Source organism: Pinus tabuliformis, chromosome 6, assembly GCF_031772625.1.
Source record: "Pinus tabuliformis cultivar Carrire ecotype Pingquan chromosome 6, CPIR1, whole genome shotgun sequence".
Lineage (NCBI taxonomy): Eukaryota > Viridiplantae > Streptophyta > Pinopsida > Pinales > Pinaceae > Pinus > Pinus tabuliformis.
The window spans coordinates 1173879142-1174167499 of NC_142292.1; the positions used below are offsets into that span (position 1 = coordinate 1173879142).

The following is a 288358-nucleotide window of genomic DNA, read 5'->3' on the forward strand; positions in this document are numbered from 1 at the left end:
ATATCCATCCACCACATGAATGCTAGTTGTACTTGTACTTACAATTCTTGTTCTAGTAGCCCTGCATGCACTCATCCAGATATTATTCAAGAAATCAAAACATAACATTAGATTAAATAGTACCTTACTAGATGTCTCTTCATCATGACATCTTCCTGTAGGTATCAGCATCCTGCATTCATGTTGACACATCTCCAAAAGATGTCTATTGTCAAGGGTCTTCATCTTTTCCATCGGAATCTTCATATCTTTCCAGGAGATTTCCTGGTCAAGTCTTATTGGTTTTTGGATGTTGATTGCCTTTATTAGGGTTGCATATCTCACGATCTCTTTGTTCCTCACACATTTCCTTCCCAGGTGCTTTCAATTAGAGTTTCTTAATTGTAGTCAACCACCTCATACTTCATATGAGGACATATTATGTTGATTTCATCTAGTGTGACTTATGCCTTCCTGCATCCTTTCAGAGGAGGAGATCCTTTTTCTCTTGATCATGCTTCTAAAGATAGAAGTAATGATCCATGTTACCTGCAACCACATGACATGTCATTATAATATTAAACACAAGCATACATACCTTTAATTACCTTTAGGTCATCGAGGCTTCTTCCAGCAACTTCCTTGATGGAACAGATCTTCAATCCCTTAATCTACTTCATGTCATCACATCATTATCTCATGGATTCCATAGGTTGGAATTCTTGTTGAAACACTTACTTTCAACACATGGTTGAATTATTTTATCCTTTAATACTATAGACTGCAACTTGTCTTTCTCTATCTAGCATAGAGACCAAAAATTGATCATCTTTCCTAGATATTCATGAAGTTATTCCTTCATTCTTTGATACCTTTACTATTGTGTAGGTCTAAGTGACCTTCGTTACTTTAATTTTCGAGTATATCTAGCATTTCATATATATCTCTTTATGTCTCCTCTTCTCCTATTTAGGTATGAGAGGACTTTTGAGTGATATCATATGAATCCTATGAATCTCTTGATGGATTCAAACAATGCTTGATCCATGTTACCTAAAACCACATGACATGTTATTATAATATTAAACACAAACATACATACCTTATATTACCTTTAGGCCATCGAGGCTTCTTCCAGCAGTTTCCTTGATGGAAGAGATCTTCAATCCCTTGATCTACTTCATGTCATCACATCATTATCTCATGGATTCCATAGGTTGGAATTCTTGTTGAAACACTTACTTCCTCTCTATATTAGAGAACCCTTTGTTGAGGATTCCATCAGAGAATTTTGAGGATCTTGTATATCCCCAACTGGAAGATGTTTCCTTTTTGACTTGATGCATGATGAGCCTTAGATGACTCCTTTCTTTTCTTTAATGTCCACTGAGGTTCCCAAGAGCTATATACCCTACATGTTTTTCTTCCATGGATTTTTTCCTTTATGATTCCCATGGTGATGTCACAAGCTCTTGTTTCTAATGCTTCCATGATGCCATGATGCATCTTATTATCATTGTCATATCTTATAACACAAGATATAGGCGCTTATGATAGGATCCTTTTGTGACGGATACTATCTTACTCATAGGAGAGATTTGATACTCCCTCTTTCCTTGGTCGTTTTCTTTAGCTTCCTCCATCTTTCAGTGTTATGAGCTTCCAAAAAATTTTATAGCATTGAATCTTAACCATACTTATTTTTTTCTTTGCTTGAGGACCAACCTTGCCTTTCCTCTTTGCACATGGTTGAATTATTTTATCCTTTAATACTATAGACTGCAACTAGTCTTTCTCTATCTAGCATAGAGACCAAAACTTGATCATCTTTCCTAGATATGCATGAAGTTATTCCTTCATTCTTTGATATCTTTACTATTGTGTAGGTCTAAGTGACCTTCTTTATTTTAATTTCCGAGAGTATATCTAGCATTTCATATATCTCTCTTTATGTCTCCTCTTCTATTATTTAGGTATGAGAGGACTTTTGAGTTATATCATATGAATCCTATGAATCTCTTGATGGATTCAAACAATGCTTGACCTTCATAGACCTTTTCATAGATATCAATGATTTATCTTATCTATGAGGATTATGGCAATCCTCCTTATTCTACGCAAGGACTTTCGATTATCTAACCGATTTATAAATCCCCTTGCAATCATGAAATCATTTAACCAAATCTGATTATAAAATTGAAAGATACTTACTTGGTGTGTGAAGAGGAGATCTTCACCTTGATGCTTCTTTTGCTTGCGATGCCCATCATTAGTATCCTTTCATCACAACTTCCTTGGATGCCTTCTAGCACAATGACATTAGTGGTCTTGACATCACCGAGACTGCTTTACGACCTTCCCAATTCATTTTTAAGGTACTTTTGACTTCAACATATTGTTGACATGTTAGTGATACTATGTTCTGATCCGAGCACCATGCTATTGATATCATAATCATAGACAAAATTTGATATTGTCATAAGTATATTGATATGAATAACATAACTAAACTGTGGGTGGCACTGTATAGATAGACTGCCTCATCATCGAAACTGCCTTGATGTAATAACTATATTGAGACAGTGATGTAATCATGGATTGTGAGAGGTATTCCTTGGATTACTTTTGAAATATATATATATATATATATATATATATATATATATATATATATACCTGAGACTATCTTTTATACTTTTGAAATATATATATATACCTGAGACTATCTTTTATGGCATGGAGAAAGTTCAATGATAAAGAAGTGAGGATCACTGATATGCTCCATCAAACTGAGCATGAGTTGAGTGCATGACTGTAATTACTGAAGTTGATACTCCATGACTATTGTAGACCTGCTTGTTGTATAATTTCTCCCTTAGTCCTTTCAACCTTCTTTGATGTTCTTGAAGACAGATCCTTGTATGTCTCTTTTGCTGCCCTTCATTTGACTTCAACACCTTAGCTCTGATACCATGTTGAAGAACCTAGGGAAGTTAGCATTAAATACATTATTCTAAACTTGATAACAATTTGTGAAATGCTTTTACTATTTATCTTACCTTGATATTCTTCATATTATGAGTGTGTGTGTTTACTTCATCAAACTGCTACCAAAACAAAGAGACAAGAACACAAGAAGTTGGCATTCTACGACCGCCAAAACCTCTCCAATTGACAAACACCAAGACCATTATACTTGACCCTCTATGCCACTCCAAGACCAAGACACCAATCCTCTTCCTTTGTTACTACTAATATCATCATCATAGTTGCTTCAGGACTTCTCCTTTATTGAAATCTTCAACGAGTTTTCCACATATATGACTAATGTTTGTTCTTAACTTCACCGAGATCATGACTGTCTCATGGTTTCACCCTTAACTGAGATTATAGTCTTATGATTGTGTCTTCATTGAGATCATATTACTGCATTCTTGAGACAGAGTATCTTCCCATCATGTTTATGTCGAGACTGTTTATGCCACTGTGGTTTACTTAAACGAAATATTCTCCTTCACCGAGATTGTGCCATCAAGGAGGGGGCTCTGTCATCATTTCTGAGATCCTATGAGATATCTCAGACAAGTCTAAGATACTGTCTTTACTGAGCTATCTGAGATTTTCTATCTTACTGTACTATCTGAAGTCCTAAACTATACCTCTAAGAACTTCAGAGATATCTAAGATTTTTCCTGTGTCTTTTGAGGATACCCCAGTTGGGTATATATAGTGGTTATGTCTCCAGTTTGAGCTGACTTATCCAGGTGAACCGACATGTCATCTTTTAGTTATTTAAAATATTTTTGTAGGCCGACATGATGTCTTTTCATCGCTTTGTTTGCAGGCTTCTTCTTTGAAATATGGTGCTTATCTTGGAGGGTTGCTTGACTCTAGGTTGACTCATGTTCATTACATAAATGCTCAAGAAGAGCTCTTCAATATAATTTTGACTCTTTGACTTTCCTAGACCTATAGAATAAGCAAGAAACTCATTCATATAATTTATAAAAATAATAATTATTTTTCTTGACAAGTACAAAGATAAAAATTACATTGACAAATACCGAATCTAGTTACCCTTTTCTTCAACAGAGACTACGCAGGGCAGCTCAGTCTGGGTTCGGGAAGTGAAGTTGTTTCGTCGAGAGATTTTTCAGGAAAATGGCTAAGTGTGAGAGGCAAGTTAACTTGTGATGACTTGACATTGTAATCACACACTTAGCATACTTTGAAAACACAGCGACACTAACCACCGAGACAACATAGCAAAGTACGACCCTCTGTGGGACTGTCTAATGGTTAAAGCAACAAGTGTGACATTTGGGATAGACCTTTGGACAACCGTGACGACACTTGCGTGATAGCTCTTACAAATTTGTGTGTGAGTGCGACAAGTGTTCATATAGATAAGACAACCCAAACACATAAAGACAAACCTTCAAAATCACCAGAACAAGATTGCAAGCATGGTGCAGCAATCAATATGCCAAAGATGACAATTGGCCCAACACACGAAAGGGAGCAAGACATGTAAAGCAAACACATGGAATGGATTTCAATGTTTGCAAACATGCATGTCATTGAAGACAGAATGATATGACGATGATCAATAGTACTTCAAGCTACACTAAGATATGTACTTCAAAAATATGTACTTTACTTGCCATACTTACCATCCATATGGTTATGAATCCAACAGAGTTTGCATGTGGTACCAGTCTTTTATCATAACTCGATTCCTTGGTTTTTCTCCTCATCTCCTTGAGATTCATCTAACGTGTCATCTTTCCTTGTGGCCACTGGGAGATAGAATTACGTAGTTTCAACAGGTAGTGGCTACTACCGGGATGACGCCCTGGAAGGCACATTTGCATAGTTTCTGAATGAAAGGTATACTAGGGAGTTGAGCACAACACTGTGCAGTTTCTGAATGCAAAACACTAATCCGAGATGGGGTCCTGATAAGACACCTCTGCGCAGTTTCAGGTTGCAAGACACACTAGGCAGCTAGGGACAATAATGCGCAGCTTTGGGATGCAAGCACTACTACGGGATTGGATCCCAAAAGAACATATCTGCGCAGTTACAGGTTGCAAGACAGAGTGGGCAGTTGAGGGACAACATTGCGTAGATTATGGAAACAGTGGGTTCCAGTTGAGGGAAGGACACTGGAGGAAACTACTACGCAATTTTGGATGCCAAGGGAGGTTGGGGTTCCTGTGCATTGTGCAATTCAAGAAGGCAAGGAAAAAAGCTTGAGGGTTGCAGAAGCGAAGTGTGCAGTTCTGGAAAGTTGGATGAGGCTAGGTTGCTCGGGAAACTGGCTAAGTGTAGGAGCGGTGAAACTGAATTAACAGTGATAGAACTTTGACTATGATCACACACTTGAACACTTAGTGATACAGCATAGACCATCTAGAACATATAAAACATACTTTGCTTTATGCAACAACCTTCGTGACAAGAGTGTGAAGTGAGTGTGAAACATATCTATGTGAGAGAATGACCCATATGCATAAATATTTCCCCTTGAAGCATAACAGAGTTTGCAATATTCCTAATTAGCCATGGCTAATTGGAATATTCGATTTTGCTCAATTTTGCCTTCTATAGTTATTTATAAATAAAAAGCTGAGAAAGGGGGGACATAACTCACTTTTTGAATAAAGTCACTCTCTAGTACCACAATGTTGTAACTTAAAAAGGGGAGCCAAGGGGACCAAAGGACCATGTAGAGAAGGGGGCCCATGTAGACACTTGGAGGGACTGCGCAGATGGAGAAGGAGCATGTGGCAAGAGAGAGGCTACGTTGGAGGAGGTGGGCCTTAGGGTTTTGAGAGAGGCCAACGCTGTAAAGGAGAGAGGAGCCTCCTCATTTGGGCATTGGATTATGTTGCATTTGAGCTAGTCACTTTGACTTAGAGCATGCTGGATGTTTAGCCTGTCTGCAACACTATTTAGTGCATCGAGTGTCTCCATTTGGAGATCTCACCCTTAGCCCCGGGGGACTTCGAGTGCCTGCTCGGGCAAGGTAGTTTCATCAGTACTTTGTAGGAGGAATGATCTCTGGAGTTGAGGAGGAACTGAGCATTTGATAACGACGCAATCTTAAGAGGAGAGGACGCGGTCTCTTTGGGTAGGAGCTCTGGATTGGGTTTATGTGGAGGATTTGAGCTTGGAGATTGAGCAAGGGATCAGCCCTTGCATATTGGAGGATTTTGGCAAAGTCTCGAGCAGAGTTTTGGAGGATTCTCTTCAGGAGCAGTGCAGAGCCTTGGGGGATAGCGTAGATCCTCAAGGGGGTGATTTTCGGGGGTTAGATATTTTAGAAAAGCTTTCTGGGATTTTTTGGGTTTATTGAATAGAGGTTGATTCTAGAGTTTCAGCATTTTCTGAGGAGGGGAATAGCCCCAAATCCTCACTTGATTCCAGCAGTAGCAGCAGCATAGCAGTTCTTCGGCAGCTTGGACACAGTTCATAGAGAGTCCATTTCCTTATCATTCTGAGTGTATTTCTTCACTTGCCTTGAGCAAGTCCAAGTACTATCTTTCTGATCACCTCTTGTACTCTTTCCATTACTCAGTATAATAAAATGGCTTAGCATTTCTCTCTGCATTTCTCGAGTATCTGCTTATATTCCATGTATACATTATTGTATGTTGCACTACTATTATTTTTATCTCTTTGAGCTCTCCGGCCACTATACCACTTGTGTGTTTTTCTCCTATACTCTTAGACAGAGTCTGGAAAGGGCCAGGAGGCCTCCAGATCTCTTCCTCTTTTCAGAGGTGACATATCTGGTAAATGCCCTCCCAGTCCATCTCTGGTTGGAGTTTGCTTGTGTTTGAGGGATATCCCTGGTAAGGGATATTAGAGTGGTATCAGAGCATAGATCTGGCTCAGCCTGTGGAGCTAGCAGTCTATGACACCGAGGGAGAAGCCCTACATCTGTTACAGAGGTAGGAAATACAGAGATATTGAGCGTAGGTTGGAGAACACCTATGAAGAGGGAGACTGTGTTAGGGTGGTGGACATAGAACAGGAGGAGCCTGTGGTGAACACAGAACAAGAGGAGCCTGTGGTGGACGCAAAGCAGGAAGATCCGATGGAAGATGAGGATGGGAAGAGATTTGCGGACATGCTCCTCAAATCAGTGCAGGATCTGTTGAGGCAGATCGAGGTGATGGGGCAAAGATTCATGGCAGTGGAGGCTAGACAGCATGAGAACCCACGTGTTTTCCAGGTTGGTGAGGGATCAGGTACATCCCACCATTTTCCAGAGCAGGGTGCCTCTCAGTGTGATACTACTCAGCAGATGGCCTCACATGCCCCTACACGCTCTACCATGCCCACTTTCCTAGGAGTAGACACAGGGGTCGGAGCCCAGTAAGAGGCAGAGCCCAGTCATATGGGCGATTATTTTGCAGAGTACCAGGCCTATGGGCAGGAGTTCATGGATGCTCTCTCATTCAGAGACTTTGTTCAGCTCAAGTGGGATAGTAGACCCCACGACCATCACAGAGGATACCAGCATTATCATGATGGAGACACCCACCGCACAGCTAGTAGATTCCACTTGCCTACGTTTGATGGCTCATCAAACAGTTCGGCAAAGTCTTGGGTTGAGAAGCTAGACATCTATTTCCAGCTTAACCAGATGTCGGATACAGAGGCCATCAAGGTGGCGACATTACATTTGGATGGTGAGGCTCAGGACTGGTGGTTCCATGGGTTGGTTTCACTCGGACACTCCACAGTGAGGAAATATGCCGAGTTCACCAGGAGAGTGATCAAGAGGTTTGACCGGAGGGATCCAGAACAGCACTTTGTTGAGCTGATGAGGCTCAAACAGACCGGGAACCCAGAGACCTACATTGTAGACTTCTTAAGGGTTTCAGTGATGGTGTCAGATCTATCTGCGGCACGAAGGATCTACATGTTTGTTGAGGGGTTAGTAGAGCCACTTCGGGGTCTAGTCAGATCCACTAGACCAGCCACACTCCAGGATGCTATTAGTAGGACCCGGGACTTACAGGATGCCCTACCCAGGACTCGGACATTTCACCCCCAGAGACAGGCTTTCCAACCTAAGGGGAAGGATGTGAGGATTCCACCTCCAAAGGGGAATCCAGGACAAGCACAGATTGATGATGATGCCAGGAGGGAGCTGAAGAAGAAGTGGTCGTGTTTTACCTGTCAAGAGTCGTGGGCACCGGGACATAGATGTGCTGCCGGCAAGGCACATTTTATTGAGGTCTTCTCCGAGAGCAGCAGGGAAGAGTATGAGGAGGATGATGTGGAGGCAGGAGATAGTCATGCCGAACAGGATCCTTTGCCACCTCCACCACCAACAGTAGGTGGTGCAGCTTTTGCACCTACCGGAGGGGCCCTTGCAGCATTGCGAGGATTTCCCAAGTATTTGATGTTGCGCATACGGGGGACAGTACGTGGCCAATGAGTATCAGTTTTGGTTGACAATGGGGCAACCCACAACTTCATCGATGCAAAGATGGTTGAGTGGAGAGGTATACAGATAGAGAGCTTCGATGGCTTTTCAGTTTTGGTCCCAGGAGATCAGACCATGGTGTGTGCTCATTATGTCCCAGAGTTATCAGTGAATATGGGCACCTACACACCTATTGACCACTTTTTCGTGGTCAATATTCCGTACACCAACATGATACTGGGTGTTCAGTGGCTTATCACTCTAGGGAAGGTCGCGATAGATTGGAAGGCCCTAGAGATGGAGTGGGATGATGAGAATACAGGGAGGCACGAGAAGATACGGGGATAACACACATATCTGCCTCACACTGTTTCGGCTCATCTGATGGAGGCAGTCTTCCAGAAGGGAGACGTAGAGTGGGTAGTGGAGTTGCGTGCATCAGAGGCAGGGACTACAGGGCAAACAATGCACCTAGAGATACAGTCCATCCTTGACCAGTATGCCACAATGTTTGGAGAGATTCCACCGGGACAGCCACCAGACCAGGGGTTTGAGCACACCATTGAGCTTGAGCAAGGCATACATGCAGTGATTACTACCCCCTATAGGCATCCCAAGGCCTATCGGAATGAGAATGAGAGGGCCATTCAGGAGTTCTGGCTCTTGGGAACATTCGGCCGAGCACGAGTCCTTTCGCTTCTTCCGTGGTGTTGGTGAAGAAGAAGGACGGCACATTGAGGATGTGCATTGACTACAGGGCCCTGAACAAGAAGACCCTGAAGAGCAGGTACCCTATACCCAGGATCGATGAGTTGATGGATGAGTTGAGAGGAGCATGGTTCTTCTCAAAGATTTATTTGAGAACTGGGTACCATCAGATTCGCGTGAAGGAGAAAGACATTCCCAAGACCGCCTTCAGGTGTCACCATGGGCACTTTGAGTTTTTGGTGTTCTTTAATGATATTCTCATTTACAGCAGGACTTGGAAGGAGAATCTCCAGCACATTGAGACAGTGTTGCACATCTTGGAGGAGCAGCAATTCTATGCCAAGCTCTCCAAGTGTGAGTTTGAGTTGACGGAGATGTTGTACTTGGGACACATCATAGGGGTGGACGGAGTGAGAGTCCACGAGCAGAAGATCAAGGCCATCAGAGATTCGCCGGAGCTGAGGAACATGACAGAACTTCGAGGATTCACTGCCATTTGAACTTACTACTGGAAGTTCATCAAGAGTTTCTCACAGCTTACTGTACCCCTGACAGATCTGACGAGGAAGGGGGAATTCAGTTGGTCGGATACAATGCAGCGAGCCTTTGACAGGCTCAAGGAGGTTATGAGCAGCTGCCCAGTGCTTGCATTGCCGGATTTTTCGCAGCCATTTGTTTTGGAGTGTGATGCATCGAGAGAGGGTATCAACGCAGTATTGATGCAGGGAGGACACCCTATAGCCTTTGAGAGCCGGAAGCTCCTTCCGCATGAGAGGTTGTATTCTATATACGACAAGGAGATGCTAGCCATTATGCATGCATTGGCCAAATTCCGGCAGTATTTAGTGGGTAACAGGTTCAGGGTGAGGACTGATCACAACAACCTCGGGTTCTTTTTGGAGCAGAAACAGCTACAGGAGAGGCAACAAAAGTGGATCAGTAAGATCCAAGCATATGACTTTGACATTGAGTATGTCAAAGGTAAGAACAACGTGGTAGCAGATGCCCTTTCACGTAGACCAGCCACGTTGTCTCTTATGAGCTTGGACACAGACTGGAGGGCTCGACTCTTAGTAGAGTACTCCAAGGACAGATTTGCATGTGAGGTTCTGGATGGGCAAGTGGCGGATGACAGGTACAGGGTAGTTGATGAGATCATCTACTATAGGGACCGGATCTTCTTGACTGAGGGATCTCAGCTCAAGAAGAAGATACTTCAGGCATCACATGATTCACCATTCGCCGGCCATCAGGGGTTTACCAAAACCTATAGGGCCATTAGAGAGAGGTTCTCATGGAAGGGCCTCAAGGAGGATGTACTCCAGCATATCCGGGAGTGTGATATTTGCAAGAGGAACAAGGGGGAGATGAGCCATCCCGCGGGATTATTGCAATCTCTTCCCATTCCGGAGGGGAAATGGGAGAGTATTTTGATGGACTTCATCACAGGGTTGCCCATGGTGCAGGGCAAGGATTGTATCTTTGTCGTCGTTGATCGACTGACAACGTATGCACACTTTTTTGCCATATCCGCACACTACACAATAGCGCAGGTGGCCAAGCTGTTCTTCAAAGAGGTATTCAGGCTACATGGTCTTCCTAAGACCATCATCAGTGACAGGGACAGCCATTTCATGGGCGGGTTTTGGCAGGAGATTTTTCAGTTGGTGGGGACGGAGTTGAAACCAAGTACCAATTATCACCCATAGAGAGACGGGCAGATAGAGATAGTTAACAAGTTGCTGGAGGGCTACTTGCGTAAGTATGTCAGTGGGCAGCAGTGAGCATGGCTGAAGTGGCTACATCTGGGGGAGTACTACTACAACACTACACATCACATGTCCATTGGTACGTCACCATTCTATGCTTTGTATGGATATCATCCTTTATCTTTTGCTGACGTGATGTTTGGTGCTAGCAAGGCTCCGAGAGCCGAGATTTGGATCCAAGAGAGTTAGGATATCCTCTGAGCTCTCAACGATAATATGGCAACAGTGCAGAACCAGCAGAAGTTGTATGCTGACAGGGGATGGGTGGAGAGACAGTTTTAGGTAGGGGACTTGGTCTACCTACAATTGCAGCCATACCGATAGTCATCACTGAAGCAAAAGGGAGCTAATAAGCTCAAGCCCTGCTTTTATGGACCATACAGGGTGATACGCAGGATTGGACAGGTTGCGTATGAATTGGAGCTGCCCCAAGACAGCAAGATTCATAACGTTTTTCATGTATCATGCCTGAAGAAGGAATTGGGGCAGCAGGTGACAATGACAGATGAGCTACCACCCAGAGGCTATTATTGATACCAGGGAGAAGCAGCGACAGAGCAGGACGGTCCGAGAATTCTTGGTGAGGTGGAAGAATTTACCGGATGAGGATGCCACTTGGGAAAATGAGAAAATTTTGCAGCATCCATCACTACAGTTGCTTGAGGACAAGCAACATTTTGTCGAGGGAGATTCTAATATTCCTAATTAGCCATGGTTAATTGGAATATTCGATTTTGCTCAATTTTTCCTTCTATAGTTATTTATAAATAAGAAGGTGGGAAAGGGGGGGACATAACTCACTTTTTGAATAAAGTCACTCCCTAGTAGCACAACATTGTAACTTAAAAAGGGGAGCCAATGGGGCCAAAGGACCACGTAGAGAAGGAGGCCCACGTAGACACTTGGAGGGACTGCGCAGATGGAGAAGGAGCATGTGGCAAGAGAGAGGCTATGTTGGAGGAGGCGGGCCTTAGGGTTTTGAGAGAGGCCAACATTATAAAAGAGAGAGGAGCCTCCTCATTTGGGCATTGGATTATGTTGCATTTGAGCTAGTCACTTCGACTTAGAGCACGCTCAATGTTTAGCCTGTCTACAGCACTGTTTAATGCATCGAGTGTCTCCATTCGGAGATCTCACCCTTAGCCCCGGGGGACTTCGAGTGCCTGCTCGGGCAAGGTAGTTTCATCAGTATTTTATAGGAGGAATGATCTCTGCAGTTGAGGAACTGAGCATTTGATGACTGCGCAGTCTTGAGAGGAGAGTGTTAGTGCCTAGATTTGTCTCAGGCTGAAAAGACAAGGCTCTAGGTCCACATCAAACCACGCTCAGCCTCGTAGCTAGCCCTATGAGGACAGGAGAGGGCTCTCTCCGGATCAATCTCAGCAAAAGGTAATCGAAAAGGCTCGAGATGACTAAATTGGCAATTGATCTGAGGCTAGGTATGAAGTACTAGAATTTTGAGGTTCATTTTTGAGGATTTTGTTGAATCAAAGGGAAAGGCAATTTTGGGTGCGGGGATGAGACATAGTTTTTTTGCAGAGGTCTACTTGGGGCAAGGTAGGCGATCGTCTTGATGCTTTTAAAGAGAATGAATGGCTAGATTTGACTGGTGAGAAGCTAAGGAGAGCAAGAAGCTTTCAAGGATTCTCCTTAAACAGGTGAAAACATGGAAAATCAAACAAACTCAAAGGCAGAGCATAACAATCTATGGATTCTACCTTAACACTTCATTTGTTCAATTGCAGAAGATGAGAGAAGGAAAATGATACACATAACAACTTAAAAATACTGAAAGAAGCACACCATCAACACATAAGCCACATGGATCCCAAACAGTGCTGCAAAACCCTGGTCTTTCCTTTGCCAAAAATGCAGAAGTGAATGTACAATAGAGTGTCAAGCTTTTCCCAAGAGTCCAACCCTGAAAATGACTTAGAAATTACATAATATAGACAAGCCAACCTATTCCCTTGCCTCTAGGGGTCGAGCTCATCATTCTAGGAGCTATTTCAAGCAATTCTAAACAAAGCGCTACAATCTAGGCAGTCAAAACAACTGGCCTCTATAAGGTAGGAAACTGATTCATCCATTAAATTTTCACTCTTTGGTGAATGAATCTTCTAGAACAAGTAACTAAGTTAGTCAGTTACGACTACCTCTCATGGAAATGGTCATACGTGAATGACTTAGTTAACGCAGTTGAATCCCAAAATGATATCTAATATAATGCACTGCGTAAACCCCCATACTTAAAGTAACTAAGTGTCAAAATTACATCATGTTCAATCAATTACATCAAGAGAAGTTAAAAATTACATCTCAAATCAAAACTAGTCAAACTGGCCGAATTTCTGAGCTGAAAGATGAAAAATTGGGCAAAAAATCTATATGCGCCGCGCTGATTTCTATATGCGCCGCGCTACTTTGCTGCTGATTTTGAGGTACTTTCTGAAGTCCAAATTGAGCTCAGGTTGGCTTGTTGGAAAGCCCTACCTGTCTACTTTCCAACCCAAGTGGAATTTTCCAATTTGGTGTCCATTTGCCCCTCCAAAAGTGCATTCTCCCAAGACTGCTTCCTGTGTGTCAAAATAGGGGCAGTGAGGTCATTTTTTGCATGTTTTTTGACCTTTTGGGGACCCAAAACTTGCCCAAATTTCTTTTCCAAGTACCAAAATTCATGATTTCTCATGAAAAATCCAAAACTTCAAGCCATTTGTAATTTGGAGCTCCCAATCCTAAGCGTCGCGCAAGGTGCGCGGCACATATAGGGAAAAAACCTGTTTTTTAACACAAAAATTTCCAAAATCACCAAAAATGCCCCAAATTTCTTGAAATTTGGGTTGGAGCTTCCTTATCAAGTGTGATGTTGGGCTAAAGAGGCCTCGGCCAAAATCTGAAGACGATCGAGCTCCCTTTGCTTCTTTTGCTTCTTGATTGCCTTCTTCAAATTCGCCTTTAGATTCCTTATCCGAGCCTTGCAAACTTTGTTCTGTGCCCTGTAGTGGACAGCCATGTGTCTCAGCAATGCATTGTCTCTATTGGCCTTGTTCAGTTGTTTCTCCAAGTGAATGTTGACTCTCTCGAGATTAGACTCTCGATCCTCATTGATCTGTCGCTCTAGAGAAGTGAACTCAATCTTCCTATGTCGGGAAGCTTGGCGATTCTCACGGATGTTCAGCAGCCCCATGATCGCATGTTGGTCTTCAAGCTACTTATTTCTCTGCTCCAGATACCTGATGTTCCATTTGGCCATCTCCAACTAGATTTCCAAGGCTTGAATGTCTGTTTCTTGCTCCTCGATGATCCTTCTATGTTTGGCATTCTCTGAATCTGTATCTGTCTCATCATCATGAACGAGAATGAAACCTGATGGCTCACCTGAAGGCCCCTCCTCATGCTTGGGCTTCTTGCCCTTGTCCTGTACCTGTGGTGCTGATGTCGGAAGCGAGGCCCCTTCCATGCAGGTGGAGATAACACTCGCTTTGCTGCTGCAAATAAAGGTCCGGTGCCTTTCGGATAGCCTTTCTGATATGTAATGAATACTGGCATGGTCTCATGACGCTCATACCGCTGAGAAGGTTCACCTTCGTGTTTCACCTCCGATACTCTTCGTGAAGCTTTGAAGAAATCACGAGAGATGAAATCATCCCAAGTGATGCCCTGCAATCCAAGCTGATGAACCACCAAAATCTTTATAAGAGAAAAATGATAGACATTGTTAAGTTGCTGCTGAGGGGTTCTATGTTGTATAAAGGTGGTCATCCTCTCTATGTTCCAGCAGATAAAATATGGAATGTTCATCATCCGTACCCTGGTGAAATGCATGAGCAACCTGATGTGATAAGCATAAAGACGAGAGAACCATCCCTTACAACTGAAATATTTCATAATCAATCTCATGAGTGGAGCATATTCATCTTTCAGGGATCGGAATGGGAACACTCTCTTGAGTTGCCTCAAGAAATTGGTTTTGATGTATGGCTCATAATGTTGTCGGTCAATCTGTTGTTTCTTGTGCCATAGTTCACCAATATTCGGTATACATGTTGCTAATGAGACAAATTCTGGTGTAAGTGTGAAGGTGACACCAGCCAAGATAGCATGATCTCCGTGCAAGTGCAAGACAAAAAGACGAGCCAACTCATGATGAAATTGGACATCAGCCACCTTTTGACAAAACTCATAGCATGATTGATGCTCAAAACACTGCATAGCAAGAGGACAAGCATGCAATTCTATAAGGGTGATTGGTTCTTCCCTAACATGTTTTCCACTTTTCCGAGGCCTCCGGGGTTCCTGTTCTCCCAAGGGAGAATCACTTTGGGTTTCTGCCTCATATTCAGATGAATGACCAGACGACATCACTGCTGATATACACACTGCTTTGAATGACTGCTGATGTATGAATCTGATGTATACAACTGAACTTGGACTGCTATTTTTGATATAAACAATGTTGCAACCAAGGGGAAAACAAATATAACCATATTAGGAAGGGGAAAATATTAGGGGATTAGGGAATATTGAAATAAAATTTAATTAGGGAGAGGAGGGGAATTCTATATATGAGAATAGGATTTTAGGGTTAGGGATATTGAATAGGGTTGAGGAGTTTTTTATAAGGGTAAGGGTTTAGGAGTTTAGGGATTTAAATATAGTGTAGGATTGATGAGTAGGATTAATGAGGGGATTTTTGGAAATGAGGAAACAAAAGGGAAATGGCGAAGGGGAAAAATCCTTGGTGACAAAACAGTGTTTCAAAAACCCACAACAAATTTCCTTACTTTCAAAGGGAGGGTTCCAATTCTTGTTTCAACGGCTATCATCCATAAACCAATCACATTCATCACCAAATATAAAGCAACAGCATTGGATGAGAGCCTACCTGGCAAATTGATGCAAGGTTTGGGCGATTTGATGAGTTTCCAAGCAAGTTTCGGGCTTGAATTTATAAGTGCCGCGCTCATTACCCAGTGCGCCTCGCGCACTATATGCGTCGCGCTGGTTCAACTTAACACTGGGCGGAATTCCTATGTGCACCGTGCACACTATATGTGTCGCGCTGGTTGTTATATGTGCCGCGCAGGTGAATTGTGAGCCAATCTTCTCCAAAACACACAAACTCGACTTGAAATGATTTTCTCTAGCCTTGGCATGCAAAATGGCTTGAATCTTCATTGGAAAAACTTTATATAGACACCAGTTTGATTTTTGCCTCTTCAATAACCCAATTTGTAATGTTTTGCAATTGACACTTTTTCAAAATTAATAGAATTTTGACCTTTTTGTTTCCTCCTTAATTTCAGTTGAAATAATGAATTTCTTTGACAATTTTTTGCAGGGATAGCTGACATATGATCTGGAAAAGGAGACCAGGGCTGCACCTGGAAAATTCAAGAACTGAAATTTTTGAAAAATTATTACAAAAATGAAATGTCGACTTATCTTCAAAACAGAGTTTTGAAGAGAAGTCATAATCCATCCATATGACGATAAAAATCTTTGAAATAACAACTTATCAAGGACCTCCCTCTGGCATGCTGGCTTTATTAGACTTTGTCAAAGACCAAATTGACTAACCCTAGACCTAATGACTAAAATAACTGTTATGACCTAGAAACTGAAACAGGACTGCAAATGACTTTTCAAGACTTGATTTTTATGAACAGACCTAAGCCAGCAGTGCCAAGCATGAGGGGAATGAGTGAAACAAGCCCTTTCGTCAGATTTATGGCATGCTCCTAACGAAAAGCAACAGATCGAAAGCGATGGGACACCTAAACATGAAATGAAAAAAAGAGTTTTGATCTCTGACGGAGGGATGACCAGACCGACTCTAACAGAGAGGACGCAGTCTCTTTAGGTAGGAGCTCCGGATTGGGTTTAGGATTTGAGCTTGGAAATTGAGCAAGGGATCAGCCCTTGCATATTGGAGGATTTTGGCAGAGTCTCGGGCAAAGTTTTGGAGGATTCTCTTCAGGAGCAGCGCAGAGCCTTGGGGGATAGCGTAGATCCTCAAGGGGGTGATTTTCGGGGGTCAGTGATTTTAGAAAAGCTTTATGTGATTTTCTGGGTTTATTGAGCAGAGATTGATTCTAGAGTTTCAGCGTTTTCTGAGAAGGGGAACAGCCCCAAATCCTCACTTGATTCTAGCAGTAGCAGCAGCTCAATAGTTCTCCGACAGCTTGGACGCAGTTTAGAGAGAGGCCATTTCCTTATCATTCTGAGTGTATTTCTTCACTTTCCTTGAGCAAGTCGAGGTGCTATCTTTCTGATTACCTCTTGTACTCTTTCCATTACTCAGTATAATAAAATGGCTTACCATTTCTCTCTGCGTTTCTCAAGTATCTGCTTATATTCCATGTATACATTATTGTATGTTGCACTACTGTTATTTTTATCTCTTTGAGCTCTCCGACCGCTATACCACTTGTGTGTTTTTCTCCTATACTCTTAGACAGAGTCTGGAAAGGGCCAGGTAACCTCCAGATCTCGTCCTCTTTTCAGAGGCAACATATCTGGTAAATGCCCTCCAGTCCATCTCTGGTTGGAGTTTGCTTGTGTTTGAGAGATATCCCTGATAAGGGATATTACAGACTTCCCTTTGCATGACAAACGATAATCCACATGCCCAAGGATGACACATGTTGCATAAAGATGAGAACGTGAACAAATTTTAAGATCAAGGAGGGGGCTCAATATTATTACCTTACTAATAAGTGACCAAGGAACGATCGATCACAAAATCCACGGTAGGCTCTGAAATTTGCATGCGAGCCAAAATTTTGGAAGGTGGTTGTAGCCGCTACAACACTACAATAATCAAAGCTCAGGAATGTCAAGAAATCATACTTCTAGGATTGTAAAAAACTTCATAGAAAATGATATATTCCATCATTTGGTAGAAAATCCTAAATTCACACAAAATATCATCCCCCAAGGGAAGAAATCAATATATGTGCTTTTGATTCATGGTCATCGTGGGAAGATTACAAGAATATTTCCAAGATTATCAAAAGAATACATTCACATGTGAATGTGCAGACATAGGTCCTTGGGCTTGGTCTCCATGTGTAAAATTTGTTATGAAAAAACTAATCCCAAGAGCTCAACATTACACACCAAATGACAAGTATGCCATAATAATAGATGTTTTATAGGATATGGCTATAGGAGGAATGACCCGTGCATGGCTAAGCTTTGAAATCAAATAGAATGGTAGGTAAGAATCTGAAATGGATGTCACACCATCAGTTGAAGGACATTTTATCCTACATCCTCGCATTTCTCTTCTGATGTAATTCTTTCTTGTAATAATGGTGTCCCCCTTGCAATGCAAGATTCTTCTTTCAATATGTGTTTTAATGTAAAATTCTCAATTAGGAATTCCTCAAACTTCTAGTAAAATTATGGGTTATAATTAAAAAATTCAGTGGTATTTTTCTTCAAACAGTTTGACTGTACACCTCTGCAGGTGAGAAATATTTACAGGTGCCAAAAATATACATAGTGACATGCACCTATAGAGAAACCAGCCTATCACCAGGACTGGTATTTCATTTTAAATTCAAAAATAAGCACTAGCCATGGTATATATTATCAAAAGGGAGGTTGTTCATTGTATAGAGAACAAAACCATCAAACAACAAACCCAGAAATTGCAAATATGTAACAGCAGTTCACCCTTGAGTCTTAAATAACTTGAATTTTACAGAACATACAGAGAGAGAAAACATGGGATAATTACATGAATATATTTGTAGTGGTGTACGTTGCTACTAGAGGTGCCACGCTTCAGATAGTTCATGATTCGCTACAGGACAATTCCACGTCCCTTTATCAACAATCCCCTTGATTGATATCACAGCAGCAGTAAGTCACACTTACCACAATCAACAAATAGACTCAGATACTCGACCCAATGAAAAGAATATATAGCCACACTTAACCTCTATAATGGCATCTAAACTGAGACAAACTCGTTCTGGTATGGCAAAATTGACCCAGAATACTGATAGACCAACCAGCAGCAACATAATAGGTAACTCATCCCCTTTCTCTTCAGAAAAACTCGTGCTTGGTATGGACGCTACCGAATAATAAAATTAAATAACTCAACTCACTAAGAGGGTAAAAATCGTGTCGTTGGTGTATAGAAATTCGTTCCCATAACTTCCTTGAAAATCCAGTCACAAGAGGCTCTCCACTTTTACTCTGTGAGACATATGTATGCTGGTCCCCACAATAAAATATGCAGGGTCCTTCAGATAATTCATGGGCCCCAAGAAGCTAGAGAAATTCTCTCTGGTACACAATCTTTCTATTGGCTCATATTTGCTTTTGATGTTCCATTCTCCATGAAAATCTCCAACCAGTGAAAAGAAATGGGAAATATCATATAAAGATATAAAAACGATTGATAAATCTTGAGTACCTTAACATTTCTCAAAAATATCGTTCTCCATTAAATCTCTACAGTGAAATCCGAGTCACTTCACTCCGCTGGCCAGATTAGGGGTCTTGTTCTAACATTGAAGTCTGTTATGGAAGCTAAGGCTCCAAAGCTCTCAGTGTCTTCTTCCAACTCTCTCCATGAGCTCTCTTGAAACTCACACAATGCACTAATTAATTAGAGTTTCCTCAATTTTCATCTACCCCTTCTCTTTTGTCTTTTCATCTTCACCTTCCCTTTTTTTTCTTTATTATTTTCCTTTTTTAAATTAAATTCACTTTTATAAAGTCATTTTATGATATTCCACTTTATAAATTCACCTTCCCTTTTCTCTCTTTATTATTTTCTTTTTCTTTTTTATTAAATTCACTTTTATAAAGTCATTTTATGATACTCCACTTTATAAAGTTAAAGTGGTATCCAACTTGCCTAGGAAATATCATCTTTTCTCCTCCTTTAATAAAGTTTCCTTAGGCAAATTTAAATCCCCTTATTAATTATTTCACCGCTTTAGCCTACAGGAACCACTTTAGCCTAGCGGACTCCGTCATAAGCTTCCTATGGGGACAATAACATTACATTTAAATTATTACCTGTCATGGCTCCTTGATACATCTTTATTGAGGAAATGGAATTCTATTGTCAGTCATCAAGGATTTGATACCTGGGAGGTCATCTATGTGATGCTCCCAGCGCTTACTAGGTTTTGTAAAAGTGTCACAGGCCATGTATGCTCTATTGTGTAAATAATAGTTAAGAAGCGGTGTGGGCCATTTGCTCCACTTTGTATTGTAGTCTAGTACAACTATTCAATGAAGTTCCCTCATGTCCTAAGGACCTTTAAGGGATGACAAAATATTGTATTGTTCGCAAGATACCCTCACAAATCATTGATACTACTTTAATTACTAATAGATACAAGTTTCCTAGTAAAAACTAATTGGAAAGAATGTTATGAATAAGAACTTTCATCTCTCATTTGGTGCATCAACAGATATAGCAAGAGCAAATAATGAGTTTGATAGGAAAGATTGTTCTGAGAACATTGTGCACAAAGACATTATAGCTCTGTGAGAACCTAAAGTGGTTACAACTATAGGAATCTATCTTTAGAAGTTTGTAACATTACCAAGCCTTGTACTCATATATGTACATTCTAGATATCAATAAAATTTGTTATTTGCAAAAATCTTGTTGTCTTTCTTTATGAAGCTTTCGCAATTTTAGTGTCTCGCTGAAAATATTATCTATTGAGGTAGGAGGATGGGACTATTGTGTGTTAACTGAAGAAATCATTATATGGTTTGAAACAAGCCCCGAGGATGTGGTATCAGAAGATCCATAATGTATTTCTTGACTTTGGTTTTATTCTTTGTAAATCATATCACAATGCCTATGTTTTATGCATGAATGATGATACTTTGATAGTTGTACTCTATGTTCATGATTTAGTTAGTATTGGAGGTAGCATTGACTTATTTGTGGGTTTAGAAAGAAAATTAAAAATAGATGTATTTGAAATCACAAACCTTGATCTATGACATATCTTTCTAGGCATCCAAGTCTTCCAAATTGATGATGGTATATTTTTGTCTCGGGGCAAATATGTTATGGCACTATGACATATATGTTATGGCACTATGACATAGGTTCAAGATGGAAGACTATCAGTCATGTGGTACACCATATTAATCAGTGATGACATTGACTATGGAGTGCAATTGTCTCAAGGCAATGCCACTCTGACAGGGAATGTGTTGGCAATATAATTAATTTAATTTACAGTAAACCTCATATATTGTTTGTTATTAATGTGATTACTAGGTTCATGTAGGATCTAAATGAGAGCCACTGGAAGGCCACAAAGAAAAATTTCTACTATATCTAGGTTACATATCAACTTGGTATAAAACATCGTAATAAGAATGGGAACCGTGTAATTGACTATACCAACTTGAATTCAGCGAGAGATGTAAATCACAAGAAATCAACTCTTAATTTTGTGTTTCACCTTGGATCCATGCTCATAGTCTAGTCTTCTAAAAACCAAAAGGTGGTCTGCCTTTTAACAACAAAAGTTGAATATCAAGTGCAATTGACACTAGTATAGAGGCAATGTAAATTGATGAACTAATCGGTGAGCTCAAAATTTCCTTTTCAATAATTGACTATAATGTATTGTGGCATTCAAAGTGTAATGCAAGTCATCAGTGACCCTATTGCTCACAACAAATATCTACCTCTTAAATATCCAAATAGTTACACTAGTAGGAGGGTGTTGACATTGTAGGTACATCACATTCTTGGATCTTTGGGAGACCATGGCTGCAAAATTATTGATTGTTGAAGATCCACTACAAGTCCAATAATTTGTTGATCAGCCAACTGTACTTATTAATGTTGGTCCCCACCAAGCCCACTAGTGCACAAATTGAGGGAAAAATGTTAGAAACATGTAGACACTTGAAGTGATCAAAGTTGACATGTCTTCCTTATTTTATATAAGTCAGTTATGCTTTGAGTTATATGTAGATGATCCTATGGATCAATATATCAATGCAATCAAGTTGTGTGTTATCCCATATATTGAGCTATGTTCATTTGTGCTTCAAATTTATAACAGTATCCATCAATATCACCTCTTGGAATTTACTGTTATTCACTTCAACAATTCTTTGTTCCTCAACTTCTCTACATTGAGAAGTTTGTCATATGACTGTCTTCATGCTTAATGTTTTCCACATATTTTCATCCATGCACCTGCTAGATCTGTCTATATGAGATTGGCTCATTCTTTCAGAGCTGCTTGTTTGTCCTTGCAAATGTGAATATCCTCATGAATTTGGTGATTTATTTGCCTTTTGGGTTTCAAGTTACTTTTTTTATGAGTTGCATTGTTGTTGAGTTTTTATGAGTTGCATTGTTTGTTGAGTTGGTGAATGTGTTTGTAGGTCAATGTCTACTGTGTTAAAGTGATCTTAAGGGAAAACAATAGACTTGCAGGTTAACTTGAAGAAAGTGACGTTTATATTAGGTACATTTGAAGGACTAAATAAAGAATGAACCATTGCTGCAGTATTTAAGGAGACACAGACAACAGCCAAAAACATTTATGGTACAACCCCTATGTTTGTCAATAAAGCATTACTTCCTCTTAGTGACCATGTCTTCTAAAAAGAAAAATGCATTTAGTTAAGTAATTCCTATGTTCTTATTCTAAAGGCTCAATGTTTGTTTAGGAAAATTAAGAAATAAAGATGTACATCTTCAATCTTCAAGTGTGTTGATGGGCATTTTGTGTTCCCACATGCCTTTGAGAGGCACATGTAATATTTTTGTCTTATTGCCAAAATGATGTTTTTTAATAAAACTAATAAATGAAGGATATAAAACGTGATTGTAACAACAAATGAAAATGTTTTCTCAGTGTCATCATATCATCTTATCAAATTTCATATATCTGTATTAATACTGTTATCAGTTATTTATAATAATCCTATTTATACCTTAGTAACTCATATTATTATGACTAAAGTTTATTTATAAATGTTTATACTTTATTTAAGCATATTATACTTCTATTTATTCTTGTTGTACTTCCCTCAAAATTACACTTCCCCATAAAAAGAGGAGAAAAATGTAGCTGCAAATAGTGTACAGGGCTCTTATATGGCATTGTAGAATGCCACAAGTCATGCCTATTTCCAAAAAAAATACAAGAGCTAGAAACTCTCAAATGAGTATGAATATTAAACAAAAGTCTACTATACAAAGACTAGGTTGCCGCTTCTGCTCCTAAATATTCATAATACATTTTTCATTAATTATAACCAAAGAAGTTTTACAACACCCCTGTTTAATCAAATCTTAGAATTTCTTATTTGATAGCTCATGACAAGCACCTCACAAATCAATATTTTTCCCCTGGTCACAAGAGAGAACATAGCATTTTCATGCCAAATCTGACAGCAGTTGGTGGTGAGTTTACAGGTTGAAACCCTAAACTCCAAAAACATTCAATGAGAATGCTGAGGACTTCATCTCTAAAATGCTTTGTTCTTCACCAAGTAATACAGCAATATGGCTAGAAAAATAACGAAAATTTTGAACAGGAGAATTCCAGCTGCAAAACAGTAACAACTAATTAGCTCGTATTGCCGCCAAAACCAGAACTCCACTTTACAAAGTATCTTTAAAAGAAAAGAGCAAGCCCTCACAAAGGGGAAGATATTGACACAACAAAAACAACCCCACCTTCGTGTCTTTGTTCTTCAAGTTTTGTCACCTTCAAACTTGCGTCTCCAGAAGCAGAAACCAATGCTCTGTGCATAAATCCATGGAATCTCAGATCGTTTGTGACTTGTCAGAATCTAATAATAAGCATCATGCGTTGTCCAAATAAAACTGATTAAATATAGCATAGGGAAATAAATCACATAATGGTCAACAACCACGGAAATTGGCTTTAGATGGATAGCCTGCAATATCATTTGATCTCCACTCACTGTCCATGATAAAGTAAAAAATGAAGATGCTTCAAAATTCAAACTTAAAGCTACAGCTCCATGAACTCACCTTGAATCACGTGAAAACTCCATTGAAGTAACAAACAACATATGAGCTTCTTTAACTTTTTGATATGGACGCATTTTGCCCACTTTGATTATAGAGATATCACCTTCATTTGTACCACTGTGCAATCACTACCATATTAGACTAAACTTATAATTCAACCCCCAAAATATAAAATTGAATAAACAAAGAAGAACAAACCATGCACCATTTTCCAACTGTTATGTAATAACTTTAATTTGATCCCTGCAAATTTACAACTTTGCGTGCTTTCTTAGTTGTTTAATGTGACATACCTTCAATAGTTATGGAATTCCCTAGGAATTCATAAGAAAAGGGACAAACCCATATTGTCCACAAGGACAGAAATAATAATTAATAAGATTCAATGAATGATTGATATGCAGTCAAGAAGTCTTGACATATGTATAGTATCCAGGAGACATCACTACGCTAATAGATGACACCCTACGTAACAATTTTTAGTATAATTCTTTTTCGAGAAATGCTTGTAATTCACTGTGGCAAGTGTCCACCTTCCCAATATGAAAAAAAAAAAATCACTTAAGCGAAGCCATTCTGTAACATTCAACTAGTCAAGCTCCTTCACCTAAGAAGCCACAAGTGGGGGGTACCTATTCTGCCGAAGTCACTCAGGACTTGCTCCTGACCTGAACCACCACTTTCATGAACAAAACAAGCATCAACACAAGTGGAGAACCTGTCACTGGAGAGACTTGAACCTCAGTGAGGGCAACCCTGCTTCCACTGGCCCAGCAAGCCACTGTTGACAGTTATTAGTCTAATTGATATTAATTAGATACAATAAATCTAATATGTAAATTCCAAACTTTTTCCTCAGGATTTAAGAAATAATCCATTCTTAATTTTCCCTCAGCTTACTAATTTCACGTAGTCCATGTTCCTCCTGTCCTGTTGATCCTTTTTATGGGATTTCAATTCTCTCGTTTAAACTTTACAAATCATTATTATGTCTAGTGAAAGAATCTAACAAAGTATGATTATGCAACATTTGTTAGATCTGTCCATACAAAATAACTTTCATACCACAATAACCTTTTACTGGCAACAACTGATATCCCTCAAATGTTAAGGCAGAAATGGAAATGTCATAACATATGAATAATGTAAATTTGACAGATGATATCATAAGCTTCAAAAATAAGGATAGATGGAGACATGAAACTCAAATAATATAGGATAAATACTGCATAATGGACAATCCCTAGAAAGATTTGAAATGGTCTTGTGGGAGATCATTTATGAATTACAAAACCACGGCAACTTTATTTTAAGATTCATCCACAATATCCCAATGTCGATCATCATAATCATAAGTGGACTTTCAAAGATCACAATAGAAGATGGATTAGGCAGTGTCAAGATATCCTCTCGTAAGTCTACAATATTTGATTGGATGGTTCTTCATAGCATTTTAACAATTAAGGATCAACAAATCACAGTACCTTTACCCATGGATGTTTTGTGGTTTGCCAAAATTGAAAATGAATAAGCATGTTAAGTTGAACTACATGTTTATCTGTGTTTTGAGAATGGATGGTTTCTTAATGCAGTGCTTTCTTTATTGCCTCTCTTCATTGGTAGGGGATCCTTTTAATTAATAAATGGCTGATCTGATAGACTGAGAGGCAAGACGGTGTGTAGGATGTGATCAGATAAACAAGTTTTTCCTTCTTATGGAAACGATTTGGGAGAACAACTAGCTTTTCCTTCTGAATGTGCATTTTTTGGAAGGATGTAGATAATCTTGAGAGACCAAAGTGCTCGCCCTCCTTGATTATGTAAAGAGAGGGAAAACTGTGTTACTGGTCTTGGCTCCAATGGCATATCATTCTTGGTGTATATTTTTGTTGTTTAGTAATGAAATATCAGATGCATTTCAAAAAATATTTGCCTCAAGTTGTTTTGGTACTTACGTTGCAAGAAATTTTCCATCAGATGAAATACTGAAGGCAGAAATTGGATTTTTCTCAATTACTTGTGCCCCAACCTTTTTCCAAGTATCTGTATCCCAATATGCAATGAGGCCCTTCTCACCTGCAAAAAAATGCTCCAACTTAATATAAAATAGCTCAAAAACAAATGCCTCAGAAATATATTTTTCTTGTTGTATAGTAATTACAATTATCTGAATCCCACCTTGTTTCACAGTGATAAAAAGTAATGGTCTTACACCATCTCGAGAAAACCGACAGGATCCAAGTCGTTCGCCCTTGGACAAATGAACAGAAGAAGACATGTTATCATGCATGCACAAGATAATTGCATGTCGTGTCAGTTCAAAGAAGAAAACCAATGCAATCATATTTTGCAAATAACTTGTTCACCTCGTCCACTGATAAGGAAGCTGCTGGAGCTGAAGTTGAAAGATTCCATATTCTGCAAGGACCACTGTCTCCTAGTGATGCAAGAAAAGTGCCATCCAAGCTGCAAATAGAAAATCAGTTCCATTTGTCAACTTTTGTGTCCATTAATCTTTCTACAAAGCTGGCACTGTGAATTAAAAAATTAGTAGTTGATAGTATACCTGAAAATAATTGATTTGAAATACAACAAAATAATGTTCCTTCTTTATGAAAAAGTTATGTCAATAGTAAATCTGAGGATTCGTGTTTACCTGAAGTCCATATCTTTAACTGATTTATGAGCATCAGGTTGATCAAGGACAATTTTCAGACTTGGCCATTCAAAAACTCTCAAGTGTCCATCCTGCATCACATCAATGCCAAAATAATTAGATGAGGCAACCATTTCATATAATTCATTCTGTGGAGATCCCATACTCAATTTGATTTATCACATTGACAAGAGAGAAGTGTTTATTTTTACAAGTATAAGGTCAACAATCTAAGCAATAAATCATACCATATAGGACACCAACATAAGTAGATAAACACTCCTATTAAAAATGATCATTCCAAATTTACACTCTGGAGCTAACTTGCAACTAAAACAGACACGTGCACTTTCAAGCAAAGAAGCTACAAGTTCTGATGACATTTCTGTATTATAGGCAAAATGTGCTTCTCTTTCACTTTGACAGGTAAGAGTTACTCTCCATTATCTGAGTTACATAACCACAAATTTCATCACCTACCTTAAGCCTAGAGTGTTAGCTCAACCACTTGGTGCCACTGTTGCTAGGACATTTTCGGTAAGCTGGTGCATTGTGCAGGTCTCTGGTTCAATTCCCACAGGGTCAGGTACACGGAGTCTACGTTGCCCACTTTACACTGGGTATCATAATTGGAACAAGGAGAAGTGCCCGGGAATTTCCTGGGGATTTATTTCCAAGGAAAAAAACTCATCACCTAGCCATGTAGCTTAACATAGCACATGTATTCATAACTTTTAAAGCACATTCAAACCTTTTATAGCGTTCTACTCCATGACCAATGATAAGTGCAAGCATACACCTTCTCTTAAGATTTAGTCCAGGTGTTGAGAACTAATTTCTTTCACTGCCTCAAAACATGATATATGATTTCCAGGCATTAGAAGGTCTCAAATATACCCTTGATTTGCACTAGAGGGTATTTTATGGGCTATTATCATGATTAGCTAGCCATTGACCAGTTTTTCAAAAAGGAATTTGCCAGTTAGTAGTTCTGTAAAATACTACCTTTTTTCAATGATTGATGCCACCTTTGTTGCAATTGCCAGATATATTTAGTAATAATTAAATAATCTTCTTGTTTGCACATTCACCGGTAATAATGTATCTGTCAAGCCAAAAGCTTGAACTCTACTTGTGTAAAACTTTTTAATTTCTTCAATTTTGTCATGAATTACATAGAGACACTAGTATTGTGAAATCTTATGGAGGAAATGTTGAGAGTCAACATTCTTGGGCAACAAAAAAAAGCTGATTAATGTAACGAGGTTTGCATCTTAGCAATTAATACCATCTGAAAGGACCAAAGAACACAATATATTAGATATAAATTTATTGAAATTCAGAATGCTCAAAAATCATGTTTGTTGGTTGTTTGTTGTGTGCTTATGTATTCTAACGCCTTGTCATTTATAAGAAGACTTTATGGTTCTTGAATAAACAAGTTTTGAAAACCTGGTAAAAGATTCAGAGCATTAGTCTCACATACAAATAATACCAGTTGTTACACTCTGCACTTTGAATGATAGCAGTGCTATGCCATTATTTACCTAATGAATATTTGAAAGAAGACAAGCTAGAAACTGGAATAAAACGATGTAATCAAATAAGGAGATCAACAAAGCCACAGTAGTCGAAATTTTAGCATTATTTATCTAATGAATATTTAAAAGAAGACAAGCTAGAAACTGGAATAATACGATGTAATCAAATAAGGAGATCAACAAAGCCACAGTAGTCAAAATTTGATAAACAAAAAGGGTTTCATTTTTATGTGGACTCAAGTAGTACGCAATAACAAAAAAGCCAAGGCCCCTCCTTTGGAGCATGCATTTATCAAGGCCAAATTTGAAGAAGAAAGATTGTACTAAGGTCGATATTCAAGTCAGTCAAAATTAAAGAAAAGAAAATTATTATTTTTGAGTTCATGTAGGCTCCCGAAAGACAGGTCAGCCCCACCATACGAATGGGTGTGACCCTTGGTCAAACCAACCTCCTTTGACCACTATTTATACACATTTGGCCTCCTCGTTTGGCAACCAATTCGGATCATAAAATATACATCTGTTTTCTGTTCACACGTGCAAAGGAGAAGGGAAGGAAAACCGAGGTTTGATTGAGCTCATTTGAGAGTCTGTTGACCACTGTTTGAACAAGTTTCTGAGGCTCTGTTGACCAAAATTCTGAGGCTGTTTGACCAAGATTTTCTGGGAAAGTTTGACCAAGTTCTGGGCAGTCTGGTTGACTGCAGTTTGACTAAGATTCTGATTTGTTGACCAACTAAAAGTCTGGGCAGATTTGACTGCAGTTTCACCGAGTCTTTTGGCAGTTTGACCAAACTTCTGGACAGCAGGAGGCTGAAATTCAGCCTGTTGACTCAGGGTTGACTGAACTTGTGGGCAGCTGGAGGAGACTGAATTTAGCCCAGTTTGACCAGGTTTGAACTGTGTGGATTCTGCGGTCAGTTTGACCAAGTTTGACTAGAAAATCAGATTGTACGTCTGCTGAACTGAACTATTTCTTCTAGAAACAATTGCTACATTTTCTCCTGAGTTTGGGTTTCCCAGGTGAAAATTTTGGTGTCTACTACGCTTGGTCTTTCTACTATGATCTTTTCTGTTTCCATTATATTTACTGTTGAATTTTCTGTGTATAATTGCTTAATGATGTTCTGAAACACGCTGAAGTAAGACTATATCATTATAACTATAAGTAAATATCAGTGGCAGACAATTGTGCTTGTCTAAATTAGCATTAGAAAATCAACATGGTATCAAAGCTTTGGTGGAGAAGGGCTAGTTATGGATTGAAGGTTACATCAAATGGATGTAAAGACCGCTTTTCTCAATGGAGTAGTTGAGGAAGATGAAGTGTAGATAAAACTACCTCAGGGCTTTGAGGTACATGAGAGGGAATCTCATGTTTGCAAATTGAATAAAGCTTTGTACGGATCTTGGGCATTGTATTCTCAGATTGATGGATATCTAACGAGTCTTGGTTGATCTTGTTATTATATGACTTGTTTCTAACGGGAGCAAAAGGACTCACATGATAGAGGGAGCAGCAGTGGCAAAAGGATTTGCTTCTGTGACAAAGGGAGCAGTCAAGCCATGCTTCAATGTCATAGGGAGTTGACCTCCAAGTTTGAGATGAAGGATCTAGGTTTGATATATTACTTCCTTGGTCAAGGGAAGCATACTATTGAGATCCTTCAAAAAGATTTGGGATGATGGACAGCAAGTCCATGGGCACTCCCATGGTGACAAATCTGAAGAAGTTGAGAGACTCTCATTCAGATTTGAGCGAAGGACCAACTGTCTAAGAGGATGACATAGGATTGAGAAAGTCAAACCAGATGTTCAGAGATGGGAAGTCTCTATGAGCAGTATGCCTTCTATGAGTGGACCATGCCAAACAGTAAATATGCTTGAGTGACTAGGAAGCAGCAATGGCAGAGGGAAAAACCAGGTTTGCCACAGCGGGATCTGTTTCAAAGGGAGTACCCAGTCAGGGTGACCAGAAAGCAGTTGTGGTGATGGATCCAGTGAAGGAAGTCGGTCAGTCTATGGTTGAGCTGAGACATGCGGCACAACATGTGTTGAATTACTAGCATGTCACAGTTAGATATGGATTGAGATATGTCTCAATTGATGAAGTACAGTTGCAGGGATATACAGATTCAGATTGAGCAGAGAGGGCAGAAGACAAGAAGAGCACATCAAGATGTTGCTTTAGTTTAGGTTCTGCAGAAAGCAAACATCTATCACACTCAGCATTGAAGAGGCTGAGTATATTGCACCTAGTTTGGCGAGTTGTGAAGCAGTGTGCCTTCAGAAGTTGCTTGTAGGATTGGTTGGCCGTGTGCTAGAGACGATCATGATGACAAGTTGAAGCACATTGAGATCAAGTACCGAGGCATGGTACAGAAGGGAGCAGTATGGCTCCAGTAAATTCCTATAGACGAGTAGGATGCTAACATTCTCACAAAGCCTCTATCCTAGGGTAAAGTTTGTATACTTCAGGGACAAGCTTGGAGTGGTTGAGAATGCTTCCCTCAGTTAGAGGGAGTGTTGATGTTGTAGCATCAAGGGCAGACATTCTCCTTAGCTCAGGACATTGACAAGTCAAGGGCATTGACCAAAAGCCATGAAATGTGGCGAGGGAGAATGGCCCAGAGAGAATCAAGGCCCGGAGTGCTCCCCTAGTCAGAAGGTTCTAACCATATTGCTAAGAGGTACTTGGCTAGTGGGTAGAGTGAGTGCCTTTAGCATCAGGCAAGTGTTTTACCATTCAATTGGCATGTAGGAATGGTAATTGGCCTAAGGTTTCACCATTTTTGGTCAAAGGTATTGACCTTGCTCTAAGTCACGACTTGTTGAGCTAGTGACCCAAGACTAGCCTTGTTGACCCTAGTCAGAACATTCTGACCATATCGCCAAAAGGTTTTTGGCTAGTGGGTGACTATATCCATTTGCAAAGGGGATTTGACTAGTAGGTGACTAGATCCTTTGCATGATGCTAATGCAGGATGCTTCCCACATGGTTCTAGATAAGAACATGAAGTGGATGGATACATTAACATAGCTAGCTCATTCAATCTTTTCTTTGGATGGAGAAATTGTTCAGCAAAGAGGGCATCTGAGAAAGTCAAAGTTGAATACCTCCCTAGCCAAGAGGGAGTGTTGATTTTTGGTGACTACGGTCCATATTCAAGTTAGCCAAAATCAATGTTCCACCAAGGTTCCGGGAAGAGGGGGCGAGGGAGCGAGGATACACGAGAGCGGCCTATGCAAAAGCTCTCCACCAATTTTTAGGAAACGTGGGGGCACGTCAAGGTCTTAAAAACTTATAAATATAGAATATGATTTATAAATTGAGTCCACTATGACAATTGGGTTTGAATTGAAAAGTTGCAAAGCATGATCATTGATATGAATATCATTATCTAATATCATATAAATTTAAAATTCTAATTTATAATCATACATCATACATTATGATTAAAGTTTAAACCATATTGATGTTCCACTTCCTACTATGAACATTGAATACTAAACAGTGAATATTGACATAAAATTATAAAAGTCAAGTCTGATACATCATACATCAAGAGTCAAAATTCTATAGAATTATAAAAGACTAAAGTCAAGTCTGATACATCGAGAGTCAAAATTTTATAGAGTCGGAATAACATAAGAACATCAACATATCAAAAGATAAATGAGCATAACTTTGCTCAAGCCTCAAGGTAATGCCCTGCTAGTCTCTGCATCCAGCTGTTGCATGAATAAATCAGGATCAACCATATCACCATCTGAATTTGAATCACTAGCATTCTCAAACATGCTAAGTGGCACACCAACCAACCCCACCTATCTCTCCATATCTACATGTGCATCATCCTCTGGATCAACATCCCATCGTGTTGTTGGTCCCTTCAAATACTCAGGTGTCTTCCTATGCTCAAGACATAGGGCACTGTGCACAGCGACTAACTTCTCCGCTCTTTTAGAGGTAAGCTTGTTCCTCTTGATAGAGTGGATGAAGCTATATGTGGACCAATTCCTCTCTGCTGCAAAGGAACTAGGGACATCTTGCGAATGGAGTGAGGGGCCAGGGCGAATAATGAATTAAATTTATAAAAAAACGAATTGAAACCCTAAAGTATTAAAACTAATGTTAAATTTTAATTATAAACAAAAGTTTATTTAAAAAAATCGGGCCCCTCGACCCCCCACGTCCCCCCTTGCACCCCCCCCCCCCAAACCCCTCACGACCCCCCATGACCCATCACGACCCCCTTTTCGGAAACAACCCCTCAGCATAAGGAAACGACCCCCTGGCACGTCCCGCTGCGTACCCTGTTTTTTGGGAGCGTGGGGAAACGAGCCCTTCTCGTCCCCAAGTCCTTGGAGCGCGAGGGAGCTAGGAAACTAGACCCCTTTGGGGGGGGGGAGTCCCCGTGGAACACTGGCAAAAATTGAAGAAACAAAAATTATTATTCTTGAGTTCATGTAGGCTCCAGTAAGACAGGTCGGCCCCACCATACGAATGGGAGTGACCCTTGGTAAAACCCACCTCCTTTGACCACTATTTATACACATTCAACCTCCTCATTTGGCAACTAATTTGGATCATAAAATATACATGTGTTTAATGTTCACACCTACAAAGGAGAAGGGAAGGAAGACCAAAGTTTGAATGAGCTTATTTGAGAGTATGTTGACCACTGTTTGACTGAATTTTTGAGACTCTATTGACCGAAATTATGAGGTTGTTTAACTGAATTTCTGAGGCTCTATTAACCAAAATTATGAGGTCATTTGACCAAATTTTTGAGGCTCTATTGACCGAAATTCTAAGGTTGTTTGACCGAGATTTTATGGGCAAGTTTGCCCAAGTTTTGGGCAACTTGTTTGACTGCAATTTGACCAAGATTTTGATTTCTTGACCAAGTAAAACTATGGGTAGCTTTGAACACAGTTTGACTGTGTAGCTTGATAGTCTTTGGCCAGTTTGAATGAACTTCTAAACAGCAGCAAGAGGTCAAAATTCGACCTATGGACTTAGGGTTGACCAAATTTGTTGGCAGCTGCAGGAGGTCAACTTTAGGCCAATTTGACCAAGTTTAACCTGTTTGGATTACGTGATCAGTTTGACCAAGTTTGACTATAAAATCATATTGTACTTTTGTTGAACTAAACTATTTCTCCTCGAAAAGATTGTTGGTTTTCTCTCGAGTTTTGGTTTCCCAAGTGAAAATTTTGGTGTCTATTATGCATGGCCTTTCTATTGTGATCTTTACTATTTCGTTGCATCTATTGTTGAATTTTTTGAGTATAATTGCTTAATGGTGTTTTGAAATATGCTAAAGTAAGATTGTATATCATTAGAAGTAATTATTGTTGAAAATAGTAGCGAGAAAGGTCCTTCTTTAACTTGTGTCTTAGTCAAAGAGACCAAGAAGCAGTTTTCCTTAGGATGGACAAGTTCCTAAAAATTAGGGTGAGTTCCTATAAGCTAGGACAGTTCATAAAGCAGTTTGACTGATATGCAAGAGTGGGAGGCTCAGGTTGTTGTCTTCTATTGCGAGTTAGATTTGGGAGAAGGACGAGTGATTGAGTATCAAGTTCTAAATTGAGAAGAGAAGAGTTACATGAGTTAGTTGCACTTAGTTAACTCATCAATCACAAATCAACTTCCTAAAATACAACTTGCCAGATTTAGCCTATGTGATTTTCTTATAAGAAGGACAAAGGCACCATTGTACATCATTGTTTTGTGAGCACGAGTTGGTGAGACAAAGCAATAGAGAGAACAAGTTTGTGTGTGTGAGCTTGTGAGAGGAAGAGTGTGCACGAGAAGCTTGCGCATAGATTTGAGGAGGAATTTCCCTTGGGATTTGAGTCAATATTTTGGGAGAATTCCCTAAATAATAGGAGCAACCTATGCACATCGAACTAGGGAGGCAAGGTTAGGCTAATTGCAAGTGTTTCAAGCCTAGTTCAGGCAGGAAGAACCATTGTATTTTTTGCTCATATAATATCCGGAAGTTCCATAATGCTACAATTACTAAGATACGAACCCAACTAATCACCACGAACCTGTGGAACTAATCCTTGAATAGGAAGAGGATGCGCAAGCAGGATCGACCAAAGGGAGAAGAAAGGAGACTTAAGTTGGGAGAGATAAATAATGTATTGTAAGAGATCTATTGTTCATTCTTCTATCAATAAATTTCTCAAACAAGCAAAGGGTTTTCCCAGTTGGGTTCCCTAGAATTTTTTGTCTTGATTATTGAGTGACATTGTTTATTTATGTTCCTATTTCGCTACAAATAAGTAGAGATAATTTGTGTCCTAATGAAAAGAAACTAGCTTTCAGATTGTTCACTAGAGCAATTGTAGATTTTCGTGGATTTTCTACATGGTATCAGAGCAAGGAAAGGAATAAAGACCAGCACAAGTCACAAGTGCAAATATAGTAAGTCGAAGGACAGATAAGGGAGCCACAGCCTAGAGGAGTCTTTCCAAAGGAAGAAAGGACGAACTAGTGTTATATTTTCTGTGATTGGATGGTCGAGACTAGGCAGAGTGTTGGCCGCGTTTTAGTGGTTATTTTGGGCATGAGTTCATGGCAATAATCTTTGTGTTTAAGTCAAGTTTCCTCTAAGGTCTGGAGCAAGGCCGAGTCCCTTGAGGCTTGAAGAGTGTAGGGCAACCACAATACGTATGTTATACCTATTCTGAAGCTATAAAACGAGGCTGAGATACCAAGAGTTATAGCAAAGAGGAAGGGTGGCTTTAAGTGAGGTCTACGCAGAAGTCTGGAGACAAAGAAATGGCTAACGTATAGCTATACAAGAAGCTCTAACCAAACCGAAAAACTTCAGTACATGCTACAGAACTGTGGGGCACTTAACGACAGAAACTGGTCGTTCCTTAAAGCTACGCTGTGTTCCTTCATGTTGATGTTTTGCTAGGTTGGTAGAGGTCCTTTTTGGATAGAAGTGGGCAACTCATGTACAAGTTGGAGGACTGTTATAGGGCTGCAAAAAGAGCCCTAAGTTCAGTTTTTGTGAAGGACTACAAGACTGATAAGAGAGGCAGAATTATTTGAGTCCTAAGTACAGCTTCTTGTGAAGGATTACAAGGTTGTTAGTGGACAGGTGTTGGAGATCTCTGGGGAAGAAGGATGGCGTACCAAGGATTGAGAGCAGATCATTGTTTAGAGGGAGCATCAAACTTTGTTCCATGGAAAGGGAGGATCATGATAGTGTTGGAAGATAATGGGGTGGGAGAGTTCATCAAGCAAGCGACAACGCCACTTCAAGATCCCCAACAATTGGCCGAACATAATAAGAATGATATCAAGGCAAGGAGGCTTATTCTAGAAGAGGTCAGAGATCATATAGTAGCTCATATCCCTGAGAAGAAGACAGCATGTGAGATGTCAATGCCATCTTAAAACTATATCAAAGTACCAGTGATACTAGGAAGGTTGTGGGGTATCCAGATGAGCAAGGATGAGCACATCGTCACATGTTTGTCAACGTTCACTCAGGTACAAGATGAACTAGCCAGCGTGGGTGTGATTGTATCTGATCATGACCTTGTGAGTTTTGCCTTACTTGGAGTTCACAAGTCTTAGCAGGGCTTCCAAGATGTTGTTAGTGAGAGAGAGAATTTTCCCAATTGGGAAAGGTTTTGGACTGACTACATTCAAGAAGAGATCTGTAGAGGGACTAGAGATGGTAGATCAGTCACAACAATGGACGAGGAGAACCTTGCCCTAGCAGGAAAGGCTAAGAGCAAGAAGGGCCAAGGAGAGTTCAAGTCCAGTCAGAAGGGCAAGAATAAGGATCTAAATAAGATCAAGTGCTTACATTGCCAAGAGTTTCGACATTATGCCACTAAGTGTCCTAAGTGGAAGGAGTCCAATAAAGATCTTGTAGCTGCATCAGCAGAGATACATGCATTTTCTGCCCAGTTCGAGAAAGATTTCTCTTTGATTGCTTGCATGGAAAGCTCAGCAGATAGCAGTATATGGTATATTGATTTAGGAGCATCCTTCCACATGACCAGCAGCAAGAAGATTTTCAGCCACCTGAAAGAGAAGGACATGCAATTTCAAATTGAACTAGGAGATGATGGTTAGTATGCAGCTAGAGGAGTTGAAACTGTCAATTTTTAGAGGGAGTTAGGCAATCCTCTTGTTTCGGTAGCTACCCTTGAGGACAAGGAATATGACATCATCTTCAGCAGAGTTAAGGCGTACCTCCAGCACTTAGCTTCTGGATGCAAGAAGCAGATAAGTGTGAGGATGAAGAATCTCTACAAGTTGTAGGTAGAGATAGGTGCAGCCTTGAGCAGCAAGGCGAGGAGTTCTCAGAGTAGAGATGTGGTGGTTGATTGAGAGTAGGATAGACCTCTCAAGATGCAGCCTCAGTCAGTATCTCAGTTTGAGTCTAAGCTAATTGGCAGTTGCACTGACCAGCAAGATGATGAGGAGCATAGCCCAGGGCGAGTGGAGGCAGCCACTTGTTGAATTTCCACAACCTTGGGTCTAGGTTAGAGTCTTAAAATCACTGACGCTACCAAACCAAGAATCTCAACCATAAACTACTTTGCAGAGCAGAAATATAAAGCAGTAAATCTAATATGCACAATATACACAGTTTTAAACAAGATTGTACAATAATGTACAATCACCAATCTTCGTTATATTAAACCAAATTCTGAATAATACAACAGCCTATGGTATACAAGATACAATGACAAATGTCGTTGCGACTTCTATGTCGTATCTTGTCCTGTCGGTCCTTCCCTCTCGTTCTACTCACTAGTAGTGCCTTAGTCCATCAAGGCATCTACACATCGAGACTCCAAGAGGGTTGCCTCTTATCACTACTGCAAGTCAGGTCGACTACAATGAACACAGGCTCATCAAACTGCTCTCTATGTTCGCCAATACTCGAGCTCCAATCTGCCTTCTCGTAGCCTCTTTCATCCATCAAAGAGCTACACATAAGGTTGCAATACTACACCCAATCACTCACCAACAACGTCCTTCTTGTCTGCTGCTCTAGGGCTACTTTGGGTAGCCAACACGCTGCCCTCCAATCAGCTCTAAGGCACCCAATCAATCACTGTCAATTATTCTCCTAGTATGACACTTCACCGCCTCAGAATGTCATACACATGGCATCAACAGGCTGCTCAACAAACTAATCCAATCTGGTCACAAACTTGACCCAATACACCTCTCCAAAACGATGTTGTCCTCTTCTTGCACTTGTTGTCACTGTACCACTGGTTAGGGCACACAATGTTGCCCTCCACCCACACACAGTCAACAATATAAGTCTATTAAGGTTGTGGTCTTCCAAGCAGAGACTCTCCACACCTATGTTGCCCCAAATCTAGGCTTAACCCTTCAATGTTGGTCGTAGAAACAACTCAGTTGTTGGCTATGGCCTGCGGCCTAGCACAACAGCTGCTTTAGGCCAACGATCTCCCTCAAATCACCCCAAACAGCCCTTAACACAGCTATGTTTTGTCTTTTAGCCCTGTGACCTTCACTACCCAGCCTTTCTGCACTAGACCACACTTGAAATAGCCCTTTCGGATCTGCTTTAGCCCATAAAACAGTCCTGCAAAGAGTCTGAACTCCTACCCAAAAACTCATCCTCAAACACAAGCCCTTCACGTTGTTCCTTGGCCTCCTTACACGTTGTCCCAAGTCCTCTTCTACTACGGGTAGGTCTCTCCAAATTTCAAAGCTCTCTTAGAGATGTATTGCCACAAGATGTATGCTCTAAAACACTTCAATACACCTTGTATTTATACACATACAAGGGCTCAACGAATTGATGAGGAGACCCATCTGTTGGACTGCTTTTACACCAAGCCTACATGACTTGGTAACCAATAATTACCTTTTCAACTTCAAAAATCCATTTCTCTCTAACAACAACTCGGATTCGGACAATTCTCGATGAGTTGGAATCGTATTGTCAAGCACTATCATCCTCATCTATCACATGTCGTACCTCCATCACAGTTTTGGCCCAAATCATGATGTTTTCAACTGTCACTTTTGCTTGCTTTCACTTTAATTATTGTCGTTTTCATGTTATCTTCGTTAAAGCATGTGTCGCTTTCACTCTCATCCGCGTATCACAAGTGTTGTTTCCCCTTTTCTCTTCATATAGTAAATGTTGTCTTTTCGCATGTTAGTTGTCGCACAATGTGTATAAGCTTGTTTTGGTGGTTTCAAGGGGTTACCATTGTGTAAATGAGTTGATCCAACCATGTAAACGTTCATTGCACTCATTCCCAAAGTTTTAAGCACTGTCACACAAGTGTTGTCACGGTCGTCGCAAAGTGTATCTTTAGTGTCGTACTTGTCGTAAGTCGTTGCAAAGTTGTCGCACTAAGGGAAGTATGGTGTTCACGTGTCCTGGATGATCTGTGTTGTTGTGTCGTCAAGTGTTCTGGATGTGTGATCACAGTCAAGTCATATCACTGTTCACATCAGTTTCACTGATCCCACACTTAGCCAAATTCCAGAAATTTCCTAGCAACTTAGCTACATCTGGCCCTCCTCAACTGCGCATTATGTAGTCCCAGCCCTCAAGTTGTAACCCTACCCCTTGACACTGCGCAATATGCAGTTCCTACCTCCCAGAACTGCACAGTTTCAGTGCTCAAGCACGGACCTTTGCCTCTAAAATTGTGCAATTTAGCCACCCAGCCTAGCCCCAACTGCGCATTGCACAATCTCTGAGCTCAAGCCCAACCTTTGAACTCCTTAACTGCGTCATTGCATAATCACCAAGTCTGCTTTGCCTTCCAAAACTGCGCAGTTGGCTAAATCAATGCAAAACCCCTTAGCTTGACTCACTAAGTCCCAAAACTGTGCAATTTCCCTGCTCAGTCCAGCCTGATCTACGCATTGCACAGTCTCATGGCTCAAGCCTGATCCGTGACTGCCTGAACTGCGCGATTGCACGGTCACTTAGCCTCTCCCTCAGCCTACCACCCGATTCCAGCTCAGTCAGTGGTTCATCATGCAGCAGCTTAGACTAGGGATTTATCTAACTGATGTCATCTTGTCATGAGTGCATTGCAGATGCAGGTACTTTATCATGCTATGGCAAGATGATGAAGTAGATGGAAAAGGAGGACATGCTAGAAGACATCTAAGGAGCTGAGGAGATAAGATGGTCATCAAGCAAGAAGACGAAGGAACAATGGACTATAACAGAAGATGGAAGATCAAGACTACATTCAAGACTCATTATCTTCATGTCATAAGGAGGAGGAAGGAGAGGAACATGTACCATCTTCTCAAGAAGACATGTAGCAAGTAGTAGCAGAAGTGGCTTGACATTGCCATGTCATCACGCAGTCCATGTCAGCAGTGTCATGTCATGTCATGTCAACAGTTGTCATATGCGACGTCATTATTATGGATCATGTAATTTCTTATTTGAAAATGTATTATAAAGTGGAAGTCCAAAGGGCATGTACAGAAGATGAAGAGTCATTAAAGTTGAAAAGTCTTAGGAAGTCTAACAGTCATGAGTGTAGTCAAAGAGTCAGAAGGAAGGTGAAGCATCACCTCCCCATTGGTTATATATACACCCTCATTGTCTGAGCAGAGGACTTTTCACCTTGGCTCCTCCTGCAAGGCATTAGAGAGAACTATCATGGAAGTAGTCAAAGCTATGTTGCATGATCAAAAATTGCCAATGTTTCTATGGGGAGAAGTTGCGAACATAGTTGTCTATGTTCAAAATAGATCTCCTCACCGTGCCCTAAACAACAAGACTCCTGAAGAAGTATTCACTAGTGAGAAGCCCGAAGTTGGGCACCTGAGGATCTTTGTTTGTCCTGTCTACTTCCATGTCCCAAAAGAGAAAAGGAACAAGTTGGAAGCTTCAAGTAAGAAAGGTACATTTGTTGGTTATTGTGAGAATTCTAAAGCTTACATAATATACGTACCTAGTCAAAGAAATGTAGAATTTAGTAGGGATGTAATATTTGATGAAGATGTAGCTCTTGGAAAAGCAGGAGACACTCCTTTTTCTCCTGCTAATGTTGATAGTCAGGATGATGTATTTGAAATACAAGAAGATCTTGAAGCTAAAACTGATCTTGTTGATGAACCCATGGAGCCATGGATCCTTTGGATCCTCCTCCATGTGATCCTCTTTCTAAAAGGAGACCTTTATGGCTTCATGACACACTTCAAGATGTTGATAAACATGCTGCCACCAGAGGAACTTTCAAAGAAAGCAAGAAACCTTGCCAGTTCCAAGGATATGTTGTAGCCATGAGCAACATTATTTAAGTTGAACCGTGCACTTTTGAAGAAGTTGTAAAGGCCCAATTGTGGAAATATGCAATGGCTGAAGAATATGAATCCATCATTCATAATGATGTATGGGAAGTGGTTCCAAGACCCCAAGGTAAATTTGTTGTATCTTCTAAATGGTTGTATAAAATTAAACATGGTGTTGATGGCAGTATTGAAAAATATAAAGCTATATTTGTGGCTAGAGGTTTCTCTCAGAAAGAGGGAATAGACTATGATGAAATTTTTGCACTTGTTGCCCATTACACCACCATCCAATCTATTTTAGCTCCAGTTGCTAGCCAAGGATGGTATCTTCACCAAATGGATGTGAAGACTGATTTTCTGCATGGCTTACTTAAAAAAGAAGTATTTGTGGAGCAACCACAAAGCTGTGAAGTGCGTGATCCAAAAATGCGTGTGTAGGCTGAAGAAAGCCCTCTATGGTTTGAAGCAAGCTCCAAGAGCTTGGTATGCTCACATAGATAGCTTCTTGATGAAGCTTGGTTTTACCAGAAGCAATGCAAATCCAAATCTTTACTTTAAGACAGTTCAAGGTTTGCCTTTGATTTTGGTATTGTATGTTGATGATTTATTTCTGACTGGTAGTGAACCTCTTATTCTCTAGTGTAAGAGGGAGTTAGCTTTTGAATTTGAAATGAAAGATCTTGGTTTGATGCACTACTTTCTAGGCCTGGAGGTATGGCAGAAATCTGGTGATATTTTCCTTTCTTGAGGAAAATATGTTGTCAAACTACTAGAAAGGTTTGGCATGATTGAGTGTAAATCCACGAAAACTCCAATGGAAATGAATTTCAAGAAGCTTTGTGGTAAAGCTACAGGACCTAATTTGGCTAATCCTTTTGAGTACCTTCAACTAATTGGGGCATTGATGTTCTTAGTGAACACTAGACTAGATATATGCTTTGCAGTCAATACTCCGAGTCAATACATGATTAACTCTGGTCATGCACATTGGGTTTCTGCAAAGCATGTGTTGAGGTACCTGGATGGGACCATTAATCTTGAATTGAGATATACTACCGAAGATGTAAGGCTACATGGATACATTGATGTTGGTAACTCTACAGACAAAAAGAGCACATCAAGGTGTTGCTTCAGCTTAGGATTTGCCATGATATCATGGATGAGCAGAAATCAAAAGTCCGTTGCCCTTAGTAGTAGCACAACTGAAGCAAAATACATTGTTACAAGCATGGCTAGTTATGAGGCAGTATGGCTAAGGAAGCTATTTGGAGAGCTATTTGAGCAAGTATTGGATACTATAGTAATTTACTGTGACAATAAGAGTGGGATTCGACTTGCTGAAAATCTCGTGTTCCATGACAACAAACACATTGAGATCAAATATCACTATATCCAAGATATGGTGCAAAGAGGAGCACTAAGACTTCATCATATAGTGATCGATGACCAGATTGCCAACATTCTTACCAAGCCTTTGCCGAAAGTAAAGTTCTTGGTTTTTAGAGGGCAGTTTGGACTAACAGATGTGACGCTTACTAGAGAGGGTGGTCATGGATGATAAGCCTTGGATGTGCGAGATCCTTGTCATGTGTTGACAAGTGGATCCCCCCAAGCAGTGATGAGCCTTAAAAGTGTGAGATCCTTGTCATGTGTTGACAAGTGGATCCCCCCAAGCAGTGATGAGCCTTAAATGTGTGAGATCCTTGTCGTGTGTTGACAAGAGGATCCCCCCAAGTGTGTATAGGGTTATGGATGTATCTCCCCTATGATAATCCTCTTTCATTAGATTGTATCATCATTGTTCCAAAGTAGAAATGGAAGAGATCCTTATATCCGAAAGAAATTCCTCCCTAGCTGAAAGGGAGTGTTGAAAATGTCGTAGCCTATCTAGAGTCTACGCTGTTTTTTTTCCCTGAAAATCATGGAAATCCTGGCAATATTTTGATAAAATCTGGCAAATATTCTTGTAAATCCAGGTTATAACTGTCAAACTTCAAGATTTCAAGTGCCCTAGAGGTTTTTGATGGTGCTAATTCCATTTCCACCATCAAAAACATGATTCCAGCACTACTACGACAAGATTTGTTAAAATAATTGCCCAGATTCCCGCCACTTTTGGTCGTCCGGGCAATTCCTCTACCTCGATAGACGATGCCGTTGAAAATTGACAGCTATGGGATGAATTTCCTTGAATAGAATTTCATTTCTAACCTTTCTTAAGTGACTTTCTAAAAATAGAAAGTCATGTCTATCTTTGCAACCATGACTTTCCAAAAATAGTAAATCAACTTCCATCAATTTGTAATCATATATACATGATGGAAATTCACCTAACTTGTCCTTAATCAATCTCAATTGTTTAATTTTTAACTAATCATCAATATTATTATTATTATTATTATTATTACTATTATCTTCTATGATATTATTATATTATTATCAAAAATAAATTCAAGTCTCTCAATCATGAGACTCAATCATGTCATATGTAATTCCCCTCAATTAATGCATATATTACTCTCTCTCTTAATGGATTCATTCCTCTCTCCCTTTAATGCTTTACGCACCTCCTACACTCTCTTACACACTTTAATGACTCGTCATAAAAAGATTCCTCTTACACCTCGTTAATGCATAAGTTACACTTCTCTCCTAAATGCATAAGTTACATTGCTCTCCTTTATGGCATAAGTTACACTCCTATTTTGGCATATGCAACTCCTCCTCAAGGAGTAAGAGTTTCTCCCTCATGAATTCGACCTCCTTTCTATTCCTATATATTTCAGCCTCTCATCCTCACTTGACACACTTACTTGTGCTTGTGAAAAGAGAATTCGAACTTGAGAAAGAGAGAATTGGAGAGTCTAGAGGAAGATTGAGAAAGAGAGAAAGAGAGTCTTGAAGAGCAAGAGAAGATCTTGGAGAGCCAAAGTGATTCAGTGTTTGCATCAGCTACTATTATCAGAGACCACCTTCAGATTTGGGTGAACTTCTTCATTCTCTCATTGTACGAAAAGCAAGAGAAGCTCTTGGAGAGCCAAAGTGATTCAGTGTTTGCATCAGCTACTGTATCAGAGACCTTCATTAGATTTGGGTGAACTTCTTCATTCTCTCATTGTACTTTGTATCATTGTTGAACAATTGATTTCTAATAGAAGAAGAATCTGGTTGGGTTTTCCCCTTGTGGTTTTTGCCCTGGTCATTGACCTAACTTCTCTGTGTCTCAATGATTTCTTGGTTGTCTTCCATTGTGCATATGGTTTATGTTTAATCTACAATTACTTAACTTATTTTGCAGCATAAAGTTCTAGATTTAAGTGATTGTAACAGCACAGAACATCAAAATTTCAACAAACACTACTTGTGTCTTCTCGTCCTTTCCTTCTTTGTTGTGTTATTGGCTCCTTTGCTTGGCTGCGATTTTCTTTCCCTCTACTTGATCTAGAATGTATATGTTGTTTGGTCTTCTTGTGGCTGTTGCAACCAATCTTCTTGAGTCTTCTTCTCTAATTTCGCACTTCCAGGAATCAAACAAGAAATTATACCCTTAATCACACATCTTGCCAATACTTCGAAGATTGTGCTTCAAATCCTTAACTAGTAAAACATTTTGTTCTTTCATATGTTCATTTCCAAGATTTTATATCTTTTCAAAGTATCTTGACAGAAGAGTTATCTCCAAACGCAACACTACTACTTTTTTCTCTTAGGCTGACAAATTTGTTTTGATCTCTAGTCATATGTGTTGAGCATCCACTGTTTATGTACCATTCATCTTCTTTATCTCCAACGATTAATGCTAGATTGCAATTCTCCTTCTTTCTCTTCTCCCATGTCATAGTTGACTTCTCTATCTGCATGATTGGAGCATTCTCTTTCACAAGCATGCAATCATGTGCCTTGTGACCAAGATTATTGCACTTGTAGTACACAATGTTTTGATTCATTAGTGGTTCAAATGGATTGTAGTTTCTATTGTTGGATCCATGGACATTTCTAGATCTAATCCACAATCATTCACGCCCCTTGCATAATTGGATCTTGTATTTACTTTACAATGAATTGCTTTATGCCCAAAATTTCCACAAGAGTAACAATGACCAAGAAAGATATTTTCATACCTGGGAGAGTAGGATGATCTTCTAAAATCGTTTTGCCTTAGAGGAGGTTCAATCCATTGTTGATCATTGTGATGGTTGTTCTTGGAATCATCAGCATGACTTCTTTTAGTTTCTTCCCTATAGATTTTGCCTTCATTGCTTGAAGATGCACCTATCTAGCCAAGCCTTGTTTTGTTGGTGATCTTTGATAATTGAGAAAGGTATCCCATATTATCGTGTTGTTGAAATTCCTTTTGAGTTTATCAACTTCAGCCCTCAATATCACAATTTCCTCTTCCAACTTCTTATAATCTTCTTTCTTCATCATTTGAGTCTTTATTACATTCTCAACTCTATTTGATTCTTCAAGTTGGACCTTTAAGGAGATAATTTCTTCATCGTGTTTTTCAAGCAGGCTTTTCAATTCTCTATTTTTGTTTCTGAACTTGCTATTTTCCTTTTCATTATTCTTCAATTTTTCTTGAAGATCTTCATCTTCCTGTTCGGTCTCTAAATCTTAAAAAGTCCCTAGAAAGAATCTATTCTCGTATTTGGTTCTTCATCATCTAAATTATTGACCTCTTCGTCATCATAATCATTATCTTGATTTTCTTGGGTTATGAAGAGAACTTCTCTTGCATCTGGTTCTTCAGTAATACAACAATATATGCATTGGGTCCCATGAGTAAAGAGGAAGTCATGTGTGATTCAGCAGCTACCATGTGGGGGTGACATCGCATATGACTTGGGTAGCCACGTTGGTGCCGCATGGAAGATTAGATGACATGGTGAGACCAGATAGGTCGGATTTTAAATGGCCATATCTTTTGATCCGGGAGTCGGATAGGGGCAAATATCCCCTCATTGGAAAGGTCTTGAGGGGGCAAACACAATTTTAAGTTCTGAGGTACTTGAAAAAGATCGAAAAATTTAGACCCATTTCCATAACTGAACTTTGGAGGTTGGATCATCAGAGTAACTACCTCCTTCTACCCTTAGTAGGGGTTAGGCATAGTAAGGGGTATGTTATAGAGTGGTATCAGAGCTTCCAGGTTCAACACTAGACCTCTAGAGATCAAATGAGGCCTTAGAGCATGTGATAGCTGTCAAAAAAAAAACTAATTGTTTTGTGTATTGATTATATGTGCTGCTTGACATATTTTATTGTGATATTTACATGTAGCATAGTACTAATGATTTGGCATGATTTCATTGAGATTTATGTGCTAACTTGAAATGACTTGTTTCAGCTAGCCTCATACCAGCAGCCTCCAAAAAAAGTCAAGGTGATGATCTACATGATGCACTTATGTATGTTTAAAACTAACAGTTGTGTGAATGACAACACATGACGGTCAAAGACCACATGAACAGCAAAGGATGGTACAATATAGAACCAAAGGACCAAGGAATTAATAGCAAGATGGTACAGTATAGTTCAGACCGGTCACAACATGGACAAGAAGAAAAACCAGTTGATCAAGGAGGAGGGGCAGATTCTCTTGATTGGATGGATACATTGAGGAGCTTGAAAGTTGAAATTAGGAGCTACAAGGTTGACAATGAAAGGCTTGTAAAAGCACAAGAGAGACAAGCAAAAGTCAATGCAGTTATATTGCAGAGCCTCTTAGACTTACAGAGGCAAAAGTAGCAAGAGTTGGAAGCTAACCATAGAGGTAGACGGAGTTCCACAGAACAGGAAGAAAAGGTTAATGGAGCAGATGAGAGTAGAACTAAGAAAAGGCATAGGTTGTCAAGTGAGGACACTGTAAGAGGGGGTACTCAATTAAATACCCCAGAAAAGAGGACAAACCACCAAAGGCAACGACCCAGTGATGTTCATAGACACCATCATCATCATCATAATCATCACGACAAGGGAAAGGGAAAGAAGTATGTACCCGAAGAATTTAAGAAGGCCAAACCTCCAAAGCATCCAAAGCAAAAGATGTTTAAGCATGGCTGCTTGGGATGAAGAAGTTCTTCAGAGTTCATCACTACTCTGGGCATATGAAAGCAAAGGTAGCTACCTTCGGCTTGAAAGGCAAAGCTAACATCTAGTGAGCAGACTTGAAGGATGTAAAAAGCACAAGAGAAGAAGTAAATGTCATGGGGTGAGTTTGAGGGGCATTTCAAGAGCAAATATCTATCTGAAAGGTATTATGATAGCAAAGATAAGGATTTCTATGAGCTTATAATGGGACAGATATCTGATGAGGAGTATATTACTAAATTCTTGGAGCTAATACTATATGTGCCTTACCTCAAGGAGGAAAAGGTAAAGGTTCAAAGGTTCATCAATGGACTAACACAGTGCTTCAAATACAAAATCGAATTCAATGAGCCACGAACATTTGAAGATGTAATCCGAAAATTCAAGCACTGTTATGAACAGTCAAAACGCAAAACAGAATTCAAGAGCGATTGGAAGGCGAGAAGTGATCTGAGATACAAAGGAAAAGGGTATAAGAAAGAGTGGAGGCCGCAAGCTACAAACAAAAGGGAAGGTTTGATTCTAGCGAATCAGAACCGGCCCCAACAAAAATTTAATTCAAAGAATTGAGGTCAAATTATTCAGCCCACGAGAGAAGAGATCAATAATTTTGGTAGAGGACCACATAAATGTTGGACTTGCAGGGAAAATCGCCTGAGGAAGGATTGCCCACAGCATAAAACTAATGAACCAAAGCTATACAACATCCTGGAGGCCGAAACAATTCAAGAAGTGGCCTAGAGCGTACCTAGGATCTACTCAGTGTTCGACAGCAGACAAGCTGACCATCAAGCATCCATAATTGAGATGGAAGGTAGATTTGCGACCAAACTATCTCTATTTTAATTGATCCACGATCTAACTATAGTTATGTTAACCCAGAAATCATAGAGCAATGCCAATTGGCCAAGAAATCACGAGGAATCATGGCAGGTCCAATTGGCCACAAAAGTAAAGAAAAGAGTGGAGCATTGGGTGAGACCATGCCTATTGGAGCTAAATGGCATGCCAACTATTGTCAATTAAAATGTTTTACCACAGGAAGCGTACAACACACTACTGGGAATGGATCAGTTGTATATGCATCGCACAAAGTTAGATTGCTTTAAGAAAGCCATAGAATGCTTAGATGAGTCTGGGGAGAGAAGAATATTGCAAGGGAACTTAAAACCCACATCCGTGGGGTTAATTACAGCCATGCAAGCCAAAAGAAGTCACAAGAAAGGGTGTATCATATTTACTGGTCAAATTAACAACATCGAAGCTAATAGATAGTGTTGAAGGTGATGGCCAGGACATTCTAATGAAGCATACCATTTTAAACCAATTTCAAGATGTATTCCCGAAGAAATTCCCAGGGTACCTCCTCACAGAGAAATGCATTTCTTCATTGAATTAATGCCAAGGGCAACCCCAGCATCCAAGGTTCCATATAGAATGAGCACTCCATAACTAATTGAGCTAAAGTATAGCATAAAGAAAAGTTGGACAAAGGCTACATAAGGCCATGTGTGACTCCATGGGGAGCACTGGTCTTATTTGTGAAGAAGAAAGATGGCACACTCAAGTTGTGCATCAATTATAGGCAGTTGAATAAGGTAACCATTAAGAACGGATAACCCCTACTATGAATCGATGACTTATTTGATCAACTAAGGGGAGCAACAATCTTCTCCAAGATTGATTTAAGATTTGGGTACCATCAAGTGCACATTAAAGATGAAGACATTCATAATATGTCATTTCAGACTAGGTATGGGCATTATGAGTTTGTGTCAGTGCCCTTTGGGCTTACTAATGCACTTAGAACTTTTATGTGCCTTATGAACAATGTGTTGCTCCCTTACTTGGATAAGTTCGTAATAGTTTTTGTCGATGACATTTTTTTCTATTCAAGGACAAAGGAGGAGCATGAAAAGCATCTAGCTGCAGTACTACAGTTGTTAAGAGAACATAATGCAAATCTTAGCAAATGTGACTTCTTCCAATTGCAAATCCATTATTTGGGACACACACTGTCTCAAAGGAGGGAGTAGTGGTTGATCAGGAAAAGATCAAGGAAATCATGGAATGGCCAATGACAAAGAACGTGACCAAGATTAGATCCTTTATGGGATTGACTGGCTACTACAGAAGATTCATCAAGAACATCTCCAAGATTGGTTATCCAATCATTCCCTTGCAAAAGAAAGGGAAGAAGTTCAAATGGACAGTTGAATCTGCTGCAAGCTTCGAGCAGCTGAAGCAATTGCTCATCAATGCATTAGTGCTAAGAATAACAGATCCAAACAAGGATTTCATGATTTGCACAGATGCCTGCAAAGAGGGACTTCATGGGGTCTTGATGCAGGAAGTCCAAGTGGTTTGTTATGAATTAGGGAAGTTAAATGAGCATGAGCAGAACTATGTAACCCACAATCTAGAGTTGGTTCTCGTCATTCACGCATTAAAAATGTGGAGGCATTATCTCCTTGGCAAGGGATTCATTTTAATGATTAATCACGGAAGACTGAAGTATTTGTTTGATCAAACTAAATTAAATGCCCGGAAAGCGAGATTGTTGGCCACAGTCATCGAGTACGATTTTAAAATCAAGTACATAAATGGCAAAGAAAGTTGAGTTGTTGATGCACTTAGCAGGAGAGTACATATGTTCCATATAGCGATCGTAAGTTCTTATGGAACTAACCTTGAAGAAAGGATTAAAAATGTAGAACAACGTGACGAAAAATATTATAGCAAATCAAGGAAAAACTATAGTAAGAGTCAAAAAGTGAAAAGTAAAAAGAATATTGTCTATGAGAAATCTAGATTCATGAATAGAATCTATGTACCAAAGGATGACGACTTGAATAAATTCATATCAAAAGAATTCCGTGCAAAGCCATATTCTAGCCACATAGGTTACCAAAAGACTCTAACAGCCATCAAAAAAAATGGAGTTGTCTTTAGTGCGACTTTTTGGACTTTGCGGTGTCGGAATCCGATGGAAAAAATTGACGTGAAATCTTGATTTGTGTTATTTAAACTAGTTTCTTTTACTGTATATATGGATTCATCACCCTTGAAAACCCCTAGGGCACTTCGATTGCACAGGATTACCCATCAAGTTTGTGAATTCAATAAATTCCTCCGGATTTTAGAGAAATTTAATCGGAAAACCCACCGTAAAAGCTTCCAAAAAGTCACACTAAAGACAACTCCAAAAAAATTATTATCAGCCTGATATGAAAGAAGAGGTGGCTCATTTTATTTCCAAATGCATAGAATTCCAACAAGAGAAAGTCAAATGCAAGCACCCAACTAGTCTACTATAGCCTATTCCCATTCCGGAATGGAAATGGGAGGTGATTTCCATGAACTTTATTATAGGGTTGCCATGGACTTCGAAACAGCATGATGCAATCATGGTCATGGTTGACAAGTTGAACAAGGTGGCTCACTTTGTGGCAATTAAATCTACCAATTCAGCAAGTGATGTGGCTCAAGTGTTTATAGAGAATTCGTAAGATTGCATGTTGTTCGCAAGAAGATTATCTCAAATAGAGATGCCAAGGTTGTTAAATTTCCAATGTTCTATGTTGTAACAATCACTTTAACAATTTCTTCTAATAGTAGCAATCACTTTTCCAATTAAATTTCGATCACCCAATGACAGTGATCAATTGTAGATAGAAAAATAAACAATATGCACAATGGAAGATAACCAAGATCAATGAGACACAGAGATTTAGGTCAAAGACCATGGAAAACCCCCACAAGGGGGAAAACCCAACTAGATTCTTCTATTAGATGTTCATCAAATGTTCAGTGGAGATATATAGTCCAAGTACATCAACAAGAAGTCAAAGGTCAATGCCTTGACTATCTAAGTCAACAATCCAATATCCAATCAAAGATGAGCATAAAGTCAAATTTGGTCAAAGTATCAGTCCTGCAATTTTGGTACTGTCAAAGTCAAAGTCAGTAATAGTCAACGCAGCCCTAACCAATCAAAGTAAACACTCCAAAGTGCTCAGAAAATTTCTGTCAAGGCAGCAATAAATTAGGCCCTCCTTGCTTGGTCAAACCCAGTCAAAACAGTCCAAGAAATCTGCCAACAAATTTGGTCAAAAGTCAAAGTCAACTTGCAAAAACCCTAGCTTTAGATCTGCAGTCAAAGATGGTCAAAATGCCTACATCAAATCGGTCAAAGTCTCCCTGAGTTTAGCCTTCCAAAACAGATCAAATTTTCGATCAAACCAAATCAAATATCCCAAAGTCAATGTTGCTCAAACATGCAAAAACATAAAAGTCAACACTGTCAAATCATAAACTGTCCTTCACACGTGTGAACTTGGCCCCTACAAATTCTAAATTGTACGAACCAATGAGGAAGATGTGATGAGTGATGTGATGCCTCCAAGGGATACCAAGTTAGGTGTATTTATATGTGGTTTTGGAGGGTCAATTTCTCGTTTAGGATGACTTGTACTTTTTGAGTTGACTTGAACCCACATTAAAAATAATATTTTTCCATGTGCAAAAATCAGTTTTTCCAAGTGCAAGAGGGGTCTCCTTAGGGTTTGTTAGGCTTCTCCAAGGAGGGAATTGCACCTTCAGCTGTCAAGTTTCAACAAAGGTCACTTCAAAGTTTTAGAAGGAATTATTTGTAGGCTTGGGGACAAAATTGGCATAAAGCACAACTTACCATCTACAAACAGATGGGAAAACAAAGAGCACGAACAAAATCCTTGAGGAATTGCTCAAAATGTATGTAATACATCAACTAAGGAAGTGGGATGAATATCTTCCACTTATGGAGTTTGCATACAACAATGGGTATCAAGAATTGTTAAAAATGAGCCCATTTGAAGCACACTATGGAAGTTGTAACACTCCTATCACCTGGAGTGATCCAATGAAAAAGGTCCTCATTGGGCATGATATGTTTAAAGAAATGGAGCAAGAAATGGAAACTATTAGAAGGAATTTAAAAATGGCACAAGACAGACAGAAGTGTTATGCAGACCATCATATAGGACACATAAAGAGTTCAAAGTTGGAGAGCATGTATACTTGCGAGTTAGACCCAAGAAAATCTCCTTCAAAATTGGGTCATGTGCCAAAGCTAGCACGTGACCTTTTTGTGGGCCATTTGAAGTGCTTGAAAGAATAGGTCCAGTAGCCTATAGGCTGGCCTTGCTTCCATCAGTAAAATTTTATGATGTTTTCCATGTTTCATTGCTTAAAAGATATGTGATAAATACTAATCATGTAATTGACTGGTTTGTGCTATAGATAGAACCAGAGGGAGAGTTCCAGCTGAAACCAAAATGCATCCTAAACCGGAGATAGCTCACACTTTGAAATCGAGTAATAGAGCAAATCAAGGTGCAGTGGAGGCACTTTGGGCCCAAGGAAGCCACATGGGAAATGGCTGACCAAATGCGAGCAACATATCCCTTTTTGTTTGTTGAATGAGGCAAATGCAAATAAAATTGTAAATGAATTATACAGAGTTATATATATATATATATATAGCTCCAGATAAATTTGTGTGCTTGGCTTAAAGGCTTGTTATTTTTTGTGTTTAGTTATAGAACACCGAGGACAGTGTTCCCCAGGGGGGAAGGGGGGGTTGTTATAGCCCTAGCGAATTCACTCATTGTAAATATTATCTCTATTTTGTTAAATTAAAATCACTAAGAAATTGCGACACAGATTCCAAAATATAGGGAAGGAGATTTGCTTGAGGGGACCTGGTTGATTTTAATGGCGAAACATGTGCTTTAATGAATTGGTTGCATAATGAATTCAACTGAAAAGGGAATGATTAGGAACCATACTAATATCTACAGAGAGAGAATTGAAACTAAATGAGATGTAGTTGCGTTGCCAGACTGACAGGGGTGACGAAGAGGGTATGTCCATGCAACCAGAGTTAGCGACTTTTAATGGGATAAAAGCCACGACTCTGTGCATTTGGAAGAGGCAAGCATTGATAGGGAGAAAATCCACGACTTTGTGCATCCGAAAGAGGCAAGCATCGAAAGAGGAGAAGAAGCCAGGACTCTACGCATATGGAGGAGGCAGACATCAGAATTGGAAGGACGAGAAGAGAGTTATTTATGGGTTCCTTCTTTTCTAGAGGTGGCTCAGCGGAGACTGGAGGAAAACTTCATTCTAAGCGAGAGAGAGTTCACGTTATAGCAGCGCAGCTCATGAAACCATTGTGTGTGGCTTGATGGCTAAGAAAAACTTTAGAGTAGTGGCTTGCCTTGAAGTTGATGAACCCACTTTGAGTGGCTTGCTCAAGTGTTGATGAACCCATTGGGAAGCTTGCAAATTGATGAACCTACTAGCCAAGAGGTAGAGACACCCGAGTACTTGAGAGGTTGATGAACCACCAAGTGTGGCCCTGAATTGGGTTGGTTATTGTACTCTCTGATGAACTACCTAGATGGGTGATCTCCATTCTCTCGTGGTAGCTTGTTTGCTAATGAACCTTCCCAAAATTAGAAAGAACTCTCCTCTTGGTATTGAGCTATAAGTTTGTTTGCTAGAAAGAATTGCAGAATTAAAGAGGACTGAGACAGCAACCTCTATGTTGTAACAACCGGGAACTATTGAGAAAGTCCAAGGAAGTGGATTCTTATCTTTTGTACTTGACTTCTGATTCGTTGGTGGGAAAAGGAGGTTGAACCTTTGGAGACCCTATTTCAATTGTGGTATTAATTTTACCCCTAAGTACTCCTCAAGCTCTGGAATCTGGCTCGAGGGTGACTCCTGCAAGAAAGACTTGGTTGCAGTGTGTCTAAGGTTGGGAGGAGAGTTGAAGTCCCAATCTCAAGTGTTGAGCACATTTCAATAAGATAAGTATACTCAAACCTTTGTACATTACTTGCTAAGCATATGTTTAATGTGTAGCTTAAATCCTGTTTTGGTATTGATTTAATATATTGGTTAAATGCTTGCAATATGACATGGAATGTGCTTTCTACATGCTTGAGGAATGTTGCATTCTTATGTAACTCCTAAGTAAATTAATGACTCTTTGCATGTGTTCATGGTCTGGTTTTTAGGTTTAATATCAGTCTCAGAGGCTTGTAAATTTCTAATATGTTACGAGCTTGAGATTTGTCCAATGGGCTTCAGCGTAAATGAATGGATGGATCTTTGTCTCGTTTATTATGTGGTTGAAATAATTGGCTATAAGCCTTGTTTTATTTCAAGCTCAAGAAGGCTAGTGTTTACATGTATGTGAGTTATATATATATATATATATATATATATATATATATATATATATATATATATATATATATATATATATACCAGCAGGATCAAAGCCACTATAAGCACAGGATGGATAGTGTGTACGCCATATAGGCATATACATTGTAAGCTCAAGGGAGACAGCTCTAATGAGCTTCGCAATATATATAAATATATATGTATATATATACATGTATATATACATATATATACATATATATGTATATATATAGATAGATATATATATATATATATATATATATATATATATATATATATATATATATATATATATATATATATAACTGCGCAGGGCTAAGCCCTTAAGGCGTTTTAGGGTCTGACCCTCGAGTCTTCATAGGCCCATGAGTTACAAAATGTCGTAACCAGGCGTTCAGGGCGAGGGCCCAAATGTAAATGCGCATATGCCCGCAAGGGTCGAAATTCATTTACCAGGGGCTAGAAGTTAAACTCCCTATCGAGCCATATGGCTAGGAGTTGTGACTAAGGGCGCGCGGGCAAGGGATCCAAAATCGTTATATGCCAAGGAAGCATTAGCACCGTCCACATGTCTAAGAGGTTTTACCCCTGAGGTTGCAATGGGAGACTAGGGAAATCTCGTCGGGATTTTATCCCCGAGGTGGTGTGGCTAAGGTGGGGCCCACATGCAAGACTGAGTAAAAGTGATGTAATGTGAGTAGGAGAGGTCCACGAAGGAGGTATGGCCCCATGCAATTGTTTGAGTGTTTTTCTCGGTCGACTATTGTGGTGGTATGGCAAGTGCCAATCCCACATACCCCCGACAATTCCTTATCTGCAGATTAGACGGCACACTGCATTGGGAATTCTTGGGATTTAGCTTCAGGGGTGAGGTGGCATTGCGGGCCCAATTCTGATGTAACAAACGTCGCACCTTTGTAATACAACAATATATGAATTGGATCTCATGAGTAAAGGGGAAGTCATGCACGAGTCAACCACTGCCACGTGGGGGTCACATGGCATGTGACTTGGGTAGCCATGTGGGTACCACATGGGTGCAGCGTGGCAAATTAGATGACATGGCGAGACTAGATAGGTCGGACTTTAAATGGCTAAATCTTTTGATCCGGGAATTGAATAGGGGCAAATTTTATCTCGTTCGAAAGGTCTCGACGAGACAAACGCAATGATGTTATTTGTTTCAACTTCTGAGGTAGTTGAAAAAGATCAAAAAATTTAGACACCATTTCCATAACTGGACTTTGGAGGTTGGGTCATCAAAGTAACTACCTCCTACCCTTGGTAGGGGCTAGGGATAGTAGGGGCTACATTGCAGGGTGCCAATCCCAACAACTAATGATTATTGACTCAAAGAATGGAGATGGATGATCGAGAGAAATGGAAAATGTATGGATTACCTTGGACATGCTATATCGATCGGTAACTCCCCAGTTGTGCCCTTCCTAAACCCTAAATCCTCTGAGGAGATCTAACTAGACTAGAATCAAATACTAACCTCCCATGTGAAGTGTGGGAACAAGGATACAATCAAGATCGGTTAATCATCCAATTTTCCTTGTGATCCATAGCAATATGCCCATAACATTAAATGAAAGCACACGATTACAAGAATGGTTACAGTACCTACCAAGAGATTAACCACCTTCAAGAAGAATGCAAATGGGAGAGAGAAACCTGACCAAAGCAATGGGTGGATAATTCCAGCATAATGTTATGTGTTGACCATCATGGGGTTGCTCACTGGTTGGCTATCAAATAAGGAGAAAATTTTCTCCTGTGGGTTGCCCATTTTGGGCGGGTGACAAGGATCTATGTACTTAGTTGGGACAAATATCATTTGGCTTCGGATCTATGCCAGTGCATTAGGTGATGACAAGGATGCCACATCGACTACGCCATGGGGGTGCCCCAGCTTAGTTGGATAATGTTTCCCACATGTGTGCCTCATTATCTCTCATGGACCACATGTTGGAGGTTGTTAAGGTAGCTGAGGACATGGACCCTAAGTTACTAAGAAACAAATACAAATATGGATATAAATTCGAATCCATATATGGATCCAACAAATTTTTGAAAAGACAATATACGAGTACGATGGGGAAATGCCACATACAAAAAATATAATAATATTTCTTTAATTTTAAGAAACTTTTTTAAAGTTAAAAATCAAAATCATTCATGAATCACAACATTAGAATTGAAATCATTAGATAATTTATAAAAGACTAAAATCATGATTCATCATACCTTATACAAAAGGATAATTATACATAAAATTGAGTCTCATTGATGATCACCCTATTGATATGATGTAGAGTAGGTCTAATTACATAACCAAAAATGTGTCTGCATCCTCCTCATTTGAATATTTCAACTCTACATCATGATCAACCTTTCATCTTCCTTGAAATCTGCCTTAAAATCTAAAAATTCCCAGCTAGTTACAATGGTAAATGAAAATCATACACTATTTGAGAACATGTTATAGTCTATGTATAACATTGTTCTAAAAGGAATCTTCACATAGAGTTGGATGGGATTGATCCAATCAAATTATTAATGACACAACCATCCTTTGTACACAAAGAAAATTGAAAACTAAATACATACAATATATTATTATCTCTATATTGTCTCAAAGCCTTCCCAGAGCATTCTCGCTACCGTTATCAAAAATTAAAAATTAGAATTTTAATCTCTCAAACCTTTTATGCTCACATTATCATGTGTTATACAACCAAAAAGTTACAAGTAATTAATAACTTATTTATACAACTATATAGCCTAAATATTAACAATGAGTAATCCAACTAAAAGTCTAAATAGAATATTTATTGCTTAAGAGGCAAATATCCTTTAAGAAAAATTCAAAAAAAAAACCTAAAACTCTAATGTTATTTGCCTGGGATCCAAGTGTGAGGGCTAGCTAGCATAGGATCTATTTCAACAACATGGGCTCCGTTTTCGGGTTTGAAGGATCCATTTATGTTGTGGATCCTACATGGATCTAGGTGGATCTATATGTATATCCATATCCAAAATATGGATTCGTGGATCTAGCATCAAGGCCTCATGGATTTGATAACAGAGCATGGACCAATTAGTTACATGTGGTTACAAGTGGTTGAGGTGGTTGTTGCCTCATGGACCATGCGCATTTCATGAGGCACCTCATTTTGGATCACACATGCCTCCTACAAGGGCAAGCTTCAATTTTAGTTGACTATTCTTCACTCCGACTTAGTAGACCCTCACTTCATGGAGCTTGTCATGAGGGCACCTCATTTTGGGACCTTTGTTCCACTAGATCATGAGGCCATTGACTTATTTTGAGGAAGGCACACATCTACCTATGCTTCTATGGACCATACATGTGGTATATGTTATGAATATAATTCATAACAAGTAAATAAATAAAACAGATGTAAATATTAAATAATTAAATATTGATTATGTTAAATAGTCATTAAGTTAAGTGAAAAGGGATGTCTAAAAGACATGCCAAGTCACGAAAGGACACCTGCTTAGGTATATATATCTAGATCCTCATTGTAACACTCATTACTTGTACAATTTTTATTTATTATTATTAATTCAAATACCTTTGTGTATTTTTAAATTCAAGGCTACAAACTATCAGTGTTTATGCTTAAGTGGTATCAGAGCCATGGCACACAATATAATCATGCGGGTCTTTGAACGTTGTTCGCCGCACAACGTGCCATTACGTTCACATCCTAATTGTGTTGAGCAGTTTAATAAAATTCAAGAAGTATTTCAGCGATTAGAAAACTCGTGCAGAAGTTAAAGCATGTCGAAAGGAAATCGATAATAAGGGAGAAGAGAGCGATAGTGAAGAGACGAAACAAGGTGAAGCAGGAAAAGAAGATGAAGCATTCAAATATTATAATGTTGAAGATGAAGATGTTGCAGAAGATGATCAAAATGACGATTCTGATGAAGCTGATATAAATCAAGATGAGGATTATCTTGAGAAACAAGGAGATGTACAATATCATAACAATGAAGAAGATGTTGTCAATGAAAAACTATCATCCATGAACCCGGAGCAAGAGTGGGCTGTTGTAGATATTGGAAATGAAAGGATAATAGATTTATCCTCGTTGGAAGAAGATGTCAATGAATATCTGCCATCGGTAGCTCTTGAGAAAAAATAGGTTTTTGAAGATGTGATGATTAGTGATTCTGATTTTGATGGTAAAAGTAAAGTGAAAACAGCTAATTCTAATAATGGAGAGAAAAATATGAATTCACATAGTAAAAGTGGAGGAATCAATGCCAATTATGGTGAAGGGGAAGATATCAAAATTGTTGACTTGGAGGTAAACAAAGAATCTAACAGTGATAGTGAGAGTGAGGAAGCTTTTCCCAAGTTAAACAACACCTCTTCTCCTATTGATGGCTCAGATGGTGACAATGAAGGTCATTCAGAAGATAGGTCCTCACTGGGAAAGCAGGAAGATGATGCTCCGGCAAGTTCACGGTTAGTAACATCATCAGAGATTTTAGACAATAAGAGCAAACACATTAATTGTATTGATGGACCAATGAAGTGTCTCGAGGACATATCCAATCCAAATTGCAATTCAATATCATTCCGTGATACCTCTACCAACGAAAATGATGATTCTCAGTGGAGGAACCAAAAATTGCAAAATGATTCATTCTATTCATCATGTGAGGAAGAGTATTTCCCACATATTCCTGAAAAGTTATATTTGGCTAATAAGGACTATTCGCTTGCGAAGCAAATGAATTCCTCTGTCATGGAATCATAAGATAAATTTGTTCTTATTGAGAGAACAGAATTGGTGATGTCATTAGTTTGTAGTCAGTCTTTAGCCAAAAATTCAAATGAGGTGGGGAGATATTAAGAGTTCTCTATCAAATTTTGAAAAGGTTTTGGAAGTACACAATTTTTCATTCTCAAATGCTAAGAAGTTTGGATTGGTAATCATGGAGAGGGTCTCTAATACAGAAATCAATGGAAAAGTTCACGAGCTTATCGATAAATTAAAAGTTATCACGGTGAGTGCTTCTGATGCAGAAATGACTGGAAAAGCTCAAGAGATTATCGATATATTAAAAGTTCAAGAGATTATGGATATATTAAAAGTTCGGAACATTATAAAAATATTACAGCTCCCTTACGAAAAGTGTTTCCAACATTATAGAGTGTTTAATGAACACATTCAGCACCCAGGAATAGCCGCACGAGTTCAAACAGAATTTGATGCGAAAGTTCAGAAAATAACCAAAGATATACACCTCGCTCAGGAAAAGTTAGAGAAATCTTCATTTTTTGAGGAATTTATGAGACAAATGCAGAGTCCAGAGATGGTGGCACGAATAGAAAGGGTAATAGCCACAGACCCCCATCATTCACACTGGCAACTGGTTCTCTATGGCGTTGGAAGTTTCAATCCTAGGTTGAGAAAGTTGAACGGCGTTGGAAGTTTCAATCCTGGGTTGAGAAACCTGAACGACGATGGATGTTTCAAGCCGACTTGCGATCCTTGTTCGTCGTTGCACCAGTACCCGACAACCAAGCTGACTTGCGATCCCTACCCGTCGTCAAAGATCTCTCCCACAAGTCGAGCCTCCGCCAGAAGTCGTTGCTGCCTACACGCTGTCATCGACCGCATCCCAGATCGATTATCCCTACGAGCAGTCGACGCGGCAACACGGGTTGGATTGACACATAGACAAGGTGTCGAGAATGTAGCGGCTAGCAAATGCTTCGTCAATTGCTCGTCCTTCTAGAACGCCTATAACGAATACGTCAAATGGTGAATGAAGCATCGTGACGATTGTCGATTCGGTAATGCGTTGTAAGGCGGTAATACGTATTAAGGTAATATACCTATAAGGTTATATAAATATAATATATATATTAGCTTATATATATATATATATATATATATATATATATATATATATAATAAATACATATTATAACTTTATAATATCTATATAGTTTTAAAAACAACTATATTTAAAAAAAGAGAGAGAGTGGAGATAGAGAAAACCTAGCTTTAAGACAACAATTAAAAAAAACGGGTTTCAAGAAAATATTACTGGTGAGCCACTGGACAAGACGATTGCCAGATTATATACATCAAAATGACTAACACTAGGTGAAGAAGTGAAGAAAATCGACAGCATTAAAGCTTTGAGGACAAAGCTTTTGAAGGAAGGGGCTATGTTATGTATATATTTCATAACAAATAAATAAAATAAAATAAATGTAAATATTAAATAATTAAATATTGATTATGTTAAATAGTCATTAAGTTAACTGAAAAGGCATGTCTAAAAGTCATGAAAGGACACTTGCTTAGGTATATATATGCAAGTCTTTATTGTAACATTCATCACTTGTACAATCTTTATATATTAATTCATTATTAATTCAAATACCTTTGTGTATTTTTACATTCAAACCTACAAGCTATCATTTTTTATGCTTCAGTATATTTGTCATATTTTCATTATTTTTTATGAGGGCACCCCTACATTTGAGGATTTTTATCTAACCAATTGTGTATTTTCCCATGTTTTCACTTGGAACATGGTTTTGGCCTGTATTATTTTTATGCTCATTGTATTTGTATATGGTATTGTGCCAACCCATGGTTTTTCACACGTTATAGAGAAGAAACCACACCTATATAAGGAAGGCATTGTGATCATTTGAAACAAGAGTTTGGGAATAAGAGATATCATTTGAATCACTTCTATTTTGGGCTAGTTGTTTGGCTTGGTATTTTCTCAAGGAATTTTTGTGAGGAATCTAGTAAAGAGTGTATTGAATGTATCAAGTGAAGGTGGATTGAGAAAGCTAGTAAGGAGCCATAAGAGGAGAAAAGTGCTAGTCTTTTAGTTATTTTTGCTTAGACTAGAGTATTTAGTTTGGCAAAGCTTGATTTTCTTTCCAACTCCCACCTTAATATAGCGTAGAGGCTACCCCATACTACATAAAGGGTTGGTCAAATACTCTTATCACCATCTAGATCTTGGAACATCCAAGACTTCTCAGGGGAATTTACTAGGTACACCTTAGGAATGCCCTAGAATCCCAAGATTCATTGCAAGAACCTAGCCTCAAGGAGTGCTAGGTTGATCCCTTAGCCCAATAGCAATTAGGCATTAGTGTTTAATTTTTGTATTATAGCAAATCAATGTCTCTCAAGATGGAATGCCTTGCTATTAATTACAGGACTCGTGTTTCTTTCAATTTCTCTTAAGGAATCAATAATAAGGTAAAAATCCCTCACATAAGGTTTGGCACTCTTTATGGTTGTAAAGTCCATATCTAAGGAATCAATGCTTCTTTAAGCGGAACAATCTAGTATTAAAGCAAATGATTCAAGTATTGTCTGGTTTAAATCTATTCTAATAAGAATTTAATACATGTTGAATTTCTTGAAATTTGGTTGTCACTGATGTCAGCCCAAGCAGTAGCCAGATGAAGCTCGGCTTTCAATGACAAGATCGGGTTTCTTGGGCTCAATATCATCTTCATTTGATGGCCCTTGTCGTATTGATTCCAACAATAGGTGGCATGTCACATAACTCCTCACAATTGAGGAGATATGTTCAAGTAAAATTGGAAACCCTTCTTGTGGTCAAGAAGCCCCAAAGATTATGCGGCAAGCAGCCTTTAGATTGGTTTATTTATGGCATCTTTATTTCAAATTAATTTTAAAAATTACAAAAATGGTCAAATGAAAATTTAACCAAAATTATTTTGGCTTCCAAAAAGAATTAATTTTTGGCTCCAAAAATTAAATTTGAATTTCAAAAGCCCATGGGGTGTAGCTCAATTAGCGATCAGCTTGTTATGAAGAAATATGTAAAGCATGAGATTCAAAGTTCAAATCCCTGTGGGTTAGACCAACAAACAAAAAAATGAATTTCAAAATCCAAATCAGCTTCTCTCCATTTTGTCCAAGTCGGCTCCTCCTAGAAGTCTCCACAACCTCTATATAAAGGAACCCATTTGGAAATGAACTCATGCAATTCAAGGTGAATTCTCTATGAATTTGTTAGTGACCTTGAGGAGTCACGCCAAGCTTAAGAGCAGGCTAAGTCTAAAGAAGGTTTTGAGATTAATTTTTATGTATGGGTTATGGTTTTTTGCAGAGGATTTTGGAGCACCTTTTGAGGCCTTTCGGGCCTTTTTCTAAGATAGATCTGTATATTCTCTTGGGAACTGTATGGGTATATTCGCACACATCTAAGGCATTTTCATGGAGTTTTTGTGCCCTAGTTTGGCCTTACTTCCAGAAGGATTTCGGCCTTTTTTGAGTCTAGTTTTCGGCCTATCTTAGGACTACTTTGTGGCATCAATGAGGCATAGATATTTGGTCTTGATCAACTTTGTGGGACATTTACTTTCAGTGTCTAGATCAGTTCAATGGTATAGACATTCGACCTCCTGATCTGCTCTGTAGCACACATATTTCCGCTCTTTGGCAAACAAATTTTTGTGTCTTATCTGAAGTATTTCGACCCTTGGATAACCCTTATCTGAGCTATTCTGTCACCCATTTTGAAGGCTTGTTTCTAAGTGTCACGAGAGATATTTCGGCCCCTCTTTCAAAAGTAATTATGGAGGCCTTATTCACACAAGTCTGTGGCAGAGTTGAAGGTATTTAGGCACCAATTTAGCAACTATCTAAGGCAAACTTTGAACCCTAGTCTGAGACACTTGAAGCCTCTATTGGTGAAGACGAATCATCAAAGGAACAAAAACAGATAATTTTTTAAGTTAATCTAAGCCTCTATAGATTGTTTTCAAGCTTTTCTCTTCCAAGCGCTTTGGTGAAGATGTCTGCAATCTACTCATTAGTGGAACAATGGCGTATAGATGGAATGTCTTGGCCTCAACATGATGTCGAATCAGACGATATTTTGTATTGATGTGCTTCGTTCGATCATGGAACTTTGGGTTCCTGGCCAACTTTATCGCAGACGTGTTGTCAATCATGAGTGGAGTTGAATGTACTTATTTTACCTGAAAATCTTCCAGAATTTTCCTGAGCCACACAATTTCTTTTGTTGCCTCAGTTGCTACCACATATTCTACCTCTGTTGTGGAATCTGCTAGAAATGATTGTTTGCGTGATCTCCAAGAGACAGCTCCTGATCCAAGACTCATAGCATAACCAGAAGTAGATACCCCAGTTTCTCTGTATCCATCGAAGTCTAAATCAAAGTATGCAATCAAGTTGAAATCACCCACCTGTGTATACTTGAGTCCAAAGTCTTGAGTTCCCTGCAAGTACTTTAGAACTCTTTTTGCAGCACACCAATGTCCCTCACAAGGCTTTTGCATAAACCTGGAGAGGATTCCAACAACGAACGAAATGTCTGGTCTGGTAGTAGTCAGGTAGTTGAGACTTCCTACAAGTTGTCTATACTTTGCTACATCCTCAATTTTTTTTCCTTCAATGGATGTGAGCTTTAAGTTTTGTTCCATTGGAGTAGTCAGAGGATTGCACTCAGCCATGCCAAACCTGTTCAACAAATCTCCAATGTACTTCTTTTGAGAGAGGAATATAGACTTCTGATGTTCAGTTACTTCAATAACAAGATAGTAGTGAACATAACCCAAGTCAGTGATTTCAAAACCTTTCCTCAATTCCTTCTTTATGGATGCAATGTAGCTCTCATTGTTCCCTATCATCAAAAGATCATCTACATATACCACAAGATATACAATTGTTTTGCCAGCTTTCTTGACAAACAAAGTTGCATCACCAAGATCATAATGTTTGAAGTTGAGTTTCAGAGATGTTCAATTAACTTTTCATACAAGGCTCACAATGTTTGCTTGAGGCCATACAAGGATTTCACAAGTTTGCATACTTTATGTTCATGTCCCTTCACAGCAAATCCTTCAGGTTGGGACATAAAAATGTTTGTCAATCACATCACTCAAAGTATCATCAGTGGTTGGAGTTTCGTGCGAGGGAGAGAATGCTTCAGAAGAAGATTCCATAGATTGACCCAGTATAGGAATCCCCCCTTCAAGATGTGGAATTTGATTATCAAATCCTTGAAATGATTTTGCATTTCCGAATCTATCCAAGTGATCAAGTTGCCGCTCAACAACATTGTCAGCTTTGGAAGATTCAAGAAAGATTACATCTCTAGATACAACAAATTTTTTATTAACTTCATCATAGAGACGGGTATGCTTTGGAGGTATTTGAATACCCCAAGAAGATACACTTACGACTCCTTGCACCAAGTTTGTTTCTATGTATCTTTGGTCAAGGCATAACAAGTGGAACCAAAGACCCTGAGATGCTTTACCGAACAAATGTGTCCATACCACATTTCATAAGGAGTTTTGTTTCTAATAGCATTAGATGGAGATCTATTCTTTACATATATAGCACATAGCACTGCATTAGCCCAAAACATCAGCTTTACATTCTTGAAAAACATCATGGAACGTACCATATTTAAGATTGTCCTATTCATTCTTTCAACTACTTCGTTATGTTGGGGATTATAAGGCACAATTGTTTGATGTTTGATCCCATGTTGGCGAAGATAGTTTTCAAATTCATTTGAAGTGTATTCTTTTCCATTATCAGTGCAACTAGAGCCAATATGAGATTGTGCATCATTTTCAATCTATGTATGAAAGTTATTGAATGTTTGAAAAGCATCACATTTGTTCTTCAATAAATAAACCCAATACATTCTGGTGTAGTCATCAATAAATGTCATCATGTATTTATTTCTATTTGCAAAAGGAACGGGCATTGGACCACATAAATCTGAATGAATGAGTTCAACTTTTCTACGTGCTCTGGAATGTGAATCATGAAAATGTTGTTTGCTATGCTTTCCTAGAATGCAAGCATCACATTGCCTAAGTTTCCTAGGAATTGTTGGCAAACCAGTAACACCATTTTTCTTCAACAAGCGAAGGTTGACATAGTTCAAGTGTCCACATCTAGCATGCCATAAAAGACTTGATGGAAATGTACCTTCATCATAATGAGAACTGTATGAGAAATTTTGTGCATGAGCAAAGGTACCTTGCAGCTTGAGAAGCCTTTCTTCTTCTATCCCCGTCATGACAAGTGAGTGATCTGATGCTTTTCTCACCTCAACCTTGCCATCAAACATATGAATGGAGTGTCCTTGTTAGCAGATGTGAACTAAGGATAGCAAGTTTCTCCTCGGCTGTGGGAGATATAAAACATTATGGAGAAGAAAGTTTGGAAGACCAAGCAATTTGAGCTTGATTGTGCCAAGCCTTGATGGCTTGAGTTTTGATTTGTCTGCAAAGTATACTACTCCATCAACATTGTCAATACATTCTTCAAAAAAACCTCTTCTAAAGTCATGTGGCAAGTTGCTCCTTAATCAAGCAACCAATCATTTTTCCAAGAAGCAAGTGAAGCATTAAACAAGTCTTCATTTACTCCAATATTACAATGCGCCACAACATACTGAGCGGATTCAAGTGCTTTACCTTTCTCTTTGTCATTGGTTTTACCTTTGGGTTGATTTCTTTCCTGCTCAATTCTGTCCCAAGGCGACTTGCATGTGGATGCATCACATGATCCATCTCTATTGCAACGTGTGCAATGAAGATCAGACTTTTCTCCTTGAGAGTGTCTGCCCCCTGCCTCTAAAATTTCTTTTTCCTTTTCCTCTTCGACCACATCTTCCTCTGGAAGAATCTTGAGCATGATTCTTCTCTCTATGTGCAAGACACATAGCTTCTTCAGAAGGCTGAGGAGCTATCTTCTTCCCAAAAGCTTTCTCTCTCTCAACAAATTTATTTACAAGGGTGTCAAATTTCTTTGAGGTTTCCATTTGCTTGCAATGACTCAAGATAATTTGAATAAGTGGGATAAAGTGCCTTGATAAAAGCTATCAGAGGAATGTTTAGTTCAACATTAGTGACTTTGATATCATGCATAAGAGATTTTACTTCTGATGCAAGGGCAAGAGGATCATCATTTTGTAATTCAAGGTTGAACAATTTAATCATCAATTGGACAACTTCAAGGGCAGAGTGTGAGTCATAGAGTTCCTTCAACTTCTGTAGGGCTTCAAAAGTATTTAAAAATGGTGAAATATGGAGACTCGCCTCTTCATTTACAGATGCTGCAATCAAGGCACAGGCCTTGCTGTTCTTGTTTTCCCAAATGGCGAATTCCTTGTCTGAGGTAGGTTTTGCTAGTTCATTGTCTCCTTCTCCAACACAAACTCCTTTCCACAGAGCATTAAAAATGAGAGAATGTGTTTGATCTTCCATAACCATTCTGGATATTTCTCCTTCTGTTATGAATATAATTCATAACAAATAAATAAAATAAATAAATGTAAATATTAAATAATTAAATATTAATTAGGTTAAATAGTCATTAAGTTAAGTGAAAAGGCATGTCTAAAAGACATGCCTACTCACGAAAGGTCACCTGCTGAGGTATAAAAGCAGGGCTTCATTGTAAACATTCATCATCTTATACATTTTATATATTAATAAATTATTATATTAAATACCTATGTGTATTTTTATATTAAAGTCTGATAGTCCACAAGCTATCAGTCTTCGTGTTTCAGCGTAAATTTTTATGCTTTAGTGGTATCAAAGCCATGGCACACGATATAATCATGCAAGCCTTTGAACGTAGTTCGCCGCACAATGTGCCATTACGTTCACATCTTGATTACATTGAACAGTTTAGTATTCAAGAAGCATTTCAGCGTTTAGAAAAATCATGTGCAGAAGTTAAAGTATGTATAAAGGAAATCAATAATAAGGACAATGATAGTGAAAGTGAGGGAACAGAACAAGGTGAAGCAGGAGAAGAAGATTTTGACCAGAATAGTGATACTCAAAATGAAAATGTAATAGATAATGATGAATATGTATCAAGGGCCATTCTTGGCCATGATAAAGCAGATGTTTTTCAAACGTTTGTTACTAATGAAATTGATAGACTTAAGTTCAAGAATTAGAACTGAAGTTGTAGCAGATTATGAGAGGATAGATGGTATGATATTGGATAGGCTTAGTGCAGGCTATCTCTTTCCAGTACAAGGTCAAGATGAGAGTAAGAACAAAGCTATTTTGGTGGGTAATTAGAATGATAGACTTGACAGGGAAGACACCCAACTTAATTTACAGAATTCCAATATGGTGAAGGTCAAGAAGAGTCCAGGAGGATCCTTGTTGAGTTTTATGTCTGCACTCACTCCTTTTAAATCAGGTAAGATTGAGAAGCCTGTAACGAAGGCAACGCCACCTTCGAAATCAAGCCAATGGTTGTTACCATTCATAAGTACAGCATCGTATTATGACCGCTGCCCAAAGCACCAGAATGGAGACAAAGGAAATTTGAGGCTCCTTTACTTCTGTACCAAGTGCCCGGTTGTTGGACCTCTGTGTAATGTATACAAAAATGAAAATCACGCTGACCCCCTGTGCCTCAAGCTAACCAGGTGTGCCAAGTCAAGTGCAGTGAAGATTCCCAAGTATTCGGCATTGATCTATCCAATGTCTATCCCTATTTGGCCAATGGCGAGCTTGTTTATTTTCTAAGGAGTGACAGGGTCCGGGCTGCAAGTGTCAGAAGGTGTGTTGTGTGCCAGAAAGTGTTGTTTGTGAATAGGAGGATTAGAAGTACTCGGAAGCAGAGGCCGAGGGATTTGAAGAAAATGGTGGAGGATAGAGAAGGTGCCAGGTATTGCTCCCTCATGTGTAATTCCAGGATATTCTTGGCATCAGAACTGTTGTTGGTTCTGTTGTGAAGAATGAAGTTAATGACCCTGAGGAGAAATTAAGTGGGTGTAAGGACTACGAATCTCAGAACGAAGATAATGGGTCATATTCGAGTCGTAAACCAGTTGTAAAACTTGAAATTGAGGATACAGACAAGGTTGTTACTGTTAAAAAGGAGGATGGAGATGAAAATGAAGAAAATTTGAGGAGTTCACCAATTAAATCTTTCATTGGTTCATTTTTCAAGCCATTTTCGAAGAATGATAAGGATCCAATCCAACTAGCTGAGAAAGAAGCCAATTCTAGTTCACAGAAGTATATTCAATCTAAAGATGGAATTTCTCCAGGGATTTTTTCTAAACCTAGGGCAGAAGACACAACTAGGTTAACATTGACACCACAAATTGCAGAACAAGGAAACAGTTTTCATGAAGATAACATTCGTACTACCATTGAAACAGAGGATGACTGTAATGACGAAGTTGAGGACAAAGAGATAGATGAAAGTGAAGATGATGACTCAATTGGCCAGGATATTGAAGAATTAAGGTTAATGGAAGAAAATCATGAGAGCACAATAGAAACGAAGTGTAACGACACTGTGGAAAATGAGGTAGACAAGGATGCTGTGAACGTCTGTCGAGAGATAATTAAGCTTGCGGAGATTACAGGCTTCAATCAAGAGAACTGGTCTTCTATTGCGGTCAGGAAATCCTACGTCGAGGGCTTTTGTGGCATACTAGGTACCTTTTTGAACACAACAACAAAAATGACATCCACAGAATCGTGCGCATCGCGGAGACCATATATAGCAATCCAGAGTTCGACATTTTCTTTCACCTCATCTACGTCATCATGAATAAGCCATCCACGCCCAGTGTGGACCTCGCCATCTGTGAAGATATTGCCTTTGCGTACTGTTTTGACCATTTTAAGTGGGTCGCTATCCCCGCACTGTGCATGACATTGAAAATTCTGGTTGACCGTTTTTATATATCAAACGAAACAGATGCGAATAGGCTTCGGTATTTGATTAGGGTTGATGAAGAATTCGTTGATCAAGCCGCAGCGCTGGAGAATTTGAAGCTTCTGTGTCAGCTCTGTTCCATTTTTAATTGGGACAGCACGCCATCACGACCACCGTGGATAGCACGCCGTCAATTACAGTGGCACGACCCGGCTCCCGTGGCTCGCAAGTTACCCATCTCTGCCAGCATGGTTCTCTATCACAGTGCTTCGCTACCTGTAACGCCTGGTCATCGAGGTGAACCCTTGCCATCGTGAACAGGCCACAACGTCATTCGCTCCAGTCTGGGACTACAGCATATGGTTAAAGCGGCGCCATCAGGTGACACCCAATCAAAAACGATGTGACCATCGGTTCGTGGTCAAACGTTGTGTCGACCGTGTGAGCATCGGGTTACATAAGTCGATAATATAGTGGGTTAATATATTAATGATAATAATATAATTAAATTAATTTTATAAATTCAATTAATTTAATTATATAAATTAATTAAAATATATATATATATATATTAAAAAAAACTATAAACAAAAAAAAAAAAAATATATATATATATATATATATATATATATTTAAAAAAAAAATCCAAGGAAATAGTATTGATAAGCTACATGACGAATCGATGACCAAGTTGTATACATCGAGACAGCGACTAAGTGAAGAAATCCACAAAGCTTTGAGGACAAAGCATTCGAAGAAAGGGGCTATGTTATGAATATAATTCATAACAAATAAATAAAATAAATAAATGTAAATATTAAATAATTAAATATTAATTAGGTTAAATAGTCATTAAGTTAAGTGAAAAGGCATGTCTAAAAGACATGCCTACTCACAAAAGGTCACCTGCTGAGGTATAAAACCAGGGCTTCATTGTAAACAATCATCATCTTATATGCGTTTTTATACTTCACCTTCCCAGTGAGAACCACTCCCACAATAGATATCAATGAACACCATTGATTTGAGGAGTTACCACCTGGCCTTTGTAAGTGGGTGATTGTCCCTGGTACAGGAGCCCACAGTTCATTTCTCTATTTCATATTTTTAGGGTGGTTAGGTGGTGCAAGGCAGGAGACTGATGTCTCCTTCAGGTAGTAGCCTAAAAATACTTCAAGGTGGCAAGGTGGTGCTAAGGCAAGTTGGAGCTTGCTTGGTGTTGGATGTTGTTAACGAAATGCTTCAATCTCCCAAGAGGCTTCTTCTTCTGATAAGTCCTTCCACTTGATCAAGTATTCCTTGATTACACGAGATGGAAGCTTCTTTTCTCTGGTGGATATGATACCTTTTGGTTCTAAAATGAACCTTCCTTCATCATCTAAGGATGGAAGCGTTGTTTGTGTTGATTCATGGTCACCCAGTGCCCTTTTAAGGCAGGATACATGGAAAACGTTATGAACATGGCTTTATCCGAAAGGCTTAAACTATATGCTACTTGGCTAATCTTTTTGTTGATCTGGTATGGTCCATAGAACTTCGGTGCCAATTTATTTTTTCCTTTTTGTTTCAAGGACAACTGCTTGTATGGTTGGAGCTTGACAAATACCCATTGTCCAACTTCAAATTCTCTTTCGGTTCTGTTTCGGTCAGCTTGTTGCTTCATACGGTTTGATGTTCACGGGGTCTGATCCTACTTTGACTTCTATTGTATGCTCGATTTCCTTGTTAGGAGGCATTTTCATGGGCACATCTTGGAATACCTTTTCATGCTTCTACATTAACTCTTGTACTTTTGGTGACTCTTCGTTGTTCATGTTTGTAGATAACATTTCTAACTGGTGACATTGTACTACATAAGTTGGTGCTCCTTTCTGAATCATCTTCATCATCTGGGATGACGACACGATTTGATTCTTTGGTGCTTGGAGTCCGTATAACTTGTACCTCTGCCCTTCCCAGTTAAAGCTTATGAACTGCTCTTGATGGTTGGCAGAGTAAGTGCCTAGGGTTCGTAGCCACTGGATACCTAAGACCACATCTACTCCTCCTAATGGTACAGTGAAGAACGGGGATTCTAAAGTAAAGTCTTGAATCTGCAATTTGACCTTGTGGCATTTCCCTACCTTTTCAATATTCTTACCATCGGCTACCATCACCTTCATGTTGGGTAAGGGAAATGAGAAAATGTTGAGTCTCTTTGCCACGGTTGCATCTAAAAAATTGTGGGTGCTACCAGAGTTGATGAGAACCACTACGTTGTTCTTCTTTATATGTCCTTTCAATTTTAGAGTCTAGGGATGTGATATACCTGTCATAGTTGATAGTGACACTTGCAGGATACTTTTGTCATCTAATTTTGGAGAGAATTCTGGGGCATCTTTTGTTTCTTCTATGTTTGATTCATTATTGTTTGAATCATTAGTTGCTTCACAATTATATAGGTTCTTTGATTCTTTTCCTTTTGCACACCTATGTTTAGAGTCCCACTTCTCGCCACAGCATTTGCATTTGCTTCTTTTATCCTTTGCATTTCCACATTAGATTTTTCGCCTTCCCGAAGATGTGGAACATATCTTGTATTATCCGTATTCGCAGACTGGGGCATTCTTCGTCTCGAATATACTTTTTCCGATTTTGACAACAGAATCTATTCAAAAAAAAATTCAGCAGCTTTTGCTTTTTGTCTTGCTACTTCTATTGATGTAATGTCATGAAGCTCAAGTTCTACTCGTAGATGAGTTTTAAGTCCGAAGATATATGATTGAATTAAACGAGATTCTGATAACCCAGGTACTCGGGCTGCTAAGGTTTCCCATTCTCAAGTGTACTCATCCACATTTCCTTTTTGTCGTAATATGATGAGTGTTGAAAAGAACTCTTCTTCCTTTACACCTTGGAATCTTTTAAAGAATGCATCCTTAAATTTTCTCCAACTGATGGCGATTGTCGTCTTCTTCCACCACATATACCAGTTATATGCTTCACCTTCCATTTTCATGGAAGCGTGTCTAATCTTTTCGTCATCATTGTCAATATCGTAAATCTCGAAATATTCTTTTGCTTTATTCAGCCATGCAACGCCACATTTTTCGTTACCATAGAATTTGGGTAGCTCAATTTTTGCTCTTCATTGATACGTCCCTAACGGTGGAGCGAAAAGAGGGTATTGATTGGTGAATGTATTCCAAAGCTGCTTATTTGAAAAAGTCGCGTTACTCTTTCCTTGATGGTGCGTGGATGAATTTTTTGGAGTCTCCTTTTTCATGAGAATCTGTTGAATTTATTGAATCTAATGAATTGTGTTGTTTATTACCTCCATCAACTTGGAGCAGCTATTCAGGTGTAACCTTCATCCTTTCACACAAAGTGTTCAACAATGTCATTGTCTGATTATGATTTATTTCGGATTTCATATAGTTCTGCCCGAGTTGTTTTATTCGATATTGTCGTATCCTGTCGTTTTATTCGATTTGTCGTATCTCGAGGTCAACTAATTTTTGGTTGAAATCATCGAAGTGGCTAGTAAACCTATTCTCCAGATCAATCAATTTTTTGTTGAAATTGGTCATTGTCATTGACGACATTAAACAGGTTTGTGGGGGTGTATATTTGTCCACCAGCTTATCTTTCTTCCTTAAGTTGACTAATTTTTTTATTTTTTTAAATCATTAAATTAAATTAATTATTTCAATTAACATATAGTTTTTTTGCCCACGGGGGTTTGGATTGACGGTGAATGGGTGCGTTGTTAAGGCACTCCTTGCGATAGGTCACCGGTTCAAATCTCCCGTCGGTACGTAGGTTAGTCTTAATATAGAAAAAAAAAAAACATATAGTTTTTTTAAAATAATAATTAAATTATATCAATAACTAATCTAATACTTATATGACTTAAGTTCTAAACGTTTTATAATTATATACCCCAATGTACCAATCGTGACCTTATACGATTGCGTCCCTCCGGTAGGTTGAATAAGCCACGAGGTCAACGAACGCCGTCAGCGCTGCTCGAGACTGATACTTGACCGGAAATAGCAGACCAGGAGTCGGGGGTACACAGCGATTGGGTGCGGAAGACGTCGACAGGGACAGGTATGGAACCGAACGAGTGTGCAGAGGACTGCGGACAGGTGCGGTTGCAAACAGATGAATGGGGCGAAAGCACAACACAAGGACGGCGAACAACGTAGGGACAGCAGACGATGGGGGAGTAATATTGTGGACAACGGGACAGAGGGCGGAAAGACAAGGCGATAGAACAAGGGAGCGTGCACAGGTAATTGGGCAATGATGGAATGATAGCAGAACAGTGAGCGAATGGACAGGGTGCAGAGATGTCGATGTCGAGGATTGAAACCGCTCTGATACCAGATGGCACAAATGCGCTCAAATACTCAGAAAAATCATATTTATTATTATTATAAGATAGAAGATGATTACAATTTGAGGGAAGACCCTGGCTATATACCACCCTAGCTGCCTCTTGGTGAATGGGCATGATCACATAGTTATGCTCCAATACTGGTTTAAATGATAATATTACTCATTTAAGCAAATTAGCAATGGTTAATTCCTTTGAAATTATTGATTTATGATAAGCTAACTTATCTTGCTCATTTGCCATTATTTTCCAGTATCACAATAAGGATATAACACACACTTTTGATCTTTAAAGGCTTCTTGTAATTTAAGTTTTCCTTGTTTCACTTATTTTAGATTTAATCAATCGAAGCTAAAGAATACTCCCCTTCATTCACAATGATCATAGCTTGATTGATCACAGGAACACCCTAGGATGGAAGCTCCTCTGTTAGCCTTAAAGCGAGAGGCAACACTGCCAACATGACAGTGGGTGGCTTGCCTAGTAGTTGACTCTAGGCTCTCCTACAAAGGTTAGGGCTTTTCCTTTATCAAGAGTTTGAATGGTAATAGTAGGTATTTGAGCCTAACAAATTTCAAGGAGCCCCAAGAAGACCTGACTTGGAAGCTGCCATGAAGGTAGAATATGATGTGTTGATGAAAAACAATACACGATGTTGTCAACCTTGCCTCCGGGAAAGAAATCTATTCGTTATAAATGGATTTATGAAGTCAAATACAAGTCAGATGGTCGTTTGGATAAATACAAAGCTCATCTTGTCACCACAAGATATGCAAGAGAGGAGGGGTAGACTATGGAGAAGCCAAGAAATATTATTATTGTAGCCCCAAGGGTTACCTCAATTGTGTTAGAAATATGGTAGCCATGGTGAGTGTTTTCATCATGTGGAAAAAATTAAATTTTTGAATTTAAATTTTTGCCTCCAATAATTCAAGTCGGCCTCCTATTTGTTCAAGTCAGCTAGGTCCCTACGAGGCACCTATTCGACCCCCTTGAAAGACTATATAAAGGAGATCACCTCTCCTCATTTGGACACATTGATTTCTCTCATTATGATCTTTGTTCTAGCGTAGAAAGAAGGAAGAAGGAGGCCGAAATCTAAAGGAGGAGAAGGAAGGCTTGGCACTTGATCTTGGTTTCTGGTTTGGTTACTCTTGATGTTGTTACTTTTGATGTATTGATGAACATTAAATTCTCTCTCTCACATAAGGAAATATTTTTGAGTTTTGTCTCACTATCTCACGACTATTTTACTGCTCTTTCATATCTACTGGTTGATATTTTCTTTTGTGTAACTGCTTAATGATATTAAATGAATCTTGTGTGTAATTAATGCTAACTAATCATTGGAAGTAGTTATCTGGTGAAGAAAATTTGTTCTAGTTATTTTCCCTAGAAAAATCAACATGGAAGTATAGCGAGGGAAGATCGAAGAGCAGTTGAAGTATCTCTTAAAAAATTAAATATTTCTGGCTCAAATCATTTTTGGAGACAGAAATGAAAACCAGAGCAATAAAAGTAGGGCTGAAAGTGGCCCAAAACCCTAGATACAAGGCCGAGTTACCTTACGGATCTATAGCACTTACCTTATGTGGAAATTATGGACTTGAAGTCACCTATATTTTGTGGATACTTGCGAGCATTGTGACCTCTTAAAGCAAGCTGCCTCAGTAGCATCTGAACCCTATGTGGCACCCTATTATCTCTTGTATGCATCTAGTCACAGAGGAAATATGTGAGTTTTATAGGCAAGATTTGTGGCATCAAGAGAGCCAAGTTTTGTGGCATCCAATCTTTGTTCTGTGGCTCGTACCTATAGAATGCATATGCGAAGTTTTGAGGCACTCAGGCCTGTGATATATGAGAAGACCTGTAGGCTTGTGATTCGTTGCAAGTTATCTGAAATTCTTGAGACCATATATATGACAATGGAACTATGTATGATAAGGCATTTGAACTCTTTCTTTGTAAGATCATCACATTACAAATGTATCTGTTGCCGCACAGAGTGTCTAAACACCACGACAACGCTCAGATCGGGGGCTGTCACCCTGATCCCTGATCTCTTCGTTTAAGCCTTCTCCCTATAGCAGGCTAAGGGGGTAGACCCTATGGGATAAAAGATAAACAGCTAGGAATCAACCAGCTCGGGAGACACAGCGAAGCAATCGAATACTTGATTAAGGCTTCGCAAAAAATTGGAATTTGATTAGATTTTGAATGATTAATAATAGTACCTTATGGATTTAATTGCCTCGCTAGATAAAATGAAAACCACGTAATTGATTAGCTGCAGCTGCTTAGGAAACAGAGATATAAAAAAGACTCTTTGACAATTTGCTTGAAAATATTTGCGGAATATGTAACAGACCTTAAATGATCCAAGCAATGACGATTGATTTCGCTAGATGCACAATGTCTTAGCAATTAAATTTCAAGATATATAGATCCCGTAATCAAACATGAAAATTAGCAATTCACCAATTTTGATCCCAGAACTACAAGACGTATGCTTAGAGAACCAAATCGAAGAAAATTTCACCACCTTCAATAGTTAACCTTCAGATAAAAAATTTACGCACATTTAACTATGACGAATACCACAAAAGTTCTCTTTGAGATTTTTTTATTTTTTTTTTTGCACCAAAGAAGCTTTAAATTCACAAATTTAGAAAATCTTTTTCTCAATATGCTAAGCAATATGCAATAAATGATCAACAAAAGATTTTCAATTTTAAAGTAACAAACACATCCAATTTGCTCAAAAAATTATATATTTTTTTAAATACTTTTGGATTTTTGAAATATTTTTTTTAATGATTTTTTAAAGGGATTTTCTAAATCATTTAATTTTTATTTTTATCAATGTAGAAACAATAAAAACAAAATCTAAATGAAAACAAAAAATTAATTTTGAAATTTTTATTTTGTAAATGAAAAGTTAAAACAACGAATAAAAAAAAAACTGCATTGAAAATTTTTTGAAGTCCTAAAAACTTTAATGAAAATAAAAGAAATATACACATATACTAACCCTAACTATCCTAACTATAATAATATACAAAATTAAACTAAAAGAAACACCTATCTTAACAAAACCCTAAACAAAAAGAAGAAAACCACTTAACGCATATACATGAAACCACTTAAAGCATATACATGAAACAAAATCAAAAGCGCTTTAAATGTTTTTTTATTTAGTGTTGTTTGCTTGTAGGAGGGAATCGACGACGGCAGAGAAGCAAAGGAACTGAAATAGATAGCAATGAGGGTTTGTTTTGCAGGTTGAAGGAGAGAAGCGACGGAGCTTGGAGACTGCGGGAGTGAGGGCGAAGGAGTATGGCTGAGGGTGATGGTTTGAGAGATGCAATGGAGTGAACGCAGGTCTGATGAAATGGCTGCGTGGAGGGAGAAATAATGCAGCGTAAGGCAGCGATAGACTGCGTGAGGATGCTGTAGGAGCGATTGCAATGCAAGGAACTGCATCTTAAAGTTGTGGCAACGCACAGGTGGGAGCATATATGAAAAAAAGGGAAGAACACAGTTTGATGGGATCTGCGTGAGGGGAAAGAGTTGGCTCAGACCAGGTTTGGAAATGCGTGGAGGTGGCAGCAAATGAGGGCTCTGCGGATAGACAGCGTATATATTATTTCTCTTTTTTTTTGCAGGGTGAGTTATGGCAGCGGCAGAGGACGACTAAAATGGAGCTCAAAACTGCGTGAGGAAGAAGGGAGCTGCGGGTGAGGCAATTTGGAGGACACAGGAAAAGCTGAGGGCAGGGTTCGATGAGCATGGAAAGCTGCGTGGAATTTTGAAGGAGATGGCAGCTTTGAGTATGAGGGATAGCACAGGTTTGGAGCAAAAATGTGCAGAAAGGTTTGGCAACCAAACCAAAATGTAGATTTGATGGGTGCAGCGAGGGCTTTACACAGCTTGCCTAAAAAAAAAATCGAAAATTTTCCCGTAACAAAAATGAAACCCCAGGCAAAAGCAAACAAGTGGCCCAGAAAACCCTCAAAATTTTAAATTGCCCTGCTTCATATTTGCCTGATGAAAACCCCCACAAAAAGTTTCCAGATCTGAAATAAATACCCCTGCAAGAGTTGATTCTGAGGCCAGATCTTACCCTCCAAGGCCTAAATCTGGCTTCAAACAAGAATTCCCCTTCAAATCTGCAACCTGTGATGACAAAAACAAAACAACCAGAAACAAAATATACAATGATGAACCTAAAAACCCAAAAACCAACTAAATAATTACAATAATCACAAGCTGAAGGCTCTAAGTAGCCAAATCTATCATTATGCCACATATTTTTTTAAAATTTTCAATTTAAGGTGAGGTGCTTTAGAGAAAACCCTTCTGCATCAACAATGGAAATTATAATGATAAGCCTAGGGTTCAATCAAGCTGAGCCCTTCAGAAAATGCTAATCGGGAGTTCGCTGGTCCAACTGAAAATTTCCCCGAACACCCGATGATCTTAAAATCAAGAATTTCCTGCACAACTCAATTCAACCATTAACGTAGAGAGAGAAAACGACAATAAAATTCAATTTTAATGGAGATACCTGCCATTATATTTAGAATTTAAACTACCATTCAAACCCTAGTGATCAAGCAAGATACTTGTGCTTAAATCACTCTTCATAAAGCTATTATCAATGGCTGAAAGGAAATCTATGCATGAAAATAAAACATCTTACAACATTTCCACAAAAAGTAACAACAGCAAAAATTAACCCCAAAGCCTTTCTTTATTGCACATAAAAAAAAGTAGAACGATTACAAGAGAGCTTTGACTTAGCACACGACTCCAAGATCGAATGATTTCAACTGACCTCCTATTTAAAGACAAATCTTCCAACGGCTAGTTCGAGTGATCCTTGTCAAAGTGATCTCGACCATTGATGAGGATCAAAATTTCTTTTAATCTCATCCGTCGAAATTTTAAATATTGAGGAAATTCGAAATTATCAATTAAATGCATTTTAATTAATTCAAAAATTAATTTTTTGAATTAATTTCCTCAAAATTTTGACTTTGACTTAACCTTAGGGACCAAGGGCATAAAATTTAGCAAAATAATAAATTAACCTTAGTCCCTGGACCTCTTAAAATTTAATTTTTTTAAAGGAGCCTCGAATTTAGCCTTTGGAAAATTTAAAATTACCTACGACCTAGGACTTCTGAGAGGATAAATTATTTTTCTAACCCTCAAGACACTTTACATCATGATTTTTACATTTTTATATCTCAAGGGGAAAACCCATTTGATATAAACCCTCACAGACTACCCAGTTCTGCGACACAAATATAACCTAGCAGATCAAGCAATTTGTAATAAAATAACCTAACCAAATAGTTAGGATTATTCCCAAATCACTTTTACATAGACTCGATTTAGCACACTAAGATTCCCCTAACATTCTAATGACAAAATCCATTCTGGCTTTGGGGTAAGGCTAAAGGAAAACTCTGCCTATCATGGATCGATGAGACAAAAAACCTTCCGGAATGTAGATCATCACCAGAACATTAAGTTTACCTCGGTAATTACATACATAGCACAGGTCTGCTGAGATTATTTACAATTTACACATGCAGACTAGGTTTACAATATAACATGATCAAGCTGATGACGATAGTCGAACGGCACGGACACGTCGATCAAGTGCTACCCTTTTGCGAAAAAAAGGGGTGTACTGCTATGGGTCATTGACACGCAGTGGTCAACATCTGGCTCTACTTGGGGACACGTTGCACTGTAAGAATGTGAGAATCTAGAATCTGCATCCATGCAACACACAACAAAACATAAGCAGCGTCCATCCAAAAATCATCATATAACATTAAGCATAGGAAAAATATAAGCTCTTCATTTACTAACTATCTAGTAACATGAAAAGTAAATCTAATCCTAAAACAGAAATGAAATACTGAAAAGACAAGGAGTAGGGTTAGAAATACAATATAGAGGATTCCCCATGGCATCAGATGTCATCTTTGAAGAATAGCTTGAGCATTTGGCCATTAGCAGGTAAGTCAAGTGGTTCGCCATCCAATCTGCTCAAGTGGAATGAGTTTGGTCCAGCAATGTCTTTGATAATGTATGGTCCCGGCCACAAACTGTCAAATTTCTTGTGTTTTCCTGCTTTTTCATTCTTGCGATCCCAAAGGAGTACCATATCTCCAACCTACAAAGATCTAGATCGAGATGATTTATCAAAGCTTTTCTTAATGTTAGATTGACTTTTACATATATTATTAAAAGCTGCCCTACGAGTTTCATCCAACTCCACAATTTGATCAATTCTATTTTGAACAACATCTTTATTAGTGGAAAAATGTTGAAAGTGTTGATAAGCTAGCAATTTCAAGGGCACAGGTAAGGTTACATCCAAGCCATAAACCAATTCAAGGGGACTTTTACCAGTAGCTTTCTTTTTAGTGATCCTATCTGCCCATAAAGCATACTTGATTTTGCTATCCCAAGATCTTTTATTATCTCCTACTATCTTCTTGATAATGGTTATGAGATTTTTATTACTTGATTCAGCAAGACCATTACCCTGAGGATAGTAATTTGATGAATGAGATAAGACAATGCCATACTTGGAACAAAAAGATGAAAATTCTGAAGAACTAAAAGCCTTGGCATTATCAGTAGTGATCTTAGGACACCAAATCTAGTAATGATATTATTTTCAATGAAATCCATAATGACCTTTTCAGTGGCATTCTTAGCAGGGATGGCTTCAACCCATTTATCAAAATAGTGGGTAGCAGTCAAAATCCATGAGTAGCCATTGCTAGAATTTTCATGAAACTTCCCAATGAAGTCCAAACTCCAATGCTGAAAAGGTGCCTCCACAACCACAGGCTATAAGGGCAGGGTAGCAAGCTTCTGTTTCCCAATGAACAGTTGGCAGGCTTGACAACTTCTAACAAACTTATGCACATCAGAAAAAATCGAAGGCCAATAATAACCAGCTCTCAGAATTTTGTGGGCAGTAGTTCTAACAGCATAATGACCACCACAAAATCCTGAATGAAACTCATAAACTAACTTCTTGGACTCAATTTCATCAACACATCTAAGTATTATGCCCTCAGGATTTCTCCATCCAAGACCATCCTCCATGAGGCAATACTTAGTGGCTTTTAATCTAAGAGCCCTTCTCTATGAGCGACCAAATGGTTAGGACATGTAAGATTTATCAGGTAATGAACAATGTCCTTGTACCACTCATGCTCTCCTAATCTCTGCAGCTCAGGCGTAGATGAATCATTAAGACAAATCAAACCAAGAGTTTTTTCATTACTTTCGGTCATCATTTGAGCCAAGCCTTGGACCTGACTAACTTGGTGGGTCTAATCTCTAAATCATATTCCTGTATTTTAGTAACCCAACTAGCACGAGTCCCTAAGCAATCAGTTTGAGTTAATATATCCTTAACAGCAGAATGTGGGACAAAAGCAATGATTTTAAAATAACCCACATAAGTTTTGAAATGCTTAAGAGATTTGACTAAGGCATAGGCTTGCTTTTCCATGGTATTGTACTTAAATTCAAATTTTGAAGCACTCTACTCATGAAAGCAATAGGCTCCTCGTGACCATCTTTATTTTTCTGCAATAAGACACCAGCGATGGTATCTTCAGAAGAAAAAGAGAAAATCATGAAATCCTTAGAGTAATCAGGACTAACTAAAACAGGAGCTCGTGCAATAGCACCTTTGGTTTCTTGAAAAGCCTTTTTGTTGTCTTCTTTCCAAACAAATTTTACATCTTTTTTCAGAAGACTTTGAATAGGCTTAGCTACTTCCGTGTAATTTGGAATAAACCTTCTAAGAAAATTTGTTTTTCCAAGAAAAGACTGAAGGGACTTAAGATTATGGGGAAGAGGAATATTTTGGATTGCCTCAACTCTTTCAAGATCAATCTTGATTCCATATTTAGAAATGATGTGACCTTGTAATTTCCCTTCAGTTACTCCAAAAACAGACTTAGTCGGATTTAAATAAATCCCGTACTCTCTACATCTATCAAAAACTTGCCGAAGATGAGCTATATGACTAATACCATCCTTAGAAAAAACAGTAAGATCATCCTGATAAATTTCGATAAATTTTCCAATTAAACCCTTGAAGGCATAATCCATAGCCCTCTGAAACGTAGCCCCAGCATTGGTTAATCCAAACGGCATTCTAATATATTTGAAAGTACTCCATGGTGTGGTGAATGTAGTTTTGTGACGATCTTCCTTCTTAACCCATACTTGATTATACCCAGAAAACCATCTAGCAATGACATCATTCCAGAACCAATTACTCTTTGCAACATAATCTCCATGTTTGGAAAAGGGTAATTATCTTTCTTACATGCTAAATTAAGGTTTCGAAAATCGACACAAAGTCTTATTGTACCATTCATTTTCCTAACAATCACCAAGTTGGAACACCATGTTGAATGCCTCGTTTGAGCAATAATTCCTGCTGCAAGCATCTTTGAAAGCTCCTTTTGAACCAAAGGGGCTAACTTAGGATTTATCTGCCTAAGCTTTTGACGAAAGTGTTTAGCATTTTCATCTTTCAAAGGGATAGTGTGCTCCATGACATCTTCTCTATAACCTTTCAATTCATCATAAGAAAATGCTAAAACATCCCGATATTCACGAAGTAAACTGGTTAACCTTTTTATTTCTTCAACATTAGTACCCTTACCAATTTTAATGATCTTTGGATCTCTAGAAGTACCAATGTTTACCTCGCAGTATTTGCCTGGATCCATTTTATTTTCTTCTCTCAACTTTGTGGCATCATGCCGATCAAAGCGTTGCTCTAAAGAAACCACATTCCTAGGAATAGGATTTATGATATCCTCATGATCATCAAATCCATCCTCCTTAGAATCTATCCGAAATTTTTCAAACTCATCCAAATTGTCAAGAAAATGGATCACCTATTTCTCATCATCAAAAACTTGCCAATGCTCTGAGTTATCTGGAACAGAAGGCCTAAATATAACTTCCATTTTTATCTTATCCTTAATCAAACCATCAGATAACTGCAAAGTAGAAGCAGCTACAGCAAGCTCATCTGCTGAATTATTCTACTCTCTTGGGATAGCCTCCAAGTCGAGGGTATCAAAGTATTCCATAGTATCTCATACAGCATTCTGATAATTCTTTAACCTTTGCTTTTTGCATGTAAATTTATTTTTAATTTGCATGATAATTAAGTCAAAATCCCCCTTGATGCTAAGCAACTTAACTCTTAAAGCTTTTGCCAACTCAAGACCCAACAACAAAGCTTCATATTCAGCAACATTGTTGGTTGCTTCGAATTCCAATCGATAGGCAAACTTGAAAATATGACCAAGGGGATATTTTAATACTATTCCTGCACCTTTACCATGCCTAGACGATGCGCCATCAAAATACATGTACCAAACTTTATCATTGAGATCCCTAATCTTTTTATCAACCTTATCATCGGGAAGAACTATGAAATTAGACATGATAACATAATTCCCAATGTCAGATTGTTCTTTAATTATCTCATTATTAGGTCTCTTAGGGTCTTCAACATGGAATCTTCTCTCGGGCTCTCTATTAAGTCTCACAAATCCATCACCTCTAGGAGAAGGAATCATAGCATATGACCAATTCATTTGAATACTCCCTCCTAGATCAGAGGCCCATTTTCTAGATAAAAGCATACCCCAAGCATCAAGCACATCAACAACAACAATGTCCATAACAATCATAATGTCAGGATAAACTGATAAATGAACCTGTAAATCCTTGATCAGACCGTGAACTTCAATCTTCTTAGAATCCATGGCACATATATTGTAGTAAGGCCTAAAAACTCTTAAATTAAGTTGTTCCATGACCCTCTTGGTCATGACACAAGCTGACACACCAGAATCCAGCATGCAAATATTCAATTTATACCCATTGATCATCAAAGTAATAAAGAATGGCTGATGATCCTTGTTATCTGAATCTAAACTTTGCAAATATATAGGAGCATCCTGATAATCAACATCCAGAGCTTTCTGTTGAGAAACATTTACTTGAGGACCTTCAATAGCTTTTAGTAACTTAGCTCTTTGGGAAGGAATTTTCACAATCTTGGAGACAGGAACCCAGATTTTTGCATTATTAAACCAACTTCCCAAATCGACATCTAATCCAGAGTTTGAACCTAGGTTAAAATTCGAGGGGGAATCTGATTCCCGCTTTGATCTTTATCCCTTCTTTGATAAGTCAAACCCTTATCTTCGGCAATTTCCATGATTTGCTCTGGAGAAGGTTTTTCACCATATAATTTAACCATGATATCATCTTCATTCTCAAAATTATTTATACTAAAAGCTGATGTGGGACGCATAACATCTCGATTGTTTTCCTTAACTTCCATCCAATCTTTCATAAACAAAGGAAACTCTTTTTCCACTACATTTATTTGATTACCTACCCCAAATATTCCATTATCCAAAATTCTTCTAACAATGGGGCAAGTAGTCTCCTCATGAAGAGCATCACAAGTCCGACAGTGAGGCGAAGCATCATCAACCAAATTAGTATATTCAAGCGGATTGGGTGGTCTTTGCTCACTAGATTGACCCTTCTTCTGCCAATTATTATTCCGATAATTATTAATATTTCTAGGCCGGAAATTTTGTGTTTGAGTTCTTTCCATTTGGACCAACCTATTCTGCAAAGTAGATATTTCCTTAGCGTGGTTAGAGGTTAATTTTGCTTGGTTAATCTCCATGTTTTCAATCTTTTGCAGCAATTTCTGAACAAGGTCGTTATCAGGTTTTTGAACCTCTTTTCCTTTAGGTTCTTTCAATTTCATTGAATGCCTATCAAAACCTGGGATTTCAGACTTCCCAAATGCTGCCTTATCTTTCTCAATTTCTACTACTAAAGCTTGGCAATCCCTATAATCAGGAAGTTTAGCACGTCTTAACTCGTAAGAGGGCTCAGGGCTAAAGGCATCAATATAAAAGTGTCGAAGAGATTTGTCGGTAGGTTTATAATCTTGAAGTAATTCCTTAATAATATCATTAAACCTCTTGTTAAATTCTTCTGCCGTCTCATTCTCTCTCTTTTTAATGATACTGATAGCTTTTATGAGATGCCTTCCTTCTCTCTTATCTCCATGCTTTTCCTTAAAGGCATTAACAATCAATTGCAAAGAATCAAATGAATCTTGAGAATTTTCCATAAACCAATCTAAAGCATCCCTCTCCAAGGTAAGAACAAAAAGGGTCATTTTTACGTCTTCATGATTAAAATCAGCAGCCCTTGCATACTTACCCAGCCATGAACTAAAAGATTTCATATGAGAGTTAGCACTAATTGCATTATTTCCCTGAAATATAGGCAATTTATCCATCCCATGCTTTGGAATATCATTGGGATAACCTTGAATGTTAGAAAAATCGCAAGGGGCGAATATGTCCATGATGTCGTGCTCGACTGGGCTAGTAAAAAGCAAGCAGATATCAGAGAGGGCTTCTTGTCCGAGATTAACAAGAAGTGTACGAGAAGAGAGTTTGTGTAATTGTACTCTGAGAGCCATTTCAGGATCAACAGCAGGATTAACCAAACTGCTTGGATGTCTTCTAGTATACACTCTTGCAGAGGATAGATGAAGTGGAGTCGCCACCCAGACAAAAAGTCTAACACAGAATAACCAAAAAACAAGGAGCCAAGGACAAGAACTGGCAAGAGATGAAAGGATGAGAGGAAAAAAATGAGATGAATGTCGAATAAACCAAGGACAGAAAAAACTCTATCCCCGGCAGCGGGGCCAAAAAATGTTGTGGCACAGAGTATCTAAACACCGCGACAACGCTCAGATCGGGGGTTATCACCCTGATCCCCGATCTCCCCGTTTAAGCCTTCTCCCTATAGCAGGCTAAGGGGGGTAGACCCTATGGGATAAAAGAGAAACAACTGGGAATTAGCCAGCTCGGGAGACACAGCGAAGCAATTGAATACTTGATTAAGGCTTAGCAAAAAATTGGAATTTGATTAGATTTTGAATGATTAATCCCAGTGCCTTATGGATTTAATTACCTCGCTAGATAAAATGAAAACCACGTAATTGATTAGTTGATGCTACTTAGGAAACAGAGATATAAAAAAGACTCTTTGACAATTTGCTTGAAAAATATTTGCGGAGTATATAACAAGCCTTAAATGATCCAAGCAATGACGATTGATTTCGCTAGATGCACAATGTCTTAGCAATTAAATTTCAAGATATATAGATCCCTTAATCAAACATGAATATTAACAATTCACCGATTTTGATCCCAGAACTAAAAGACGTATGCTTAGAGAACCAAATCCAGGAAAATTTCACCACCTTCAATAGTTAATCTTCGGATAAAAAATTTACGCACATTTAACTATGACGAATACCACAAAGTTCTCTTTGAGATTTTTTTTTTTTAGCACCAAAGAAGCTTTAAATTCACAAATTTAGAAAATCTTTTTCTCAATATGCTAAGCAAGATGCAATAAATGATCAACAAAAGATTTTCAATTTTAAAGTGACCAAACACATCCAATTTGCTCAAAATTTTATATATTCTTTTAAATGTTTTTGGACTTTTGAAATTATTTTTTTTAAATGATTTTTTAAAGGGATTTTATAAATCATTTAATTTTTATTTTTATCAATGTAGAAACAATAAAAACAAAATCTAAATGAAAACAAAAATTTAATTTTGAAATTTTTATTTTTTAAATGAAAAGTTAACACGACGAAATAAAAAAAAATAAACACTGAATTGAAAATTTTTTAAAGTCATCAAAGAGATATAGAACAGTCGGTGAGGGAGCGCGCTGTTAAGTCACTCTGTAAGCAAAGGTCATCGGTTCTAGTCTCGCCGATACCAAAAGTCTAGCATGGTTTCCGCTGGTGCGGCTTAGACCTAGTGCGATCCCCAGGTGACTTTGACGGCTTAGACACCCCTGAGTCGTGGCCTCTAAGCCACAGGGTAAGAGTGATTTTCAGGATTCACCCACTTATCAACCAAAAAAAAAATTGAAGTCCTAAAAACTTTAATGAAAATAAAAGAAATATACACATATACTAACCCTAACTATCCTAACTATAATAATATACAAAATTAAACTAAAAGAAACACCTATCTTAACAAAACCCTAAACAAAAAGAAGAAAACCACTTAACACATATACATGAAACTAAATCAAAAGCGCTTTAAATGTTTTTTTATTTAGTGTTGTTTGCTTGCAGGGGGGAATCAACGATGGCAAAGGAGCGAAGGAAGTGAAATAGATAGCAGCGAGGGTTTGTTTTGCAGGTTGAAGGAGAGAAGCGACGGAGCTTGGAGACTGCGAGAGTGAGGGCGAAGGAGTATGGCTGAGGGTGATGGTTTGAGAGATGCAATGGAGTGAACACAGGTGTGATGAAATGGCTGCATGGAGGAAGAAATAATGCAGCGTAAGGCAGCGATAGACTACGTGAGGATGCTAGAGGGGCGATTGCAGTGCAAGGAACTGCGTCTGTTATGAATATAATTCATAACAATTAGATAAATAAATAAATATAGATATTAAATAATTAAATATTATTTAGGTTAAATAATCATTAAATTAAGTGAAAAGGCATGTCTTTTAGACATGCCCATTCACGAAAGGTCACCTGCTGAGGTATAAAAGCAGTGCCTCATTGTAACATTTATATCATCTTATATCATCTTATACAATTTTATATATAATAATAAATTATTATTTTAAATACATGTGTGTATTTTTACATTCAAGCCTACAAGCTATTAGTCTTCTCCCTTCAGCCATGGTTTTTATGCTACAGTTGTATCAGAGCTATGGCATACGATATAATCATGCGGGCCTTTGAACGTAGTTCGCCGCACAATGTGCCATTACGTTCACATCCTGATTACGTTGAACAGTTTAGTGAAATTCAACAAGCATTTTAGCGATTAGAAAAATCTCCTAGACAAGAATTTTATCTTGAGTCTCCTCTAAAATTGGACAATGTCAATACAAAAAGACGTGAAAAATATGCTAGCCCAGAGTTTCGTATTGCGCCTCCAAACTTTGAGAATTTTGAAAGAAGAAGATGTGAAAAATCTTCCAAAACAGAAACTCCAGTGAAAATTTTTGTACCCAAGAAGTCAAATCCAATTGCAATGGCAAAATAAGAAACTCCAGTGAAAACTCGAGTGAGTGCCCCTGCTGAAGTAGCACAGGGAGAACCCACGAGAGTTGGAAAACTCGAAACACTCGAAGAATCCAGACAATATATTTTTAACAATCCATTTTTTTATCTGGATGATGATGGGCTCACCAGAACCAGTAAAATTTTTGCAAGCCTTCCCCAGCCAAGCGAGACGAATTGCAGTTCTTGGTTGAGTTCAGGTTTTTTAACGTTCTAGAAGCCACTTGGAGATGGACATTTTAGTGTCTGCTACAGAGTTTTGCACCTTCTGGACGGTTGCTATTATGCTCTAAAAGTTTCGAAAAAAAATTAAGCTCTTAGACCCCAAAAATGATACATTTGTGCATGCCCATGGTGAGGTTCAAGCTATGTCTTACTTAGCTACCCATCAGAATGTTGTGGCATATTATGGGGCCTAGTATGAAAAGTGCCACCTCTACATTCAATTGGAATACTATGATGAGACCTTGGAATCTAAAAGCCTGAGAGGGGGCTTGGCAACAAAATTTGATTTTCGAAAAGTACTCTTTCAGTTGGCAAAGGGATTAAGGCATATCCATAAAATGGGATTAGTGCATCTTGATATCAAGCCTGCAAATATACTGGTTAAAAATGGTTTTTATAAGATTGGGGACTTTGGTCTCACCGTATTTGCTGAAGGACAATTAGGTGAACTTAAATTCTCTACAGTAGGGGATGGGAGATATACGTCTGGAAACACTACGGGTTGCAAAACTAAGGTTGATATATTCTCCTTAGGTATCAAAGTTTACGAAATTATGTTGAGACACCATCTCGGTGGATGTAAAAATGTACCCCTTAAAAGGGTCGAAGATTTTCCAAGGGTCCATGAGTTCAACATTGATTTTAGTCTTCCTGGTTATGCACCGCCATTTCTCGAGCTTCTGCAGTCTATGCTGCGGCAAAACACAAGCTCCAGACCCACCGTTGCTGAAATTGTCAGAGATCCAATGTTTGATGATGTTCAGGAATTTATCGAAAAGCAACCCAATCCTTTCACGGAATCTCTGAGCGAACGACATACATCGCCCCCTACTTCCTTTCCTGTTGCCTCATCAACATTACCGCTGGCATCAGTCGAAACTGGCGAAAACTCGCTGGAAGGACCCCACTATCGTTGATCCATGCCACTGCGTTTCCTGACCTCAAGACATTCTCGCTTCAAACCTCTGACTCTTCGTCATAGTTATATGCACAGACAACTGTTGGCCATGGCTAATGCATCAGAGAAGTATAATGATAGCATTGTTACATTACAGAGTTCAGATGGCCTACTGTTCCAGGTGGACAAGGCTGCGGCATTGAAGTCGAATGTCCTCAAAATGGCGATTGAGGGTGGCAAGACTGACACACCCATTCGTTTGCGAAACATTTCAAGCCACATCTTAAAAATGGTCATAGATTATTGCCAATACCATCAGGTAAATGAATCTCCGGGTGCAGCAATAATAGATACTGCCAAAAGTTGGGATGCAGAGTTTATAAAGGCTCTTGTGGATGATGTACCCAAACTTTTGGAGCTTACAATGGCCGCCGACTACTTTGACATCTACACCTTACTCGATTTGACCTCTCTCCTAACTCTGCCTCTGCTATGCCCTTTTAGCATCGTATCGCCCAATGACACAACAACTGCTTCCGCTGTCGACCCCTCCACCAAGCTCGTCGACCTCCCAGAACATAGTAGATCACACGCCATACATCGGCATTGCACAACGACGTTGAACATTGTCACGAGTTGTTTACGCGGGCCTTCACAAGTTTTTCAAAGCCGGTCAAACGACATTTCGATTCAACGCAACGCTATAATCACTTTGTTCCAAATTAATTATATAATTTAATTAATTTAATTATTATTTTTTTAAAAATTAATTATATTATTATTATTTTAAAAAAATTATTAATAATATTATTATTTTAAAAAAATTATTAATAATAATAATAGTATTATTCATAGAATATATATATATATATATATATTAGAGTTACCAAAAAAAATCAATGTTTTAAAGAAAAAAAAATCAATCAATCACAAAAACAAAATATATATATATATATTAAAAGAAATTATTATTTAAATAAAAATAAAAAAAATAAAAATATATATATATATATACAAGGGAATAGTACTGATAAGCTACATGACGAATCGATGATGAGACACTAGGTGAAGAAAACCCCAACAATATAGCTTTGAGGACAAATCTTCCGAAGGGAGAGGCTATGTTATGAATATAGTTCATAACAATTAGATAAATAAATTAAATATAAATATTAAATAATTAAATATTATTTAGGTTAAATAATCATTAAATTAAGTGAAAAGGCATGTCTCCATTCACGAAAGGTCACTTGTTGAGGTATAAAAGCAGTGCCTCATTGCAAGATTTATATCATCTTATACAATTTTATATATAATAATAAATTATTATTTTAAATACCTGTGTGTATTTTTACATTCAAGTCTACAAGCTATCAGTCTTCTCGCTTCAGCCATAGTTTTTATGCTACAGCGTCTTGAAGTTATGGCAGCACGCAGGTGGGAGCATATATGAAAAAAAGAGAAGAACGGAGTTTGATGGTATCTGCGTGAGGGGAAAGAGTTGGCTCGGACCAGGTTTGGCAATGCGTGGAGGTGGCAGCAAATGAGGGCTCTGCAGATAGACAGCGTATATATTATTTTATTTTTTTTGCAGGGTGAGCTATGGCAGTGGCAGAGGACGACTGAAATAGAGCTCACAACTGCGTGAGGAAGAAGGGAGTTGCAGGTGAGGCAATTTGGAGGACGCAAGAAAAGTTGAGGGCAGGGTTCGATGAGTATGTAAGGCTCCATGGAATTTTGAAGGAGATGGCAGCTTTGAGTATGAGGGACAGCACAAGTTTGGAGAAAAAATGTGCAGAAAGGTTTGGCAGCTAGACCAAAATGTAGGTTTGATGGGAGCAGCGAGGGCTTTACACAGCTTACCTATAAAAAAATTCGAAAATTTTCCCGTAACAAAATTGAAACCCCAGACAGAAGCAGACAGGGAGCCCAAAAAACCCTCAAAATTTTAAATTGCCTTGCTTCAGATTTGCCTGATGAAAACCCCCACATAAATTTTCCAGATCTGAAATAAATACCCCTACAAGAGCTAATTCTGAGGCCAGATCTTACCCTCCAGGGCCTAGATCTGGCTTCAAACAAGAATTCCCCTTCAGATCTGCAACCTGTGATAACAAAAACAAAACACCCAGAAACAAAATATACAATGATTAACCTAAAAACCCAAAAACTAACTAAATAATAACAATAATCACAAGTTGAAGGCTCTAAGTAGCCAGATCTATCATTATGCCACACATATTTTTTTTAAATTTTCAATTTAAGGTGAGGTGCTTTAGAGAAAACCCTTCTTGCATCAACAATGGAAATTATAATGATAAGCCTGGGGTTCAATCAAGCTGGGCCCTTCAGAAAATGTTAATTAGGAGTTGGCTGGTCCAACTGAAAACTTCCCCGAACGCCCGATGATCTTAAAATCAAGAATTTCCTGCACAACTCAATTCAACCATAAATGTAGAGAGAGAAAACAACAACGAAATTCAGTGTTAATGGAGATACCTGCCATTATATTCAGAATTTAAACTACCATTCAAAACCTAGTGATCAAGCAAGATACCTGTGCTTAAATCACTCTTCATAAAGCTATCATCAATGGCTGAAAGGAAATCTATGCATAAAAATAAAACATCTTACAGCATTTCCACGAAGAGTAACACCAGCAGAAATTAACCCCAAAGTCTTTTTTTATTGCACATAAAAAAAAAAGATTACAAGAGAGCTTTCACTTAGCACACGACTCCAAGACCGAATGATCTCAACTGACAACTGACCTCCTATTTAAAGACAAATCTTCCAACGGCTAGTTCGAGTGATCCTTGTCAAAGCGATCTCAACCATTGATGAGGATCAAAATTTCTTTTTATCTCATCCATCGAAATTTTAAATATTGAGGAAACTCGAAATTATCACTTAAATGCATTTTAATTAATTCAAAAATTAAATTTTTGAATTAATATTAATTTTTGAATTAATTTCCTCAAAATTTTGACTTTGACTTAACCCTAGGGACCAAGGGCATAAAATTTAGCAAAATAATCAATTAACCTTAGCCCCTAGACCTCTTAAAATTTAATTTTTTAAAGGACCCTCGAATTTAGCATTTGGAAAATTTAAAATTACCTAGGACCTGGGACTTATGACGGCATAAATTATTTTTCTAACCCTCAAGACACTTTACATCATGATTTTTACATTTTTATATCTCAAGGGGGAAAACCCATTTAATATAGACCCTCACAGACTACCCAGTTCTGCGACACAAATATCATCTAGCAGATCAAGGAATTTGTAATAAAATAACCTAACCAAATAGTTAGGATTATTCCCAAATCACTTTTACATAGACTCGATCTAGCACACTAGGACTCCCCTAACATTCTAATGACAATATCCATTTTGGCTTTGGGGTAAAGCTGAAGGAAAACTCTGCTGATCATGGATCGGTGAGACAAAAAACTTTCTGGAATGTAGATCATCACCAAAACATTAGGTTTACCTAGGTAATTACATACATGGCACGGGTCTGCTGAGATTATCTACAATTTACACATGCAGACTGGGTTTACAATATAACATGATCAGGCTGATGATGATAGTCGAACGGCACGGACACGTCGATCAAGCGCTACCCTTTTGCAAAAAAAGGGGGTGTACTGCTATGGGTCGTTGACATGCAGTGGTCAACAGTATCGATGATTCCAGAATGATAATATGGATTTGAGCTTTGTGATACAACCTACTTCGATGACAAATTTATCTATGGCATTTATCTCTGTTATGTGAGCATCTCTATGATGTGATGTGCGAGCAACTGTGATGTGTAGTTCTATAGCAATTATGCAAGCTTCTTGTGGCAAAAATTCTTTGTTCATGCCAATTTTTCTATGGATAATTTTTTCTGTGGTATCTTAAAACGTCTTGTGCGAGCTCCTGTGGCTCGAATTATCTATAAAAATTTTGAACCTATGCTACCTAATTTTTGAGAAAAATTATGTTAAATTTTGCAACTAGGGCCAAACTTCACCTTGGACAACTCATATGAGGCAATTGATATTTTTATTGGATTCCTCTCTCCGAGAGGTGTAGAGTTGATCTAAAGATCACCCCATTCTTACATGTACAAATGGAATTATGAATTTATTTTGATTATGGACAAATTGTCAAGGTTGGCCAGTCTTCTAATCTGCACCTCAACGTTGCATATAAATTCAAGAGGTCGTCTCCTCATTTTGGCACTTCACTCATTCACACGTCTCTCTCTCCTTGATTGGGTATAGATTTCTGAGGCTTCTCTCTCTCCACACGTGTAAAGAAAGGATTGTATATTTTGTCCCTAAGTTGACCGAAAATTGCAGAAGGTTGTTTTGACCGGCGTTGACCAGCATTGATCAATTTTGACTATGGTTTTGTGTGGGGTATCATTGTTTGGGTAGGCCACAGTTCTAGGCACAAAAACCGAGGATGTTTGACCATTGTTTGACTTGCGTTGACTATGGAAAGGCTTGTTGTTGTGTTGACTTTTGTTGACCAAATTTGACTGGACTTTTTCAGACTGTTTTTGGGCTGATTTGACTAGCTATTGGAGGCCAAGTTGACCGAGTTTGACCAAGCTATTTTGGAGGTCAGAATCTGCCTTGTTGACCAGTGTTGACTTTTTGGTTAGGGCTTTTTGTTTCTATTGTTTGACTAATTAGATTTCAATGTGACTGGGCAATTAAAAAATTGTATATTGAACTCTCTCTCTCTGTTGAACTTTTGAAGAATTATAAGAAGAATTGATCAAGGGTTTCCCCAGATTGGAGTTTGTCCCTGGCTTGTGCCATATCTTGTGTCCTCTTGTCTTGACCTGTCTTCTACTGTTATTGTTTATGTTCTATCTGCATTTTACTATCATGATGATGTGATTGCTAAACTGGATATTGATATTGGGCTAATAAAGAAATTGAAGTAAAATTGCTCTAAGCATAGAACATACCATTGTTATCTAAAATTAACATGGTATCAAAGGTGAGGTGAAGACAAAGCCCAAGCAAGAGTGAGAACAGCAATCACTAAGAGGAGCAATCACTGATCAAGGAAAAGATTCAATGGCCTCCACATCCTACTTCAAGTCTGATGATAAGCTTCATGATAAGTCTGATTATCATGCATGGAAGATGTCTCTTGATTTGACTTTAGAAGAGCAAGATGTTATGGATTATGTGCAGGGAAAGATTTCAGAACCTCCTTCAAATGCACCCGCTACTACTAAGACAAAGTACAAGAAAGGTGTAGTCAAAGCCAAGAAGATCATCAAGGATTCTCTTCATAAGCATTTAGTTACTTACATCTCCAATTTGAACACATCAAAGGAGATATGACAGGTTGGTTGGCATGTTAAAATCTAGCAATGCAAACCAAGTTTGTTTTGCAACAAGTTTGGCCACTATTCTTGGGAGTGTCCTAATAGAAGGAATACACCTCATAATGATGACAACCACAACAACAACAATTTCAGGGGCAACAACAATCAAAGGAATGGAAGATTCAACAAGCAAGGAAAAAACAATGCTCCCGCTCCTCATCAAGGAAATGGTCACCCTCCCAAGAGATCAAGAAACACCAGGTATGATGAATCTAATGTTGTTGATAACAAACAAAAATAATTTTATCTTATATCTACCCTCTCCACTGCATCTTCTCTGGACACTTTGGGAAATTGGTTGATTGATAGTAGTGCCTCAAGGCAATTCACAGGGTATAAGGAAGCTCTTTCAAATCTGATTGAAAAGGATACAAATTTGGAAATTATCCTTGGAGACAATGCCACCTATCCCGTGAAAGGAGTTGGGAATGTTACTCTTCAATTGAATCAAGGTAACACCATTCATCTACAAGAAGTACTATAGTACCCAATCTAAAGAAGAACCTGGTATCTATCTCAACGATGGAGGACAAAGGATTCAACGTGGCATTCATCGATGGAAAGGTACATGTGTGGAACAAAAATTTCAAAGATGCATTTACACTTGGCTTCAAGGTTGATAGCCTATATCAAGTTGGAGGAAGTCCATTAGGAGCTATGTCTAGCGACACATCACTTCAATATGAATTATGGCACCAGAGGTTTGCTCATCTCTATTATAAGGATCTACCTGATGTGAGGAAGATGGTGACAAGTATGCCTGAATTTAATGTAGAACATGAAGGTGTTTGTCAGGGGTGTGCCGAAGGAAAGCATACAAGGGGATCATTTCCCTCAAGTGATCGCAAGACTACTAACATATTGCGATTGGTTCATTCTGACCTATCTGGTATGATGCCTGTAAACTCATTAGGAGGATATTTGTATTATGTTATCTTTATGGATAATTTCTCCCGCAAGATTTGGATATATTTCTTGAAGAAGGACGAAGTATTCTCATGGTTCCGTTCTTTCAAAGCTTTGGTCAAGAATCAAACCAAGAAGAAGATCAAAATATTGAGAACCGATAATGGAACCGAATATGAATCAAATGAATTCATTAATTATTGTAGAAACGTTGGCATTAAGAGAGAGACTACTACCGCATATACTCCTGAGCAAAATGGTGTTGCTGAAAAGAAGAACCGTTCGATCATAGAAGCCACTCGTGCCACGCTTCATGATCAAATCCTTCTGAAGTTCTTATGGGCCGAAGCTGCAAACACTACCGTGTATATTCAAAATAGATGCCATCATGAAGCGTTGGACTCCAAAACTCTCGAAGAGTTTTCACCGATAAGAACCCCGGTGTTTCTCACTTTAGAATTTTTGGTAGTCTCATATATTTTCACGTGCCGAAAAAAAAGAGAAGCAAATTGGATGCTTCTACGAAGAAAGGAACATTTGTGGGCTATAGTGAAACTTCTAAGGCATATAGAATCTATGTGCCTGGTTAAAGAGAAGTGGAGATAAGTCATGATGTCACCTTCAATGAGGATGCTGCCCTTGGGAAGATTAGTAACCTTCCTCTTCCAAGGAAGGACAAAGAAGCAGATTCAAGAAAGTAGGGAGAACCACAGGATGAGCCGATGCCCAATGTTGACGGACCAATGGATCCTGTTGTCGCACAATGTGTCTAGGCACCACGACAACGCTCAAAATAAGGGTTGTCACTCTAATCCTTACTCACTCCATTTAGACTCTCAACTAGACAAGTCAAGGGGGGTAGTCCCTAAGGTAAATGGATGAGAATAACCTGTGGAACACAGGCTCTAGGAGATTTTAAGGATTAACAACTTGATGAGTTTAAAGCAAGTCTCGGTCAATTGAGATAAATAGATTGAAATAAGACATAGTCACAAGATAAAAATGACTACATACCAGTGCCGTTAATTTGAATTAACCAAAGACTTAATAATAACAAGTCATCCAGAGAAATTTAGAATGTGGCAAAGCGACGATCATGAACAATTAAATGTAAAATGCTCAAAACTTTAGCATACAGAATCATCTAGCAAAATAATATTTCTCCAACAGTCAATATGATTTTTAAACATTTATCGCACCTTGACAATAGAGAAATCACAAAAATCCAGATTTTGCACTTAACACCAAAGACACCAAGGAATTTTAAGTTAGCATTTTAATTATTCCTTAAGCAATAAAGGGTTAATAAATTACATTTTTAATGGGCCATAGGCCATATTAAAAATATTTAATGTGAAAGCGCAAATACACCTTTAATTTATTTCATTTTCAAATTTTAGATTTTTTATTTTTTTTAATTTTAAATTTTTATGTTTTTTAAATGTTTTTTAAATGAACATCAAAAAAAATTAAAAAATTAAAAATAAAAATTAAAAAAAAAATGATAAAATGTAAATCTAAAATAAAATCAAATCAAAAAATTCAAAAAAGCAATAACCAAAAGAATTTTAAACTAAAATGAATTTAACTAAACTAAAGTGAAATAATAAAAATCAAACCTAAATCATAACAATACAAATGAAAATGAAAAAAATCGAAATGTTAAAAAAGTTAAAAGTCTAAACCTAACGCACATAATAAAACACACAAAAGAAAAAATGTAATTCGTTTTGTAGGTTACACTGATGGCAGCAGTGAGCAACTCGACGGCAGCAAGGATGGAGAACGTGGAAAGAGAGGGTTGCGAACAGGGTTTGCAGCTTGATAGAGGGGTGATAGGAGATCCAATGGATGCAGGAGCAGCGAGGGAGCTGCATGTATGGAGGGTTAAGAAGGATGCTTAGAGGGTTGCAGACAAGCAGATGGCAGCAAAGGACGTGGGGAATAGGAGAAATAAGGGGGTAGCAGGAGAGCAGAAAGTTAGAGAGAAGGACTGCGCGGAGGAATGAGGAGGGACAAAGGTTTAAAAAAAACGCAAGTGGACAAGGGAAAAAGAGGGCCGCAGAGAGCAAAAGAAAGGGACGCAGAGCAGAGGAGCAGCTCGATGGTGCAGCGAGGGGGGAGATGCAGGCAGTTAAAGATAGCAGCTTTCCCTAAAAAAAAAATCGAAATTTCTACAGCAAAAATGCAAAAAACCCCAAGCAGCAAACAAAATGGTAGCCAAAGAACCCAAGAAAAATCTCCAGAAATCTCTGATTAAGTTGATATATTTTGCTTCAGATTTATCACTGAAACCCTTTTAAAAAATTTAGATTTAAAGAAAAATTTCAAACCCATGGACTGCAAAAAGTTAGATAATATCCCTACAAAAATTATTTTGAGGCCAGATCTTACCCTCCAGGGCCTAGCTCTAGCTTCAAAACAAATTTCTCTTTCAGATCTGCAACCTATACCTTAAAAAAATCACTCAGAACCCAGATATACAAAAAAAAACCCCAGAAACCCAAGTCAAAAAACCCAAAAAAAATTATAGATCGATGCACAAGAATGGTAGATCTATCAGATCTGAGCAGTATGAGTCCAGCTCGACTCCCAGATCTGATAATCTAAAGCTCTCAACAGACAGATCTATCAATTTCCCACACAAAAATTAAATATTTAATTTTTTTAAAGGAAGTGCTTATAACTCAAAACCCTTTGTATATCACCGTTAAAAATCTTATGATAAGCCCGAAGCTATTTTAGTTGGGCTCTTCAGAAAACACAGATCGGGAGTTGGCTAGTCCAACTGAAAACTTCTCCTAACGCCCAAAGATCTAAAAATCAAGATTTTCCTGCAAAACTCAATCCAGCCATTAAAATAGAGTTAAAAAATAATAATAAAATTCAAATAAATAGAGATCCCTGCTATTACATTCAAAATTTAAATTATCACTTATACCCCAGCGACTGAGCAAGATACCTATACTCAAATCACTCTTCAGAAGCTATTATCATTGGCTAAAAAAAAGTTATGCATAAAAGCAATACATCTTACAGTGTTTCCATGAAAAGTAACACCAGCGAAATTTAACCCCAAAGTCTTTCTTTATTATCCATGATAAAAATTACGCAAGAGCTTTTCACTTTGCACACGACTCAGAGATTGGATGGATCCACTGACAAATGACCTCCTATTTAAAAATAAATCCTCCAACGGCTAGTTCGAGTGATCCTCGTCAAAGCAATCTCGATCGTTGATGAAGATTAAAATTCCTTTTAATTTCATCCGTCGAAATATATAAAATATTTGGGGAAATTCGAATTTTTCAATTAAATGCATTTTAATTAGCTCATAAATTAAATTTTTTAGTTAATTTCCCCAAATTTTTGGCTTTGAATTAACCCCAAGAATCAAAGGTTTAAAATTTATCAAAATAATTAATTTACCTTAGTCCCTGGGCCTCTTAAAATTTAATTTTTAAGGACTGACGAATTTTGCCTTTGGAGAATTTAAATTTACCTAGGACCTAGAATTAATTAAATTTTTGGCTTAAGATTTTAATTAATTTTTTGCTAGAAAATTTAATTAATTAACCTATGAGAGGATAAATTATTTTTCCAACCTTTAATGCACTTTATATCATGATTTTCATATTTTTTACATCACAAGGGGGAAAACCCATTTGTAATAGACCCTCACAGACTACCCATTTCTGCGACACAAATATAATCCAGCAGACCAAGCAATTTGTAATAAAATAATCTAACCAAATAGTTAGGATTATTCACAAATCACTTTTAGATAGACTTGATCTAGAACATTAAGACTCGCCTAAGATCCCAGTGACAAAATTCATTCCGGCTTTGGGGTAAGACTGAAGGAAAACTCTGTCGACCATCCGAAAATCGATCGGTCAGACAAAAAACCTCCCAGAATGTATATCATCACCAAAAAAGTAGGTTTACCTAAGCCATTACATACATGACATGGATCTACTGAGATTATTTACATCATATATACATGCAGAATTGTTTTACATTGTAACATGATGATTAGGCTGATGATGATAGCTGGACGACACGGACACATCGATCAGACACTATCCTTTTTGCGAAAAAATGAGGTGTACTGCTATGGGTCGTTGACATGTAGTGGTCAACAGATCCCATTGATCCACCCCTTCATGAGCCCTCCTCCTCAGAAAGGAGACCCTCATGGCTTAGGGAGACACTCAAAGATATCAAGAGACATGTTGCACCTAGGGACATTTCATGAAAGCAAGAAGTCGAATAAGTACCAAGGGTACTTAACTGCAATGAGCACCATTGTTCAATTTGAGCCTTGCAAATTCGAAGAAGCTGCAAAGAACCAACTTTGGAAGGATGCAATGAACGAAGAGTATGAGTCGATTATGAAGAATGATGTCTGGGATGTGGTCCCTAGACTCAAGGACAAATCTGTTGTCACCTCGAAATGGCTCTACAAGATCAAGCATGGAGCTGATGGAAGTGTTGAAAAGTGCAAGGCCAGATTCGTTGCTCAAGGCTTCTCTCAAAAGGAAGGTTTACATTATGATGAGATATTTGCACTAGTTGCCCGCTACACCACCATCTGTTCGATAATTGTCCTTGTTAACTCACAAGGATGGAATCTACACCAAATGGATGTCAAGACTGCCTTCTTGCATGGTTCACTTAAGGAGGAAGTCTATGTAGAATAACCTGAGGAGTTCAAAGCTCAAGATCGTCAAACACATGTATGCAAGTTGAAGAAAGCCCTTTATGGGTTGAAGCAAGAAACTCGGGCTTCGTATGAGAGGATTGATAGCTATCTAATGAAGTTGGAATTTACAAGAAGTGAAGTTGATCTGAACCTTTACTTTAAGGTTGAGAATGATAGACCTCTCATCTTGGTACTCTATGTGGACGATCTCTTTCTTACATGTGCAAACCCTCTTATTCAATGTAGGAGGGAGTTGGCTTCGAATTTGAGATGAAGGACCTAGGACTGATGCATTACTTCCTAGGGTTGGAGGTCTGGCAAAATCCAGGTGAGATTTTCCTTTCTCAAGGAAAATATATTGTGAAGATACTTGAATGATTTAAGATGGTGGACTGCAAGTCCATGACTACTCCGATGGAACTTAACTTCAAGAAGTTATGCAGAAATGTCGTTGGGCCCGATTTGGGAATTCCTTCTACATATTGTCAACTCGTGGGGGCCCTGATGTTCTTGGTGAACTCTCGTCTGGACATATGTTTTGCAGTGAATACATTGAGTCAATTTATTGTAGAGCCTCATCACATACATTGAATTGCTGCCAAGAATCTCTTGAGATATCTACGGGGCACAATCACTTATGCACTGAGATACACTGTCGGGAATGTGAGGCTCCATGGTTACTCTAATGCAAACTGGGCTGGCAATGTGGTGGATCATAAAAGCACATCTGGATGTTGCTTCTCTCTAGGTTCTGCTTCGATATCATGGATGAGCAGGAAGCAGAAGTCGGTTGCATTAAGCACCACTGAGGCTGAATACATTGTTGCTAGTATGGCCTCCTGTGAAGTTGTTTGGTTGAGGAAGCTCTTTAGTGAGTTGTTTGGACATGTGTTGGATACCATTGTGATCTTCTACGACAACCAAAGTGGGATTCGTCTTTCAAAGAATCTCGTGTTTCATGACCGCTCCAAGCATATTGATATCAGGTAACACTTGGGGTACTTCTTGGAGCGATGAGCGACCATAGGGTGAGTGGTTCACCTTCCCCTTATGGTGCGCAATGTACAGGGTGAGTGGTTCACCTTCCCCAATGATACCCCATGGTGACATATCCATAGGTTGAGTGGTTCACCTTCTCTTATGGTATATTGTTAAATTGGCAACTAGGGCCAAACTCCACGTGGGTCATCTTATTTATGGTAGCTGATATTTTTCTTGGATCCCTCTCATCGAGAGGTGTAGGATTGATCTAAAGATCATCCGATTCCATTAAGTATTCATGGAGTTATGAATTTATTTGTGTTATAAGACAATTCGTCAAGGTCGGCCAGCAACCAAATAAACCCCACATGTGCTCAACGTTTTAGTATAAAAAGAGGTGACTTGATTGTCATTTGCACACACACTTCACTCTTGATTTCTCCCCACTTGTCTTGGGTTTTAGTGGAAGAGAAGTTTAAAAGGAGGAAGCCCTAAACACAAGTCTAGAAGGAGACCCTATTCGCTGTAAAAGAAGGATGCCCTAGCCGCAGGTCTAGTGAAGGTTTGGCCGCAGTTCAAAGGGAGATCTAGCACGATGAAGGAGGCCTAACAGCGGACCCTAAACACAGTCTTATCATACCCTAGATGCCCTAATCTATATGTTGTTTGAGACAGCCCTTCGACGTTGGAAAAGAGGCAATAAAGAGGCTCTCTAACTCGCTGCCCTAACCAGCAAAGAAGGTAGGGACAACGTGGGTGTTTTAGGGCTGTTAGAACCTCTTGGTGACTGCGTGGAAGGTTGTTCCATGCTACAAAGAGGCCAAGTTAGGTAAGGAGAATTGCGCACTGTTTGTGGGCAGCTTTAAGGTAAGGGTGACACTATTTGGTTGGCTAATAGGTGACAGCGATCCCTGTGGTAGGCCGCAAGCCTTGCCTAACTAAAATAGGGATAGCGTGGAGGCTTCTTGGGATGAAAATTACCCAAAAAAGTGACACAAATGGAGGAGACCCTCCCTTGACAAGGCCACAGGTTTTGAGGGATGTTTTAGGTGACTTTTTGAGGGTTGTTGTATCACATGGGTGCCCTAACCAGTCACAGTGAGGAACAGCAGCAAACACAGTCTTCTACACCTCCTATCTGCTATAAGAAAGACATTGTTGTGTTTTAGGTGCACATCTTGTCCGTTGTCCTAAAAACCAGCATGGTAGATACATAGGATAGCAAACATAGTGCTGCAATGTTTTTGCAATGTTTCATGGTGGATACATAGGACAGCAAACATAGTGCTGCAATGTTTCATGGTGGTTACATAGGACAACAAGTACATAGCGCAGCAGTGGCACAACGGGACAGCCATGACATTGTGCAACAGTGGCACAATCGGACAGCGATGACATAGTGCAACAGTGGCACAACGGGACAGCCATAACATTGTGCAGCAGTGGCACAATGGGACAGCAAGCATGTGCAAAATGGTGTTACACGATGTGTGCAGCATGAAGATGAAGAGCAGCAAGATGGGTACAGCATGATGAGGTACAGCGCAGCAATGATGCAACATGGTGCAGCTCTGTGATGAGACATGGTATGATGGTGCAGCATGGTGCAGCACTGTGATAGGGTGATGGAATCACATGAGTCCATATCAGTTACCTCATGAGACATCTTCTTAGCGAAGATCTATGTTCTTATCTGGTCAAGTCAAAGTGTTGACTTCTGATGTATATGTACTATCTCTCTCTCTCTCTCTCTCTTTGCTGAACTATTGAAGAACATATAAGAAGAATTGATCAAGGGTTTCCCCACATTGGGGTTTGTCCCTGGCTAGCACCACATCTTGTGTCCTCTTGTCTTGGCTTGTCTTCTGCGATTTATGTTTATGTTCTATCCGCAGTTTACTTTAATGCTGATGTGATTGCTAATCTGGAAGAGATATTGAGCTAACTATGAAAATTGAAATAAATTGCTCTAAGCATATAACATACCTAAAATTAACATATATGAGCAGGATGAGGGGTTCACCTTCCCCTGTCGGCACATCCTACCCATGCAGTCTGGGACTCATGGAAAGTACCTCTCATTTGGCCAATGAGTAGGGAAATGAGGATAGGGACCATAGTACTACCGATGGACGCATCATGTACTACCGTATTCCCTATGCTAGGATGTTGATATTGACCTGGGATCAATGGAAACTGACTTCAGGTTAGTTAAGAGTGGTATGACACACTCTCTATCATTGGAGACTGACTTCGGGTCAGTGGAGAATGGTATGATACATTCTCGATCATTTCTTCTTTGTTCATGGTTCAGCAGAGCAGAGACAGGGATGGTACAGATTGTCACACAGTTTGGCAGGTGAAGTTCTCCCTAGTTGAGAGGGAGTGTTAAATTTGGCAACTAGGGCCAAACTTCGCCTCGGACAGCTCATATGAGGCCGCTGATATTTTTATTGGATTCCTCTCTTCAAGAGGTGTCAGATTGATCTAAAGATCATCCCATTCTGACATGTACAAATGGAATTATGAATTCATTTTGATTATGGACAAATTGTCAAGGTCGGCCAATCATCTAATTTACACCTCAACATTGCGTATAAATTCAAGAGGCCTCCTCATTTTGGCACTTCAATCACTCACACATCTCTCTCTCCTTGATTGAGTAAGCATTTCTAAGGCTTCTCTCTCTCCATGCATCTGAAGAAAGGACTGTACTTTTTATGTCCCTGCTTTCACTGAAAATTGCATAAGGTTGTTTTGACCAGCATTGACTAGTTTTGTGTGGGGTATCTCTATTTGGGTAGGCCGCAGTTCTGCGCACAAAAACTGAGGTTGTTTGACCATTGTTTGACTAGCATTGACTCTGGAAGGGCTTGATGTTGCATTGAATTTTGTTGACCAGATTTGACTGGACTTTTTCCGGACTGTTTTTGCACTGATTTGACTCGCTGTTGGAGGCCGAGTTGACCGAGTTTGACCGAGTTGTTTTAGAGGTCAAAATCTTCCCTGTTGACTAGTGTTGACTTTCTGGTTAGGGCTTTCTGTTTCTGTTGTTTGACTGATCAAATTTCACTGTGATTGGGCAAGTGAAAAATTGTATATTGCACTCTCTCTGCTAGACTTTTGAAGAATTATAAGAAGAATTGATCAAGGGTTTCCCCACATTGGGGTTTGTCCCTAACTGATGCCATATCTTGTGTCCTCTTGCCTTGACTTGTATTCTACTGTTATTGTTTATGTTCTATCTTCATTTTACCATCATGATGGTTTCATTGCTAAACTGGATATTGATATTGGGCTAATAAAGAAATTGAAGTAAAATTGCTCTAAGCATAGAACATACCATTATTATCTAAAATTAACAGATTGTGATCCCATATGCAAACTTGAGTCAGGAATGTGAATCATAAAGATATGTGATTTCTGTAACAAGGAAGATTCTGTGAGTTCAATAAATCTCTGTGAAATCTAGTGCGAACCTAATTTTTTGATTCCCTATGAAATCTATGCAATAAGCATGAATTCTGGAGCATATTGTGTTGAGGAATATCACTATGGATCTATAAAATTAAAACCAAGTTTCTATGATATCCAACTCTATGTGATCTAAATTTCCTGTGGCATGGAAATAAGTCTGAATTCTAGAATTCTCAATATGTTGGCATTGGCAAAAATTATGAAGCCACCTTCTATGCAAGTCACTGAAGATGTGTGAGTTGCTGAGATACCTTGTCCTTTTGATCTGAATTAATGATGAAAGCAATCCAAGTCTGCTTGCCTATTATTGTTGATTGTTTCAAGAAATTGTTACAAAAGAATCTCTATGAATAAATTGATGGATTAATTTGATTATTGAGTTAATTAATTAATGGATAAATTTTGGAGATTCTATTGCCTCTGAGGAATCTAAGGTTTGAAAGTTTGAATATCTGACTAGATTCTTGAAATATCTTAACTCTAGTAAGGAAAGCTCTAGGGTTTATGAAACCCTAGATTTGTTGATGGTGAAAAAGATAAAGGAATGCAAGATGTTGACGATGAAGATTAGATTTACTCATCAAGGATTTGTAAACCCTAGATTGAACTCGAAAATTATTAGAATTTGAAGTCCTAGATATACAAATTGCTAACCCTAGCCAATCAGTTGCTAATCTTATCTAAATGAAAAGGGTTGAGAAAGTCTTGGGCTTATGCACTGATTTGAAAGAAGAAAACCCTAGCACCTAGAAGTTTTGACATCTTGATGATGAGGTTGATTTGCAGGTTGAATGCACGAAGGCTAATGATTAAGAGGGAGTTGTCATGTTCTCAAAAGATAAGTATCTTATATTTCTTGTATTCCTTTTATCATCACTAATAATATGTAACCCTTGATGATGATGTAGACAAGGTCAAACTTTTGATGATGTGGATTTATTGAATTCTTGATCATGTGGATTTCATGATGATGAGATGGATTCCTTGATGATGTGGACACTTTGATGTTGACGATGTGAACTTCTTAATGTTGATAATGAACTCCTTGTTGATGTGAACTTCTTATGATGTGGACTTCTTGATGATGTGGAATCCTTGATGATGATGATGTGGACTCCGTGTTGATGATGTGAACAAAATGGACTCCGTGTTGATGATGTGAACAAAATGGTCTCCTTATTGATGATGTGAACGAAACGGACTCCTTGTTGACGAAGTGAATGAAGTTAAGTCCTTGATGATGTGGACGAAGTTGACTGAATCTTGTTGAAATTTCTAAGTGTTACTCGTTAGAAATTTTATCCGTATTCTCTGGTTTATTCCACCTACTTGTTTAATTACTAACAAGTTATTTAACCATATAAATCCTTAAATAAACACAATACAGTCTCAACCATCTACAGATCAGCAACTGAAAGAAATGAACAAACACACAAGGGACATTGTTATTTTTGGACAATCGTCCCTAAGTGTTACCCGTTAGAAATTTTATCCGTATTCTCTGGTTTACTCCGCCTACTTGTTTAATTACTAACAAGTTATTTAACCATATAAATCCTTAAATAAAAACAATACAGTCTCAACCATCTACAAATCAGCGACTGAAAGAAATGAACAAACACACAAGGGACATCGTTATTTCTGGACAATCCTCCCCAGAAAAAACCCAACTTGGGAAAACCAGTGTAACAGTTCTGAGGGTTTTATTATTAAGTAGCTTTACTTGAGTACACTAGGTGCCAAACTGGCTCACCCGACAGAGATAAAAAATCCGGTAGTAATACCTCTCTTCGGAAGCAAACATTCTAAAAGTATGCCCCACAAAACCCTCTCCAGCATAATCTGAAGCACTGCGTCAGCCCTCTGATGCTCTGTGTAGCCTGTCTGGCCCTCTGCGTCACTTTTGCAGCCTCTCCGTCAAGCACGCTGGTCCTTCTGGCCTCTGCGCAATCACTGTTGGCCTCTGTCTAGCTCCCTCTGCCTCTACGTTTGCCTCTCTGCCTCTGCACTTGTCTTCTGGCACTATCTTTGCCTCTCTGCCTCGTACTCACTGCCCCTCGCTGCAATACTAATCACTGGTTCGATTTCTCTTAGCAAACCCCGCTCTAGAAAATTGAACTTACTGTTCACTCTAGTGTGTCTCCAACTGACCCTCAAGCCTCCTCTTAGACATTTTCTGTTGAGTCTTCAACAGCCGAGATCACTGTTGCGGGGGAGCGCCCCCCCCCCCTTCGAACCCGCTCCCGAAGCGCGCTCCAGGCGGGAGCGGGTCGGGAGCGCGCTCCCCAAATCGCTCCCGGACGGGAGCGATTTTCGGGAGCGCGCTCCCGTAAAAAAATTTGCGCTCCCTGGTCTGTGAGGGAGCGCTTCAGGGAGCGATCGCTCCCGCGCTCCCGAAGCGCTTTTTAATGCCCGGGAGCGATCGGGGAGCGATCGCTCCCTGATCGCTCCCGGGCATTAAAAAACGCTCTGGGAGCGAATTTTAAAAATCCGGGAGCGGTTCGGCGGAAAAAAATTCCGCCGGACCCGAAAAAACAAAAAAATTTAACTAATTTTTTTTGGTTTATAAGCCCAATGGGCCAAAAAAAAATCATTTCAATGAGATTGAGCTTGAGCTTGAGAGCTGAGGAAGAGCAAAGGAGCAAGGAGCAAGAGCTGAGGAGCAAGGAGCCAGAGCTGAGGAGCAAGGAGCAAGTGCCAAGGAGCGAGGAGCAAGCTTGCAGAGGTAAGTAACTTAATCATTTAGTTAGTTTAGTTGGTTAGGTAATTAGTTTGTTTAGTTTAATTTACCTGTTTGAGTTTAAAGATCATTAATTTAAATTAAATTAATAAATTAAATGAATTAATCCCAATAAACTAAATTAATTTGCAGATTCAAGACTCAAACCCTACAAACATCAAACACGATGGACCTGGGGATTTTTATTGGCATTTTCCTCTTCCTGGTCCCTTTTCTGGTTATTATGGTGGTGGAGAGTAGGAAACGGAGGGGGCCTGAAACTGAAGAGGTGGATGAAGAAGCCGGAGGAAGTCAAATAGGTGAAAACCCCAGTGAGGAGGATGTGGAGGAGGGTGAACATGAGGGTCAAAAAACTAAACAAGACCAAACTCCATTGTGGAAATATGTTCAGAGGGCTGAAACAGGGAGAGGGGGTGGAACCACTAAATTTCATTGCCCCCATTGCAACACTGATTACACAGGCTCATACACCCGTTTGAGAAGACACCTTTGCGGGAAAAGGGCATGGGATGGAGAGAAACAAATAGGAATCAGAACTTGCGACGCGGTGTCAACAGCAGATAGAGCCAAATACATAAAGGAAGAGGAGGACGCCCAATACAAAGCAAAAAGATCAAGGGGTTTCTTTGAAAGCTCACAAAGAACTCCTTCAGCATCCTCCCAAGGCAGTGGATATGGACATGGAGGCTCAGGGTCATCATCTTTACGTCGTAGAACCATATCAGATTTCCTTGATGAGGGGTGTAGGAATGATGTGGATTCAAAAATTTATAGGTTCCTCTATGCAAATGGGATACCATTCAATGTTCTACGCTCACCTTATTGGCACGAAATGGTTTCTGCCATAAATGATGCCCCTAAAGGATACAAGAGCCCTGGGTATGACAAGGCAAGAACTGTTGGCCTTGATCATGAAAAAGCAAAAATATCACATTCTTTGAATAAAATGACAAGTTCTTGGACTGACAATGGGGTGTCCATTGTATCTAATGGATGGACAAATGTAAAAGGCAAGCCATTGATAAGTGTTCTTGCTGTGTCCCGAAGTGGTCCCATTTTTCTAGCTGCACATGATTACTCAGACAAGTTCAAGACCGCTATCAACATTGCAGAAGCATTGCTTGAAACAATTGAGCGTATTGGCCCATACAATGTCATCCAAGTCATCACTGATAATGCTCCTAATTGTAAGGCAGCGGGAGCAATTATTGAGGATAGATACCCGAACATATTTTGGTCTGGATGTTTGGTTCACACATTGAACCTTCTGTTGCATGATATTGTCAAAAACAAAAATGAACAATACCAATGGATTGGTGATTTGTACAAGAAAGGAAAAAAAATGATAAAATTTATTACAAATCATAGCAATACCCATGGCCTTTTCCGCAGTCACTCGAGATTGGAGTTGCTGAAGATTGCGAGGACTAGATTTGGTAGCTATTACCTCACCTTCAGGCGCCTTTTGAAGGTAAGAGAGGGTTTAGCTAGCATGGTATCAAGTCCAAATTGGCAGGTGTTAAAGGAAAGGGCTACAAATGTAGCTGACATTGCAGGTTTTGAAACGGTGGAGGAGGCCGCTCTTGATGGGCAGTTTTGGACAACTGTGAGACAGGTATTGGATTTCACCAAGCCAATTTATAACATGATTCGGTTTGCAGATACAGACAAACCAGTGATTGGCGAGGTGTATGAGCAAATGGATACCATGTTGGGGGAAATAAAAGACATTGTTAATAACAGAGATCCCGACTTGTACAATCTGATTCACGATTGTGTGTGTGAACGGTGGAAAAGGCTTAACCTTCCACTACATTGCTTGGCGTATATCCTTACGCCAAAATACTACTCAGATTCTTGGTTGGGCAAACCTGCAGCAGGGGGTGGTGTTAGGACCAAACCCCATTTAGATCGAGAGGTAACTAAAGGATATCTGGATGCATTAGAAAAGTTGGTGCCTGACAGGGAGGAATGTGCAGCTGTGCGCCTTGAAATAGGCAGATACTTCACTGGCAGTGGTTTGTATGGTAACTTCCATGCAATGGACGACAAAGATAAATTTGATTCTCTCACATGGTGGGAAACATATGGCGGCGACGGACTTTTGCGAAAATTGGCATTGAAAGTTCTTGCACAGGTTGTAAATTCTTCTTCTGCAGAGAGGTGTTGGAGCACCTACAGTTATATACATAATGTGAAAAGAAACAGGCTCAACGAAAACCGAGCAGAAAGCTTGGTTTATGTGCACTACAATTTGAGGTTGTTGAGCCATTACTGTGATCGGGCTAATGAAGATCCCACATATAAAATTTGGGACAATCACCCTGAGGACGACAATTTGGAGGATGGCATTGTACATATGGAAGAACTAGAAGATGAGCTTGTACGGGATGAAGCTGAAGCAGCTGCAGCAGCCATGCCACCTCCACCTCCACCATCCAGTAGCAGTTCTCGAGGCCCGAGTCTTGTTCCATTGCTGTCGCCACCTCCATCGACACCCTCGCGTGGAGGCTCTAGTTCTGGTCGTCGGTCTGGGCGGGAGACTCCTAGAAGACCGCCACGACCTACTTATACTCCTGGAGACTCTCGTGGCAAGGGCCACTTGTAGATTTACAGTTTACTTGTCTTTTTTAGTTTCTATTAGACTTGTCACTTTAGTTTTCATAACTGTTCAGTGTTGAGTTTTGAGTCCTTGACTCTTGACTCTTGACTCTTTCATATCATTATGACATTATGATATTTTTTGTAAACATTATATCACTGTGACAATGAAAATTTGAAGTTTGAAGTTGGGCCTTGGCAATTATAACTCATTGGTAATGATTGTGAATTATGAATATGATGCTTTGTGAAAGACTAAAGTTGTTTCATTTCATCTCATTATTCATGTTTCATTTTATAAATTTTTAACATTTCATATCATGTTAACAGTTAGAAGTTAGGACTTAGAAATATCTTCGATATTACTTCTTGTAATGGTTAAACTTGGCTTACAAGTACAACTTGTTACTTTGGTGATCAATGATGATAAATGTTATTGAATTGAATGTTATTTTAATTTATTATTTTACTAAGGTTGATGACGATTATAATTTCTAGATGATTGATGTGATATGGTTCAATGATCAATTTATGTTTTTTTATGTTTTTTATGTCTATTTCATCATTCTACATGTTTTTGTTGACATATATGTATCAAAAATTAAAAAATATATATATTTTTAAAAAATCGCTCCGGGATTCGCTCCCAAACCGGGAGCTTCTGAAAATGGTCGCTCCCGCTCCCGCTTCCGCTCCCGCTCCCAAGTAACACTGGCCGAGATTACATCTCTAATCAACGGCTAAGATTATATTTGGCTTGATCCATGTCATTTAGAACCTTCTAACCCAGTTTTATATTAATACCCATTAATATTTTTATTTTCCTAATTTTAGACTTAGGAACCCATTAAAAATATTAATTATTTTAATATCCTCCTTCACCGAGTAGAATTTCCCCAAACCATTTCTGGGTCGAGATCTCATGTGCTTTGGCCTCTCCACCAATTTTCATGGCTAGAGCACATCCGATGCCACCCCAAATCAACAAATCTAAAAAAGTTAAAATCGAGAGGGTGTTGACACACTCTCAAGAGAGTACTTTCTTGATTATTTCTATTATTGTTTCATTATGAGTCTCTTGTCTTTGTATGTCTTGCTTGATTGTATTTGTTCTTCCATGGCCTCCTAGTGCGAATTGCATGTACATGATGTATGTCAAGGTTGTGACAATCGTTGTAAAGATGAAAGAACAAAGTGACAAGAAGACTCGTGATTGGATTGGCTTTGGACTCAGACGGAGCAGACAAGATCAACTTGATTGAAGCATGTTTTGATCCATGATGTATGGCTTGAGGTCTTGAAGATTGATGCTGATCCAAATCTGTTGAAGATGAGCTGTGATTCTTTTTCTAGCTATGTATTGATGAGGACTAAGGTCCTCTTCGTCCTATGTAAGAGGGAGTTGATTGAAGGCTTGTAAGATTGAAAGTATGGCACGACCCTGATGAAATCCTTGCTGAGGTTATGGCATGGACACTCGCTGGAGGAAAATTTGAAGAAGCTGTGAAATTCTGTTGTTGATTTAATAAATCCCTCTTATTGGCTCGTTGAACCACTTGATGCATGAAATTGCTGACTCTATCTGGACTGGATATATTCTGGGAGTTGCGTTGGTATGAATATCTTGAATGTTCCTACTGCAAGCAGCACAATTAAAGTTGGAAATGCAGTTGATTTGTGAAGCGATTGGCTTCAGAAGCTGTATTTTGGTCTATTAGATCTTGTGCTGAAATCAATCATGGTATACATGTTTGTCGATGTGCAGGTTCCCTGCTTCTGTGAGAAGCCACTTGTTCTCTGTTGATTTCGACCATTGTTGATGATGCTTGCCTCTATGAGAAGCCACTTGTTATTTGTTGGATTCAACCATTGTTGTTCATATTATTGTTGATGCCTACTTCTGTCACAAGCCACTTATTGTTTGATGGGTTCAAGTCTTCGACTATGGCACACTTTTCCACTGATGAGCAAAGTGTTGATATTTGCTTCTGTGAGAAGCCACTTGTTATCTGGATTGTTGATGTTTGCTTCTGTGAGAAGCCCCAGCTGAAGTTGAATAAATAGTTGGATGTTGTTTTCTGCTGAAACATTTGATAAAGTGTTGGAAACCACCATGGCTACTTTTTTGTTATTGAGAGGGTTGTTGATGATTATGTGAATCGCTGAGAATCTCGTTGGAGAGGAAGCATTAATTAAATAGCATCATGAATCTTCCTTAGGTTGTGAGCCATGAGACCTATGGATTGCTTGGGAAGATTGTCACTCCCTTAGGTTGTGGGCCAAGAGACCAGTGAGTCTGGACGAGGAGCTTGGTTCTAAGGCACTGAGTTTGTGATCTCTCCCTTAGGTTGTGGGTAACAAGACCTTGTTTATGGTCAGGGATTGAGATAGGGATTCCTCCCTTAGGCTGTGGGCCGGGAGACCTTATGGTCGGGGAGATGTACCCTATGTATATGATTGAGATAGGGATTCCTCCCTTAGGTTGTGGGTCGGGAGACCTTGTTGTGGTCGGGGAGATGTACCCTGTGGATATGATTGTTTGGCCTCGTTGATTGATCCCACTGGTTAGTAGGGCACTAACCTGTATGCCACAAGATTGTGGCTCGTGTGATGTGTTGGATGCTATGTATCTTTCCTTGGAATGTGTTGGATGCTATGTATTTTTCCTTATGATGACATTGATGATCTCTCCCTTAGGTTGTGGACCAAGAGACATATGGGTTGGTAGGGGAGATTGATCTTGATAAAGAGAGAGCCACGTGCTTATCCCTTAGGTTGTGAGGTGGGAGACCTAAAGATTGGTCGGGGAGATTGATCTTGAGAGAGAATGAAAAGTACCTCCCTGACTAAGAGGGAGTGTTGAAAATACGGTTGCCGAGGTCAGTATTTTCATCATGTGGAAAAATATAAATTTTTGAATTTCGATTTTTGCCTCCAATAATTCAAGTCGGCCTCCTATTTGTTCAAGTCAACTAGGTCTCTAAGAGGCACCCATTTGACCCCCTTGAAAGACTATATAAAGGAGATCACCTCTCCTCATTTTGACACATCGATTTCTCTCATTATGATCTATATGTTCTAACGCAAAAGGAAGGAAGAAGGGGGCCGAAATCTGAAGGAGAAGGAGGGCATGGCACTTGATCTTGGTTTTTCGTTTGGTTCTTCCTTGATGTTGGTTTTCCCCTTGTGGGTTTTTCCCTAGCCTCAAGCCTAAATCTCTGCGTCTTTTGTCTCATTGTCTTATGATAAATTTACTATTATTTTGTGTTTATTGGTTGATATTTTCTTCTATGTAACTGCTTAATGATATTAAATGGATCTTATGTGTAATTAATGCTAAATAATCATTGGAAGTAGATATATGGTGACGAAAATTTGTTCTAGTTGTTTGCCCTAGAAAAATCAACAAATTGTTCAACTCCCCACTATTAAAGAACCTTTGCTATTGAGAGGTCACGAGTTCAATTCTCTCAACACTCTTGAGGTCAGGCTCTATGGTTCAGCTGACAAGAAATGATCCCTTCGAGTGGATTTGCCTAGTACAAATATTTCATGGACATGGTGGTCATTGATCTCTGGGGTTCGTGAACCACATAAGAAAAAATATTATGAAGAAGCCTTTGCCCCTACTATAAATATGGTAACCTTTCAGCCAGTGATCTCCCTTGCTGTTCATTTTGGAAGGAAGGTATATTAGATGGATGTTAAAGTGCCTTCTTGAATGGATACTTGGATGAGAAGGTCTACATGATGGAGTTGTGCAACTGCAAAGGCTTCAGGTTACTAAAAACAACATCTAGTTTGTTAGTGGTTAAAGTTCTTGTATGAACTCAAGCAGACTCCTCAACCCTAGTATTTCCAACTTGATCACTACCTTAGAGATTTTGGGTTCACAAAAAATTATTCTAAACCCACTCTCTATGTCAAAAATAGTGATGATGACAAAGCAATCTTAGTGGTCTATGTCAATGATCTTACCATCATGAAATCTACGTACAAATTATGTAGAAATCTTGCTAAGGAAAAGGTAGATCTACTGGAAATTGTTGTGCAACTCTCTTTACCAAGCGATCTAGAGCAACTCATCATGCAACTCTCTTTCCCAAATGATGCATATCTACACAATGTTTAGTAAGTTCAAGTCTCAACAAGGAAACACTAAAAAACTCATTGGTTGGTTTGTTTGTGATGGAAAATTTTAAAATAGCCTTGTTCTCTTCATTGGTAATTGTCTTTGTTGTGATGTGTAGCTTGCGATGTAACTTACCATCACTATCTCTTGTGATGTGTAGCTTGAGATGTAACTTACCCGCACTGTCTCTTTTGTTGTGCAACTTGCCCACACCCTTTGATGTTTGTCTCCTTATTCTTTTTGACAAAGCCAACAATGGCTTGGATCTCATCAATGCCTTGTTCTTGTTAGGATATTCCGACACATAGGATATAGTTAAGTTCAACTTGGTCTAGTGTAGAGTTAGGTAAAGTGTGTTTCTTTACCGTTGTACATTTTGTAACTTACAATCCGACGGTCACGATATGTAGTGATCTGACGGTTCACTCTCTCCTCGGTATTACCGACACTTGATCCGTGGCTTGACCCCCGATTGGTCCATGAGTTCTATTTAAAGCGCATGGAGGGTCATTGTTCGGGTAATCCGTGCATGAGAGAAGCTTATGTAAATTTTCATTCTTTGATTAATAAATTGCCTGTAGTAGCCACGTTGGCGCAGGCCGTGGACTGTTTCCCTCTTTGAGGGTTTTAACCACGTCAAAAATACTGGTGTATTGATCTGTGATCTGGTTGTGAGCGGTGTCCTTTTGGTGTTCTTTCTGATGAACTTACCCTGTAAATTCCTACATGGTATCAGAGCTATTTGAGGGCCGCGTCCGTTGGTGATCCAAATCTGAAGCCGGTAGAACTGCATGCGGCTGTCGTTTCCTAGATCTGTTGTTTCTGACTGCTTTCGGGCCGAGAGGACTGCTCTGGTGCGTTCGGAGCATCTGTTCCAGTGAGGAACCCCTTTCGTTTCACGCGAAAAGGTTTCCAGTAGCCCTAGCTGCGTCATTTTTCAGATCGGGAGGTATACAGTGTTTTTACAGTTTACTGTTACTTTCTCTCTGCTTATTTCGGTTTCGGTTTATTTAGCCCTTTTTTTTAACCGGATCTATACCTTTCATCTCTGCGTATGCTCTTTGCCCTGCGACTCTGTGCGATCTGGGCAAATCAGAAACAGAAAGGAAGGATTTTTCTCATGCGTATGCTCTTTTCCCTGCACCTTAGTGTGATCTCGAAAAATCAGAAACATTGAGAAAAATATTTAGTTTTTCGGCTAAAGCTAACTTTGAGATTTTTTTTAAAAATATCTAGTTTTTTGGCTAAAGCTAACTTCGAGCCGCAAGGTTCGTTTTTCTTTGCATATTCGTGTTGGGTTTTGTGTTTTGTGTTTTGTAGGGAAAAAGAGCTTTCTCAAGGCAAGCACGCAAACCAAGGCCCCCCCCCCCCTCTCTCTCTCTCTCTCTCTCAAATTTTTTGTATAGATCAATTGGTTCAAAGCTATTTTAAGAGAGTAGAGGTCTTGGGTTCAAGTCTCCATTTTGTGGGGGCGGATTTTTTCATTCCCGCACATTCGCGCACTTTGCCGGCAACTTCAACAAATTTTTTTCAAAAAGCCATAACTTCTTCATCCGGAAGCCTTTTTCAGAGCCGTTTTTTTTAAAACAGCCTAATTTTTCGATATCTATCCATTGGAACACTTACTTTCAGCATCTTCAGCTTCAGTTTTTTTTTAAAAATGGAAAGTCCATGCCAAGTCATTCTTGACAGCACTAACTACTTCCAATGGATAGCCTACATGGAAGATTTACTTAGAAGTAAAGGTCTCTACAGAATAGCCACAGACCAAGAGAAGAAACCAAAAGATGAAGACAAGGCTGCAAAATGGGAAAATAGACAAGATCAAGCACGTGGTTTGATAGGGATGTCTATTTCTCCTGATCTTAGATTCCATATTGCAAAACTTGAGACTCCTCATGAAGCATTGGAAAAACTCACTAAAGTTTTTGGGATTAAAAATGAAATTAGAGCCCATCAACTTGAAAATGAGTTGCTTACATTGGATCCTAATAATTTTTCTTGCATTGAAGATTTCTTGTCCAAATTCAAGACCCTTAGATATCTTTTGGAAGGTGTTAAGGTTAAGAAAGAAAATAGTAACCTTATTTATTCCATCCTTACTAAGTTGGGACCAGCCTACTCTGTATTTGTTTCCACCTTCCATTCTACAAGGGAAGCTTTCATTTGTCAAGGAAAAGATTATAAGGCCCCTTCCTTTGACTCTTTTTGTGATTCTTTAATAAGAGAACAAGAAAAACTCTTGCACCTTGGTCTTCTTAATCTTGGAAACTCTTCCACGAAAGCGTTAGCCGCCCAACAGCAACCAAATTCAAAGAATCCTAAGAAGTCATATCCTCAAAAGAATGGTCCTAAACCAACTCAGCCTCAAAATGAAAGATCATTTCAGCAAAATGATAAGACCAATAAAAACAAATGGAAGAAGACTGATAGACATTGTAACTTTTGTAATCGAGATGGCCACTTAGAATCTAAATGCTTTAAGAAGATGGAAGCCTTGGAAGCCGCAATGAAGAAACATAACATCCATGTGGAGCCTACTTCAACTTCAACTTCCGGAATGGCACTTTCTGCATGTCGTTGTCAATCATCTCAGTCTGGTTATGCATTAAATGTATCTTCTTCCTCTCCTTCTCATGAGTGGCTCATTGATTCTGGAGCCTCTTATCACATGGCCAAAAACCAAGCCATGTTTTCTTCTTTAAATGATTGTAACACCAAAAATATATATGTTGGTGATGATAGATCTCTTAATGTTGTCGGGACTGGAACTGTTCATCTAGACAATGGTCAGTTTAATGATGTATTATGTGTTCCAACCTTATCCTGCAACCTTCTATCTGTATATCAGATAACTCATTCAGGTGAAGGTAAAATTGTTGAATTTTCACCTCATGATGTTGTAATCAAGGATCTAAGAGATCCTAAACAGATTCTAGCTACTGGTATTGCTGATGATTCCACAAGGTTGTATAAGTTTCACAACTTTGGGTCATCAAATCTTCCCTCAGTATTTGTTGCTCATAATGATGAAGTGAGCAAACTTTGGCATGAGCGATTTGGTCACTTAAACTATCGCTCCCTTCAGCATCTATGTAAAGAAAATATGGTGACAGGTCTTCCTATGGTATCTTGCAGAGATGGTGTTTGTTCCGGATGTGTACTCGGAAAACATCATCGGGACAGTTTTGACAAACATGCCTCTTGGCACGCCTCAGCCCCTTTACAGCTTGTGCACAGTGATTTATGTGGTCCACTTCCTGTTGCTTCATTCTCTGGCTGCAAGTATTTCTTAACTTTCATTGATGATTTCTCCAGACGCACTTGGGTATACTTCTTAAAACTCAAGAGCGAAGTATTTAACACTTTTTTGGCCTTCAAAGCCTTTGTTGAAAAACAATCTGGACATCAAATTCTTAAGCTAAGAACTGATAATGGTGGAGAATATGTTAAATACACATTTATCAACTTTTGCACCGAAAATGGAATTCAAATGCAACATACTGTTCCCATACACTCCACAACAAAATGGTGTAGCTGAAAGAAAAAATCGCACCTTAAAGGAAATGGCTAATTGTATGCTGCAATCTAAAGGACTCAGTCTTAGTTTTTGGGCCGAAGCAATTAATTGTGCAAATTATATAATCAATCGCACTCCTACTAAGGTTCTAGAGAATATCACTCCAGAAGAAGCTTGGAGTTCCATTAAACCAGATGTAAGTCACTTTCGTGTTTTTGGAAGTGAAGCATGGGCCCATATTCCAGATGAAAAGCATAAAGCTTTAGAACCTAAGAGTGAGAAATGTACTTTTGTTGGATATTCTGAAGATGTAAAAGGTTATAGACTTATTCCATTTAAGTCCAAAAATGTTATCATTAGAAGAGATGTAAAATTTGATGAAAATAAATCGGCCTGCGAGCCTAGTCCGGCGGATGTGCCACCTCTTCCTATCTCTTCTACTTTTGAAAACATTTCTTCTTCAGATGATGAAAGTGAGGATGATAATCCTCCCCCACCTTCTCAGGATCCTCAACTTCCAAGATGGGTCCGTGCTACTCGGGATGCAGCAGGTGATCTTGCCAGTGATCCTACAGATCAGCGACGTACACGTTCTCAGTTTGAAAGAGCCTCTTCTTTACTGGCTCAAGCTCCAGTAAATCATGATCCTGACACTTTTGCAGAAGCTTCAGGCCATCCACATTGGGAAGCAGCTATGAATGAAGAATATCATTCATTGTTGGCAAATGATACATGGGATCTTGTTCCTCTACGAAAGGGACGCAAACTTGTTAGATGTAAATGGGTTTACAGAACCAAGTATGGACCAGATGGGAAAGTTGATAAACATAAAGCTCGTCTTGTTGCTAAGGGCTTTTCACAGGTTGAAGGCATTGACTACACTGAAACCTTCTCCCCTGTTGCCAAAATGAACTCTATCCGCCTTGTTCTTTCCCTTGCTGCCTCTTTAAAATGGGAAGTCCATCAGATGGATGTTAAATCTGCCTTCTTGCATGGGGACTTGCAGGAAGAAATCTATATGGAACAACCCATTGGCTTCATACAAACAGACTCCAGCCTTGTTTGTCGACTTAAGAAATCCCTTTATGGTCTCAAGCAAGCTCCTCGGGCTTGGTATGCCAAAATGGATAGCTTTCTTTTAGAATCTGGCTTTTCTAGGTGTTATTCTAATTTCTGACAATACTGTCTACACCAAGAAAGTGGGCAACTCTCTTATCATCCTTGTTCTTTATGTTGATGATCTTATTCTCACTGGTAGTGATCCCAACCTTATAAACCATGTGAAGTCCAGCCTTAAAAAGAAATTTGAAATGACAGACTTAGGACACTTACACTATTTTCTCGGTCTTCAAGTCTTGCAATCCAAGGAGGGTATTTTCCTTTCCCAGTCCAAGTATGCTTGTGATATTCTTCGTCATTTTCACATGGAAGACTGTAAGCCAGCCCCTTCTCCCTTTCAGTCTGGAGTCAAACTTTCAGTCTCTTGTACTTCTCCTGAAGTTGATGCTACCTTATACCGTCAACTTGTAGGAAAACTCTTGTATTTAACCCATACTCGTCCTGACCTTTCCTTTGTTGTTGGCCTTGTTGCTCGTTTTATGCAAAACCCCCGTGAAAGTCATTGGAAAGCAGCTAAAAGAATACTTCATTATGTTCGAGGTACAGTACAGTTTGGGATTCATTACAGTGCCAAAGCAGCTCCTCTATTAGTTGGTTTCACTGATTCTGATTGGGCTGGTGACCCTGATGATCGGAAGTCTACTGCCGGTTATGTCTTCACTCTTGGTTCAGGACCTATTACATGGGCTTGTAAGAAACAGGCTGCCATTTCTCTTTCGTCAGCAGAAGCAGAGTATCGTGGTGCCGTGGAGGCTAGTAAGGAAGCCTTGTGGCTTCGTCAGATCCTATCAAAGTTTGGCTTTGAGCAGCAGCATCCAACCACACTTTGGTGTGATAATCAAAGTGCCATTCAGCTATGCAAAGATCCAGTCCAGCATCAGCGCAGCAAACACATTGAACTACACATGCACTTCATCAGAAAGCTCATTCATGACCATGTTCTTGAAGTACAATATTGTTCAACAGATGATCAGGTTGCAGACATCTTCACAAAGGCTCTCACAGAGGCGAAGTTCACTAAACTTCGATATATGCTTGGAGTTCAGGAAGTTGTCACTAAGGGGGGATAGGCTCTAGTGCCTCCTTCCTTCTCCTATTGTGTCATATTTGTAAATCCTTCAATCCTATCCCAAGTTGTTCTTAAGGGGGGATGTTAGGATATTCCGACACATAGGATATAGTTAAGTTCAACTTGGTCTAGTGTAGAGTTAGGTATAGAGTTAGGTAAAGTGTGTTTCTTTACCGTTGTACATTTTGTAACTTACAATCCGACGGTCACGATATGTAGTGATCCGACGGTTCACTCTCTCCTCGGTATTACCGACACTTGATCCGTGGCTTGACACCCGATTGGTCCATGAGTTCTATTTAAAGCGCATGGAGGGTCATTGTTCGGGTAATCCGTGCATGAGAGAAGCTTATGTAAATTTTCATTCTTTGATTAATAAATTGCCTGTAGTAGTCACGTTGGCGCAGGCCGTGGACTGTTTCCCTCTTTGAGGGTTTTAACCACATCAAAAATACTGGTGTATTGATCTGTGATCTGGTTGTGAGCGGTGTCCTTTTGGTGTTCTTTCTGAGGAACTTACCCTGTAAATTCCTACAGTTCTGTAGTCGAGGAATTTTCTCCTCTCATGTTCAGGCTCTCATCAATGCCTTGTTCTAACTTCTACTTGCAATGATGTATACCCTTTCCTATTGCTTTCACACCAAATGTTGTGATTAAATATGACCAGCAAATACATTCAAACACACATCAAAGCAAGGGACACATGTAACTTGATAATGGGGAATTAAACTCTAATCAATCATTCCACTACCAATGTGTATATTCCAATGTACAAAAGCACCCTTTGTATGGCATTAACTAAAAGATATTATGATTTAGACATCCAATTTAACCATCTCCATAGTCATCTCCCATAATCTCTTTATTAATATTCATCCCTAACATTGCTCTTTTGCCCTCATCATTGTTTCATACATAGACTTTTATGCAGTCTAATACATTACATATTGCCAAGTATATATCAAAGATAACAAGTATAAGCCATTACTTCATGATAGGCAAAGGGATGTTCCTAAAATTTGGGGATGTTTTCATACCTATCTCTAGTACAAGAAAGGCATCATTGTCTCGAGGACACCATCTATAAACTAGTGGACACATCCTGAAGCAACATAGGTAATAAACCTATTATGGAGGATTAAATCTAAGCAATTCATGTGACTCTTTCATCTTTGAAGTGTATGAAAACCCTTTTTGGAGCCAAAAAGGGCTTTCTTTAATTGGTCACTTATTGTGGACGGTCTTCATGTAGGCCATACACTTTAGCATCTTGGAATTCTCGAGCCTCCTACTCTTTCTATGGTCAGCATAAGACCCTCAAACATCTCTTCCAATTTTGTTGTTTTACCAGCTCTACCTTGAGATGGGTCTAAGCCTTTTCTAGCTAGTTTCTCCCTACTCTCCTATTATGAATATTCTCCCTTTTAAGGAACAAATTACCATGGGTTGTGTTATCACTCCGTAATTTTTGAGGTTGTGGAAAAAATCACAGAGGTAACCACAGAACCACTTTTGAAATTGGGAATCTAGCCCTTCCAGTTTCAGAGAGGGATTTCTCTTTATGATTTAACTCTATTTGACTGAAGGTATTAGGCTAGCTATTAAAGTTCAGGTTCGGGTTTTTTGTGTTGTTGGGTTGAAACTAAGAAGAAAGGCCATAGGGCAAATGGAGTCACAAGTTTAGCACGATCAAATACAGAGTTTACAGGCTAAACTTACAGGGCAGGTTAGGCAAATTCATTGGATACTTTAAGATCTATGTTGTGAAGGAGAGGAAAGGATTTAGAGATCCAATTAAAAACATACCAGTTTAGAATTCTTATTTTAATCTTCAATGGAAAACATAGGAATTATTCAAAAACCAGAGACAGAGTGTACATTCAAACAAATTTTGTTTTTTATCTTCTTAGAATAATTTAGATTTTAGAATCACATATGAGAATGAAAAGAAAACAAATTGACAAAGAGAGATGCAATTCACCAATAAAAATGACACAAGAATCATGTAATGATTGCACTATATTATTGAAAATCTGATCAATGGTGGCTCTGTGCGCTGCTTTACAATACAGGTCCTTTTCTTCAAACAAGTCCCAACCCTTCATACTTCGAATTATGAATTACTTATAGAAAATATTACAAAATATCTTGATTCTAAAGATCAAGATAGGATCCTAAAAATATCTAAAAATTGATTACAAAAGTAGTACAAAAATTTAGGAATTTTTGAACTGTTGGAACTACTGGCCCTATTGTTGAGGATGATTGTTGATGATTGAGCCTCCAAATTTGCTGCGTTGTTTGCCTTGCTGTCGAAGATAAAAAATTACTCAAGTAATTCACACAGCTTGTCCCATCTGTCTTCACTAGGGATAGAAAATTTAACTAATTTTCTATAGGCCTCATCCACATCTGTGTACTTCTGGAAAGTTGGTTTGATGATGAACAAATGTCTGAGCTCATGACTAATGAACAAGTCGAAATCTAAGGCCTCCAAGAATGCTTTCCCTATTATATGCCCCTTTATACCTGCAAATCTTGACTTGTCTTGGGCAATAGTGCATAGTTTCTCCTGGTACTCTGTCAAGCTCATGAGTTTATCTTCCCTACCAATCAGTCCTGGTAGACCTTTCCTGTTCAGTGCCAGCAAAAATATCTTCTGATGTGGTTGAAACATGTTTACCTATCATGAATATAGTAGCCTGCTAATCATCGTCCTGCATAAAAACTGGTGGTGGATTCTTTTTAGGCTTCTTGGCATAGATTAAAAACTGCTTGGCTTCAATTTTTGTTACTAGAGAAGACTCTTCTTCTCTGGGCCTTTTATCATGCCTTTCTTGAGGTGTAGGAGTCTGAGAGGTTGTTGTTGATATGACTTGTTCTTTAGCCTCTTGCAGTGCGTTCTCCTCCCACTGGCATCAGTTCATGTATTGCACGATCTCTGGCCGAGGATTATCTGTGTAGGGAGTAGTCTTTTGCTCCACCCTCAGATTTGAACTCATACCAAAAGGGTCATAATACCAAGTGAAGCTCAATTTAAAATTTAATTGCTTCAACAGCAAATCAGCTTCTTTACCAGCTATTCTGGTATTACACACAAAAGGTCCTACCTGTGCTTTAATTTTAAATTTTGCCTTCTTGTTATAGCCGCCACAAAATGTAAGTCATCCATATGTATCATTTGTCTGATGTATTCTAATGAGAACAGTCTCATGGGAACAAATTTTGGTAGCTTATCGGGTGGAAATTCACACCCATAGATTCTGATCTCAGTGTAGTTCTGGTATAAATGCCAATCACCTAGTCATTAAGATGCAAAAAAAAATTAATATATGCTCCTATGCTAGGCTCCAAATCACTATGCAACAGACAAATAACTGTATACAAAAACTGATCAACATAGTATGTGAAAGTAAACTCTGTGGAGTTTTTCCTAACCAGAGAGGTCTAATGTATGATTGATTGAGCACTACCCTACTCATCCATCTTATGCAAAGTAAAGGGAAACATGTCTGCTCGATGATAAATAAACATGTAAACTAGAACAACAGAATATTTAAAGCTCCCTCTATAGGAAACTTTATGAATTGATCATGCATTGCATCTGCAATAAATTCACTATAATTAAAGATAACAGGTTTCTCACTAGTGGTAAAAATTGACAAAAAGCCAACAATGGCCTCATCAACCCACTGATCAGAGTGGTAACCAAGTACATATGAAATGATGTTGATTATTTGTTTATTTACCTCGGGGAACATAGAAGAGGAATATGGAGGGTTTGTTTTAGGTAATTGGACATCTTCAGGAAGAAAGACTCCAAATATTTTCGCTCTCTGAGGGAAGGTTAAATTCTTGTAGAGCTCTGTGAGAGAGTCTACTGACAGTGGCTTGGAAGACTCTGAAATGATTACTTGGAGCATTTGAGATATGGCTTCGACTGTGATGGTGATCAGAATTTCACCATTTCAACCCATAATTGCTCTTTGAGAGGGTGCATAGCTTAATTGACACCAGGAGACTAGCTCCAGGAAATGATGGATTTGTGGGAACATGAATTGAGGGAGGGTAGACTCCCATAGATTCAATTCATCACTCTAATCTAAGAATTTCTGCTTCAACCATCTGTGAAGTTCGAACAAGTCGAATTCACAGTTTGTCTCAACAATTTTGTATTGTAAATCGACTAAGGGTTGATGATCCAGGTCAATAGGAGGGGGTAACATGGGATTTGCCTCTGATTTCTTTCCCTTGTCTTTAGGAGTTCTATTTTCAGGAGGTATTGTCGATTTTTAAAATCAAACACAGAGGGAGGAAAACAAAAGGATTACATGGAACAAGAAGCTGACAATAGAAAGCTGGAGTGGGGCCTCTGATAGCGATTGGATCACTGTCGTTGGGCAATTGTCTGGCTAATGCGACACCGTGAAAGATGGAAAGCTTGTACAGGTCGTGCAAAACAGCGAAGGAAAGGAATTTGTGGTTTAACAGTGCTTAATAAGGTAATTTTGAAGTTACCGTTCGTTTTTACCATTACTGGGAGAGGGAGAAATTAATTGGCATAACAGTTTGCTGACGTGCGCAGGGGAGTGCCAAATGGCGGCCTCTGATTGGGAGTGGGACGAATTCTCGTGACAGGTTAAACGGAAGGGAAAGTTGTGGGAGTGGGGTTCGCGAGGGTAAGTTAGCGAACGGTGAGTGAGTTGGCGGACGGTGAGTGGGGTCGGGAAGGGTGTCGTGGCAAATAGGGACTGGTGGAGGGGCAAGCGGTCAATGCTGGAAGACTTTTCGGAGGGGGGGGCGCAATGATTGAAAAGGCAAGGGGGGGTGCAAAACGTTGTAAGGGTGACACGTAACGAACATTTCGGACCCCCCCCCCCCCGGGAAAAAGTGGGATGGAGCTCGAGCGGCCCGAAAACACTCCCCTGTCGTTGATCCAAGCGGGGGAGATCTCGACCTTTGATTCGTCGCAGTTGATAATCCCATGCCAACATACCATTTTGTCGTTTTATCATAAAACCAAACATTAGCGCCAGATGCCTTATTACAAACAGTTAATCGTGATTAAATGACACGATCAATTATTTTAAACCTAATTAATTTATCCTAAGCACGATTAATCTATTCTAAAGGCGCATTTTGATTTGCAAGCCCTTTTTATTCATTTTTCTAAGGTTTTTGATTATTTTTTCTTTGTCAGTTAACCACGATTAAATGGTGTGATTAAATTCACTAATCAAGCTCAATCACGATTACACTATGTGATTGATTTATTCACTCACCTAATTAAATTTATTTTAGGACTAATCACGTTTAAACAGTGTGATTCGACTAACTATTTCTAATTCTCCTATTTACAATGTGGCATTTAAACAAGCTGCACACTTTAAAATCAAACATTCTTGAAGTATGCTTTCATGCAATTTTGATTTTTCTTGGTGGCATTTAGACTTGCTCACCTAGGGGGACATTTTCATTTATTTTTTTCTCTTTTTGATTTTCTTTTCTTTTCTTTCATTTCTTTCTTTATTCTATTTTTTATGTCCCCTACAATTTATTTTTCTTTTTCTTTTTATTTATATATATATGGAAATAAATTTCAAACAGGAAACATTATTTACATTTTTCAAATATAAATCATCAGGTAAAAACAACTCATCCTATGAAATATAGGACCCTAACAGGTTGTTGAGTTCTGCAAGGCAGCTTGTTAGAATTAAAGTTTTTTTTTAATCTAGAAGAAAAGGAATGCAATCTCCACTAATCAGACACAAGAGGATAAGATTTTTTCGTTGGTTTAGAGAACACTTACTTGTGCTAATCTTTCACTATTGATTACGTAGCAAACACAAAAGGCAAAGTTGGACATGGTGCACATGCAACAACTCTGGAAATATTAGGAAGGGACACCTTATTGATATTTCTCAAAATTCAGAATTCAAAAATTTCACCTCTTAACTGGAGGTTCCAAGATCTTAACCCTGTGAATTCAGCCATAAGGCTGTTATGAAACATAGAAGAAAACAGCAGAAAAGGTGGACAATATTTCAATCCTTAACAACCCATCTTCTAGACAATCCAAGGAGAAAAAATACCAAAGCGTTCTGATAAGTTTCAGCCCTCTAAGGCAGTATTATCATACATAAACCAGATCTGAAAACTCATATTTACAGCAGTAAAACAACCCTTATCTTCTACAATTACATGTTAAATCACAAAAAAACAAATATGCAATTTACACAAGTATTGGACAGTTGAAAACTTAATTAATATGCATAAGATGAAGTTCATGTACATACCATAGCTTTGTCACAAAGCCAGCACAATCCACTAGCTCTACAAAACCCTAGCTAAGCAAAACAATGAGAACACTAGCCCAACCAAGGAGCTTGAACATGCATGAATCAGTCAAACAAGTTCTCTAAGTAAAGGCATCTCCTATTCTCTTTCTTCACCAAATACACCCTAGGGTTCCATCTCAATACCTAATCTCAATTCTCTAAGGGATTAAACCCTGACCCTAGACTTCAATATGCTCCAAGAATATCAAGAAACCCTAGTGATTCCAAGAGAGAAAGAGACCAAGTACAAATGATGATCTAAGGGAGAGAAGATAACTAGTTAACTCCACTTGATTACATCTCTAACCCAAGTGATAAGCATAATGAGCTATGATCAATGATGACAACATAATGTGGGTCCATGCCCTTACATGCAACCTACAATAAACACATGTAGGCTCGCACAAGTGAAGCACTCCACTCCAAGGGTACACATGTCAAGTTCCAAGGTTATGTTGTACACAATAAACACTGCAAGATGTGTAGCTATATAAGGTATGTCCAGACTCTAGACTTATTTGTCACAAGTCCACATAGACTCCATCGTTCTTCCTAAGCCATGTGCTCCACTAGGTCCACTCCCCTTACATGAACACTATCACTAACTAGGCATCCCTAAAACAACTCCAAGCCTCAGCACAGGAAACCAAGCTAGCCCATGCTATCCAGGGCCTGATGCTCCCCTTTTAAATGCACAACACTCCTCCTAAATAGAGCATTCTCCAAGCAAGAAAAATTCTCCATGTGACCATCATGAAAGATGTCCCCCAAGCTATCAAGAGAACTCCAATGCCTAAGGAAGAATGCCAAGCAAGCACCCACTTGAGGTCAAGCAACCACTGAGCAAACTAACTCCAATGTGCCAATCCATCACAGACTATCTCACATGTGTTAATCCATCTCAAACCATACAAGGACTGGATGTACACCACGTACCCCAAATTCCATGAAGCACCCCCAAATAAGGTGTAGACACTTTAGGAGTAACCCAACAGCTAACACACCTTGCAGCATGAGCAAGGAATCTCCCCTTGATATCCAATCCCCTTTACCCAATCCACAATATCTCGATTGAGTGAGGAGGCCTAGCCATCTCAAGCTAGCAATTTCTCAAAAAAATAAACTTGAAGATGATGTTTGAGACATTGCTGTACATGAGATGGAGCCTAATAATGATGGTTTGGGGTCCTAAAGAAAAGACAAGAGTGATCCTTAACACAACGTGGGTTAATTTTAGTGGTGGCTTACATTGATTTCTTTAATGTGTCATGTTTTATCTTTTCTTTGCCTTAATGGCAATCCTTTTGGGGACACTAAACTTACATCTTGTATGGTCAAGTGGTACTAAATTTATTGTAAACCCTTCCAATGGTGGCTCACATTGATTTCTTTAAAAAGTCATGTTTTGTCCTTTCTGTGCCTTAATGGCAATCCTTTTGGGGACACTAAACTTATATGGCGTATGGTCAGGTGGTACTAAATTTATGTTACATATGACATGGGGACATTTTGCTAGGATCTATGGCTTTTAGACCAATTATAATTTTTCCTGTGGTGGCCACCCACGTGGTCCTTTTTTGTAAAAATGCCCTGTATTATATATTTGAAACATATTAGTAATCAAAGGAAGCATTTTTTACCAACAAGAAAAGGAATTTCAGATTTTAGGTTAATTCATACTTGTGAATGTAAATCTAACACTTACTTCACCACCTGCCGCAAGCAAGAGGCCATTTGTGCTAAAGATTAAACATTGCTGTTGACCCGCATTTTCTAACTGATCCAATGCTTTTCCTGAAGGCTTGATACCAATCTTTGTAGCCTCTGATTCATCCTGGCTCGTCAATTCAAATCTCCTGCAGCAATGATAAAATCAGCAATATTGAAAATTCCTTTTATAGGAAGCTCCATTTTCATGATGCTGTACTATTTTATGAAACAGTAGTTGAAAGATCACTGATACATTTTGAGAATACTAAAACTGTGAGCTAATATCAGTTTGTAGTAGATTGCAGAACCTTACTGGTATCCACGCTGATATCTATGACATAACACTATATATCCTCTACTAGAAAAAAAATTGTTTCATTGGGTTATTTAGCAACCCAAAAAAGTAAAATGTGTATAAAAGAAATTAGAACATGCCATGAAGGTCCAAAAAAACAAGAATATAAAAAAGAATTTATTTTTTATGTTCTCAAGGCATAAGAACACTACAAGCATGTTAAAACCTAAGAGCAGAAATTTAAAATATGGAAATGCACCTACCAAAGTTATTGGAAGTTGTGAAGACAAAATCTCAAAAGGCTGTGGAAACGAGAAACTAGTAGACAGCACTGACATGCTACACCATCACTTTCCCATATGTTTGAACATGTTAATTAAATATCAGACTTTGTAGCTTCCTAACACAGAAGAGAAAATTTCAGCAAATGACACTAAATTACTTCTTTGCTTTTATTAGTATGACACCAAAAATCCTTTGTTTTTCTAAAAGCTTCAACTGTAACAGACCCACCTCGAGAAATTTATCACCCCTAAGCTCAATTCTGTTGATTTTCTGGTAGCATTGGTTCAGTATTTTGGATGTTTATCCATTGCAGTTGTTGAAGAAGGCAGCAGCAGCAGTTGGAACAGAGTTGCAGTGCAGATGCAGTTGGCAGCAGCATGTAGAGTCGGCAGCAACATGGATCGCATTTGTGCAGTAGTTGGTGGGTAGCAATGTCAGATATCAGCAACGCAGAGGGATATGTCCAGAGTCAGAGTGATGCTTCAGTAGGTTGCATTACTAGAGCACATTCCTCGCTAAGAGGGAGTGTTGATTTCTGGTAGCATCGGATGTGCTCTAAGCCTCAAAATTTGCGGGGAGGCTAGGACACATGTATTCCAGAATGCCGAGAAATCATTTTGGGAAATTCCACCCGGAGACAGTTTTATTAAAATAATTAATTATATTTAATGGATGCCTAAGTCTAAACTTAGAAAATTAAAATAATTAAAGGGTATTAATTAAACTGCGGGTGAAACTTCTAGAAGAAGACGAGGATCAAGTCAAAATGATCTGAGCCATTAATTAGAATCTAATCTGGGTCGTTGATTGATCAACGAGAGGATTATAAGAAGAGGCTTGATGGGCATTTGGAAAACACATCGAGTGAGAGATCAGATATCGATTTTCTCAAGAGAGCAGCGCAGTAGTTGTCGGAGAGGTCATCAAAGAGATTTCTTGCAATGAGAGGCAGGGATAGTTTTCCGGTTGGAGAGTTTTCTAATCCGGGGATACATTGCGAAGGAGGCAGAGAGAGATCCAGAAGAGGTAGCGTAGAGCCACACTGGGGCAATGCAAAGCCTGAGAGGAGATTCGAAATTTGCTGGAGAGTCGAGTTCTAGAGCCAGAAGTCGGGGTGTGAGACCGGAAGGACAGAGTGTCGAAGTTCCACAAATCGACCAAAAAGAAGGGTGACACAGCGCCTAGTAGCTATGACGTTGAATTGCGTAGGCTGGCACAGAGGTGGTGTGGGGCTTGCCATTTAGAGTCTGGATCAATATTGAATCTCCAGTGATAGTGTGAGGTATTTCTCACTAATTTCTCTGCTAGTTAGATCCTTTGTATCAGATAGCCAGTAAGGCATCCAATTTTTGTATTCAAAAACTACTGCATAATAATAATCCTCAATTGTTGCACCGGTTTTCCCAAGTTGGGTTTTTCCAGGGACATTTGTCCAAAAACAACGATGTCACTTGTGTGTGTTATTTCTTCTTGCCCAATTCTTGTTTCCGCATATTATTTATGTTTTGAATGTTGCGGTTGTATTTATTTCGATGTTTGTTCTGTAATACTATAAATAACTTGTAAGAGAATTAGCAAGTAGGAGAAATAACATCAGATCGCTGCAGTAGGGGTTTGGGTCACCAAATTTTCACAAATTCTCTTTTCATGTGGCTTCCAACTCATACCTACCTCAACTTCAGCGCATTTATGATATTGACAGTTGTAGACTTTGCTTCCAAGATTGTAAGCTAGTGCCACTCACTTTTTGCCATTTGGAGCACTTATGTTGATTATTGTTGGTGTTTTGTTTTATTTGTGCCTCTATAAAGGATCCTCTTCAGTATTTCAACTTTCAACTATAGACTATAATGATGGCAAGTATGTTGCTTCCTTGTACACATGCATGCTTATGTGTAACTTGGAGCACTTGGTAAATTTTTTAATTCTTTTGCCCAAGAGGCAAATCAACACCCTTTGATTCCTTGAAGCACTTTGGTTGATCCTTCATGCTAATGCCTTGTTAAATCACTTTCATCTTCTATTGAATTCTTGGGTTGCCTGAAATATTCTTATGGATCATCAACAAACATTTGCCTTTTCGTGCATTTGGCTAGATCTTTTTTGCTTCAACACTTCCAATTCTCTTTTAGTTATGACGGAAGTTTCTTTTTCTTCCTTTCAATGTGTGCCTTTTATGATGAGATGCCATATTAGCACAAGTGTTGTTTGGAGTATTGGTTTTTAGGTTTGGTTGGATCACTCTTCATCTTCAGCACCTGTGACCACTATGAAATCACTTTCAACTTCAACATTTCCATCTTCTAGATATTGTTCTAGAAGACAATGTCTAGGGTAGTAGCTTTAGGGAAAATATGAACATCATGACCTAGGATTTTGGCAAGGTGGTATTTCAAGCGGGTGATTTCGCCAAACATTTCCATCCCACAGAGGTGGCTTGCACCTCATCTTTTCTCTATTATCATCCTCACATGGTTCACCATACTCCCATATTTGGTCCAATGGCTTTGGCATTTTATAGAGATCCGATTAAATTTTCAATTTTTGGACCTACCGCAAAAAACAAATGTGGAAATTCAAAAGAGGGTAAGAAGAGGCAGAGTCTAAATTTATAGTATATACTAATCTTGGAAAACAAAGAAAAGGAAGGCAATTTATTTTTTTTACATCGCTGCAAATAATAAATATGGATATGGTTTATTGGAGTAAATCTCCACTCCAAAAATATTTAGTTGATGGCAAAGAATACTATGGATTTTCCCTTGTTTGTTTGATGAAAAATGGTCACAAGACTCACACAACCCTCAAAGCTCAATCTTAGCACAAGAAAAAACAAAAATGACCTTTGAAAAACCCAAACCGCAACTTATATTCGCGTTTTTTTGTAGCAGGCCGATAATTTCCCATCATCTCGCAATAATTTCAAAATTAACCTAGGCATATTATCGCGATATTTTCCGGTGATAATATCAGCAAAGGCTCTTTCATCAATAATATCGTGATAATTCCTATACTATCGCAATCAATGTTGCAAACATCAACATCAGGATAAAATAAGCAAGGGTCCGAAAAACAAACAGATCATAAAAATCGTGAAAACATCAGTGAAAATCGGCAAACATCGGCAAAATTAAGATACCACCAAAATATCGGTAAAAATTGACAAACATCGGCTAGGCCAAAAAATCGTGAAATCGGGATAAAATCGAGATAAAATCAGGTTGTTTACAACATTGATCACAATATGTGCAACAATGTTTTAGATCCTTCTTCCTATCCCAAGTTGTTCTTAAGGGGGGATGTAAGGATATTAAACATTAAAAGGTGGCTTAAGACCAACTTCGTTTAATGTTCTAATCATGTGCACTTTTGCACTTAGTGATTTATGTTAAACTTTGTATTTGGAATTCAAACAAACCACCAACGATAAGCATCTTTTGTTGGGGAATGGTTCATGGGAAAATAGTTACTGGAGATAATTTTATCAAGCGAGGAATTCACGGTCCCGCCACATGTCTTTTTTGTTTTCTCACTCAAACTCTATTTAATATCTTTTTTTGGAATGTGCATGTGCAAAGACTGTATGGCAAGAATCTTTTACGGAAATTCTTTCCAAAGTGGATATGCCAATCAATTGGAAAGACATGTTCACAAGAAGGGTGAAAAATTACAAAGGATCTTTCAGTAATAAACTTCTTTTCAAAAGACTTTAGACAGCGCTTACAAAGTATATTTACTAGAAATTATAGCTCGAAAGAAACAGATCCATCTTCAGGCATGAGCTCAATCCACTGTTTTAGGTTGTGATGGTAGCAAATTATATAAATTCAAAAAGCCGAAAGAAATAGAAAACACTTGATGGGAGTATGATGAACAGAGATGGATCCATTGATTTCAAATTTGTCCAACTCCATTAATAAAAAAAGGAATAAATCCTTTTCCCAGATCAATCCTGTAGCTTCAAATGGATGCAAGTGAATTCCAGCAATGGAGATCCGAGCAGCATTCATATATTCTTTCTTTGATGGCACTCCAAATAGGAATCCAGAAGCAGTAGGAACAGGGGAATCTGTTTCGATCTTAGAGGAACATTGGGTAATATCCCAAGGGAATTTTCACCCTTAGGGTGTAGAAAATCCACGAAAATCTGCAACTGCTCCAATCAACAATCTGAAAGCTAGTTTCTTTTCATTAGGACACATATTTTATCTACTTATTTGCAATGAAATAGGAACGGAAATAAACACAGTCACTCAATAATCAAGACAAAAAAATGCTAGGGAACCCAACTGGGAAAACCCTTTGCTTGTTTGAGAATTTTATTAATAGAAGAATGAGCAATAGATCTCTTACAATACAATATTGTCTCAACAAAAAACACAATGGTTCTCCCCACCTGAACTAGGCTTGAAACACCTGCAAGTAGTCTGATCATGCCTCCCTATTTCTATGTGCATAGGTTGCTCCGATTATTTAGGGAATTCTCCCTAAATCCTTGCACAAATCCCAAGGGAAATTCCTCCTCAAATCTGCACACAACCTTCTCTTGCACACTCTTCCTTTCACAAGCTCACACACACAAACTTGTGCTCTCTATTGCTTTGTCTCACTAACTCATGCCCACAAAAAAATGATGAATTATGTGCCTTCATCCTCCTCATAAGCTTTTCGACCGATCTAAATTTGGCAAGTTTATTTTTGGAACTCCAACATGTCATTGACTAGTTAATTGAGTCTAACTGACTCATGCAACTTGTCCTAGACATAAATAACCTTTGAGATTGGTCACTTGTCCTTTTCCGAAGCTAGCTCGCACTAGGAGACAAATAACTAAGCCTCCAACTATTGGCATGAGTAAAACTATTTCATGAACTCATCCTGATTTTTAGGAACTCGTCCTAACTTTTAGGAACTTGTGCATGCTAAGGAAAGTTTGTTTGTGGTCACTTTGGCTAAGGCACAAGTCAAAGAAGGACCTTTCTCGCTACTATTTTCAACACTCCCTCTTAGCGAGGAAGATGCTTCTAGAAGAACTTCATCCACTTGGATCTGTCTCCACCACTATCACGTTATTTGCTACTGTAGTTGATACCTTTGAACTAGAAGACTTCCTTGCGTTCCTCTATGAATCTTGATCTAAAGGCCTGTTCTTTCCCACCATGTTTTGTGGGTCCATCACTTTAGACATCAGTGTCATGTACCCTGTGTACCTCTATGGTTACTTCCTCTGGCTGGAAGTGATACTAGTGATTCAACTCTCTTCTGATCTCCCTTAACCAAATCCTCAACCCACTTGGCCCGAACTCTCCTTATAGTGGGAGTCTCTAACTGAGTCGTTGCCTCCACTCGCCCTGGTCTATGCTCCTCATCATCCTATTGGTTAGCCCAACTGCCAACTATCTTAGACTCAAATTGAGATACTAGTTGAGGATCCATCTTCATAGCTCTATCCTACTCTTGCTTAACCACCACTTCTCTACTCTGAACTCTCCCTACCTTACTAATCAAGGTTGCATTTGTCTCTACCTACAACTTGTAGACTCTTCACCCTCACACCTATCTGCTTCTTACATCCAGAAGCTAAGTGTTAGAGGTATGCCTTACCTCTGTTGAGGATGATATCATATCACTTGTCCTCAAGGGTAGCTACTGAAACAAGACATTGCCTCAATCTTGGAACATAGAGAACATCTCTGAGATGAAGAGGATTACCTAACTCCCTCTGAAAACTGACAATACCAACTCCTCTAGCTTCATATTGACCATCATCTCCTAGCCTATGAAACCAGATTCGTCCAAAACAGGCCACGTGTCCGAATCCGACGAATCTAACACGATTCGATGGGAATTTGAATCCTAAAATGGGACACCACGTGTCCTAACAGGACACCATCAAATCCCGATCATGCCCTGATTTTGGGATTCGGATCCCAAAAAAGTGAGGGTTTATAAGGTTTATGAAGGAGGGTTTATGAGGGTTTATGAGGTTTGTGAGGGTTTATGAGGGTTTATAAGGGTTCATGAGGTTTGGGAGGGTTTATGAGGTTTATGAGGGTTTATGAGGTTTGTGAGGGTTTATGCAAATATTTGAATTTTGTATGTACTATGCATGCTATAATGTTACTAACTTACTTTGTAAACAGTAAAACTAACATCTAGATGAAGATCTATGTTTGAAATCAATGAATTTGTATCATTAATGAGAATTTGTGTAAAAAATATATAATTTTTAATATATGTATATATCTATAAATATATATATATATATATATAACGAATCCTACGTGTCCTGTTTCGGGGGGTCAACATGTCCGAATCCGACACTCGAATCCCTGTATCCTACGAATCCCGAATCCCTGTGTCAGGTGACTTAGCTCCTAGCTCAATCTAAAACTGCATGTCCTTCTCCTTCAAGTGGCTAAAACTCTTCTTGTTCCCAGTCATGTCGAAGGATGCTCCTGAATCAATATACCATATAATGTTATCTGCTAAGCTTGCCATTCAAGCAATCAATGAGAAATCTTTCTCGAACTGGGCAAAAAATGCATCTACCTCCGTTGATGCAGGTACATGGTCCTTACTGGACTCATTCCACTTAGGACACTTAGTGGCATAGAGTCCAAACTCATGTCAATGGAAGCACTTAATCTTGCTTAGATCCTTCTTCTTACCCTTCTAACTGGACTCGACCTCTTCTTGGCCCTTCTTGCCCTTGGCTGTCAGAGCAAGATTCTCATTGTCCACTGTCGTAACAAATCTACCATCTCTAGTCCCTCTCCAGATCTCTTCCTGAATGCAGTTAGTCCAAAACCTTTCCCAATTGGGAAAATTTTCTCTATCATTGACAGCATCCTAGAAATCATACCAAGACTTGTGAAGTCCAAGTAAGGCAAAACTCACAAGGCCGTGATCAGATATAATCACACCGACACCTCCCAGCTCATCTCGTACTTGAGTGAACCTTGACAAATATGTGACGATGGGATCATCCTTTCTCATTCGAATACTCCTCAACTTCTCCTTAAGCGCAAGCTTCTTGATATCACCAGTACTCTGATATAATTCTAAAATAGTTTTGAACATCTCATAATCTCTGACCCCTTCTAGAATAATCCTCTTTGCCTTGATATCATTCTTAGTATTTGGGGTCAATTGTTGGGGATCTTGTGGTGGCGGTATGGCCTACTTCACAAATTTCCCCATCCTATTATCCTCCAAAACTATAGCGATCCTCCCTTTCCATGGAACGAAGTCCGATGCTCCCTCTAAACAGTGATCTACCCTCAATCCTTGGTACACCATCCTACTTCCCAGAGAGCTCTCCAACACCTGTGAACTAGGGTTGATTCACTAGCTCTCTTGGTTGCCTTTTCGTCCTTTAAAGTTCAACTCCAACAATTCGGCCTCTCCTATCAGTCTTGTAGCCCTTCACAAGGACTGAACTTAGGGCTCAATAGACACCTTCTAGCAGCCCACCAATCTGATCTTAAGCTGCCACCAAACTTGTCCCAAACTAGACACCATCAATCTACCAAACCATCAACATGGAAGGAAATACATACCTCTTGAAAGAATACTTCTTTACTCACTGAAACACCTCGTCCGGTGCACCAACTTCTATGAATTACGGCCCTAGTTAAGTCTACCTATAGCAGTTGCTTCAACCCTCATACTCGGCCTCCACTCCACCTTCAGAACTACCCGGTCCTTGTGAAAATTCCTTGAAATGCAGCCACTGGAATTAATTCTCCTAACTGATTATTCAGTTTATTAATTTTTATGATTCATATTGAATTAATCACACTGCAATTTCTTCACCAAATAAATAAACATTATGGAAATAAAAATACTAGAAACTGAGAAATGCTAGCACACACAAAAATCATGACACTGTTATTTTTGGACAAAATTCCCCAAAAAAACCCAATGTGAGAAAACCGGTGCAATATCTGAGGGTTTTATTATTATGCAGCAGTGAATTTCTGAGTAAAATCATTGGAAGCCCAGTTGGCTATCCAATCAGCAAGAATCTGACAAAAATATTCAAAGACAAAATTCTCTCTCCACAAGCAAACGTCGGCCTCTGTCTCCCTCTGAAAACTAGTCGTCCAACCCTTGCGCAGGCCCTTTTTGTGTTGCTTCTGATCAATCTAAGCCATTGTGCTGGGAAACCCGCACGATCCTCATGGTTGTACTGGTTAAACCAGCGTGACCCTAATCTGTGACTCGTCAGAAAAATGCGCACGACCCTTGCGGCTGTCTTGGGCTAGCTTCACCATGGAATTTTTTCTGTCACTTGTTGCGGCCTCTCCATAACTGGAAATCTTCCCTTGGATCATTGTCTCCGCCCCTCAGACACTTGCTACTCAATCTCTTACTCGATCTCCCCTGCAAAATCACTTGCATTAGAGAATTGAACTATCTAGATCACTAAGCATCTACATTAGTGTGTTCTCCATCTACCCATCGACCTATTCTTATAATCTCCAGTTGAAACTCCAACAGCCACAATTAAAACTTAATCGATGGTTAATATCATCTCCAAGTCGATTTGTGTGAGTTTCTAGATAATTTTCACCTTTCTCAATTAATTACTATTCATTAACCATTTTTCCTGAGACTTAGAAAATTTTCAATTCTGGTCAATTAATTTAATTGAACCATCTCTAGGTGGAACTTCCAAAAACGATTTCTGGGTTTTGGAGAACCCCTATGTTTTAGCCTTTCCACATAGTCTCAAAACTAGAACACCATCTGATGCTACAAAAACTAACACTCCCTCTTTGCGAGGAAGGTGTTCTCTCCAAACTTTGTCTTTGTACCCCAAGACATGATCCATCTGTCTGACTGTACTATCTCTGTCATCAGTGCCCTACACTGCTCTGCTCTGCTAAACCATGAAGAAGAAGAATTGATCGAGAATGTCTCATACCATTCTCAACTGACCCGAAGTCAATTCCATATGAAGAGAGTGTGTCATACCATTCTTACTAACCTGAAGTCAATTTCATTGATCCCAGATCAATATCACAAGAGAGTGTCTCAAACCACTCATGTTGATCCCAAATCAATGGAAGTCATCCTAGCATAGGGAGTACGGTAGATACAACGATGCGTCCATCGATAGTACTACTATGGTCCCTAATCCCATTTCCTTACTCATTGGCCAGATGAGAGGTACTTACCATGAGTCCCAAACTGCATGGGTAGGATGCCTCGGCAGGAGAACCATTCATCATGTCCCTAGGTCACCACGGGGTATTACAGGGGAAGGCTGAGCCATTCACCCTGTGCACAGTGCACCATTAGGGGAGGGTGAGTCGCCCTATGGTCGCTGGTTGCTCCAATAAGTACCCCAAGCCCCCTCGAGCTCCCAGAGCTCAATGCATGCAATATGCAGGACCCTCATAAGTCTCTCAACTCCAAGTCGTTCGGGAAAGTCACAAATTTGACCTTTCCCAAGGTCTTTGACAAAATGCCTGCGACCTGTACATCAGTCTCAATGCAATGGAGCCTCCTCGCTTATCGACATACCATATCCCAGATAAGGTAATATCTGATGTCTATCTGTTGGAGCAATCATAGAATACGAGATTCCTCAACAATCGAATCCCCCCGGGTTGTCACAGAGGATCACGATGGTATTCATCATGTGTGCAAATGGCTCGCTGAAGAGCTTCCACAACCAGGCAACTTCACACGAGATCATACTCATAGCTATGTATTCGGTCTCAGCGGTGCTTATAGCAACCGACTTCTACTTCCTGCTCATCCAAGATATTGAACAGAACCCAAAGAGAACCAGCACTCGGAAGTGCTCTTGCAATCCTCCACACTGCCTGCCCAATCAACATTCGAATAATCATGCAACTTCACATTTCCGACAGTGTATCTCAATTCATGAGAGATTGCGCCCCGAAGATATCTCAGAAGATTCTTGGCACCAATTCCATGAGGCTCAACCATATATGAGCTCATTATGCTAACTGCAAAACATATGTCCGGACAAAAGTTCACAAAGAACATCAATGCGAATGAGTTTATGAAACTCAGAGGCATTTCCCAAATCTGGTCTGTCATCACTACCATATAACATCTTAAAGTTAAGATCCTCGAGGTAGTCACTAGCTTGCAGTTTACCATTCCACATCCGGAATCCAACTCCCTCTTACCTCTGCAAATGAGAGGGTCTGCGCCTATATACATGAGATTCTTGATCATGAAACTCAAACCCCTCAGGTTGTTCCAAACCTATGGACCTGCTACATAAGGGGAATGGTCCCCTTGTAAGATTTTCCTTCGGTACATCTCAGACATGTACCTCCATGCCCTTCTTGAATTTAGGCATCCCTGTCACCCTCTGCCTCACATCGGGTAGGGCCCCATGAGTAGACCTCTGGTGTTATAGATGAGATATGTCAATTGACATGATCCCTAATGGACCATCCTGCAACTTGATACAAATTGCTAACCCTGAACCCATTTGAAAAAGCATCTTTGAAAATTCTATTTTCAAACACGTACCTTTCCATCGATGAATGCCACCCTAAAACCTTTGACTTCCATTGTCGAAATGGACACCAGGTCCTTCTTGTGATCAGGTACATAAAATAGATCCTGTAAATGAATCGAGTTACCCTCATTCAATTGAGGGGTAGCATTCCCTACACCCTTTCCAAGATAGGTGGCATCGACTCCAAGTATAATCCCACGATTGTTTCCATCTCTACCATATTAGAGAGAGCACCCTACTATCCGATGAAGTGCCTTGAAGCACTACAATCAATAAGCCAAATTCCCAAAGAGTCTAAAGGAGAGGGCAAATACAAGATAACACTTCTTTATCTTATCAAAAACAACATTTGATTCTTCATACCTAGGGTTCCTTTCTTTCTTGAAGAGTCAGTCGTTTCCTTGATGACCTGCATTACCTGTCATTCCTCTGATCATTGAAGATGTCCCTAGAATGATTGTTATCATCATCAAGTGATATGTCTGTACCATTCGGACACTCCTTTGCATAATGGTTGAACTTATTACAAATAAGGCATTTGCCTTTCCTTCCACCCTTAGATCCAGACTTCCCATTGAAGTGATCTTTAGGTAGGCCATCAGAAGCTTCTGCTGCGCCATTCTGATAATATTCTCTACTTCAATTTCACCCTCCGTGAATTTAAAGAGGGATGAGGAATCCATTGATCATTTCGTCATTTCCCAACTGTCTCCGGTGATTGCTCTTTCACTCTTGCTTGGGCTTTGTCTTCACCTCAGCTCCGATACCATGTTAATTTTAGGAATGTTCTATGCTTAGAGCAATTTATTTCAATTTTCACAGTTAGCTCAATATCTTTCCAGATTAGCAATCACATCAGCATTAAAGTAAACTGCAGATAGAACATAAACATAAATCGCAAAAGACAAGCCAAGACAAGAGGACACAAGATGTGGCGCTAGCCAGGGATAAACCCCAATGTTGGGAAACCCTTTATCAATTCTTCTTAGATGTTCTTCAATAGTTCAGTAGAGAGAGAGAGAGAGAGATAGTACATTTACAACAGAAGTCAACACTTTGACTTATCTACATAAGAGGATAGATCATCTCTAAGAAGATGATACATGAGATCAGTTGAAGACATGCTGCTTCAACTGATTCTCTAAGGTGAATCCTCCTTCACCTATCATAGTGTTGCATCTCGTCATCATGTTGCACCTCATCGTGTTGCACCCATCATCACAATGCTGGACCTTATGACCATGTTGTACACATCATACTGCTGCACCTTATGCTGCATTGTTGTTCCATGTGTCATAACCATCTTGTCATACAGCATGTCTCATGTGCTTGCAGCACCATGCTTGCCACTGCTATCCATGTTGTCCGTGCTTTCCATGCTGCACCATGCTTGCCATGTTGTCCATGCCTGACCATGCTTGCCATGTTGTCCATGCTTCACCATGCTTGCCATGCTGTCCATGCTTCACCATGCTTGATGTTGTCCATGCTTGCTGTTGTCCCATGTGCCTTTGCTACCATGTCACAGCAGTGCCATGTATCTATACAGCACTATGTACCTTGTTGTCCTATGCATCTATACAGCACTATGTACCTTGTTGTCCCATGCATCTATACAGCACTATGTACCTTGCTGTCCCATGCATCTATACAGCACTATGTACCTTGTTGTCCTATGCATATATACAGCACTATGTACCTTGTTGTCCTATTTACTTTGTTGCACTAGTTAGCAGCACCATGTAGCCTTAGCACTGATGTATTAGTCGCCTTACTTGTTGAGCAGCGCCATGTACCCTTGCTGTCATGTGTTCTTTCACCACGCTGCGCTACTACACTGCATCACTGGATAGGGCATCATCCTATAGCCCTTATCCTCCATACAAATCAGCAAGGCAGCCTTCTAAAGACTGCAGTTCTCCAAGGGAATAACTCTCCATAACTACATTATTCCTTTAGGCCTTGTTTAACTGCGGCTAAGGCCACGCTGTCCCTACAGCTCCTTCACGTTGTCTAGGGCAGCCTCCACGCTGTCCTTCTGGTCCTTCATATTGTGGCTAAGGTCACACTGTCCCTAGAGTCCCTTCACGTTGTCTAGGGCAGCCTCCACGCTGTTCCTTTGACCCTTTATATAGCGGCTAAGACTCCATTGTCCACACAGTTGTTCCTTGGCGTAATCTGCACATTAATACGCACTTGGAACAGCGCTTACCTACCACGTTGTCACCTACAGCAAACCCTCACTACAGCCCATAAACTTGACTGCGTTAGGGCTTCTCACTTGACTGCATCTTAGGGCTTCTCACTTGATTGCGTCCTAGGGCTTCTTACTTGACTACATCCTAGGGCTTCTCACTTGACTACGTAGATACTAGGGTTGTCCTCCTTGTAGCGTTAGGGCTACCTTCTTTTCCTCCAACGTCTAGGGCTTCCACTCCTAGATTTTTCTTCCACTAAAACCCAAGACAAGTGGAGAGAAATCAAGATAGAAGTGTGTGTGAAAAATGACTCTCAAGTCATCTCCTTTTATATTAAAACGTTGAGCACATGTGGGGTTTATTTGGTTGTTGGCCGACCTTGACGAATTGTCTTATAACACAATTAAATTCATAACTCCATGAATACTTATCAGAATCGGATGATCTTTAAATCAATCCTACACCTCTCGATGAAAGGGATCCAAGAAAAATATCAGCTGCCATAAATAAGATGACCCATATGGAATTTGGCCCTAGTTGCCAATTTTAACAACTAGTCTGCAACTGTCACTCTGAAATCTGATATCATGTGAAAATTCCTTGAAATGCAGCAACTAGAATTAATTATCTTCATTGATTATTCAGTGTATTAATTTTTTTGATTAATATCGAATTAATCACACTGCAATTTCTTCACCAAATAAATAAATGTAGCAGAAATAAAAATACTGGAAACTGAGAAATGCTAGCACACACACATAAAATTTGACACAGTTATTTTTGGACAAAAGTCCCCGGAAAAACCCAATGCAAGAAAATCGATGCAGCAGCTAAGGGTTTATTTTATTTTGAGTACAACTGAATGCCCAAAACTGGCAATCCACTACAAGAGAAATATTGGCAAAATCTCAATTACAAGCTCCCTCTGAAAAACTAGTCGTCCAACCCTTGCGTAGACCTTTCGGCGCCCTCACGGCTGATCTTTCTATACTCGCCTGATCTGCGCAATTGTAATGAGAAAATTTGCACAATCCTCGAGGCTGAACTGCCCCTCCAACACTTGCTACACGATCTCTCCTGCTAAATCACCTGCACTGGAGAATCAAACTGCCTAGATCATTGAGTATCTGCAACTAGTGTGTGTATGTTCTCCATCTACCCATTGACCTCCTCTTATAATCTCCAGTTGGGACTCCAACGGCCATGATTAGAACTTAATCAATGGTTGAAATAATCTCCAAGTCGATGTGTGAGTTTATAGAAAATTCTCACCTTTCTCAATTAATTGCTATTAATTAACCATTTTTCCTAAGTTAGACTTGAAATTTTTAATTGTGATCAATTAATTTAATTGAGTCATCTCTAGGTGGAATTTCCAAAAACGATTTCTAGGTTTTGGAGAACTCCTATGTTTTAGCCTCTCCACAAAGTTTGAGACTAGAACACCATCCAATGCTACAAAAACTAAAATTCCTCTCTTCTACCTAGCGCTACTTATGCATTGACCTTGAGAGTTACTTGGACCCTGTTCCATATCCTAGTTAGCCCTTACGTGACCTCCAACACTAGGCTACAAGAGCTCAACCTCTTCCCAAAAAATTGCACAGAACCTACGGCTAATTCTTGAGAGAATTGGCACCCAAGACTATGCACAGATTTGACCCCAACATGTACCTGCAACTGCCCTAAACTCAGCCTTCTTCAAGCACAGAAAGAACCCAAAATAACTTGTCCTCCTCCTCTTGAAAAGACTCCTATAGTGGCTACAACTACTTCAAATCAGATATCCTTCCTCTTTAATGAATTTTCACTTGTGATGAATGGGTTTATTCATGCTTTGATACCATGTAGAAAATATACAAAAATCTACAACTGCTCTAATGAACAATCCGAAAACTAGGTTCTTTTCATTGGGACACATATTTTCTCTACTTATTTGCAGCGAAATAGGAACATAAATGAACACAGTCACTAAATAATCAAGACAAAAAAAGTTCTAGGGAACCCAACTGGGAAAACCCTTTGCTTAAAAATTTTATTTATAGAAGAATGAGCAATAGATCTCTTATAATACAATATTGTCTCAACAGAAAACACGATGGTTCTCCCTGCCTAGGCCCTAAACCACGCTTGAAACACTTGCAAATAGCTTGATCCTGCCTCCTTATTTCTATGTGCATAGGTTGCTCCTATTATTTAGGAGATTCTACCTAAATCCTTGCACCAGTCCCAAGGGAAATTCCTCCTCAAATCTGTGCAAAAACCTTCTCTTGCATGCTCTTCCTCTCACAATCTCACACACACAAACTTGTGCTCTCTATTGCTTTGTCTCACCAACTCCTGCTCACAAAACAATGATTAATTATGTGTCTTCATCCTCGTTATAAGCTTTTTGACCCATCTAAAATTTGGAAAGTTTATTTTTGGAACTCCGACATGTGATTGACTAGTTAATTGAGTGTAACTGACTCATGCAACTCATCCCAGACATAAATAACCTTTGAGACTGGTCACTTATTTTTTTTCAAAGCTAACTTGCACTAGGAGACAAATAACTGAGCCTCCAACTATTCGAATGAGTAAAACTGCTTCATGAACTCGTCCTGAATTTTAGGAACTTGTCCTAATTTTTAGGAACTCGTCCTAACTTTTAGGAACTTGTGCATGTTAAAGAAAGATTGATTGTGATCACTTTGACTAAGGCACAACTCAAAGAAGGACCTTTCTCACTACAATTTTCAACATAGGGTTATAAAAAATCCCAAAATAAATTGACTAGCTTACACAACCTTCTTTCAATTGTTAAACAGATAAAGGGAATAAATCATATAGCCAACAGTAGACTTTAGCAAACTTCAATAAATCATAGTTAATTCCAATTCAGCAGCTTGCTCTAGGGCTATTACACCAAAATCCTGGTTATATAGCCTTCACAACAGTGACAATCCCTCACTACAGACAGTGTAAGTTTAACAGTAATGCCCTTCCCGAGCTTGCTAACTGGTCATTGTCCTTATGTGTGGTTATATTGCCCTTCAAGTCTAGTATTAATATCCACTAGAGACCTCGGTCGTGTTGACTTGCGCTATGCAGACTCAAATTTTTTGTAACCAGTGGGATTCAGAAATTGTTCTGTACTTCCTCAAATGACTCACGGCTACAACTGATTCATGGTAGCATCCTTCAACAAGTCTCCCTGACTGGAACAGGGCCTCAGGAAGTTCAAAACTACCCCCACTGTCTTAAAACCGCCTCAAGAATGGTTACATTTTGTTTCCTTGCCTCAAGGATTTTAAAGCACTGCAACACTATCCAAAACGGCTTCAGGGAGGTAAACAGGCCGCAGGTGAGCCCTAGATTCCCTTTGCTCCCTCAACTAAGATGGGTTGCTCCTTCGCCGCGCTAAAACAGGATTAGGTGACCAATATAACCTTTGTTGTCTTAGATTAACCATAGAAATCTCATTGACCAAATTAATACCACAGAGAGGTTCCTCATGGCCAAAACAAATCTGAAGTACTCTTGGAAAACACAGTGTAACAGGACAGAGAGAAAATGGGGCCGTAAGGTGGGATCACCTCCACCGAAACTAGTCAAGAGAAAAAAAAAAGGGGTCTTAAAACCCTCAGAGTGTAATGTTCCCAAGAAATTAATTGCCCAAGAGACAAAGTAGCCTATCGACCACAGTAGGCTATAATCCTTGATAAAGGGGAAAACCCCAAAATACCCAATGTTTGGGCAAGTTTTGGGGCAGCTGGACTAAGGAACCCAATGTTGGGGGTTTTGTGTGAACCTCACTCAATCAATTAAGGAGGAAGGCCCCCTCAAAGAAGTCTATAAATACAAGAGGGTTGAATTTATTTGGATCATCATTGGATTGGATCATAATTCATTCATCTCTGTTTTCTTTGAACCTGTGGCACTGAGGGTTTTAAGAACCCTTTTTCCCTACTAATTTCGGTGGTGAAAGATTCCACCCTAGTTAGTTTTATTTTCTTCTTTTCTTTCTTTGTTCTGGCAAAAGGAATTCCCTAGGAGCAGCTGAAGTTGCACGAAATCCTTGAGGTTGATTCATGACCGATTTGAAGCCCTGAGGCAGCAAGATAAACCTAAAGCTAGACGAGACTTTCTGATGCAAGTTTATGAAGAAAGCGTAGTCCTGAGACAGTCAACTCTTCTCCTGAAGGCTGAAATAACCGAGTCCCCTTATAGCACAGTCCGAGGTTTGAGGCACCATAACCATTTAGGGTTGGTAATCCGAGTTCTCTGAGGCCGTTGAGCAAGTGTTTCTCTGGTGTTTTCGTTGGTCAATAAGCCCTATTCAGGAACAATGGAATCAAGTCTATGAGTGAGTTTTCTGCAGTCAATTTTGGGTGGCAGAACAGTGCGGCACTGCAACAGAAATCTGAACTGAAGTGGTTAGTAGGTGGCGAGGGTAGTTCTGAACCCTGTCCCAATCAGCCAGTCATATCAAATAATGTTATCATAAATTAGTGAACCCGCAAGTCACTTGAGGGGGCACGAAACAAAATTTGAAATCCAATCAATTACAAGAACCTGAGCCACATAGTTTAAGTCAAGGCAGTTGTGGCTTATAGTGGGTCCAATACCAAACACAAGGAACGATATCACTGCAGGAAAAGTCATGATCGGTCAGCTCGACTAGGGCATTTGCATGAGGCATTTCAGCCCAATCCAGACTCCCTCTGCGACTGGTCAAGGATCGTTCAATGCTCAATCAGCAATCTCAGCTAGGGCATCCACACAAGCTTACTGTGACAGCCGTCAAGGCATTTCCATACCCTCTCATGTGGCTGGACAATGATTTTCCCTACAGCATCTAGTTAGGGTTTGTATGGCACGAGTTTTAATATCTGATTGTACCCACAGTGAATTAGTACAGGCATTGCATTGCTGCCAGCCTTAGTTCACTTAGTATAATCACAGCAGAAGTATCTGGTGAACTGTGTACTGATCTTGAAATCAGGATGATAATTTAGTGGTTGAAAGAACCTACTGTTTGAAAGAATTATATGGTAGCCTGTGGTATTTATTACTGAGAAATCCTGTCCTATCGCAATGTTGTCTTGTTGAATAAACGAATATTGTTGTCAAATAATTTTGTTGATCTATTGTAACCCTAGTCAAGAATAGCAACCCTAGGGCAAAAATCTCCCTAGAACACTACAGTGATATCAAAGCAGAGATACTGCCAGCCTGGATGGTGTTTGAAGATGGAGCAGCTGGACAAATTTTTTGCAAAGAGTATGCAGAGTCTTGCAGAAAGCTGGAAGCGCAGCAAACGGAAGCTATAAAACAATTGCAATATTGGAACAGAGTGGTTCCTACAGAATTTGAAAAATTTAACAACAAGGCTGCAGCATCCAAGCAAAATGATGGGGATCAATCCCTTGAACCTGATGTTAAGAGCACACAACAGAACGCAAGTATATGGACGATTTTTTTGGCTAGCTGTAAGAAAAACAAGTCGAGTACAAGAGAAACTAAGGCAAAGGCAAAAGCATGGACGTGGCTGTATTCCCCTAAGAAGAAGAAAAACCATGATATGAATTCAAAGTTTTCAAAGAAGAAATCTCCTGATGAGGATGATCAATCTCCTCGAGCGAGCCAAGAAGGCCATAATGAGGAAGCTGATGATAATGATGATGGAGTGGAATGGCAGTGACACCTCTGTTGAGATTGCTCAGAAGAGGATTAAGGAGCAACTAACTCTTGCTACCAGTGAGATGATGATGTTAACTATTCCTGAAGAAGGTATAAAGCAACGCACGGATATGAAGGATGTAGGTGAAACTGCTTCAAAAAACACAATGGCTGAGCCTGAAGACAAGCCTGCTGCTGAGAATGGTAAGAAACCCACAAGATCAACATCAACAACCAATATTTCACCAAGCTTTGCGCCAAATGGATATTCAAAATTCTCGAGGCATGTTCAGGGCCCTACTGTCAAGTGCACCGGCGACATCATTTTATGCCAACAAAGCAAATAGCCCACAACGTATGACATACTCAATTAATTCTTCAGTAACAACAAGCAGTAATGCAAGCTATGAACAGGGTTCTGCAAGTGTTGCACCTGATACTGAAGGCAGCGATCATGATCAAGATGATGTAGGGAAGGAGTGTGACAAAAGCTTGTTTCCACAAGTTCAAGAGGAAGCCTTTGCCATTGATAAGGTGGAGGTAAAAGTTAAAGATGGTCAAGCTAATTCTTTAGGCTGTGGCAGGAATCAACAGGAAGATCCTGAATGCAATGGTGTTGAAAATGAAATGATCGTAAATATAAATGGAAAAAATATAGCTGTTGTTATGGATGACAGTATATCTGACTACTGTCAAAATGCTGATGTTAGCTATACTCAGCTTAATGATCCTTTGGCTGGCATGGTTGAAGTCAGGGTAACTGATTCAGATTTTTGAAGAAAAGAAGCTGCTATAATTGGCAATGAGTACTCAGCAGATAGCTCTTTTGTGGATATTTATGAGAATTTGCCAGCAAACAATCCCAGTCCCAACAAGAATAATGATAGCACCTGGGAATATCTTCAGGCTACCCTGCAAAGTGACTTAGAAACAGAAAATAAGCAGAAACTCAACTATAGCTCAAGCCAAAACTTGTTTATGTCTAAATCTACGGAAAACCAAGACATTCAAACTGGTTCAGTTCCAGTGGATCAACTAAAATCTACTGAAAAACAACCAGAAAGTGGTTCAGTTCCAATACAATGATTAGTAGAGTGTGAATCAAGGTGCATGCAGGACAGCAACATCGCAGAATCTGCTGTGGGGATTGGAAAACAAACTGCTGTACACAAGTCAAGAGAGGCTAACCAGCAGGACAATATGTCTAAATTAAAGGGGAATGAGAGTTCTATGAATTTCCAGAGTAGAGATGATACTAAGTATATCACAAGTGTACCCTCACATGGGTCCAGACTCCACATCTTCAGTGAATCTTTTAAACAGGGCAAACAGTTGCAAGTGGCCGGTTGTGCATGCAAAAGTTGTCAATGCCGCTGATTCACCAGAGGCTGGTTCTCAACTTAAACTATCTTTAAATGATTTGAAGAGTTTAAGGCGTGAAGAGAATCTGCTGATGCAGTCTTAACAAAACAGACAGAGGCTAGGGTATTGCATCAGTCAAGCAGGAGACTGGATATAAACAACTCTGTAATTAATTCTAATTTCAAAGTGCCAATTGGTATTTTTACTCCAACTACAAAAGTAGAGTGACACAATCCAATCTCCAGTTCATAATGAGGATTCTACTACAGAAGTTGGCATTGCTTCCTTTGTAGATGTTTGTTTTTGAAAGTACAAATGTCATGCAATCTGGTGCTTCAAACCCTGCTACACCTGCAGCTGAAGATAAAACATGTGTAAATCAAAGTTCAGGTTTAGAGAACTTAAAAGGAAGAGATCCCATTTTGTCTATCACTGGAGTCAGTTTCATCTTTTCATGATAACCCTCTATCTACCGAAATGGATGGGAATGTGGACAATTTGCTTGTATCAGGAATTATGAGCAAAGAAAAATGTTGTCAATGTGATGTCAAGTTAATCTTGGAAGCACACAACTAGAGACATTCTTGTACTGAAAATTGTGATTTGTCTCAGAATGTACATTCCTCTTCTGAACAAGCAGGAGAGAATGCATTCAGAGATTCCAAGCAGGCAGTTCCACAGCCTCCTAAACAGGATAAAGAAAAAGCAGAAAATGGTTGTGATTTGTTGTTGGTTAGAAATGATAGCTCTCTGCAGATCTCATTTGATACTGTTATCTCAAATGATGACAGTAATAGTCAAGAAGGGGTGGCAGATGGCTTGCAAGAAGGTGACAGGAGCTGTCAGACTGAAGCTACACCCTCCCTTCTTGATCAGAGTAATTCAAAGATACTGATAGAGCCTTCTACGTTGACCACATCAGAAGAGAATACTCAGAGTGAAGATGTAAGCACAAAACATCCTGAGCCAGACAGTTGTAAGAATGAACTCGCTCCTGTTTCACAAGAACAAGCTATCAAGTCTGATCCTCCAAGAGGGTATCTTTCAAGAAATCTCACTCCGAAAGAAACAACAGATACCATATTGTTTTGCAGCTCTATAGTCCCCAATATTGCCTACAAGGCATTGACTATTGGTGATATTGATGCTCATGTGAAAGATATATACACCACCAAGGAAATTCCTGGAAGCACTGAGCATGGATTGGACAAACAATCTACAGAGGCTGTTATAGAAATTTTCAAATTACCCATTGTGATGACTCTAAGTTTGATGGTTATGAAGATGAATACGAACTTATTTCCGATTCTGAATGAGGTTGAAAATAAGCATCAAGTTGAAGAAGGGAAACAAAGGGGGCAGCAGCGGAACTTGTCATTGCTTGAGGACAAGCAATGTCGGGAAGGGGGGACTGTAAAGTTCCCGAGAAATTAATTGCCTAAGAGACGAAGTAGCCTATCAATCCCCGTAGGCTATAGTCCTTGATAAAGGGGAAAACCCCAAAATACCCAATGTTTGGACAAGTTTTGGTGCAACTGAGCTAGGAACCCGAAGTTGGGGGTTTTGAGTGAAACTCACTCAATCAATTAAGAAGGAAGATCTCCTCAAAGAAATCTATAAATACAAGAGGGTTGAATTCATTTGGATCATCATTGGATTGGATTATTTATCTCTGTTTTCTTTGAGCCCAAGGCACTGAGGGTTTTAAGACCTCTTTTTCTCTACTAATTTCAATAGTGAAAGATTCCACCCTAGTTAGTTCTAATTTTTTCTTTTCTTTCTTTGTTCTGGCACAGGGATTTCTCTAACTAAGGAGCAGCTGAAGCTGGACGAAATCCTTGAGGTTAATTCATGACCAGTTTGAAATCCTGAGGCAGCAAGATAAACCTAAGGCTAGACAAGACTTTCTGATGCAAGTTTATGAACAGAACGTGTAGTCCTGAGAGAGTCTACTCTTCTCCCGAAACAGTCAAGTCCTCTTATAGCACAGGCCAAGGTATGAGGCATAGTAACTCTCTAGGGCTGATACTCTGAGTTCTCTAAGGCAAGCATTTCCCATTGAACAAGTGTTCCTCTAGAGTTTTTGTTGGTCAACAGGCCCTATTCAGGAACAGCAGAATCAAGTCTATGAGCGAGTTTTTTGTAATCAATTTTGGGTGGCAGAACAGTGCGGTAGGCGGCGAGGTTAGTTCTGAACCCTGTCCCAGTCAATGAGTCGTATCAAAGAATGTTATCATAAATTAGTGAAGCCGCGAGTCACTTGAGGGGGCACAAAACAAATTTTCAAATCCAATCAATTACAAGAACCTGAGCCATGTAGTGTAAGTCAAGGCAGTCGTGGCCTATAGTGGGTTCTATACCAAACATAAGGAACAATATCACTGCAGGAAAGTTAACATCAGTCAGCTTGACTAGGGCATTCACACAAGGCATTTCAGCCCAATCCAGACTCTCTCTGCAACTGGTCAAGAATCAGTCAACGCTCAATCTCGGCTAGGGCATCCACGCAAGCTTACTGTGACAGCCGTCAAGGCATTTTGGTACCCTCTAGTGTGGTTGGACACTGATTTTCCATAGAGCATCTAGTTTAGGTTTGTATAGCACGAGTTTTAATCTCTGATTTTACCCACAGTGAATTATTAAAGGCACTGCATTGCTGCCAGACCTTAGTTCACTTAGTATAATCATTATCACAGTATAAGTAGTTGGTGAACTGGGTACTGATCTTGAAATCAAGATGATAATTTAGTGGTTGAAAGAATCTACTGTTATGAAAGAATTATATGCTACCTAGTGGTATTTTTAATGAGAAATTTTGTGCTATTGCAATCTTGTCTTGTTGAATAAATGAATACTGTTGTCGAATAATTTTGTTGATCTATTGTAAGCCTAGTCAAGAATAGCAACCCTAGGGCAAAAATCTCCCTAGAACACTACACAGGGCTGCAACTCAAAAGAAACAGATATATTCCAATCCAAATTGATGATGAAGAATCCATCTCTCCTTTATTTATAGATTCTTTATGGGGGGTTTCTCTTCCATAATCTAATGTGAGGGGTTCAAGTGCAACCCCCAATTTGGGCTTTTTGATCCCAGCTATCCCAAAATTTACCCATTGTTGCCCCAAAACATTGGATAATGAGTTTCCCTCCTTATCAAAGACTATAGCTTATAGGTTTGGATGAGCTACTTCGTCCCTCCCTTGGGCAATTAATCCATATGGAACATTATAGTCCCCTCTTCCCGACATTGCTTGTCCTCAAGCAATTGCATGTCCAAGTGCTGCAAAAGTTGTCCTCATGCTATGATAATCCAAAAACTGAACAATACTTCCGGAAGAGTTAGACTCGGTTTGCACGAGACAAGGTCCATATAGAGAGTTGGAGTTCTCTCAATCTGTCACCAATGTTGTAGCGGCTACAACCACCCTCCAAAATTTTGCTTATGCTTCATTTTGAAGCCTCCCTTCTAAATCACAACAACTCATCTTGCACTGATATAGGTACTTGTGCTTTGATTGAGCCTCATCCTTTGCATCTTGGCTTGTGTTTGCTTACTTGGTTTAATATCTAACCCACGTGTTGATCTCGTGACTTGGTTTTCATCAAGTTCCGGGCTTGCCTTAGAGAACTGCACAATCCTTAAGAGATCCCAGCCTTGCTCTCGAGAATTTCACGGTCCAAGCTGACGATGACCCTTGAGCTCAAGAATTGCGCAGCATCAAATGACAACCAACCTTGAGCTGGGAAATTGCGCAAAGCATGAGAGGTAGCCCAGGGCCACTCAGCACAGAAATTGCGTAGAAGCCTTTTTGTGCTCAAAAACTGTGCAGTGCATGAGCCAAAGAGTTGCCCAACCCTTCCCAGAACTGTGCAATCTTTCAGGCAATGCATGGCAGGTTTCCCCGAGAAAAGAAAGAAAACTAAAGGGCAAGAAGCATCCCTAGGAAGTACGGATCTATTATTAGTTTCCCGAAGGTGGCACATGGTTATCCTTAGAAGTTTTCGCCAAGTGTCGCTTTTGTCCTTGATCTCAGGCATGTGTGTCATAAATTCCCTCTAGAGCTCATTTGTACATTCGATCATCAAGCTCTAGCATTCCCGAAGAGATCATGGAGCCTTCGGAGCATTGTCGTCACTTTTCCAGGTGAATTTTGCTTTTATAGTCTTTTGCCACTTTTTTGTCACTTTTTGTTGTTTAGCTTGGGTGAGTATTGTTTCACTTGTTTCTTTCCACGACTGTCACCATTTTAACTTGTTTTAGCTTGTAGAAGTGTTGTTTCAAGTTATAGATTGTCTTTCCCAAATGTCGCATGAGTTTTCCTGTTTTTGCACCAACGATCGCTGTTGTGGCGACTATCTTCACACACTTCGTTTTCCTTCAATTTAATCAATTGTTGCACTTATTTCACATGCATGCATCAACACTTAGTCATATTTGCACCTAGCATCACATCATCTTTCATATCTACTTGATTTTCACACTCCCCTGTTGATTTGGTAGCATCGAATGTGCTCTAAGTCTCAAATTTTGCAGGGAGGCTTAGACATATGTATTCTACAATACCCAGAAATCGTTTTGGGAAATTCCACCCAGAGACAGTTTTATTAAAATAATTAATTATTTTTAAGGGACCCTAAGTCTAAAATTAGGAAATTAAAATAATTAATGGGTATTAATCTAAACTGTGGGTGTAACTTCTAGAAGAAGACAATGATCGAGTCCAAATGATCTGAGCCATTGATTAGAATCTAAGCTAGGTCGTTGGTTCTCAATTGGAAGATTATAAGGACATCGAGAGGCATTTGGAAACACACCAGAGGCATATACTCAGTTACCCGAGTAAATTCGATTTTCTCACTGGTCAAAGTTCGGCAAGAGAAAATTGAATCAGAGGGAGAGTTGCAGGTGAGAAGGAGAGAGAGGGGTTATCAGCATCAGTCTGAAGGTCAAGAGCAGAAGACGCAGAGCAGAAGGAGGACAACACAGAGGCAGTGTGACACTGGGATAGTGTAGTTCTCATGTAGGGGCTAACACAGTGAGACATAGAGGGGGCAGCAAGTCCTCTCCTGGATCAGAAACTCGTCGAGAAGTGTTTATAAAAATTCTCACAGAAAATCTTCTTCGATTCTATTGGTTGTATCTTGTACATGAGATTTTTGTTGAAGAATAATAAAGAAACCCTCATCTACTGCACTGGTTTTCCTGCATTGAGTTTTTCTAGGGAGATTTGTCCAAAAATAACTGTCATTGTGTTGTATCTTTTTCTTGTTCAGTTTCTTGTTTCGACATATTAATTTTAAATAGTGAATGTTGCAGTTGTATTTACTTTGATATTTACCGTAGAACACAGTAAATAACTTGTATGGTTTAACAAGTAGGAGAAGTAATATCAGTTGTTGCAGTAAGGATTCTAGGTTTAGGAATTTTCACATGGTATCAAAGCAACAGGTGAAGCAAGAAGAACAGAGCCAGAAGACCCAGCGCTCTAGGAAGAAGGGAATTTGAAATTCCTACAGAGGCAGCAATTCAAATCCCTAGAGGGTTTGCGCAGTTCAGGCCGGAGGGCTAGATTTTCGAGGAAAATCTCTCTCTGAGTGAGCCGATAGAGAGGTAAGATTGCCAGATCAAGGTTTGTCAGCGAGAGCAACACAGCAGAAGCTTCAGCAAAGAGGTTTTTCTGGTGGGATGCAATTTTCTACAGGCAATGCTAGGGCAGGATAGCGTCAGAGATCGTTAGAAAAATAGCACAAAGATGGAAACTCTAGATGTCTTTGAATTATCTTCTAGATTAAAAGAAGAATTTGCATGCTTAGCAAGTTCAGCATCAGCATATGTTTGGTACATTGATAGCGGGGCTTCAGCCCATATGACTGGAGTGCAAGAATATTTCTCGAGCTATCAAGAAGAACAAATGGACTTCCAAATTACTATGGGAAACTGAACAAAGTGTACTCTAGTAGGGAGAGGCACCATAGCATTTCAGACAGAAGCAGGAACCAGCATCCGAGCCACCAATGTTCTGCATGTGCTTGGGTTAGGAACGAATCTGATTTCAGTGTCCCAGTTACGAGACAAGGGATGCGATGTATACTTCATTGGAAAGAAAGTATATGTCAAACATCCAAGATGGACGAAGAAGAGCCAAATTGGAGCTCGAAGCAACAGATTGTATAGGTTGTAGCTCGAGTCTCCAATGGCACTGATAAGCAGCACTCATAATGGTGAAATTGAACTAAATGAATTATGCCACAAGCGAATGGGACACTTACACCATGGAGCACTAAGGATGCTCAAAGAGACTGTTACAAGAGTTCTAGTCCTCAGTACTGAGCATGATGATTTATGCAGAGGATGCGTACTAGAGAAGTACGCTAAAGCATCTTTTTCCAAAAGCAACAATAGAGCAGAATGTGCAATGGGATTGATACACTCAGATATTTGTGGTCCAATGTCCACAAGAGCTCTTAGTGGTGGTGAATACTTCGTCACCTTTATTGATGATCACTTTAGAAAAACCTGGATCTATTTCTTAAAGACCAGGGATGAGGTGTTTGATCGATTCAGAGAGTTTAAGGCTCTCATTGAAAACATGACAGGGAAGAAGATAAAGGTATTGCGTTCAAATAATGGAGGAGAATATGCGGACAAAGGCTTCACAAATTTTTGCACAAAGGAGGGCATCAAAAGAGAATGGACAGCTCCATATAATCCAGAGCAGAATGGAGTAGCAGAGGGGGAAAACAAAACTATTGTTGGGGCAATAAAAGCTATGTTGTATGATCAGGACTTGCCTAGATTCTTATGGGCAGAGACTTGCAACATAGCATATATATCCATAATAGAACTCCTCACAGAGCATTGGGGAAGAGAACGCCCGAAGGTGTCTTCACTGAGAGGAAGTCGAAAGTAAGTCATCTCAGGATATTCAGAAGCATGGCATATTGTCACATTCAAGACGAAAAGCACAATAAAATGAATCAGACTACATAAAAGGGGTACCTCGTAGGATATAGTGAGACCTCAAAGGCATACAGATACATTCCTAATAGCATGAAGATTGTAGTGAGATGGGATGCGAAGTTCATGAAGGATAGAGCTTTCAGGAAATCTCGAGAGATGCCAGCAGAAGGTCAGTCGGTAGATGTTCCATTAATCCAGCAGCAGCAGGGGTAGCAAGGAGGGTAGGCAGGAGGACAGACACCTGGATCAAGTACAGTGACCGGTACCTGCATTTCCTCAAAAGAAGGAAATTTAGATAGTTCTCAGCAGATGGAATGACAGGACCAGGAGGAGGAGTTGATTGAGCCTCCCACCACCAGTGGTAGAACCAGCAGGAAAGTACGGCAGATGCTAAGGGACGGAGAGGAGTTTGTTGGAGCTCCTAGAACCGAGAAGAGGCAGCATAGACAGCCTGACAAATACCAGGCTGAAGCAAAAACTTCTGATACGATGAATTAAATGAATAAATATTTTATTAAAAAGATGAAAAGACAGATGATGTCTTTTACAATGGGGTTTCCTGGCTTAAATACTGCCACGGGCACCCTTTGGGGAAAGGGCATGATCTTATGATCGTGCCCTTTCGTCTAATTAATCCTAAAATTAAATAATAAATATAAAATTAAAGACTAACTAATTTTTTACATAACATTTCCTTCCTCTTGAAAGAATGCTTTGTCCTCAAAGCATATGTAACGACGGATGTTGTTGACAAAATGCTTCATTCTCCAAAGAAGCGTTTTCTTCGGGTAAGTTCTTCCACTTGACTAGATATTCCAAGATGATCAAATTCACACACTTTAAAAGGTCTTGGATTAATCTCTCAATTTCTGTTTTTTGAGAGATGTGGATATCGGTATGGCTTGATGTTGACGAGGTCTAACCCTGCCTTAACTTCTATTCTATGCTCAATTTCCCTATTAGGCGGCATCTTCATAGGTAGGTCTTGAAATACTTTTTCATGCTTTCGAATCAGACCTTGTATCTCTGGTGACTCTTCTCTGGTCATATTTGCAGATAACAATTCTAACTGGTGACATTGTACTACATAAGCAGGTGCTCCTTTTCGACTCAGCTTCATCATCTGAGATGATGATACAACTTGATTTTCTGGTGCTTGGAATCCGTGTAGTTTGTACTTTTGACCTCCCCATTTGAATTTTATAAATTGTACTTGATGGTTGGTGGCATAAGTACCTAAGGTTCGTAGCCATTGGATACCTAAGACTACATCTACTCCTCCTAACGGTACTGTGAAGAACGGAGACTCTAGATTAAAGTCTTGAATCTGCAAATTGACCTTATGGCATTTCCCCACCTTTTCAATCTTTTTACCGTTAGCTACCATCACTTTCATGTTTGGCAAGGGAAATGAAAAGATATTGAATCTTTTTTCCACGGTTATATCTAAAAAATTGTGTGTGCTTCCAGAGTCTATGAGAACCACTACGTTGTTCTTCTTTATGTGTCCTTTTAACTTTAAGGTTTGAGGTTGTGATATACCTATCATGGCTGATAATGACACTTGCAGAATACTCCCATCATCTAATTCTGGTGAGAATTCTGGGGCATTTTCTATTTCTTCTATGTCAGAACCTTCACTGTTTGAATCATGGGTTGCTTCACAATTATATAGGTTCTTTGGTTCTTTTCCTTTAGCACATCTATGTTTGGGGTCCCACTTCTCACCACAGCGTTTACATTTACCCTCTTTTATCCTTTGCATTTCCACATTAGATTTTTCATCTTCACGACGATGTGGTGGAACATATCTTGTATTATTTGAGTCCATATACTGGGGTATCCTTCGTCTTGAATATGTTTTTTCCGCTTTTGACCAAAATATTGGTTCGGATTTCTTTTCGGCTGTTTTTGCTTTTCGTCTTGCTACTTCTATTGATGTAATGTCATGCATCTCAAGTTCTGCTTGTAAATGGGATTTGAGTCCTGAGATGTATGACTGAATCAAACGAGATTCTGATAACCCAGGTACTCATGTGACTAAGGTCTCCCATTCTTGAGTGTATTCGTCCACACTTCCTTTTTGTCGTAATTTGATGAGTTTTGAAAAGAACTCTTCTTCCTTTACACCTTGGAATCTTTTAAAGAATGCATCTTTAAATTTCCTCCAGCTAATGACGTGTGTTGTCTTTTTCCACCACATATACCAGTTATATGCTTCTCCTTCCATTTTCATGGATGTATGCCTAAGCTTTTTGTCATCGTCATTAATGTCATATATTCAAAGTATTCTTCTGCTTTATTTATCCATGCAACATTGTTTTTTTCATTTCCATAGAATTTAGCATCTCGACTTTTGCCCTTCGCTGGTATGTTGCTAATGGTTGAGCGAAAAAAGGGTGTTGATTGGTAAAGTTATCCCAGAGTTGCTTGTTTGTAAAGGCTGTGTTAATCACTTCTTGGTGGGGTGTCGCTGATTTTTTTGGGGATTCAACTTTGTCATGAGAGTCTGTTGACTTTGTTGAATCTGATGAGATGTGTTCTTGATTCTCTTCATTTTCTTTTAGTAGTTGTTCGGGTGTACAATTTGCCTTTTTACACAGAATCTTCAGCATTGATAAGACCTCTTTGATGTCTGCTTCTGTTTGGACATGTTGATTTTCCATCTTTATTTCTATTCGATTTGTTGTATCCTGAAGATTTTTTATTTGGTCAGCTTGTCCCTCTAGCTTGATCTTGAATTCATCTAATCTTTTACTGACCTCATCGTGGTTGCTATTTATCTTATGCTCCGAGTCCAACAATTTTTTTTGGAAATCCGCCATTGTCATTGTCGACATCGAGCGGGTTTGCGGAGGCGTGTATTTATCTGCCAGCTTAATATTTTTTTTTTGGAAATAATTAAATTATATTAATTAATTTAATTATATGACATAAGTTTATTTTTTTTTAATTAAATTAACTTTTATATATATATATATATATATATAACTATATAACTTTTAATTTAACTTTTATATATATATATATATATATAAAATTTAATTAATTAAGTTATATGTATTATATATAATATATAATATATAACTTAATTAATTAAATTTTATATATATATATATATAAAAGTTAAATTAAAAGTTATATATATATATATATATATATATATATATATATATATATATATATTATATGTCATGTTATATATACATATATATAACGTTATGTATATTAAAAATATATATTGGATGTTCGTTTGTAAATAACGTTATATAGTTGACCGTCACGACTCCCTGCCCAAGTCACGTCTTTGAGCAATCAGGATGGTTTTAACTACCTGCAGAGGTCACCGCACGGAACAGTGGACGGGATGTACAGCGGACAGACAGCAGATGATTGTGGATAGCAAATGGGCTGTGAACAGCGAACGGGCGGATGGACGCGGGGATGGGGTGTGCCGAAGACTGCATACAGGTGCAGAAGACTGCGGACTGCGATGCTTGAACAGCATGGGTTGGGGAAAACTACGGTGGGCAGAGATGGAACGTGCTGTGGGCACGATACAATTCAGCAAAACGACAAGCAGCAGAACAGTGATGAATACGTGCGGATGGCCAGCGGACAGGAGCAGTGGAGTAATACGGTCTATACAGCGGACAGGAGCAGTGGAGTAATACGGTCTATACAGCGGACAGCGGAGTCAGCGGGTGTACAACCGGAGAACTGACTAGCTCTGATACCAGATGAAGCAAAAACTTCTGATACGATGAATTAAATGAATAAATATTTTATTAAAAAGATGAATAGACAGATGATGTCTTTTACAATGGGGTTTCCTGGCTTAAATACTGCCACGGGCACCTTTTGGGGAAAGGGCATGATCTTATGATCGTGCCCTTTCGTCTAATTAATCCTAAAATTAAATAATAAATCTAAAATTAAAGACTAACTAATTTTTTACATAACACAAGCCTTGGTAGCACAGGGTGAAGAACCATCTAGCTTTCAGGAAGTCGTTCAACACCAAGTGTGGGTGGATGCCATGGTAGAAGAGTATAGTTCTATCATGACAAATGATGTCTGGGAAGTAGTACCTTGACCAGAGGATAGATCAGTTGTAGGATCAAGGTGGATCTACAAGATCAAGTATGCTGCAGATGGCAACATAGAGAAGTACAAGGCTAGGTTCGTGGCAAAAGAGTACACACATAAAGAAGGAATAGACTATGAAGAGACCTTCACCCCAGTAGCCCAGAATACCTCTATCAGATCTGTTATATCCCTAGCAGCTCAAATGGGTTAGGATATTCACCAGATGGATGTCAAGACAGCATTTTTGAACAAGGTGATAGAAGAAGAGGTGTATATAGAACAACCTGAAGGCTTTGAAACGCATGAAAAGAGAACTCATGTGTGCAAATTAAAGAAAGCCATGTATGGGCTCAAGCAGGCACCCAGAGCATGGTATGGTCGGGTTGATAGTTACTTGTAGCAGTTGGGATTCGTCAAGCGTGATGTTGATCGCAATCTCTATTATTTACTGGTAGAGAATGAGCCACTTATTATGGTATTATATGTGGATGACTTGTTTTTAACAAGACCATCTAGGCTCATACAGGACTGCAAAAAGAATCTTGAAGCAGAATTTGACATGTAGGATATGTGGTTGATGCATTATTTTCTAGGGTTGGAAGTTTGGCTGAAGAATGGGGAGATCTTCCTTGGGCAAGGAAGATATGCTACAAAAATTCCGAAGAGATTCAGAATGCAGGATTGTCGGCTCATGGCTACTCCCATGATCACCAACTGGAAGAAAATGATGCATCAAGAGACAAGGAGGTGGACCCCACCTTGTTCAGACAGCTCATTGGGTTGCTCATGTATCTGGTCAACATTAGGCTAGACATTTGTTACATTGTCAACACCCTTAGTCAGTTCATGGTGGAACCGAAAAGGGTGCATTGGGCAGCGGCTACGTACATTCTAAGGTATGTGAGTGGAATAGTCGGATATGGGTTGAAATACTGCCAAGGGGATGACGTCAGATTGAATGGATTCACAGATGCAGATTAGGCAAGTAGTTCAGTAGACCGGAAAAGTACCTCTGCGTACTACTTTAGTGTTGGATCAGGAATGATCTCTTGGTGCAGCAAGAAGCAAAAGACGGCAGCTCTGAGCTCAATAGAAGCTGAATATATGGCAACCAGCACAGCTACGTGCGAAGCTATATGGCTTAGAAAACCGCCTGTGAGTTTATTCAAAAAAAGGATGGAAGCGACCAAGATTTACTATGATAATCAAAGTTGTATCAAACTCTCTGAGAATCCAATATTTCATGGTTGGTTGAAACACATTGATATCAAATGTCACTTTATCAGAGACTGTGTTCAGCGTGGGATAGTACAATTGCAGTATGTTCCCACAGGAGATCAGGTAGCAGACGTACTCACAAAGGCTCTAGGAAGAGTTAAGTTCATTCAGTTCAGAGAGCCAATGGGTAGGGTAGAGAATTCATTTCAGTAAATAGGTAATTTCTCAATCACAGTGGCAGGGAATGAGAGAGAGTTGCAATACAAATGCAGTGTTGGCAGTGGCAGGGTCAGCAACAGTATAGATGCGATAGTTGGTGCACAGTGATGTCAGACATCAGCAGCGCAGAGGGAGATGTTATAGAACAAGGTGATGCTTCAGCAGGTCCAATTGCAAGAGCACATTCCTTGGTAAGGGGGAGTGTTGATTTCTGGTAGCATCGGATGTGCTCTAAGTCTCAGATTTTGCAGGGAGACTTAGACATATATATTCCACAATACCCAGAAATCATTTTTGGAAATTCCACCCGGAGACAGTTTTATTAAAATAATTAGTTATTTGTAATGGGACCCTAAGTCTAAACTTAGGAAATTAAAATAATTAATGGATAGTAATCCAAACTGTAGGTGTAACTTCTAGAAGAAGACGAAGATCGAGTCTAAATGATCTAAGCCATTGATTAGAATCTAATCTGTGTTGTTGGTTCTCAACTGGAAGATTATAAGGACATTGAGGGGCATTTGGAAACACAACAGAGGCAGATACTCAGTTACCCGAGTAAATTCGATTTTCTCACTAGTCTAAGTTTGACAAGAGAAAATCGAATCTGAGGAAGAGTTGCAGGTGAGAAGGGGAGAGAAGGGGTATCAGCATCAGTCTGAAGGTCAGGAGCAGAAGGAGGATAGCGCAGAGGCTATGATGCAAAGGACAGTGTAGAGGCAGTGTGATGTTGGGATAGTGTAGTTATCACGCAGGGGCTAACGTAGTGAGACGTAGAGGGGGCAGTAAGTCCTCTCCTAGATCAGAAACTCGTCGAGAAGTGTCTGTAAAGACTCTTACAAAGAATCCTTTTCTATTCTGCTAGTTGTATCTTGTACATGAGATTTTTGCTGAAGAATAAAAAAGACAAAATCATCTGCTGCACCAGTTTTCCCGCATTGGGTTTTTCAGGAGACATTTGTCCAAAAATAATTGTGTCATTGTGTTGTATCTTTTTCTTGTTCAGTTTCTTTTTTCGGCATATTAATTCTAAATAGTGAATGTTGCAGTTGTATTTACTTTGATATTTACCGTAGAACACAGTAAATAACTTGTATGGTTTAACAAGTAGGAGAAGTAACATCAGTTGCTGCAGTAAGGATTCCGAGTTTAGGAATTTTCACATCCCCATAGGCAGATCTGGGCTCCCCTTGCCCTAATCTCACACTTCACTGCATGCACTACGCAATCTGGGAGCTCAAGGCCTTTGCCTTAGCTTTTGGAATTGCGTAGAGCCTATCCTGGCCTGGCTCCAACTACACACTGCGCAGTTCCAGGAGCCAGTCTCCCATCCTAGCCACTAAGACTACGCAATGCGCAATCTCTCCCAAGCCCTGGCCCAGACTGAACTATGCATTGCGCAGTTCCAGTCATCAAGCTTCCACACTGACTGCTAGGACTGCGCAGTGCACAGTTCCCACAGTCAATCAGTCACCCCTGTCAGTGAAAATTGCGCAATCCCTCTCATCAGATGCCCTGGTTGCTGCTTAATCATGCTGTGAAGTTAGATTTGCAAGAGCTAATGTTTGTTTGCCATTAGTGTCCTTTTTGTCCCACAAGTATCACACTCGTGAAGCACTTCTCTCCAGTCGTCATTGTACCATGGCATCAAAGGGAGTTGCTTCAAGAGAGACCATGGAAAGAAGTACTAGGAAAGGAGTTGAGCAAGCGTAAGTTAACTTTCCAATATATGCGAACACTCAATTGTTCATAGAAAAGGAGTCAACACTAACATGGCAACAAGTCCAGCAACAGTAGCAGAAGGCAGCAATCCAGTACAAGATCAGGGAAAGAAGAAGTGGCCGACATAATACAAGGAGAACAAAGCTGCAAAGTGAAAGCAGATTCAATCTTCATCCAGGCAGCTTTGGCAACAGAAGCAAAAGGAAGCAGAGGAAGAGAGAAAAACAGAGCTTGCAAGTAGCAAAACTGAGAGCACAGCGAGCAGAATAAGAACCAAAGGAAGAACGGGAGTTGAGGAGGAAAGAACGGGAAGAGAAGCAGAAACAGGAAGAAGAACAAAGGCAAGGCTTGATGAAGGAGGAAACAATGCCCATATAGGTCGAAGAGTTGGAACAGCCAGTCGCAGAGGAAGAGAGTGAACAGATGGAGGATCGGGAGCTTGCTTAGTAGACTGAGCAGCTGATCGAAGTGACAGACATGGAGTTGGAACAGGAGCCACAAAATGAAGACACTGACCTTATGTCAAGAGCACCAAAGGTCATCTCTAAGTTTCCACCACCTCCAATGTCAGAACCTGTTCCGAGCAAGTAAGGAGATACTATTCTCCTTGATGATGATCTGATCATGAATGTGTACAATCTATCATTTGACGAGCCGCAAAGGAGGATTGTACAGGCGCGGAGGAAGCACATTTCGAATGATCACACATCACCTAAATTCATCAAAGAATGGGTGATAGTGTCAGACACCAAGAAGCATCCAACTGCCCTTGTCGAAGCCAGCTTGGCCTATGCAGGAGCGACAAGCTCAAATGTTAAGTACCTGATAGCCGAGAATGAACAACTAGCAAAGAACTTGCAAGCTGCAAAGCAAGAGGCAGAGCAACTCCGAGCATCAACACATAATGAATTTTTCGCAAGGGGGGAGATGAGAAAGTGATACTTGCTAAAGAATCAACACTTGAAGACAACATGCAGAAGCTCTATGACGGATTTGTCACCATGCATAAAGCAGTTGTTCGTGTACATGACCTACAGCTGCCATCACCCATGTACAAGAGTGGACAATGCGATACAAAGGGGCCCTGCTTGACTTAGTTAAGAAGATGAGGCCATAAGCAGAGATGGAGAAAGCAAAGGTCTGAATGTTGATCCAGAACTATGAGCAGCTTGCCCCATTCATCAACAGCATACATACCTCATATGTGTCGTTGTACAACAGTTTGGATGTCATGGTGAGAAAGCATAGGATGCCATCAAGCGGTTTCCCCACTCAGGCTAAACCCAAGAACCAAGCCTGGCTTGAGATCGATGAGTACATGGAGCAACTAAGACGAGAGGCCACCAGGGAAGACTTAGAGTTGAACGCACACAACATGCAAAAGTACATCAGTGGTCCTGTCAAGGTTAGCACCATGTTGCACATGCTTCAGAACGAGTTGGATACAGGTTCCAAGACCATCTACCCGGATGCCATGGAGGCAAAAGTCCACTTTCAGAAAAACACCATCAAGCAGTTTGGGGACACCACATTGCAGTAACAAGTTTGGCATCAATATGTGACCGAGAAGCACCAAGTGGAGGTTGCCGAGTTGGTCTTTCCCCAAACTTCGAAGACATAGTATTTTTTGTCTTGTTAGGCTGTCTCTAGCCTATTACATGTGGAAAATGTAATATTACTTGTAAATATGTTGCAAGTGAAATTCCAAGTGTCATTAGTGGAACGTGAAAAGTCATTATGTTGTGTAATGAGTTACTTGTAAAGAAGTTGAAGAGTCATAAGGAAGTCAAAGAGTCACAAAGGGGAATTTCAAGGGTCACCCCACCCTTTGTTATAAATAGAACCTCATAACTCATAGAACGAGCTTTTTGGGGAGCCAAGCTTTTGTCTAGGCTTAAGCTTAGAAAAGGCTTGGGAGTATTGTGACGAGCCTTTGCTTTTTCATAGCGTAGAGTGAGTATACTTCTTTGGGGGAGCAAGTGTTCTTGACTGTAATGTTCCACTATTGGGGCTAGTGGTCGTCAATGGTGTATGAATGGATGGAACTTTCACTTATAATAATAATATCAGAGCCAGCATGTTTTCATGCATATGTTGTTATTGTAGTTGGACTATTCGAGTTACTTTAGCAATGTATGTTATTTAACTTACGCATTTGCTTATGAACTACTTTGTATGCAATTGTACAAATCTTGTTGGATGTGTGTTGTTGGATTAACCCATCACTTTAATTTGTGAACTATTCCGCATTTTAGCTAATGATGTCATTCCACTTGTGTGTTCCTTTCAAGCTACGTACTATTATAGGCTTCTAAGAAGCACACTTCATTTTCCCCTCCATGTGTCAGAAGCTTCATGCATCGCACTTGACTCTCCGCATGGTCACACACTTGCTCTCACCCAAAGTTATCTTACTTACCTCTGCGCGCTACCATGGTCAAGGCATTACACTACCACCCACTATTGGGACTCCTACTCCAAACAGTTTGAGGTCTAGTTGGGACTTCTTATCAGAGAGATCCCCCGAATGTTGGCAGGTCCAGCACCGTCAACATTTATGGCGCTAGAAGGAAAAACTAGCATTCCACATTGCAGACTTCGTATTGGTGCAACTCTATTCTCTTGTTATCACTACAAATCTCGATATAACATGTGTGCCTTATTTAGTGTTTGAATTGGAGAGAAGAGGTTGTTTTTCATATTCATGCAAGATTCCAGATTTAGCCTACAGGAAGGAGAACTTTTTATTATAAAAGGAGCTCCAAGCAAAGCTAGAAATGCATCAATTGTTCTTTAGTCTTCTTCCTCTTCCACCAACATCCTTTAGGCCTTCCGTTAGGCATAATGGGAGTTTGAAGCGCTTCAAACCACGTACTTGACTAAGCAGCTCTGATTTAATGAAAGCAAGCAGCTCTGACTTAGTGAAAGACAGTAACTATCCCATTCCTTTGATTTATGATAAATGTTTGGATGATTGAAAATTCATTCTTATGAAATCTCTCATTTGTTTTTAGATTCAGCGTGGATTATTAGTCAGATCCAATATATGGCTTGCCCCACTGATATCTTCATATTTTCACAATTTCCTTCTTCCTCCACAACTCCCAAGATAACAATGGCACTGGTCAAGATAACATTTTGAATCTATTATCTTTGAATTTTGAGTTTCAAAGCAGATATTACTATTCTTATTCACAGATTTGAAGAATCTGATATAGGCACCCCCTTGAGTCAGAAAAGCATGAACTCAGCAGCAATTTTGGTGACAGATGCACCTTCCCTAGATGTTCTCAGAACCCCCCTGGGACTGATTTCTCCAATGGAACATTATGAGTGTTAACATTTTTATCGCCGTCGCCTGGAAAAGAAGACTTGTCTTTTGAGTACAACAGTTCCTGCTGCATGTGGTGTATGGTGAGAGACATTTGACAGCAAAGGGCACACAGATAAATATGATTCTAAGTCTCATCTAGTGACTGCAATTTGAGTGATCTGATCACCTGGACCAATAACACAATCAAGTAGGACGGTGGCATTGTGTTTTGCCATTGGACATCATAAGATACCTAGTTATCCAAATCCACTCCCTAGTGAAGTCTCTGACATGATTACCTTCCAAAGTTTCAAGGTTTTAATGGTATTTCAATTAGCCAATGCCATAGAGCTTTTGATAGATATGTTGGCCATTTTAATGTTGCACATGAAGATGTGTTGATGCAGTTTCTTATGATGTCCCTAACTTGGGGTGTAAGGATTTACCTGTGCAGGTAGTATAGGTAGTATTGATTCATTATGGGATTTCCATGAAGATCCCGTAGACTATTTGGCGGACACTAATGACAATGATAAGGACGAAGAGGAGTTGTGAGGGACATTCCTCCTGTTTTAACTTTTGACTCATGTCTGAAAAGGAAGAGGATGATCACGAACCTTGTGGTTTTCATGACATGCATCTCAACGTTCATATATTCAATGAGATTGTTGTTGACAATTATGGAGAAAAAGAGCAAAGCTTAGAACCTGATTGGTTGACTACTCTCATCAATGGTTTTGGGTTTGATATGCAAATTTCTCATATCTCTGAAATCAGCCACAAAAATTAGCAAAAGAGCTTATTTTCCCAGCTTGTCAAGATGTCTATTCAAGAGGAGCAACCTATTGAAATTTCAATGCAGGATGAAGAACGGCCTTCAGTGCAAGAAGGAGATGATTTCCCAATGACTAGTTGGTGATAGCAGCTGCTGTAATTTGATAATTTCCAAACCACCAGAGAAATATGCTGATTTGGTCATGATTTCAGAGTCTAATTTTACTTTAGCATGTATTTTTTAGTATAATCATTCCCTGGATATTGTAAGTTAAGTTGAAGTTGTAGAGTGCTGGATGGAGGATAAGTTTTGAAGGTCAGCAAACACAGAAGAGCCTTGGATTTTCTGCATTCTTACTAACCAGTGATCAGTCATGTTATGGGTTGCATGCAGCAGTATGCTTGCCCTGTCTGATTGTTGAGCACACAGTGGAATATCATTGGTTGGATCAACTGCATGACTAGTTATACTGGTACTTTGATTATGATGGTTGGTCTCGCAGGATTGATACAAAAATGAAGAAAATCATCGCTTTCCACTAGAAAGGTATATTTTAGCAATCAAGAGGGTAGGAAAAGATAAATGTCACATTGTAGGCCGTGTCTTTCGGGTTTAGAATTAACCTCCCTACAAAAGACCATACATGTGAAAGGTTATGAAGAATACTATTTGTGGTCCAAAATTTTATATATGTGTATCTGCATAGCAGCATTTCAAAAAATACCTGCAGCCATTTGAAAATGAGCAGATAATGCTATCGTCGAGTGGGTGTATAGCCATCCTGTATGGTGCATCATCATCGGTATCATAAAAATGTACCTGCAAAATGTACTTTTGATTATCACCCATGATTCAAACTATGTATTGTGGAGAAGCAATCAAAAACTCTGAATCTGAAATCACAATGAACAGAAATTACCACAACAATACAATGGCATGACAATACGTGGTCTCCATAGATCCAAGCTCTCTCTGTCTCTCAAACACAAACACACACACAGACAACCCAACCCGCTTTTAAACTAAGAACAAAGCCAAAGTGGTCCACTTAACTTGTTGAACACGTAAATGGCAAGTGGAGATTGCCCGGACCTCGGTAAAGAACCCAAACACTTACTATAAGTTGAAATCCATGCTTTTGCACCGTATTCTATCCTACAATGAGTATTGTCTGACAGACACATTTAGAACGGAATTCATATTCTGTTCAGAAATATTTCCATAAAATCGAAGTCGAAATTGTTTCAATGCCCTCACAACCAGTGTAAATAAACGCCAACAAAAAGCAGAGTTGGTAACTATAGCATGTAACCTCATAGCTGGTAACTATTACCGAAATTATTTCAATGCCCTTATTAGAAAAATAAGCAACCTAATAGCTGGTAATAGCAAGCAGGAAATGATGACATGACATGGGGTTCTCAAACTATATTCTCCATAACGATGACTGTGACCCTGCGCAACTTGATCCAGCGATCTACCTAGCTCCCCAGACCCGTTGATTTGCCAATCTGATTGCTCAAATCAAAACGAATGAGAAGATGAAAACACTTACCGATTCAGAGAGAATGTCTGTGTCGAAATCATGATGAGCCAATCCAAGACCATTTCTTACGCCTGTTCGACCCTCTCCACCCCCGCCTCCAAATATTAAATACCGCCTTGTCTTCTTCTGCTGCTTATCTTCCTCCTCTCTTTCTCCTTCTTTGAATATCGATGTGTCGTGTAATTTGACCCATGAGACGCAGAACAAGGGGAAACCGTACTGCTTCACGCATGCTGGTGGGGGGTTTCTTCTGCCTCTGCTCATTTTTTGGGATGTGATGCGATGTCGATGTTGTGAACAAACACTGGTACTTGGCCAATTGGAAAACCTGTTGGATCCGGACAAGAGGGTTTAGATCGACGGCCGGCTAGTCGTCCGCTTGGACAAAATTGTCATGCTGGCTTCTGGTTATCACCAAACTTCTTCTGCCGTTCTCATTACGGGATCAGCTTCAAGGTGGACTTTAAACGCTACAAACAGATCCGGCTATCACCAAATACAAATTAAACGCTACAAACAGATCCGGCTATCACCAAATACAAATTGTGCGTAGTTAAGAGACAGCAAGAATATAAACGTATGCAATATAATTCATAATGGTAGATTTAATTCCAACATGCGGCCGAGTTATTCCAAGCTCCAATTGTATCTCCTTTACACTAGTTTACCAAAAACCACCTTAAAACAAACATGGGTGCCATCAACTCCCGTTTTGTTGAGAAATGGCAACAAAAAATACCAGTTTAATTTGTCCTTGAATTAAACTATGAATTAAATTCGAATTCTATTCTCATAAAAACTTAAAATAGTTAAATTAAGTTTATTAAACTTACTTAACTTAGGAAATTCGAGTTGGAAGTCATGTATATGTTCTCCCTACTTTGTAGGAGTCCAGTGTGAGTTAATTGCGGGTTGTAAAATAGAAGACTCAGTTTCATGAGTCAGTTTAGTTAAATTAGTTCTCAAACTGATTGAGAGAACTAATAGTGAGTTAACTGTCAGTGGTGACACTAATGAACTCCACCAATGCTACTCTAGTTAATTGAATATTTACTCATCAGAAACTCATGCATTTCAATTCTGAGAAAGACCCAGTTGAGACTAGAGTGCAGGGACAATGTACTATTCGTATTAGATTTTTCTGAGTTACAACATGCAATCAGGAACTGATCCTCGAGGGATTGCGCTATTTTTAGAGGCTTTATTTCCCTTTAAATACAAGCTATCCTTCATAGAAATTACACATTGGAATAGAGACTTGGAGAGTTTTTGAATTGGATAAGCTTTGGCCTTCAGCTTTCTTATGAGTTGGAGATTGATTATGCTGAGTGCTGGGATTGTTCTTGAGAGAAGAAGCATTGGAATTTCATCTTGATTTTCTGGATTAATACAAAACAAAACGTGGGGTTTTGAGCTGTGGCTTTCCCCGGATATTTATTGTGTTATGTGCCTTTGATTCTCTTCTTCTATTGATTATTGTTTTCTTGATGTTTATGGGCTTCCACTGTAAAGAGTAGAAGTAGGTTCTTCTCTCTTGTTTTAGTAGATTACATGAGCTTGTGAATCTACAGGATTTTCTACATGGTATCAGAGAAAGATTGTTTTTGGGCCGAGATTTTGCAGAGAAGATCTAATAATTTCTGTGCAAAAATTTCAAAAACAAATTGCAGATATCGGTTCCTTGGGAAAATATACCCAAATTCAAAAAAAATCGGCTGAATCAGAGTTCAGATGAGGAAGATATCACTGATTTAAAATCAACTCTCTAGAGGAGATTTTGAAGTTTTGAGTTTCTGGGTTATAGGTGAAAGTTGAATTTGAAATACATACTTTAGGATCGACAGATGGCGTTCCTGTTATCACCCCAAGAAACTCTCCTAGGTTGTATATCAGAGATGCTCGGGAACATTACAAACTCAACAAAAATGTTGGAAAATGGTGGATGAATGAAAGAAATGCTGCATATTCAAGCCAGATAACCACTTCTACTGTGCTTGACCCCAGACATGGGTGAACATCCCCAGACTACAAGGCTTTAAACCATCAATTACTCATAGTTTGAGGATAAGGTGATAATGGAGAAGACTGACCACAACAGTAGATGCACAGGATCCTATGATGGCCGGCTGCAACCAGTTAAAAGGTCTGTAAATCTATTTTCTAATACATAGACAGGATGACAGCTCTCTGGCACTAAAATAATAGAAACCTACATACAAATTCAATGATACATGCTAAATCCTAACACAGAGGTGGGATGACAGCCCCTCTAATGCTAACATTAACAACACATGAATAAATGCAAGACAGGCACAACCTGGAACAAGAAGAAGAAGTGGATAGTGAGCAATTAACAACAAAAGAAGCTTGCATTAGCTGAAAATGAAGACCAGACGCTGCAGGTATCACAGCAGTTACAATCTCTAGAAGTTGAACCTTACAACAAAATAACGCTCATCAACCTCATTACATTATATTTCTGGGTATATATGGATGTTGACTACAAAATTGCTCTGCAAACCTATGTGTGGAGGTGTCTTAACTAGCCGCCAACTGCATTTACAATTAGATATGGGTCTTCTGATACAATTTGATTGTTTTTGATGAACAAAATGGCTCTTTCTGTACTTTGGTGTCCTTTCTGAGCATATGGAATGTAATGTGTACAAGGCTCCATGATTGATTTATACCTTGATCTGCTCGAAGCCGTCCTTCTTGTCCTTGACCGTGCTATTCTTGAATGCAGGTAGCTGAGAATTTAACGTGCAGAGTGCTGGATCGCAGTCTCCTTCCTCATTCGGGCGCACAGAACAGGCCCAAAACACGTAAAATGCATGAACAATGAACCAGGAGCTGAGAGCGAACACCAGCCGTTGGATTGCTCAGACGGACGACCGAGATCTGTTGGCAGGAGGTGATGGGAAGGCACAGAGGCGCGATTGAACATGAGTTGTTAGATATGAGAAATGGACGGTAGAGATTTGATCATAGGGAGCTTAACAGAAAAAACGGGCGGAGACAGATTTGGGCCGTCAGAGTGCGGCGGGAGAGATCGGACGACTATCGGGAGCGGGAGCTGTGTGAATTTTAACGAGCGGGAGACATATAAACAGGCGGGAAGCAGAATGAATGAGGGTTATCGGATCATGGGATGGGCGATCGGACAATCGACGGGCGGTTAACATGCGCGGGTGTTAACGCGCAGGGAAACAGGTATGGAGGCGGAAAGCGGTTTCCCCGCACCGCTTATGGGCAGTGGCGGTAATCGTACAGGGAGGATGCGATACGAGTCAGCGAGTGCCGCGTGTTTGATTTGATAGGCACGAAACCGCTTTCCCCAGGATTTATCGCGTGCACAAGTTGACGGAGCGGGGGAAGCGTCTATCGTCGGATGATGAAGCGGGCGCGATCGGATGGTCGAGGTAATGAACATGCGCTCCAGGGTTGATGTGATAGGTAAGGGGTGGGCCCGGGCTTTATTAAAGCTTAGGGTTGTGAACTTTACGATATGCGCGGGTTATAATAATTTTATTATATGCATGCAGGAATTAAACACAAAAAGGTTTATACAAGGTTTTTAAAAAACTTTCGGGCTTTATAAATGGTTAGCGGGTTTATAATATTAAAATAAGAAAAATGCCCAAATAACCCTTTAAACAAAGTTTATGCGACTTAATAGCATTATAAACAAAAAGCGCCCAAGAGGTTAGAGTAACATGGGTTTAAGGGTTTTGGAAGCAAAACAGAGAAAAACAAGGTGGCGGGAGTTATAAGGATATATAACAAATGAAGGAGGAAAAGATTAAATGAAATGCTACTAGCCCCTCCTTGCAGAAAACACCACGGCCGAACTGTCCTTGACCCTCCAAAATGCTCAAACATGTAGCAGAGCTAACATTTGGCTCCTTCTGGGGATGAGATCCTCCCTGTGAGGTCTCAAGAACCTGCAGATCAATGCCTTTCTGATGAAAACAAGTTAACCAAAATTCCTAGTGTTCCATTGGGCGTGGGGTCTACTGCAACTATACCAAAGCTGAATAAAACACAATATTTACAACTTTTAAGGCCCAACGACCCTAAAACACATAAATTTTCAGAAAACGCCCATTAACTGGGCCATCAAAAATTGGTTCTCCTCCCATATTTTTTAGTATGAAGGTGTTGTTCCCTTGAATATGTGAAACGATAAAAGGACCTGTCCAGAAAGCATCAAAATTCCCTTGATTGCCTTTCTTTTTCTTTAGTGCATCCCATTTCAGAACCAAGTCTCCAACCTGAAAATTATTTGTTTTTTGCTTCTTGTCAAAGGCTTCCTTGATTCTCTTCTAATGTGTTGCAGCCTTTTCAATCAGCTGTTCTCTAATATGATGTATTTCTACCAAATCAGTGATTCTTCTTGCCATGTCTTCTTCCTCATTTTGCTCTTCTTGAAGGAATTTTGCACAGGGAGAGTTAACTGAATTGGGAATATAGCCTCAGTGCCATACACTAGTTTGAATGGAGAACTCCCTGTGGATTTCTTGATGGTCACTCTGTCAGCCCACAGTGCATACTTGAGCTTTGAATCCCAATTCTTTTTATTTTCCTCTAACAGCTTTTTAATTATCCTGATCGGACTTTTATTAAAGGATTCTGCCAGACCATTTCCTTAAGGATAATATGAGGTGGAATAAATCAATTTTATGCCCATTAAATCACACATTTCCACTAAATCTTTGGCCCTGAAGGCTGCTGCATTATCTGTGACTAATTTATGTGGACAACCAAATTTGGTGAAGATATTCTCTATTAAAAACTTGATGACCACATGATGATCAACCTTCCTGGTAGGGATTGCTTCGATCCACTTAGTAAAGTAATCAGTGGCTACTAATATCCATATGTGCTAGCCACTAGAATGTCGATTGATTTCTCCAATAAAATCCAAGCCCCATTGCTGAAAAGGTCCCTTTGCAATTATTGGTTTTAGGGGCAGGGATTTCAACTGTTGTTTTCCTTCAAATCTTTGGCACCTGTCACAAGATTTAACAAAAGTAAACACATCAGAAAATAAAGTGGGCCAATAGTACCCAACTTTGAGAATTTCATGGGTTGTAGTTTTCCAGTAATGGTGCCCTCCACACATGTTGTTATGAAACTGCTGCATAACTCCTTTTGATTGTTCTTTGTCCAGACACCTTAAAAATATTCCAGTTGGATCCCTCCAGTAGAGCAAATTTTCATTGATGCAATATTTTGATGCTCTAAGTTTTAAAGTTCTAGCTTGACTCGTGCTTAAGCTTGAATGGATTTCTAGCTTCAACAAGAAACTAATTATTGTAGAATACCAACCACATGAAGCTAGATTCTCGACCACTGACTGTTCTTTCACTGTTTCAACTGTTTCCTCTTCTTCTGCCTGACCATTTTCTGCCATCGTGCATAGGAAATCAATGTCTAAAGACCTGCAATTTTCTTCAGCTAATAGTTTGGCAAGACCCTGACCTCTGACCAGTTTTGTGGGCTTCAGTTCTATATTGAATTCAATCAATTTTGCAATCCATTTTGCCCTTCTTCCATCAACATCAGGTTGGGTTAAGACATCTTTAATTGTAGCAGAAGGCACATATGCAATTATTTTTGAATGCAAGATATAAACTCTGAAAGCCTTTAATGATTTAATAAGAGCATATGCCTGCTTTTCTATAATATCATACCTTAGTTCAACATCCCTCAAATTCTTGCTGAAAAATGCCACTGGATGCTCTGAACCTTCTTCATCTTGCTGCAATAAAACAGCTGCAATGGTGTCTTCAGAGGAAAATGAGAAAATATGAAACTCCTTGCTGTAATCTGGGCTTATTAATGTAGGAGCCTCCATAATAGCTTTCTTAATTGACTCAAATGATTTCCTTGCTGTATCAGTCCATCTTACCTCTGCTCCTTTCTTCAACATGGAAGTAACATGCTTAACTAGTTTTGCAAAATTTGGAATAAACCTCCTGACAAAATTATTTTTGCCCAAAAAGCACTGGATATCCTTCTTTGATCTCGGTACAGATAAATTCTGTATTGCTTTGACTCTTTTTGGGTCAATCTGAACACCTGCGGCAGACACAATATGTCCTAATAGCTTGCCTTCATTTAAAGCAAATTGAGATTTTTTGGGATTGACTGAAATTCCAAGCCTTCTGCACTTCAAAAACACTCTTCTTAGATGTTGTAAATGATTTTGATGGCTGCTGGAGTAAACTGTTATGTCATCAAGGTAGATAAGCACAAATTTGTCCTTCTCTCCCACAAATGCTATATCCATAGCTCTCTGAAAGGTGGCTCCAGCATTCATCAATCCAAATGGCATTTTAGCATACATAAAAGTGCCCCAAGGAGTGGTGAATGCAGTCTTTTCTTAATCATCTGGGTGCACAACAATCTGATTAAAGCCTGAAAATCGATCCAAGAATGACATCACTTTAGCTCCTGAGACTTTTTGCAGCAAATGCTCCATCTTCGGCAAAGGATAGTTGTCTTTCTTTGAGCATTTGTTCAAATTTATGAAATCAACACACAGTCTGATTTCTCCACTCTTCTTCCTTACCACCACTAGATTGGCTACCCATTTTGAATATCTGAGAGGGACTATGATCTTGGCAGCCAGTAACTTTTCAATTTCTTTTTCAATCAATGAAAGAAGCATAGGATTTATTGGTCTCAGCTTCTGTTTGAAAGGAATAGTGTCCTTCTCCAGAGGGATTTTATGTTGAATTATGTTCTTATCATATGTTTTCAGATCACTATACTCCCAAGCAAACACATCTGCAAAATGCCTCATTAAATTGCAGTATTCGACACTTTGATCAGCAGACAAATGAGTGGACAAATTTACATATCTAGGCTGACCTGGACTTCCTATATCATGCTTACAGACTGTAGATTGGTCTTGTTTCTGGGCAGCCTTGTAAGGCACATCATTCTGGTCAAATAGTCTTTCAAGAGGAATTAGACCCTTAGGAATATGGTTACTAGGAAGCTGGACTATGCTGTCTTTACCGATTTTATTTCTAAGCTAGGACTGGGGGTTTTCTTCCAAGGCATCATTCTCTTGGTCAATTTGCATTTCAGAGAACTCATCAATGACTTAAAGGAACCTATTTAATTCATCATCATCTTCAAAGACTCTCTAATGGTGGACATTATCGGGCAAGGAAGGTCTGTACTTCATTTGGACTACATAAACTAATCTGGGAGGCATCGGAGGAATAAATAGACTAGCAGAAATAGCAAGGGAATCTGCAAGTTGATTTTGGGCTCTAGGAATGTATGAAATGTAGAAGGAATCAAAAGAATCTCTGATTCTCCATACCTCATCTCTGTATGCTTTCAACCTTGGATGCTTTGCCTGAAATGTTTTATTGACTTGCTGAATAATCAAATCAACATCTCCAAACACCTTCAAATTCTTGATTCCCTTGTCTTTTGCTGCATTAAGGCCCAACAACAGTGCTTCATATTCTGCGATATTGTTTGTGACTTGAAAAACCAGCTTAAAAGACAGCTAAATGATTTCTTGTTCTGGAGATATTAGCACCACCCCTGCTCTTGCAGTCTCCTTGGAACATGCTCCATCAAAAAACATTTCCCAAACCTGACTTCCTTGCTCTTCCTCGGCCTGAACTGTTGATTTTGTGATCTGCAATGTGGCCTTCTGAGACTCTTCTATTTGGAGAATACATGCTCCAAAGTCTGTGTCCACTGCATATATTGGATGATTTGTAGGATTATTCTCATCACTGATGATATATGGTAGCTGTGCTTCTTTATATAACCTCCTGCTTTCTCCTCCAAAAACTGGGACAGTGGCATAAGAGAGATCATTCTGAAGTGTCCCACCTAGTCTCTTAATCCACCCTCTGGACAACAACATGCCAAACTTAGGAGGGACATCTGCTACCACAATATCCATCATCATACTCTTCATGGGCAGCTGAGTTAAGGTAATGGCCATATCTTTAATCAATCCAAGACATTCCACTTTCCTTGAATCAAAAGAAAATAAGTCATGATAGGGTCTAGTGATATCAAGGCCTATCTCTTCCATGATAGCTTTAGGCATTAAATTGTGGCTGGCCCCTATGTCTAGCAGACAATTATGGAGGATTTTGTCATGAATGGTCAATGAAACATAAAAGGATGGAGAATTATTATCAGCGGGTTCAATCATGGGACTGAGCACAATAGCAGGCTTGTCATCTTGCAAATTAACAGAGTCAGTGGAGGTTTGTTTGGTTTCTAGCTCAAGGGCTTCAAGGACAGGTCTTCTAAATACTTCAGTCTTCACCAACTCAACCAGAGGCATAGATATTTTTAACTTCTGAACTCCTGACTCAAATCTGAAAGAAGAAGATGATTTATCAGAATTTTTGACCTCTTGAACTGGAGCTTTGAGGATGACTAGATCAACTGCTGGTCTTCTTTGCTTGATATTCTGTGGTTCTGATTGGAAAATAGCTCTTTGTGCAGGATTCTCTTTGACATTCTTTGCACTCAACCTCAGGTTATATCTCTGCTGCTGTTCAGTTTGTAGAACAGCTTCTCTGTCCCATTCTTGACTATCTTGTTGTTGCAGCAATGATTGTTCATACTCAACCAATGTCAAAAATGCATCGCTGCCTTTGTCTTCCATGTAGTGAATTTCATCCTCATTCTCTTCAAATGGTTCCTCCTCCATGACGACATTTTGAAAGGGAGCTTTAAATTTCTGATCTTCTTTTGATTCTTCACCCCTCTGCATTATTTGTAACTGCTCATTCGCTCTTATGAAAGGATTCTAATTTCTTGGAGCAAATGTGCTTTGCTGCCTTGTTTTTCTTGAATTCTGCTCAACCTCAAGCTTAGATATCTTAGCAGCCAATGACTCTATCATTTTATTCATTTTATCAAATTTGCGGTCTGAAGATGATGCAGAGGAAGTAGAAGCCTGACCTCTCTACCTCCTTCTGTCAGCTTGAATTTTTAGTTTTTCTGCAGCCAGGATATTAGATTCCACCTCTAGTGCTGCATCTTGCATATCAGCTAGAGTGGCACACCTTCGTTCTCTCAAAAACAAGCAGAAATCAGAATCAAAAGCATTGGCATAAGTGAGTTTGGAAAAGGTAGGAATAGGCTTTACCTCAGCTGGTATCTTACTATACATTCGATTGAATCTTTTATTAAAATTAGGCAAAGATTCACCATTTTCGCTCTTCAGATTACCAAACTTAGTATGATAATACAACAAGTCCTTTTTATCTCTCCATTGCTTAAAAAATGCATCATCTAATGCTTCAATATCTGTTATTGATCTCTGGGGTAATTCTCTAAACCACTTCCTAGCCTCTCCATCAAGGCTCTGGACAAAAACTCTCATCCACACATCATTTTCACTTATGTCTAAATTATCAGCATAACTGTAAAAAGCTTCTAGGTGTGCTTCTGCTGTTACTCCCTCTGTACCAGTGAATTTAGGCATATATTTTTGATATTCTCCCACGGGCATAGGATTCAAAGGGACAGGCAAGACCAAAGGTCTGTATCTAGCAGCAACAATTCTCTCTAACTTCGTAGGTGCTTGCTCTCCTGCCATGATTGGAATATGTGGAGGAACACTAGCAGATTGTATGATAGGAAGTAATGTGATGGATGGAAGAGACAAAGGGATGTTTTGGACTGAATGAGAAGCTTTCTTTGGACTGAGATTCAAAGGGGAACCAACTAAACAAGGGGCTGTAGTAATCTCTACAGATTTTTGTTCACTAGCAGCACTAGGCTCTAAGTCTTCAAATTGTGTATTTTCAACTAAAAACTCCTCATGCAGAGACAAATAAGATTTCTTGGGCTTACCTGATCCTGATGCCCCTTTCTATGATGCTTTCTTCGATTTAACAGTCCTCTCAGGTTCAGGCACTGGTTCAGCTGGTGATTTTGAGGATTTCTTCGAGTATGTCTCACAAACTGAGCCAAAACTTCAATGTGGATTCGCCAAAGGATGGTCTTCCTCCAATGGAGTCGCTAGATAGATGATTACAACCAAAAACTGTGTTCAAGCCTTGTCTATCATCAAAGTTTGAAGCTGTGTCGTTCTCTCAGGGAGGCTGAGCTTCGATTCTCCTCTCCCTGGCAACGACGCCAATTAATGTTATCACCCCAAGAAACTCTCCTAGGTTGTATATCAGAGATGCTTGGGAACATTACAAACTCAACAAAAATGTTGGAAAATGGTTGATGAATGAAAGAAATGTTGCATATTCAAGCCAGATAACCACTTCTACTATGCTTGACCCCAGACATGGGTGAACACCGCCAGACTACAAGGCTTTAGACCACCAATTACTCATAGTTTGAGGATAAGGTGATAATGGAGAAGACTGACCACAACAGCAGATGCACAGGATCTTGTGATGGCCGGCTGCAACCAGTTAAAAGGTCTGTAAATCTGTTTTCTAATACACAGACAGGATGGCAGCTCTCTGGCACTAAAAGAACAGAAACCTACATACAAATTCAATGATACATGCTAAATCCTAACACAGAGGTGGGATGACAGCCCCTCTAATGCTAACATTAACAACACATGAATAAATGCAAGATAGGCATAGCTTGGAACAAGAAGAAGAAGTGGAAAGTGAGCAATTAATAGCAAAAGAAGCTTGCATTAGTTGAAAATGAAGACCAGACGCTGCAGGTATCACAACAGTTACAATCTCCAGAAGTTGAACCTTACAGCAAAATAACACTCATCAACCTCATTACATTCTGTTTCTGGATATATATGGAGGTTGACTACAAAATTGCTCTGCAAACCCATGCGTGGAGGTGTCTTAACTGGCCACCAACCGCATTTACAATTAGATATGGGTCTTCTGATACAATTTGATTTTTTTGATGAACAAAATGGCTCTTTCTGTACTTTGGTGTCCTTTCTGAGCATATGGAATGTAATGTGTACAAGGCTTCATGACTGATTTATACCTTGATCTACTTGAAGCAGTCCTTCTTGTCATAGACCGTGCTATTCTTGAATGCAGGTAGCTAAGAATTTAATGCGCAGAGTGCTGGATCGCGGTCTCGTTCCTCCTTCGGGCGCACAGAACAGGCCCAAAACACGTAAAATGCATGATTAATGAACCAGGAGCTGAGAGCGAACGCCAGCCATTGGATTGCTCAGACGGACGACTGAGATCTGTTGGCAGGAGGCGATGGGAAGGCATAGAGGTGCGATTGAACATGAGTCGTTAGATCTAAGAAATGGACGGCGGAGATTTGATCATAGGGAGCTTAATAGAAAAAACGGGCGGAGACATATTTGGGCCGTAAGATCGCGGCGGGAGAGATCAGACGGCTATCAGGAGCGGGAGCTGCGTGAACGTTAACGAGTGGGAGACATATAAACAGGTGGGAAGGGGAATGAATGAGGGTCATGGGATCACAGGATGGGTGATCGGACGATCGACGGGCGGTTAACATGCGCGGGTGTTAATGCGCGGGGAAACAGGTACGACGGCAGAAAGTGGTTTCCCTGCACCGCTTATGGGCAGTGGTGGTAATCATACATGGAGGGTGCGATACGAGTCAGCGGGTGCCACGTGTCTGATTTGACAGGCACAAAACCGCTTTCCCCGGGAGTTATCGCATGCGCAGGTTGACGGAGCGGGGGAAGCGTCTATTGTCGGATGATGAAGCGGGCGCGATCGGATGATCGAGGTAATGAACATGCGCTCCGGGGTTGATGTGACATGTAAGGGGCGCGCCCCGGCTTTATTAAAGCTTAGGGTTGTGAACTTTACGATATGCGAAGGTTATAATAATTTTATTATATGCACGCGAGAATTAAACACAAAAAGTTTTATACAAGGTTTTTAAAAAAAAATTCGGGCTTTATAAAGGGTTAGCGGGTTTATAATATTAAAGCAAGAAAAATGCCCAAACAACCCTTTAAACAAAGTTTATGCGGCTTAATAGCATTATAAACAAAAATCGCCCGAGAGGTTATAGGAACATGGGTTTAGGGGTTTTGGAAGCAAAACAGAGAAAAACAAGGTGGCGGGAGTTATAAGGATATACAACAAATGAAGGGGGAAAAGATTAAATGAACTGCTACTAGCCCCTCCTTGCAGAAAACACCACGGCCGAACTATCCCTGACCCTCCAAAATGCTCAAACATGTAGTAGAGCTAATAGTTCCATGGGTTGAGGCTTGAGTATGCCTTGGAAGGAAGCTCGAATTTCATAGCCTGGAGGGACAGGACGGAGGCTGTGTTAGAGGACAATGGCTTGAAGGAATTTGTTGAACAATCAATTCCTAAGCCAATAGCTATTGAAGCACAGAACTTGGCGGAGTGGAAGAAGTGTGTGGTGAAGGAAAGGCAGATATTCCTTGAGGGAGTTTGAGATCATATTGTCTTAAGTCTCCATGGAAAGGAAACCTCACATGCTATGTGGAAAACATTGACGGAATTGTATCAGAATAGTAGTGATCAAAAGAAGTTGGAACTAAAGGATAAACTTCGTAAAATCAAGATGGAGAAAGGCGAGACGATTCAAAAGTACTTGACCAAGTTCACTCAATTTTATGATGAACTTGGAAGTGTTGGAATCATGGTTGCCGAGGAGGATATGGTGAGTCTTGCTTTTCTTGGACTCACAAAGAGTTGGCATAGTTATTAAAACTTTGTCAATGGTCGGGAGAAGCTGCCAGATTGGGAACGACTATGGTCGGATTTGATGTAGAATGAGATCAGGAGGAACACCAGGGATGGATCTTCATCAAAGAATGATGATGAAGAGAACTATGCCTTAGTGATTAAGGCAAGGAAGGGGAAAGGTAAACTTTCCCATTCCAAATTAGATTCTTATCACAGAGGTAAGAAGAAGGACATGACGAAAGTTAAATGCTTTCATTGTCATAAGATGGGACACTTTGCTACAAATTGTCCATTGAAGAAGTCCTTAGGAGGAGCGCTGGGTAAGGCTTTGGCCTCCCAATTTGAAATGGAATTTCCCCTCATTGCGTGCATGGTGTATTCAATGATGGGAAGAGTCTGGTACTTAGACAGTGGAGCTTCTTTCCACATGACTAGTGACAAAGAGTTTAGTGAATTAGAGGAGAAATATCTCAAGATGCATATCGAGATGGGTGAGGATGGTAAGTATAGTGTTACTGCTGTGGGCGCTATTACTTTTCAGAGGGAGCATGCAACTCCACTCACCTTGAAGAATGTTATTCATGTACCGGGGCTGACGAAGAACTTGGTATCCATTGCCATGCTTGAGGATAGAGGCTATGATGTGATATTTTCAAAAGGAAAGGCATTCCTTTGACACATAGCCACGGGTCAAGTAAAGAAGATTGGGATTCGAGTTCAGAATCTCTATAAGATAGAGGTAGAGGATTGTCTGCTTTGAGTTCAAAAGTGGAAAAGATGTTGAGTCAAGACGTCGGTGAGTTGTGGCATAGGCGATTGGGCCACTTGCATCATGGGGCTTTGAAGATATTGCAGCAAATCTCTACCAGTCTTCCCAAAGGTATGCTTGAGCAAGTTGATACATGCAAGGGTTGTACTTTGGGAAAATACACCAAGTCTTCCTTTGGAGACAGAGACAGTCGAGCAGAGTCTATTTTGGAGAGAGTCCATTCAGATGTGTGTGGACCACAAACACAAGTATTATGTTATATTTGTTGATGACTATTCTTGTAAATGCTCGGTATTTTTTATGCAGAAAAAGGATCAAAATTTCACAAAGTTTTGTGACTTCAAAGCATTGGTAGAGAAAGAGTCTGGCAAGAAGGTTAAAGATATACTGAGTGATAATGGTGGTGAGTATGTATCCAATGAGTTTAAGAACTTCTGTGCAGCGGAAGGGATTAAACAAGAGTTGACAACACCCCATAACCCTCAATAGAATGGGGTTGTTGAGAGGAAGAACAAGAGCATAATAGGGGCAGCAGGGCAATGTTGCATGATCAGGGCCTACCACTACACTTGTGGGCTGAGGCATGCAACACAATGGTTTATGTTCAGAACCATAGTCCACATTAGATAATTGAGATGAAGACACTAGAGGAGTCTTATTCTGGTAAGAGGCCAGATGTTGGTCACTTCATAATTTTTGGGTCATTGGTTTATTGCCATGTGACCAAAGATGCACATAAGAAGCTTGAGCCAATAACAGAGTTGGGGATATTTGTGGGGTACACTGATACACCCCACAACTATCGGGTGTACAAGCCGACCATTCAGATGACAATGGTTCATAGGGATATTAGGTTTGATGAGGAGAAGGCCATGCGAGTATCCCTTGAGAGGGAGCTTGAGCTACATGCGGATGAGGAACTTTTAGCTCCTAAGGTTGAGGGGCCTCAGATTGATGTGGAGCAGCCACATGCAGAGGTTCAGAGAGTGGAGACTTCCACTTAGGCAGAGTTTTCCACAGAGGGAAGAAAGCGCACTAGAAAGGTTGATGGATAATGCGCGGGAGAATGTGGGAGCACCCTTTTCTCAACACAGATAGGGGAGGTCACCAGAGAGGTACACTAGATACATGGCACTTATGGGTGCATGTGTTGTGACAGAACCATCTTCCTTTCAGGAAGCAGTGCAACAACTGGTTTGGGTTGATGCGATGGTGGAGGAGTATGACTCCATAGTTTGAAACAATGTTTGGGATGTGGTCTCAAGACCAGAGGACAAGTCAGTTGTGAGCTCTCGTTGGATTTACAAGGTAAAGCAAGATGCAAATGGTAGTGTGGAGAAGCATAAGGCCAGATTTGTGGCCCATGGATTTTCACAGGTAGAGGGGATTGACTATAATGAGACCTTTTTCTCCTGTTGCAAGGTACTCGTCAATCAGATCTATTTTGGCACTATCTGCACAGATGGGTTGGAAGATCCACGATATGGATGTGAAGACTGCCTTCCTCAATGGCATGATTGATGAAGAGGTGTGCATAGAGCAACCCAAAGGTTTTTAAACCTTGGACCGCGAGTCACAAGTGTGCCGACTCAAGAGAGCATTGTATGGGCTGAAGTAAGTACCCCGTGCTTGGTACACCAGGATAGATAGCTACTTCATTGGGTTGGGCTTCACGAAGAGTGAAGCGGATGCGAACCTACATCACATAGTGGTGGAAGGTAAGCCGTTGATCATTGTACTTTATGTAGATGATCTCATACTGACAGGTGATGAGAAGCTCATCAAATCTTCCAAGGAGGACCTTGCAAGAGATTTTGAGATGAAGGACATGGAGCTCATGCATCACTTTCTTGGCATGGAGGTATGGCAAGGAGATGGGGAGTTGTTTGTATCTCAGGGAAAGTATGCCAACGAGATACTCAGGAGATTCCACATGGAGAGCAGTAAACCCATGGAGACTCCTCTAGCTGGTAACTCGAGGAAGGAGGATGCTACTTCAGGGGAAGTAGTAGAAGCTACTATTTATAGGAAGCTTGTGGGTTCACTCATGTACTTAGTGAACACATGACCGTATATGTGCTATTTAGTTAACCAACTTAGTCAAGTGATCGTTAGGCCTACCAAGATGTATTGGAAGGTGGCTAAACATGTATTAAGATACCTCAGAGGCACTACTTAGTTTGGGTTATGGTACATACGGACAAAGGGAGTGAAGATTTAAGGCTTCACCGATGCAGATTGGGCAAGGAGTCCATCCGACAGGAAGAGAACATTAGGAGGGATCTTTAGTATTGGGTTAGTGACAGTTTCTTTGTACAACAAGAAACAACGATCGGTTGCACTCAGTTTGGCAGAGGCAGAGTACATGGCTCCAAGTCAAGCAACATGTGAGTCTATCTGGATGAGGAAGATCCTGGTTGGTTTGTTTGGTCAGCAGATGGATTCGACAATGATTTATTGTGATAATCAGAGTTGTATCAAACTCTTTGAAAATCCAGTCTTTCATGATCGGTCCAAGCATATTGATATCTGGTATCATCATCTCAGAGATTGTGTATTGAGGCGGATGATGTTGTTAGATTACATTCCCACGGAGGAGAAAGATGCCAACATCTTAACAAAGGCATTGTCAATATGTAAATTCAAGTTTCACAGAGACAGGATCAAGGTAGTTGATAATCCCTTTCTTGTTGAGAGGGAGTGTTGAAAAATGGCAACAAGAAATTCCAGTTCAATTTGTCCTTGAATTAAACTATGAATATAATTCGAATTCTGTTCTCATAGCAACTTAAAATAGTTAAATTAAGTTTATTAAGCTTACTTAACTTAGGAAATTCGAGTTGGAAGTCATTTGAAAGTCATGTACATGTTCTCCCCAATTTGTAGGAGTCTAGTGTGAGTTAATTGTGGGTTGTAAAATAGAAGACTCAGTTTTATGAGTCAGTTCAGTTAAATTAGTTCTCAAATTGATTGAGAGAACTAATAGTGAGTTAACAGCCAGTGGTGACACTAATGAACTCCACCACTGCTACTCTAGTTAACTGAATATTTACTCATTAGAAACTCATGCATGTCAATTTTGAGAAAGACCGAGTTGAGACTAGGGTGCAGGGACAATGTACTATTTGTTTTAGATTTTTCTGAGTTACAACATGCAATCAGGAACTGATCCTCGAGGGATTACGCTATTTTTAGAGGCTTTATTTCCCTTTAAATACAAGCTATCCTTCATAGGAATTACACATTGGAACAGAGACTTGGAGAGTTTTTGAATTGGATAAGCTTTGGCCTTGAGATTTCTTATGAGTTGGAGGTTGATTTTGCTGAGTGCTGGGATTGTTCTTGAGAGAAGAAGCATTGTAATTTCATCTTGGTTTTCTAGATTAATACAAAACAAATAGTGGGGTTTTGAGTTGTGGCTTTCCCTGGATATTTATTGTGTTATGTGCCTTTTATTCTCTTCCTTTATTGATTATTGTTTGCTCGATGTTTATGGGCTTCCGCTGTAAAGAGTAGAAGTAGATTCTTGTCTCTTGTTTTAGTAGATTACATGAGCTTGTGAATCTATAGGATTTTCTACACATTTAATCCCTTCTATTGCACTGAAGTTCTTAAACTCGTTTGAGACATACTCATCACTATTATCACTTCATAGAGCTTTTAACCTTCTTGCCCGAATCTTTCTCCACCAATGCTTAAAATCACAAAACTTTGTGAAGGTTTGATCCTTTTTCTACATAAAAAATATCCAACATTTTCGAGAAAAGTCATCAACAAATATAACATAATACCTATGTTTGGCCGTGGATGCTGTCGAGAATGGTCCACACACATATGAATGGAATCGCTCTAGAATAACCTCTGCTCGACTGTCTCTGTTGTGAAAGGAAGACTTGGTGTATTTATCCAAAGTACACCCCTTACATGTATCAATTTTCTCTAGTGTACCTTTGGGAAACCGATGGATATCTGTTGCATGATCTTCAAAGCCATATGATGTAAGTGGCCCAATCTCCTGTGCCACAAATTGCCAACATCTTGGATCTACACCATCTTTTCTTTCATGCTCAAAGCAACACAATCCTTTACCTCCATCTTATAAAGATTCTTCACCTGAGTCCTTATCTTGTTTACCTGACTTGTGGCTATGTGTCGAAGGAATGCCTTCCCTTTCGAGAAGATCACATCATAGCCTCTATCCTCAAGCATGGCAATGAATACCAAGTTCTTCTTCAGCTCGGGCACATACATAACATTCTTCAAGGTGAGTGGAGCCCCATGCTCCCTCTGAAAAGTAACCATGCCCAATCTAGTAGCACTATACCTCCTGTTGTCACCCATCTCAATATGCATCTTGAGATCTTTCTCCTCCAAGTCACTGAATAACTCTTTGTCATCAATCATGTGGAATGAAGCTCCATTGTCTAAGTACCATACACTTCCCACCATTGATGACACCATGCATGTAATGAGGGAAAAATATAATTCGAATTGAGAGGCCAAAGCCTCACCCACCACTCCTCCTCAAGACTTCTTGAGTGGAAAATTTGTAGCAAAATGGCCCAGCTCATAACAATGAAAGCATTTAACTTTCATCATGTCTTTCTTCTTGCCTCCATGACAAGAATATGATATAGAATGGGAAGCTTTCCCTTTCCCCTTCTTCGCCTTAATCACTAAGGCACAATTCTCTTCATTATCCATTTTTTATGAAGAGCCATCCTTGGTGTTCCTCCTGATCTCCTCCTCAATCAAAACCAAACATAGTCGTTCCCAATCTAGAAGCTTCTCTCAACCATTAACAGAGTCTTAATAACTATTCCAAGTCTTTGAGAGTCCCAGAAGAGCAATACTCACCATATCATCCTCGACAACCATGATTCCAACACTTCCAAGTTCATCACGACATTGAGTGAACTTGGTCAAGTATTTTGGAATAGTCTTGCCTTTCTCCATTTTGATTTTTCACAGTTTGTCCTTTAGTTCCAATTTCCTTTAGTCACTTCTATTCTTTTACAAGTATGTTAATGCTTTCCACATAGCATACAGAGTTTCCTTTCCATGGGGACTCGAGACAACATGGTCTCGAACTCCCTCAAGGATTATCTACCTCACCTTCACCACACACTTCTTCCATTCGACCAGATTCTGTGCATCCGACGTTGTTCGCTTAGTAATGTCTTGATCAATGAATTCCTTCAAGACATTATCCTCCAACAAAACATCCATTCTATCCCTTTAGGCTATATAACTCAAGTTGCCTTCCAAGGCATACTTGAGCCACAAACCATAGAACACCATCTATCGATCCTGAAGTTTGTATTGCAAATTTGAATTTCACCTGTAACCCAAAACTAAAAAATTCAAAATCTCCTCTAGTATAGTGTGTTCAACTCCGATACCATGTAGATTTTCCTATAGATTCATAAGCTCATGTAATCTACTAAAACAAGAGACAATAATCTACTTCTATTTTCAACCAGCAGAAGCCAATAGATTGATGAAAACAATATGAACAAGAAGAAGACAAATCAGTGGCACATAACACAATAAGTTTTCCGGGGAAATATACTCCTCAAAACATCGCCTATCTTTATTGCATTAAATAAGAAATACGAGTGAAGATACAAAGCATGTTCTCACAAGAACAATTCTGCACAAGTATGCTCAACTCTCTACCTCACAAGCCAACTCTTAGTCAACACTTATCCAATTTCCACTTCCTGCCAATCCCCTATTTCCTTGCTTAATTCCTAGCATGAATAGCCCGTATTTAAAGGGAATTCATGCTTCCAAAATTGCGCAATCTTAATTAGGTCCTCTTCCTGATTGCATGCATGATATTTACAACTCAGTAAATCATACAACTGATAGTACACTGTCCCTGCACTCTAGTCTCAACCGAGTCTTTCTCAAAACTGACATGCATGAGTTTTCGATGAGTGAATCTTCAGTTATCTGGAGTAGCACTTGTGGATGCACCAATGCACTAACTAACTGCTAATCCTCTACTAGTTCAACAAATAGTTAGAACTAGTTTAACTCACTATAACTTAGTAAACTGAGTTATCTAATTACAACTCAATCTAAACTCATACTGGACCCCTAAAATTTAGGGAGAACACTTACATGACTTCAAAAATACTTCCAACTCAAAATTCCTAAGCTAATTAAGTTAATTAAACTTAATTAACTATTTACAAGTTGTTATGAGAATATAATTCGATTTTAATTCATAGTTTAAATTCAAGGACAAATTTAAACTGGAATTTCTTGTTTCCATTTCCCAACAACGATGCAACGTGACTGTTGTCCTTGGGCTAGTACTCCACTTGGAATATGGCAAAGTTTATGCATGGGATATTTGGTAATTATTCCTCATATTAGTCGCGACAACCAACGAAATCGAGATGCAAACATGCGAAATTATTGTGAGTGTGAGGGGAAATTAATCCATCTAGTCTAGGGTGGTCAGTTCGCGCGAGGGAAGCAGGGGCTGGACAAGTTGAAGGTCATTTACAAGATCAGAAGAATTATGGAAGAGCATTAGGATTTAAGAGGAATGAGTACTGCTCCACTACTCTGCATCAGGATACAGACCATAATTCTCTATATAAGAAACAATAATGGTATGATATTTTGTCGCAAGAATCAATTTGTTGTTATCCTTGGCGTTTCCAGCTTAAGGAAGCAGTGGATGGGTCAGGGTAGTCTGGGAAGTCTGGGCTGTGACAGAGTGTGTGTAATTTGCACGGTGGTGGCTTCACCGGGTAGTCGTGCGAATGAATTGGTCATTGTTGAGGGTGGCAAGGAGTTTTTTGAATTGGTCACCATGGCTGGTGGTGTAACAAAGTTTTTCTGATCACTCCCCCACGGTCAATACAGAAGCTTTGAGTCTAGCAGAGGAGAATAGCCCAGTTTCAATTTCTTGGGGCCGCTGTCGACCTTGTTCGGGTAGAGCGTTTGGGCGCATTGTGAATGATCGAGGGAGGTTCCACCATGCTTGCGGTCTCTGTGGTAAAGAGCATATGCAAATAAAAGAAGGGTTGACAATAATTCAAAGGTGTATTCATCAACAACAGAAGAAGACTCTCGAGATGCAGGAATAATAGTTGAAAAAAATGAGAGAATTCCTCAATTGGAAGATGAAGTTGACGCTCCGCGTCTACAAATTGAGCACCTTCAGCTCAAGCTGGATGAGAAAAGTCCGAGGGCGGATGAAGAAAATACTGGAATCAATCTCAACAACCCGACGCCAATGGAGGCGTAGTCAGTACCATGTGTCTTTTTTTGCCCGTTTTCTGATGTCAAACTATAAATGTAAATGTTTGTTGAATCAGTTATGTAGGATTTATAGTAGTAATCAAGAAGTTAGGGAGAATTTTGTAATTTTGGGGATGAAAAAGCTGGGCTTGTTGAAAAAAAATGAAAATTATGATGCCCATAGGTGGCTCTGAACTATTTTTGTAAATCTCCCGGTTTTTGGTCACATACGGGCATGAATTAATACATAATTCCTACTCTTTTCGGTTAAAAAAAAACTTAAATTTTATCATTAAACTTTTATAATATTAGAGTTAACTTTAATATGCAAAAAATTCAAACTTCAAGCATATAATATTAATGTTAATACTAATATTAATACTAAAGTTATAATATTAATATAAAAAATTAATATTAATATGGAAAAAGTTCAAACTTCAAGTTTATAATAGTAATGTTAATACTAATATTAATACTAAAGTTATAATATTAATATTAATACTAAAGTTATAATATTAATATTAATATTAAAAAGTTAATATTGACGTTAATATTAATTATTAATTATTAATATTAATATTTATTATTGACATTAAAAAATTAATATTAATATTAATATTAATCATATCAACTTTAATAAATTCTAAAGTTAAACTCTACCATATTCATATTAAAACAACCACATTAAGATTAATTAAAATGACACAATTGCTTCTTGTTAGCCCAAGCACACAGATTAATAAGCACCACAATGGTATAAACAAACCTAAATGTTTCGCAATGTGCCAATTCTCGTAGATTCCCCTACAAGGCACAATTGATTCTAGTGACTGTTGAGACTATGTTGAGGCATAAACAACTTTTCAACTACCAGTGTGTTTATTAATTACCAGTAGGTTAATTATTGACTACGTGTTTAATACATCTCATGGCTACTCACCACGCAAACCATTCACCCTAAACATTAGATTTCAATTCAGTTAAACTGTGAAGGAATTTAAATACATGTAAGTGGTTGAGGATTCATTTATAACAATCATGAATAAGTCAAATATGTGTTGTAATTAACTAAGCTTCTATTCCATGAACCTCAATTTTTATCGATTGAATGAATAATGAATAAATAACACCCATACTTCCACATATATGAAAGGTATAATATTAGATTAACATAAAACAAATTCAAATCCTACAACTTCTTTGCCACCTCTAACATAGAATCGTTAGTTGTGGAGTGGACTGCAACAAATCAAGAAATTAATTCATTATTGAGAGTCAAGTATGGTGTTTCCTATCTCTATCGAATAATATTAATCGAATTGTTATAGAAAATTGTGTTTATAATTGTTGTTTCAAATTCCTCTCAATTGGATTAATTCTGCAATAAGATATAAACCATAAAAGTGTTTGACAAGATTCATGAGTGGGAACCTATGTAAGTATCATTATTCAATGATCCTATGACATTAGGTTTGCACAAATATAATAACCCTCTCGTTTGCAAAAACAATTAAAAATTCCTTCACCTCAGAATCAAAATTGGAAACTCCATTGTATACATTCTAAGCTAGCCCTATGTATTGTTATTATGGTTAGGCTTTCCGCTAACTAAGAAGTTTTATTTTTATTTTGGTGCACTGGTAGTTAAGCCAATTGCACTCAACATAAGAATTATATACTTTAATGGAATAAAGTATTTTTATACTTCATATTGCAATTTTATCCACTAAATAGTACAAATAACTATTGCAATCAAATTCAAACTAAAAAATTTACAAGTCAAAGCTACCTACAACATGATAATATCTTTTACATGAAGTGTTTGTTGCCATTACTTTTGTTTATCATCTTTATACATTTCAAATAATATATCATATTTGTTTTGCTTTTTTTTTTAGCATTAGGTAAACACAACACCACCATTTTGGTAAATACATTTTTCATATAAAATTTTCAGCCTCTCTTTGAAGTTAGTACAAAATGGATAATAATTGAAAAAGATGGAAACTTAGTATGAATTCTATTAAATAAATCATTTTCTTTTATGCGGTAAAACAACAATTTGATACATAAACATAAATGTGAGACATTTCATTAGCCATTATTATGATTTTTCTATGTTTATTAGGTTTGGTTAAAACTTAATTTAGTATTTTCCTTTTATTGTCTTTCTATCAAAATTTTCCTTTCACATACATCTCTACCTTTTATAATTATATTTACAATATGCTCTAACAATAAACTCTAATCAAAATTACTTCTCCCACTTATACATTCTAAAAGTTTAAATTTTAAAGTAAGAAATAAATATGAAAATATTTTCCTCTCCAACTTATACATTCTGAAATTTTAAATTAAAAAATAAATATGAAAACATTTTCTTGGTGAGTGCAGATCAAAAGGGGCCATTACCGGTAAAATCTGTGCAAACATTTGGTATTTCACACTACAAAATTATAGAACGAAAAGTTCCAAGGTAAAAGCTTGGATTCTCCAACTGAATGTGACAATACTTCAGTCATCTAACGATTAATGTAAACAGATCTGTGATGTTCTAAGATATTAAAAAAGTAACGGAACACTGCAAACAACTCTTCTTCCATTATCAGTTTCACCCGACCCTGATTCTAAAACTTGGTGCATATAATTGTCTCGTAACTTTATATATTTGAATAACTGAATGCCAATGACCTAGATATTGTTTACCTGACCTTAGTTCAAGACCCAGTCCAATTTGATCATATATAGCTTGAAAAATGGCTCATAATGTCAAACCCTTAACAACTCACTTCAATGAAAATAGTAACCTGTTTAATATGAAACCTTGGTTACATGGAACCTAATTACTAGCTTCCACTTTGCTAGCAATCAAGGGAAAAATGGATTACCTGTTAATGTTCACACCAACTTTAATTCAATTTGCAGGCTAGTCGAAGCTTCACAAACATGAGAGGTATTATAATTATATCGCAATTAGGCTTCCGCGTGGAAAATTGTGTTCAAAATTGAGGTATTTCCATCGATTAGCAATCAATCGCCACGCCCAATGAAGCAGAGCGACACCAACATCATGTTTCTTAAATTATTTTTTGATAAATTATAATGTTTTCCACTTTCCATAAATCACTTTTAATAAATTAAAGACATGAGCAATCTTAGTAAATTGAAAAATAATTTGCAAACCTTTCATATTGTCCATTAGATCATGTATACCTTGAAGAATATTCTGAGATTGTCTAATCTAGACCATTCATTATTTATTATATTTTAAAGATTTGGAATCCATGCAGGCCAATTTCAATATAAACCACGTCTATTAGTGTAAATATTATTTTTAAACGAAATACTTAATTCAACATTTATGTTGTGCAAAATTACTACCTTACAAAGTGTTAGAGTTGATATTTTTCAACGCATCATTTCCCTATGAGCTAACTATGGTGAGTTGTAATCTCACATGGTTATCCTTAATCATGGTCATGGTTATCCTTAATCGACATTGGGCCTCCTTTGTTGCTATATAATGGAGGTCATTTATGTACTTTTACATAACATTGTGAGTAATATAATACTCTTACATAGTATCAGAGCGGGTGATTCCTGTCCTACTGAATTATTTTCGAGTTTAGTAAATTATTTATGATTTGAATGGAGTTTTTGTTTTAGTGAAGTCTTGAAATCTATAGATCTAGTTCGAGTGATGATGGTTTCTCACTTCTTTCTTAAACATTTGTATATCTTGAATGGTATTTTGTTGTTCTAATTATGAATCAATGGATTTTCGCATTTTTTTAACTTCAAATCTTGTTTTTATAGGATTTTTATGTGAACTTGTGTGCTCAGCTCAAATAGTGGAAAACTTGCTAGTAAATTGTTGATATCCAAGCATTGAAGATACAGTTTTGGATTATTCTATGAGTTCATATTCTTACTCGCTTAGTGGATGTCTTCTTTGTCCTTGACCCGCTCATCATGCATCACCCTTCATAGTGGACAAGTTGGACTGGAAATCACATGTTCCTTTCATGTGGCCTGAGAAATCCTCCCATTTGAAGGATGGGCACTACGATGCCTTGGAAAAAATATTTCATTGGTTATCATAGTTGATCTTAATTGGAAATGAGAACATGGTATTTCATAGAAAGCTCTTTTGTATACATTTAGAAATCAACTATGACAATGCTTAACCATATAAACTCCTTTTTGAACATAGACTTGTGTGACCGATAAATTCTTTCTCCTCAACCCACTCATCAATAGCCGAACATGGTATTTCACAGAAAATTCTTTTGTATACATTTAGAAATCAACTATGACAATGCTTAACCATATAAACTCCTTTTTGAACATAGACTTGTGTGACCGATAAATTCTTTCTCCTCAACCCACTCATCGATAGCCGAACATGGTATTTCACAGAAAATTCTTTTGTATACATTTAGAAATCAAGTATGACAATGCTTAACCATATAAACTCCTTTTTGAACATAGACTTGTGTGACTGATAAATTCTTTCTCCTCAACCCACTCATCGATAGCCTTCACCGTGGACAATTTAGACTCAACATCATCGTGTTCCATTCTCATGGATTGAAAAATAATCCTCACATTCAAAAAACAAGCACCAAGATTCCTTGAATGCAATAGTTTCTATGATTATTATAGTTGACATTACTTAGAAATGAGAACATGGTTTTTATTGGAAAATTATTTTGTATACATTTACAAACAAATTATGACAATTCTTAACTAATGGATCATCTTTTAGTTTTCCATGAACCCTCCAACACATATCTCTTATATTCAAACAATGTATTATCTCGATTCATTGTACTATTCAATTTATTAAATAGCTAAGAGAACTATTCATGTGCATTTAAATTCAACCTGGACACTTGACATATGGTTGGGCGTCATCATATTTATATTCTTAATTTTTAATTATATTAATGAATGGATTTTTGTTTTCCACATTGTGTAGCCATGTTGAACTAGGGGTTCTTCAGATGTTTAATCACAAGATACCATGGGATTTCATCATAATAGCATCAATGCCACCATTAAATTTCTATTCACATGTAGCACATGAAATACATGATTAATTTCAACAAAAATCTTACATGTAGCACATGATATACATGATTAATTTCAACAAAAATCATATAAGATTATATATTAAGATGATTATATATATTAATATGATTATATATATTAATATGATATATATCCAAGATTAAGATTATATTAAAGTAAAATTAAATATAACATTTAATTAAATTAAATTTTACACTATATTATTTTATAAATTGTTAATATAATATAATATCATATAATTATATGTAATATTATATTTATATTTAATTTTTTGTTTTGTATTTGCGGTCCAATATTAGAAAATAAAATAGTGTTAAGGCCACATTTTTTTGCTTCTCGTCGATTTGCATATGAGGGCACCAAGGCACTAAGGTTTCACTTGCCTTTCAAAGCTTAACACTGCTTCACTCTCCTTTCAGAGCTCAGCAGCACATTCACACTCATGGTTATTGGGATTTTGTCTTGGATGGCCTCGTTCTTTTGTAGATGGGTTTACGCCTATTATCAAAGATTGGAGCTAATTAGGTGTCCAAAGAGCTACGTTTTGATTGTTGATGTGTGTCACTATCACAAATATGTGACCTTACCTTTTGCCTATAATTAGTCCTTCTTTCAATGTGACAATTTTATTATTATACCCTTGGATTAGGGTTTTCAAAACATAGACCCTTAACCATTATTTACAAAAATACACTCAACAACGATGCCAATTTATTTTCATTACTGTAAATTCAAAATAAAGGTACCCTTTCAGTGTTACCATAGGTTGGCTCATTGTTTGCTTGGACTGTGTATATATGTGTGCCTAGAAATCGTCACTCTTATGCACAGACTCTTTGTCTTCTTATGCCACTATCCAGGACTGCGACAAAGGTGATGAGCCTTCTCTTATATGTGCATAAACACTTAAGCTTCTCCTTTTGTTGTACAAGGGACTTTATGAGATTATAAGCCTAATGTTCCTTCATTCTAGGTCTCCCTCATGCATAGAAATGTAATAGGAGTCTTGACTCCTCTTCTTTGGTGATTGAGGCTTGAATTGATTCTTTTGAAATGTATTTATGCTTAGAACAAGAGGATAACCAACCTCCTTATTTTCTAGCCTTCACTTGCACGATAATTATCCTTAGACCTCATGCACAAGTATAGAGAAGACCTTTATATATCTTGTACAGATGTAGGGTATGAGTTTTGCTTGATAGTGAGGCTATGCTTTAGAAATTTGGTACTTTTATCTTATACTCAAAATATCCCTTCAAAAAATTTGATCTTGGAACTAATATATGCATAGGTGTAGAAATGATCTATGTGCCTCTTCTAATGAGGAATTTATGCACAAGACTATACAACAAAATTGTGAACCTTTGATAGAAGACTTGAGTCCTTTCTAGGCTATAAATATGTCACTTAATACCATATAAACTTCAGATCTTTGAAAAAGGTCTAGAGTTATCATGGTTGACAAATAGATAGGCCTTGAATGCCTTAGAAAACTCTAACAGATTTACTAATCTATAGTGACTGTAATATTCATACCAAAGATGTGAATATGCAAAGATATTTTAGAGGTTTTGTAGACTTTGTGAGGCTACTTCTGATCTTTTCTCCTATACCAGTGAGTGAAGCCTCCTTAGGGTTGCTTGACAAACCTTTTGTCTTTGAAAAAAAGTGCTCCTTATGCTCTTGCTTTGTTACAGTACGTTTGTGGCCTTGATATAAAGATTAAGGGATAATGGAGGTTCCAAAAGTATTCGATCTGTTTTCCAGAAGGACCAGACTTAAGAGGACTAATTTTTTTTTTTTTTTTTTTTTTTTTTTTTTCCTTTTTTTTTTCTTTTTTCTGAATAAGACTAATTCTATTATCATACAAAAATAAAAAATACATATGAGTTACAATGGGCAAGGCTATGGAAATCTGCCTGGAAGCCCTCTTCTTGCCCTGATTACATTCCCAAAATTGAACGTTATCAAAATTTGGAATACGATAATTTGCCAAAGGCTCGACACATTGACACTTAAGACACAAGGACATTGAACAGACCAAGACACAGACAGACAGACACATAGACAATTACAGCCAACACATTGACATAGATGCTGATGCCGCTTGGCCGAATCATAGACATAAAGATAAAAACATAGAAATGCTCTTGCAGCAGAGGTTACCAAGAGCAAGCTCATTCGTCATCAGTGGTGTAGGGTGCCTCTTCTACTCGACACCCAAATAGGAGAGAATCATCAGAGTCTGAGAGAGGGATGACCGCACCAGATGGCCCTTCCTGAATCGGCTTGCTTGGACCAGCTAGCGCCAAAGGACAGGCTGAGGGGACGCATTCCTTGGCAGGGCGCTCAAGGTCAATTCCAGACCCTCGTCCATGAACCAAATGACTTGTTCCTGCCCGAACCGGATGGCACGCGATGGGGGATTCTTCTCTGCTGTGGCATTGCCATTCCGGTATGGGCTCTGCCCCATGCACAGGATAGTCTGCCGCGTGAATTGCCTCATCCTGTGTGCTCTGAGTAGCACCAGGTTCAACCGTAATAGAGATAATAAGAGTTGAATTAGCCAAAGGGCAGGGAAGCCGATACCTGAGCGTGGGAGATTCCTCCTGACCTCCTTCCGCTCTTGCGTCTCTACCAGCTCCTCTGCCACCTTCATCATTGCTGCCCTGGAACCGCTGTGGCACCGACGTGACTTCAATGGAGGAGGAGGGCGAAATGTGACCTTGCCTCTGCGTGGAGGCTCTACCTCTGGTGCCCCCTCGCCTGCTACACATTCTCTGCCTTTCCCTTTGCATCGCGGGATTTGCCAATTGCAGTCTCACGCAGGCCACAGGAGCTGCTTCTGTGCGGAGGACCTGCGCAATTGTAATGCAGTTGCAGGGCCTGCTTTTCCCCGTCTCTGAAACAGGCTGAGTGAACTCCGGATCCCTTCCCCCTTCCTCCGCAGAGCGCATCAGGGATTTCACCTTATGCCAAACCATATCCCCCGGGTGAACAGGCCCTCCAACGTTAATACCCTCCATTGCACTGGTTGCCAAGCAGCTCGCTCGAGCTGAGAGGACTGGCATTAAATTCCTCTGCCATCGGATTTCATGCGAGGTTTTATCATTCCTTGCAGGGTACCGTCTGTCACCTCTGGGCTGCCACCTGCCCACGTGACCGCCCACCCTCTCAACACGTCCCGCCATCACCCGCATCCGGGAAGACTTAAGAGGACTATTAAATTAGCCCTTAGATCCTTTTTCACAAGGCATGAATGCCCTCCAGCTGATCTCACTTTTGCACTGTGTAATGTGATTTTGTCTCTGTAATTAGGGTTATAAAATGTACCTAGAAATTTGTTCTAGTTGCCTCCACAAATTCGGCTTAGGGTTTTTGCTTTCCTTGAGAAGAGATGATGCGAAACTAGCCTTCTTTCTGCCCTATGTTCAAAGCCCTAGCTCTGATACCATGTTGATAAATCTAGGCCAAACAATTAGGGTATTTATTTATTTTATTTCTCTCTTGACATTTTCTTGTGATTTATATTAGGACATTATCATCATTATTTAGTTTAGTTTACCATCAAGACAAATGTTAATAAGAATATCACAATGCAAACATAAGAACACTAGATGTAGGTTATTATCTAGGGCCAAAACCTCTCCTAGAGAGGAAAACCCACAAAAATATCTTCTTATAGAATTTCAATGAAGACTTCCAAGACCTTGACCTTGACCCAAGACCAAAATCCCAAGTGAAGAGTTAGCTAAACCCAAACAGATCACTCCAAAACCTGATTGGGGAAACCCTAGGTTCTCCACCAAAACTCGCACATGTGAAGTAATAGAAACAAAAATTCACTTCCTTTCCTCCTTCACTACCATCCACAAAAACTCACTTCCTTTCTTGCTACTTCGCTGGATCAGATCTCCTGTATTTTTCGTGGATTAGATTGATATCACTTGATGTGTGTCACTCAAATGAGGAGAGTGAGTTCCTTTTATATGCTTCTTAGGAGGTGAATTAGGCCTCTCTAGGCTGACATGAAGAGGGTTGGCTGACCCATCACTTGGAGGCTTCTAGACATGACGTTTTACATTAAATATTTTTCCTTCTTATTACATGGGTCCTCCAAGGGCTAGTACATCATGACCTTGACTCTTAACTTGAAAACAAAACCCCTAGAGCACTTAATGGGTGCTTTGACCTAAGACCACAACATCATGGGAAAGAAACTCATTTCAATAAAAAAAAATCTTTTCTTTTGACAAGTACATCAATAATTACATCAAGTCATGACTCAAGTACAATTTATGAAGGTTGACACTAGTTACATTTCAACGATAGGAATGGGCACAAGTTCTTGTTTTGCCTACATGTTTAAATGTTGAAGGTTATGAAGTGTGCTGAAAATTTATAAACATTACAACCTCTATCTTTTTGGTGTAAGGTTCAATGGGTTTGATTCCATGACCAAACATCAATAATTTTTTTTTAAAACAAATATGGATAGTTTTGTGTTAATAGTAAAAAGAGGGGTTTGTGATCATATTGTCTAGTCCTGTCCAGTTGCAAATGTTTCTCAATGATGTCCTCTTCCATGTTTGTTTCTTGGTCATGTCCAAAAGAACCAACCGAAGTTAGGGAAATTTTGGCTTCATATGAAAGAAATATAGTGAACTTTTGGCTTCATATATGCAGATAACACTAGGCCAAATTTGATTTTTTCTCTCTTGTTGAATGGGTTTCCATTTCATATTTAAGTTGGTTGGCACACTTGGGTGGGAAACATATAATATTACTAGAAATATTCCCTAAGCAACTTTTCAGCCCATGTGTCTCCCTTAATTATTATCCTTAAATGATAGTTCCATGTAGGTTTGGTGATTATCCAATTAAGGGAATGCATTTTTTTAGACTAAATTTTGTATGGTAACGAGGGGGCTAAATTCTTGTGCATGCTTCATTGGGCATTATTTGTTTCTTCTAAACAAATGTTTAGTTTTTAGGTTTCATTCTTTCACACAAGGTCTAATGCAAGGAATGTAGGAGGAATGGGCACAAATTCTTATTTTTCCTACATGTTTAAATGTTGAAGGTTACGAAGTGTCTTGAAAGTTTATAAACATTGCAACCTCTATCTTCTCAATGTGAGGTTCAATGAGTTTGATTCCACTACCAAACATCAATAAATTTTCTTTTTAAACATATATGGATAGTTTTGTGTTAATAGTAAAAAGAGAGGTTTATATTGCCCAGTCCTAGCCAGTTGCATATGTTACTCAATGACGTCCTCTTCCATGTATGTTGCTTGTTCATGTCCAAAAGAACCAACTGAAGTTTTAGTTATCCTGAAGTTTCTTGGTTATTCCTTCCTCCTCCTCTAACTTCTCTATGTTTCTTTCCCTAACCTCCAAAAGAACAATTTTCCCTTTGTGTTTTTCCAACTGGGCTTTCATATTAACTCATGGAACTTTTGTCTTCATACGAAAAAAAGATAAGGAAATTTTGGATTCATACGAACTTCATGTGTCTGCATTAAGAAATCCTTCATATGAAGCACTATATCAATAGTTCAGACACTTCAATCCTATTCAAACTTAGGTATTTGCAATGCTTTATAACTTAGATGATAATATTTTAGTTGCAAAACCTACTGGTAGTGGTAATACTATTTGAATTAAGTTTGGTTTACTACGATTGCCTCAAAAAGTCCCAGACATTGTATTTAAATGTGTCTATATTTCTCCTATAGAATCTCTTTCCAAAGAGCGATATCAGGATTGGGAGCAAAAATTTGGAATAGAGACAAAACAGACCCAAAACTGCCTCCTACTTCACTTGACAAGACTCCTTTAGGCTGCGACTACTTCAGATGCTCTCCACTTATGATGAATTGCACTTGGGTTGGTAAGAATGAGGTTTATCCTCACTTTATTTTATAGAATTCTCAAGGGATTCATCTAATCTACCGTTGTGGGCTTCACAAGTCATAAAACCTTAACAACCTCGACATCCAAAAACTTTTCCTTTTATTCCATCGAAACTAGTTACATTCTTCAACATATCGAAGTATGTGTGTATTTTTTTTGTAATAAAATATTAAATTCTATGAGATTATGTTTAGTTCTCAAGTTATCAAGTGAGTTAATTCAACATTGGTTACGATGAATAGGTTCATAAGTTCTCAAGTTTTAAAATATTACTTGAATATTTTAAATGCAAAGAAATTTCTTATAACTCACTTGTACTATTATAATGTTCTTGTGGTTTCATCAAGATGTTTCTCAACATACCTTATGACACTCACTAACAGTTTCTATCTTTTTATGGGGTGTTATAGGATTTTCAACCAAACATCTATTTTCCAGATCTATATTCGTCGAGTGACGGAAGTTCAAGTAGGATAGAATAAATTGACTAAACATCTACTACATCTTCTATCAAACGAAGATCAACTAGAGGTGAAAAGATTAGAAGAAAATTCCATAGTCGTATGGATTTTTTTCTCGCTAATGGGGGGTCATGTTCTTATGATAATGAGAGTATAGATGACATTGAGGTGCCCTTGAGGTACAAACATCTAGTGAAACAATGGACACCCAATGATCTTCCTGAAATAAACGTTGATTCTTTTATCAATGAAAGGATATATCACATTGCCCCATCGTCATTCCATGGTTTGGGTCTATTTTTCATGGATGGCATAAAGGTATGTTACGAACGAATAACTGAACTGATGGAGTATGTCAGACCCTGTTACAACTACAATGATTGTGTATGGATAGTCCAATATAGAAAAAGTATGCGAAGATATGGAGTGGCCGCAAATTATATACAACTGAAAGACAATGATCAAAATAAATGTGCATCTATGTATATTAATGGAAAGCCAAAAGCAACAGGTAATATTGCGGGGTTTATAAATAGTACACAGTTCGTGACCACACATAAGCAAGCCAATTGCATATTCGAGGGGTATGAAGAAAACTGTGTATTCATATGTGTCATTAAATCAATAGCCGCAGGGGAAGAGTTTCTCATTGATTATATTTTTAATCAAATAGATACCAATATTGCTATTATGGGGGCGATATGTATTCAATTTTAACCAACTTGTAAGCAATGTCTACTATATGTTATGATTGTCATTTACTACAATATATTGTCAGACATCTTGTAAGTTGAGGAAACATTTTAATATGTCATGGTTAAAATATTTTGGGAGGTTGATAAAGGTCAAAGGGCATGAACCTCATAGCAAGTAAACATCAATGTAGTTGTACGTAAAATAATATAACCACGAGATTTATTTTAGAGTAGCATTTTAAGCATTATAGAGTAAGTCAATTTCATATTTTTAGGCATCATATAACTAAATGAAAGATTTATTAGGCATATGACCAACTTGAGCAAATGCATTCCTTCATCCTTTTCAAAACATCGTTTCTATACAATAGGGAATATATATTGATCCTGTAATAATGCCTCTTCCAAGAGGCTTCCAAGATGATGAATTTTCTTATAAATTAGAACATTTTATATTGGCCATGATATAAGGTGAAGCTTCTATATAAATTTAGACATATGTCAGTAGTGGTTTCCTATGAAACATGGTGATAAGGGGAAGGCACCAGCCTTAGAGCAGTCCATAGATGCTCCTGAGGAAGATCTTACTGAAGAAGAAATTTTTATGTTCGTCGATCTAATCCAAACAATAAAGAAGCTTCGAATGAAAGCAAACAAGAAATTCAGTTCTTTAGTTTTGATTGAGCCTCAGGTAGAAGAGATAAGAGGTGAAATAAAAACCTTGATGCGCCAAATTTGTCATTATTGGGTGAGCAACTCATTTAATTATCTCATTTATTTGTTTATGATTTTAATTATCTTATACTTTATAAAAAACTCTTTATTTTACAAGAGGTTTTGGCGGAGTACGATCCCCATGCTGTGACTATGGGAGTTGGCGTTGGTAGAAGCATTGATGCTCTGCCTATGAGTGATGCACCAGTCATTGAGACTGGTACACCTACTCAACCACACATGGTAGGATCTACACCTCCTGAAAAACATACATCAGGATCTGCAGATGATGTTGTGGATGCAGAGCATGATATCATTGCACAATTTGAAGTGAGTTTTCCTATATCTTCCCATGTTACTAGCACGAGAACACTACCAATTACATTTTTGGTAGATGAGGACAATGTCCCCATGAAAATAGAGAAACTGCTAGGTATTTAAGAAGTGTTTTAAATATTATGTACAATCTAATTGAAATTAACGTATAGTCTGTGATAATTTTAAACTAATGTTAATATCATTTTGCAGGAAATGATGTATTCTATAGGTGTTTATGTGACCTAACCTTGGAAATCTTTGGGCCCACTATTTGCACAAACTGGAAATCCCAAAGTTCCAAGTTGAAAGATGAACTTATAATTAGGATGGTTTGCCTGTTCGATGAGGGTATCATCAATAAAAATGGAGTTACCTCCAAGGCAAGATTACATTTAAAATATTTGAGGGACCAATATAGGTCTCATTTGGAAAGAACAAGGTCACATAAGAAACCTCTAGCGATTCTAGAGATGGAGTCGAAAGTGCTCGTGGAAGATGCAAACGAGAAGGCACTGTGAAAAGCAACGAAGACACCACTCAGACTAGGAAGGTATGAGGCACTTTTAATAATGTAATTATGATGCTTTATCGTCATTGCGACGTCTAATTAAATTTTTCAATATTTTAAATATAGGCTTCCAGATACATCCAAAGCCACAATGGCTAGAATAACCAAACATGGGCAACATCATCTTGGCTCGGGTGGTTACTCAAAACTTGTTGCTAAAATTGTAAGTATATATAAAAAAAAATTGCATCCAAATTATAAATTCTTAAAAATTTTAATTTAATATCACAAAAGAATTAAAATTCATGTTCTCATGCAAAATTACAGGGGTCACAATTCAAAGAGGCTCCCACGGAGGAATACCTAAAGCTTGCTTTCAAGCATGGCTATCAATTTGTGGTTGAACATAGGACAAGCTTCGCGTATTCACAGTCTTCCAACACCCAACCTAACACTCAAGCAAATAAAAGCAACTTATAAATGATTACTTGTACAATCTATTGGTTATTATTTTTGGCCATAAAATAATGTTTTTGATTGTAAAAAGCAGGGAAGCAATGTGGGTACAACACATGAGCCTATTGATAGTGGAGTGCATCCTGACACTGATGTTCAACTTCGTATTGGAGGTATTTCATGTGTTATAATTTTTTTAGTATGGAATACAATTACAAATATTTAAATGCAAATGGTGTATTAATTATAACATTTCTTGTTTCTACACCAGAGCATGTACCGGATGAGGCCAGAGAACATATGGCCACATCTGAAAGTATTCTGCTTCCCTCCACTATCGAAGTAGGTAAAGAACACTCTACTACTCCTTTTATTAATAAAAAAATTGTAATAATAATAGTTATAAATATGAATTTAACTTTTCTACTTATCGCAGTTGATGCTCAACCCCACTTGTAGCAACATAGTTGTAGGACTAGGTCAATAGCAAGACATAGACTAGATCCCACAACAACTGAAGGGGGCCAAGATCAAGACATCCTTACTAACTACATATTTAAAAAGAGAAAAAAATCGGATAAAAAATAACTGCACTTGTTTATTTAGATCCTGATTTTTTGAGTACCACATTTTTTACTAAGAGGTTGAATTCCTCATGGCATGTGCACATGTAAATTTGGATTATCTTTATAAAAAATTGTGATTTTTTCTATTGGAAAAAGCTTGAACGACCTTGTTTTATGTTATGTAAACATATTTTTTATGATAAATTTTATCGAGATAAAATATTATGTGGATGTAAGAATGAACGAATGAATGATGACACCCTTTAAAGCATCATATATCTGTGATCTTTCTTCATCCAACTTTGGTTTGAGGTTACGATTAAATTAAAATACAAGGAATTGTTTATAGAGGCTCAACCAAAACCCATGTAAACTAAATAAGGGGAAAATCTAGAACACACATTCTAATATTTTCTCATATAAACTTTGTGGATTTTAAACATCTTAGTATACAAGTCATTTTCAAATATGTACAACCCTTATGACTACTAGACAAACCATGGAAGCTTTCATAGGTTATATCTCTAGTTTACATAAGCTTTATAATTTGAACTACCATGCATTGAACTTGTTTCTAATGTACCAACATTTTTTAAATCAACCACCCATTTTATTCTTGGGGATGAGATACTTATAAACATTTCCCTAGTGAAGGATTGGAGTAACTCCAATTCTGAGTTTGTGGACTAATGGATTATTATAGTGCAATATACATGAACTTTAGGATTTTCCATCCACAATATTGTGTTACAATACTTCTAACGTTCTTGTTAATAAAAGAGTTGATGACTTTGTTTCCTTGAATAATACCCTTCTTTTCTTCTCCCTGAACTACTCCCTTAGTTGTGATGCAACAATCAACCTTCCAAATGAATAGTTAAGGGTTTAGTCCTCTAAGTTTCAGGGATTAAATTTTTTTAATCTTCATGTTCCCATTTCAATTACATAATGGTTTCAACTCGTGCGATAATTAACTCATCTATCCATATGAAAAGATCATGATCCACAAAAGATAGGCTTCTCATTGAGATATAACATTAAATCACTTAGTAATACTAACTAGGTCTCCTAATCTACAACTAATGCAAGTCAATTCAATTAAAAAAATATTATAGCCCATTGTCCAGTCACCTCATGATGGTTCTCAACCAAATGATGCCCATTCCAATTGAGCTAACTCATTTAATTGTATTTTTTAATTGATCTAAATTGTTTCATCAAATTCAAATATTTGAATGATTGTAGCTGAGGATGGTGGAATAAAATTACAAATTACAATTATTTGATCAACAGGGTGATAAGGGGAAGGCACCTCCTCAGAGCAGTCCAAAGATGTTGTTGAGGAAGTTCTTAGTGATCCTAATTGGTATGATGATGATGAGTTGTACATGTCTCTTGACCCAATCGTAATAGTCAATAAGCTTGTGGTCAGAATGAACGAAGAACTTGCTCGTTTGATTCACATTAGAAATAAAACTCCTGATATTAAAGATAGGAGAAACATGTTCAACCAACATCTTCAGAGATATCAGGTAATAACCATATTTTAAAGTGATTTTTTAATGTCATAAGTTTAATTATGAATGTTTATTTTTTAACTTTTGCATTATCTAATTGAAAAACCATTTTATTTCGTATATAGGATTTTTTTGGCAGAGACCACACCACAACATACAAACACCACGAGCCAACTTTCAATGGTAGAGAGTTCCATACGTGAGGATACTATACCAGAAGAGGAGAACATGGAAAACATTCCAACAGTGTCGACTAGTGCACGAGGTAAAGAAAACTCTACTGTTATATTTATTAATTAATAATAACAAAAATTGTCAATTTAACATTTCTTTCTTGTTACAATTGATGATCCACCCCTCTTGCAGCAACCTCGACAATGTCATGAGTACATGAATAGGTCATCAAAAATAAAGAAAAAGAAAAAGAAATGATTGTACTAGTTATATGATTAGAAACATCATGTACCATATTATCAAAACATATTTTTGATGATATTTTTTTTTGAGATGAAGTATTTTGTGTCTATGATTAATGAATGAATGAATGTTATATGTTAATGAATAATTGCTATATGTTTATTTATGTACATGACCTTGTTTCGTATTATGTAAACATATTTTTTATGATAAAATTTATTGAGATGAAATATTTTGTGGATTTACGAATGAATGAATGTTTGCTATTTGTTTTTTTATGTATCTTAATGTCTTGTTTTCAACTATTTCCTATATATTAGATAGATTAGGTACTGGGGAATTGATAGTGATGTGAAGGGGGAGAGGGGCCATGAGAGATTCCACCTTCACGTGGTTGGTCATGTTCAATAGGGAATAAATTAAGATTTGGATAATCTTCGATAAAAACACCCTCGATCTGACAGAGCAACAACAAATTCAATGTTGACGTTGTTTTTTCTTCATCCAATGGAAGAAGGTTTGCTCCAAGAATAAAATACTCCAATAATTTATTCTTGAAACCACGAGGAGCTCATTCAGGTATTCATGCACTCAAGTATTTTTAATTATTATTTATTCATGCAATTAAATTTAATATTTGGTCAAATTTAATCTAATTTTGCATCATTCGTATCATGAATATGTGTAGGACAACTAGTATCAATTTGGATGTTGAAGTGGAACAACCATCTGAAGAAAATAACTCAAAATGGTAAGGGTTTAGGTGAGAGAACAAAATTTGTTTGATACTTGTGTTGTATGTGTTCACCTAGTTTGAGTTACATAAAGGTTTATCAGAAATAAGAAACTTTTCTAGGAAAAAATTCATGTAGTATTTGTCTTTATTTGACCATTGTGTTTGTATTTGAGTGAAAGACCACAAACTATCATTTTTCATGCAGGGAAGTAGGAGAAACTCTTACTCTATTAGTTGGGCTTAAGGCACTGATATGATTTTTCTTCTATTTTATTAATTATTTATCTCATCTAACTTCTCCTCCTTCCTTTGTTTTGTAGGTACTTTCATTTGCATATATGTATTTGAAATATTGACTAGGGTTGGAGTCATATATGTAGAAAAAACTCATCGAAGTACTGCTCAACTTTATCCCACCAGGCACTTGGTTATTGGGTGTGTGATTTAGTTTTGTGTTGCATTTCATTTCAAGCAATTCTTTATTTCTACATTTCTAATCTTCAAAGATGGCATAGACCCAACTTCTTTTCTTATCAACTTCAAATGAGACTTCCAATACCATAGACCTAAATACCAACATACCATGATCGCCTAAAGGGTTGGCCAACTTGATCAGTTGGTGGACTCTAAGACACTTTTTACATGAAATAAATCTATTTTTACACTACCTCTCATGGCACATACCCCACCCAGATGTTCAACAGGTATGTCCCTTTAGGACTATTCTTATCTTGGATTACCAATCCTCAAAGAACATCGATCCTCTTCGACCACTCTTGTCTTGGATACCTCGTAAGATCCTCAAAGAGCGTCGGTCACGATACTACTACCTATCTTGGATTTATAATTGATGAGCCCCCAAATTGGGTAACCTATTGGGCTCATTTTGCCTAATTATCCTTGTTCAATCCTCCATTTTTCATAGATTATGCATGTTTTCCTAGTATGTTTATGTTATTTGAATGAATAAGGGTGGTCACTCTACCTAGGAGGCTAATACGTGGTTATTTCAGGATTTTTGGACAAATTTTGGAGCAAAACCAAGCAATCATGGGTCAGCTGACAGCCAAGCTTGAGGTGAGGATTCGTAGGGAGGTTGTCTCTTGCATTAAATGGCCTTCCTCGAAATCTCCACCCTCAACACCGAGCTCCACAGGCCACCAAAACGAGTTTTAAAGGTAGCCAAGCATATTTTGGAGGAGTGACTGTTCACTAGCAGTTGGGACAGCCGAGTCCCTTGAATCTAGGAGGGATGCTAGCCCCCTCGTATTGTACAAATAGGAAGGCCTCAACCTTCGCAGTTTACTTTTGGAACTATTGTTATTTTTGCACTATAGTGATGTCATTTTGCTTAGCTTTCTTTATTGTAGCTACTGCTGTACAACTTTCTTATGATGGTTATTTTTGAATAATGATAAGCAGCTTTACTTGGTATCAGATCTGAGTCCTTTATAGGAGCCTGCAGCTCTTGGGGTTGGGCCCAACCCGAGTGCTAAGGCCTCCTCTATGTATTGTTAGTTGTTCTTTATGCATTTGCAAAAACATTTCTGTTAAGTAGGTTAGAGTTTGCTGATTAACTAGGTCACTGTAAATGGTTAGATAGACTTTTGAATGCTCAGATTTTGTTGATAGGTTGTTAATAGGAAAAGGCTTCAAGAAAAGGGCCATCAAACATCTCTGGTTTCACCTCTCCTTCAGTAGGATCTGGAGCTGGGATCAGGATAACTTTGCTGCCCACAAAAACACTGATTTTGCTTTGCCATGCAATCGCTAGTGTTTGATTTCCATGTGTAGAAGTTGGTTACAAGTTCAGACTTTCGTTTGCTTAGTTGCATGAGCTAAAATACACGGTTTCATTGCAGGTCACACTTCTGATTCATTCTCTTTACTGGCAGCTAGAAGATTAGGTCATCGTAATTAGATTTTTTGAAATTCCAAGTCTTTGTTTGATCGGTTGGAAGAAACGCCTTGCAGAGCACCTGTACCACTCCTTCATCTGTTCATTCTCCATCAGCACCATCCACTCCACCCTCTGCTTAGAATCCTTGCCTCCTATTCGCCATTTTCTCCCATAACCCTAGTTTTGTGTGTAACATTGCTTTAGTCTTCTTTGAACCAAATACAACCATCCACACCTGTCCAAAACTCCATCCACCGAGTCCTAAACCATCTCCAACCCTCACCCTACCTCCACACTCACTCCTTCACCTTTCCCTCTCCATTCATCCACCAAAAACCTCATTACTGAACATCCTGTAGAAAATTCCAGACATCCTGTAGAAAATCGCAGACATCTTGTAGAACCCCTGCAGACTTCCTGTAGAGGCTCACGAATGAGGTTTCTTGATATCCAAACTCGGTGAAACTCTAGGGAAGGGTGTTAGGGACCCCTTAGGCCCTCTTTGAACCTTCTTGACCTCCTCCAAACATTTCCTCTTGCCCATCCACCTCTGCACAGCCCAAAAACAGTCAAATCATATGTATAATAACTCTGGTAACTTATTCAAAAATACAAAAAAGATGTTTCTTTTAGATGTTACTATAGAACTAGCTTAGATACATGTATTTACCTTCCTTGAAGTCAATGGAATTTCTTTCAGTAGCTTGCATCCTCTTCGTTGCATCAGTAGGGTTAGTTGGTAGAATTAGGGTTTGCTAGGGTTTGCGTTTCCTTTTAGCATTTCACTATCTTTTTGCAAGTAGGTCAGCCTTCTTCAAAGTAGCTTTCGTCCATTGGTTAAAAAGCTTCTTCTCAGAGCTCATAGAAGTTGGCTTGAGCCCCTAGCGGACTTGTGCCAGCTGACCAAGTGACAGCTACGGCAAGAGCTAGTACTTGTGCATACAGCACCGTCGCTTCCAAGTTTGTTACGAACTATCGGGTTGATAAAAGTAAAGAAGGGAGTCCCAGGAGTTGTAGCATTATTGCTGCAATATTGGAGCTCACCACTCTTTTTGGCGCCGTTGCCGGGGAAGCGTCAGAGTATTTGTGATTGCTGCTTTTCTTCTATTTTCCTACTCTCACCTTCTGCTAAATAGTTTATTTCATTTCCATTCTGCAATTTTGTTTCTGCAAAAGCAAATTAGACATTTCATGCTTTCGTAGATTAACCTTTCAAACCTGCAAGCGTAAGATAGAATTTCAATTCTGCAAGCGTAAAATTGAATTTCAATTTTGCAAGTGTAGTCTAGTATTTCCTTCTCGCAATTTGACTTCAGAAAAATAGATTAGTCTTTCCTTGCTTTCATTTCAATTCCACATTTTCATTTCTGCAAGATAGATTTTAGATAGTTGCAATTCCATCTGTTTCAGTTTTGCAGGTACAAGCAGAGAAAAAAAACAAAACAACCAAAAGTCCTTTCATGCCTCGTAGGAATAGAGATAATACTGGAAAATTCCTACCCAACACCTCCACCACTTCATTGAGTCACCCTTCTCTCTTCTTTGGTGGCAGTGATCCAGAGGAACCTATAGGTTATCCTCCTGAGATATACGAAGATCCTATAATAGAAGAAGAGCAAGAAAACATTCCTTTTGAGACTATGGCTGATAACAGAAATGGTAGAGACGATGATGACAGAATAGAAGGTACCTTCCCCATCCGAGAGACTAACGGGGACATGAAAATGAAGAACATAAGTCCCTTAGCCTTACCTCATTTCCATGGATTGACCACTGAAGACCCTGATACCTTCCTGTTTGAGTTTGCTGTCCTTTGTTGAATTTATGACTATACCGAAGACGAGCAAAAGTTGAAACTCTTTCCCTCTACCCTCAAGGATGCAGCATTACGCTGGTTCATGGGGTTACCTGGAAACAGTATCACTACTTGGGCTCAGATGCAGCAAGCCTTTAACAACAAATGCCGGGATTACTATAGGTCAAAGGAAACCAAGGGGGAAATCTTTCGGATGACCATGGGAAATGATGAGTCTCTAGACGACTATGAGGAAAGGTTCCAACTTAGCTATAAATGGGCCAGGTGCACACTTGACCCTGAATCTCTAAATCTGGTTCTGCTCCGAGGAGTCCCTGAAGACCTTCTAGATACCCTTCACATGCTAGCTGGAGGAGATATTTACCAACTACCTTATGAGGACATAAAGACTGTGTTTAGAAACCACTCTAGGGCAGCGCATAAAAGAGGTAGGGGGAATCCACTTTCAGCTATTACTACCTTCTCCAAGCATGAGTTTGCTAATCAGATGAAAGACCTCAAAAGTGAGATGAGACAGAACATTGCCATGCAACTTGATACTTTCCGAATCGAACAAAAGAAGGAGGAAGCTGAGAGGGCTTTGGCCATTTTCTGTCCCCGATGTACGAGGAAGCACCCTAAGAATGAGTGTCCATTGCACTTAGTGGAGGTATGTTTCGTTTGTGAGGAGAACCACCCCACAAACCAATGCCCAACCTTGCCCGGATTCAAAGCCATGTACCAAGGGACTGAGGCACCCACTGAACCTCTCTACTTCCTCAACCAAAGGAGACCGCATGGACCCAGAACTTACCAGCAGGGGATGCAAGGGACACCCCAAGCTTATTATAGCCCAACCAATTTGCTCACATGCCTTCTTGGGGTCCCCCTGCTCATCCTTCCTAGTCTGCACCTCCTCCGTGGTCTTATCCACCTCAATACCATTCTCAACCCACTGCTCATTCGTTTCACTCACATGTCCAGCCACAGCCTCAGTGGAATGCACCTCAACTAGGGTGGAGGCCCCAATACAACTCTCCTCCCGCCATTCTACCTCCACCACCGGCTCAACCACAACCATTACCTCCTGCTCCTCTAAGACAACCCCAGATGCCTGCCCAACCGAACCCGAACCCCAACAACCGACAGGCCCAGCAGGTATACACTAGGGAAACAACATGTCCTACCTATGCTGTGGAGATCCAAGAGATCAACCTGCGATCCAGAAAGACCCTTCCAGATCGCCAACCTCCTCCCCCAGAGGACGAGGAAGAGAAACAGGAAAGTGAACCCAAAGCCATTCCACCCTTTCCTGAGCGACTAACAGTAACCACACAACCAAACCCAGAGGAGACTGAACTTCTGGGGGAACTAAAACAGTTGTGTGTGAGAATACCCCTTCTCCAGGCCATCAAAGATGTACCGATATATAACAAATTGATTAAGGAGTAGTGTTTCAGGCACCCAAGCAGGAGAAAGAGAGATGCCTCGACTATCAATGTCATAGGACAACTGTCTGATCTAATGTTGGGGCAAGTAATCTGTCCAAAGTATTTGGACCCTGGGAGTCCTGTAGTTGATGTCCACATCAATGGCACCATTATCCCCCATACCTTGATTGATCTAGGGGCTGCCATTAATGTGATGACCAGGGACACCAAGCTTAAACTCAACCTTCAGGGTTCCTTAAGGAAGACTTCGACAGTCCTGCAGTTGGCAGATTGCTCCACCGTGACTCTCGAAGGGATTGTGGAGGATGTCTTGGTCTCGGTTGACTCTTGGGAGTATCCTGTGGACTTCTTAGTCCTTCAACCAAAGACAAACATGACTTACCACTCTGGCTGGAAGAAGGAGATGAGGATGAGGTATACTCTACACCCTTGTGCACCATAGAAACCACTAGGGGAGGTCCTCAAACCGAGGATGATTTGATTGAGACCTTGATTCAGAATCCACCTCCCAGTGCATTGTCCTTAGAGGAATTGGTGGAGGATACCCAAGCCAACACCTTAGTGGACCTCTGTGTGACTGATCCAACCTCTCCCAGAGTTAAGAATGTGGAGTTTGGCCTCGAGAGAACTTTGAAGATCAGCTCCTCCCTATCTCCTTCCCAGGAGAAGGAGCTGTGTAGTTTACTGAACAAACATTTAGATGCTTTCGCCTGGAGCTATAAGGAGATGAAAGGAGCCCATCCTTCGGTCTGTAGCCATCACATCTACATTAAAGAAGATTGTAAACCAATCAGGCAACTTTAGAGGAGAATGAATCCAGCCCTTAAGGACATTGTCAAAGAAGAATTGCAAAAATTGTTGGATGCAGGATTCATCTATCCTATCTCCGATAGTGAGTGGGTTTTGCCCCTAGTGCTTGTGCCCAAGAAGAACGGGAAGTGGATAATCTATGTAGATTACCGAGAACTTAACAAAGCCACTAAGAAAGACCATTTCCCTTTGCCTTTCATAGATCAGGTGTTGGATGGATTGGCAGGGAAGAAGATCTTCTCTTTCATAGATGGGTTCAACGGGTATAACCAGATCCAAATCAGCCCGGAAGACCAAGATAAAACCACCTTCACCTTTCCTTGGGGTACCTTTGCCTATCGAGTCATTCCCTTTGGGATATGCAATGCTCCTGCCACTTTCCAGAGAGCAGTATTGAGCATCTTTTCTGAGTTGGTCCATGATTCAGTAGAAATCTACATGGATGACTTCACTCCTTATGGGTCCAACTTCCAAGAAGCATTGACCAATCTGGGAAAAGTTCTAACCAAGTGCATTGAGATGAACCTGTCCCTCAGTCCTGAAAAATGTGAATTTCTGATGATTGAAGGGACCGTGCTAGGACATACCATTTCCCGCCAAGGATTACAGGCAGATCCTAATAAGATTGCTATCATCCAAAAGGTCCCACCTCCTCAAAAGGTAAGAGATGTTCGGAGTTTCCTAGGCTTAGCAGGATATTATCGAAGATTCATTAAAGACTTCAGCAAGCTAGCCTCGCCTTTGTTTGGACTCTTAGGGAAAGATGTTGAGTTTAAATGGACTGACAATTGTCAAGGGGTGTTGGATGAGTTGAAAGAAAAGCTGGTGTCCGCCCCGATCTTGAGAGGTCCAAACTGGGCCCTACCTTTCCACATCCACATTGATGCATCGAACAAAGCCATAGGGGCATCCTTAGGACAAATTGAGGAGAAACTCCCATATGCCATATACTTCATTAGCAAAAACCTGTCCAAGGCAGAAATGAACTATACTGTAACCGAGAAAGAGTTCCTGGCCATAGTCCATTCCCTAAACAAGTTTCGACACTACATCACCGATTATCAAACATTTGTGCACACTGATCATGTTGCGATTATATATTTAATAAATAAGCCTGATGTCAATGCTCGTATTATTAGATGGTTACTTTTGTTACAGCAATTTGATTTGACGATTGTCGACAAGCCAGGTAAGGAAAATGTTGTTGCTGACTTCTTGTCTAGATTGGATTTGCCTGCAAGTGAAGAAGGAAGAGTGGATGACCAGATGCTAGATGAACATCTATTTGCTATCTCAGTACTCTCTCCATGGTTTGCTGATATAGCAAATTACTTGGTCTCAGCACAATTCCCTCTGCATCTGTCCTCAAAGGAGAAGAGCAGAATTGTAAGGAAGAGTGCCCCGTTCACTTGGATCGGGGGCAACCTGTTTAAACTTGGCCCAGATCAGATCTTGAGGCATTGTGTTAGGGAGGAGGAAGTCTTTGACATCCTCCTAACCTGTCATGATGGACCTTATGGAGGCCACTTTGCAGCAAAAAGGACTGCCTTCAAAATTCTACAGGCAGGCTACTATTGGCCTACTCTTCATCAGGATGTCAAAAGATACATCAGCTAGTGTGACTGATGTCAGAGGATGGGGAAACCGACTCCAAGAGATGAAATGCCTCTTCAACCTCAAGTGACCTTCGAGCCATTTGAGAAGTGGGGCATGGATTTTGTGGGCCCTATCAACCCTCCTTCAAAGCAACGGTCTTACATCATTGTGTGCACTGACTATCTGACCAAGTGGGCAGAAACGAAGGCAATCAAAGAAACAACAGAAGAAAAGGTGGCTGAGTTTCTGAGGGAAAATATCTTCTACAAGTCTGGCTACCCAAGAGAGTTAGTCACAGATCAAGGAAGCCAGTTCACCTCCAACCTGATTGAAGATTTGCTCGCTCATCACAAGATCAAGCACAAGACTTCCACCCCTATCATCCTCAAGCAAATGCGTAGGTGGAAGTCACTAATCGAGCATTGGAAGGGATTTTTACCAAGGTTGTGAGCAGTAGCAGAAAGGATTGGGCAGATCGCCTGGTTGAGGCCACCTGGGCCTACAACACCACTTGGAAGACCACAACCGGTTTCACACCTTATGAGCTGGTCTACGGGAAGAAAGCTTTGCTGTCCATAGAGTTCGAATACAATACATTGAGGGTGGCAGCTCAGCTGGACCTAGATCTCAGCCATGCTTAACGTGAGAGATTATTGCAGCTGAATGGATTAGATGAACAAAGAATGCAGGCCCTCCTCCACTCAGAAGTAGTTCAACTCCAGAGGAAGATATGGCATGACCGACACCTTAATGAAAAGCAATTCCAGCCGGGAGATTGGGCGCTGCTGTATGACTCAAGATACAAGGATTTCAAAGGGAAGTTGAGGACAAGATGGTTAGGACCATATATAGTGGAGAAATGTAACGACAATGGTTCAGTCCTTATCAGGACCATTGATGAGGAGGCCATCCCCATGCTTGTCAATGGACATCGACTGAAAATCTACAAGAAACCCCTCTCTAGGCAGGAATTCATTGAAACTGTGGAAAAATCAGTGCTGGTAATAGAGCAGGGTCCTGCCTCTGTTCTGGCCACACCTTGATCATATATATAAAAAAAAGGAATAAAAGATTCCTGGACGAAAACCTCGCTGAGGCGGCCAGGGCAGGCAGTGAGGGTGAAAACCTCATGAAGGCGCCCCTGCTGTCTCTAAAAAAAAAATAAAGAAATGGAATAAAAAAGATCCTTGGGTGAAAACCTCTTTGAGGCGCCCAGGGTAGATAGTGGGGTTGAAAACCTCATAGAGGCGCCCCTGCTGTCTCTCTAAAAAAAAAGAAAGGAAAAAGAAAAAAACAAGGAGAAAAAGAAGAGAAAAAAGAAAAAATAGGTCTGATCTTTGAAATTATTGCAGGTCACAGGGATATAATGCAGATAAAGAGGGTCGCGCAAACCAAGGACAAGGGTCCATCCCAAGCTACCAGCCATCCTCACCGACACTCCCTCCATGGCCACACACCTTTTCTAGGATTTGGACACATTCAGGTCAAGATTCAACCTCCTATAGGAAGTTTCAGGGCTTTCTACAGGAAGTCCTGCATTTCTACAGGAAACATCCTGTAGAACCTTTGGACGAGCCAAAATCAATTCTGGAGGAGGATTTAAGACTTGAAGTTTGTTGGTGAGGCCTGCAGCCACCCCTTTGTCCCATCCATCACCTATTTCCTCTCTTTCCAATGCCATTACCACCATTTGGTCTTGTACCCCTGCACAGTCATGTAAAAAAGTCCTGTTTTCCTCAGATCGCCATTTTCTTCCAAGGGACAAATCAAATACATGAAGGCCCGCACACTATACCTGTCAAAAGCTCCAAGAGGACCCTTCATCGACTATAGCCGTGCCCGTTTCAGCATGCAGCCCAGGAGGAGAAGCAGCTACAGGATGTCCTACAGGAATCCTGTAGCAGCTGATCCGCCTGGAATACACACTATGGAGTCAGGAGTAGTTGAAATCAGCACAGGAGGCATGCAACCAGCTCCGCGTAAATCTGAACACCTCCTCAACAGCTGAGAGCAGACGCGGTTGTGTATGCAACGTTCACCATCGTAGGACCGGTTCCTGAAAGCCTTGCATCTGGCATCAGAAAATGAACGAGGCAATTACCACGCCTGTGCATGAAGCAGAAGTGAGCAAAACCATTGCTTCACGTCCAAAAACCTACGAAACATGTCCGCGGTCACCCCAGGTAAGTGCTTAACCTTATTTCGTCAAATTAACGTGAACTATACTATGAAACTTTGATGTCTGTGAATGTGCGGATTGAACAAATGCAATGGTCAGTCAAATGGCCACCCACAACCAGTAGAACTGTCTTGTGGGATTCGAACGAGCATGGTTACGCTCGATTCCGCTAGAAAGACATGGAGCCGACACGTGGGAAGTGTCCAGTCGGGGAAATCAGCAGATTTGCAGTGAAATCGGCAGACTGACAAGGATGATGGTGGGTAATGGCAGAGATAGATATTGGCGGCCAGAAACACGCCGAGGAACGATGGCTGTGACGTTGTCTAACGGCTCGGCCTGGACACCTCACCCCCCGCGCCATGAATTGCGTCGTATTTCAAAATCATTTGGCCAAAGCACGCACATCAACCACTGTCATTTACGCCACAACTGGTTTTTCAGCAACGTGAGCGTCCTCCTCCTCTGCAGTTCGTTAGCCCGAGTTTCTCGGCCCAGTTCAAACTCTTCTCGCGTCCCAGACTTGCTCCACAGCGCCGTGACGTCCTCCAGAAGCAGCAGAAGCTCTCTATAGGAAAGAGCTCTACAGGAAGCAGAGTGAAAGCTACCGGAGCAGAGAAACCCGTGTCTGTGCGTCGGAATTGGAAATCTCGAAGAGAGGTAGGCCCGAACATGCCATCCCCATGCTTAATTTTCGAAAGGTGGTGAATTAGCTTGTTTAAAGTGGGAAATTGAAACTAGTCTGCCTGTGGGTCAAGAATGGTGGTTTGCTTATACGATACACCGAATTCCTTTCGAATGGTGCTGCGTCATATTCTCCCCCGTGCTTCCTGTTAACAAACTCTCCCCATTATAATGATAAACCGCTGAAAGGCTCACTTGTGCACATATAAATTTTCTTTTTGTGACTGTTATATGAATGGTGTGAAAATTTGCTCTGCACTCTGTCTGTGAGGGCTTCATTCCTCTCGACAAGTCGAGTTTTGGGTGGCAGCAGTATTTTAACCAGAGAATTGGTGAAAGGGGAGATACAAACAGCAGAGAAACCCTGTCCTGAGAACCAAGGAGGAAAACCATATCCAAATTTCCATTCTAACCAGAACAAGCCGAAAACTGGGTATTTTCACCATGCCAGGAGGGTTTATCAGAAAGGAACCCTTGGATTCCAAGAAGTTGAGAGAAACTCCTGAGGTGGTAGACCTGTTTACCCGTGCAAAGTGGACGACCTTCTGTGATAAAATTCAGGGTCACGATGATGAAATAATAGAGGAGTTCCTAAGGTCCCTGCAGCCCAAATCAAAAACATTGGCAACTGTAAATTTCAGGGGATTGACCTTGAGACTCACCCCACAACTCATTAGCTGGGTCACTGATTTGCCATTGGGGATGCTCTGGGATAAAGAGGAAAGGAAATTGGGCAAAAAAGCCAAAAAGGAATTCTTCCTACCAGAAGAACAGTTTTCAGAGGATAAAAATGGGGTCCGGAGAGCTAGCTTATAGCCATGTTGGAGTGAGGTCAGCCTTCAAATTATGAAATATATTACCTGTGAGGGGCGATTTAGTATTGTGTATCGTTATCACTTCCGCTTGTTAACTGAGCTCAGGCATAAGATGGATTTTCCCTCAGAACAAAAATTGAGCATCCCATACTTCCTCCTGCAGTCATTGATTGAGTGTGGCACAAAAATGAAGGAGGGGACACCAGACCAGTTGGCTCATCATGGGCTTATCAAGCTCCTCGTAGAAGATGCCCTACATACTTACACCGTCCCTATCTCCTGGGAGATTTTCCGCAATATGACAAAGAATGATGATATCTGGACTCTGGCAGAAGAACTCACTTCATCCAGTAGTGAGGAGAAGGAGCATATTGAGGCAGAGAAGAAAACTAAGGGTAAGGAAGCTAAGGGTAAGAAAACCCAGGACAAGCCATCATAGGAAAAGCCACAAGAAAAACAAAAGGAAAGGCAAGAAAAAGGACAAGCCGCTGAGGCCAAAGCTGGGAGTAAAGTAAAAACACCAACGCCAGGGGAGAAACGGTTGCAAACTCGGGTAGAGAAGACTCAAAGGGTGCAAACAACACCCAAGGCAACCACAACACAAGTCAAAGAGAAGGAACCCTCAGCCAAGCAAGCCAAATCAGGGAAAACTGGTTCTACAGGAAGCCAACAGACTATTTCTACAGGAAGTCAGAAAACTGCTTCTATAGGAAGCCAAAAAATGACCACTACAGGACTTTCTACAGGAAGTCTAGGGAAAGGGCAGCAGAAGGAGAAATCGGCCGAGATTTTAGCTAGGGAGGCAGTAGCTGTGCTGGCCACCCTAAGCACGTCCCCCAAGAAGAAGGGAAAGTGAAAGAGGGAGCCTCCCCTGTACTTTAAAGCAAGAAGAAGTGTAAGAATTAAAACCGGCAGACCCCAACCTCCATCCAAAGAACCAATCACCATTGTAGGCACCCCTACCACACCAAAGGAGAGGTCCCCCTCCAAGGCAACCATCACTTATGAGCGGAGAAGCCTGAAGACATCCACCTGGAGGGAGAGGATGAAAATGCTGGACACAAAAACCTCTCTACAGGATGCTGAAACCATTCTACATGAAACATTGGCTAGACTGAAGGAGACTGAAGAAATGGAAGGTGAGGCAGCCAAATCACCACAGAAGGAAGAAGAGGTAGAGCACATTATGGAACCTAGCCCCCAGCCCAGCTTGGGCTCCTATTATAACTTCTTGGAGGCTGGAAAGATCATTCCTCAGAAATTCACAGTGCCACTTTTCCTTGCACTAGAGGAAGAGAGGGTGAGGACCCACACTTGGATGAAAATCGCTAAGTCCAAGGGAGTAGCAGATATAGGTCCTCTGGAGGAGTAGCTCAAAGAGGTCAGAAGAGAATTGGCTATGGTACGACATGTGGAAAGCATCCAGCGGGTCAGGTTACAGGAAGAAAATGAGCAGCTCAAACAACAACTACAGTCACAAGGGCAGAGGAAGGAAGACATGCCTCACATCTTGGGGGAACAAGAGCAACAGGAGGGGCCCACAACAGCCACAGATACCCCTTATGAACAGAAAAAAAAAGGAAGGAACACAGACTGAAATTGAGGCACTAAACCAGCAGCTACAGGAGCAAGAATTACAGATACATTCTCTAAAATAGCAGCTGCAAGAAAAGGAGGCCCAACTGGCCTGCATGGCCAGCTGGGCAATGGAAGCTCTGCAGTGTAGGCAACCTGCCAAATCCTATGCCCTTTACCTCAAGGACCAATGGTTACAGTTTCAAATCAATACCTTGGCTCAAAGGGGCATCACCCCTTTCCAAAATTATCATCAGTTTGCAATTTGATGTGGCGGCAGTTCATCTGAGGATAGGGCCAAATTGGCAGAGTTCTAGTTGCACAACTTCACCCTTCTAGACATGAACGCATGGGATCCCAACACGGTGATAGGAGATGTCCAGCTTATGGCCATGGCCTCTTGGATGAGCCATGAGGAGAAGAGAGCAGCAGAGGTTCACAGTATCATAGGCAGAGAACTCAGTGAGCCTCTCATGATCAAAGCAGAGCCAGATGATGCATCAGCAGTGATAAGCGCCCACCAGCACTTGGCCAACAGTCCTCAGGATCTACCGGAATACATTGAGCAACAGGCTCAAGCCATTGCCCATTTTGAAGACATGGAGAGACTGTTGGGAGAAAACTGTATGCATGCCTGCACAAGGCGGTGGAACACACTGCCTCATAGCCTGAAGATAAGGGAATACCACTCTCCCACTAGGATGAGGGAGGCCTTGGCAAGGGTACCTCTCTACAAACAGTTGATCCAGAACTTGCAGGCCAATTGGATTGGCTTGAAATTCAGTCCTCCTTTACTTCTGGGATTGCTAGAAGGAGTGAAGGAAGAGGAGGAAAGTAGACAATGGGAGGAAGTGGAGAGGAAGGCAGGATTCCACGACCGGGAAGAGGATATCACAGAAGAGGCTTGGGACATGAGGGAGGCGATCAAAGCCATAAAGGATGATGAGCTGGACTAGTTGCTCAGAGGATGAGCAAACGATTCAGCAGGGGGGTGATGATGAGCCCCCAAATTGGCTAACCTATTGGGCTCATTTTGCCTAATTATCCTTGTTCAATCCTCCATTTTTCATAGATTATGCATGTTTTCCTAGTATGTTTATGTTATTTGAATGAATAAGGGTGGCCACTCTACCTAGGAGGCTAATACGTGCTTATTTCAGGATTTTTGGACAAATTTTGGAGCAAAACCAAGCAATTATGGGTTAGATGACAGCCAAGCTTGAGGTGAGGATTCATAGGGAGGTTGTCTCTTGCATTAAATGGCCTTCCTCAAAATCTCCACCCTCAACACTGAGCTCCACAGGCCATCAAAACGAGTTTTAAAGGCAGCCAAGCAGATTTTAGAGGAGTGACTGTTCACTAGCAATTGGGACAGCCGAGTCCCTTGAATCTAGGAGGGCTGCTAGCCCCTTCGTATTGTACAAATAGGAAGGCCTCAACCTTCGTAGTTTACTTTTGGAACTATTGTTATTTTTGCACTATAGTGTTGTCATTTTTCTTAGCCTGCTTTATTGTAGCTACTACTGTACAACTTTCTTATGATGGTTATTTTTGAATAATGATAAGCAGCTTTACTTGGTATCATATCTGAGTCCTTTATAGGAGCCTGCAGCTCTTAGGGTTGGGCCCAAACTGAGTGCTAAGGCCTCCTCTATGTATTGTTAGTTGTTCTTTATGCATTTGCAAAAACATTTCTGTTAAGTAGGTTAGAGTTTGCTGATTAACTAGGTCACTGTAAATGGTTAGATAGACTTTTGAATGCTCAGATTTTGTTGATAGGTTGTTAATAGGAAAAGGCTTCAAGAAAAGGGCCATCAAACATCTCTGGTTTCACCTCTCCTTCAGTAGGATCTAGAGCTGGGATCAGGATAACTTTGCTACCCACAAAAACACTGATTTTACTTTTCCATGCAATCCCTAGTGTTTGATTTCCATGTGTAGAAGTTGGTTACAAGTTCAGACTTTCGTTTGCTTATTTGCATGAGCTAAAATACATGGTTTCATTGCAGGTCACACTTTTGATTCATTCTCTTTACTGGCAGCTAGCAGATTAGGTCATCGTAATTAGGTTTTTGAAATTCCAAGTCTTCGTTTGATCGGTTGGAAGAAACGCCTTGCAGAGCACCTGTACCACTCCTTCATCTGTTCATTCTCCATCAGCACCATCCACTCCACCCTCTGCTTAGAATCCTTGCCTCCTGTTCGCCATTTGCTCCCATAACCCTAGTTTTGTGTGTAACATCGCTTTAGTCTTCTTTGAACCAAATACAGCCATCCACACCTGTCCACAACTCCATCCACCGAGTCCTAGACCATCTCCAACCCTCACCCTACCTCCACACTCACTCCTTCACCTTTCCCTCTCCATTCATCCACCAAAAACCTCATTACTAAACATCCTGTAGAAAATTCCAGACATCCTGTAGAAAATCGCAGACATCCTGTAGAACCCCTGCAGACTTCCTGTAGAGGCTCACGAATGAGGTTTCTTGATAGCCAAACTCGGTGAAACTCTAGGGAAGGGTGTTAGGGACCCCTTAGGCCCTCTCTGAACCTTCTTGACCTCCTCCAAACATTTCCTCTTGCCCATCCACCTCTGCACAGCCCAAAAACAGTCAAATCATATGTATAATAACTCTGGTAACTTATTCAAAAATACAAAAAGATGTTTCTTTCAGATGTTACTATAGAAGTAGCTTAGATACATGTATTTACCTTCCTAGAAGTCAATGGCATTTCTTTCAGTAGCTTGCATCCTCTTCCTTGCATTAGTAGGGTTAGCTGGTAGAATTAGGGTTTGCTAGGGTTTGCGTTTCCTTTTAGTATTTCACTGTCTTTTTACAAGTAGGTCAGCCTTCTTCAAAGTAGCTTTCGTCCATCGGTTAAAAAGCTTCTTCTCAGAGCTCATAGAAGTTGGCTTGAGCCCCTAGCGGACTTGTGCCAGCTGAACAAGTGACAGTTGCGACAAGAGCTAGTACTTGTGCATACAGCACTGTCGCTTCCAAGTTTGTTACGAACTACCGGGTTGATAAAAGTAAAGAAGGGAGTCCCAGGAGTTGTAGCATTATTGCTTCAATACTGGAGCTCACCAATAATCCCCAAGGTTTATCGGTCTGAGATGCTTATCCAATCCTCCAAACACCATTCTCTCATCATGGTCTTCACTAAGACTTACAATTGTTAGTCATGGTCTAGTGCATGACAACATACCCTAAGCATCAAAATTTAGGGCTTTAAAGTGAGCCCTAAAGGTTAGGGTTTCAACAAAAATGAACAAATGAAAAAGGTAGATTCAATCTAGTGATTTATGTTCCTAACAAGAATATATAGAATTCAAAACCCTTAACATAAGATAGTAATACAAGGAACATTTAAAATAATTTTAATGAAAAAGTTTTAATACAAATCTTATAGTTTTAGACATACCTGGAGTTGCTCCTTTTATAAACCTTGTAGATTTTCCTTTATCGATGTGTTCCCTCTAAATTTTAACCTTTATGCTTGCAATGCTTATTGACAAGTACAAAATATGTGATACTAAAATCATGATGTTAATTTTGTCAATATAGGGTTTCTAAGCAACAATGGAGGATGAAATCCTAGGGTTAATAAACTACAAATCGAGGACTAGGTACTTAATGTCAGATACAACGTATTATTCTCATCTAATCATACTTGGAATATACTCTAGTTAGATAACAAACCCTAGAGGCCAAGGGTTAGGGTTTCATGGTTATATAGTTAGGGTTTCACGGTACTATTTGCAATCCTAGATAGACAACTATAAACCCTAGAATCAAATAACCTGCTCAATATATAATGTTAGAATTTTAATAAATAACTTATACATACCTCATGAATTAGTACCTTTATTATTTATGATCATGGAGACTACTATAAGGCTTGCTCATGATCAGAAAAAAATCCTTCAAGGAGTATTGCGTCTTTCATTAGTGTCATGCCAAAATTTCTATCTGTAGACATCCTTCTTGTTTGGAATTGTTGTGTATAGGTCTCAAGATATTGACTTCTTTCACCAATGATTCTGTTGATGTTTTTAGTCTTTAATGTTTTAGTAGAGACTGTTACTTACTCAAAGATTTTTTTCAAGAGGGATGCTTTTAATTTTTTGTTTCTTTTAGTGTAGGTTGGATTACTGACTTGTATAGGCTTGAGTTGCACAGATATATATATATATATGTATGTATGCCAATCTTGACATTGTAACTATGCATAGAACTTACACACTACATATTCTTGTCTTCTAAGGTGACTGTAGCTTGATGATAGGCCTAATGAGCCTTAGATATCAGTCTCCTTTATGCACATAAATAAGGTGGGAAATATCATTTCCTATTATTGAGGCCTTTTAATACACTTATGATCACAAGGTGGCCTTTCTCCACAGTGACTGATGTCACTTCTTCTAGTCTTCCAAATAGAATTGTAGGATGTCTCCTAAACATGCTCATTACTTTGTATTCTTTGAGAAGATGGTAGATATAACTTAGAACTTTATGAGGAATATATATTGGTCTTCAATGATACTTATGCTTATAATATTCAGCCCCTTTTTTGACTGCTTAAATTTTGATTTGATTTTACAAATTTGTCATGAATTCAAGGTTCATATACCACTTGATAGGTTTTGCATTTTATCAAGATAAATGTAACATTCTCACTTTCTCTATGGTAAGGATTTTTCCTTGAGAAACCCTAAACATTAACTCGGTCAAATACAATTATGAGAATTCATATCATTGTGATAACACATAGTTCATATTTTTCTTTAATGACATTTACAGGCTTAACACATGTTGCTTATTTGATTATAATGCTTGGCCTAGCCTTTCAATATTCGAGAACAAGGCTCCTATCTTCTTTAATTATTTTTTGTTATCCAGTTAAAGTTCTGTGGCCTAATTATTGTAACTAGGGCTTATTAGAGTGCCCATAATTTTCTTTTGTATCTTCTAGAAGCTTGGTCATATGAGACTTATCTTTCTTTTCTTATCTTGAGGCCTTAGTGACCTTATTATTGCCCTTATGCAAAAGAGTTAAGCTTTAATACCATGTTGATAAATTTAGGGCATTATGTGAATTAGATTCTTCAAGTGTATTTCTCTTACCTTTGAAATTTTCTTGTGATTGTTCTTATCTCTTTATTAGATATTTCTTTCAATTTGTTATGTTCATCAAGAAAAAATCCAAACAAACAAGGACACAAGATATAGGCACAAGGCTAGGGAAAAACTCCTATGAAGGAGAAAAACCGAGTCAACTCTTTCTCTAGTAGATTATCTCAATTTAAGACAAACTTGACCCTTTGACTAAAGATCCATCCTATCCACCAAGTCAACCCTTACTAATTTCTCAATCCTTCCTGCAACTTCTATTCTTGTTTTATGCAACTGTTAAAGTCAATAGTCAAACTAACTTGCCAATATGATGATCCAATACCAATGCTCATATTCAAATAGATGGCCCAGTCAAAGTCTGCAATTCTGCCCTCAAGCAACAACAACCAAACTCTTCCCTAACCAAAAAGTTAAAGGCTTGTCAAACTCTTCTAAAATAGCTTTGTCAAAGGAGAGAGGAACTTAGCCTCTCTTGAAAGTCAAACAACAACAAAATGGTAAACTTTGGAGTGCTCAACTCTACAGTGAAACTGCCACTCAAACAACAACAAAATGGTAAACTTTGGAGCGGTCAACTCTACAGTCAAACTGCCACCTCAGGCCTATGCTTAACATAGGTCAAACCTACCCATATTTCCTATATTCTTGTGCCATTAAATGCAACCTAGTCAAATATAGCTAACCATCCAAAAATCACAGTCAAAATAGGTCAAATGAACCTTGGTCAAATATGGTCAACACTCGCTGAAATAAGAAGTTATCGTAGAGCTAAAATTCCCTGTCAAACTCTCGCATGTGCGAGGAGAATAACATCCCTTGGAGGTTGATCCAATCAGAAGTGGAGATAGAACGCTGTGTGATGTGAAGATGCTAAAATGAAGTATCCTTGACCTTTATTTATACAAGTCAATGTGGGTCAAAGGTAATGTCTCTTGGGCTTCATAAGCTTACATGACTGGTGGGGCTGAACTTGACCAAAACCATATGTATGGTCTTGACCTCAAAAACAAAATTTCCCTTGTCAGAATCTCACACTCTCTAGGTCAAAATTGGTCCTCTCGAAAAAAGGAATTCATTCCAATAATAATCTTTTGCAAATAAGTTGTCTAAGGTGGAATTTGACTGAAGTTGCACATTTTAAGAAGAAATCTTTCCTTGACATAACACAAGAGGATCCATAAATGATCCTTATTATCAGCCTGCAACAACATATTTATATCGGTTGGCAGAATTTTATATCATGTTCATGAATCCTTTTATATGCTGTTGTTAATTCTTCTCTTCCAGGCATCCACAATTGCATGATTATACCATGAATCTATAAGATTTCCCAAGGATCTAAGGGTCCTTACAACTCCCTCCTTCCATCATGCTTGCCAAAATAGATGATCTACTCACCTTTCTTCCTTTACTTATGTACCTGCAATATTTATTAACAAGTACAACCAAGAAAAGTATACAATAACAAAAGCATGATGTTAATTTTTCAATCTAGGGTTACCATGGAAACTTAGAGGATGGACTCCTAGGGTTTTCAAGTGTTAACCCTAGACCAAGGGATCCATATACAATTCATCAACCTCATCCATATATACATACTTTTCATGAGCCCTAGAATGTACACAAACCTAAAATACCAAGGGTTAGGGCTTTTATGAGGGAACAATGTTAGGGTTTCCATATGACTAGGGTTTTACTTACCAATATCAACAATTTTAACAACAAACCCTAGAACCATACACTTAACATATAATATTTCATGTTGGATCCTTAATAAAATATGTAATACACATCTCAAGGTTACATACCTTTTTCGTAGTGACTTTCTATTCCAAATGCAATGGTATTTTTATCGCTTTTTTTTAAGGTGTGCATCAACTCAAGATATTATTTATTGTATCGATATATTGACCTGTTATTGCTTCAAGATCAGTATGCTACTGCTATACTACTAGCTCATTAGTGATGCAAAGATCTAGAGAACTGTCTACAACGATATCCGTTTTACCCAATAATTTCTTGAAATGACTATCAACAAAACTATATTGTGCCGATTCTCATTATTACTGTCAACTACTGATGCAACGAAAACTCTTTCCCATGATGGAACAAAATTGAAGGTTTCCTAATCTTTAATGATAGGATGACAACAAATAAAACCTTCCTTCAAATAGATGACTGTCACAATGACCCTACTTACTACCTCTGGACTGTTATCTCTTCAAAATCAATAAATTGTTTATTCTTTGCTTGCAACTTTTTGATGCACATGTCCCACAGAGTTGACTGCTACAGGTGCAACAATATTCCTTATACCCGAAAATTTCTTCAAAATGTTTACTTGAGTATTATAATGACTAAACACAAAATTGTCTTGCACCAAATGTTGTGACATTACCACTGCCTATAGCTTTCCTTTTTCTAACATTACCAATTACATTATTATACCCTTGAATTAGGGCTTTCAAACATAGAAAATTATTCTTGTTGACAACTTTATCGAGATACACTAAAAAACGATTCCAAAAATAATACCTTTGTAAATTCAAATAGGTGTACCTTTCAATGAAGGTCGACTCATTATTTTCACAGGCTCATAATGTGTATTTTTACATGCCAATATCGTCACAGAACCTACAAAATGATTCTTGTCTTCTTATACCACTTACACAGGTTAGTGAATTCTATCTTGATCAATGGTAACTATAGCTTTAAAGCTAAGTCTAATGTTCCTTTCAGAGATTTGCACTAGGTCTCTTTTTCTTAGAATTAGAATAGGAGGTTTGACTCCCTTTTCAAGATGACTGATGCTTCAATGTATGCCATTTTGAAGTTTGTTTATACCCAAAACAAGAGGAGATCTAGACTTTTTTCTTTATAAGATTGAAATTAGTCCTTCTAAATTTCCAATTAGGCAATTATCCTAGATTTAGTTGAGACCAATGAGAGAAATTATCCACACTTGCAATATGAAAATCTAAAAAAGGAATGTGCCCAAAATTTTGATGTCTTGAAGCACAGGTGTAAAGTATGGTTTTTTGAATTATTTCAACAAGAATTACGATTAGAATGAGGTCATCAATACCCTCGATCTTGGGTCTCTTTTATGCACATGTGTATCCTCTTTAGTGCTTTCGCCTCCCCTTGAAAAGGTGATAATGACAAACCTTTTAGGCTTCCAAAAGAGACTCATGCACATGCCTTTCAACTTGAAACTACGATCACTCAAAACTTTTCAAGAATTAAGGATTGGTGGATGAATTTAGGATCCTTTCATATGCAAGTGAAATTTATATGTCTCGATCCTCTTGTAACATGTTGACACAAAAATATTAATAGGGTTGAGACCCCGGGTTTGGGCACAGGGGCCAACAAAGTTCCATTGTAGTCTAGCACAACGCTAACATTTTCACATTCTCTAGGGTGGATAAGGAGTCTCACTCGAGGCGTGCCGTGACCCTAGTCAGATGGGGGGTGGGAGTCCGATATCGGGTTGGAGTCACATGAGGAATGCACGAGTCAAAGAGCCCTGAACTATATTAAAAAAAACATCTACTCACAATAGATCATGAACATACAAAGGACAAACACAATATAGATATGATCATATTAAAAATTTTAAGAAACCATGTAACCATCCATACACTATACAAATATCCCAACAACCTCCCTTTTATATTAATCCATGCATCAATACAGTATTACATACGAATCAAGAGCCTCATATCAACATCACAAAACTACTATGAGAGATCAATACATAACCGCATTAACCAAGACAACCGACACAGTGTGGCTAGAATAGCTCCACAACAATATTTCGATACTCTTCTCCTGTTCTTTCGCTCATCCTTCTTTATATTTCTGCACTTGCTTGGACTATCAATTATCTCTTGGAGGCTCTACCTTCTCCCTCATTCAACTGCTTCTATTTCTCGGCTGTTAGTGTTCTTCTCCGCTCGGATGTGGCTGCCTTCTTTCGCCGTTCCTTCGTAATTGTTATTTCTCAGCATGTTACTTCCTCCTTTTTGAATGTCTCCCTCATAGCTTACCAACGACTATCTCCGAAAAATGTCATCATCCTTCCATATTATCATCTAAGTTCTTTAGTTCCCCAAAGTGAAAGACCTAATAGGCCCTGACCACAGTTCATTGAATCGTCCTCGAGTTAATCTCTTTCCGACACTGTTGATGGTGCTGATCATTAGGGGAACTAAATAAATTAGATGATTCAATATGATGATGTCAACCAAGGGGGATGATTCACCATTTTTGGAGTAAAAAAATTAAAAAATAATAAAACAATAAAACTACTTTTTCAACTCGTATTTTCAGCTTATCTCCCTAAGGTTTTACTCAAATTTCTAGCGAAAGTACTTGTTGGATGTGAAATTTGATTCATCATCCAAGGAGTACCCATGTTGCATAATTTCGATGGACGCTGCTACATGAAAAATGTGATTGCAATCACGTTTTTCATGTATTTTTGATTTTTCATGTAGAAGGGTCCATCGAAAGTATGCAACATGGGTACTCCTTGGATGAGGAATCAAATTATGCATCTAATTAGTGTTTCTGCTCGAAATTTAAGCAAACCCATAGGGAGATAAGTTGAAAAAATGTTTCTTCTTTTTTCCCTCTAAAATTTGATGATGTGATCTAATATTATTTTATAGTTTCTTTAGGAGGTCCATTTTAGACCTCAAAATTCCCCTAATGTGTTCCTGGCATTGATGATGCTTATGGTACTATTGATGCTTCTAGTGCTCCTTCTTGCATTTCTTTCCCTTGGCTGGTCCCTTCAAACGAAGGACCCAACTCAGGAACAGATTCGATGGCTGCCTTTTTGAACTGAGTGTAGGTGTTGAGTGCTTCCTGCCATGTGCTTGTGAGAGTAGCTATTTGGGAAAGGAACTGAGTTGCAATGTTTGCCTTAGGTTGGGTTGGGAATGTCATCAGTAGAGAAACCCACTACACATCTGTTTCTTCCTTGAGTTGTTGCAGTGTTTCCAAATGATTCTGTGTCGGTGGTTGGAGGTCCCGGAGTACCTGCTTGGTCTTGGATGATTCATCTTCAATCCACTGGATTTGGTTCTCGATATTGTTCACCTGTGCTAGAATATGCTTTCGCTGGCTCTTGCCCTTGGTACCCCTGACTTCATTAGGAAGGTGATTGAAACGACTGCGCAAAGGGTAGACTAGTTGGTTCTTCTTTGCTAGACAACCAAACCAGTCGTGAACTTACTGTAGAAGGGTGTGAGCTTCTTCTGCAACATTGATCAGTGAATATTTGAGGTCCGCTGCATCTGCTAGTTTCTACTCAATATCAGATGAATACTGGGTGGTAGGGTTTAGCAATGTCATTTGGGTGTCAGCAAGGTTTCTCTTGAGCTTGCGGTTTGTCGAGATCATATCAGCACATGCTGCTTGAAGGTGATTGCAAGATTTGACAAGGGTACAGGGAGAAAATTATTCGGGGCATTAAGCACTACTTTTGAGACTGAGGGCCATAGTACTTGGAACTTTTCATTTATTTGATCAAGTTGACTCTGGAGATGTTTCTTTTATTTGAGCAGGTGATCACATTCTACAGTGAGGGTAAGTATATGTTGTTGTTGCTACTCTTGTTCGGTTGCTAGAACATTGTGCAACGCCTTTTCTCGGCATGCAAATAGTTGAAATAAATTAAGTAGTTAGGTTGAGGACCATCCCTGGAGATCATCGTGGCCCATTGTCGACACTTCATGAAACTGAATCTACAATGGTTGTCCATTGGTGAATGACTTCTCAGAATGCTCATGGGGTGATGTGGCCTACTACAAGGGTTTGGTTGTCGGCGGATTGGTATGGATGGGAGCGGGGTAGGATGGTACTGAAGAAGGGGAATGAAAGGGAAATGATACTATATGGACTACAACAGTAATGGGAGGGGTAATTATCTTTCCCGTGACTATGAGGGGAATTGACTCAAGAAATAAAGATAACATGGACGTTGGAGCGGATTTTGTGTCACTGCAGCAATGGAATGGACAACAAAGTCGACCACAGTTTCCATTTCTGTTCCTAGTAGTGTCTTTGAGGGTAAGGTGTCTAATATGGTGGTAGAGGTGGAGGTTGTATGGTTGGATGGATTGTGAAATCGGGGTGATGCAACAGAAATGGAAGGTGGATGTTCTTCGTTAATGAGTGATGTAGTATATGACTGGGGTTCTCCATATGTAAGATCAACAATTTGGGTGGAGGTGATCGTGATCTTTTTCTTGGACCCGGATGGTGGTTTTACAATTTTCGGCTGTTGGGGCTTTGGGATTACCGGTTTTGACTTGGAATGGGGGCCCACTACAGGGAGAAAAGCAACGAGGAGAGCATCAATCATAGAATCATAAATCTTTGAAATTTTGAATTCAGAGAAAGTGGGGAACAAACTTACCGAGACTCCAATATTCACCATGGTTTCTTGAATAGAGTGCATTTTCATTTTGAGCCTCTTGATGACTGGATCCAACTATTCCTTAACCATATGCTTCCTTGATGCCATAGATGTCTCTCCTAGTAGTGGTTATGAGACCATCCCTCTAAAAAAATAAATATGCTTCCCCTCTTAAAATTCTCAAACACTCCTTGACCTTCATGTTGAAATATTCTTCATTCAATATGAACTTTTGGGCCCTCATTTGAAATGTGTCAGGATGGACACATTTCATCCATATAGATATATTTCCATGACTGATGTTGAACCATATTTCCAATGAGTAATCATCTAATAACATCTTTGGGACCCTTTCCATGGCCTTGATGAGCTCCAACATATTCTTGTACCATCGAGTAAAGGAGGCCTCGTTGATTTCTTTAATGCTTGGGTCCCTCGAGGTTCACCAAGGTGTAAACTGAAGAACCAATGGCTAGTCTTCCACAATTAGAGTCAATTACCGAGCCTATGGTGGACAACATTTCCACATAGCTAGTGTAATAACAATATATCCATAAATGAAGTGAGTGGCTCTCTTATATACATCCTCACAAGCCTCAAACAACTCTTGAAGTAGAAAACTACACCAGTTCAATTGTGCGTCCTGTACACAGTTCTCCACCACAAAAATAGTATCCAATGTGCACTCATTCCTCAAGAAATGTCGAATGAGATTTCCGTCAATAATATAATAGTCAAATTTGACATTTGGCATGTTAATTGGTTCTATTAGCACACCATTTCCCCCTCTCTGGTTATTGTATCTATTATAGTAGTTATCATTCCATGTCTTCCTCACGCGCTTGGAAGCTATTTGGAATGCAGTAGATACAATGGCCCCATAAGAAGATAGGCCTATGAGTCTATGAAGGTCAACCATGTGTATTATATACTCCTTGTCGAGCCATAATGATCATCCATGCATCCAACTAATAAGAAGATTTGTACACTGCATGCCAGCTCTCGTCATCCAAAACACAGGAAGACTCCTCAGGTTCAATAACATCGACCTTTGAATTCCCTTTAAGTCCTTGCAACCTTAATGGATTGAATTCCATCATCCTTGACTACTTGTTCAGTGTAGACCTCTCGCTTAAGTGCTGGAAATTGAAAGGAGTCTGAGAGGTCATTGTCAACAAGTACTGCCTTATCATATTTGTCAAAGAGAGGCTCTCTCTTCATGATTCTTTCATCGAATTCAACCTCTGGGATAGAGATCACAACCTTCGTCATTTTTCTAGAATGACGCTAATATACACAAAACACAGGGGGCTTGAACTTGGGCTTGAGATAATGGAAATTAGAAACAGACTCCAGACTTGGAAATTCTACCGCCTCATCTTTGGGTTCTGAAAAACTTATCGTTGCCATGCAGATTAAGTAGAAAAGCTTGACATGAGGTTTCTGACTAGACTACTTAACTAATTACTACAAAAATTTTCCCCACTCGATCTCAATCATGTTAATATTGATGATGGTTGAGCTAAACTTGAATCGGATGATGCAAAATTGAAAAAGGAGGGTGGAGTTGATGGATAATTATCTCATTGTGATGGGAGGCGCTTAGGATTTGATGATGGGTATTATGGGAAAGATTTAACACAAATTCAAACTAACATTTTTAATTATTGCCTAATTATTACGAATACGATGCCTTACATGTGTGTCTCCCTGACAACAATCAATTCTGGTGGGGTGGAAATACCTCCGCAACTAGAAGAGACCTGATGGGAGAATGGTCATCCTTTCATTGTTGTCTGAGAAGGAAAAGTTGTTGAAACGTTTCTCTTCTAGGAAATGACAATCACCAGTTTGTCTCCTTGTTTCTTCCTTTACATACCATGCTTTCAGAAAGGTCCCTAGGGTGTGTACAAAGTCGTGCACCCACAACTCCTTTGAAATTCATTCCCTGTTCCATCTAACCTCACATTCTTGCAAGTGTTACCAAGGGTCAGAGTCCCCCTTGTACTTCACAGAATCTTACGGGTACTCCCCTGAATGTCCAAATTTGACTTTTCAAAGCCTTGATCTCCTCCCATTCTGTGAGATGGTTAGGGTGAAATCCCCACCACCTTGTTAGTGTCGCTTGTAAGGCGACATTCACTAGGGGTACCTTGTGTTCTTCAGGAATAATTGCATCAAATCTATTGATAAAAGTATTAACTAAATCCATACCATTGAAAATAGGGAATTCTTGTACCTCAGTGTCGATCCAGTTGATCCAACGGATTTTGGTGCAATGGTTGGTGTTGATTTTGTATCCACCCTACTTCTAATCATCCCAAGTGGCCTTTAAGCCGACCTTCGAACTCTAAATACTCCACCAGCTGATAGACCCTTTGGCAGTTGGGTTGATATAGTCCTCCCTTCTTCATGCTATCAGTCGATATAGTTGATCCAACATTTTCGGTTCTTCCCTGTCATCTGTCGACTTTGTGAAACTTATTCCTTGATATGGGTCTAGGGGTTAGATCACCCTAACCCATTATACTTCAAATGTCATCATTTCCTTATTTAAATCAATTATCGCGTAATTCTCAAAATCCCAATCTATCCCAAGCAGTGTCGGGCAGGGGTCGTTGTCCCCCATAAGGTCTATCGCTTCAAAATCCACGTAAGTCTTTACCCCTGCTATATCGAATTCTACATCCTCCAACTGTCTGACTAGGAGGATGAAATATTGATTTTCCACATGCAGCTGAATTGGTGAAAATGTCAGTTTAGGCCTTCCCAGTGCTTCCCAAGTCTTTCTTGGAAAAATATTGACATCTGAGCCTAAGTCCAAGATTGTATCCTTAATTTGGAAACACGCAATTTGAGTGTCAATCTAGAACTCCCTTCCCATTCTCTTCTTGTTCCTCCGCACCCTCCTAGATTGTCTTTCAAGTAGGTTGGTAGAAATGATTCCTCCCTCAGCCGCTCCATCTTTGACAACAAATTTCATACTTTCCCGCAATTGTCCAAGCATTTGATCGTCATTCACAATTTGCAGGAATAGTCTAAATGATTATTCTATGGGTCGATAATTGGATTGCAGTGGCTCGAGAATCCTAGATTTTAGGGATATTGGTTGTTCATCTTGTGGCTCCATGCCTAGTATTAATTTGTTAAAAGTTTCTACAACTTCCTTCTAGTAAGCTTCTGTTGTTCAGGGTCATTGAGCTCTTTGTTGAAGTTGGTCTTATAATCCTCGGTTGTTCAGTGGCTTCCATGTCAGGTCTAGTATTTTTCCCTCCACGAGTGACTATGTTGATGTTTAAGAGGGGATATTTCTCTGGCAACCTTGGCTCTGCATTGATTAAGTTTTCTCCCCTTTGGTAGTTGCATTCTTCCCATCTAGAAATCAACTCTGAGAAGTCCTTTGTTGCATCTGTGTTAACCCTACACTGATAGCACCATGGTCTTCTAGGTAGTGGGAAATCTTGTGCAACGTTCCCTTCCTTATCACAATTATAACAATGAACTGGGCCTCTGCCTCCTGTCCTGCCTCCCCACGTTCCTCCTCCTCCTCATCCTCAAGGAGCCTCATTTATTTGGTAATTTGATCAGTCCAACTGATCAGCTAGGGCATCCAGTGCTCTACACTGGTCAGTATGATGAGTTGGTGAAGCACATAATTCATAAAAGGTGTTGTTTGAAATGTTGGAATACTTCTGTAGAATTAGACAGAGATGAGAGAGATTCCCATATCCTCTGCATATCTCACAATACTCAGTTAGTGTTGAATTTCGCTAACTTGGAAACACATGAAATTGGGTGTGCCTTGTGTATAAACCTTACGTCCCTATCTGCGCAACTCCTGCAGTGGGTGTAGATCTAGATGGTCCCACTGGTGTAGGTGTAGTGTTTGGTCCCTGCAACCTTGGGCACTCTGTAGCAACATGACCCTCAACAAGACAATTATTACACCATACATTTGGTCGCGCAGACCGTGTTGGTTGTAGATCCCTCAACTTCTATGTCAAGTTCGCAATTTGATGATGCAGATCCAATATGGACGGTTCATGAGGTGTTTCTCCCCCCCTGGTACTCATGTGGATATCTTGCCATAGCCTCAATCTGATTCACCTGTTCTGAGGCGTCTTGGAGAGTATCAATTTTTTGCTGAGTCAACGGTGTGTGAGTAAGGGGCAATAATGCTTTAATGAACCAGTCCTGTTGATGATTTGGGTCTATCAAGTAGCTCAACTTTCTAATCTCATTCTTGAATCTCTACATTATCTCCTAGGTAGTCTCTCCATCCCGCTGCTTGATTTCTCATAGCTTGCACAACCCATGTTGATTGGTCTGAGGAAGCTTAAATTCCTGCACAAAATTCTCGCTTGACATCATCTATCATTGGATTTTGGTGCAGTTCCGACCACTTAATGAACCATCTCAACACTCTTTCTCTGAGAGTGGTTTGGAATTCAATTAACTTTACAGCATCAGGTGTCTTTCAGACCCTCCAGATGTCTTTGCAAAAATACCAATGTTGCTCTACATCATTGTTCCCTTTACCAGAGGACTCATGATACCTAGTGAACGATCCCACCATATTTTACTGAACTTGTGAGAGGAGTATAAATCCCCACGACCCAAGCTACAATGATCCTTACAGGTTCACACTATTATTGCTAGTCCTACTTCCACAAGCACCAAATTTTTCAGGTAGCATGCACACTGTGAACTCTTATGACTTTGATTAACTTAGACAAGAATTTATCAGGATTATGATAGAGTACCAAGCGAAGGTCGGGGAAGCTACTTCCCAAGTTATGGGAAGGCGAGTCATTGCTTATATTGGACGCATAATTTTCTGCAAATAATCTCTTCATGAAAATTTCATGTCATCATCTAGGCCTTCCTTGGAGCTTATGTAGTCCATTCCATCCAATGTCTCCATTTCCACTGGAGGGGATGGGTTCCTATCACCCTCTTAACCCATAATTGTTACAATCATCTTTAATCTTCCCAATGGACCAACTTTCATTATTTATTCCTCTTTTAGACCTCCTAACACAACTTCTGCTTGGTTTAAACTCTTATGTCATCTATTAATTTCTCGTAGAGGCCTCTCCCTCCATTTATCATTTATCTGCACCCTCCTTTGCACCCTCAGATCCCTAGCCTTTCAGGAGTCATCTGCATCCATTTCTCCGATATTCTCATAGTTCCCTGCTTAGTAGCATCCCTCCCTTTAAGTCCTTCCCATAGTACTGGTAGGTTAAGCTCCCATGTTCAGGTTCTAGAACACAAACAAGTTCTCCTCCACCATTAGAGCCTTAACCCACAACGAGATTTCCTTTAGTAGTCTTCCTCTCAATCCTGACTTGAACATGACCTAAGGTTTAGAAAAGGATTGATGACTCTCCATGACAGACTCAATAATGTATGCATCTAGCATGGTCTACAACTAGAAATCCATAACTCATGTTAGAATGGCGATATCGGTTTTGTCCGCTGGTCTTTTCTTTTACTTTTACCCTCCACAACTAGTTGTAGAGCTCCTCTGAGAATTTTCACCAACAAATATCATATTGGTTGCTAGTCAGTTCCGCGTATAGGATCTCTTCCTTTAATTTCTCCACACCCTATCGACGAAGTTGAACTTGTTAAGAGACGAACCATTCCACTTGTTCATGCCACCATTCTTGCAACTCCTTCTTGAATATCCTTGATACCATATTCCAAACCCCTTTTTGAAATTTCAATTCCCAACAATGGAACCATTTGTTGGTGCAAAAATATTAGCAGGGTTGAGACCCCGGGTTCGGGAACAAGGGCCAATAAATATCCAATGTAGTCTAGGACAATGCCGACATTTTCACCTTATCCAAGGTGGATAAGGAGTCTCACTCGAGGTGTGTCGTGACCCTAGTCGGATGGGGGGTGGGAGTCCAATATCGGGATAGAGTCACATGAGGAATTCATAAGTCAAAGAGCCTTGAACTATATCAATTAGACATCTACTCACAACAAATCATGAACATACAAAGGAGAAATACAATACAAATACAATCATATTAAAATTTTTAAGAAACCATGTAGCCATCCATACACTATAAAAATATCCCAACAACCTCCCTTTTCTATTAATCCATGCATCAGTATAGTATTACATCCAGCTCGAGAGCCTCATATCAACATCACAAAACTACTATGAGAGATCAATTCATAACCACATTAACCACGAAAACAAACACAATGCTGCTCGAACAACTCCACAACAACATTTCGGTACTCTCCTCCTCTTCTTGTTCTGCTTGTCCTTCTTTATATTTCTGCACCTGCTTGGACTTCCAGTTCTCTCTTGGAGGCTTTGCCTTCTCCCTCGTTCATCTGCTTCTATTTCTCAATTGTCATTGTTCTTCTCCGCTTGGTTGTGGCTGCCTTCTTCCATCGTTCCTCTGCAATTGTTAGTTCTCAGTGTGTTCCTTCCTCCTTTCCAGTTGTCTCCCTCATAGCTTCCCAACGACTATCTCTAAAAAATGTCACCATTCTTCCAGCTTGTCATCTAAGTTCTTTAGTTCCCCAAAATGAAGGACCCAACATAACAATACTAATGCTTAGAATGAAACTTGATCTTGAATTTTTATGCAAAGGTATAGAGAGAGGATTTTGGTCCTCTTGAAATTAGAAAAAATGGTTTTCTTATAGAATTTATGATAAAGGCTTATGCTCATAATACTTTAATAATACTCAAAACCTTTTGAGTAATATTTGACATATTTCCAAGATGATAAATAATAAGTATACCTTATGACATCTTGCCTTGACTACAATAGCTTGCAATTTTGAAGACTTCACATCTTGTAAAATTACCTCATACCTTCACTTACTTTGTTAAGATGCTTGAAATTTATTGAGCTCCTCAAATAGCCTTTCGGTCCATCAAGATCAGAGTCCTTAAGCTCTCACTCTTGTTAAGTAAGTCTAAGGTTATGTCACAGAGAAGAGGGCTAGTAGAATGAGCCCATAACTTCACTTTCTTGAAGGTCTTCTAGTTATTCGGTCATCAAGGAAAGTGCTTATATCCCTCAAAAACCCCTTTCTCCTTTCTGTGTATACTATCGACCTTTTCTCTGCAATTAGGGCTAGTAATTATGCCCATATTTTTGTTCTTCTCACCTTCACAATTTTGGACTAGGGAATTTGCTCTTCTTGAGATGAGATGGTGCCAAGTTGATCTTCTTTTCTACCCTCACTTTAAAACTAGGCTCTGCTACCATATTGAGAAATCCGGGGCAAAGAATTAGGTTAAATATTAACTTGATTTCTATTTACTCTTTGACACTTTCTTGAGATTTAGATCCTTCCATGGATTTGGTTACAGATCAATGCGATGGGATGATCATAAATTTATATCCCAGTACAATCATCACAGATTCATAGGTTGATCCATCTTGGCTAGCATAGAGAGGCCAATAGTTCATCACTTTGTTCCATACAGATAGAGAGATAGCTAGGGTTAGGCTATACACAAGGGACATGTTATCCCACACGGGCTTGATAACCCCTATTCGCAAACCTCAAATACAAGCAGGGTGTAGAATACCATATGTTTGATAAATTCGTGGTATAAGTCAATTAACTTCGTTAGGAACACCAAGAGGCTATAATCATATTCTTGTGTTAAACTAAGCCTTTACACAATATGTGCCCATGATGAGTCAACCATATACTACTTTGTATCCCTATCCCACTCCACCATACACTACCACACTCCTAATTTAGGTGCTAGCTACTCCTGCTTCAATGCCTAATCACAACAATTTGTGACTATGATGTCAATTTAAGTACATATCTGTGTAATGTCCATGATAAGACATATGAATTTCCCTCCCCACATTTCTTATCAATTATTATAAACTTGAATGGGATACAATTGGTCTATCTCATCAGCTCGAAATGACCCAGAAAATGAAAATTTACAATTTCTGTCATCATCACTTCAAACTATCTCATACATGACCCTTTCTGCAAATTATATGCATGAACTTATGGAAGGCCATCCCCTCTACCTATCCTACGATTGATTGTGGCAACAAATGAATAAAGGACAATTGATGAATCTTTGTTGACAAGATCCCCTACTTATAAATTGTCCTTTATTCACCTACTGTCACAATCAATCATTGGATAGGTAGAGGGGATGGCCAACCAAAAATTCATTCATATAATCTGAAGAAGGGGTCATGATGATATACATGGTAAATTTTCATCTTCCAGGTCATTTTGAGATAAGGATGACAGACCAATTCTAGGACATTCAAGGTTATAATCATTGATGGGCAATGTGAGGAGGAAAATTCATACATCCCATTTTGGACATTACACTCATATGTACTTAAATTGTCATAATAATCACAAAATTTTGTGGATTGACAACTAATATATGTTAGGATTTTGTTATACTAATATATAGTAGAAAATGAAATCAATATATAGATTAGTTACAATAAGTATAGTAGAAAATATTGGTTTTGTGAGCATTGAAGCCTCCCATTGCACTGGCTAGTGCAGAACCAATTTTGTTCTTGAGCTTGTTCATATTAAAAAAAAACGGGGATAGTTGTCTTCGAAACCTTGATAATAACTTACTTGGTGATGATAACATCACACACCACTAATTTTCCATGCCCTTAAATCCAGTTCAGAGCTATGGGTTTCTTGTCAACATAAAAATTGCTACAAACACTCATTAACTTCCATGTCATGAAACTAATTTGAAGGAAATCTAAAACATTCTTCACACCCTTGGATACCATATTCATCCCCATAGCATCCTTAGTAAAGCAATATGGTCAAAGAATCTACATAAACCCTTTGTTTATTTACAATGTGGCCTAATAACGTGCTATTAAACATGTCATTTGATAGGATTGAAATAAATTCTGTAAATGTCTTTTAAATTTATATTTAACAATATAAATATTGCAATGCTATATGTCATAATCCATTAAGATCTATGGGTGGCTATCTATTTATTAGAATCATATGATATTATACGCCTACTCCCCCCAGGACTCCTAATCTATCTTTACTAACCATTAAGCTTCATATATATGGTTTCCCAAAGTTATATTAGTTTTAGTAGCATTGTCGATGGTTTTATTAGATTGACATATTTTTAAACTTATAATTGAATGATAATGTTAATTTTAATATCAATATTGTTAATATTTTTTTATGCATATGTTGTGAACTGTTTTTGGGTTATGGTTAGTGTTTATGTTTATGTGATGTTGTAAACTTTCTTAACACAACATTATAGGTTGTTTTTAAGTTATGGTCAATGTTTATGTGATGTTGCAAATTTTCTTATCACAACACCATGTGCCTAGCCATTTGGTGATATTAAATATTTAGGCTATACATATTGAGGGTTGTTTTGAGATAGTGAAGAATACACAAAAATGTTTGTTAATTTGAAATTGACCTTATGGGTGTTGGGATTCTTTCCACATTAATAATCCCTACATAGCAAATTAGTAATTTCCCTTCTCCTAACTCTTTAATTGTATCAAGCCATAAAGCATCACATATTGTGGTTTGTATTGACCTAATCTGGATCTGTTTCTTCAACTTGTCCTGACGATGAACCACACTAGTTGGTTCGAAACACGTCGACAAATGATACTCCATGTGATTTTCGCTGAAAAATCTTTCACAATCTTGATATGGATCACAAAATCCTGAACTCTATAATTGAATCCCTGCACGGAGATGCCATCGCACACAAGGTTCGTCATTTTGAACGGGCTCGCTTGCAGGTTTCAAGGTTGAAATCAGATCTAGCTTTTCTTAAACGTTGCAAAGACTCCTCCATCATTCCTTTCTTTGCCTGAATTAAGCACCGCCTTCACACTCCACGAAACCATCAGGTTTTCCTTAAGGCGAGCTTGGCATTAATAAGGGTGGAAATCAGTAGGGTAAGAAAATCCTTGAGTCATCTTTCTCGGGTCCTTTTAGATTTGCATCTGGATCTTGGAAACTTATTTTCGGCCTCCCTTTGGGCTAGAATAGATGCCTGTTCTGCTTTGAAGTCTCTTCGGTTAGAGGAGATTCGGAAGCAGAAGCAAGCTTCTAAGTTTCTAAGACTAGCTGGGAATTCAGAGTTTCTTGATAGAGCCATGGGAGCTGCTTCCCATAGCCGTATCTCATCTGGGAAAATCTCTGCGTTGAATGATTGGTTATCTGGCCGCTCAGATGGAGTCTCTGGTTTCCAGTCTCTGGATACCTCAGTGCACGTTGATGAAGCCGTTTCGTTCTCTACAGACCTGCATTCAGCTACTATAGGTTCTGTCTTACCGGTTGGGAGTAAGCAGGGTCTTCTCTGCGCAGAGCATGAAATGGTGTTTGTCTCTCAGGGCAGCGTTATTCCTGGGACCTGCGTTGCGGGGAATTTCTTTGATCCTGTCGCCAGGGATCCTAAACACGTTTCTTTAGGCAGCAGCCGTGGTGTTGTGCCTGATTTCGGCGTTTCGGATCCAACTGCGATATCGACCGACGCATCCTCCGCCTCCCCAAACCGGTTGGGTTTGGTTAACGTGGTGCCTTTTGATTCGAGGTCGCCATTGGATAGCTCCTCGTCCCCGTCGCCTGGTAAAACCGTGTTCCCGGTAAGCGTTAGCAGGTTTGATGTAGCCAGCAAAGGAGAGGCTATCGATGGTTCGATCCCCGTCCCCGGCTCTTCGTTCAATTTTGGAGATCCCACGGGGGTTGCTTCGCCTGAGGACAGCGCTGGTTTGGTTGATAGGAATTTTAATTTCATAAATAAACGGAGCAGCTCTTATTGTAAGAGTTATAATAACAGTAATGAACGCCTTATGCTTAAAGATATTAATTTTATTAAGGATAACAATGATATTAATAACACTCATAATAATGATAAATTCTTTAATATTGATAAGAATTTTAATATACGTAATAAGAGTTATAATAGTGACATTAAAAGTAATGAACGCATTGGTAATAACTTTATTAAGGATAATAATAATAATAACACTTATAATAATGGTAAATTCATTAAGAATCGTAATAATGGTATTATGAATCATAATAACAATATGAATAATAATAGCGACATTATTACTTATAATAATAATTATAATAGTTATTGTGTTAATAATAATAATGCTCATTTTAGTAATAATGATATTTATAATGATAATATTTTTATTAATAACAGGATGGACAAGACTAACAAAAGCCTCTTGAAAAATAATAGGATTAAAAGGGCTGCTAGTATTTCTCCTTCTAGTAACAAGGTTATTATCTTTCCAGCTTTGTATTTCCCCCTTCTGATTTTAAAGTTTTGGGCAAGGGTTTAAATTTTGCCTTAGCCCCTAGAAAAATCCCTATGGAGGACATTATCTATGATATTGAGTTTGGGATCCAAAGTTTACCTGATAGGATCAAAGATACTATTAGGCAGGATTGTGCAATTGCCTTGAGAAAGGCTAAGCCGCCTAAGAGTAACCTCAGCAAGGAAGAATCTTTAGCTCTCAGATCCTTAAACCAGAACAAGGATATCATTGTTCTTAAGGCAGAAAAGGGTGGGGCTGCCGTCATTCTTAATAGGGATGATTACCGCAGCAAGATGTTGGATCATCTTCATAATAGTGGTAGCTACAAAAAGCTTCCCAAAAATCCTTTGAAGAAGGTGGCTAGAAATGTGGCTGTGGCCATTAAATCCATTGGCTCATTGAGTTCCTTGCACCATAAGCTCATTGAAAGCAGCCCTATTACCCCCAGAATCTATGGCCTCCCCAAGATTCATAAGGAAGGTGCCCCCTTAAGGCCCATCGTCAACACCATTGGAGGCCCTACCTACCTTCTGGCGAAGTTCCTTGCATTAAAGCTTAAGGCCTTAGTTGGTCATACGGAGTCCTTTGTAAAAGACTCTGCTTCCTTTATTGAAGAACTAAAGGACATTAAGCTTGATCCTGGGGACATTCTTGTTAGTTTTGATGTTGTCTCCCTGTTCACTTGCATCTCTATTAATGAGGCCATGGATGTGATCAACCACCTAGCAGATCCTGACACGGCCAGGTTGGTTGAGATCTGTCTCACTTCCACTTTCTTCAGTTTTGAGGGAGAGTCTTCGAGCAAACTTGTGGGGTTGCGATGGGCTCACCCCTTTCCCCTGTTGTTGCGAACCTGTTTATGGAAGATTTTGAGTCCAAGGCTCTAAACTCTTCCCGACTCTTGCCCAAACTATGGAGAAGGTATGTGGATGACACCAATGTCATATGGTCTCATGGACAGGATGAGCTTGATCTCTTCTTTGATCATCTCAACAAGCAATCCTCAGCCATTAAGTTCACTAAGGAGCAGGAAGTTGATGGATGCCTTCCATTCCTTGATATTCTTATTTCTAAGAATAGTGATGGTTCCCTCGCCCATCAAGTTTTTCGAAAGAAAACTCATACGTAGCAGTATATTCATGCCAGTTCCCACCATTTCCCGGCTCAAAAGATGGGTGTTCTCAATACCCTTGCTACTCGGGCCCTAAGGATCTCGGATAAGAAGAGCTTTGAGAAAGAAAAATCCCATTTGCTTGATGTATTTGTTGAGAATGGTTATAGTAGATACATGGGTCAGAGGGCTTTCCTTAAAGCTTCCAAGAATTCTCTATCTAAAAGAGAACCGAAAGAGCGAATTCCTGGTGTCCATCTTCCGTATGTTCAGGGGACCACCGATAGAATTGGAAGGATTCTCAGGAAGCATAGTATCCCTGTGACCTTTAGGCCCCTGAACACCATTCGTATGTCCCTCAAATCTGTGAAGGATCCGATTGACCCTAAGGATATGAAGGGCGTTTATTTGATCGCTTGTTCCTGTGGGACCCCCTATATTGGGGAGACTGGTCGCTCCATTAATCAAAGGATTAGCGAGCACGCAGCGGATCTTAGGCATAGGAGAGTTAAGTCTTCCGCTTTAGCTGAACATGCTGAGAAAACCAATCATCATGTTTGTATTGAGGAGGCTAGTGTTATTGCTAAGGTCTCGCATTTCCATCATCGAAAATTTAGGGAAGAGCTTGAGATTGAAAAGAGACCAAGCAATCTCAATAGAGAGGATGGCTGGAAAGTTAGTAGGTGTTGGGTCCCTGCACTCTCGTCCTAGTCATTTTTCCACCCTCCTCTTTAGGTTTTTCTTTTATCTTTATTATTATTTTATTTCATTTTTACTTATTTATTTATTTACTTATTTATTTATTATTTATATTTCTTTATTTTTATTATTTTATTTCTATTTTTATTATTTATTTATTTATTATTATTATTTTTTTTTTAATTTTTTTTAACTGGCATTATTTTTAACTGATTTTTATTTATTTAATATTATTTATTTTATTTTATTTAATTAATTTTCCCTTTTATTTTTATTTTTATTTTGTTTATTTATTAATTTTAATATTACTTTTTTCCAATTAGCTTTTAACTTTGATAATACTTAGAAATCAGCTCCCATTTCAATTAATTTTATATATATTACCTTAAGGTCCTTTATATAACTAATTTTCCATTTAAATTCTAATCTAATTATTTTTAACTAATTTTCTAACTAACGTAACATCTTTTGATATTCTTTATTAATTTCCATAAAAATAAACTAACCATTAAATTATGATTGAATAAAAATACTCGTCAACCTATTATTATGATTTTAAGTATATATATAAAATAAAAATAAAAATTATATATATGTATAATACCAATATTAATTATTAAATAATTTAAATAAATAAATAAATTTTCTTTTCAAATCAACCATTGAAATGACTAATCCTAACTTTTAATAACCTAATATTATAATTTTATTATATACATATATTTATTAATTTTTATAAATAAATTCCTTTTTAAAACCAACCATTTTACCTAATTTAACTTATTTCCATAGAAAAATAATAATAATATTAAATTAATAAATTATAATTTGACCTGGCTTCTAAGGTCAAAATTAGCCGTTAATCAATCTAGCCGTTGGAGTCTCTGCTCAGGCTATTTATCATGCTAATCTGGATCTGTTTCTTCAACTTGTCCTGACGATGAACCACACTAGTTGGTTCGAAACGCGTCGACAAATGATACTCCATGTGATTTTCGCTGAAAAATCTTTCACAATCTTGATATGGATCACAGAAGCCTGAACTCTATAAAAGCATACATTAAAAAATTTGTTCAATTGAAGTTCATTATTAGACTGGAGGTTTACTTTAGCATGTAGGTATGTGAGTTATGTGATATTATCCTCTCTCATTATAATATAAGCATTGCAATACTTACACTTCTACTCACATTTATTAGGAACCTATGTGCTTATTATTGAAAGGTTAAAGTGAGTCACTTCCCAAACTCTTAAATACAAAAGAAAGAGAGTATTAGTGTGGAACAAAATCCATATTATTATAATGGTATATCATCTCTGCACCTACCAACCATTAAAAAAAACTCTAAACATCTTATTTTACATAGAAAAATTCTCCTCATCGTATATGTATGCATCCATTAGACATGAAAACTACTTATGTGCCTTAGAGAAGCTCATAACTGTAGTTCCATAGAGAAAACTATGAAGACAAGTACAAGAGAACATTATGCATGTAAATATCATGGACCAAAATAAGAGTAATGAATTGCATACCTAATTAATAATTAGGATTGTACTGCAGAGGAAGGATTCACAATTTGTGTTATAAAGACCATTTCAACTCTTGGCTTTTAAGCCACTTTAGAAATCTAGCAAAAAGTTTCTAAATTTTTCGATCTAGAGCATTGCGTAATAACTTTAAATTTTGATTTTGATGACTATCTGAACTTACTCAAAGTGGAAAAAATTCCTCTCCAGGTTAACATGATTTCTTTTGAGGGCAACAAGACATAGTAGAGATCACCTCATTTTTGTGAACTTTGTTGTTTGTGTGGGTGTGTTATGTATAATTTTAGATATATAAAAATTATGATATAGGGATGTATTAACACTTAGAAATTTTTCTTGGTTGTAACAAAGAACTCCTGAGGGTAACCTTTTCAAATCAATCTTGTAGATTGAAGGTTAGCCCCTTCAATCCAGAGAGGGCCCTCTCTTACAACCTAATCACTAAGCTTAGAAACTGGTTGTGTCTTCAAACAATGGCTAGATCTTCAATAGGGTTTTTGGATCTTTAGTAGGGTTGGGATGAAACAAGTAATATATTGGGAAATGGAGTCAACCAATTAGGTTTTAGATGTAGATACCAAGATCTTGACTGTATGAATCAAGAGGATAGAGGCAAGGTAGACGGAAAATTGTAGACATGTCAAACAATTTATGAATGATAGTAGAAAAAGAAAACAATCCACTATAGCAGGGCATGAAACATGAATCCTGCAAGCTTTAGGAGAAATAGTGCAAATGCTTAAACCATATGAACCATAACATTTACTAATGAATTCTATCACATAATCTCATTCAAACATCAGAAGGTAGAAGCTAAATGATATCACATAGAAAATGAAACTATCATAGTAGAAGAACTGATTGAGCATACCATCACAGGAATCTCTGTATCATGAACATAATCTCCTAGTCCTCTTGGTACTTAAAAATCAACAAATTGATCACACATAGAAAAAAAGACTAGTTTTGTTTCCAAAATCCAACCTTTTTTCCTCCTTTTTGATGTATTATATAGGAAAAATACATAAAATTTCAGATCCACTAAGTCTGGTAGAATAACTATAAAATATTTAACATATCTGAGAGTTTAATTTACAAAACATAATTAAAATCTTATCTTTCTAGCTATTCACATCTCTATTTTCCATTTAAATATAGGTCAAAGCATCTAAAAGGACGAGTCATAGCTAAAGTGTAGGCCTGAAATTGTTCACACCCTTGTAGGGGTCATATCTAGAACTATAACTCGTATTCCTCCTTGGTAGCAAAATTGATATATGAACTTGTGAAATCTGCTAAAATTGTGCAACTATCTTGTGTAAATGTTTACACTTTTGAGGCCCTTTTCTCTTGTGTTGACTCGTATTTTCCGCTCTCCCTTAGCTAAAAAACCATTATGACATATTACCATAATATATCGAAAATTACCATATTACCATAATTTTATTATTATTATTTTATTTATATTTATATTTATTTATTATTATTATTATTATTTTTTTTTAAATTTGTATTTATTTATTTATTTTATATTATATATATATATATATATATATATATATATTTTCAGAATTCTGTGATCCATATCATTATCAAATAAATTTCGGAATAATCACATCGTTGTTATAGTACTTTTATGTATAGTTCTGCTAGCCTTTAAGGTTTCTTTCCATTTTCTGCCTACATACTATGTTTTCCTTTGTTTGGTGGCCTTCTTTCTTCTCTTTGAAACCTTCACAATTTCTTCTTCTTCATCAACAATCACTGCCTCATTTAGCTTAGGGTTGATTTTTTCCTTTAAATTCAGTCTTATTTTATTTGTAGGACGAATATGGGGTTTTCTAGAATAAACCCTAGGCTCTGTTTGTATTTCTTCATCCCCTGTTTCCATGCTTTGTTTCCCTTTTGCACTTTTTGTTGTTTTATGTGTTGCCTCCTCTTCTTCTAGCATTTGCTTCTATTATCTTCTTGTTCTCCTCTCATAGACCCTAACCTCTAGTTCTTTAACATGGTTTTCAATATGTTCTTCAATAGGTATATGACTAGGCTCTCCCTCTATTCCCTGAGCTAGGGTTTTGGCATAAATTTTAGTTTGACCTCTCCTTTGCCTTCTGAGTGCAGGGTTTCTCATGTTTCTTTCTCTCAGTTGTTCCACTTTCTTGTTCAACTCATGAGTGTATAACATATTTATCAGGCCATGATGACATATGTCATGAGGTAATAGCTTAGGTCTGGTTCTAGCTTTGGTAGACATTTTCAGCAGACCTTGATGAAGAAAATATGACAAATTCATTTTATTGAAACCTGCTAAATGACACAAAAACCTCATGCAATATAAATAAGCTTTAGAGTACCTGCCTTCACAGGTGAAGAAGAGCTACACAGTCCTAAGAGCACTAGACCATTTAGGTTTCAACATGTTCTAGGGGACTCCTACATTCCATTCTTGGTCTTCGCAGTCCTCCTTCAAGAAAAAGTTTAGGTCCACGTTCTGTAGTCTCTACTTTTTAAACCATCTTTCACACTTAGTAGGAAAACCCATGGCCTCTGCAATGGATTCCTCAGTGACTGGAAACTGTAGGGTTTTTATTCATGTTTTAATGCGATCAAAAGAATATATAAAGTGATGACACCAACTTAGGTTATTTCCATTGAAGTGATGGAAGACTTATTCCCAACTTTCATTTCAGAACAGTGACAACATTTCTGGATAAACTTCAAAATACATTCCATCTGACTCAAAATGTTTTACATGGCCTAATCTTCCCATCTTACAAATTCTTTGACATTGTAAATTCTTCCACAACCTTGAATCCTCTTGGTCAGATTTTGTAAACCCTTCCACAACCTTCTTGCACACTGCAAATGATTTTCTGGGAATGCTAGAAATTATCATTTAGGGCAAACTGTGTGTTTTTAGGGTTTGATTTTAGACTTCTTTATTGGGATTCAAAATTCTGCTAAATGTCACATCAAGGATAAAAAGGGATAAAAATTTGTGAAAAACCACTTAGGCATTTGAAATGATAGGGATAACAACTTGAAAACCTAAGTTTTAATATTTCTGCGAGTGCTACAAAAAAACCTAAGTTTTAATATTTCTGTGAGTGCTACAAAAATATTTTGTAGCACACTGCTACGAAAATATTTCATAATGCGAGTTATAGGATCGTGATAGGCTGATTTCATTGTAAAAACTTAGGGAAATAATAGGGTTAGGTGAAATAACTTGTTTATACATGTTCCTAGGCTTATATAGCAATTTACACAATTTTTTTTATAGGCCCTTACACCTCTTACACAGTTGATTGAAAATCATAACATGTGAACCTTCAGGAAAGATTCAAACTTAGTGCTAATAGGATGAGTCATAAGGGATTTATCATTTTTTGTCAATTTAAAATTTGGATTTGGGGTAAAAATCTAAAAAATGATGAGATGTCATTATCTTTCACTCCAATAGTAATAACACAGAAATTACATTGTTATGTATTGTGAATAATTTTGATTTATGGATTATTGATCATAATGGTTGAGTTATTAAATAAAGGTGTTGTTATTTCACCTTTGGAATGAATATGATGGAGCCATGGAGAAAGTAAGAAACAGGGAAAATTTTAAGAACCACCCTAAATTTATATGTATAATAAATAGGCTAATCCCCCTGATATACAGGAAAAGTGGGAGGCGATTTTATCTTCTTTTTTTTTTCCACTGGAAAAATCAGTAATTTTCATTATATTTGGAAAATTACATATAGTAGATGCTGATTAGCATATGCTGTAGTGTTCATGCAAAATCCACCACGCAGGGTGATATATCAGAGTTTATACAATAGAAAACATCAAAAGAGTCTGTCTGTATAGCCTGTTCGAGATCACATAGGATCTATTAGCATATAACATGATATCCATATCTATGTACAGTTTTCATCATAAACAAAATTGGCAAAAATTACTGTCGGCTACCGGGACTGTTGTCCCGCTGGTCTCTCTGGTCTATGTATGGCCTGTGATAAAACCTGTGCTCTTCCTTCCCCTGCCGCTCCACAATTAGCCATTCACCTCTGGGAAGTATCGTGGCCTCTTTGGATAATTTTTCAGCCTCGCTGTTATGTTCTCTGTAAATGTGTAGACAAGAGAAATGATTAAAAGCTGCCATGAGTGTAAGTGCATCATATAATATATTGATGAGAGTGTGTGTATGACAATTAGTTGCGTTATTGATCCAATTTACAACCGTCATTGAGTCCCCAAATATGTTAAGATTTGTATACTGATGAGTCAATGAGAAGTGAATTAGATTTTGAATGGCCAAGAGCTCTGCATAATTATTGGATCCTCTGCCAAATCCCATTTTTACACGGTATCTATGTTGTTCATTTATATGTAAAACAAAACCACCACCGCATCCATTTTGGTCCGCAGCCCCATCGAAGTAGGCCCATGGGGTCGATTTATCAATTGTGGGATGAGCCTGAATCGTCCTGGTTCGAGTGGGGGGAGGGTCAGGTATAAGTTGGTACACGGCAACGATGGTTGCTTCTGTACAGGGCCAGCACACAGCCTGATCCTCGAAAATAACTCGGTTTCGTGCTAACCAGATGTGCCAGGTTGCCACGAGGGGGAGATTTATAAGTTTTGAGCCCGGGTGACTGTGATTCCAGGCAGTCCATGCACCCGAAATGTCATCACCATTCCAGTTCCCCGAAGTTCCAAGTTGCGTGCAGATGTTGTTCCATAGCGTGTGAACTACCGGGCAATGAAGGAATATGTGGGCCAAAGTTTCTGATGCCGCTTTGCAGAAAGTGCACCAGGAAGGTCCATAGATGGATCTGCGAGTAAGGTGTTTGGCCGTGGGTATGGTGTCTTTGAGGACACACCAGAAAAATAATCTGGTGCGAGGAGGAGCATTTAACTTCCAAATGACACGCCACCATGATGGCGTTTGCTCCGGTTTTCTGTGAATGATAAGTGCGCTGTACCCAAACTTTGGCGCGTAAACTCCATCATCCGCCTTACACCAAATAAGTTCATCGGATCCTTGTTTGATGCGGATATGGGATTCGGTCAAGGCATGAACATATTCGCTCCATTCCTGATGCCACTGCAGTGGGATGTCCAGTTGCTGAGCCGATTTCCAAGCTTGAGTGAATATGTCTGAGTGCAGCTGATCAACAATATGTGAAAAATTCCGAATGTCTCGGCCATGAAGGAAAGTAATGAGTTCTCGGTTGAGGGTGTGTCTGCCCCCACTGTTAATCCAAGGATCCAGGCCAATCCTGCCCAACGTTCCATCGTTAATTCTCCATACTAGATTATCCCGGATAAGGGGAAGGGAGTGTAACAGGGCCTTCCATATAGATGAGCATCCCTTCGATGTCCAGGATGGTAATCTAGCCCAGTCCAGAATGTTCAGAGGCCAAATGTATTTGTGGTAGGATACTTGTGCCCAAAGATTTTGGCTGGTTAATAGAGTCCAACCCATCTTAGCAGCAAGAGCCATAGCAAAGTCGGGTAGATCTTTGAGACCCCATCCACCCCATTTTTTGGGCAAAGTGATTTTCTTCCAGCTTATCCATGCAAATATTCTTTTGTCCTGGCTTCCATTCCAAAGGTATCGATTGCACAGCTGTTTCAAACATCCCAGGATATTCCTTGGTATCCATGCAAGTGCCATCCAGAAGACCGGGGTGGCCTCTAAAACAGACTTTATGAGTACCAATCTGCCAGCCCTGGATAGAAATCTGAAGCTCCATCCTGAGAGTCTTTTTTCCAATTTGGCGACCAACCACGTCCAATCAGCAATTCTTTGACAAGTGGGCTTCAGCCTGAATCCCAAATATTTGAGACCTCTGTCCAGAGGGAGAACAATATAGGGAAAAACCTGTAGAGCTAGCTGGGATTCCTGAACCGAAGTGCGGGAGCATGTTATAGAGGATTTAGTCTGATTTGGAAGCATACCTGTAGCAGCAGAAAAAATTCGAAGGATCTTTGAGAAAGATCGAGAGTCTCGAACACTGCCATCAAGAAGGATAAGAACATCGTCCACGAAGAGCAGATGTGTGAGGAAACATAAATCGGATATACGAAGGCCCCGGATATCACCAGCTCTCTTAGCAGAGTCTATGAGACGACTTAGGCCTTCCATGACCAGAAGGAAGAGCAGGGGGGAGAGGGGGCATCCCTGTCTCAGACCCCTTTCAGAATGAAAGAAGGGAGAGGCCGATCCATTTATGAGGATACTGAATGTTGGGGAGGATATACAGGCCATGATCCATGAAATGTAGGAGTGAGGAAAACCCAAGTGGATTAGGATCATTTTGATGTAGAGCCAGCTGACCCGGTCAAAAGCTTTAGAGAGGTCAATTTTGAGGAGGATGGCTTTAAGGTGTTTGGACCATATAGAGTGTATAGCTTCTTGGGCCAGGCCTATGGCCTCATGAATCTATCTAGATTCGAGGAAAGCAAATTGTTGGGGGGCAATGGACCTGGAGAGGATTGGTCTAAGACGATTAGCAATAGTCTTAGAGATGATTTTGTAGAGGCAATTGCACAAAGATATAGGCCTGTAGTCATCAAAAGATTCAGGGGTATCCGTTTTTGGAATGAGAGCAATGAAGGTTGAATTGATGGCATGGTAAATGGAACCTGTAGCTCTGCTCTCCTCGACCACCCTCAGCAGGTCCTGACCCAGGACCTCATAGAAGGCTAAATAAAACTCAATGGTCCAGCCATCCGGGCCAGGGCTCTTGTCTTTTTTGAACCACTTCAGTACTCCTTCCAGCTCCTCGGCCGAAACTGGATCGATTAGAGTCTCCACATCCTCTTCCTCTACAAATCTCGGGAAGTGATTTGCCACATTGATGATATCAGGCAGATTAACCTCACGGGGGCACTTGTAGAGTTCCCTGAAGTGAGAGGTGCCCAGATGAGCGAGCTTGTTAAAAGTGTCTGCTATTTCGCCATTAGGTGTGGGGAGCTTCCAGATAGTATTAGATACTTTCCTGCTCTTAGCAAAGCTATGAAAGAACTTTGTGTTTTCATCCCCAGCTTGAATCCATAAAGCCCTACTCCTCAATCTTACGGATTCCTCTCTCTCTTTGAGGATTTTTGCTTTTTGATTCTCTAGTTCAATCAGCCTGCATTTATCAGCTGCTGTAATGAACCCCAACCCCCTTTCGTCGGTGAGAGAGCATAATTCAGCTTCAATATGGGTTAGTTGAGCAGCATCTCGAGCCTGTTTCTCTTTTGCCCATGCAATAGATATATGTTTAATATCCGAGAGATTCCTGCAGAATCCTTTAGCAAGTGATTCTGATCCATTGATAGGGTGAGAGGACCAGTAATCAGATATCATCTTGACATATGATGGGTCCTTCAGCCAGGTATGATTAAATTTATAAGGTGCTTTGGGCTTCTTGAAGGGACCCTGTAACTCTAGGTATATTGGAGAATGATCTGACCATCCCCCTGAGCCAACCCATTGTTTGTAATGTTGCAGGCGCTGAAGAAGTGTCTCCTTCATAAGGAATCTATCAAGTCTGCGGGCTAGTGCAGCGTCCCCCACCCGTCTGTTCCTCCATGTGGGAAGAATTTTCTGCATGGGTATATCCATGAAGTTTGATTGCTCGAGCAGATTGGTCATGAAGTCTGTAATGGAGTCAATTTGAGCCGCCGATCCCCATGACTCCCTGAACCCCAGAGAGAAATTAAGGTCTCCTCCGATAATAACCCGGTCTTCGCCCATAATGGTAAGTTGTAGAAGATTCTGCCAGAACGATTCTCTCTGGGTACAGGGGGCGTAAACATTGACAATGCGAAGGTTCATGCCTAGATCTGCTGAGAAAATGTCAAGCCCTAGAAATCCCGATCCCCCCCAGGTCGAGTCCACCTTAATAGAACGAGGGTTAATTCCAATGGCCAGACCCCCCGATCGGCCGACGGCATCAATGGCTGAGTAGGTCCAGCCCGGAGTCAAGGCATTCATGGCTCGAGTAATCTGATCTGCAGAACAGAGGGTTTCTTGAAGCATGATGATATCGATAGGTTCAGATTCTATGAGCCTCTTCATAGCTAGTTTCTTGGAGGAACTAGCCAATCCTCTGCAATTGAAGGATAGGCACTTCATGGGGGAACACCTCTCGGGGTGTGTCCTGCTCTAAGGACCCCGTCAATGGTGGATTGCCGACCTGATACTACCTCTGCCCCCGCTTGTTTAATAGCCTTTGAAAGATGGGATTTCCTACCCCTGGTGGTCAAGGCCCCACCCTCTGGTATCACTATGCCCAGTCCCGAATGATTGATGGGAGGCTCTTTGGCTTGAGACCTGGATCGGAGGAAATATGTATGGGGAGGGGAGGGTTCCGAGGTCGAAAGGGAGGGGCAAGCCAAGGGGGAGGAAGTGGAAATAATGGGATCTGTGGTGCATATGAGGGGGGAGGATGATAATGCACAGTGAACCATGGATGTCTGTGAGGTGGAACCACAATCATTCATCATATCAATAGAAGAAAGTAAGGGAGGGGAAAGAGTACCCGAGACCATACCAGCTTCTGCTGCCGAGCGAGCCCTGGTCCTTGGCGGAGAGGGTTGCCGCAATCCCGGATCGACCGCAGGTGAGGTAGTCGCTGGGGGCAGTCCCGAAGAGGTAGGTCGAGAGGTGATAGGAGATGCCGTTCTGGTTGGAGCCGGAGTAACCTTCGGTGATTCTTCTGCTTTCTTGATGAGTGGACATTCCTTTATGAGGTGCCCAACTTTGTGGCATCGTCTGCAGCGGAAGGGAACTCCTTCATAGTCAAGGATCTGTACCCTGATACACCTTCCCCACTGAAGTGTGATCTATTCCTCGAGTCCCTCGCGGGTGTCTAAGTGAACCAAAATACGCGCTAGGGTATGGTTCCCAGATTCAACAAATGTGCGATCGTAATCCAGATATGTCCCCAGGGCATTCCCGATCCTGATGAAAACTTCTTCCGCCCAGAACTGCAGAGGGAGGCCAGGCAGGCGCACCCAAATCGGTCCGGCTCCGATCTGTTCTCGTTCTGGATCAAAGAGGGGGCTCCATCTCTTGAGGAGGACCGGAGCCATTTCGATATGCCAGTATCTGGCCAATACCAGATTTGTGTGACTTTCCTTGGAGAAATGTAGGGAAAACCATCCTCTGGGGAGAACATGGACCTCAGGAAGGTCAAATAGCACACCGCCCCAGATTTCCTTCACCCATAGCTTGAGCCGTTTCGCCGAGTATGTCCTGCCCCGGACGTGCCCTACCAGAACAGTGTTGGCCATGTCCATGAGATCACTGAGAGACTTTGATTCGTCGAATCTGATGGTGATGTCTTTTGCCGTAGCCTTAACACACTTGGTCTTCTTTTTGCCGGTGCGGGGAGCCGACGGATGGTCGACCAGGGGGTTTGAAATACCGTCCAGAGATGAGGGTTTTGCGGGCTTGATTCTAACAGCAGGAGTTTCGAAGCAGCCGGAAGGACGGGCTCCCGACGATGATGGATTGGATGCAGGGGGAACCGGCGGAGGGGATGAGGGTGCTGAGAGGAGAGGGTGGGCGAGCGGATTGAAAGAGGGCGAGGGGGGAGTGTGGGTAGCCAGAAAATGAAGAGAGCCCGGCGAGAGCGGGGGCACCTCAAAGCGCGGAGAATCGATAGGGTTCGCTCCTGTAATGGACTGAGGAGTGCAGTGAACAGGCAGCGAGACGGAGGGCGGGTACAGCGGCAGATCTGGAGCGGTCGATGATGAGGAAGGTGCGAACCGTGAACAGGCAGCAAAACTAGGGTTCCCGAAAATGACCTTGTCCGGCGAAGGTTCCTCCGAATAGTCCACCGCCTCTAGCTCCATAATGTCTGCCATAACTGTCTCCTGAACGGCGACCGAAAACGACAGGTGGCGAATCCAATGGCGCAGCTGATGCGAGACTTTCCTTGAGCAGTTGACCGCGGCGGTGATGCGGAGCTATAACAGTGAAAACCCTATCCGCGATGATGCTGCAGTCGATCTCGGTGAAACCCTTAACCGAGTCCTTCATGTGTGCGCACCATCAGAGCCTCCACGTTTCAGTTCTATATTTTGATTTACTAGGTATGTTTGGTCATTTTTGTTGAGGAGGCACCAAGTCGGGAGGCGATTTTATCAATAATATAATATGTATATATAATTTTTTTGGCAAATCTCTCACCAGATTATATTATCTCGTACAGTGATGGAGAATCTTTCACTGAATTATAAAATCTTGTAAGATCTTGGCAAATCTTTTGCTGAATAATAAAACATTGTGAAGTATTGACGAATGTTTTGTTAAAGTATGAAACCATATATGATAATAAGAAAACATATTCATTAAACTGTAATATACTAACATACATGTTTGGAAAAAAGAAAAATAATTTTCTCTTCCTACATGTTAGCACCTAAATCTGCCTTAGGCTGAAGGAAGGCAAAATTCAGGGTAACCACAAACCATGCTCAGCCTGGTAGCTAACCCTACCAGAACAGGAGAGGGATCTCTGCGAGTCACGCTCAGCGAATAAGTAAACGGAATGGTCTGAGATGACTAACAGTGAAATATTGATCTTAGGCTAGTAAGTAAATATGGATACAAGAAAACAATTTTTTATGAATGACTGAGTTTCTAGGATGTTATGGGACCAACAGACAACAATGAGCAGAGAATTTAATACAAAGGCACATATTACTTCGTGAGGCAAGATAGGCGGAAAGTCTAGCAATTTAGTTTGAAATAACGCGGAATGGAGGAATTTCTTAGGAGGGTGAAAAGGGCATAAGTACATGAATCCTTTTCAACAGAAGAAGAACACTGAACATGAAATTTTCCCACAGGCAGAGCAATAAAAATGAATTCTACCTTATCTAACTTAGAAAATTTCACTGGAAATGAATATGAAATGAACTATGAAACATTACGAAATGCATATGAAACATAAGAGACACATTTCCTACAATCACAACCACACGAATCTCATGAAACAGAGCTGCTGCCTTTCATTAATCCTCTGTTAAAATATACAATGAAGAACTGAGTTTCTCTCCCACAGTCTCCCAGAAATTACAAGCCAACTGACCATTTGCAAATAGTTTTCATACAATATATAGAATGTGCCATGAAGAGATAGAACGCCCAAGGGTTGGGGAGTTACTCGAATCATTGCAAAATGGAGGTGGAAAGCCAACCATTAGCTACAGGTGCAGCGTTACAAACATGACAAATGGCTTGGGTGACTGTTTGCCTTCCTTTGCCATTTGGATAGAAGCCAATCTGGAGTGAAAATACTTTAAATGCTGCCTTAGGTTCCGAAAAAGTGAAATGTAGATGAGCAGGTCCACTTGGAGAAGTCGCGAATCGAAATTTCGCGAAACGGAGGTGAAATTGGCCTTTTTCCCTATATGCGCCACGCCACTTTCTATATGCGCCGCGCCACTTTGGAGCCTGTTTTGAGGCACTTGCAGGAGTTCAAAATGTGCCCAAGTGTGCTTGTTGGAAATCCTTGCCTGTCTACTTTCCAACCCAAGTGGAATTTCTGAATTTGATGCTCATTTGCCCCTCCAAATATTCATTCTCCCAAGACTGCTTCCTGTGTTTCAAAATAGGGGCAGAGAGGTCATTTTTTGAGTGTTTTTGACCTCCTGGGAACTCAAATCATGCCCAAATTTCTTGTCCAAGCACCAGTAGTCATGATTTTGCATGCTGAATCCAAAAATGCAAACCATTTGTGATTTGGAGCTCCTAATCCTAAGCGCGCAGCGCACAGGGAGAAAAAACCTGTGTTGTGACCAAAAATTTGCCATGTGACCAAAATTGCCCCAAATTTCTTGAAATTTGGGCTGGAGGTTCTCTATGAAGTGCTATGTTGGGCCAAAGAGGCTTCAGCCAATATCTAAAGTCAATCGAGCTCCCTTTGCCTCTTTTGCTTCTTGATTTCCTTCTTCAATTTCGCCTTCAAATTCCTGATTCGGGCCTTGCATACTTTGTTTTGCGCCATGTAGTGGAAAGCCATGTGTCTCAGCAGTGCATGGTCCTTGTCAGATTTTTCCAGCAGCCTCTCCAAGTGCATGTTAACTCTCTCGAGGTTGGCCTCCCGATCCTCATTAATCTCTTGCTCCAATGACGTGAGCTCAACTCTTCTCCTTTGTGCAGCTTGGCGATGTTCACGAATGTTTTGTAGCTCCATGATCGCTTGCTGATCCTACAACTGTTTGTTCCTCTGCTCCAGATATTTCATGTTCCACTTAGCCCTCTCCAAATCAAGGGACAAGGCTTCGATCTCTGATTGCTGCTCCTGGATGATCTCTTTGAGCTGTGCACTTGTCGGCTCTGTATCTGTATCATCATCATGAAGGAGAACGAATTCGGTCTCTCGTTCACCTGATGGCTCACCTGAAGGCCCCTCACCCTGCATTGGCTCCTTACCTCTGTCACGTACCTGTAGTGCTGATGTCAGAAGCGAGGCCCCTTCCACCCCGAGTGGAGATAACACTCGCTTTGCTGCTGCAAACAAATGTATAGCACCCCTCTGATATGCGATGAATATTGGCATAGTAGTGGTCTCGTGGCGCTCATACTAATGAGAAGGACCACCTATCTCATGTTCAACCTTTGAATCTACCTGTGATGTGCTGAAGAGGTCACGAGAGATGAAGTCATCCCAAGTAATGCCCTGCAATCCCCACTAATGATCCACCAAAATCTTAATAGGAGCAAAGTGATAAACACTGTTAAGATGCTGCTGAGGGGTCTTGTGCTGCATGAAGGTGTTCATCCTCTCTATGTTCCTAAAAATGAAAAATGGGATGTTCATCATCCATACCCTGGTAAAGTGCATGAGCAACCTGATGTGATAGGCATATAGACGAGAGAACCTCCCCTCACAGCTGAAGTACTTCATGATCAACTTCATGAGTGGAGCATATTCATCTTTCAAATATCTGAATGGAAAGAATCTTGTGATATGCCTCAAGCAACTGGCCTTAATGTAAGGCTCATAATGCTGCCGATCAAATTTCTGTTTCTTGTGCCATGGTTCTCCAACATTCGGTATATCGGTTGCTAATGAGACAATTTCGGGTGTCAGTGTGAAGGTGACCCCGGCCAAGATAGAGTGATCTCCATGTAGGTGAAGCACAAAAAGACGGGCCAACTCACGATGAACTCGAACATTAGCCACTCTTTGAAAAAACTCAAAACATGATAGATGCTGGAAACATGACATAGCAAGAGGGCATGCCTGCAATTCTGTGAGGGTGGTTGGCTCATCGCTAACATGTTTGCCATTCTTGTGATGGATCCTAGGAGCCTGCTCTTCCGAGGATGAGTCACTTTGTGTCTCCATCTCATACTCTGATGAATGCTGCGATGCCATGACTACTGTGTGTACTGTATTTATGCTGCCCTTTGATGATGGTGTGAAGCTGGGTGCTTTTGTGATATCTGCCACCAAGGGGAACAATGAAACAAAAGGGAGTATTAGGAGGGGAGTAATGTGATGGGAATAGGGGTTATGGGGAGAAGTTTGTTTAGGGATATGTAGGGGGTTTGGGTATCTGATAGGGTAGGTTTTTGGGGTGTTATGTTGACAAATAAGAGGAGGGGAAGAGAATAGGTTTTTGTAGTGTTTTATGGTAGGGATAATAGGAAAAATGAGAAAGGGAGGATAGGGAAAAATGGTAGGTGAGGGAAAAATGGTGGGTGAAAATGGAACTTGGCCTCAATACCACAATTATGCAACCCTAGCAACAATGGCCTTTGGTGTTTTCTTGTGGTTGATTTTAAGAGTTTTGTTGCATTCAAACATAGCCATAAACCACCATATCATTTATAAACTTTGATGAACAAGTCATGTCACAGAGCCTACCTTTCAATTTGAGGGGCTTCACAAGAAATTTGAGGAAATTTGGCACAGTTTTGGCCCTTTGTGGGTGAGCGCCGCGCACAAAACCCAGTGCGGCGTGCCCTGGGTGTGCGCCGCGCCCGTTGAAAAAATACACTGAGGGATGGTTCTGTGTGCGCTGCGCCCCTGTGTATATGCACCACGCTCCTGGAAACTGCCTCCAACTCTCTCCAAACATGCACTTTGCCTCTCAAACACTTTGCAATTTCTCCTTATGCACTTGATTTGCACAATGGCTTTGATTTTGGTGGAAACTTGTATATAAAGACTTGGAAGTCATGGGTTAAATTTTTGCTTTTTCAAAAACCCATTTTTCTAATGTTTTGTTTTGACACTTTTTCACTGACTTAAAGCAACACTGATTTTCACTTTCCCTTTGAAATTTTAGCTCAAATGATGAAATTTTCGGCACTCTTTGCAGGGATTGCACGACATGACATTTGGCCACGGAAACCATGCCTGCATCTGAAGAAATCAACTGATGAATTTTTTGAAAATTTTATCACCAATGACACTATTTGATCTTTCTTCAAAACAGAGTTTTGATGAACAGTCGAAGTTTATCAATATGACGATGAAACTCTCTGAATCATTACTTTGTAAGGGCCTCACTCTGGCCTGCATGGCTTTACTGGACATATTTAAAGACCAAATTGATTAATCCCTAGACCTAATGATCGAAAATGACTTTTGTCCGTTAAAGGACCAAACCTTGACTGTCATGGACTTTAGAGATCATTGACAAAAGACCTAAGCCAACAGGAGCCAGACACGAGGGGAAATGATTAGCATGACCTTTTCCATCAGATTATGGCATGCTCCTAGCGGAATGCAGCTGGGTGAATGGAGCGGGACTCCTAAAAATGAAATGCAGAAAGAGTTTTGATCTATGACGGAGGACTGACAAGACCGACTCTAACATTGGCTCCAATGGGGGATGGTAGCTCCAGCTCCTTAGAGGTGCGAAGAACTGCAGATCTTTGGGTGAGCAGACAATGCCTTTGTCCATTGGGCTATGGAGTCATTATTTCGACAAACAACACAAGACTTTGACACATTTATTAACTGGAACTTGACTTAAACCGACATTAATTTTGAAACCAACATGACTGAAAAAACTGACTCAACGCAAAAGGAAATGACTTATGACTGACTTAACTAGAACAAGAACTGACAGAAATTATTCAATGGCAATAGTCCATCAAGATTCGAGGGCTTCAAATTATGATGACAACCACCTGCATATTAATGCAATATGTACAATCATGTGTAATGTGTCTTCCAATATAACCAATCAAGCAGATGCCTCCTTGATTGATTCTCCTGATCAGATCTTCTGGTCAACAACAGATACTAGTAAATGGGATTCCAAAAACATAATTGACCATGATCTCCTTCATCACTGAATACTGCAATAATCACCTTCACTACCGACTGCAACAAATCTGCCATTCGATCCTGAAAAACATGAAGATTGACCTCTTGCTGGAAAAACAAGGTATCTTTTTCTCTTGATTCTGGTCTTTCTTCATAAATAAGAGTATGTTCCGGGTCTTCAAAAAATTATGAACAAGTGGATGAACAAATCTCCTTTTCAAAGAACATTTCAAAACATGAGACATATGAGGAGGAATCTGAAAGAGAATCCTGAATGGTCTGATGTTCTGAAGTCTGAATATAGTGTTGATCATCTTCATATAATATGACAGCCAGATTCTCATCACATTCATCACATTCATCAATCATGAGAAAAGAAACTTCAGATGATTCTTGAAACCCAACACTAACATTCATATCATCTACCAATGATTCATCCAAGGAAACTTTTTCACTTACTTGAGCAAAGATCTCATCTTGCTGTTCATGAGCTAATTGGATTGCCTCTTCATGAAGACTGTGTTCTCATGAGAACATTTGGATCCAAAACTATGTCTTCTTCATCCCAGATGATTTTAGTAGCAGAGTTCTGTTTCATGGGACTTAGTACAAGGTTTTGTTGGTCATCACAATCTGAATCTGAATCTGAAATGGGTGACTTGACATTATCATATTCTGGAATTAGAACTGGACTTCCTTGCATGCTGTATTCTTCTATGGAGAGATCTGAACCGACACTTTTTATTTCATCACTTTTAGCCATATGGAACTCTTCAACCTGCTGATCTATTTCATGTAATTCATGTTGACTGTCAAGGTGCAAAATTCCTTCATTTTCCGCCGTACAAAGATCTTGATTCTGCTGCAACGTTTCCTGAGCATCTTGATGGGACTCCTCTAATTTCTCTTCATGTTTCTGAAATGGATTCTCGTACAAGGCTTCCATGATCTCATCATCCATAAAATTATCATCCTCATAGTATTTTTCAAGGCTACCAATAAAAGTAGAAGCATGTTTGCAAGAGTCATGAACTAGATTTAATGATGGATAAGATTCTTGATATCTTTCAATGAACAGAGCATGAAAATCCTTTAGACAGTAAATACAAGCAGGCGGTAAACTTTCATACCAAGATTGGGCTTCACCTCCTAGAGTGGCCAAGAATATCTTCATTAAGAAATCTTCAGGAAAATCAACCTTCAACTTGCGAATATGCATGTGAAATCGAACTAGATGTAAAGCAGTGTCCTTCTTACCATCATCTTTAAACGTAGGTAGATTCCTTGACCAATCTACCTTCGGAATTTTATTTGGAAAACATGGGATGTGATCTCGGCTCATGGGAGCGTATCTTCTTGCAACCCGCTCCATTTTGAAAATCTCAAAGCTGCTGATCTCTCTGCAGTGGAGTCACCATGAAAGATTGATTGCTGGATTCTTCAGTGAATGGAGTCGCCAGGTGAATGATTTCAGCCTTATTATGTCTAATTGCTATTCACCATCAACAATCGGCTCTGAACTTGAGATATGTACTGGGGCAAAACAATCTTCAAGCAAACCATTTTCGTCCCCAGTGGAGTCACCACTATGTTAGCACCTAAATCTGCCTTAGGCTGAAGGAAGGCAAAATTCAGGGTAACCACAAACCACGCTCAGCCTGGTAGCTGGACCTACCAGAACAGGAGAGGGCTCTCTCCGAGTCACGCTTAGCGAATAAGTAAACGGAATGGTCTGAGATGACTAACAATGAAATATTGATCTTAGGCTAGTAAGTAAATATGGATATAAGAAAGCAATTTTTTATGAATGACTGAGTTTCTGGGATGGTATGGGACCAACGGACAACAATGAGTGGAGAATTTAATACAAAGGCACAGATTACTTCGTGAGGCAAGACAGGCGGAAAGTCTAGCAATTTAGTTTGAAATAACGCGGAATGGAGGAATTGCTTAGGAGGGTGAAAAGGGCATAAGTACATGAATCCTTTTCAACAGAAGAAGAACACTGAACATGAAATTTTCCCACAGGCAGAGCAATAAAAATGAATTCTACCTTATCTAACTTAGAAAATTTCACTGGAAATGAATATGAAATGAACTGTGAAACATTACGAAATGCATATGAAACATAAGAGACAAATTTGCTACACTCACAACCACATGAATCTCATGAAACAGAGCCGCTGCCTTTTGTTAATCCTCTGTCAAAATATACAATGAAGAACTGAATTTCTCTCCCACAGTCTCCCAGAAATTACAAGCCAACCAACCATTTGCAAATAGTTTTCATACAATATATAGAATGTGTCATGAAGAGATAGAATGCCCAAGGGTTTGGGAGTTACTCGAATCATTACAAAATGGAGGTGGAAAGCCAACCATTAGCTACAGGTGCAGCATTACAAACATGACAAATGGCTTGGGTGACTGTTTGCCTTCCTTTGCCATTTGGATAGAAGCCAATCTGGAGTGAAAATACTTTAAATGCCACCTTAGGTGCTGAAAAAGTGAAATGTAGATGAGCGGGCCCACTTGGAGAAGTCACGAATCGAAATTTCGCGAAACAGAGGTGAAATTGGCCTTTTTCCCTATATGCGCCGCACCACTTTCTATATGCGCTGTGCCACTTTGGAGCCGACACTTGCAGGAGTCCAAAATGTGCCCAAGTGTGCTTGCTGGAAAGACTTGCCTGTCTACTTTCCAACTGCTTCCTATGTGTCAAAATAGGGGCAGAGAGGTCATTTTTTAAGTGTTTTTGACCTCCTGGGGACTCAAATCATGCCCAAATTTCTTGTCCAAGCACCAGTAGTCCTGATTTTGCATGTTGAATCCAAAAATACAAACTATTTGTGATTTGGAGCTCCCAATCTTAAGGGAGAAAAAACCTGTGTTGTGACCAAAAATTTGCCATGTGACCAAAATTACCCCAAATTTCTTGAAATTTGGGCTGGAGGTTCTCTATGAAGTGCTATGCTGGGACAAATAGGTTTCTGCCAATATCTGAAGTCGATCGAGCTCCCTTTGCCTCTTTTTCTTCTTGATTTCCTTCCTCAATTTCGCCTTCAAATTCCTGATTCGGGCCTTGCATACTTTGTTTCGCGCCATGTAGTGGAAAGCCATGTGTCTCAACAGTGCATGGTCCTTGTCGGCCTTGTCCAGCAGCCTCTCCAAGTGCATGTTAACTCTCTCGAGGTTGGCCTCCCGATCCTCATTAATCTCTTGCTCCAATGACGTGAGCTCAACTCTTCTCCTTTGTGCAGCTTGGCGATGCTCACGAATGTTTTGTAGCTCCATGATCGCTTGCTGATCCTCCAGCTATTTGTTCCTCTGCTCCAGATATTTCATGTTCCACTTAGCCCTCTCCAAATCAAGGGACAAGGCTTTGATCTCTGATTGCTGCTCCTGGATGATCTCTTTGAGCTGTGCACTTGTCGGCTCTGTATCTGTATCATCATCATGAAGGAGAACGAATTTGGTCTCTCGTTCACCTGATGCCTCACCTGAAGGCTCCTCACCCTGCATTGGCTCCTTACCTTTGTCCTGTACCTGTAGTGCTGATGTCGGAAGCGAGGCCCCTTCCACCCCGGGTGGAGATAACACTTGCTTTGCTGCTGCAAACAAATGTCTAGCACCCCTCTGATATGCGATGAATACTGGCATAGTAGTGGTCTCGTGGCAGTCATACTGATGAGAAGGACCACCTTTCTCATGTTCAACCTTTGACTCTACCTGTGAAGTGCTGAAGAGGTCATGAGATATGAAGTCATCCCAAGTAATACCCTGCAATCCCAACTGATGATCCACCAAATCTTAATAAGAGCAAAGTGATAAACACTGTTAAGTTGTTGCTGAGGGGTCTTGTGCTGCATGAAGGTGTTCATCCTCTCTATGTTTCTAAAAATGAAAAATGGGATGTTCATCATCCGTACCCGGGTAAAGTGCATGAGCAACCTGATGTGATAGGCATATAGACGAGAGAACCTCCCCTCACAGCTGAAGTACTTCATGATCAACCTCATGAGTGGAGCATATTCATCTTTCAAATATCTGAATGGAAAGACTCTTGTGATATGCCTCAAGCAACTGGCCTTAATGTAAGGCTCATAATGCTGCCGATCAACTTTCTGTTTCTTGTGCCATGGTTCTCCAACATTCAGTATACCGGTTGCTAATGAGACAGTTTCGGGTGTCAGTGTGAAGGTGACCCCAACCAAGATAGAGTGATCTCCATGTAGGTGAAGCACAAAAAGATGGGCCAACTCATGATGAACTCGAACATTAGCCACTCTTTGACAAAACTCAAAACATGATAGATGCTGGAAACATGACATAGCAAGAGGGCATGCTTGCAATTCTGTGAGGGTGGTTGGCTCATCCCTAACATGTTTGCCATTCTTGTGATGGCTCCCAGGAGCCTGCTCTTTCGAGGATGAGTCACTTTGTGTCTCCATCTCATACTCTGATGAATGCTGCGATGCCATGACTGCTGTGTGTACTGTATTTAGGCTGCCCTTTGATGATGGTGTGAAGCTGGGCGCTTTTGTGATTTTTGCCACCAAGGGGAAGAATGAAACAAAAGGGAGTATTAGGAGGGGAGTAATGTGATGGGAATAGGGGTTATGGGGAGAAGTTTGTTTAGGGATATGTAGGGGGTTTGGGTATCTGATAGGGTAGGTTTTTGGGGTGTTATGTTGACAAATAAGAGGAGGGGAGAGAGAATAGGGTTTGGTAGTGTTTTAGGGTAGGGATAATAGGAAAAATGAGAAAGGGAGGATAGGGAAAAGTGGTAGGTGAGGGAAAAATGGTGGGTGAAAATGGAAACTTGGCCTCAATACCATAATTATGCAACCCTAGCAATAATGGCCTTTGGTGTTTTCTTGTGGTTGATCTTATGAGTTTTGTTGCATTCAAACATAGCCATAAACCACCATATCATTTAAAAACTTTGATGAACAAGTCATGTCATAGAGCCTACCTTTCAATTTGAGGGGCTTCACAAGAAATTTGAGGAAATTTGGCACGGTTTTGGCCCTTCGTGGGTGTGCGCCGTGCGCAAAACCCAGTGCGCCACGCTCTGATTGTGCGCCGCACCCGTTGAAAAAATACACTGAGGGATGGCTCTGTGTACGCCGCGCCCCTTGTGTGTGTCGCGCCCTCTGTGTGCACCGCGCCCCTGTGTATATGCACCGCGCTCCTGGAAACTGCCTCCAACTCTCTCCAAACACGCACTTTGCCTCTCAAACACTTTGCAATTTCTCCCTATGCACTTGATTTGCACAATGGCAATGATTTTGGTGGAAACTTGTATATAAAGACTTGGAAGTCATGGGTTAAATTTTTGCTTTTTCAAAAACCCATTTTTCTAATGTTATGCTTTGACACTTTTTCACTGACTTAAAGCAACACTGATTTTCACTTTCCCTTTGAAATTTTAGCTCAAATGATGAAATTTTCGACACTCTTTGCAGGGATTGCACGACAGGACCTTTGGCCACGGAAACCATGCTTGCATCTGAAGAAATCAACTGACGACTTTTTTGAAAATTTTATCACCAATGACACTGTTTGACCTTTCTTCAAAACAGAGCTTTAACGAACAGTCGAAGTTTATCAATATGACGATGAAACTCTCTGAATCATTACTTTGTAAGGGCCTCACTCTGGCCTGCATGGGTTTACTAGACATATTTAAAGACCAAATTGATTAATCCCTAGACCTAATGATCGAAAATGACTTTTGTCTGTTAAAGGACCAGACCTTGACTGTCATGGACTTTAGAGATCATTGACAAAAGAACTAAGCCAGTAGGAGCCAAACATGAGGGGAAATTACTAGCATGACCTTTTCCATCAGATTATGGCATGCTCCTAGCGGAATGCAGCTGGGTGAATGGAGCGGGACTCCTAAAAATGAAATGCAGAAAGAGTTTTGATCCCTGACGGAGGACTGACAAGACTGACTCTAACATTGGCTCCAATGGGGGATGGTAGCTCTAGCTCCTTGGAGGTGCCAAGAACTACAGATCTTTGGGTGAGCAGACAGTGCCTTCGTCCATTGGGCTATGGAGTCATTATTTCGACAAACAACACAAGACTTTGACACATTTATTGATTGGAACTTGACTTAAACCGACATTAATTATGAAACCAACATGACTGAAAAAACTGACTCAACGTAAAAGGAAATGACTCATGACTGACTTAACTAAAACAAGAACTGACAAAATTATTCAATGGCAGCAATCCATCAAGATTCGAGGGCTTCAAATTATGATGACAGCCACCTCCATATTAATGCAATATGTACAATCATGTGTAATGTGTCTTCCAATATAACCAATCAAGCAGATGCCTCCTTGATTGATTCTCCTGATCAGATCTTCTGGTCAACAACAGATACTGGTAAATGGGCTTCCAAAAACATAATTGACCATGATCTCCTTCATCACTGAATACTGCAATAATCACCTTCGTTGCTAACTGCAACAAATCTGCCATTGGATCCTAAAAAACATGAAGATTGACCTCTTGCTGGAAAAACAAGGTATCTTTTTCTCTTCATTCTGGTCTTTCTTCATAAATAAGAGTATGTTTCGGGTCTTTAAAAATTCTGAACAAGTGGATGAACAAATCTCCTTTTCAAAGAACATTTCAAAACATGAGACATATGAGGAGGAATCTGAAAGAGAATCCTGAATGGTCTGATCTTCTGAAGTCTGAATATAGTTTTGATCATCTTCATATAATATGACAGCCAGATTTTCATTACATTCATCACATTCATCAATCATGAGAAAAGCAACTTTAGATGATTCTCGAAACCCAACACTAACATTCATATCATCTACCAACGATTCATCCAAGGAAATTTTTTCACTTACTTGAGCAAAGATCTCATCTTGCTATTCATGAGTTGACTGGATTTCCTCTTCATGAAGACTGTGTTCTGATGACATGAGAACATTTGGATCCAAAACTCTGTCTTCTTCATCCCAGATGATTTCAGCAGCAGAGTTCTCTTTCATGGGACTTAGTACAAGGTTTTCTTGGTCATCACAATCTGAATCTGAATCCGAAATGGGTGACTTGACATTATCACATTCTGGAATTAGAACTGGACTTCCTTTCATGTTGTATTTTTCTATGGAAAGATCTGAATCGACACTTTTTCTTTCATCACTTTCAGCCATATGGAACTCTTCAACCTTTTGATCTATTTCATGTAATTCATGTTGACTGTCAAGGTGCAAAAGTCCTTCATTTTCCACCGTACAAAGATCTTGATTCTGCTGCAACGTTTCCTAAGCATCTTGATGGGACTCCTCTAGTTTCTCTTCATGTTGCTAAAATGGATTTTTGTACAAGGCTTTCATGATCTCATCATCCATAAAATTATCATCCTCATAATATTTTTCAAGGCTTTCAATAAAAGTAGAAGCATGTTTGCAACAGCCATGAACTAGATTTAATGATGGATAAGATTCTTGATATCTTTCAATGAACAGGGCATGAAAATCCTTTAGACGGTAAATACAAGCAGGCGGCAAACTTTCATACCAAGATTGGGCTTCACCTCCTAGAGTGGCCATGAATATCTTCATTAAGAAATCTTCAGGAAAATCAACCTTCAACTTGCGAATATGCATGTGAAATCGAACTAGATGTAAAGCAGCATCCTTCTTACCATCATCTTTAAACGTAGGCAGATTCCTTGACCAATCTACCTTCAAAATTTTATTTGGAAAACCTGGGATGTGATCTCGGCTCATGGGAGCTTATCTTCTTGCAACCCACTCCATTTTGAAAATCTCAAAGCTGCCGATCTCTCTGCAGTGGAGTCACCATGAAGGATTGATTGCTGGATTCTTCAGTGAATGGAGTCGCCAGGTGAATGATTTCAGCCTTCTTATGTCTGATCGCTATTCACCGTCAACAATCAGCTCTGAACTTGAGATATGTTCTGGGGCAAAACAATCTTCAAGCAAACCATTTTCGTCCCCAGTGGAGTCACCACTATGTTAGCACCTAAATCTGTCTTAGGCTGAAGGAAGGAAAAATTCAGGGTAACCACAAACCACGCTCAGCCTGGTAGCTGGCCCTACCAGAACAGGAGAGGGCTCTCTCCTAGTCACGCTCAACGAATAAGTAAACAAAATGGTCTGAGATGACTAACAGCGAAATATTGATCTTAGGCTAGTAAGTAAATATGGATACAAGAAAGCAATTTTTTATGAATGACTGAGTTTCTGGGATGGTATGGGACCAACAGACAGCAATGAGCAGAGAATTTAATACAAAGGCACAGATTACTTCGCCAGGCAAGACAAGCGAAAATTCTAGCAATTTAGTTTGAAATAACGCGGAATGGAGGAATTGCTTAGGAGGGTGAAAAGGGCATAAGTACATGAATCCTTTTCAACAGAAGAAGAACACTGAACATGAAATTTTCCCACAGGCAGAGCAATAAAAATGAATTCTACCTTATCTAACTTAGAAAATTTCACTGGAAATGAATATGAAATGAACTGTGAAACATTACAAAATGCATATGAAACATAAGAGATACATTTTCTACACTCACAACCACATGAATCTCATGAAACAGAGCCGCTGCCTTTCATTAATCCTCTGTCAAATATACAATGAAGAACTGAGTTTCTCTCCCACAGTCTCCCAGAAATTACAAGCCAACCAACCATTTGCAAATAGTTTGCATACAATATATAGAATGTGCCATGAAGAGATAGAATGCCCAAGGGTTGGGGAGTTACTTGAATCATTACAAAATGGAGGTGGAAAGCCAACTATTAGCTACAGGTGCAGCATTACAAACATGACAAATGGCGTGGGTGACTGTTTGCCTTCCTTTGCCATTTGGATAGAAGCCAATCTAGAGTGAAAATACTTTAAATGCTGCCTTAGGTTCCGAAAAAGTGAAATGTAGATGAGCGGGCCCACTTGGAGAAGTCGCAAATCGAAATTTCGCGAAATGGAGGTGAAATTGGCCTTTTTCCCTATATGCGCTGCGCCACTTTGGAGCCTATTTTGAGGAACTTGAAGGAGTCCAAAATGTACCCAAGTGTACTTTTTGGAAAGCCTGGCCTGTCTACTTTCCAACCCAAGTGGAATTTCTGAATTTGGTGCTCATTTGCCCCTCCAAATCTTCATTCTCCCAAGACTGCTTCCTGTGTGTCAAAATAGGGGCATAGAGGTCATTTTTGGAGTGTTTTTTACCTCCGGGGGACTCAAATCATGTCCAAATTTCTTGTCCAAGCACCAGTAGTCGTGATTTTTCATGTTGAATCCAAAAATGCAAACCATTTGTGATTTGGAGCTCCCAAGCCTAAGCGCCGCGCCACACAGGGAGAAAAAACCTGTGTTGTGACAAAAAATTTGCCATGTGACCAAAATTGCCCCAAATTTCTTGAAATTTGTGCTAGAGGTTCTCTATGAAGTGCTATGCTAGGCCAAAGAGGCTTCAGTCAATATCTGAAGTCGATCGAGCTCCCTTTGCCTCTTTTGCTTCTTGATTGCCTTCCTCAATTTCGCCTTCAAATTCCTAATTCGGGCCTTGCATACTTTGTTTCGCGCCATGTAGTCGTAAGCCATGTGTCTCAGCTGTGCATGGTCCTTGTTGGCCTTGTCCAACAGCCTCTCCAAGTGCATGTTAACTCTCTCGAGGTTGGCCTCCCGATCGTCATTAATCTCTTGCTCCAATGACGTGAGCTCAACTCTTCTCCTTTGTGCAGCTTGGCGATGCTCACGAATGTTTTGTAGCCATGATTGCTTGCTGATCCTCCAACTATTTTTTCCTCTGCTCCAAATATTTCATGTTCCACTTAGCCCTCTCCAAATCAAGGGACAAGGCTTCGATCGCTGATTGCTACTCCTGGATGATCTCTTTGAGCTGTGCACTTGTCGGCTCTATATCTGTATCATCATCATGAAGGAGAACGAATTCGGTCTCTCGTTCACCTGATGGCTCACCTGAAGGCCCCTCATCCTGCATTGGCTCCTTACCTCTGTCCTGTACCTGTAGTGCTGATGTCGGAAGCGAGGCCCCTTCCACCCTGGGTGGAGATAACACTCGCTTTGCTGCTGCAAACAAATGTCTAGCACCCCTCTAATATGTGATGAATACTGGCATAGTAGTGGTCTCGTGGCGCTCATACTGATGAGAAGGACCACCTTTCTCATGTTCAACCTTTGACTCTACCTGTGAAGTGCTGAAGAGGTCACTGGAGATGAAGTCATCCCAAGCAATGCCCTCCAATTCCAACTGATGATCCACCAAAATCTTAATAAGAGCAAAGTGATAAACACTTAAGTTGCTTCTGAGGGGTCTTGTGCTGCATGAAGGTGTTCATCGTCTCTATGTTCCTAAAAATGAAAAATGGGATGTTCATCATCTGTACCTTGGTAAAGTGCATGAGCAACCTGATGTGATAAGCATATAGACGAGAGAACCTCCCCTCACAGCTGAAGTACTTCATGATCAACCTCATGAGTGGAGCATATTCATCTTTCAAATATCTGAATGGAAATACTCTTGTGAGATGCCTCAAGCAACTGGCCTTAATGTAAGGCTCATAATGCTGCCGATCAATTTTCTATTTCTTGTGCCATGGTTCTCCAACATTCGATATACTAGTTGCTAATGAGACTGTTTTGGGTGTCAGTGTGAAGGTGACCCCAGCCAAGATAGAGTGATCTCCATGTAGGTGAAGCACAAAAAGACGGTCCAACTCATGATGAACTCGAACATTAGCCACTCTTTGACAAAACTTAAAACATGATAGATGCTGGAAACATGACATAGCAAGAGGGCATGCCTGCAATTCTGTGAGGGTGGTTGGCTCATCCCTAACATGTTTGCCATTCTTGTGATGGCTCCTAGGAGCTTGCTCTTCCGAGGATGAGTAACTTTGTGTCTCCATCTCATACTCTGATGAATGCTGCGATGCCATGACTACTGTGTGTACTGTATTTAGGCTGCCCTTTGATGATGGTGTGAAGCTGGGTGCTTTTGTGATATCTGCCACCAAGGGGAACAATGAAACAAAAGGGAGTATTAGGAGGGGAGTAATGTGATGGGAATAGGGGTTATGGGGAGAAGTTTGTTTAGGGATATGTAGGGGGTTTGGGTATCTGATAGGGTAGGTTTTTGGGGTGTTATGTTGACAAATAAGAGGAGGGGAAAGAGAAAAGGGTTTGGTAGTGTTTTAGGGTAGGGATAATAGGAAAAATGAGAAAGGGCGGATAGGGAAAAGTGGTAGGTGAGGGAAAAATGGTGGGTGAAAATGGAACCTTGGCCTCAATACCACAATTATGCAACCCTAGCAACAATGGCCTTTGGTGTTTTCTTGTGGTTGATTTTATGAGTTTTGTTGCATTCAAACATAGCCATAAACCACCATATCATTTATAAACTTTGATGAACAAGTCATGTCATAGAGCCTACCTTTCAATTTGAGGGGCTTCACAAGAAATTTGAGGAAATTTGGCACGGTTTTGGCCCTTTGTGGGTGTGCGTCGCACACAAAACCTAGTGCGGTGCGCCTTGGGTGTGCGCCATGCCCATTGAAAAAATACACTGAGGGATGGCTCTATGTGCGCCGCGCCCTCTGTGTGCGCTGCGACCCTGTGTATATGCGTCGCGCTCCTAGAAACTGCCTCCAACTCTCTCCAAACACGCACTTTGCCTCTCAAACACTTTGCAATTTCTCCCTATGCACTTGATTTGCACAATGGCTTTGATTTTGGTGGAAAATTGTATATAAAGACTTGGAAGTCATTGATTAAATTTTTTCTTTGTCAAAAACCAATTTTTCTAATGTTATGTTTTGACACTATTTCACTGACTTAAAGCAACACTGATTTTCACTTTCCCTTTGAAATTTTAGCTCAAATGATGAAATTTTCGGCACTCTTTGCAGGGATTGCACAACAGGACATTTGGCCACGGAAACCATGTCTGCTTCTGAAGAAATCAACTAACAACTTTTTTGAAAATTTTATCACCAATGACACTGTTTGACCTTTCTTCAAAACAGAGTTTTAACGAACAGTCGAAGTTTATCAATATGACGATGAAACTCTCTGAATCATTAGTTTGTAAGGGCCTCAGTCTGGCCTGCATGGCTTTATTGGACATATCTAAAGACCAAATTGATTAATCCCTAGACCTAATGATCGAAAATGACTTTTGTCCGTTAAAGGACCAGACCTTGACTGTCATTGACTTTAGAGATCATTGACAAAAGACCTAAGCCAGCAGGATCCAGACATGAGGGGAAATGACTAGCATGACCTTTTTCGTCAGATTATGGCATGCTCCTAGCGGAATGCAGCTGGGTGAATGGAGTGGGACTCCTAAAAATGAAATGCAGAAAGAGTTTTGATCTCTGCCGGAGGACTGACAAGACCGACTCTAACACTACAAACAATGTTCCAAATTTTAGTGGCCATGTTTGTCAAGGTTCTTACAATACACTCTTTCATATCCTTCTATTAGTTTTGATAATATTCCACAACAAATTTCTTGTAGGTGTTGATATGACAACGAGTTCTGTGAAGGTAGGAGAGATTAATCTTTTCTCTACAACTTTTGTCAAGCTACCACTTTTTTCAAGTTATCAAATTTCTTTCTTATTCCATAGACTCCAAGATAAAAGGAAAAACACATCAAGTTTGTTTACCTCAACACACCAACAAGTAGCAAGCCCCAACTATATTATATAAGAAAGTATTAGGTATCCCAAAGGCTTGAAGGGGATCTAGCTGAAAGAAGTGACCATTGTGAGAATCCTTCCAATCAATATATGAATATATAAATGTAGATTTATTATTATTTTAATTGGAAATCTTCAATTAAATAATAAAATTTAATTATGTCTCTCCCAATCTAAATTACTTATTAGCATAATTCACTACCCTCATAGGTCTCACATTTTTTAACAACATTGTAACATGTAGATTAATTTCCTTTTTGGTGAACAATCTCCACCTTTTAGGAAAATACAGTGCAGTGGCTCCAACCCCTACATATCATTAGGACAAACTAAGAATATCACAGAAGATGAAAGGTTGTACAAACCAGCTTATTTTTCAAACAACTAATCCAACATCAGTACCTAAACATTTTCATGAAGATATCATATTGAGAATGTTGAAAATTGGTGAGAAATTTTCTGCGAGGGTGATGCGGAAAGAGTGATGAGGTTTCATTGTTTTGAATTTTTTTTTGTTAAATCAGAAAAAGTTGTTTTTTACTAAATTTTGTGAAGTGACTAAATGTAGCTTTAACCATTCACCTTAAGATGTTTTTACAATATAATTTTCTAAGTCTATTTAATATCTTCATTATCATAAAAACCAACCTTATCCATCTTAACTCCACATCTATCACTCTTAGGGGGATGAGATCTATTTATCCCTCTGAGCACTTGGTAGACCAAGAATTAAGATGGATCTAAGATGATAGAATTTCCCCTTTAAATAGTCTATGCTCACATGAATACCATGGTATTACCATGGGTCAATACCATGGGTTATCATAAACCTGGAGCTTAAAAATTACTATTAGTAATTTATAAGAATTAATAAAATTAATAATTGATTTTTATTTGATTTCTTATTTTAACCAAGTTAAAATGTTTAACATACATTAAATTACAACATCCATTTTTACTCTGATCCACCAAGCCTCGAGAGGGATCAAATATTTTTTCACTCTATGCTAGTTTGCATATCACGATATTTGATCCCTCTCGGGGCTTAGTAGATCCAGAGTAAAGATGGATCTATGCTGGTTTAATTCCCCCATTTAAATAGGCTACATTCCACATGAATACCATGTGCCATTTTTATTTTTATTAATACTAATATTAGGGTTAATAATGTTTTTTTGCATGGTATTAATAATAATCTAGCCCATGGTATTTGGCCCATAGTATTTTTCCCATAGGTTTCACCTAAATATAATGCATTTTTTGAGTGTTCTTAAATATAAGGTGACTTGTGGAGTAAATATAAAAAAATGTTTTATTTGTTTACCATACCTCTCGTTTATTTATATTTTTATTAATTTACCATACCTCTTTTACAAATATGGTATTTGGCCCATAGGATTCGCTCAAATAAAACCTCTTTTTTGAGCCTTCATAAATAGAAAGAGGGTTATCGACTAAATATAAAAAGAGGCTTTATTTATTTACCATACATCTAGTTTGTTTATATTTTATTTATTTACCATACCTTTTGAGTAAGTATAAAAAGAGGTTTTATTTATTTACCATACCTCCACTTTATTTATATTTTTATTTGTTTACACCCTTGCATGTATATAAGGTGACTTATGGAGTAAATATAAGAAATGTTTTATTTATTTACCATACCTCTCATTTATTTATATTTTTATTAATTTACCATAACTCTTTATAAATATGGTCTTTGGCCCATAGGATTCACTTAAATAAAACATATTCTTGAAAATTAGGGCGAATGGAAGGTTGTAACTCCTAATTTCAAGGGATAAATTTACCTTTTTTAACCTCTCCCTTAAAATAAGGTGGGCTATTTGTAAAAATATACTATGATACAAAATATTCGCCCACTAAAAATTTAAAACCCCTTAATTTCTCATAAGGGGGAAAATTCGCCCCTAAAATTTTCCATGATAAGAAACCTCATGTAAAGTCATCAAATTATATTTGTTTTAATGCACAGACACCTGTTATATATTAGACTATATTAGACGGTACATGGAAGTTGTCACATATCTAATTCTTATCCGACGAGGAAACCGTCGAATATTCGATGCAAGACCAACGGAAGAAAGCATTGGACATATAACATTCTCATTAGAAAAAACTATTACCCTGTCACACATCTTAGGCTAAACCGTCGGACATTCTACTCCATACCGATAGAACGACGTGTCTAATTTATAAAACTCTCATCGAACTAATTTAATATAATGTCAATTATGTCATACTTGTTGCTCCATATTGATGGAAGGAAGCGTTGGAGAGATAACAAACCCATCACACAATCTTGTTCTATCATTGATTATCGGATGCCATGTCATCCGATGTTCCGTTTAGACTAAACACGGGTACCGTCAAAAACTCGACGCATGTGGGCATCTCTATCGACGTTTTTTGCATTAGATATCTGATGGGTGTGAGTGTTGCAAAACTAACTTTAAAGCATCATATTTTTAATGACAATTTCACCCATTTTTTGTGTCGAATAATCGACGTTTTTACTGTCGAATATCCGATGTTTAATAAAGTGTCAACTATTTGACACAATGCCAACGATGAGTTGCTCAGCTCCAATGTGTTAGATAGATGATGATAATAAGTCACATATCCGATGAATAATCATTAGATCTTGGCTCCATTTATATGAGTGAAAGGTTGTTGACCAACAAGAATGAAATAATGCAATGATGGAAGAATATCAATCAATAATGAAGAATGATGTTTGGGAAATCATTCCTAGACTCGAAGGTAAATTAGTTGTGACTTCCAAGTGGGTTTATAAGATCAAGCATGCAACTAATGGAAGCATCAACAAATACAAGGCAAGATTTGTAGCTATAGTATTATCTCAAAAAGAGGGAGTTGACTATGATGAAACATTTGCTCCAACATCCAGGTACAAAACAATTAGAACTCTTATTTCTATTGCAATTTCTATGGGATGGAATACACATCAAATGGGTGTGAAGATTGCTTTTCTTAATGGAAAATTTGATGAAGAAGTTTATGTAGAACAACCTCAAGGATTTGAGGTCCATGGGAAGGAGTCCCATGATTGTAGATTAAATAAAGCACTATATGGTTTAAAACAAGCTCCTAGAGCATGGTATGCTCATATGGATTCCTATTTAATAAGGCTTAGTTTCATTAAAAGTGTTGCATATCCGAATCTATACATCAAAGTGGTAAATAATGAACCAATGATCATATTTCTATATGTGGATGAATTATTAGTGACAAATGTACAACATCTCATTCTTTAGTGTAAGAGGGAGCTAGCAGTATAATTTTACATGAATCATCTTGGATTGATGCACAATTACATGGGCTTGAGGTTTGGAGGAAACCTCGTGAAATATTCCTAAATCAAAGGAATCATGTGATCAAGATCCTCCATAAGTTTGGAATGTTGGATTGTAAATAAGATTTATGATATTGTTGATCCATCAGTGTAATGATAGTTAATTGGTTCTTTGATGTATTTGATTCAATGTTTCACTGATTAGAATGATAGTGTTGATATTAAGAAAGGCATTATTGATGTTGGTTTCTTGGATAATCTAGAAGAATTTTTGTTGTTGTATTAAGCATTGTAGAGGCAGAACATATGACAACTTGTGAAAAAAGTTGTGAAGTAGTTTGGCTCCATAAAATGTTTGATGGTGTGTTGGATACAACCATGGTGCTTTGTAATGATCAAAGGTGTATGAAGATTGTCAAAGAACCTAGTTTTTCATGGAAGCACATTATGATTCGAGATAATGGTACAAATAAGAGCCGAAAATATACAATATATCTCCAAGGGTAAATAGGTAACTTATGAGAGGAAAGTTTGATTATTTCTGAGAAAATCTTTGACTTATGGATAAATCCTCCGAGATTGAGAGGGAGTGAGGATGGACACTTAGTTTCTCCCTATGTCATGTACTGTGAATAATTAGGATTAAAACCCTAATTCAATTACATGGACCCATATAGGGAGAATGGTAGATTGGATAAGCATCACAGGCTGACATTCTTGTGTCATGTATTGTGACCGATTACAATTAACACCTTAAGTCAAGTACATTGACTTGGTTTAAGAATGGTCTGATGGATCGACATTTCCTTATGTTAAGTAATTTGACACTAAATTAGGAAATGGTCCTTTGGAGGACATACTCTAAGGAATCTAGGTGGAGTATGTGCCTCAGAGAGGTGGTTGTTTGGTGTCTTGTTGAATGTCTCCCAACATTGTGCTCTAATCTAGTGGAGAGATAGAGCTTACTTTTAAAGGCCCTAGTAATTTGACAATGTTAGTCATGATGATGTTTATAACGATGCTTATAAATATGGAACCTTTCTTATAGAATCCTTCAACATGAGAATATCATGATGATTCATTATGAATACCTCCCTAGTTAAGAGGGAGTGTTGAAATTATAACTAGGTTCAATCTTCCTAATATATTTATCATTTTTATAATTTGTCAAACATGTTCTTCATGCTAGATTCAAAAATAATTTAGTTTTAGCCAAGAGAAACATTATTTGTGTCATGTCCCATTTGAATTTTTAAAATAAAGAAGAAATTGAAATTTTATTATGAGTCATAAGCCCACAAGTTGATTAAGTCAAGCCTCCTTGGATAAGTCAACCTAGCCCTGCAAGTGGCACCTATTCGACCCTCCTGGATAGCTATATTGGATATCCATTCAACCCATCTAGATATCATTCATTCACAAAAAAATAAAAATCATCTTCAGCACCTAGAGAAGGAAGAAAAGGACGAGTCAAAGGAGAGAAAGAGAGGTGAGTCAAAGCAAGAAGAAATTAATATCGTTGACCAAATTTTTGACTTTTACTATCTCGCACATGTGAAGGATAAATTTTTGTGATTAGGCCAAGTTTCTTATGGGGTATTTGTAGCCTGAATTTTGGCCCTAGTTGTAGGACTAAAATTTTATGAGTTTGATCAAATTGGAGCAAATTTGACCAACGTTGACTTGGAGGAGGGTTTGAGTTGGTATCTTGGTAGTAGTTTGGTTTTGTTCTTTTCTTGGATATCTCTTAATTTGATATGATTCTATATGGAAAGGATAATTGGGTTTTCCCCTTGTGGGTTTTTCCCTATTCTTTGACCAAAATTTTGGTGTCTCTTGTCTCATTATGATCTCTATGTACTTGAATGATTTGAAATATTTATAATTTCTTGATGAAGAATACATAGTAATAAATAAGAAGACATCTAGTTTTCACAAGCAATTATCAAGAAAGATAAATTAAGTGCTTATTTCCGTTATACCTCATTTCTCAATGTGGTATCAAAGCTTTGGTGAAGGAAAGAAGCTTGAAGATCACGATTTATTGGTAGTTTTTATTGAAGACATCTTTGTAGCAACTCTCTCTCCCCTCTCATGGCCAAGCCCATAAAAGGATACTTCAAGACTCTAAGGATTATCTTCGAATCCATCAAAACCTTTGTTTAAAAATTGCTTACTTCCAAGAAATTCTTTGATTCCTTGATGAAGGTTGGAAGAAATAAAAAATTAGTAGCTAAAGTTGAATAAGCCCTAAAGAAAGTCAAGGATGAAAGTCATTACTATGCTCTTACAGTTTTAATTGAAGATGACAACACATGGGTAATTTTAGTGGTGCTTCAAGGCATATGATAGGTGAACATGAACATCTCACCAATCTATCAAAAGGAAGTTCTTCTCACAAGGTTGAACTTGGAGAAAAAAATAGTTATCCAGTTGAAGGCATTGGATCTACCTCCATCAAGTTAAAATCTGGTGGGAACATTCATCTCAACAACATCCTCTTTGTTCCAAGTTTGAAAAAGGAATTTCTTTCTATTTCATGTCTAGAAAATAAAGGAGATAGGATAACATTTATTGATGGCAAAGTGGTTGTTTAGGCTAAGGGATCTGGTATAGGAAGTGCTAGGACTATTGGGATTCGTGAGGATAGGTTGTATATAATTCTAACTCCTCCTCCTCAAGCTTTAGTACACATGGACATCAATCCATGTGAATTATAGACGATATGAACATCTTCATTATAAGATATTTCCATCCTTCATTCAAATGGTTATTGGTATGCCCAAGCTGAAAGAAGAACATGAAGGAGTTTGTAAAGGGTATGCTCTTGGAAAAAATGTGAAAAAGTCATTCCCTAGTAGTGACTCAAGATCCAAAGAAATTTTGGGCCTAATTCATTTTGATGTGTGTGGTCCAATGTCTTAAAAATAACTTGGTGGTCATATATACTATGTAACATTTATTGATGACTATACTAGAACTACTTGGATCTATTTCCTAAAGTCTAATATGAAGTGTTCGATAAGTTCCAAGAATTCAAGGTTAAAGTTGAGAACATGACAAAAAAGAAGATTAAGACCTTAAGATCTGAAAATGGAGGTGAATATACATCTAAAGAACTTGTAGTTTTTTGTAAAGGAGTTGGGATTAAGAGGGAGTTGATAGTCCCCTATAATCCTCAAAAGAATGGTGTAGCTAAAATAAAGAATTGATCCATTGAAGAATGTGTAAGACCTATGACACATGATAAATATATTCCCAAATTCCTATGGGTTGAAGCCTCCATGACACTAGTACACATTCAAAATAGAAGTACTCATAAAATTCTTGGTGACATAACTCTAGAAGGAGCTTTTACTTGAAAGAAGCCAAATATTGACCATCTCATAATCTTTGGTTGTCAGGTCTACATTCACATTCCCACGGACAAGAGAAAGAGGTTGTGTCCCGAAAGAATGATCCAGGAGGATTCCGTTGATTTAGTTGCACAGGTTCAGTCATCGTCAGTAATGTGTGGTTAAGTGATGTGGTCGTTGGGTTTTATGTCACATTGTGACAAATGATTGTAAAAGGGATTGTTTTAAAGAACAATGGATGTAAAAAACCTAATACAAACCCTAAACCCTAACACATACCTAAACCCTAAGATCTAAGCCTATCAGACCTCATTACATACAAAACTATGTATTAAAAATACATAACCCTAAGGTTACAACCCTCGGCTAATGTAATACAAAACATTAAAACACATTAGAATATATAACATAGCCCTAAACCGTAGCGGGCACATGTGAGCATGTTATCGGGAGTAGTTATAGTTAACCGTAGCGCTCACCGTCGGAATCGTCGGAGTAGTTAACCGCCTGGATAACTGTGTCATGTGAACAGTACGCCGCGGGTTGTAAACAATGTGTATTAACCACAGGCTTGAACGCGGGGTTTAGACCGCGTCGGAACCGCGGCCATGTGAATGGGACTGGCTACGGTTAGCAGGTGTCCAGGGTAACCGCAGCGGAAACCAAACAGTTAACCGCAACGGGAACTGTGCTGGATAACTGATGGCATGTGACAGGTGTAGCATGACAATGCGGGGAATTCCTCAAACCGGTTAGCAGTTACCACCAAGCGCCTGATTACATGCAGATGGTTAAACCTTCCGCTCGATTAGTTGACAGCTAATGGTCGGCGGGATATTCCAAAGTTCAAAAATGGGTTTTGTTATAGATTCTTAAATTAAATGGTGAATGTCACTAAGTGACATTAAAAACTTATCCATAAACCCTAAAATCACACCTTCAAGTCAGCTGATGCATGCCAAACTGAGCAACAGTGGTTATGATGCATCTAACCACTGTATAAATAAGAATATGCAGCCATGTGAAGAGTTACTGAGTATTTTTGAGTGTTTCAGGTACTTGTCATTCAAAGGCTGAGACAGGGAGGCGGTCATTGTTTTGATCATATCTTGGGCATCCGGAGGAGGTTTTGGAAACTGTAAACGGTGTTGGAAAGCTAGTTCAGAGAGATTTCTGGTTATAGAGGTCAGAATTGCCTGTGTGCAAGTTTAGTCTGACAAAATCAATGTGTAAACAACTCCTTTTCATTCCTAATAAAAATGGTCTCCCATCTTGAAAGCGGATCCGGAGACATAGTCCATAAGGGACAAACTCTGTCATCAATCTCGCTGTCTGGTATAACTGTGTTTTTACAGTCTATTGATTCATTTCTTATGCATATAATGATTTAATTTCCATTGCATATCCTTCTTCATTGCTTATGTCTTCTCACTTAACGCACCTTTGGTTTCATTCAATTCACTAATCGACACTAATAACTTCTGCTTAAGTTTTAATATATGATTGATCAGATCATATAATTTGGTATCAGAGCAAGTTACGATAACAGAGTTAGCTAGTGAATGTTAACCAGGTCGAGGTCGCGATGTGGAGAAGGAACAGTTGAAGAAGGCAATCTCGAAGTGGGAAACTGAAGGATCGTTCATAAATCAACCATGTCAGGACCTGATGTAGGTGAAAACACTGAAACTAAGATAAGCGAAGAACAATTTCAACAGGCATTCTTGACTATGCAGCAGATGTTGGGAGAATTGTACGAAGACAAGAAAACGAGAGATGCATCGTCTTCTTCAAAGACATCAAAGAAGGACAAAGGTAAAGGCAAGGCTGATAAACCTCCTTCACCTCCATGATCTTCATCATCATCTTCTTCATCTTCTTCTTCCAGTTCAGAATTAGGTGAAGAAAAGAAGCCTCATAAAAATTCTCTTTTAAAACTTGACATAAAGTTTGAGTTGCCTATTTATAATGGAGAAATGAGTCCTGAGAAGTTGGATAATTAGATAAAGAAAATAGAATTTTATTGTTGAATTCAAAGTATTATTGATGATAAAACTAAGATCCAATTAGCTACCCTTAGGATGGGAGGTACAACCCTAATTTGGTGGGAGAATCAAACCCAACCAGATTTAAAGCATAAGGGTAAAGTAATTTCTTCATGGACCAAGTTTCTAAAAGCCCTTAGAAAGCAATTTTATCCTTTAAGGTACATGCAACAAACTGTAATTGATTGGCAGCACTTATGACAAGGGAAAGGACAAAGTGTTCAATATTTCACTCAGGAATTATGAAAGAAAGCACTTAGACTTGGAATCTCAATGAAGTCAATAGAAACTTTGTTAAAGTATATCGATAGTCTACATTCTTATTTACAACATACGTTGTTAATGTTTAATCCCGATGACTTTGATCAAGTTTGTGTACAGGCCATTCATGTTGAACCAGGAGGTAGACCTTTCAAGTTTACACCAAAAAATTCCAAGTAGTTGGAAAACAAAGATTCAAAGGATAGTAAGAGGAAGGGTTTTAATAAAGGAAAGAAATCAGCAACAGTTCAGAAAGACAGTGATCGACCTACATGCACACATTGTCAGAGAGTTGGCCATGACCAAGCTAGATGTTGGAAGCTTCATCCGGAACTCAGACCTCAGAAGTTTCAGAAGAAGAAGGGTGAGAAGAAAGCTATTACAGTTGTCCAACATGATCTTGGTTCGGATTCAGGAGATGAATCAAAGGTAACTACCATGGTGTCAGTAGGTAAAATTTCTGATGTAGCCTCTAGTTCTAATGCTACTACTACCTCTTCAAACATAAGTCCTCCAAATGAGGATAAAAGAGTTGAACTCTTCCATATAAGGATTATCTCTAAGCATAAAAAATAGACACATTATTTGATAGTGGGTCACAAGCTAATCTAATATCTGCAGATCTAGTAAAGAAAATGGGTTTGGAAACTTATGATCATCCAACACCATACCCATTAGGATGGCTTACTAAGGATACACAACTGAAAGTAACTAAGTAGTGTCACTTAAATTTTTCCATTGCAAATCATTTTATTGATGAAGTAAATCTAGATGTGATTCTAGCTGATATATGTGGGGTTGTGCTAGGGAGTCCTTACCTTTATGACCGTGATGCAATATTTTACCGTAAAGAGCATAAGTATATCTTAAAGAAGGATGGAAGTGAATTTATTATTAGAGAACATAAAACTAAAACTCATCTGGATTTAGTTACTGCAAATAAAATGAAGCGGTTGATTAGTTCCAGTCTTCCAAATATCAAGTCTTTTTGAAGATCGCAAACGTCTTCCTCCTAAGAGAGAAATACAACATGAGATTCAGTTATTGTCAGATGCTACTCTTCTGAATGTTGGAATGTATCATATGTCGATCATAGAGAATGAGGAAATCAAGAAGAAAATCCAAGACTTGTTAGAGAAAGGTTTTGTTCGGCCAATTTCTTCTCCATGTGGTTCACCCATAATCTTAGTGCCAAAGAAAGATGGAACATGGAGAATGTGTGTCGATTTTAGAGCCTTAAATAAAATTACCATTAAGAACAGGTATCCTCTTCCAAGAATAGATGATTTGCTTGATCAACTAAAACATGCTATTTATTTCACTACGTTAGATCTAAGAAGTGGATATCATCAGATCCGTATTGCAGAGAATGATATTTGGAAGACTGCATTTGAAACTAGACAAGGATTATTCAAATGGTTGGTAATGCCTTTTGGTTTGATTAATGCACCAACAACTTTTATGCGGGTAATGAATGATGTGTTCCATCCATATCTTGACAAATTTTTTATAATCTACTTAGATGACATTCTCATATTCAGTAAAAGCAAAGAAGAACATGTTAGACATGTAAAGCAGGTATTAGAAGTGTTACAAAAGGAACAATTGTATCTAAAACTTGCCAAATGTGAGTTTGGAAGAACTTCACTAAACTATCTTGGTTACATAGTTGGAGGAGGAAATCTAAAAGTAGATCCAGCTAAAATTGAAGCAATTCTTAAGTGGCCAAGACCACAAAATGTAACTGAAGTTCAAAGTTTCTTAGGTGCAGTTCAGTATTGGAGAAAATTTATTTCTCAATTTTCTTTAATTGCAGCACCACTACATGCTTTAACAGGGTCTAACGTTATTTTTCAGTGGGGAGGAAAGCAACAAAAGGATTTAGATAATCTGAAGCAAAAGCTAGTCACAGCTCCAATCTTAGCTTTGCATGACTTACAACAGCCATTTGAGATAAAGGCCGGTGCTAGTGGTTATGCCATGGGTGCAGTTTTATTACAAAAAGGAAAACCTATTTTTTTTATTCAGAGAATTTTTCCAAAGCAGTGATAAATTATCCAACTTATGACAAAGAATTGTTTGCATTAGTAGAAAGTGGTAAAAAATGGAAACATTATTTAATGGGAAAAGAAAGCGTGATTCATACAGACCATCAACCACTTTAGTACCTTTAGTCACAGACTAAATTGCAACAATCTCGCCATTATAGGTGGATGGGATTTCTTCAGCGGTTTCATTTAGTCATCAAGTATAAGAAGGGAAAAACAAATAAAGTAGCTGATATGTTATCAAGACCATCTTTGAATTCTTTAGTAGTACTTCAAAATAGTTCTTTAAAACATGAAATTTATTTAGAATAATATGCTACAGATGCTAATTTCAAAGATGTTTATGAATCACTGACTCATGGTACTTAGATTGAAGAAATCAATTATCATGTTCATGGCAGGTTGTTATATCATTTGGGTAAGTTGTGCATACCATAGAAAGAAAGGGTGCATGTCATATGGGAAGCTCATTCTTCTCGTATATCAGGACATTTTGGCGTAAGTAAGACAATGGTGCAAATATAGAGGTATTGTTACTAGCCTTGAATGTATGAAACAATTGTTAAATACATCAAGGGATGTATAATGTGTTCCAAAAACAAGCCAAGAAATCGAAAGATTGGATTGTATATGCCACTTCCAGTTCCTTTACGACCATGGGATAGTATTTCCATGGATTTCGTAGAAGGATTACCAATGTCCAAGAGAGGACATGATTATATGTATGTTGTGGTGGTTCAACAAAATGTGCATTCTCATTTCATGCGAAAAGCAGGTCACTGCTGAGCAGATTGCATATATGTTCTTTGAACATGTATGGGTTCATTTTTGGTTACCTACTTCTATTATTTCTGACCGAGATACTCGTTTTGTAGGAGAATTTTGGTCTACTTTGTGGGGACTCATGGACACAAAACTGAAGAAGAGCACAACTTTTCCTTCATAGACAGATCGACAAACAGAAGTGAATAGAACCGTGATACAAATCCTTCGATGTTATTGTAGCAAACATCCCAAGCTGTGGGATGAATCATTGTCTTATGCGCAACATGCTTATAATAGACGCTTGCATTCTTCAACTAATAAGTCACCATTTGAGACATGTTTTGGGTATCTACCTAAATCATCGATAGATTTCATGTTCAATGAAGATGAGGAAGTAGATGGACATAGAGAAGCCAACGGGGCACTCAAATTCATTTAACGGATACAACAAATACACGAAGTAGTTTGAGAACAATTAGAGAAGAGTCAGACCAAGTACAAACATTTCCATGACAAGCATCGAGTCGATCATCATTTTTAGATCGGAGATCAGGTATGGTTGTATATCAGTAAGGAAAGATTGAAAGGAGAAGGTAAAAAACTGAAACCCATCAGGTATGGACCTTTCAGGATTATTGAGAAGATTAGTAATAATGCTTTTCGACTAGATTTACCTTCTTATATGCGTATTTACTCAGTTGTTAATGTGGAAAATCTAAAGTTGTATGAACCTCCGATGATCATGGATCCAGAGGAGGATACTCAGATTCCGGCTGTTGATGATCTAGCACCTGAGTATATGATAGAATTGCAGGAAGATACTATCTTAGATATAAGAACTCGCTCTTCAAAGAGAGGCAATGTTGAATACCTTCGAGTGGGACTCAAAGGTACAAATCCGAGCAAGGAAAAGTGGATTGAGATTGGGAGAGTGAGGGAGCTCTACCCTCACCTAGTCTCTATTTAAAATCCAACTTTTGTGGTCCAAAAGCTTTCAAATGGAGAGGAATGATCCAGGAGGATTTCATTGATTCAGTTGCACATGTTTAGTCATCGTCAGTAATGTGTGGTTTAGTTATGTGGTCGTTGGGTTTTATGTCACATTATGACAAATGACTGTAAAAGGGATTGTTTTAAAGAACAATGGATATTAAAAACCTAATACAAACCCTAAACCCTAACACATACCTAAACCCTAATATCTAAGCCTATCGGACCTCATTGCATACATAACTATGTATTAAAAATACATCACCCTAAGGTTACAACCCTCGGTTAATGTAATACAAAACATTAAAACACATTACAATATATAACACAACCCTAAACTGTTGGCCGCTAACCGCATCGGAGAAAGCAATAGCAGGCACATGTGAGCAAGTTACTAGGAGAAGTTACAATTAACCGTAGCGCTCATAGTCGGAACCGCCAGAGTAGTTAACCGCCTGGATAACTGTGTCGTGTGAACAGTACGTCGTGGGTTGTAAACAATGTGCCTTAACCACAGGCCTGACCGCGAGGTTTAGACCGCATTGGCACTGTGGCCATGTGAACGGGACTAGCTACGGTTAGTAGGTGCCCAGGGTAGCCACAACAGAAACCAAATAATTAACCACAACAAGAACCGCGTTGGATAACTGATGGCATGTGACAGGTGTAGCATGACAACGCAGATAATTCCTCAAACCGATTAGTAGTTACCACCAAGCGCCTGATTACATGCAGACGATTAAACCTTCCGCTCGATTAGTTGACAGCTAACGGTCGACGGGCTACTCCAAAGTTCAAAAATGGGTTTTGTTACAGATTCTTAAACTAAATGGTGAATGCCACTAAGTGACATTAAAAACTTATCCATAAACCATAAAATCACTCCTTCAAGTCAGCTAATGCATGCCAAACTAAGCAACGATGGTTATGATGCATCTAACCACTGTATAAATAAGCATTTGCAGCCTTGTGAAGAGTTAGTGAGGATTTTTGAGTGTTTCAGGTACTTATCATTTAGAGGCTGAGACAGAGAGGCAGTCGGTGTTTTGATCATATCTTGGGCATCCGGAGGCAGGTTTGGAAATCGTAAGCAGCTGGTTCAGAGAGATTTCTGGTTACAAAGGTCAGAATTTCCTGTGTGTAAGTTCAGTCTGATAGAATCATTGTGTAAACAACTCCTTCTTTTCATTCCTAATAAAAATGGTTGCCCATCATTAAAGCGGACCCGGAGACGTAGTCCATCAGGGACGAACTCCGTCATCAATCTCGCTGTTTGGTATAACTGTGTTTTTATAGTCTATTGATTCATTTTTTATGCATCTAATGATTTAAGTTCTGTCGCATATCCTTCTTCATTGCTTATGTCTTCTCGCTTAACGCACGTTTGGTTTCATTCAATTCACTAATCGAAGCTAATAACTTCTGCTTAAGTTTTAATATATGATCGACCAGATCAAAGAATGAGAGGAATCTTCATTGGTTACAATAATTCATCTAAAGCATATCGAATCTACATCAAAGAACAATGTCGCATTAAAATAAGATGAGATGTCACATTTGATGAAAATATTGCATGCAAAAATTCCAAGGATATCCCCATTGAATATGATGATGAAGGACGCTTCTTTCCTAGTGAAGATATTCCAAGAGAAAATAATCCTCCAGAACCCCCACCTGATCATCATGAAGAACCATAAGGACCAAGCGAACCTGTGGACCTTGTTATCATTCCAGAAACCAAAAAGAGACCTACTTGGCTAAGAGTAACATTGTAAGAAGTTGAAGGACATGTAGCTCCAACAAGAACATTAAGAGAAAGTAAGAGACCCAAAAGGTATTCTAGTTATGCAACATTTATGGCCAAGCTCATTGAATCAGAACCCTCCACTTATGAAAAGGTTGTTGAACAACAAGTAAGGAAGAATGAAATGATGGAAGAATATCAATCAATAATGAAGATTGATGTTTGGGAAATCGTTACTAAACTCGAAGTTAAATATTTTGTGACTTCCAAGTGGAACAACGTAAACTTTGAAATGGGAACTAATACTATTACCTGTTTCGTAGAGATAGCAAAAAAGTGACCCGATTTTGAAAAGGGGCAATGCAAAAGACACATATTATTTTTAGAGCATAGTTTTTGGCACTTTAAATAACCGATACGATTACCCGTTTCATAGGGGTAGTAAAAAAGTGACCCGATTTTGAAAAGTTGTGATGCAGAATACACTTTTTTTTGGAGCATATGTTTGACGCTTTAAATTTTCTTATGTATCAAATATAAATATTTGTTTTTAAATGTTAATTATTTTCATGCTGATTTTGAAACGTGTTGATGCAACATACCTTTTTTTTAGAGGACTTATTTTTCACACTTTTAAAATTTATTATGTCCATTTTTTTTTTGAAATTATGATTATTTAACGAATTTTCAAGTTGTTTTATTTTTCTTTTTCTAAATGTTGATTACTTAAAAAAACAAATATAAAAATATATATATAAAAATGACAAAAAAATGTTAAAAAAAAAATCTCATAAGCCATAAAAGAATTTGGAAAAAAAAAACAAAATTAAAAAAAAATAAATATAAAATTAAGTAAGCAAAAATAGAAAAATAAAAAAAAACATTAACAAAAACTAGGAAAAGAAAGAAAAGGAAAAAAAAACAGAAAAAAAGAAGAAAGAAAATTAACAAAAAAAAACTAGTAAAATTAATATTAAAAACATTTAAAAAAAACTAAAAACACAGAAATAAACTCAAATTAAAAAAAAAAGAAAAAAAAAAGAAAAGAAAAGAGAAAATAAAAAACATTTAAAGTTTAAAAAGAAATATTTATTTTTGATTTAAAAAAAATTATTTTTTATTAGGCCCTAGATTTTTTATTTAAAAAAAAAATTAAACTTTTTTTTTAAACTATATATATATATATATATATATATATATATATATATATAAAAAAACATTGACCCCCACTTCTGCCCGACTGCCTGTGGTGGTGTGGCTGTAGGCGGAGGGGTCTGCATGCAGCTCCTCTGCCCAAGGCCACACCACCACAGGCGGCAACGGGGTCAATTTTTTTTTTTTAAATAAAAAAAAATTCAAAAAAAAGTTTAAAATTTTTTGATTTTTAAATTTTTTGTTGTTGTTGAATTGAGGCTTCTGTGATCCATAAAAATTATAAGAAGAGTTTTGGCGTAAATCACATGTAGAAAACCTTTGTCGACGTGTTTCGA

The 288358-nt window shown here is 39.1% G+C and overlaps 2 protein-coding genes across 2 annotated transcripts; both read right to left on the bottom strand.

Annotated features, from left to right (window-relative positions):
* Positions 1 to 23081: 23081 nt before the first annotated feature.
* Positions 23082 to 167698, bottom strand: LOC149262957 (SEC12-like protein 2). The gene is made up of 10 exons (XM_089425502.1): positions 167151 to 167698; positions 166320 to 166414; positions 126974 to 127124; positions 26586 to 26677; positions 26296 to 26395; positions 26108 to 26180; positions 25885 to 26005; positions 23930 to 24046; positions 23609 to 23676; positions 23082 to 23477 (listed from the first exon to the last, which is right to left on the bottom strand). The coding sequence occupies exons 1-10, from the start codon at positions 167403 to 167405 to the stop codon at positions 23398 to 23400; spliced, it is 1152 nt and encodes a 383-aa protein (XP_089281628.1). The 5' UTR covers positions 167406 to 167698; the 3' UTR covers positions 23082 to 23397.
* Positions 167699 to 248250: 80552 nt separating this feature from the next.
* Positions 248251 to 250446, bottom strand: LOC149262958 (uncharacterized). The gene has a single exon (XM_089384029.1). The coding sequence runs from the start codon at positions 250444 to 250446 to the stop codon at positions 248251 to 248253; it is 2196 nt and encodes a 731-aa protein (XP_089240155.1).
* Between the last annotated feature and the right edge of the window lie 37912 nt (positions 250447 to 288358).

Excerpts from the sequence above, each read along its gene's own strand:
- LOC149262957 (XM_089425502.1), bottom strand. The coding sequence starts at position 167,405 with ATGAGCAGAGGCAGAAGAAACCCCCCACCAGCATGCGTGAAGCAGTAC. Across the intron at positions 24,047-25,884 it reads GATGGAAAATTTCTTGCAAC|TGGTACAAATGAAGGTGATA; the intron begins GTAAGTACCAAA and ends GTGATTGCACAG. Across the intron at positions 23,677-23,929 it reads GAGTTTTCACGTGATTCAAG|AGCATTGGTTTCTGCTTCTG; the intron begins GTGAGTTCATGG and ends ATTTATGCACAG.
- LOC149262958 (XM_089384029.1), bottom strand. The coding sequence starts at position 250,446 with ATGGAAGGCCTAAGTCGTCTCATAGACTCTGCTAAGAGAGCTGGTGAT.